Source organism: Oncorhynchus mykiss, chromosome 11 (genome assembly GCF_013265735.2).
Source record: "Oncorhynchus mykiss isolate Arlee chromosome 11, USDA_OmykA_1.1, whole genome shotgun sequence".
Classification (NCBI taxonomy): Eukaryota; Metazoa; Chordata; class Actinopteri; order Salmoniformes; family Salmonidae; genus Oncorhynchus; species Oncorhynchus mykiss.
The window spans coordinates 58,735,675-59,017,500 of NC_048575.1; the positions used below are offsets into that span (position 1 = coordinate 58,735,675).

General features: G+C 43.5%; 9 protein-coding genes across 20 annotated transcripts; 5 read left to right on the forward strand and 4 right to left on the reverse strand.

Moving 5' to 3' along the window:
• Positions 1-13,893: 13,893 nt before the first annotated feature.
• Positions 13,894-20,267, reverse strand: c11h12orf65 (chromosome 11 C12orf65 homolog). Its single transcript, XM_021621602.2, has 2 exons — positions 19,784-20,267; positions 13,894-14,691 (listed from the first exon to the last, which is right to left on the reverse strand). The coding sequence occupies exons 1-2, from the start codon at positions 20,054-20,056 to the stop codon at positions 14,461-14,463; spliced, it is 504 nt and encodes a 167-aa protein (XP_021477277.1). The 5' UTR covers positions 20,057-20,267; the 3' UTR covers positions 13,894-14,460.
• A 6,659-nt stretch (positions 20,268-26,926) lies between these two features.
• On the forward strand, positions 26,927-115,645 carry LOC110536071 (membrane-associated phosphatidylinositol transfer protein 2). 2 transcript variants are annotated; one of them, XM_036935919.1, is made up of 25 exons: positions 26,927-27,537; positions 83,739-83,954; positions 89,213-89,427; positions 90,763-90,884; positions 93,596-93,829; positions 94,092-94,433; positions 96,133-96,228; positions 99,200-99,304; positions 99,432-99,496; positions 101,811-102,055; positions 102,175-102,364; positions 103,275-103,394; positions 103,650-103,864; positions 104,105-104,280; positions 106,940-107,110; positions 108,174-108,326; positions 109,525-109,689; positions 112,389-112,537; positions 112,647-112,763; positions 112,869-112,985; positions 113,413-113,561; positions 113,785-113,934; positions 114,061-114,241; positions 114,480-114,608; positions 114,718-115,645. In XM_036935919.1, exons 2-25 carry the CDS (start codon positions 83,877-83,879, stop codon positions 115,069-115,071), a joined length of 4,038 nt encoding a protein of 1,345 aa, XP_036791814.1. In that variant the 5' UTR covers positions 26,927-27,537; positions 83,739-83,876; the 3' UTR covers positions 115,072-115,645. The 2 variants fall into 2 exon arrangements, with proteins under 2 accessions (XP_036791814.1, XP_036791815.1); XM_036935920.1 differs by lacking the exon at positions 108,174-108,326.
• Positions 115,646-122,665: 7,020 nt separating this feature from the next.
• Positions 122,666-124,635, reverse strand: arl6ip4 (ADP-ribosylation factor-like 6 interacting protein 4). Its single transcript, XM_021621607.2, has 5 exons — positions 124,229-124,635; positions 123,717-124,061; positions 123,461-123,578; positions 123,293-123,362; positions 122,666-123,178 (listed from the first exon to the last, which is right to left on the reverse strand). The coding sequence occupies exons 1-5, from the start codon at positions 124,416-124,418 to the stop codon at positions 123,122-123,124; spliced, it is 780 nt and encodes a 259-aa protein (XP_021477282.2). The 5' UTR covers positions 124,419-124,635; the 3' UTR covers positions 122,666-123,121.
• Positions 124,636-124,949: 314 nt separating this feature from the next.
• On the reverse strand, positions 124,950-131,846 carry mthfd2 (methylenetetrahydrofolate dehydrogenase (NADP+ dependent) 2, methenyltetrahydrofolate cyclohydrolase). Its single transcript, XM_021621606.2, has 8 exons — positions 131,631-131,846; positions 129,582-129,766; positions 129,242-129,364; positions 128,834-128,986; positions 128,615-128,722; positions 128,326-128,418; positions 126,313-126,438; positions 124,950-126,193 (listed from the first exon to the last, which is right to left on the reverse strand). Exons 1-8 carry the CDS (start codon positions 131,708-131,710, stop codon positions 126,045-126,047), a joined length of 1,017 nt encoding a protein of 338 aa, XP_021477281.1. The 5' UTR covers positions 131,711-131,846; the 3' UTR covers positions 124,950-126,044.
• Positions 131,847-132,319: 473 nt separating this feature from the next.
• mob1a (MOB kinase activator 1A) lies at positions 132,320-146,312 on the forward strand. The gene is made up of 6 exons (XM_021621608.2): positions 132,320-132,728; positions 133,267-133,433; positions 136,760-136,853; positions 144,739-144,872; positions 144,973-145,136; positions 145,400-146,312. The coding sequence occupies exons 1-6, from the start codon at positions 132,715-132,717 to the stop codon at positions 145,475-145,477; spliced, it is 651 nt and encodes a 216-aa protein (XP_021477283.1). The 5' UTR covers positions 132,320-132,714; the 3' UTR covers positions 145,478-146,312.
• Positions 146,313-148,085: 1,773 nt separating this feature from the next.
• LOC110536072 (TRAF-type zinc finger domain-containing protein 1) lies at positions 148,086-153,841 on the forward strand. The gene is made up of 12 exons (XM_021621604.2): positions 148,086-148,396; positions 148,776-148,812; positions 149,542-149,677; positions 149,807-149,860; positions 149,950-150,391; positions 150,576-150,875; positions 151,069-151,133; positions 151,786-152,031; positions 152,295-152,433; positions 152,573-152,780; positions 152,984-153,050; positions 153,142-153,841. The coding sequence occupies exons 2-12, from the start codon at positions 148,778-148,780 to the stop codon at positions 153,178-153,180; spliced, it is 1,731 nt and encodes a 576-aa protein (XP_021477279.1). The 5' UTR covers positions 148,086-148,396; positions 148,776-148,777; the 3' UTR covers positions 153,181-153,841.
• A 784-nt stretch (positions 153,842-154,625) lies between these two features.
• smtnb (smoothelin b) lies at positions 154,626-220,069 on the forward strand. Of its 10 annotated transcripts, none has more exons than XM_036935922.1 (21): positions 154,627-155,136; positions 169,433-169,596; positions 171,411-171,489; positions 172,153-172,231; positions 172,682-172,761; positions 189,918-190,020; positions 193,376-194,376; positions 195,173-195,218; positions 196,796-197,428; positions 199,134-199,207; positions 210,444-210,623; positions 210,926-211,001; positions 211,362-211,394; positions 212,273-212,452; positions 212,593-212,655; positions 212,788-212,863; positions 213,021-213,176; positions 213,254-213,380; positions 213,621-213,772; positions 215,573-215,753; positions 217,337-220,069. In XM_036935922.1, exons 1-20 carry the CDS (start codon positions 155,086-155,088, stop codon positions 215,718-215,720), a joined length of 3,501 nt encoding a protein of 1,166 aa, XP_036791817.1. In that variant the 5' UTR covers positions 154,627-155,085; the 3' UTR covers positions 215,721-215,753; positions 217,337-220,069. The 10 variants fall into 10 exon arrangements, with proteins under 10 accessions (XP_036791824.1, XP_036791817.1, XP_036791823.1 ...); XM_036935927.1 differs by lacking the exon at positions 215,573-215,753 and having other exon boundaries at positions 154,629-155,136; positions 193,376-193,869; positions 193,921-194,376; XM_036935929.1 differs by lacking the exon at positions 211,362-211,394 and having other exon boundaries at positions 154,626-155,136.
• On the reverse strand, positions 219,714-224,086 carry LOC110536078 (selenoprotein M-like). The gene is made up of 5 exons (XM_021621617.2): positions 223,773-224,086; positions 222,399-222,434; positions 222,215-222,249; positions 221,122-221,200; positions 219,714-220,842 (listed from the first exon to the last, which is right to left on the reverse strand). Exons 1-5 carry the CDS (start codon positions 223,902-223,904, stop codon positions 220,642-220,644), a joined length of 483 nt encoding a protein of 160 aa, XP_021477292.2. The 5' UTR covers positions 223,905-224,086; the 3' UTR covers positions 219,714-220,641.
• LOC110536079 (inositol polyphosphate 5-phosphatase K) lies at positions 221,233-266,708 on the forward strand. Of its 2 annotated transcripts, none has more exons than XM_036935930.1 (13): positions 221,233-221,517; positions 245,037-245,592; positions 246,339-246,446; positions 246,806-246,914; positions 252,748-252,864; positions 260,457-260,632; positions 263,189-263,300; positions 263,422-263,531; positions 263,658-263,865; positions 264,100-264,237; positions 264,385-264,468; positions 264,582-264,686; positions 264,908-266,708. In XM_036935930.1, exons 1-13 carry the CDS (start codon positions 221,442-221,444, stop codon positions 265,202-265,204), a joined length of 2,196 nt encoding a protein of 731 aa, XP_036791825.1. In that variant the 5' UTR covers positions 221,233-221,441; the 3' UTR covers positions 265,205-266,708. The 2 variants fall into 2 exon arrangements, with proteins under 2 accessions (XP_036791825.1, XP_021477294.2); XM_021621619.2 differs by lacking the exon at positions 221,233-221,517 and adding an exon at positions 232,818-233,384.
• Positions 266,709-281,826: the final 15,118 nt, after the last annotated feature.

Sequence of the window (281,826 nt, forward strand, 5' to 3'; positions counted from 1 at the left end):
ATAAAATTCCGTCCATATTTGCCGTTGCCGCTTTTCTGTAAACAAAGTGTCTGAATTCCAACATGATTTTTCTCTCTTTAATTTGTTTCTGGAAATGTCTTACAAGCCCAATATTTTGTTTATTTATTTATTTTTTATTTCACCTTTATTAACCAGGTAGGCAAGTTGAGAACAAGTTCTCATTTACAATTGCGACCTGGCCAAGATAAAGCAAAGCAGTTCGACACACATTTAGTCTAGACTATGTTTTGTCAGGTGTAAAATTTGATATTGTAATAAATACCTGGGGAACGCCGGTGACTGTAGTTTTTTCCCCAGTTATATACAGTATATATAGGGTCAAATCCTGAGAGCTGATTTATATCTGCCATTATTAGGCTACTAATCATAGCTAAAACCCTTTCCCTGTTGTGCATCCGTAAAGGTTAGAATTATGTTGTTCACTCGTCTACCTAAACAGAACACGCGCATTTTATTGTCAGATTTTCTGTCAGGCTGGATGCTGTAACAATGTATATAGATAATTTATCACTTTGGCTACTTAATTCTACGCATATGGTTCCATGATTGTTTCCCCATGCCTATTGATTGATTGGGAAGTGGATGGTTCTTTGACTCTTATGACACCCAGTGTTCGCTGAACCAAACTGCATCTCATCTACAACCTACTATGATGGGCTACATTAATTAGACAGACCTTGTATTTCAAGATAAAATTTACAAAAGTAATGCAGCATACCCATTGAAACAATACCTTAAATAAAAATATAATAAAACTAGGCAAATGTTTCAGCCACTTATTCCTGGACAATTTCAAATGATTAATTCCAAAACAATTTCATAATTCATATAGTATTATTACTAAAATCACCAGTAAAGATGTATTGCATGTGGTATATAGTATATTATATATAATTGTATTTTTCCCCTCCAACAGTTGAGGTTGTTCACTCTTCTTCAACAAGCATATTAACACTGCAATCTTACAGGCCAGTAGTGAATTACTATGGACCATCTTTGGGCTTTTCACAGGTAAAGACTGAAATTGCCAAATGTTCTAGATGACAACAATCATTATCTAATGTGATAGATTATACCACACATTTTAAATGCTGCGAAATTTATACATTTTTTTGCAGCACAACGCATGAGTGTCAAAGTGGATTTCTGCTATAATTTCAGTTGGTGACTAACGGACATAAATCACACTGTTTCATTTGCAAACCATTCTTTCATTGTATCACAGAGTTCAAGTGGAAGTCAAGTGCCTCAGAGTAAATATGCAGAATTGCTAGCCATTATTGAAGAGGCAAGGAGATAAGACCTATTTATTAATGGAGAGACTAAAGCAAGGTATGTACTTGCCTTTCACATTCATGTACTGTAATGCTAGAGCCTTCAAGTCCATTCACAAACATATCTACCGTGCGGGGGGAAAGCCCAGACACTGTCTAAATGTTAATCCTCACTTGTGGATAAAAACAAATTGAACACTCAAATTATCATCCAAAAATAACTTAAAAACAAATTTTTGATGTTAATGCTATGACGTGATGTCGATGCTAATGTTCAGTCCCCGGACAATAAAGTAGACGAGCTCAGGGTGAGGATCTTCTTCCAGAGATACATCAGGGACTGTAACATACTGTTTCACGGAATTACAGTGCCTTGCGAAAGTATTCGGCCCCCTTGAACTTTGCGACCTTTTGCCACATTTCAGGCTTCAAACATAAAGATATAAAACTGTATTTTTTGTGAAGAATCAACAACAAGTGGGACACAATCATGAAGTGGAACGACATTTATTGGATATTTCAAACTATTTTAACAAATCAAAAACTGAAAAATTGGGCGTGCAAAATTATTCAGCCCCTTTACTTTCAGTGCAGCAAACTCTCTCCAGAAGTTCAGTGAGGATCTCTGAATGATCCAATGTTGACCTAAATGACTAATGATGATAAATACAATCCACCTGTGTGTAATCAAGTCTCCGTATAAATGCACCTGCACTGTGATAGTCTCAGAGGTCCGTTAAAAGCGCAGAGAGCATCATGAAGAACAAGGAACACACCAGGCAGGTCCGAGATACTGTTGTGAAGAAGTTTAAAGCCGGATTTGGATACAAAAAGATTTCCCAAGCTTTAAACATCCCAAGGAGCACTGTGCAAGCGATAATATTGAAATGGAAGGAGTATCAGACCACTGCAAATCTACCAAGACCTGGCCGTCCCTCTAAACTTTCAGCTCATACAAATAGAAGACTGATCAGAGATGCAGCCAAGAGGCCCATGATCACTCTGGATGAACTGCAGAGATCTACAGCTGAGGTGGGAGACTCTGTCCATAGGACAACAATCAGTCGTATATTGCACAAATCTGGCCTTTATGGAAGAGTGGCAAGAAGAAAGCCATTTCTTAAAAATATCCATAAAAAGTGTTGTTTAAAGTTTGCCACAAGCCACCTGGGAGACACACCAAACATGTGGAAGAAGGTGCTCTGGTCAGATGAAACCAAAATTGAACTTTTTGGCAACAATGCAAAACGTTATGTTTGGCGTAAAAGCAACACAGCTAAACACACCATCCCCACTGTCAAACATGGTGGTGGCAGCATCATGGTTTGGGCCTGCTTTTCTTCAGCAGGGACAGGGAAGATGGTTAAAATTGATGGGAAGATGGATGGAGCCAAATACAGGACCATTCTGGAAGAAAACCTGATGGAGTCTGCAAAAGACCTGAGACTGGGACGGAGATTTGTCTTCCAACAAGACAATGATCCAAAACATAAAGCAAAATCTACAATGGAATGGTTCAAAAATAAACATATCCAGGTGTTAGAATGGCCAAGTCAAAGTCCAGACCTGAATCCAATCGAGAATCTGTGGAAAGAACTGAAAACTGCTGTTCACAAATGCTCTCCATCCAACCTCACTGAGCTCGAGCTGTTTTGCAAGGAGGAATGGGAAAAAATGTCAGTCTCTCGATGTGCAAAACTGATAGAGACATACCCCAAGCGACTTACAGCTGTAATCGCAGCAAAAGGTGGCGCTACAAAGTATTAACTTAAGGGGGCTGAATAATTTTGCACGCCCAATTTTTCAGTTTTTGATTTGTTAAAAAAGTTTGAAATATCCAATAAATGTCGTTCCACTTCATGATTGTGTCCCACTTGTTGTTGATTCTTCACAAAAAAATACAGTTTTATATCTTTATGTTTGAAGCCTGAAATGTGGCAAAAGGTCGCAAAGTTCAAGGGGGCCGAATACTTTCGCAAGGCACTGTATGTCACTCTCCAGATATACTGACTCCGTCCAAACAGCCTGCAGGGTTTTCCATACATCGAGTGGACAGGAAAAAATAACTCTTTGGGAAAAATAAAGGAGAATGTGTATGTTTCATGATTCACTATTGTGGTAACATACAGGAACTCAAGTCTTTTTGTTCTCCTGTTCTGGTATACCTCACTATCAAATGCAAACGCATTACCTCCCGAGAGAATTCTCTTCGGTCATCGTCACGGCCGTGTATATTCCCCTCAGGCTGACACCTCAACGTCTCACGAAGAACTACACTAGACATTATGCAAACCGGAAACGGCATATCCTAAGATTGCATTTATTGTAGCTGGGGACTTTAATAAAGCAAATCTGAGGAAAACGCTACCAAAGTTTTATCAACACATTGACTGTACTACTTGCTCATAAAGAATTCTTGACCATTGCTACTTCCCCTTCTGGGATGACTAGAAGCCCTCCCCAACCCTCCCTTCTGCATATCAGATCACACCTCCATTCTGCTCCTCACTTCCTATAGGCAGTAACTTAAACAGACAGCACCGTGGTAAGGACCTTTTCACGTTGGTCTGACCAATCGGAATCTATGCTTCAAGATTGTTTTGATCATGTGGATTGGGATATGTTCCGGGTTGCCTCTGAGAATAACATTGACATATACACTGACTCGGTGACTGAGTTCATCAGGAAGTGCATAGAGGATGTTGTTCCCACTTTGACGATTAGAACTTATCCAAAGCAAAAACTGTGGATAGATGGCAGCATTCGCACAAAACTGAAAGCGCAAACCAAAAGCAAAAGCACTTTGAGAGGCTAGTTAAGGATCATATCACCTCCACCTTTCCTGACATCCTAGACCAAGGGTGGGCAACTCCAGTCCTCGGGGGCCTAATTGGTATCACACTTTTTCTCCGGAAGTTTACATACACTTAGGTTGGAGTCATTAAAACTTGTTTTTTAACCACTCCACAAATTTATTGTTAACAAACTATAGTTTTGGCAGGTCAGTTAGGACATCTACTTTGTGCATAACACAAGTAATTTTTTCCAACAATTGTTTACAGACAGATTATTTCACTTATAATTCACTGTATCACAATTCCAGTGGGTCAGAAGTTTACATACACCAAGTTGATTGTGCCTTTTAAACAGCTTGGAAAATTCCAGAAAATTATGTCATGGCTTTAGAAGCTACTGATAGGCTAATTGATATAATTTGAGTCAATTAGAGGTACCTGTTGATGTATTTCAAGGCCTACCTTCAAACTCAGTGCCTCTTTGCTTGACATCATGGGGAAATCAAAAGAAATCAGCCAAGACCTCAAAATAAATTGTAGACCTCCAAGTCTGGTTCATCCTTGGGAGAAATGTATAAATGCCTGAAGGTACCACGTTAATCTGTACAAACAATAGTTTGCAAGAATAAACACCATGGACCCACGCAGCTGTCATACCACTCAGGAAGGAGATGCGTTCTGTCTCCTAGAGATGAATGTACTTTGGTGCGAAAAGTGCTAATCAATCCCAGAACAACAGCAAAGGACCTTGTGAAGATTCTGGAGGAAACAGGTACAAAAGTATCTATATCCACAGTAAAACGAGTCCTATATCGACATAACCTGAAAGGCCGCTCAGCAAGGAAGAAGCCACTGCTCCAAAACCGCCATAAAAAGCCAGACTACGGTTTGCAACTGCACATGAGGACAAAGATTGTACTTTTTGGAGAAATGTCCTCTGGTCTGAGGAAACAAAAATAGAACTGTTTGGCCATAATGACCATCGTTATGTTTGGAGGAAAAAGGGGGAGGCTTGCAAGCCGAAGAACACCATCCCAACCGTGAAGCAAGGGGGTGGCAGCATCATGTTGTGGTGGTTCTTTGCTGCAGGAGAGACTGATGTGCTTCACAAAATAGATGGCATCATGAGCATGGAAAATTATGTGGATATATTGAAGCAACATCTCAAGACATCAGTCAGGAAGTTAAAGTTTGGTTGCAAATGGGTCTTCCAAGTGGACAATGACCCCAAGCATACTTCCAAAGTTGTGGCAAAATGGCTTAAGGACAACAAAGTCAAGGTATTGGAGTGACCATCAAAGCCCTGAACTCAATCCCATAGAATATTTGTGGGAAGAACTGAAAAAGCGTGTGCGAGCAAGGAGGCCTACAAACCTGACTCAGGTACACCAGCTCTGTCAGGAGGAACAGGCCAAAATTCACCCAACTTATTTTGGGAAGCTTGTGGAAGGCTACCCAAAACGTTTGACCCAAGTTAAACCATTTAAAGGCAAATCTACCAAATACTAATTGAGTGTATGCAAACTTCTGACCCACTGGGAATGTGATAAAATAAATAAAAGCTTAAATAAATAATTCTCTCTACTATTATTCTGACATTTCACATTCTTAAAATAAAGTGGTGATCCTAACTGACCTAAGACAGGGCATTTTTATTAGGATTAAATGTCAGGAATTGTGAAAAACTGAGTTTTTAAATGTATTTGGCTAAGGTGTATGTAAACTTCCGACTTCAACTGTATGTAAGAACTACAGCTCAGCCTTCAACACCATAGTGCCCTCAAAGCTCATCACTAAACTCAGGGCTATGGGTCTGAACCCCGCCCTGTGCAACTGGGTCCTGGACTACCTGACGGGCCAACCCCAGGGTGGTGAAGGCAGGCAACAACACCTCCGTTACGCTGATCCTTAACACGGGGGCCCCACAAGGGTGCGTGCTCATCCCCCTCCTTTACTCGATGTTCACCCATGACAGCATGGCCACGCAAGTCTCCAACTCAATCGTCAAGTTTACAAAATACAGAAGTTCCTCGGCACATCACTGACAACCTGAAATGGTCCATCCACTCAGACAGTTTGGTGAAGAAGACACAACAGCGCCTCGTCATCCTCAGGAGGCTGAAGAAATTTGGCTTGGCCCCTAAGACCCTCACAAACTTACACAGATGCACCATTGTCGAACTGTATCACTGCCTGGTACGGCAACTGGACCGTCCGCAACAGCAAGGCTCTCCAGGGGGTGGTACGGTCAGCCCAACGTATCACCGGAGGCACACTGCCTGCCCTTCAGGACATCTACATCACCCGTTGTCACAGGATGGCCAAGAAAGATCATCAAGGATCTCAGCCACCTGAGCCACGGCCTGTTCACCCTACTACCATCTAGAAGGCGGAGACAGTACAGATGCATCAAAGCTGGGACCGAGATACTGAAAAACAGCTTCCATCTCCAGGCCATCAGTCTGTCCAGTACCCTGCCCTGAACTTTAGTCACTGTTACTAGCCGGCTACCACCCGGGACTCAATCCTGCACCTAGAGACTGTTGCCCTAGGTACATAGTGATTGATCACTGGTCACTTTAATCAAATCAAATTGTATTAGTCATTGATCACTGGTCACTTTAATCAAATCAAATTGTATTAGTCACGTGCCGAATAAAACAGGTGTAGACTTTAGTGAAATGCTTTGTTACGAGCTCCTAACCAACAATGCAGTTTAAAAAAATATGGATAAGAATAAGAAATAAAAGTAACAAGTAATTAAAGAGCAGCAGTAAAATAACAATAGCGAGACTGTATACAGGGGGGTACCTGTACAGAGTCAATGTGTGGGGGCACCGGTTAGTTGAGGTAATATGTACATGTAGGTATAGTTATTAAAGTTTCTATGCATTGATGATAACAACAGAGTATAGCAGCAGTGTAAAAGAGGAGAGGGAGGGGGGAGTCAATGCAAATAGTCTGGATAGCTATTTGATTAGATGTTCAGGAGTCTTATGACTTGGTGCTCCGGTACCGCTTGCCTTGTGGAAGCAGAGAGCACAGTCTATGACTAGGGTGGCTGGAGTCTTTGACAATTTTTAGGGCCTTCCTCTGACACCGCCTGGTATAGAGGTCCTGGATGGCAGAAAGCTTGGTCCTAGTGATGTACTGGGCCATTCACACTACCCTCTGTAGTGCCTTGCGGTTGGAGGCCGATCAGTTGCCATACCAGGCAGTGATGCAACCCGTCAGGATGCTATCGATGGTGCAGCTGTAGAACTTTTTGAGGATCTGAGGACCCATGCCAAATCTTTTCTATCTCCTGAGGGGGAATAGGTTTTGTCGTGCCCTCTTCACAACTGTCTTGGTGTGCATGGACCATGTTAGTTTGTTCGTGATGTGGACACCAAGGAACTTGAAGCTCTCAACCTGCTCCACTGCAGCCTCGTCCTCTTTTTCCTGTAGTCCACAATCATCTCCTTTTGTCTTGATCACGTTGAGGGAGAAGTTGTTGTCATGACACCACACGACCAGGTCTCTGACCTCCCTATAGGCTGTCTCGTCATTGTCGGTGATCAGGCCTACCACTGTTGTGTCATCTGCAAACTTGATGATGGTGTTGGAGTCATGCCTGGCTGTGCAGTCATGAGTAAACAGGGAGTATAGGAGGGGACTGAGCAAGCACCCCTGAGCGGCCCCTGTGTTGAGGATCAGCGTGGCGAATGTGTTGTTACCTACCCTTACCACCTGAGGGCGGCCTGTCAGGAAGTTCAGGATCCAGTTGCAGAGGGAGGTGTTTAGTCCCAGGGTCCTTAGCTTAGTGATGAGCTTTGAGGGCACTATGGTGTTGAACGCTGAGCTGTAGTCAATGAATAGCATTCTCACATATGTGTTCCTTTTGTTCAGGTGGGAAAGGGCAGTGTGGACTGCAATAGAGATTGCATCATCTGTGGACCTGTTGAGGCAGTATGCAAATTGGAGTGGGTCTAGGGTTTCTGGGATAATGGTGTTGTGAGCCATGACCAGCCTTTCAAAGCTCTTCATGGCTACAGACGTGAGTGCTACGGGTCGGTCGTCATTTAGGCAGGTTACCTTAGTGTTCTTGGGCACAGGCACTATGGTGGTCTGCTTAAAACATGTTTGTATTACAGACTCGGACAGGGGGGGGGGGTTGAAAATGTCAGTGAAGACACTTGCCAGTTGGTCAGCTTGCAGTACACGTCCTGGTAATTCGTCTGGCCTTGTGAATGTTGACCTGTTTAAAGGTCTTACTCACATCGGCTGCAGAGAGCGTGATCACACAGTCTTCCAGAACAACTGGTGCTCTCATGCATGTTTCAGTGTTATTTGTCTCGAAGTGAGCATAGAAGTAGTTTAGTTCGTCTGGTAGGCTCGTGTCACTGGGCAGCTCTCGGCTCTGCTTCCCTTTGTAGTCTGTAATGGTTACAAGCCCTGCCACATCCGACGAGCGTCACAGCCGGTGTAGTACGATTCGATCTTAGTCCTGTATTGATGCTTTGCCTGTTTTGATGGTTCGTCTGAGGGCATTGCTGGATTTCTTATAAGCTTCTGGGTTAGAGTCCCGCTCCTTGAAAGCGGCAGCTCTAGCCTTTAGCTCCGTGCGGATGTTGCCTGTAATCCATGGCTCCATGGTACGTACAGTCACTGTGGGGACGACGTCATCGATGCACTTATTGATGAAGCCAATAACTGTAGTGTACTCCTCAATGCCATTGGAGGAATCCCGGAACATTTTCCAGTCTGTGCTAGCAAAACAGTCCTGTAGCTTGGCATCTGCTTCATCTGACCACTTTTTTTTATTGATCTAGTCACTGGTGCTTCCTGCTTTTATTTTTGCTTGTAAGCAGGAATGAGGAGAATAGAATTATGGTCAGATTTGCTAAATGAAGGGCAAGGGAGAGCTTTGTATGCGTCTCTGTGTGTGGAGTAAAGGTGGTCCTGAGTTTTTTTCCCCCTCTGGTTGCACATGTGACATGCTGATAGAAATTTGGTGAAACTGATTTAAGTTTCCCTGCATTAAAGTCCCCGGCTACAAGGAGCTCCGCCTCTGGTTGAGCGTTTTCTTGTTTGCTTATGGCAGAATACAGTTCATTCAATGCTGTCTTAGAGCCATCCTCAGTCTGTGGTGGAATGTAAACAGCTACAAAAAAATACAGATAAACTCTCTAGGTATATAGTGTGGTCTACAGCTGATCATGAGATTTTTAAAATGTATTTCACCTTTATTTAACCAGGTAGGCCAGTTGAGAACAAGTTCTCATTTACAACTGCGACCTGGCCAAGATAAAGCAAAGCAGTTCGACGAAGACAACAGAGTTACACATGGGGTAAACAAACATACAGTCAATAACACAATAGAAAAATCTATATACAGTGTGTGCAAATGTAGTAAGATTAGGGAGGTAAGGCAATAAATAGGCCATTGTGGCGAAATAATAACAATTTAGCATTAACACTGGAGTGATAGATATGCAGATGATGTGCAAGTAGAGATACTGGGGTGCAAAAGAGCAAAAATAAATAACAATATGGGGATGAGGTAGTTGGATTGACTATTTATAGATGGGTTGTGTTCAGGTGCAGTGATTGGTAAGCTGCTCTGACAGCTGATGCTTAAAGTTAGTGAAGGAGATGTAAGTCTCCAGCTTCAGTGATTTTTGCAATTTGTTCCAGTAATTGGCAGGAGAAACTGGAAGGAAAGGTGGCCAAAGAGGTGTTGGCTTTGGGGATGACCAGTGAAATATACCTGCTGGAGCACGTGCTATGGGTGGGTGTTGCTATGGTGACCAGTGAGCTGAGATAAGGTGGGGCTTTACCTAGCAAATACTTAGATGATCTGGAGCCAGTGGGTTTGGCGATGAATATGAAGTGAGGGCCAGCCAACGAGAGCATACAGGTCGCAGTGGTTGGTAGTATATGGGGCTTTGGTGACAAAACGGATGCCATTGTGATAGACTACATCCAATTTGCTGAGTAGTGTTGGAGGCTATTTTGTAAATGACATCGCCGAAGTCAAGGATCGGTAGGATAGTCAGTTTTACCATGGTATGTTTGGCAGCATGAGTGAAGGATGCTTTGTTGCGAAATAGGAAGCCAATTCTAGATTTCATTTTGGATTGGAGATGCTTAATGTGAGTCTGGAAGGAGAGTTTACAGTCTAACCAGACACCTAGGTATTTGTAGTTGTCCACATATTCTAAGTCAGAATTGTCCAGAGTACTGATGCTGGGCGGGTGTGGGCAGCGATTGGTTAAAGAGCATGCATTTAGTTTTACTAGCATTTAAGAGCAGTTGGAGGCCACGGAAGGAGTGTTGTATGGCATTGAAGCTCGTCTGGTGGTGTGTTAACGGTCCAAAGAAGAGCCAGAAGTATACAGAATGGTGTCGTCTGCGTAGAGGTGGATCAGAGAATCACCAGCAGCAGGAGCGACATCATTGATATATACAGAGAAAAGACTCGGTCCAAGAATTGAACCCTCCGATTTGACACAATGAACTCTGAGAAGAAGTTGGTGAACCAGGCGAGGTAGTCATTTGAGAAACCAAGGCTATGGAGTCTGCCGATAAGAATGCGGTGATTGACAGAGTTGAAAGCCTTGGCCAGGTCGACGAAGACGGCTGCACAGTATTGTCTTTTATCGATGGCTGTTATGATATCGTTTAGGACCTTGAGCGTGGCTGAGGTGCACCCATGACCAGCTCAGAAACCAGATTGCATAGCGGAGAAGGTAAGGTGGGATTCGAAATGGTCGGTGATCTGTTTGTTAACTTGGCTTTCGAAGACCTTAGAAAGGCATGGTAGGATAGATATAGGTCTAGCGTCTCCACCCGAAGAGGGGGATGACCACAGAAGATTTCCAATCTTTGGGGATCTCAGACGATATGAAAGAGAGGTTGAACAGGCTAGTAATAGGGGTTGCGACAATTGCAGCGGATAATTTTAGAGGGTCCAGATTGTCCAGCCCAGCTGATTTGTAGGGGTCCAGATTTTGCCGCTCTTTCAGAACATCAGCTATCTGGATTTGGGTGAAGGAGAAGCGGGGGGGGGGCTTGGGCAAGTTTCTGTGGGGGGTGCAGAGCTGTTGGCCGGGGTAGGGGTAGCCAGGTGGAAAGCATGGCCGGTCGTAGAAAAATGCTTATTGAAATTCTCGATTATCGTAGATTTATCGGTGGTGAGTGTTTCTCATTGCAGTGGGCAGCTGGCAGGAAGTGCTGTTATTCTCCATGGACTTTACAGTGTCCCAAAACTTTTGGGAATTTGTGCTACAGGATGCACATTTCAGTTTGAAAAAGCTAGCCTTAGTTAGGAAAGCAAACTGTGTATATTGGTTTCTAACTTCCCTGAAAAGTTACATATCGCGGGGGCTATTCGATGCCAATGCAGTATGCCACAGGATGTTTTTGTGCTCGTCAAGGGCATTCAAGTCCAGAGTGAGCCAAAGGCTATATCTGTTCTTAGTTCAAAATGTTTTGAATGGGGCATGCTTATTTAAAATGGTGAGGAAAGCACTTTTAAAGAATAACCAGGCATCCTCTACTGACAGGATGAGGTCAATATCTTTCCAGGATATCCGGTCCAGGTCGATTAGAAAGGCCTGCTCGCTGAAGTGTTGCCTGCGTTTGACAGTGATGAGGGGTGGTCGTTTGACCGCGGACCCATTACGGACGCAGGCAATGAGGCAGTGATCGCTGAGATCCTGGTTGAAGACAGCAGAGGTGTATTTAGAGGGCAAGTTGGTCATGATGATATCTGAGGGTGCCCGTGTTTACGGATTTAGGGTTGTACCTGGTAGGTTCCTTGATAATTTGTGTGAGATTGAGGGCATCTAGCTTAGATTGTAAAACGGCCGGGGTGTTAAGCATACCCCAGTTTCGAACACCTAACAGTACGAACTCTGAAGATAGATGTGGGGGCAATCAATTCACATATGGTGTATGGGGGCTGAAGGGGGTCTATAACAAGGGGCAACAGTGAGAGACATTTCTGGAAAGGTAGATTTTTAAAAGTAGACATGTATAGTATGACAAAACTCTGCAGGCTAACTCCGCCCCCTTTGGTAGTTCTAACTTGGTGGGAAATGTAGTTGGGGATGGAAATTTCTGAATTTTTGGTGGCCTTCCTAAGCTAGGATTCAGACACGGCTAGGACATCAGGGTTGACAGAGTGTGCTAAAGCAGTGAATAAATCAAACTTAGGGAGGAGGCTTCTGATGTTAACATGCATGAAACCAAGGCTTTTACGGTTACAGAAGTCAACAAATGAGAGCGCCTGGGGAATAGGTGTGGTACTGGGGGCTACAGGGCCTGGGTTAACCTCTACATCACCAGAGGAACAGAGGAGGAGTAGGATAGAGGTACGGCTAAAGGCTATAAGAACTGGTCGTCTAGTGCGCTGGGAACAGAGAATAAAAGGAGCAGATTTCTGGGCATGGTAGACTAGATTCAGGGCATAATGAACAGGCAAGGGTATGGTAGGATATGTGTACAGTGGAGGTAAACCTAGGCCTTGAGTGACGATGAGAGAGATTACATCTCTGAAGGCACCAGTTAAGCCAGAGGTGAGGTCTCCGCATGTGTGGGACAAAAGAGCTATCTAAGGCGTGTTGAGAGGGACTGGGGGCTCTACAGTGAAATAAAACAATAAGTACTAACCGAGACAGCAGTAGACAAGGCATATTGACATTAGAGAGAGGCATAGAGTAACCACGGATGTTGATCGAGAGAGCTAAGACAACAACTGTTAAATGGCGATGAATGGGCAGAGAGGGTCAGTTAGGTACGCACAGGACCTGAGTTTGAGGCTGGGGCCGACAGATAAACAAAAAGGTGTTCCTAATATTAAATATACACTCAGTGTATATTTATATTCCAGACTATGATATTGCTCATTCTAATATTTCTTAATTACTTTTTTTATTTTGGGGATTTGCATGTATTGCTTTGTATCGTTAGGTTTTACTGCACTGTTGGAGCTAGGAACATAAGCATTTTGCTACACCCGACCAATAAAATTGTGAAGGTGAAGGTTCACTTACTGTTAGCAGTTTTAGCATAGATTCACAGTTTTTTTGCCGTAACAGTGTTGTCTCGTGTGTTTCATAACCATGTTATTATAACAATTCAATAATGATGACGGAAGACAGGAATCAGTTCAACCATTTATCTAAAACGAGCTTGGTCTACAACACATACAACCCCCATGATGCTCTGCGGCACAACCCCAATACAACTTAAAGACAATGTTTTTATTTTTATTCCCTCTCGAGTTTCCATTAGCTTATGAACTGTCGCCGTAGTTCAAGTAAATGTGCAACGCAAAATACCTAGGTGGGAACCTGTTAAAGGTGCACAACAAGTATATATTATGTATTGGTAAAATTTGTTCTCTGTGATATGAACGTTCCAAAGGTTTCCAAAAGCGTATCACAAGCAGGGATTATTCATGTTTCTAAACATTTAAACAGAGCATCAGGACTGTAGTACACATTGGCCCAGCAGTGGTCCATATGTTTCACTGAAAATAGGGAAGGCTGTATGCCTCCTTGGGTTCTCGCGATCTAGTACTTGCTGTGTGAAATCTACTATGTACCATTGGGGTCTGTATAATTTGACGTTTCATGGACTCAAGAACTTAATTGTGTGTTTTTATCTTTTTCATTTGAAGGTATCATTCACGCCAGGGGGCTTATACGTGAATGCTTGGCAGAAACCGAGAGAAATGCAAGGCTCCAACAGGTAAGGTGCAAACAAAGTTATTGGATTGGACCAACTCTCCAGACTGAAGATCAAAGACTCAAAAGACAAAGGCCTTTGATTTTATTTATTTCCAATAAAAGTATTGAGTAAAACGTCATTGTTTTTTAAAACTGAGGTGGCACCTTGGGCTTCAACAAAAAAGTTACCCATGAGCTGTACTTGACAGGAATTTCCTGGTTTTATGTGTTCCCATTGCCTAAAAATGCATTGTATGTAGCAAAGCCCCTATCATTTAGTGAAACTCATATGGATTTTAGAGTGTAAGAGTGTATAAAGGGCATTTTGACAATGGAGGAGTAGTAGCTTGTATCTTTTAACATATTTAAGCATGAGTGACAACAAAAGGGACAGTGCCAAACACACTGATAAACACACCACATTATGAATTAACCATTGTAATAAAGCCATTGTTTGCTTCTTTGTATTTATTACCCAGTGTAATAAAACTGAATTTCATTACAATTACAGAAAATACTGACATCATTCCTGTATTTTAGACAGTTTGATGACAATATAATTGATTTCAATAGGTGCTCTTTATTTACAATGCAGATCATGATGAGGTAGGACATATTTGTTGATCAGACTAAATGTTTGTTCATGCATACTTTTCATCCCCTGTCATCCCCTGGTTTGAAGTCTGTCATCAGTGCCTCTTTGAAAAGTCTCTTCCTCTCCAAATTCTCGTTTGCCGATTTCCTCTTGTCTTGTTTCCTCTGTATAGACTCCTTCTTATTCTTCAGAATGTCACTCTCTTCTCCCTTGTAGGTGACCTCAAGCTTCTCCCTCATTATCTGCCGAGCTCTTTTGCGGTTTGTTTCCACCGATCTGGTTTGATGGCACTGAATTACGAGAGAGGAGTGAGCAATAAAAATGTACAGATTACGGTACCTCCTAAACAGGTGTCTAGTGCTGATGGAGCACCTCAGTCTTTTCAATTTGAGAATACACAGAAAATGTATTCTGATCAATTCTAAATAAATTACTTAATTACCACAAATTCAATGAAAAACAATAGAATGACAATCCAAATAAATTCGTAGTCTATAGCAGCCTAGAGGCAGGTAAATGGTGGCTTCTTCCCTGTCTTCTCTCTGGCGGTGGTGAGAATGATGAACTGTAGGCTACATGTGTGCACTGCAGAGGCCCGTTGGAGGCTTGACAACTTTAGCCAATAAGATTTTTTATTATTATTTTTTTTTAATTCAGCTGTGTCTGCCTTGATGTTCATAAATCTCCACCAACCCTCTCTTGCGCAGTGGAACCCAGAACGATATGTGACCACTTGGTTACGGTGACACCGTTCTGCCGAGGACACCCAAAACAGAGTGGCTACTGCAAAGCCCAAGAGCCTGACCACCTCTGGAGGTTGCTGTAGCCCTGCTTGGGATATTTAGCCTATATTGACTATTGGTTGAGATGCAGGGGCGGTTCTACCTTGGTATGTCTGGGTGGAAAATTGGAAATGTGAATTTTGGACAAATTAGAGGTAATAATGCTTTTAAGTTATAGTCTATTGAGATGCATGAATACATCACATCAAAAGCTTGATTTTATGATTGTTTTAAAACAAATTCCCTTCAATTCTACCTAGTAATGATATGTTCACTTCTTGGTCAATTGATTTGATGATTAAATCTATGCAAATAAATTCTATGAATTGATAGTTCCTCTGTTTTATTTTATTCTGTAATAGGGTATATTGAAACCAAGTGTTCAAGCTAATTAAATTAGTTAATTTAGCTCTGTCCTTTAAGAACCCGAAGGGCGCTCCAATAGTTTAAAATCACTTTTGCCTACAACTAATAGTCCTAGTCATCACTTATTACATTCTTATTACAAATAGAAGATTATCACTTCTCACAATGGTGCTCGTTAGAGTAGTTAGATCAATGTCTCACAAGATCACAATCTCTTAATTTGTATTTTACATAAATAACAACTGACTATAATACATACCATAGCATAGTAGGCCTATAACATTACTGTTACACCAAAAACAACTCATTTCTAATGAGATTTTAGGATAGTTAGCCGAAGCTGAATAGTCCAGAAAAAAAAATCATGCACCAAAACTCAGAGCCACAAGGGAGGATATATGTTTTGATTGAAACAAAATAAAAGGCAAATATTTTTTAACATAATCTGCTCTAATTTACAATAGTCCAGAGAGGACATATAAATAGGAAGGAATTGTTCCCTCATTATGGCGAGATCACAGGAACCACTTCATCAAAGAGCCCTGTGGCTGCGTTGATAACAATGCGGGGCATTTAAGCCCTGAACGATGCCTGACAGGCAGCTCCGTCTCCCAGGCTGCGTGCCACACCCCAAGACCACAGCCAATCGCATGCAAGGAACAACGCAGCTAACTTTGCTAGTCTTGTGAGCAAGCTAGTTAGCTATGTAGTCTTGTTAGCTAGCAAGTGTAGGATAAAATTCATGACTATGGGTGATTTTCCAGTACATATATTATGCACTAATATAAGTAGTAAACAGAATGAATATAAGTTTAATTATTAGATATGTGCAAGCAGAATAAAGGCTGAGCTCAGGTGAATGAACAGAGCTGGGTCAACATGGAGTTAATCACTAGACATGTTAAAACAGAACATAGGCAGAACATATATGCCTGTGCTGTTGTAGGCCTGAGGGGAGTCATTACCTGGTCCTGTGACTGGCTTTAGGGCATGCAGTTGTATTGTATATGTATGGCTGTGCCATTACAGGCTTGGGGAGAGCCATTGTGTAGTCCTATGAGTATAATTGGACAGACACCTGCATTATGTGTGTCTTATTTTTGTACTATTGCTATGGATACACAACCAATAGAATCTGTAAACAAGCAAGAATTGAGACAGAAAGATAATGGTGGCGAGAGGCAGGGGTGTTAATCATCTACATAGAGGGGAGTGAACATGTGTGTTATCTGAAGGTGGAAACCTATAAGACCTGAGGTGTGTGGCAAGAGAATTTAGTTATTTTATGGAATTGCTCGGTTTAGTTACTATCAATATTTCCACGACACAAGCTAACTTGTTATCTATACTGGTTGTTAACTTGCGTAACTGGATCATATTTACAGTGGGTGAGCTCCATTCCTGACAGGCTGATCAGATTAAATTTCAGCCTTTGAGGCTGATAAATCAGGATGCTGCTTTGTAGGCGGTTTCATAGTTCAGGCTCCTTGCAGGCATATTAGCTGTGAAAGTGCTTTAGAGGCAGATGCATATCTGATCCAAAGGGTGAGCTCTATTCCTGGCAGGCTGATCTGATTCAATAGCATATATCATGATGCTGCGTTGTAGGCTGTTTCATAGGTAAAGTTTCTTGCAGGCATATTAAGTGTCAGTGTGTTATAGGCTATTGAATCTTATCAGCCTGCCAGGAATAGAGCCCACCCAGTCTTGATCATATACATAATGCGCTCTGCTAATCTGCCTGCAATGGCCTTTACCTATGAAACAGCCTTCAGGATAGAATCCTGACTTATCAGCCTCTGAGACTGCTATTGGATCTGATCAGCCTGTCAGGAATGGAGCACGCCCACTCTGTAAATGTAAATATTATCCATAAAACAAGAAGTGTCCCTTATAATTATATACATCAGTTATGCAAGCTAACAACCAGTATATATAAAAACCAAGACTAGCCAAGTTACAGTGCTTTCAGAAAGTATTCACACCCCTTGACTTTTTCCACAATTTGTTGTGTTACAGCCTGAATTTAAAATGGATCAAGTTTAGATTTTTTTTTGCCACTGGCCTACACACAATATCCCATAATGTCAAAGTAGAATGTCTTTTTTTTTTAAATGTTTACATACTAATAACAAATGAAAAGCTGAAACGTCTTGAGTCAATAAGTATTCAACCCCTTTGCAAGCCTAAATACATCCAGGAGTAAAGATCTGCTTAACAAGTCATATAATAAGTTGCATGGGTCTCACTCTGTGTGCAATAACAGTTAACATGATTTAAATGATTACTTAATCTCTCTACCCCACACATACAATTATCTGCAAGGTCCATCAATCGAGCAGTGAATTTAAAAAAAAGACAGGCAAGGTTTTCCAATGAAGAAAAAAAAGAAGCAGACATTGAATATCCCTTTAAGCATGAAGTTATTAATTATACTTTGGGTGGTGTATCAATACACCCAGTCACTACAAAGATACAGGCGTCCTTCCAACTTTAACTCAGTTGTCGGAAAGGAAGGAAAACGCTTTGGGATTTCACCATGAGGCCAATGGTGACTTTAAAACAGTTAGTCACAGAGTTTAATGGCTGTGATAGGAGAAAACTGAGGATGGATCAACAACATTGTAGTTACTCCACAATACTAACCTAACTGACAGAGTGAAAAGAATGAAGCCTGTACATAATTCAAATATTCAAAAACATGCATCCTGTTTGCAACAAGGCACTAAAGTAATACTTTATCCAGAATACAAAGTGTTATGTTTGGGGTAAATCCAATACAACACATTACTTGTAATCGTTTAAGGACTGGGGAGTTTTTCAGGATAAAAAATACAACGGAATGGAACTAAGCACAGACTCATGGGTGTGACTACTCAGGTAAATTAGATATTTCTGTATTTCATTTTCAATACATTTGCAAACATTTCTAAAAACATGTTTTCATTGAGTCATTATGGGATATTGTGTGTAGATGGGTGAGAATTCCGGCTATAACAACAAAATATGGAATAAGTCAAGGGGTATGAATACTTTCTGAAGGCTCTGTAGCTGCGTTGTTGCTTACATGCAATTGGCTGTGGTCTTGGGGGTGGTATACAGCCTGGGAGACAGTGCTGCCTGTCAGTCATCATTCAGGGCTTAACTGCCACACAAGGGCTTAGCTGCCCAAGAGCTCTTAGCTCAAGGTAAGGGACATTTAGCTTTCTAACATTCTAACTTATAAACTGATGAGCTCCAAACATAAATGAAAGCATGATGTTAGCATGAAATGTACCATACCTTAGTGTAGCAATAAATTAAAACAAATGTGCAGATGGACTGTGGGTTCTGCCACCTCAGACATACTGTCAATCTATTATCAATCCGCCCTCTCCTATTTATAGAGTTCATCTCATGATCTCGACAAAACATGTTTTGAAAAGCCTACTTTTTATGTCATGATCATGAGATAAATAAGTTGTTCACTCACAAACAGTAATTCAAGAAGATTGAAATGCATAGGCTATTCCCATTAAACTGATTGAGATCAATCAAATGATTGCCATGCAGATGCAGTTAGACCAGGTAAAACAAATAATTATCATTCATGATTGACAGTGATGGTCTATTTTGAAATTAGGTATGCCTAACTTGGTGTTTTATGGTATAAAAATATAACATTTTCTTGAGACAATATGGGTGGGCATGGGCAGACTTTGCAATTGGAGGATGCATTTCATGCATATTCTATAATAGGGCTCTCAAACTCTATTCCAGGAGAGCTATCCTGTAGGTTTTCATTTCAACCCTAATCGAGCACATCTGATTCTAATAATTAGCTGGTTCATAAAATGAATCAGGTTAGTTACAACTGGGGTTGGAGTGAAAACATACAAGACGGTAGTGCTCCAGGAACTGAGTTGGAGAGCCCTGTAATGATAGGTTATTCAATAGGCTACATCTGTCCATACAAACTTTGATAGAGGAAATAAGGACGTAATTTACATATTTTGTTGCGCTCCCTCAACTAAAAAATTAGCACTACACCACTGTTCCTAAATGGGGCACCTTGCCCACATTTATGGGGAACCTAAAATACCCCCATACATCATATGCATATGGAAGTATGGCCCAGGAAGGATAGATAGCCTATCAAAACGCTTATGTATTTCGTGTTGTCCATGTGTAATGTTGGTTGTCTTATGGTCATCATGAACTAAAAAAGGCGTCATGTAATATGTTAGATAGTCACCTTAACGACAATGCCAGTTGGGATGTGCCTGAGCACCACACAGTTGCTGGTTTTGTTGGTCGCCTGACCACCAGGTCCAGACCCTCTTACAAACTGCTCGTCCAGCTCGTCTTCATTTAGGACAGGGAGATCAATGTAATCTTTCTTACCGGCGGTCTGAACATGTGCCAAGCTAACGGGTGGCACAGTAAAAAGTGGAGGTCGTCCTGAGGTTCCCCATGTTACCTTCCCCGTCACTTGAAAGATCAGGTTAACGAATAATCTTGACGACATTTCCCTCCCGAATTACGTGAGAGGGCTCCGTTTGCATTTACACTAAACGTGATATCTCTCTTTACACTGTTTCAATAATGCAGCAGACAAATATAGGCAAAAAATATGATTGTTTACACGTGTAAATACAAAAGAAACAATCACTTCCTCTTCAGCCTCAGCAAATCAAGTTCACCGTTTACTTCTTCTTCCCTCCTGTATTGGTGGCTATGAACCAACAGTGGCACACTATCGCCACCACATGGACTGAAGTATAAGGAGAACCAACACCTCAGTGAAGGCTATCATGGCTGTCTGACATGATTTCCTTTTACAATGACCTTTTAATGTATTCTAGAGCATAATCAAATGGTAAAAGGGATCTAATTGGGAAAGCAGAGTCAGACAAAACCCTCTATATGCAACAATTCCTTTACCTTTTCACGATCAAATGTTGGTCTGTGGAAGTAGATTTATCATGTGTGCCGTTTATACAGTGCCTTCAGAAAGTATTCCCCTTGAGTTTACCACATTTTGTTGTTTTACACCCTGAATTTAAATTTAATTGTGATTTTATACCCCATAATGTCAAAGCAGATTTTTTGTATTCAACATTTTTACAAATGATTTATAAAATAAAAGCTTAAATTACTTGAGTCAGTAATTATTCAATACCTTTGTTATGGCAAGCCTAAATATGTTCAGGATTAAAAATGTGCTTAACAAGTCACATAAGTTGCATGGACTCACTCTGTGTGCAATAATAGTGTTTAACATGATTTTTGAATAAATACAGTGCCTTGCGAAAGTATTCGGCCCCCTTGAACTTTGCAACCTTTTGCCACATTTCAGGCTTCAAACATAAAGATATAAAACTGTATTTTTTTGTGAAGAATCAACAACAAGTGGGACACAATCATGAAGTGGAACGACATTTATTGGACATTTCAAACTTTTTTAACAAATCAAAAACTGAAAAATTGGTCGTGCAAAATTATTCAGCCCCCTTAAGTTAATACTTTGTAGCGCCACCTTTTGCTGCGATTACAGCTGTAAGTCGCTTGGGGTATGTCTCTATCAGTTTTGCACATCGAGAGACGGACATTTTTTCCCATTCCTCCTTGCAAAACAGCTCGAGCTCAGTGAGGTTGGATGGAGAGCATTTGTGAACAGCAGTTTTCAGTTCTTTCCACAGATTCTCGATTGGATTCAGGTCTACTATACTTTGACTTGGCCATTCTAACACCTGGATATGTTTATTTTTGAACCATTCCATTGTAGATTTTGCTTTATGTTTTGGATCAATGTCTTGTTGGAAGACAAATCTCCGTCCCAGTCTCAGGTCTTTTGCAGACTCCATCAGGTTTTCTTCCAGAATGGTCCTGTATTTGGCTCCATCCATCTTCCCATCAATTTTAACCATCTTCCCTGTCCCTGCTGAAGAAAAGCAGGCCCAAACCATGATGCTGCCACCACCATGTTTGACAGTGGGGATGGTGTGTTCAGCTGTGTTGCTTTTTTTGTTGCCAAAAAGTTCAATTTTGGTTTCATCTGACCAGAGCACCTTCTTCCACATGTTTGGTGTGTCTCCCAGGTGGCTTGTGGCAAACTTTAAACGACACTTTTTATGGATATCTTTAAGAAATGGCTTTCGTCTTGCCACTCTTCCATAAAGGCCAGATTTGTGCAATATACGACTGATTGTTGTCCTATGGACAGAGTCTCCCACCTCAGCTGTAGATCTCTGCAGTTCATCCAGGGTGATCATGGGCCTCTTGGCTGCATCTCTGATCAGTCTTCTCCTTGTATGAGCTGAAAGTTTAGAGGGACGGCCAGGTCTTGGTAGATTTGCAGTGGTCTGATACTCCTTCCATTTCAATATTATCGCTTGCACAGTGCTCCTTGGGATGTTTAAAGCTTGGGAAATCTTTTTGTATCCAAATCCGGCTTTAAACTTCTTCACAACAGTATCTCTGACCTGCCTGGTGTGTTCCTTGTTCTTCATGATGCTCTCTGTGCTTTTAACGGACCTCTGAGACTATCACAGTGCAGGTGCATTTATACGGAGACTTGATTACACACAGGTGGATTGTATTTATCATCATTAGTCATTTAGGTCAACATTGGATCATTCAGAGATCCTCACTGAACTTCTGGAGAGAGTTTGCTGCACTGAAAGTAAAGGGGCTGAATAATTTTGCACGCCCAATTTTTCAGTTTTTGATTTGTTAAAAAAGTTTGAAATATCCAATAAATGTCGTTCCACTTCATGATTGTGTCCCACTTGTTGTTGATTCTTCACAAAAAAATACAGGTTTATATCTTTATGTTTGAAGCCTGAAATGTGGCAAAAGGTCGCAAAGTTCAAGGGGGCCGAATACTTTCGCAAGGCACTGTACCTCATCTCTGTACCCCAAACACACAATTATCTATAAAGTCACTCAGTCGAGCAGTGAATTTCAAGCAGATTCAACCACAAAGCCCAGGGAGGTTTTACATTGTCTCACGAAGAAGGGGCCTATTGATTGGTAGATAGAAAAAAATTAAACCTTGAATATCCCTTTGAGCATGGTGAAGTTAATAATTACACTTTGGATGGTGAATCAATACACCCAGTCACTACAAAGATACAGGCATCTCTCATAACTCAGCTGCCGGAAAGGAAGGAAACCGCTCAGGGATTTCACCTTCACCTCAGCTGCCGGAAACGGATGGATCAACATTGTAGTTACTCCACAATACTAACCTAATTGACTGAGTGAATAGAAGGAAGCCTGTACAGAACAAAAATATTCCAAAACATGCATCCTGTTTGCAATAAGGCACGAAAGTAAAACTGCAAAAAATATGGCAAAGAAATTATCTTTGTATCTTTGTGTCCTGAATACAAAGTTATGTTTGGGGCATATCCAACACAATACATGTTGTATTGTATGTATCTCCATATTTGTTTACTTTTTTACTTTTTTTAATTTTACCCCTTTTTCTCCCCAATTTCATGGTATCCAATTGTTTTTTAGTAGCTACTATCTTGTCTCATCACTACAACTCCCGTACGGGCTCGGGAGAGACGAAGGTTGAAAGTCATGCGTCCTCCGATACACAACCCAACCAAGCCGCACTGCTTCTTAACACAGCGCGCATCCAACGCGGAAGACAGCCGCACCAATGTGTCGGAGGAAACACAGTGCGACAAGGACATCCCTACCGGCCAAGCCCTCCCTAACCCGGACAACGCTAGGCCAATTGTGAGTCGCCCCACGGACCTCCCGGTCGCTGCCGGTTACGACAGAGCCTGGGCGCAAACCCAGTCTCTGATGGCACAGCTGGCGCTGCAGTACAGCGCCCATAACCACTGCGCCACCCGGGAGGCTGCATCATGTTATGGGTATGCTTTTCATCGGCAAGGACTAGGGAGTTTTTTTAGGATGAAAAGAAGTGGAATAGAGCTAAACACAGGCAAAATCCTAGAGGAAAGCCTGGTTCAGGCTGCATTCCAACTTTCACTGGGAGAATAATTCAATTTACAGCATGACAATAACCTGAAACTCAAGCCAAATATACACTGGAGTTGCTTACCAAGATGACATTGAATGTTCCTGAGTGGCCTAGATACAGTTTTGAAATGCTTGAAAATCTATGGCAAGACTTGAAAATGTCTGTCTAGCATTGATCAACAACCAAATGGACAGAGCTGGATTTATTAAAAAAAATAAAAAAAAGATCCTCAAAATGTTCCATACACACAAAAAAGCGTGTTTATCTCAAATTTTGACAACAAATTTTGTTTACATTCCTGTTAGTGATCATTTCTCCTTTGCCAAGATAATCTGTAGACCTGATAGGTGTGGCATATCAAAAAGCTGATTAAAGAGCGTGATCATTACACAGGTGCACCTTGTGCTGGGGACAATAAAAGGCCAATCTAAGATGTGCAGTTTTGTCACACAACACAATACTACAGATGTCTCATGTTTTGAAGAACCTTACAATTCGCATACTGACTGCAGGAATGTCCATCAGACCTGTTGCCAGAAAATTGTATGTTAATTTCTCTACCATAAGCTGCCTCCAACGTCATTTTAGAGAATTTGGCAGTACGTCCAACCGGCCTCACAACCGCAGACCACGTGTAACCACGCCAGACCAAGACCTCCACATCTGGCTTCTTCACCTGCAGGATCGTCTGACAGGGTGCTGAGGAGTATTACTGTCTGTAATAAAGACCTTTTGTTGGGGAAAACAAATTCTTATTGGCTGGTCCTGGCTCCCCAGTGGGTAGGCCTATGCTCACCCATGACTGCGCCCTTGCACAGTCATGTGAAATCCATAGATTAGGGCCTAATGAATTCATTTCAAATGACTGATTTCCTTATATGAACTGTAACTCAGTAAAATCTTAGAAATTGTTGCGTGTTGCATTTTTATTTTTGTTTCCAACAGGACAATAACCCTAAGCACACTGCCAAGACAACGCAGAAGTCTCTGAATGTCTTTGAGTGGCCCAGCCAGAGCCCAGACTTGAACCCGATTGAGCATCTCTGGAGAAACCTGAAAATAGTGGTGCAGCGACGCTACCCATCCAACCTGACAGAGCTTCAGAGGTACTGCAGAGAAGAATGGGACAAACTCCCCAAAAACAGGTGTGCCAAACTTGTAGCGTCATACCTCAGAAGACTCAAGGCTGTAATTGCTGCCAAAGGTGCTTCAACAAAGTACTGAGTAAAGGGTCAGAATATTTATCTAAATCTGATATTTCCAGTTTTTATTTTTAATACATTTGCAAACATTTCTAAAACGTGGGAAAATGTGGAAAAGTCAAGGGTCTGAATACTTTCCAAATGCACTGTGTATTGTATATAGTGGTGTGTATAGCAGTAGTTATATAGGATGAGCCTTGACTAGAATAGTATATACAGCACATATGAAGTGGGTAAAACAGTATGTAAACATTATTAAAGTGACCAGTGTTAGCTGAATATGTAGATAGGGCAGAAGTCTCTAAGGTGCAGGGTAGAGTACCGGTGATATCCAGCTAGTAACAGTGACTAAGGTTCAGGACAGGGTACTGGGCAGAAGCCGGCAAGTAGTGACTATTTAACAGTCTTGTGGCCTGGACATAGAAGCTGTTTTTCAGTCTTTCGGTCCCAGCTTTCATGCACCTGTACTGTCTCCGCCTTCTAAATGGTAGGCGAGTGAACAGGCTTGGGCTGAGGGCGTCTAAGACCAATGCAATTTTCAAGGTTGATAATAGAGTACTATTCCTTTAGACACCACCAAAAGATCGGAACAGGTGATTCTCAGTTTTGTTTAGAAGGAGCTTGATTCTCATATCTGTTGCATCCATATTATATCACACAAGTGAGAAGGTTTCTGTGGGTCTGGCTCATAGACTGTATATATAAAGGTCTGGCTATAAACAATGCAACATGTGACTGCAAGGCCCCATCTTGTTTTAAAGCATTCAACATTAAGCGTATACAAAGGAAAAGAGACCAGATTTCCAAATATTTCACTTTACTTTATGGTTTCTTTTGGCTTTTAAAAGGATAGTTCACCCATATTCCAAAATTACATATTTGTTTCCTTACCCTGTATGCAGTCAGAGATATATATATGGTCACCATCAACTGTAGGCTGGGTTTTCATGCTGCTTCCTGTAGAGCACCACTGTGGAGGTGTCATAATACCAATCAAACCAATAGTTTTTCCACCGTTCATTTTCCCATTGGGGATATTAGAAATACTTCAAATAAGGGCTGTGTTTTGTGTAGACTAACCGTGGTGTGACATTTTAATAACCATGTAAATCTCTCGGACAAGGTGACTTTTATCACTATATTCGGCTCTATTTACTCTCAGATTCGAAAATGCGAATTAGCGTCAAACTAGACATCGTGCAAAACTACAAATCCCTGCAAGCTCCTGCATGTCATCTCTAGCTGATACCTTTGCCAACGGGTATTGTGTCAACTTAAAACTAGCTGAAGACAGTTCACATAATTGTCCATTTGAAAAACTGTAGCCTATTTATTAATTAACACTTTAGCTAACATTTGATAGTTATTCCAGAGATTCTTACTTTTGCCTCCATTCAGATCATCATGGCATTTGTAGTTCTTTATGATAGCTACATTAGAAGCTAATTAGCATTTTATTTTTGGGCGGGGTAAATAAAGGTGAATATAGTGATAAAAGACACCTTGTCCTAGAGAGGTTTACACAGTTATCTAAACATCACACCAGGGTAAACCTACACAAAACACAGCCCTTATTTGAAGTGTTTCTAAAATTAATGCTGGAAAAATGATTGGAATCATTTCCTTGCGTGTCCTCTAGGTTTATGGGTATTTTGAATCATACTGTGGTACTCTATACCAATTGAATAGATTTTACATTATTTGAATTTAATGTTAAGCCTTATTTCACTGTCGTATGCACAACCTTCATTTTTCCTTCGTAAGAATGCATCATATAGAGAGAAATAGTAATGGCATCTTTTTGTACGCAGTAACTCCGCCATGGGTCTTTGTACAAAACCTATTGGGAAACGAATGGTGTTTTTGGAGGGGTTTTTGGATTAACGCCAAAAATCAGGTATGTGGTAAACACAGGTTTAGGAGATAATCTTCATCAGCTAATGTCACTTTTTGTGCATTTTTTAAGCATTTATGTAATAAATAAAGCACATAAAAGCCTCATAATGCATAAAGCTCATGTTAACTAACGCATAGGATCTCCTAAACCTGACTTCATTTTCCGGAGTTTTTCCCCAAACCCTATTCTTTACCCATGGGAATGGCTGAAATAACCAGAGGTAACACATTTCCGTTTGCGGAGCATTTGGCCAATGTACGAGCATTTGGCCAACAGGGGGCGCATTCCATTTGGCCTGAGCTCGAGAAGGAAGCAAATTCATAGTTGTGGTTCACGTTCACAGCAAACAAGACTAGAGGCAACCCTCAGAAGCTCAGGATTGCGAGTATCTTCACCATATTGTCGCAATACTCTTGCTTCAAGTGGATTTACGGACTTCGGTTTTACCGGTGTTTGAATCCAGAGCGTCTTTTTCGCTTGAGCGTTAACTGAAGTGATGAAGGCAACTCGCGTGTGAATTACTACTGGAAACAATAACGTTTTAGTAGACTATATGGATTTTCCGTCGGTTGTCAATACTTGACCCCGCTTTTTATCGGTTTACTACCATACAGTTTGGGGCCAACGTAGTTATTTGTTCAAGGAAATGTGAGGACTTGGATGCAGCTCAAGAAAGATGATGACCCGAGGCTGTCCCTAATTCCTGTTTACATGAAGTAGTTCAACTATCAAACGTCCTCAAGACAACGGAAAGGAAACGGACTAAATTAATTGTTGGCTACATTGTAACATTTCAAGCTGGCAAGTAATGGCACTTTTTATTTTCTATGTCTGCTGAGTATCCCACAGAGGAACCAAAACGCGCTCGTGACCGAGAGGGAACGGCCAATTAACTTTGATTTTGGGTAAGTCCTAAGCAGTATTCTATTTCAGCGTGCGAGTGCGCATCCTTTTTATGCATGTGATGAGCATTGCGAGCCATCAATTTGTGATTACCATGTCGCGATGTTGCTAGGTAACTGACTTGTGTAAAGATGGTGGGTTTACTTTGGGTCACAGTGAAAAGCGCGGAACAATTTCAATAATTTCCTCCACAGACCGCAGCAATTCAAAATCCAATTGCATATGCAGTGTTCATTATTCTCTCAATAGCTCACGATCAGAGATGTCTGTCTAGTAGTAGGTGAATGATGCGATGCAGTAGAATCATGCTTGATTCCCTTGACTTGTTACATTGTTACCACTATCTACAATCTCTTTATCAGCACACAAGAGATCAACTAATGCAGGAGAGAGTTAGTCAACAACTCTGGATTTGTTGTATGCTGTTGAAAAGAAATGCATTATAACACGAAAAACAGTTCCCTATGTCTGGTTTTTGTGGATTACTTGTTGCCATTGAGTGATTTAAAAATGAGCCTGTTTGGGTAACTTTGACATTTTCGCCGATTGGGAAAGGGGGATACCTAGTCAGTTATGCAACTGAATTCCTTCAACTGAAATGTGTCTTCCGCATTTAACCCAACCCCTCTGAAAGAGAGAGGTGCCGGGGGAACAGTGGGTTACCTGGCTTGCTCAGGGAACGAACGACAGCTTTTAACTTGTCAGCTTTCGGTTACTGGCCCAACGCTCTAACCACGAGTACCATGTTGCAACATACTGTATGTACCTTTCCACTGTACCTTTCTTTTCTTGAGGTATCTGCAGCTACGGATTCAGTACTGATTCATCATGCAAGTGCCCAACCCATGCTTATCTCAACAATATTGAGAGCTGTTGCAGGTTGCCCTTTGTGTTGTTCTTTTGTCGTTTAGGTTGTAAATATTAGTCAGTTATCTTCTGACACTGTGGCCCATCTGAGTTGCTGTGTTCATAGTTTGTCATCTTCTATTTTCACATGATGTATTTTCCAACAAGGTTTGCAGCTGAACTGTGCCTGTTTTTTTATAACAGGGTAGTAATGATATTGATTGGAGCAGTCACATATGGTAGTCTCTTTGAGTGATCTTGGGTTTTTCGTCCAGGTTTTGTAATGGTCTCTCGTCAGTCTGAAAAATAAAAAAAAATAAAACTAATAAACTCTGACTGCAGCATCACCTGCACATTTATTCCACTTTATTTGTCTGTCAACAAACAAATAAAGAAGAGAAAGAGAAATAGTGTGCTGTTTGTCCATCAATGCCTCTTAATATGTGAATTCCTGACCATGTCTCTTAATGCAGCTGTCAGTTGATCAGGTTCTGTGGGCTTCTATGGTGAGGTGCTCTCCCCAGTCTACTGTAATTGAGGCCAGTGTGACTCACTCTCCAGTGCTGACAGAGGCCTGTGACCACTGCTGCCCATATGGTGGCTCTGCACTGAAGGGCAGCCCTGACGCAGTGCCACTGTTCTGGAGGGAGGCCGCACTACCACGGCACACTACCCACTCTCTGTGCCACTGTACTGAAAACATTCACATTCTTTCTGCAACTGTATGCTTGTTGGGCCAAAAGGCGCAGGTTTCTCTTTAATTATTTGGTTGACAAAGTAGCTGAACCCCCCTACTGTAGCAGGTTGTGAAGACTGATGGTGACTCCCTCTCAGGCCTGTGTAAAGGACAACATGGCATCACTCCAGCCATACACCATCAACTCACTGATAGAACTGATGTCCCCCTCACGCACAATGACATCAACAATACACGTCTACTGCCAGAAATAGATAAAGGGATTAAAAGTGCATAGGCTACTTTGAGGAGATGTGAGGAAACTGTTATTACACAGCTTTTTATTTTTAGGATGTTGTAAACAGTGGAATTCCTGCCTTTCAAAAATGGACGACAGGCGCACTAGATTCTTAAATGGCAAGTTGTTATTTTGAGAACTCTGTAGGTGTTGATGTGTGTTTTGTTATGTGCACAGGATCTTTGCACAGATCAATTATCCTTCATGCTGGGCTTGTGGGAACTTGTTTTGTATCCTGATTTACAGTCATTTTTACTTAATTCAGTATCCCTAAAGAGAGTGACAACAAAGCCAAATGCAATAGGCGACTTGAAATAAATAGTATGTACATTTTTTGCTGTCTGAATTGATTTCGTGGCATATCTTTGCCTTTACTTCCCCAGTGCACACCCAGATGCATGGACAGGTAGTTCAGCTTCATTATACGCTGCAGATTGTTATGTTTGCGTTCCCTGTTCAAAGCACATGTCAGAGAAACTGATTTATAACAGCATAAAGTGTGAAAAGGAAAGTTAGTCACTGGGTATCTTCTCACAATCTTCTCAATCTTCTCACTTCAATTTTTCCCTGTATCATGAGGCTGAGATTACTGTGTTCCCCAACCCCTGGAGTGGTGTTTGATGATACTTAAAATAAATACAATTCCACTCAAACTATCTTTTGGTATTTGTTTCATTAGTGCACTGTTGATGCAGTCCTAAAATGTTTTGCAAGCCTGCAATCAAGTAGTTTTCATGATAAAGAACTTTCAAAATACAGAAATACAGCCAGTGATGCATTTTGCGTCATACCGGCTGTATTTCTGCCCAACGTGAATGGCAAGAGCTCAGACACACATGGAAAATGAAATGACCCCGGGAATCGATAGAACATCGCTCAGAGATGCCCAAAAACGATATAACATAAAAAACGGGTGAATCTTTGCTTTAAGGGGGAGGAGGACTTGAGGTGAAGAAGATCTATTATAGCCATCAGGATAACCACTAATACCCACTGATCCAGGGAAACTCCTCACTCTCACTTGATTGTTGTGGTGTAATGGTACACATATTCATACCGACCCGTTCATTACGGGAGCCTCAGTTTGGTCCACACTGTGAACCGGAAGGAATACATAAAAAAACGGCATATTTACAAAATAAAAACACTTGGTCTATAGGCTATGCCTACACGGTTGTAGGCCTATGCATCTTGAGTAAATCTGGTGATTCAGGCTATTTTGTTAAAAATCTAATAAATGTATTTGTCACATGCGCTGAATACAACAGGTATAGATAGACCTTACAGTGAAATGCTTACTTTACAGGCCCTTAACCAACAATGGAGTTTTAAGAAAGTACAACAAAAATAAAAGTAAGAAATAATTACAGGGCAGCAGTAAAATAACAATAGCGAAGCTACATACAGTGGGTACCGTTACAGAGTCAATGTGCGGGGGCCCCGGTTGGTCGAGGAGATGTTGTGACTATGCATAGATATTAACAGAGAGTAGCAGCAGCATAGAAGAGGTGGAGGGGGGCAATACAAACAGTCTGGGTAGCCATTTGATTAGATGTTCAGGAGTCTTATGGCTTGGGGGTAGAAGCTGTTTAGAAGCCTCTTGGACCTAGACTTGACGCTCCGGTACCGCTTGCCGTACAGAAGCAGAGAGAACAGTCTATGACTAGGTGCCTGGTATAGAGGTCCTGGATGGCAGGAAGCTTGGCCCGGTGATGTACTGGGCCGTACCCACTACCCTCTGTAGTGCCTTGCGGTCGGAGGCCGAGTAGTTGCCATACCAGGCAGTGATGCAATCCATCAGGATGCTCTCGATGGTGCAGCTGTAGAACCTTTTGAGGATCTGAGGACCCTTGCCAAATCTTTTCAGTCTCCTGAGGGGGAATAGGTTTTGTCGTGCCCTCTTCACAACTGTCTTGGTGTGCTTGGTCCATGTTAGTTTGTTGGTGATGTGGATGCCAAGGAACTTGAAGCTCTCAATCTGCTCCACTACAGCCTCGTCGTTGAGAATGGGGGCGTGTCCAGTCCTCTTTTTCCTGTAGTCCACAATCATCTCTCGTGTTGAGGATCAGCGTGGATAATGTGTTGTTACCTACCCTTACCACCTGGGGGCGGCCCGTCAAGAAGTCCAGGATCCAGTTGCAGAGGGAGGTGTTTAGTCCCAGGGTCATTAGCTTAGGGATGAGCTTTGAGGGCACTATGGTGTTGAACGCTGAGCTCTTCAATGAATAGCACTCCGACAGGGAGAGGTTGAACATGTCAGTGAAGACACTTGCCAGTTGGTCAGCGCATGCTCGGAGTACACATCCTGGTAATTCATCTGGCCCTGCGGCCTTGTGAATGTTGAACGGTTTAAAGGTCTAACTCACATCGGCTACAAAGAGCGTGATCACACAGTTGTCCGGAACAGCTGATGCTCTCATGCATGTTTCAGTGTTACTTGCCTCGAAGCGAGCATATAAGTAATTTAGTTCGTCTGGTAGGCTCGTGTCACTGGGCAGCTCTTGGCTGTGCTTCCCTTTGTAGTCTGTAATAATTTCCAAGCCCTGCCACATCCGACGAGCGTCAGAGCCGGTGTAGTTTTATTCGATCTTAGTCCTTTATTGATGCTTTGCCTGTTTAATGGTTCGTTGGAGAGCAAAGCGGGAATTCTTATAAGCTTCCGGGTTGGAGTCCCGCTCCTTGAAAGCGGCAGCTCTAGCCTTTAGGCCAGTGTGGATGTTGCCTGTAATCCATGGCTTCTGGTTGGGGTATGTATGTACAGTCACTGTGGAGGCGATGTCATCAATGCACTTATTGATGAAGCCAATGACTGATGTGCTGTACTCTTCAATGCCATCGGAGGAATACCGGAACATATTCCAGTCTGTGATAGCAAAACAGTCCTGTAGTTTAGCATCTGCTTCATCTGACCACTTTTTATTGACCTAGTCACGGGTGCTTCCTGCTTTTAATTTTAGCTTGTAAGCAGGAATCAGGAGGATTGAATTATGGTCAGATTTGCCAAATGGAGGGCGGTGGTGAGCTTTGTACATGTCTCTGTGTGTGGAATAAAGGTGGTCCAGAGTTTTCTTTTCTTCCCCTCTGGTTGCAAATTTAACATGCTGACAGAAATGAGGTAAAACTGATGTAAGTTTCCTTGCATTGAAGTCCCTGGCCACTAGGTGCGCCGCGTCTGGATGAGCGGTTTCCTTTTTGCCTATGGCGGTATACGGCTCATTGAGTGCGGTCTTAGATGTCTGTGGTGGTATGTAGACATCTAAGAAAAATACAGATGAAAACTCTCTAGGTAGAAAGTGTGGTCTACAGCTTATCATTAGATACTCTACCTCAGGCAAGCAATAGCTAGAGACTTCCTTAGATACCATGCACCAGCTGTTTACAAATATACACAGACCGCCACCCCTTGTCTCACCAGAGGCTGCTGTACTATCCTGCCGATAGTGTTTAACCCGCCAGCTGTATGTTATTAATGTCATCGCTTAGCCACGACTCGTGAAACATACGATTTTACAGTTTTTAATGTCCCATTGGTAGGACATACGTGAATTGTATAAATTATTGGAGACAGGCGCAGGAATTCGTAATAGGGGGGTTTAATACGCCACCCAAAATATACAACATGCCATGAAAAGGCACGGGGATGAAGCCCAAAACAAACACACAGGGATGTAACCCAAACAAAAGAGCAAGGTTAAACCTCTAATTAATACACAGGACGAGACCCGCAATACACTCCACGGGCGAGACCCGTAATAACAAATGCACAACAATACACGGGAAGAAACCCGTAATAACAACTGCACAATACACGCAGCACGAAAGCCGAAATAACAAAGCACAGGTACTCACAGACCAAGGACATGGGAATAAGAACTGACAAAACAATGGTGAACAAAGGGCACATTCCCCCTAAACAGGGGGAATGGGAATCAGGTGTGCGTAAAGTAACAGTTCAGTGACGCCTAGAGGCCGGTGATGTAGACCTCCGGAACTGGTGCACGGAATGAGCAGCAGTACCTGGGGAATCCGTGAAACCAATCTCCTTTCACAAAATCTGTGTCTTTCTCCTGCGAATGACTGGGATGAGGGCCGGTAATAAGAGACGGTAGCAGCAGCATTATGTACAAAATAAATTACAAACAATGGGAAAAAACAAACAAAATAGCACGGTTGGTTAATAAGAGCCAATAAGACGGCAGCCATCCTCTCCGGGTCCATTATTAAATGTAACAACTAGAGCCTAGCGTATTTCGAACTATCCTTTTGTGAGTTACAGCGGGCGGCTGGTAGCCTAGTGGTTAGAGTGTTGGGCCAGTAACAAAGGTTGCTGGATCGAATCCCCGAGCTGACAAGATAAAAATCTGTCATTCTGCCCCTGAACAAGGCAGTTATCCCACTGTTCCCTAGTAGGCCATCATTGTAAATAAGAATTTGTTCTTAACTGACTTGCCTAGTTAAATAATGGTAAACTTTTATTTTTTTAAATAACTAGTTCTGTATGATGCCGAGTGATGGGGTCGATAAACCAGAATTGGACCAGAACCAGAATTCATCATCGTTTAAATCTCCAGTTTTGTTCAACATTTTGGCTTCCAAGTAAATTAAACTGCCGATGGACAGACAGTTGTGGGTAAAACGTTAACGGTATGTCGCCATGCTCAACGAGCTGCCAACACCTCAAATATGTTGAAACATATACGCCAACATCTCCCCAGTATACCGGAGCAAGATGGAACCGCAAACAAACAACAACACATCATCTCCCCTCTGTATTCAAGCAGCCCTTGGCAGCTGCTTCTGACCTGTCCGAAGGATTTTCTAAAATTTGATTTGTACTTTTCATTATTTTTTATTTGTACAATTTTAACCCGTTTTTCTCCCCAATTTTGTGGTATCCAATTGGTAGTTACTGTCTTGCGTTATCGCTGCAACTCCAGTACAGACTCGGGCGAAGGTCAAGAGCTGTGCGTCCTCCGAAACACAACCCAACCAAGCCACACTGCTTCTTGACACAATGCCCACTTAACCCAGAAACCAGCCGCACCAATGTGTCTGAGGAAACACTGTACACCTGGCGACCATGTCAGCGTGCTTTGAGCCTGGCCCGCCACAGGAGTCGCTAGTGCGCGATGGGACAAGGACATCCTTGCCGGCCAAACCCTCCCCTAACCAGGTCTACGCTGGGCCAATTGTGCGCCGCCCCATGTGTCTCTGGTCGCGGCCGGCTACGACAGAGCCTGGACTCGAACCCAGAATCTCTAGTGGCACAGCTTAGACCACTGCCCAACACGGGAGGCCCTTGGCCAAAGGAATTACAAGAGCCATAGGTAGGCTATGTTTATGTTTTTTATAGTGTTTGGTTTATAGCCGGTGGTTGAGAATAGAGGGTTTCAGCACCTCGAGAAAGCTAGTGTGTAGAATAGTACTCAAATATGTAAAGGAGGATATTGCATATTTCTACCATTGTGTACCTATTTAGGATACATCACCATGAAGAGAATGACATTTATATCCATAATTAAGCATTTCGGTGTTGTATAGATCAGGGACCCAATATGAAATTCTGCGATTGTGTTACATGGTGTAAATCCACTTCGCTTACAGTAGATCAGTGATTTTTATAGTCCCGTGTACCCCTTCAAGCATACCCCCTTTAGCACCAGGGTCAGTGATAACCAGGGCACTTCTGTATGTTGTGAAAGCGTTACATGGTTGCTGCCCATATCATTGCATATTGCAGAAAATACACGAGGGGGGACAGACATGCCAAAGGAATGTCTGACAGCTTGAAAGATGTTTTGAACGCTACATTGAAAATGGTTAACTTTGTTAAAGCAAAGTTAAAAAGTTAACCATTTTCAATGTAGCGTTCAAAACGTCTTTCAAGCTGTCAGACATTCCTTTGGCAGCAAGAGCCTCTCGGTGTTTGCTGCAGTGTACCCAAGTGGCATCGGGAGCATATCAGGGCACAAGGCGAGACCCAGATGCAAACACTGGAGGCAGATGGTTTGAGTCTTTGCTATTTATTATATTCAAGATGGGTAGGCAAGAGAATGGTCTTGGACAGGCAAAAAATCAAAACCAGTTCAGAGTCCAGGAGGTACAGTGTGGCAGGCAGGCTTGAGGTCAGGGCAGGCAGAATGGTCAGGCAGGCGTGTACAGAGTTCAGAACAGGCAAGGGTCAAAACTGTGAGGACTAGTAAAAGAGAACAGAAAAGGCAGGAGCACGGGAAAAACATACTGTTTGACTTGGAACATACAAGACGAACTGGCACAGAGAGACAGGAAACACAAGTAGAAATACCTCAGGGATAACAAGTGACACCTGGAGGGGGTGGAGACAATAACAAGGACAGGTGAATCTGATCAGGGTGTGACAGAGCAACTGCTTGCAAAGCTGTCCAGTACTTAAAAAATATCCTCTCCCGGTTTGCAGAAGAGGATGTCTTCCTTAATTGACCCCCCATAAACGTAACGGGCATATACCAGGAGCTGTGCCAGGCCCGCCACGTCTGACTCATCCAGCTGTAACGCATAGAATTCACTGGCTTGTATGCGAAGCAGTAAGAATTTCAAAACATCTCCTGCAATGTCACTGATGCGTCGTGAAACAGTGTTGTTTGATGAAGACATTGTCTGTATAGTTTTTTGAGCTGTTTATGACTTCAAGCCTATCAACTCCCGAGATTAAGTTGGTGTAATCGATGTGAAATGGCTAGCTAGTTAGTGGGGTGCGAGCTAATAGCGTTTCAAACGTCACTTGCTCTGAGACTTGGAGTAGTTGTTCCCCTTGCTCTGCAAGGGCCGCGGATTTTGTGGAGCGATGGGTAACGATGCTTCGAGGGTGGCTGTTGTCGATGTGTTCCTGGTTCGAGCCCAGGTAGGGGCGAGGATATGGACAGAAGTTATACTGTTACACTGGCAATACTAAAGTGCCTATAAGAACATCCAATAGTCAAAGGTATATGAAATACAAATTCTATAGAGCGAAATAGTCCTATAAATACCATATTAACTACAACCTAAAACCTCTTACCTTGGAATATTGAAGTCTCATGTTAAAAGGAACCACCAGCTTTCATATGTTCTCATGTTCTGAGCAAAGAACTTAAATGTTCGCTTTTTTACATGGCACATATTGCACTTTTACTTTCTTCTCCAACACTTTGTTTTTGCATTATTTAAACCAAATTGAACATGTTTCATTACTTATTTTAGGCTAAATAGATTTTTATTGATATATTATATTAAGTCAAAATAAGTGTTCATTCAGTATTGTTTTAAATGTCATTATTACAAATACATTTTAAAAATCGGCCGATTAATTGGTATCTGCTTTTTTTGGTCCTCCAATAATTGGTATCGCCGTTGAAAAATCATATTCGGTCGACCTCTATAAGACGCTTCTAGACCCTTCTTATTAATAGTATCTGTTGCTTTTATACATGTCTCACTACTCAAAAGTCGTCTTAATTCTCGCTCAAAAAAACCCTGTGCCTTATTTTTCAAATTGGCTTGTTTTGTTTCTAAATGTCAGCACAAGAGTGAAGGTTTCCTCGAGTTGTGAGATACTACTTTTGCACATATAACACACTGGGGCTGAGGAAAGGCACTATTCCCAATATAAGTGAACCCCAAATCAATATTCATCATATTTGCGCATCTTCGATGATCCAGCGTCCCTGTCTGTTGTTCGGTGCTTTCCCGGGTTAGGGGCAGTAGGTCTTTGGCTGCATCAGATTCACAACTGTCAGTGTCCATGCTAGCTGGGCTAACAACAAATGTAGAATTACTGATGCCAGCATTGATGTGCTCGTGGAAGCAGAACAACTTGTGTCATCGACAGGTGCAGGAGTAGTACTGCTGGTAGTAGCAGTACTACCAGTAGAGCTGGTATGTGTCTCTATGGACGTGGGGCTTTTTTTTTAACCATATATCCATTTTTGAGTAAACTGAATGAGCATCAGCAAAGTTTGACTACATACGGACAGTTAGTGGAATTCCCGCGAAAGAGTAATGCTTAATGTGATTCGATGTTAATTATTTGACTAGGCTACCTGTATTTGACATTGTGTTGTTATTTCGCTGAACACTAGATGGTTTAATTTCATTTTTGGCAGTGAAACGGGCAAAAAACTCACCCAAATGTATAGCCCCATTGGAAAATCTAAATGGACTGTTTGAAAAGGTGAATCTGTACATAGACAAAGTCAGGTGCCACAGCGGGATCTTGCCCAGGGAGAGGAACCCCCTAGACTGCATTCTGCACATAGTCTACCTTCATTAAGACTGGGGTTTGGCCCAAGTTTGTTGAGCCTGTTGAGCTTGTTTCTCACACAGAAGATACTATATACAGATGTGTAGCGCTAGGATCCTTTCTCCCTCTGTTAGTTTTAGTCACACCCCTCAGAGACAGTCTAAACCTTAAAAAACTTAAACCTTTCAAAGTCCTGTCATCACAATTTCACATTCTGTTCAGGCCCTCGTCAAAATTACAGTAGGCTAAATAAATGTTTTTTTACCTTTGCTGTGTCTGATACTTTTACTCCTGATGCCGCGTTGTATTGCTGTTGCGATGTGTTTTTTTTATTTCCTGCAATCAATATTTAACATTCTAGTACATTTTGATGATGATTTAATTGGAGGTCAGAATGTGATATGTCCACGCTAAAGCTATTTATAAACTGGGCGGTTCGAGCCCTGAATGCTGATTGGCTGAAAGCCGTGGTATATCACAGGTTTGACAAAAAAGTACTTTTTACTGTTCTAATTACATTGGTATCCAGTTTATAATACCAATAAGGCACATTGGGGGCTTGTGGTATATAGACAATACACCGCGGCTAAGGGCTATATCCAGGAACTCTGCGTCGTGCATAACAACAGCCCTTAGATGTGGTATATTGGCCATATACCACACCTCCTCGTGCCTTATTGCTTAAATACACTATATACACAATATATACAAAAGTATGTGGACACCCCTTAAAATTAGCGGATTTGGCTATTTCAGCCACACCCGTTGCTGACAGGTGTATAAAATCGAGCACACAGCCATGCAATCTCCATAGACAAATATTGGCAGCAGAATGGCCTTAATGAAGAGCTCAGTGACTTCCAAAGTTGCACCGTCATAGGATGCCACCTTTCCAACAAGTCCGTTGGTCAAATTTCTGCCCTACTAGAGCTGCCCTGGTGAACTGTAAGTGCTGTTATTGTGAAGTGGAAACGTCTAGAGCAGTGGTTCCCAAACTTTTTATAGTCCCGTACCCCTTCAAATATTAATATTCGAGCTGAGTAGCACCAGGGTCAGTGCACTCTGTTGTTTTTTGCCATCATTGTAAGCCTGCCACACACACACTATACAATACATTTATTAAACATAAGAATGAGTGTGAGTTTTTGTCACAATCCGGCTCGTGGGAAGTGACAAAGAGCTCTTATAGGACCAGGGAACAAATAATAATAATAATTATTTTGCTCTTTATTTTGCCATCTTACATATAAAGCCTTATTTGTTCATCAAAAAATTGTGAATAATTCACCACAGGTTAAATAGAAGGGTGTGCTTGAAAGGATGCACATAACTCTGCAATGTTGGGTTGTATTGGAGAGAGTCTCAGTCTTAGATCAATTTCCACACACTGTCTGTGCCTGTATTTAGTTGTCATGCACCTATGTGAGAGAATCCACTCTCACATAGGTACGTGGTTGCAAAAGGCATCAGTGTCTTGACAGCGCAATTTGCCAAGGCAGGATACTCTGAGCGCAGCCCTAACTAGAAATCTGGCAGTGGCTTTTGGTTAAATTAAATTTTCACAGAACCGCTTGTTGCAATTTCCACGAGGCTCTCTTGTTCAGCTATCGGTAAGTGGACTGGAGGCAGGGCATGAAAGGGATAACGAATCCAGTTGTTTGTGTTGTCTGTTTCGGGAAAGTACCTGTGTAATTGCGCACCCAACTCACTCAGATGATTCTCTATATCACATTTGACATGTTCGTAAGCTTGAGTTCATTTGCTAACAAAAAAATCTAGCTGTGATGGAAAGACCTGTGTGTTGTCCTTGTTAATGCAGACAGAGAAGAGCTCCAACTTCTTAATCATAGCCTCAATTTTGTCCTGCACATTGAATATAGTTGCGGAGAGTCCCCGTAATCCTAGATTCAGATCATTCAGGCGAGAAAAACGTCACCCAGATAGGCCAGTCGTGTGAGAAACTCGTCATCATGCAAGTGGTCAGACAAGTGAAATTTATGGTCAGTAAAGAAAACTTTAAGCTCGTCACTCAATTCCAAATAACGTGTCAATACTTTGCTCCTTGATAACCAGCACATTTCTGTATGTTGGAGAAGCCTTACATGGTCGCCGCCCATATCATTGCATAATGCAGAAAATACACGAGAGTTCAGGGGCCTTGCTTTAACAAAGTTAACCATTTTCACTGTAGTGTCCAAAACGTCTTTCAAGCTGTCAGGCATTCCTTTGGCAGCAAGAGCCTCTCGGTGGATGCTGCAGTGTATCCAAGTGGTGTCGGGAGCAACTGCTTGCATGCGCGTTACCACTCCACTAGGTCTCCCTGTCATGGCTTTTGCACCATCAGTACAGATACCAACACATCTTGACCACCAAAGTCCATTTGATGTCACAAAGCTGTCCTGTACTTTAAAAAGATCATCTCCTGGTTTCCAGAAGAGGATGTCTTCCTTAATTGACCCCCCATAAACGTAATGGACATATACCAGGAGCTGTGCCAGGCCCGCCACGTCTGTTGACTCATCCAGCTGTAATGCATAGAATTCACTGGCTTGTATGCAAAGCAGTAATTGTTTCAAAACATCTCCTTCCATGTCACTGATGCGTCGTGAAACAGTGTTGTCTGTATAGTTTTTTGGGCCTTTTACCCCAGCATTGTCCCAGCCATATCCGCGGCAGTAGAACAACTTGTCGTCGACAGGTGCAGGTGTAGTGCTGCTGGTAGTAGCAGTACTATCAGTAGAGCTAGTATGTGTCTCTATGGACGCGGGGCTTTTAAAAAAAACGTTTGGCTACATACGTGACCGTCAGTGGAATTCCTGCGAGAGAGTAACGGTTAATGTGATTGGATGTTAATATTTTGACTAGGCTACCTGTATTGGACATTGTGTTGTTATTTCGCTGAACACTAGATGGATTAATTGTATTTTTGGCAGTGAAACGAGACTTCTCAGACGAGGAAAAAAAGCATCACCCAAATGTATAGCCCCGGTGGAAAATCCAAATGGACTGTTTGAAAAGGTGAATCACATTTTTATTTGGCGTACCCACGACGGCATTGCGTACCCCAGTTTGGGAATAACCGGTCTAGGGAACAACCAAGGCTCAGCCACGAAGTGGTAGGCCACAACCAAGGCTCAGCCACGAAGTGGTAGGCCACACAAGCTCACAGAACGGGACCGGCGAGTGCTGAAGTAAAAATGATCTGTCTTCATTTGCAACACTCACTATTGAGTTCCAAACTGCCTCTGGCAGCAACGTCCGTGCAGGAACTGTTCGCCAGAAGCTTCATGAAATGGGTTTCCTTGGCCGAGTAGCCTACGCTCACCATGCATAATGCCATGCATCAGCTGAGTGGTGTAAAGCTCGCCACCAATGGACTCTGGAGCAGTGGAAACACATTCTCTGGAGGGATGAATCACACATTACCATCTGGCAGTCCGACCTACAAATCTTGGTTTGGCGGATGCCAGGAGAACGCTACCTGCCCGAATGCATAGTGCCAACTGTGAAGTTTGGTGGAGGAGGAATAATGGTCTGGGGCTGTTTTTCATTATTCAGGCAAGGCCCCTTAGTTCCAGTGACGGGAAATATTAACGCTACAGCATACAATGACATTCTACTGTAGGCAATTCTGTGCTTCCAACTTTGTGGCAACCAGTTTCCTATTTCACCATGAAAATGCCCCCATGCACAAAGTGAGGTCTATACAGAAATGATTTGTCGATTGGTGTGGAAGAATTTGTCTGGCCTGCACAGAGCCCTGACCTCAACCCCATCGAAAACCTTTGGCAAGCCAGGCCTAATCGCCCAACATCAGTGCTTGACCTGACTAATGCTCTTGTGGCTGAATGGAAGCAGGTAGTGGAAAGCCTTCCAACAGCTAGTGGAAAGCCTTCCAAGAAGAGTGGAGGCTGTTGTAGCAGCAAAGGAGGGACCAACTCCATATTAATGGCCATGATTTTGGAATGAGATGTTCAATGAGCAGGTGTCCCTATACTTTTGTTCATGTAGTGGACATCTATGTGGGATCTCCAATTTTCCCCTTGTGTACAATTAACCTTCTGTATATATTTAGTTCTATCCCGAAGACATTTTTCCATCTGATTTTTTTAAATCATCACACATACACACAGAAGACATTCTGAGTAATCAAGGAGTGTGATAGGAGGCCAGTAGTGAGGAGGGTTGGACTTGAGAGCTCCTTCACCCTGTGGTGCATCAAGGCCTTGGGTCACAAAATGCCTACATTTTTCCACCGCACTGAGTGGGATTCTAGGAAGAAGGGGTTGACAGGAAGCTCAACTAGAGTGTAGATAGATAAATAAATAGTTTATTTAGTCACATGCACAGGGTTGCATATGTGATTGCAGGGTACAGTGGAAGCCTCTGATCTCCAACAGTGCAGGTCAAAGAGAGTGAATTAAAACAATAATACAAATAATGAAATAATAATCTAAAAATAAAATAATATATACACATTTACAACTGTACCAATTATATATTGGCGGGTTGGGTGCGATGGTGCTCCTGTAGAACACTGTGTGTGTGTTCGTGTGTGCGTGCTCACAGGAGCTTATCAAACTTTTATATTTTCTTGTTTTGGTTCTGCCTGTAACAGTGTGCTCATGTTTTTGTAATTTCCTTTCTGGGAACAACAAACATGAAGATCAGAAGCATGTGTGTGTACAGCTCTTATTCACCATTGACCAGATTAGTTTACACTTAATATTGCTCTTACTGTGTGTAATGAGTTTAAGTTAATCATTCATAATATTATTATAAGCCATTCGTTCATCATGACACTTGATGATGTTGATACTTGCCATCAGCAATTAGGGATATGTTTGCAGAAAATTACTGCTATCTAACCTTGCAGCCACTGCCAACATATAATAAAACATCTTTAAATATTATGTGACATGATTAACCAAAACACGGGGCCCTATCATGATGATATCAACATGATAAATGTAATTATTACACTCTTTACACAATCGATTGGTTGAAATTTTAAAATGTGAATTTTTCTATATATAGACACATCCTATGTTTGAATAACATCAACTACGCTATATGTAGGCTACTGAGCTTGTCTGATGCTTTAAGCACTGTGATTAAAAAGAGGGAGCCAGAGATCAATGTAGTCTAACCAGAATAAAAACACCTGTTCCCAACCCTCCTCCTCCCGCTGTTGCTGGCCTTCGCAGATTCTGCCTTTATGCTCCTGAAGTTTCCAGTAATAGGCTACACCAGAGGTCTGCAAACTTTTTCATTTGGAGTGCTAAGTTATTGTACCATTTCTCCTGATCTGTGTGCCAGTTCTGATTTTTTTCATACACCCATTTTCGTGGAACAGTTTAATTTAATTTATAACAAAGTCTTCAATTCTCAAAATGAATATAATGTGGTTAATCAAAATTCTATCTTTTGAAAATTATACAAATCTAAAAGTAATTTTCTATTGCCATTGCCAATATGTAAAAATAGCATACATAAAACCAACAAATAAAAACATTGCAGCCTGCAGGTAGAAAATATCCTGATACAAATAAATATCCTATCAATCACATTGGCTATGTGTGGGCTGTCTGCAAGGAACTTGAAACATTGCTAGCACAAGCTTCAGTTGGTACAAACTTTCAGCATTGTATAAAATATTCTGGTCCCTCAGTTTCCCACATCAGTGAGCTACAGACAGACAGCTTAGACTATTTGCGCAAGGGATAAGAAGTACTCAGGTAGGCCTTTTTTTAGGACGTTCCCAAAGATTTTTCAAATAGGTTATGTTGAGGAACTATTGTCATTCTCAATGGATGTAAGAACAGACTTTTCTTACTTGCTGTTTGAGGTGAAGAAAAAAGTACTTTGAGAAGCTCCACAGTGATGCTGAGTTAAGACAATCAGAAATGCTATCAGATCCTCAAATTAGCACATTTATAAGCCTACATTTGCGCGCAGGCCAGGTAGACAAGGCCTACTTCTATGCATAATCAGGTGTGTGTCCTTACACAAGATTGACAGGAGTGCTCCAAACAAAAGACAATTAATAAATTGACAACTAATAAATGTAATGAAATAAACCCAAACTTTTTTCTCACAAGTGTAGCCTCGGGTGTGCGCTCTGCAAGCAATGTATCCACTGTTACAATGACAACGGTAAGACTGTAATAATAATATATTGAATGCATTAACAGAAATTACCTTAACCAAACAAACATTGTAGATGATAAATAATGGTAATTGAGGTAAATGTACTACTGGTGATACTGGTGTGCCGTCCCCATGTTCATAAGCAGTTAATAAGATTCAGTTGATGGCCTAGTGAAAAGTCATCAACCTGAATTGTTGCTATGCTAATGTTTGAATTAGGCCACTGCTTAATTCATGCTACTTCTGTAGCTGTACGATGGGCCTACATTGTAACACACTTGTATTAAATATCACTCCCCCCACTAAGCCTAGAACACCCGTGTTTTCTACATTACTGGTATAACTAGATTTGCATACAGGACACAAAATGAGACTCACGTCCTGGCAGTTGAGATTTTATAGACTTTTGTGGCCATGCGGTGCATGTTTTTGTTCATTTTGAAACTGTATAATTAGATAGAAGATACCATGAGATCACTGAGCATAGATCGCAGTAGATTTTACAGGGCACAGACTCAACACAAACAAGCTTACATCCTAAATGCTCATTCTTGGGGAAACTCCTTAGAAGGTATATGAGGTGCTTCATGTTAATTGCAACAACCTTTTATGTACATGTTATGTACTCTGTATTTGCACAACTGGTGTCAATGTGTTTGTCTACTCAGTGACCATTTACTGTCAATTTCTTCTCCTGCCTTGGTTAGTCAGAGGCTATCACTGTGTAACTGAATCATTTTTGAGTAACAACCCTTTCTCAGTCACCAGGTTCACATCAATAACTTACTAGGCTGTGTTCGTGTCCCTCTGTGTGTTTATGCTTGTGTGTGTAGGTCTGTGTCTTCATTTGCTTGTTGATTTGTGTGTGTGTGTGCTGGGTGTGTCTGTGTAGCCAGCAGGAGACCGGTAGACCTGGAGTGCCTCTAATTCCCCAAGTGTATTTCTGGCTTTGACATGTGCAGTTTCACCCTGGCACTCATGCAAGTTCTATTTGATACCAGTCGGAGCAAAAGATCAGTGAGAGGGGCAGGAGAGACGCAGCGTCTTGGCCTGACCAGACCAGCCTCAGAAAGCCTGCATCCTGAGCCCCACCATTTTAAAAATGTGTTTTATTTTATCGAACCTTTATTTAACTAGGGAAGTCAGCTAAGAACAAATTCTTATTGACAATGACGGCCTACCCCAGCCAAACCCGGATGACGCTGGGCCAACTCCCAATCACGGCCGGATGTGATACAGCCTGGATTCAAACTGTAGTGACGCCTCTTGCACTGAGATGCAGTGCCTAGACCGCAGTGCCACTCTGGAGCCTTTCCCCTACTCTCACCCCTGAAGGCTGCATTATCTCTATGGGCCAGATGATAAGATGCAGTGCCACTCTGGAGCCTTTCCCCTACTCTCACCCCTGAAGGCTGCATTATCTCTATGGGCCAGATGATAAGATGCAGTGCCACTCTGGAGCCTTTCCCCTACTCTCACCCCTGAAGGCTGCATTATCTCTATGGGCCAGATGATAAGATGCAGTGCCACTCTGGAGCCTTTCCCCTACTCTCACCCCTGAAGGCTGCATTATCTCTATGGGCCAGATGATAAGATGCAGTTGAGAGTGTCTGAGATACAAAAGCATTAGTGTTGGTTGTTGTTGAACTGAGAAGGACCACTATCTCACTTTTGTCTACATTCCATACATTCCCATGGCCTTGTCGACCTTATTGACCAAAGTCAGTGGCTCTAACAATTTTGCATGGTGCTAGTCGTAAAAAAGATTAGCTACAGGCGATGATGATGACAATGGCACATGGTTATTTTCTTACCACAGTTCATTGTAAGTAATTAAAAAGTGCATTGTTCAACTGGTTAAAAAATAATGTGTGATGAGTTGAATGAAAAGCTGTTGATTAGGAAGATACTGTTTCTTCCTGTGTGCTGTTTCTATATTGTATATGAATGTTTGAATGTGACATTTGAGTCTAATACAGCAAGCCTGCTTGTTTTAATGTTGAATTTTTTTACCTCGGTTGGTCCTTGAGGTGGTTGTCTTGATGATATTTTAAATGAACCTCCATCATTTGCTCAGGTGCCAGGTCCTGAAGGGAACATTGTGTTTTTAGCACATTTACCATGCCAACCTCCCTCTCCGTCCCTGTACTGGTACCCCTACCAGTGTTTCCCCTAGGATTCTTTTTCAGCTGCAGTGGCAAAGATAGTGACTGACTGACTGATAAAAATCACCTTGCATCAAAAATAACTACTCAATATTATTTGTAGATCAGTCAGTCACAATTTACCCATGGTGTATCATTGTTTTGATGTCCTCGAACATGGCCAGGGAGTACAGAGATTTCTCCACGCAAATGAGACCACTGATTAATGGGCACATCCCTGCTATTGCTCCCACAGAGGTACAGTCTGGGAAAGGAAGAGTAAGATGTGTTGGTGTTCTGCCTTCCCTTCCTCCTGAGTCCTGGTTGTTCCAAAAAGGGGAGAGGGGGTGCCTAAGCTAAACTAAGGATGGCTCTTTTGATCCCTCTCTCCCTCCCCACTGAAGTTTTAGCCTAAGTCTGTGATGGAGGGGTATACTGTGCCTTCTGGACTTATTCCACATTTTGTTGTTACAGCCTGAATTTAAAATTGATTAAATAGATCATTTTTCTCTCCTACCCATCTACACACAATACCCCACAAAACACGTTTTTAGAATAAAAATACAGAAATATCTTATTTGCATAACTATTCAAACCCCTGAGTCAATATGTTAGAATCACCTTTGGCAGCATTTACAGCTGTGAGTCTGAGTAAGTCTCTAAGAGCTTTGCACACCAGGATTGTACAATATTTGCATATTATTATAGCTCTGTCAAATTGGTTGTTGATCATTGCTAGACAGCCATTTTCAAGTCTTGGCATAGATTTTCAAGACGATTTATGTAAAAGCTGTAACTAGGCTACTCGGGAACATTCAATGTCATCTTGGTAAGCAACTCCAGTGTATATTTGGCCTTGGGTTTTAGGTTATTGTCCTGCTGAAAGCTGAATTTGTCTCCCGGTGTCTGTTGGAAAGCAGACTGAACCAGGTTTTCCTTAGGCAGGCTCGAGGTCAGGGCAGGAAGAATGGTCAGGCAGGCAGGTTTGGTGTCAGGACAGGCAAGGGTCAAAACCAGGAGGACTAGAAAAAACAGAGACTGGGAAAAATAGGAGCTAGGAGATAAACACTGGTTGACTTAGTAAACAAGACGAACTGGCACAAAGAGACAGAAAACACAGGGATAAATACACTGGGGATGATGAGCAACACCTGGAGGGGGTGGAGACAAGTACAAGGACAGGTGAAACAGATCAGGGCATGACAGGGACCACACAGATAATTGTATGTGTGGGGTACAGAGATGAGGTTGTCATTCAAAAATCATGTTAAACACTGTTATTGCAACTTATTATGTGACTTGTTAAGCAAATTTGTACTCCTTAACTTATTTAGGCTTGCCATAACAAAGGGGTTAGACAGACAGACAGACAGACAGACACACAGACACACAGACACACAGACACACACACCAGACCAGACCAGACCCTCCCTCCCTCCCTGTAGATATCCCAGATGAAAAGGTTGCAGAGGTATCTGGTGAGAATATACCTTGTTCTGTCATGTCAAGCCTGCAGTTTATCTCTCTGTAGTGTTGTTGTGCCCTAACAGGTATTTTGTTTGGGAGGTGGGGGTGCAGTAAATGAAAAAATGAGTATTTGTGTGTCTCAAACCATTGGTGTGTGTTTTGTCTTGTCCGTCCTTGTAGAGGCATCTGTGCTTGTTTTGTGAGGTAGGTTCTTGTCAAATTTTCAGACAAATCCTTTGTGGGAGTGATGTGTCTTGTCCAATGGAGCTGCGTTATGTGGTGACATTCTAAAGGACTGGTGGGAGAGAGGTGAATATCCGTGGGGCAAGCTGGTTTAGGGTCATGAAATATTGTGTTGATGAAGGACGGGTTGTTACGGTGCGTGAATGAGGACCCAAAAGCGAATTAACGTAAACAGAGCTTCTTTAATAACAAAACAAACGTAGGCTCAGATGGACCGGCAGATTCCGACAGGACAGGACAAGGTTGCAGCAAACATGACGATAGTCTGGTTCAGGCATGAATAACACAAACAAGAATCTGACAAAGACAGAAACAAAAACAGAGAGAGATATAGAGGACTAATCAGAGGGAAAAAGGGAACAGGTGGGAAAAGGGGTGACGAGGTAGTTAGGAGGAGACAAGGAACAGCTGGGGGAAAGAGGGGGAGAAAAGGTAACCTAATAACGACCAGCAGAGGGAGACAGGGTGAAGGGAAAGGACAGAAACAAGACACAACATGACAATACATGACAGTACCCCCCCACTCACCGAGCGCCTCCTGGCGCACTCGAGGAGGAAACCTGGCGGCAACGGAGGAAATCCTCGATCAGCGCACGGTCCAGCACGTCCCGAGAGGGAACCCAACTCCTCTCCTCAGGACCGTACCCCTCCCAATCTACTAGGTACTGATGACCACGGCCCCGAGGACGCATGTCCAAAATCCTACGGACCCTGTAGATGGGTGCGCCCTCGACAAGGATGGGGGGGGGGGGGGGGAAGACGAGCGGGGGCGCGAAGAACGGGCTTGATACAGGAGACATGGAAGACCGGGTGGACGCGACGAAGATATCGCGGAAGAAGAAGTCGAACTGCGACAGGATTAATGATTTGAGAAATACGGAACGGACCAATGAACCGCGGGGTCAACTTGCGAGAAGCGGTCTTAAGGGGAAGGTTCTGAGTGGAGAGCCAAACTCTCTGACCGCGACAATATCTAGGACTCTTAGTTCTACGCTTATTAGCAGCCCTCACAGTCTGCGCCCTATAACGGCAAAGTGCAGACCTGACCCTCTTCCAGGTGCGCTCGCAACGTTGGACAAAAGCCTGAGCGGAGGGGACGCTGGACTCGGCGAACTGAGATGAGAACAGCGGAGGCTGGTACCCGAGGCTACTCTGAAAAGGAGATAGCCCGGTCGCAGACGAAGGAAGCGAGTTGTGGGCGTATTCTGCCCAGGGGAGCTGTTCTGACCAAGACGCAGGGTTGCGAAAAGAAAGACTGCGTAAGATGCGACCAATAGTCTGATTGGCCCGTTCTGCTTGACCGTTAGACTGGGGGTGAAAGCCGGAAGAGAGACTGACGGAAGCCCCAATCAAACGGCAAAACTCCCTCCAAAATTGAGACGTGAATTGCGGACCTCTGTCCGAAACGACGTCTGACGGAAGGCCATGAATTCTGAAAACATTCTCGATGATGATTTGTGCCGTCTCTTTAGCAGAAGGAAGCTTAGCAAGGGGAATAAAATGAGCCGCCTTAGAGAACCTGTCGACAACCGTAAGAATAACAGTCTTCCCCGCTGACGAAGGCAGTCCGGTGACAAAATCTAAGGCGATGTGAGACCACGGTCGAGAGGGAATGGGAAGCGGCCTGAGACGGCCGGCAGGAGGGGAGTTACCGGACTTAGTCTGCGCGCAGACTGAACAAGCAGCCACGAAGCGACGCGTGTCATGCTCCCGGGTGGGCCACCAAAAACGCTGGCGAATGGAAGCAAGCGTACCCCGAACGCCAGGGTGGCCGGCTAACTTGGCAGAGTGAGCCCACTGAAGAACGGCCAGACGAGTAGGAACGGGAACGAAAAGAAGGTTCCTGGGACAAGCGCGCGGCGACGGAGTTTGAGTGAGTGCTTGCTTTACCTGCCTCTCAATTCCCCAGACAGTCAACCCGACAACACGCCCCTCAGGGAGAATCCCCTCGGGGTCAGTGGAGGCTACTGAAGAACTGAAGAGACGAGATAAAGCATCAGGCTTGGTGTTCTTAGAGCCCGGACGATAAGAAATCACGAACTCGAAACGAGCGAAAAACAGCGCCCAGCGCGCCTGGCGCGCATTAAGTCGTTTGGCAGAACGGATGTACTCAAGGTTCCTATGGTCAGTCCAAACGACAAAAGGAACGGTCGCCCCCTCCAACCACTGTCGCCATTCGCCTAGGGCTAAGCGGATGGCGAGCAGTTCGCGGTTTCCCACATCATAGTTACGTTCCGACGGCGACAGGCGATGAGAAAAATACGCGCAAGGGTGGACCTTGTCGTCAGAGAGGGAGCGCTGAGAAAGAATGGCTCCCACGCCCACCTCTGACGCGTCAACCTCGACCACGAACTGTCTAGAGACGTCAGGTGTAACAAGGATAGGAGCGGATGTAAAACGATTCTTGAGGAGATCAAAAGCTCCCTGGGCGGAAACGGACCACTTAAAGCACGTCTTGACAGAAGTAAGGGCTGTGAGAGGAGCTGCCACCTGACCGAAATTACGGATGAAACGACGATAGAAGTTCGCGAAGCCGAGAAAGCGCTGCAGCTCGACGCGTGACTTAGGGACGGGCCAATCAATGACAGCCTGGACCTTAGCGGGATCCATCTTAATGCCTTCAGCAGAAATAACAGAACCGAGAAATGTGACGGAGGAGGCATGAAAAGTGCACTTCTCAGCCTTCACAAAAAGACAATTCTCTAAAAGGCGCTGGAGGACACGTCGAACGTGCTGAACATGAATCTGGAGTGACGGTGAAAAAATCAGGATATCGTCAAGGTAAACGAAAACAAAGATGTTCAGCATGTCTCTCAGGACATCATTGACTAATGCCTGAAAGACAGCTGGAGCGTTAGCGAGGCCGAAAGGAAGAACCCGGTATTCAAAGTGCCCTAACGGAGTGTTAAACGCCGTCTTCCACTCGTCCCCCTCCCTGATGCGCACGAGATGGTAAGCGTTACGAAGGTCCAACTTAGTGAAAAACCTGGCTCCCTGCAGGATCTCGAAGGCTGAAGACATAAGAGGAAGCGGATAACGATTCTTCACTGTTATGTCATTCAGCCCTCGATAATCTATGCAGGGGCGCAGGGACCCGTCCTTCTTCTTAACAAAAAAAAACCCCGCTCCGGCGGGAGAGGAGGAGGGGACTATGGTACCGGCGGCAAGAGCTACAGACAAATAATCTTCGAGAGCCTTACGTTCGGGAGCCGACAGAGAGTATAGTCTACCCCGGGGGGGAGTGGTTCCCGGAAGGAGATCAATACTACAATCATACGACCGGTGTGGAGGAAGAGAGGTGGCCCTGGACCGACTGAACACCGTGCGCAGATCGTGATATTCCTCCGGCACCCCTGTCAAATCACCAGGCTCCTCCTGTGAAGAAGAGACAGAGGAAACAGGAGGGATAGCAGACATTAAACATTTCACATGACAAGAGACGTTCCAGGAGAGGATAGAATTACTAGACCAATTAATAGAAGGATTATGACAAACTAGCCAGGGATGGCCCAAAACAACAGGTGTAAAAGGTGAACGAAAAATTAAAAAAGAAATGGTTTCGCTATGATTACCAGAGACAGTGAGGGTTAAAGGTAGCGTCTCACGCTGAATCCTGGGGAGAGGACTACCATCCAAGGCGAACAAGGCCGTGGGCTCCCTTAACTGTCTGAGAGGAATGTCATGTTCCCGAGCCCAGGTCTCGTCCATAAAACAGCCCTCCGCCCCAGAGTCTATTAAGGCACTGCAGGAAGCTGACGAACCGGTCCAGCGTAGATGGACCGACAAGGTAGTGCAGGATCTTGAAGGAGAGACAGGAGTAGTAGCGCTCACCAGTAGCCCTCCGCTTACTGATGAGCTCTGGCTTTTACTGGACATGAAGTGACAAAATGACCAGCAGAACCGCAATAGAGACAGAGGCGGTTGGTGATTCTCCGTTCCCTCTCCTTAGTCGAGATGCGGATACCTCCCAGCTGCATAGGCTCAGCACCCGAGCCGGCAGAGGAAGATGGTAGTGATGCGGAGAGGGGGGCAACGGAGAACGCGAGCTCCTTTCCACGAGCTTGGTGACGAAGATCAACCCGTCGCTCAATGCGAATAGCGAGTTCAATCAAGGAATCCACGCTGGAAGGAACCTCCCGGGAGAGAATCTCATCCTTTACCTCTGCGCGGAGACCCTCCAGAAAACGAGCGAGCAAAGCCGGCTCGTTCCAGCCACTGGAGGCAGCAAGAGTGCGAAACTCAATAGAGTAGTCTGTTATGGATCGATTACCTTGACATAGGGAAGACATGACCCGGGAAGCCTCCTCCCCAAAAACAGATCGATCAAAAACCCGTATCATCTCCTCCTTAAAGTCCTGATACTGGTTAGTACACTCAGCCCTTGCCTCCCAGATTGCCGTGCCCCACTCACGAGCCCGTCCAGTAAGGAGAGATATGACGTAGGCGACACGAGCAGTGCTCCTGGAGTAAGTGTTGGGCTGGAGAGAAAACACAATATCACACTGGGTGAGGAACGAGCGGCATTCAGTGGGCTCCCCAGAGTAACACGGCGGGTTATTGATTCTGGGCTCCGGAGATTCGAACGCCCTGGAAGTGGCCGGTGGATCGAGGCGGAGATGGTGAACCTGTTCTGTGAGGTTGGAGACTTGGGTGGCCAGGGTCTCAACGGCATGTCGAGCAGCAGACAATTCCTGCTCGTGTCTGCCTAGCATCGCTCCCTGGATCTCGACGGCTGAGTGGAGAGGATCCGAAGTCGCTGGGTCCATTCTTGGTCGGATTCTTCTGTTACGGTGCGTGAATGAGGACCCAAAAGCGAATTAACGTAAACAGAGCTTCTTTAATAACAAAACAAACGTAGGCTCAGATGGACCGGCAGATTCCGACAGGACAGGACAAGGTTGCAGCAAACATGACGATAGTCTGGTTCAGGCATGAATAACACAAACAAGAATCTGACAAAGACAGAAACAAAAACAGAGAGAGATATAGAGGACTAATCAGAGGGAAAAAGGGAACAGGTGGGAAAAGGGGTGACGAGGTAGTTAGGAGGAGACAAGGAACAGCTGGGGGAAAGAGGGGGAGAAAAGGTAACCTAATAACGACCAGCAGAGGGAGACAGGGTGAAGGGAAAGGACAGAAACAAGACACAACATGACAATACATGACACGGGTGGCGGGCAGGTTGAATAAAGAGAAAACAATGCATTCAAAATCCATAAATGTATAATTCTTGTGCAATTCATATCTATAGGTTACATTTAGATTTTTCTTTCATCATTTTTTATCTGCCGTTAGTGCGTAGCCTAGCTATGGTGCACAAAATACACACCAATTGCCAAATGCTTTTGGGAACTTGGGCAGAAAACGTTGATCCACTGAGGAAAAAAAGACAATGTCAGAGTTTGATTCATTCAGAGAAAAGCTGCGAAATGGAGAGTTGAAAATTAACCAGACCAGTAATCTAATGTTTAGGAAAGATTTGGTTGAATTGTAAAAGAGGACAATAGCGGTTGTGGTTATATTATGTGTGATGATTGGGAAAGGGGGATACCTAGTCAGTTGTACAACTGAATGCATTCAACTGAAATGTGTCTTCCGCATTTAACCCAACCCCCTCGTCGTTATGCAAATTTGACAATAACAAGATGGGACTTAAAAATGGCACGTTGTACTGTTGTACTGTTCAGATGGGATAAATGGAATAGTAGCCTAACTGAAATCTGGACACTGACTGTAGGTCTATAGCCTCTCACATAGCCTAACTCCTGCAGAATTAAGAGTTTCTTGCAGTAAAATGATACACCAAATGTACAGTTGAAGTTGGAAGTTTACATACACTTTAGCCAAATACATTTATACTCAGTTTTTCACAATTCCTGACATTTATTTAGAGTAAAAAGTCCCTGTCTTAGATCAGTTAGGATCACCACTTTATTTTAAGAATGTGAAATGTCAGAATAATAGTAGAGAGAATGATTTATTTCAGTTTTTATTTCTTTCATCACATTCCCAGTGGGTCAGAAGTTTACATACACTCAATTAGTATTTGGTAGCATTGCCTTTAAATTGTTTAACTTGGGTCAAATGTTTCAGGTAGCCTTCCACAAGCTTCTCACAATAAGTTGGGTGAATTTTGGCCCATTCCTCCTGACAGAGCTGGTGTAACTGAGTCAGGTTTGTAGGCCTCCTTGCTCACACACGCTTTTTCAATTCTTCCCACAAATTTTCTATAGGATTGAGGTCAGGGCTTTGTGTTGGCCACTCCAATACCTTGACTTTGTTGTCATTAAGGCATTTTGCCACAACTTTGGAAGTATGCTTGGGGTCATTGTCCATTTGGAAGACCCATTTGCGACCAAGCTTTAACTTCCCGACTGATGTCTTGAGAAGTTGCTTTAATATATTCACGTAATTTTCTGTCCTCATAATGCCATCTATTTTGTGAAGTGCACCAGTCATTATGGCCAAACAGTTCTATTTTTGTTTCATCAGACCAGAGGACATTTCTCCAAAAAGTACAAACTTTGTCCCCATGTGCAGTTGCAAACCGTAGTCTGGCTTTGTTATGGCAGTTTTGGAGCAGTGGCTTCTTCCTTGCTGAGCGGCCTTTCAAGTTATGTCGATATAGGACTTGTTTTACTGTGGATATAGATTATTTTGTACCTGTTTCCTCCAGCATCTTCACAAGGTCCTTTGCTGTTGTTCTGGGATTGATTTGCACTTTTCGCACCAAAGTACGTTCATCTCTAGGAGACAGAACGCTTCTCCTTCCTGAGCGGTATGACGGCTGTGTGGTCCCATGGTGTTTATACTTGTGTACTATTGGTTGTACAGATGAACGTGGTATATTCAGGCATTTGGAAATTGCTCCCAAGGATGAACCAGACTTGTGGAGGTCTACAACTTTTTTTTCTGAGATCTTGGCTGATTTCTTTTGATGTTCCCATGATGTCAAGCAAAGAGGCACTGCGTTTGAAGGTAGGCCTTGAAATAAATCCACAGGTACAGCTCCAATTGACTCAAATGATGTCAATTAGCTTATCAGAAGCTTCTAAAGCCATGACATAATTTTCTGGAATTTTCCAAGCTGTTTAAAGGCACAGTCAACTTAGTGTATGTAACCTTCTGACCCACTGGAATTGTGATACAGTGAATTATAAGTGAAATAATCTGTCGGTAAACAATTGTTTATTTTAGCATCTTGAGAGAGTGAATGCACAGTTATGAACCTTCTGTAAAGTTTCTATCTTTACCAGCATCATAAAAGCTGATAGTATTTCAACCACATTAAACACTATTCTGTGGTCCTCTTTTGCCTAGGCCTGTGTCACCTGAGAGTGTTTGTTTGTGAAACTTTTAGTTACTGTGAACCTTAACTTTGCTGAATATTTTTTAATATTTGTATATTGGATTTTCTTTTTATGAATGACGTGTCCCTCTCTCTTTGTATATGCCTGACTGTGTACAGTGCTTTCAGAAAGTATTCACACCACGTAACTTTTTCTACATTTTGTTGTTACAGCCTGATTTTAAAAATACATTACATGTAAATGTTTTGTCCCAGGCCTACCCATAATACCCCATAATTTCAAAGTGGAGTTATGTTTTTGGAATATTTTACAAATTAATAAAAAATGTAAAGCTGAAATGTTTTGAGTCAATAAGTATTCAACCCCTTTATTATGGCAAGGTAAATTCAGTAGTAAAAATTTGCTTAACAAAGTCACATAATAAGTTGCATGGACTCACTCTGTGTGTAATGATAGTGTTTACATTTTTATGACTCTCATATTTGTACCCCACACGTAAAATTATCTGTAAGGTCCCTCGGTAGAGCAGTGAATTTTAAATACTGATTCAACCAATTCCTCACACAGAAGGGCACGTATTGGTAGGTGTGTAAAAATAACAGAAGGAGACATTGAATATCCCTTTGAGCATGGTGAAGTTATTAATTATACTTTGGATGGTGTATCAATACACCCAGTCACTACAAAGATACAGGCATCCTTCCTAACTCAGTTGCCGGAGAGGAAGGAAAACTATCAGGGATTTCTCCATGAGGCCAATGGTGACTTAAAACAGTTACAGAGTGATAGGAGAAAACTGAGGATGGATCAATAACATTGTAATTACTCCACAATACTAACATAAATGAAAGAGTGAAAAGAAGGAAGCCTGTACAGAATACAAATATTCCAAAACATACATCCTGTTTGCAATAAGGCAAAACTGCAAAAAATGTGGCAACACATCACTAAGTATCACTCTTCATATTTTCAAGCATCGGGTGGCTGCATCATGTTTTGGGTATGCTTGTCATTGGCAAGGACTAGGGAGGTTTTTTGTTGATAAAACTAAATGTAATCGCGTTAATTAAGCACAAGCAAAATCCTAGCGAAAAATCTGGTTCAGTCTGCTTTCCAACAGACACTGGGAGACAAATGAACCTTTCAGCAGGACAATAACCTAAAACACAAGGCCAAATATACACGAGTTGTTTACCAAGACGACATTGAATTTTCTGGAGTGGCCTAGTTAAATTGTTTTCTTAAATCGGCTTGAACATCTATGGCAAGACTTGAAAATGGCTGTCCAGCAATGATCAACAACCAAATTGACAGAGATTGTACAATCCTGGTCTGCAAAGCTCTTAGAGACTTAACCAAAAAGACTCACAGCTGTAAGCACTGCCAAATGTGATTCTAACATGTATTGACTCAGGGATGTGAGTACATATGTAAATGAGATATTTCTGTGTTTCATTTTCAATACATTTGCAAAAATGTCTAAAAACGTGCTTTCACTGTCATTATGGGGTATTGTGCGTAGATGGGTGAGAAAAACAAATACTTTAATGCATTTTGAATTCAGGCTGTAACACAACAAATTGTGGAATAAGTATGAACACTTCTGAAGGCACACATTTGATTTGATGTGTGTGTCAGTTTGTGTCTGTTTGTGTGTTCCCTCTCACTTCTCCCACTCCCTGTGCAGTGTGTGCCTGTCTGTGCACTCTGACTCACAGGGATCATGTAAAATAAAAGCAACAGCGCTGTTTCTTGTCACTTTACTCTGCTCCCCTCCTTTTCCACTGGCCACAGACGTCTGACTTATATGTAGCTAAAAAATACCCCTCCCCATCTCCATCTTAACAGAACATGCAACTCATTTAATGAATCAGATAACAGAACATCATTGGGAAACATCATTCTAAACAGCGTACCTGATAGCGGGTCCATATGTGACAGAGATTAAACTCTCTGTTAGAAACTTAAGAAGAGGGGGAATCTAAAGATGCAACAACGAGGATGGCTTACTAATATGACTAGGATTGTGCCTTTTGGCTTTTGGCCAAGAAAATTATTTTGATGTGAAAACCAATAGAACAGGAGAGAAATGGCATAGCGGTGGGTCCAATAGGGAAGTAAATGGAAATACATTTGCCAAAATTCTATTATTACTCCTGTCTATACAGACATAAATCAAATCATTCAAACTACTTCACCAAAAAGCACGACTTAGCCACAGAGTAATCAAGGATCGTTAGCTTCTTTACATTTTTTTGCTGGGGATTGTTTTATATCACAAGCTTGTAGGCCTATGTGTATTTGGGAAGCCCACAATTTGGGTAACACGCGGGGAAACAGGCCTAGCTGATTATTGCGGCTGTCAGTGAAAAACATAAAAAACGTGTGAAGATTAATTACAGTCATTTGCCATTCTCATTCTCGAAGGGTTGAAACATTGTCTGCAGATGTCACAACAAGCTACACTTGTGAAAAACAAGTTTAGGTTAATTTCATAACCATCATTTACGAGATTTGTCAATTTGTTGTCTTTTGTTTGGAGTGCTCATGTGTGCAATGAACATGTATCTGATAATATTGAGGTAGCCTGAGCACACATAGAAGTACACTACATGACCAAAGGCATTGTGGACACCTGCTCATCAAACATCTAATTCCAAAATCATGATCATTAATATGGAGTTGGTCCACCCTTTGCTGCTATAAACAGCCTCCACTCTTCTGGGAAGGCTTTCCACTGGATGTTGGAATATTGTTGCGGGGACTGGCTTCCATTCAGCCACAAGAGCATTAGTGAGGTTGGGCACGGATGTTGGGCGATTAGGCCTGGCTCGCAGTCTGCATTCCAATTCAACCCAAAGGTGTTCGATGGGGTTGACGTCAGGGCTCTGCAGGCCAGTCAAGTTCTTCCACACCGAGCTCGACAAACCATTTCTGTATGGATCTCGCTTTGTGCACGGGGGCATTGTCATGCTGAAACAGGAAAGGGCCTTCCCCAAACTGTTGCCACAAAGTTGGAAGCACAGAATTGTCTAGAATGTCATTGTATGCTGTAGCATTAGGATTTCCCATCACTGGAACTAAGGGGCCGATCCCAAACCATGAACAACAGCCCCAGACCATTATTCATCCTCCAGGTAGCGTTGTCCTGGCATCCATCAAACCCAGATTACTCCGTTGGACTGCCAGATAGTGAAGCGTGATTCATCACGTTTCCAAGGCTCCAGAGTCCAATGGTGGTGAGCTTTACACCTCGATGCTTGGCACTGTGTATGGTGATCTTAGGCTTATGTGCGTCTGCTCGGCCATGGAAACCCTTTTCATGAAGCTCCCATTCAACTGGCAATGTTTGTCTTTGGAGATTGCATGACGGTGTGCTTGATTTTATACACCTGTCAGCAAATCCACTAATTCTAAAGGGTGTTTTAAATAGTTTTATCCCTTTTTCTCCCCAATTTCGTGGTATCCAATTGGTATTTACAGTCTTGTCCCATCGCTGCAACTCCCCCACGGACTCGGGAGAGGCGAATGTCGAGAGCCATGCGTCCTCTGAAACACGACCCTGCCAAGCCGCACTGCTTCTTGATACACTGCTTACTTAACCCAGAAGCCAGCCGCACCAATGTATTGGAGGAAGCACCGTCCACCTGGAAAACAAAGTCAGCTTGCAGGCGCCTGGCCCGCCACAAGGAGTCTCTACAGCGCGATGGGACAAGGAAATCCCAGCTGGTCAAACCCTCCCCTAACCTGGATGATGATCACAAGTTTGACGAAATTACGTTATCTTTCAGTTTAATACAGTTATTGACTTACTTTTGTAGCTCTTTATCAGAAGCAAATTTTTTGTAAGTCGTTTAGTCGCTCTCCAATGTTAGTCGGAAAGGTTTTGAGAAATATTATTGGTTGACGATAGGCCTATGAAACTGCGCAGCACAGGATATAAGATCACAACAACGATTGGGAAAGTGTTTAACAGCCGTAGGCTTAGGCTAACACATCCTTATGATTTATTTTCATAAGTGCAACGTGACTGCAGGAGACAGGTTGGAATGTCTGACTGAAATGTGGGACAAATATATCTATTTTATTTTAATTGGTAGTGTTTGAATTCGTTGATCAAATACGCGACGTGATTGTTTGGTTGCCGGACCTGTTACAAAGGCCCAAAATGCGGGACTGTCTCGCACAATCTGGAACATGTTATCACCCTATAATGGGAGGTGCGCTTCAATTACCAGTTGAAAAACACGTTTTAATGACTCCAACCTAAGTGTTTGTAAACTTCCGACTTCAACTGTATTTAGACCTAGGTCTCTATTCCAAATGTGCCCTGTATAATATAATATAAATATACACATTATACACCAGTCAAAAGTTTGGACACACCTTCTCATTCAAGGGTTTTTATTTATTTTCTACATTGTAGAATAATAGTGAAGAAAACTATGAAATAACACATGGAATCATGTAGTAACCAAAAAAGTGTTAAACAAATCAAAATATATTTTTATTTTAGTTTCTTCAAAGTAGCCATTCTTTGCCTTGATGACAGCTTTGCACACTCTTGGAATTCGCTCAACCAGCATCATGAGGTAGTCACCTGGAATGCTTTTCCCAACAGTCTTGAAGGAGTTCCGACATATGCTGAGCACTTGTTGGCTGCTTTTCCTTCACTCTGTGGTCCAACTCATCCCAAACCATCTCAATTGGGTTGAGGTCAGGTGATTGTGGAGGCCAGGTCATCTGATGCAGCACCCCATCACTCTCCTTGGTTCTCAAATTGCTCTTAGGTGTGTTTTGGGTCATTATCCTGTTGAAAAACAAATGATAGCCCCACTAAGCGCAAACCAGATACGATGGTGTATCGCTGCAGAATGATGTGGTAGCCATGCTGGTTAAGTGTGCCTTGATTTCTAAGCAAATAACAGGCAGTGTCACCAGCAAAGTAACCCCACACCATCACACCTGGGAACCACGCATGCGGAGATAATCCGTTCACCTACTCTGCGTCTCACAAAGACACAGCGGTTGGAACCAAAAATCTCAAATTTGGCCTCATCAAAGCAAAGGACAGATTTCCACCGTTCTAATGGCCATTGCTCGTGATTCTTCGCCGAAGCAAGTCTGTTCTTCTTTTTGGTGTGCTTTAGTAGTGGTTTCTTTGCAGCAAATTGAACAGTTGATGTTGAGATTTGTCTGTGAAGCATTTATTTGGGCTGCAATTTCTGAGGCTGGTAACTCTAATGAACGTATCCTCTGCAGCAGATGGAGCTCTGGGTCTTCCTTTCCTGTAGCAGTCCTCATGACAGCCAGTTTCATCATAGCACTTGATGGTTTTTGCGACTGCACTTGAAGAAATGTTCAAAGTTCTTGAAATGTTCCGCATTGACTGACCTTCATGTCTTGAAGTAATGATGGACTGTCGTTTCTCTTTGCTTTTTTGAGCTGTTCTTGCCATAATATGGACTTGGTATTTTACCAAATAGTCTTCTGTATACCACCCCTACCTTGGCGCAATTCAACTGATTGATTCATTGATTGGCTCACGCATTCAGAAGGAAACAAACGTGGCACAGTGGTTAAGGGCGCTGTACTGCAGCACCAGCTGTGCCACCAGAGACTCTGGGTTCGCGCCCAGGCTCTGTCGTAACCGGCCGCGACCGGGAGGTCCGTGGGGCGACGCACAATTGGCCTAGCGTCGTCCATGTTAGGGAGGGCTTGGTCGGTAGGGATATCCTTGTCTCATCGCGCACCAGCGACTCCTGTGGCGGGCCGGGCGCAGTGCGCGCTAACCAAGGTTGCCAGGTGCACAGTGTTTCCTCCGAGCTGTGTTAAGAAGCAGGGCGGCTTTGTTGGGTTGTGTATCGGAGGACACATGACTTTCAACCTTCGTCTCTCCCGAGCCCGTACGGGAGTTGTAGCGATGAGACAAGATAGTAGCTACTAACAATTGGGGAGAAAAAGGGGTAAAAAAAGGAAACAAATTCCACAAATGAACTTTTAACAAGGCACACCGGTTAATTGAAATTCATTCAAGGTGACTGACTACCTGATGAAGTTGGTTGAGAGAAAGCCAAGCGTGTGCAAAGCTGTCATCAAGGCAAAGGGTTTGAAGAATCTCAAATATAGCATTTATTTTGATTTGTTTAACACTTTTGTGGTTACTACAGGATTTCATATGTGTTATTTCATAGTTTTGATGCCTTCTCTATTATTATACAATGTAGAAAATAGGAAAAATAATGAAAAACCCCCAGGTGTATCCAAATTTTTGACTGGTACTGTTTGTGTTCAGACCCTTTGCTAATAAACTTGAAATTGAGGTCAGGTGCATCCTGTATCTATTGATCATCCTTGAGATGTTTCTACAACTTGATTTGAGTACACTTGTGGTAAATTCAATTGATTGGACCTGATTTGGAAACACACACACCTGTCTATTTAAGGTCCCACAGATGACAGTGTATGTCAGAGCAAAAACCACGCCATGAGGTCAAAGGAATTGTCCCTAGAGCTCCGAGACAGTATTGTGTCGAGGCACAGATCTGGGGAAGGGTACCGAAAAATGTCTGTAGCATTGAAGTTCCCCAAGAACCTCCATCATTCTCAAATTGAAGAAGTTTGTAATCACCAAGACTCTTCCTGGAGCTGGCCGCCTGGCCAAACTGAGCAATCGGGGGAGAAGGGCCTTGGTCAGGGAGGGGACCAAGAACCCGATGGTCACTCTGACAGAGCTCCAGAGTTCCTCTGTGGAGATGGGAGAACCTTCAAGAAGGACAACCATCTCTGCAGCACTCCACCAATCAGGCCTTTATGGTAGTGTCCAGACGGAAGCCACTCCTCAGTAAAAGGTACATGACAGCCTGCTTGGAGTTTGCCAAAAGCACCTAAAGGACTCTCAGACCATAAGAAACAAGATTTTCTGGTTGGATGAAACCAAGACTGAACTCTTTGGCCTGAATGCCAAGCGTCAGGTCTGGAGGAAACCTGGCACCAACCGTAATCTGTCTTTCGGGAAAGATGAATGGAGCAAAGTACAGAAAGATCCTTGATGAAGACCTGCTCTAGAGCGCTCAGGACCTCAGACTGGGGCGAAGGTTCACCTTCTAACAGGACAATGACCCTAATCACACAGCCAAGAAATCACAGGAGTAGCTTCGGGACATGTCTCCGAATGTCCTTGAGTGGCCCAGCCAGAACCCGGAATTGAACTTGATCGAACATCTCTGCCGATGTGCCAAGCTTGGAGCGTCATACCCTAGAAGACTCCAGGCTGTAATCGCTGCCAAAGGTGCTTCAACAAAGCACTGAGTGAAGGGTCTGAATACTTATGTAAGTGTGATATTTATGTTTTCATTTTTAATAAATTAGCAAAAATGTCTGAACCTGTTTTTGCTTTGTCCTTTTGGGGTATTGTGTGTAGATTGATGAGGGGGAAAAACCATGTAATACATTTTAGAATAAGGCTGTAAGGTAACAAAATGTAGAAAAAGTCAAGGGGTCTGAATACTTTGCGAATGCACATTAAAATACATAAACACAGTCATGGTAAACACAAATAAAACATCACAAATCACCCAGAAACAATACAAACGATACAACAACACAAATAATGTATGTGTTCAAGTGTGTGTGTGTGTCCCCTCACAGTCCCCGTTGTTCCATGAGTTGTTTTTAAAGGTAATTTTGCTGTTTGCTGGGAGTTCTACGTAATCATGGCTCTGTATAAAACTGTGCATGTACATGAATTCGTTTTGGACTTGGGGACTATGTAGAGACTCGTGGTGGCATGACTTGTGGGTTATGAATGGGTGTCTGTGCTGAATGTTGATTATGCAGGTAATCTGGAATTTCGTAGCAGTAATATTTCTCATAAAAATCCCTCATCAACCCTCAACCAGGAAAGAATGGCATGCATGTTGTTGATGTTAGTTCTGTGTATGCATGATGCAGCCTGGATAATAAGTTAACTTAAATTAACTGTGCCATTAGGATTGTTTAGGCCTAATCTTTGTGCAGGTGAACAGCCTTATAGCCTACACTCATAGTTTCTATTCAGAGCAAGACTGTGATTATGTATAGGCCTTTGCCAGCGTGCCAAGACTTTTCTAACTAGGTCTAAAATTGTTTTCTATATCAATAAATTGCTTTGCTCGTTTCCTGAAGAGACCATAAATAACCAGGTAGAGATAAGTACTCATTCTGTTCAGTGTTCCTTGGTTGAGTTTAAGCGGATGGATGAGTGTGCTAGCCTATTGCATAAGCAGCCAGTGGGTTGTTGTGGTGCTGCTGCTGTGTTTGGTGCAGCTATGCTGCTCCAGAGCCTGGGAGCCCAGTGAGAGGAGCAGCGGTTTTTAATAGCCCTGAATAGTTAGTGGCAGACTGTGGGGAGCTCCAAGCTCAAATAATTTAAAAACGAAGAAGTAAAAGTGGCAATGCAGCCCCTCATTTCTATAAATAAACTATCGTCCACCCTTCTCACCCATCCCTCCCTCTCTCTCTCTTTCTCTCTCTCTCTCTCTCTCTCTCTCTCTCTCTCTCTCTCTCTCTCTCTCTCTCTCTCTCTCTCTCTCTCTCTCTCTCTCTCTCTCTCTCTCTCTCTCTCTGACGTTGGTCTTGGCGTCACGGCCTGATGTGCGCTCCTCTGTCTTTCTCCGTTTCTTCCTTCTTCTTTCTCTTTATCCCCCTTCTTATCCGTCTCCTTCCTTTGTCTTGTCTGCTCTCTCTCTCTCTTTGTCAGTATAGTCTATTCATTTCTTCTGTTGCACACTTATCTTTCTCTCCCTCTGTCCCCATTGCACTCTCCTTCTCTCAAATACTTTTTTTTCCACTTCCAGCGCAGGAGGATTTGGGACACTATGGACTATGTTCTTTTCAGAGACTGAATATAAGAAGTTTGGGCTTCATACGTTTACCCCAGTGGCACAGCACTTTCCACTCACAGTGAAGACTTTCAACAGCACATATTGCACTATTCTGCAACAGTTATGCAAAATGTTAAAATGATCAACTGCACTGTAATAGCACCATTACCTGACAGCATAGTGTAATGACTGGCTGCCTGTGGGTACTGTCAGGGTTTGCCTTAAGGTGGCTCTCCTCTCCTTCCTCTTCCAGGTGGTGCTGGAGGACAGCCAAACTAACATGAGTGTTCGCTCCGCTTCACCTTCACATGCTTTTTGAAATGGTCTAGGATAACCTGTCTGTTTTATGTGCTTACTACGTGTACCAGTGGATGGGATCTATTTGTTTGAAATATATAATGTATGGTGTGGTATGATATAGAGACAGTGTAAATAAGTAGTGAAGTAATTTCCTACATTCAATTATAGCTTATTTCTTCAAATAAAGACTTCACAGGGCAGACTTTCCAACAAGTTACATAATCACTAATCTTGGATAAACCCAGATCTAAAATCTTGCGTAATTGGTCAGCTGCTCATTTAAGTTTTGGGTCCATACATGTTAATAGAAGAGATGAATAGATGCTATAACAAGGAACCCGGAATGAGGAGCTCCACCCTCTGGCTTTGCAAGTTACTGGGCAAGTCTATGGGCCGAATGTCTTCTCCCCCTTCCGAAATTCGAAAGATGCTATACACCTGTGAAATCGCGATCTGTCCAAATAACCGGTGATAAAACCCAAGCACCGGAACTATTGCTGCTCGTTAGCTATCGGTGCCCATAGTATAAAGACAGATCTACGTACCATTTATGTTGACGTAGTCTGCCCACAAGAGATTACAAAATCACAATAACATCAATCACGTTTTCGGGATCATCAATTGAACACCTATGTAGTTATGGTCGTCTGACTCATACTGCACCTCATACAGGGCCTGTCTTCCATTTGATTTCTTCTAGGACTAGACACGACAACAGTGCAGACAGTTATATTTACCCATGAATTAGGACGCTTTCCATGCAGCTACAAATGAAGCGTGTTTTGCATTGTTCATGAGAGAGATGTTGTGTAGTCCCCATGAGAGAGATGTTGTGTAGTCCCCATGAGAGAGATGTTGTGTAGTCCCCATGAGAGAGATGTTGTGTAGTCCCCATGAGAGAGATGTTGTGTAGTCCCCATGAGAGAGATGTTGCGTAGTCCCCATGAGATAGATGTTGTGTAGACCCCATGAGAGAGCTGTTGTGTAGACCCCATGAGAGAGATGTTGTGTAGACCCCATGAGAGAGATGTTGTGTAGTCCCCGAGAGAGATGTTGTGTAGTCCCCATGAGAGAGATGTTGTGTAGTCCCCATGAGATAGATGTTGTGTAGTCCCCATGAGAGAGATGTTGTGTAGTCCCCATGAGAGAAATGTTGTGTAGTCCCCATGAGAGAGATGTTGTGTAGTCCCCATGAGAGAGACGTTGTGTAGTCCCCATGAGAGAGATGTTGTGTAGTCCCCATGGGACGTCTAATGGTTAAGATTTGTTGTCTTTATGTTGTACAACTAATAGGCCTACAAGTAGGGTTCTATTTGTGAAGTTATTCCCATGTTATAACACAGGGTCAGAGGAAAGTTGCATTGTGTGGATATACAGTATGTGGACTACACTGTGAGACCAAGTCAATGAGCATAGAGGAATGAGCATAGAGGAATGTTAGAATCATACTGTATACAGTCACACAACATAGAAACGAGGGATTACATGGAAATGACATGGAACTGATTAACTTTGAGGAAGAAGGGGAAGATATATCAAGTGAGAGGGAGAGAGGGAAGAAAGAAAGAGAGAGGCTCTGGCAGGATCTGGTCTCCACTTTCCTCGTCACTCTGACTGCATCTCAGCAGCCAATCATGACAGAGCCTTCTATGTCTCCATAGTAACCTCCTGTTGAACCAGTGAGGATAGAAACTGAGTTTAGGGGCTCAATGTAGAGGAGAAGAGCAATACTTTCCGCCCCTTCAAAAAACATTAGTCAAAAATCAAACAGAATATGCACAATGTTGTCTGTCTTCACCTCCTACATTGTCTGTATGTTATTAGAGTTTATTGCCAGGCCACAGCAGCAATATCATTAACAAGATGTATTAGGCTATTGGTCGTAGAGGACCTCAACTCAAGGCAATGATGAATACATGAGAACTGGGGTAATTGAATGAATTCATACATGAAAGAATATGTAGAATATTTTTCTTGACTGCATTATAAAGCCCATTACACATCTAACACCAATTGTCTGACCTGCTTAGCCGGTTCAGGTGCCCTTTTTTGTTATGCCCTCAAACAAAGATTCATTGAGGTCTTTCAAAGTTCTTTATGTATTGTATGCTGTTTTTAAGTGAAAATGCCATGATGTACTGCTAAATGCCTCGAAGATGTGTTTGGAACGTTCACCTGTGGAGAGGAATGAGGAAGAGTAGGGAGGAGTCTGGGGTATGAAATTACAGGCTGAAAATACAACTCTTTTTAAAAGCATTTTTGACATGGTTACAGGGAAGCATCCGCATGACGAGATCTAGTCTGATTGGTCTTGGGCACTGCTCTAAACAGCAGTGTGATTTCCCTGCCCTTTGCTTTGTCCAAGCAGGTGCACTGTCAGTGGTGGGAGCGTTCTCAGTAATCAGCCCCATGACAATGGAACCCTGCTGAGTTTGCCTTTAATCAGCATCAAGTTGGGGCTGCATTTCTTGGATGGACAGATGATGACATAAGCGGGATTACTGAGGAGGGGAGGGGGGGTCAGCAGGGATGTTTTTCCATTCCGTCTTTGAGTTACGTGAGGGAGTTCTCTGTTACGCAGTTCATTCCAGCTCTTCGATTAAGCTACCCGGACAGAATTTCACTGATGGGAGATTTCATACTACCTCGACACTTACCTGATTTGCACACAAGGTCACCTCATCTCATCCAGTGTTTCAGAGCAGGAAGGGGAGGACCATCTTCCTCAGTGAATTTCATACAAATATAACTTTTTACATAAAACTATACAAAATATATTCACATGTTACCAACTAATTGATTCAAACACACTGTTCTGCAATCAAGGTCTACAGTAGCCTAGGGCTGGGCGGTATGGAAGGTATTGATGCACTTTACCTTCTATAACGGTATTTGAATGTTTGGTTTGTTAAATGTGTCCATTTTTATAGTTTTCTTCGCTAATTGAGTCATCTCTCTCCATGTCGCTTTCCACACAGATGTAGCCCCGCCCCCTGTAACTCAAGGAGGCAATTTTTAACCAACACTTGTTCGGTGTCTGCATGGTCAACGCAGCACATGCAACAGTGTTGATGACAACGATGCTGTTTTCACTTTACTTCTCAATATATAAATCCACTAGCGTTCTATAATAACACTATTAGTTTGTGTTTCTTACATCTGCAAAAAGCTAGTTTTCTTTTCTTAGTAAATTGGGCCTAAATCTTGTTAGCCGCTAATGCTAATCGCTAGCTCACTAATAAATTCAGAGCAAACATAACTAGTTATACAGCCTGCTAATACCAGTGATGGTGTAGACCTACATCTGCTTGTTTTTTGTGCCACAGTATCTTAATCAAAGTAATATGCGATGCCAGAATATGTTAGCTATATGAAATAGCTAAGAGAAACCATTCAATTTACCCAAAGATTATAGGGTCCCCAAGGAAACACTTGTCAACACTTTGGTTCCTACCCTATCACAATAACTCCTCCCTGACATTTTCATTTGTTGTCACGGCAAACACTGTATTCAAAGTGCCCATTATTATATTATAATTATAGAATTAGAATAATCATCCTATTTCCATGATTCCAACCCAAGTGTTTTGCTCTAAATCACAAGTCAAATTGCAAATGCAACATTTGGTTAAACACAAGGCCTAGATTTGTTTTCCCATATTGTGCAGCCCTACGTGGCAGTGTGGAATTGTCCTCAAATGAGTACAGGAAATGCAGAAATGGATGAAAATGCAGAAAATTATTTTGGGTTGAAGTTTGAATTGAACAGCATAAAACAATCAGAATAGAGGAAGGTCCATTGAAATCACTTAGAATGTACAGTATGTGTTGCCAACCTAGGGTCATAAAGCACATTTAGAACTTTTATTTTTCAGAAACATGAGAAAAAAGAAGAAACGTGCACACTGCTCTTGCTAGTATCACTGCTATTTATTAAGCTAGCTGTAATCAATGCATGCACTTTAATTAACATCTTTTTGCTATACGACCTGACAGTGGGATACTGGGAGCTGCGGTCCACAATAACTAATCACTGAGGTCTAATTATAAAAGGTTATCCCCTTCCTCCATTGTGAGACAATTTAGTCCTGCCTTACACCCCTCTACTTCTTCACCCCTGATGTTTACAGCCATTCTGCATCTAATTGAACAGAATAAGGTGTGTTTTACATTAGAGTACTACAGTGGATAGCTGGTTTAGCAACAGGATTTGATTTGCTGTGAGAGTTCATGGTTGGTGGATAATTTACAACCTGCTTGTTGCTCAACTTGAGCTGCATTTCATGGAAGCTTTCAGAAGCTTAACACATACAAAATTATAGCAGTATCAATATCCAGCTCTGTTTCTTTGTTTTGTCTCTGTGTAAACCAGAGTCATTTTTCGAAGCAGGCCTGACTTGCTGGGTAGGAGGAGGAGGAGGAGGAGGAGGAGGTACATGATGGAAGAGATGCTCCGTGGGAGTAGAGTATTTTTATCTCTCTCCTTGTAGCGGAATGATGAGAAGAGGACCAGGCCAGGGCAGGTTGTGCTGTGAATCCCTCCTGCTCAGCTTGTGGAGGGTATGGGGGAGGCGATGACTGACTGCTCCATGGCCCACCGTCTGGACCATGGGAGGCTGCCCTGTGGGAAAGGCAAGAGCCCGACCCCTGGGCTGCCATGGTTGTTAAATATTCAGTAATTTTCCTACTTGGATCTTTCTAGTCAAGGTTTGTCCATATGTCTGTTTTACTCTTAATTGTTCATAGGAGATTGGTACTGCAGGTAGCCTAGAGGTTAAGACCATTGGGCTAGTAACAATAAGGTCGCTGGTTCGAATGCCTGAACCGACTAGGTGAAATAAATCTGTCTGTGCTCTTGAGCAAGGCACTTATCCAGAGCGATTTACAGGAGCAATTAGGGATAAGAGTCTGCTAATTGACAAAAAAATGTAAAATGGTCATGAGAGGCAGATGCAATACTGGCAATTCTTACCACAAGTCACACAGACAAGACTGTATTGTCCTAAGCCCTTTGCCATTTTAACAGGATTGGGAGATAAGCCCACAGAGCCACTAATGGGGTTCTTACTATACACTGAGCTGTGTTTGGAGTGGTTGTCATGGCGTTGCTCCTGCAACGTCAAGGCGACTGTGAAAGTGATTTGTGGTATTTTTGGCTGACTCGGGCACAACATTTTCCACTTGTATTTAAAGAGGTTTTATTAATGGCACGTCATGAGGGAACCGCCTTGCCGCCTTACGTCGTTGTGACGATGGCCAGCACCAGCTGTTCCCACTCTGCTCCCTCTACAGTTTGTTAGATGTGTTTACATGTACAGTAAATGTTGTGTTCACTATGATAAGAATGATGTGAAGAGAGCGGTCAATGCTGAAATATTTGTTTTGTATTATTTAGATTGTTTTAATCATAGCTTTTCTTGCTATTACATGAATAGCCCTTCCCTAGTAGCCAATTCCTCTGTGGGAGTTGATGGTTGTTTGACGATACCATGGAATAGCCACAGAACAGCACTACCTGGAAAAGATTAGTGGGGTGTAGTAGAGGTTGTTTAAGGGGCACCGTGTTATGCGGCACTGAGATAGAGATGGTTTTGGCATCAGATTTTGTGCTTTACTGTGCCACAATCCTGTATTAGTGGGAGAATGTCACGTGAGTGTAGGTAGGAGTGTGCGTGTGTGTGTGTGTGTGGGCGTGTGTGTGTGCGCGCTGTTACCCATCTGTCAGGATGCGTAGATGTTTTTGTGTTTCCTGGACCTGTCCTGCTGATTCCAGTAGGGCTAAGCATGTTATTTGAGGCTTAGGCCCAGGATCTCTGTTGAGCCACTCCGGAACCATGGAACGTTAGATTTTTTCATTCTTAAAGAGGTGTTAAGCTCTCACAAAGTGCCCCAAGCACAAGTGTAGTTAAACATAGAACCTTCTCAGGAGTGTGTTCTGAATGACCTCCCTGGGTCCTCAGGGACCCTAGCAGACACTGAGGTTGTATCAGTCTCATTGCAAACTCTGCCTGTGCTCTTCAATGTCTAATATCTTAGAAAGAGATACAGATCTGGGACCAGCACAAATAAAAATGTTACATTAGATGTTACTCCCTTGCTGCTGGCCACCACTATTCAATAAAATGTAAAAACTTTATTTATAAACCAATGAGAAACCCTTCTGATGACACATGCCCAGCCACAGTGGTATTAGCCTAGTTTGAGTAGAGCAATCACAGCCCCTTAGATTAGTGCTGTGGGGCCGCTGTGTGCTGCTATTACGTCACTACCCAGGGTGTAGCAGAGACTGTATTTTTAGACCGGAATGGGCATATTCTACCAACGTACAGCGTCAAGCACTCTGCTTGCGTATGCTAGGATTATTATGACCATTCTATTTTTAGACCTTGTGTGTGTTGGGGGGGGGTTCAAGCATTGTGCCAGCGGTTTATGTGAAGGTTGCTAGTGGTACATGAGTGAGAGGTATCTGGATAATTGCCTATTTATTCTAGTTGGGGAAAGATTACAGTGTTTTCTGTTATGACATTTTCTGGGTAGCATCTGAGCAGGAAACTCCCTTCACAAAATGTTCAGGGAAAACTACTAGTCTTATCAGAAAGATGATGGTCTTCGGTTGAGGAACAGTGCTGATTTACACTGTTCAGTAGAAAAGACTAGGCCTAAGCAGAGGAACTAAAGTAATTCCCTGTTTGATGGGGAGGTTTTCTAGGATGCCGCTCTCTGTTCTCCTTCAGTGCCTGTGTCAGTCAACCATCAGTGCACCAGGCCAGACAATCTCTCGCTCTCCAGCTCAAGTGTTTAACAAGTGCACAGAAAGGTTTTTAGAGAAGTTTGAATCAATCAATCAAATGTATTTATAAGCCCTTTATACCTCAGCCAATGTCACAAGTGCTGTACAGAAACCCAGCCTAAAACCCCAAACAGCAAGCAATGCAGATGTAGAAGCAGAGTGGCTAGGAAAAACTCCCTAGAAAGGAAGGAACCTAGGAAGAAATCTAGAGAGGAATCAGGCTCTGAGGGGTGGCCAGTCCTCTTCTGGCTGTGCTGGGTGGAGATTATAACAGTACATGGCCAAGATGTTAAAATGTTCATAGGTGACCAGCAGGGTCAAATAATAATAATCACAGTGGTTGTAGAGGGTGCAACAGGTCAGCACTTCAGGAGTAAATGTCAGTTGGCTTTTCATAGCCGATCATTCAGAGTTAGAGACAGCAGGTGCGGTAGAGATCGTTGAAAACAGCAGGTCCGGGACAAGGTAGCATGTCCATTGATCAGGTCAGGGTTCCATAGCCGCAAGCAGAAACTGGAGCAGCAGCACGACCAGGTGGACTGGGGACAAGCAAGGAGTCATCAGGACAGATAGTTCTGAGGCATGGTCCTAGGGTTCAGGTCCTCCGAGAGAAGAGAGAGAGTTAGAGGGAGCATACTTAAATTCACACAGGACACTGGATAAGACAGGAGAAATACTCCAGATATACAGTGCCTTGCGAAAGTATTCGGCCCCCTTGAACTTTGCGACCTTTTGCCACATTTCAGGCTTCAAACAAAGATATAAAACTGTATTTTTTTGTGAAGAATCAACAACAAGTGGGACACAATCATGAAGTGGAACGACATTTATTGGATATTTCAAACTTTTTTAACAAATCAAAAACTTAAAAATTGGGCGTGCAAAATTATTCAGCCCCTTTACTTTCAGTGCAGCAAACTCTCTCCAGAAGTTCAGTGAGGATCTCTGAATGATCCAATGTTGACCTAAATGACTAATGATGATAAATACAATCCACCTGTGTGTAATCAAGTCTCCGTATAAATGCACCTGCACTGTGATAGTCTCAGAGGTCCGTTAAAAGCGCAGAGAGCATCATGAAGAACAAGGAACACACCAGGCAGGTCCGAGATACTGTTGTGAAGAAGTTTAAAGCCGGATTTGGATACAAAAAGATTTCCCAAGCTTTAAACATCCCAAGGAGCACTGTGCAAGCGATAATATTGAAATGGAAGGAGTATCAGACCACTGCAAATCTACCAAGACCTGGCCGTCCCTCTAAACTTTCAGCTCATACAAGGAGAAGACTGATCAGAGATGCAGCCAAGAGGCCCATGATCACCCTGGATGAACTGCAGAGATCTACAGCTGAGGTGGGAGACTCTGTCCATAGGACAACAATCAGTCGTATATTGCACAAATCTGGCCTTTATGGAAGAGTGGCAAGAAGAAAGCCATTTCTTAAAGATATCCATAAAAAGTGTCGTTTAAAGTTTGCCACAAGCCACCTGGGAGACACACCAAACATGTGGAAGGTGCTCTGGTCAGATGAAACCAAAATTGAACTTTTTGGCAACAATGCAAAACGTTATGTTTGGCGTAAAAGCAACACAGCTAAACACACCATCCCCACTGTCAAACATGGTGGTGGCAGCATCATGGTTTGGGCCTGCTTTTCTTCAGCAGGGACAGGGAAGATGGTTAAAATTGATGGGAAGATGGATGGAGCCAAATACAGGACCATTCTGGAAGAAAACCTGATGGAGTCTGCAAAAGACCTGAGACTGGGACGGAGATTTGTCTTCCAACAAGACAATGATCCAAAACATAAAGCAAAATCTACAATGGAATGGTTCAAAAATAAACATATCCAGGTGTTAGAATGGCCAAGTCAAAGTCCAGACCTGAATCCAATCGAGAATCTGTGGAAAGAACTGAAAACTGCTGTTCACAAATGCTCTCCATCCAACCTCACTGAGCTCGAGCTGTTTTGCAAGGAGGAATGGGAAAAAATTTCAGTCTCTCGATGTGCAAAACTGATAGAGACATACCCCAAGCGACTTACAGCTGTAATCGCAGCAAAAGGTGGCGCTACAAAGTATTAACTTAAGGGGGCTGAATAATTTTGCACGCCCAATTTTTCAGTTTTTGATTTGTTCAAAAAGTTTGAAATATCCAATAAATGTCGTTCCACTTCATGATTGTGTCCCACTTGTTGTTGATTCTTCACAAAAAAATAGTTTTATATCTTTATGTTTGAAGCCTGAAATGTGGCAAAAGGTCGCAAAGTTCAAGGGGGCCGAATACTTTCGCAAGGCACTGTAACAGACTGATCCTAGCCCCCGACACACAAACTATTGCAGCATAAATACTGGAGACTGAGACAGGAGGGGTCGGGAGACACTGTGGCCCCATCCGACAATAACTCCGGACAGGGCCAACCAGGCAAGATATAACCCCAGCCACTTTGCCAATGCACAGCCACCACACCACTAGAGGGATATCTTAAACCACCATATTACTACCCTGAGACAAGGCTGAATATAGCCCACGAAGATCTCCTCCAACGCACTTTTTATTTTATTTTTTATTTCACCTTTATTTAACCAGGTAGGCTAGTTGAGAACAAGTTCTCATTTGCAACTGCGACCTGGCCAAGATAAGGCATAGCAGTGTGAACAGACAACACAGAGTTACACATGGAGTAAACAATTAACAAGTCAATAACACAGTAGAAAAAAAGGGGAGTCTATATATACATTGTGTGCAAAAGGCATGAGGTAGGCAAATAATTACAATTATGCAGATTAACACTGGAGTGATAAATGATCAGATGGTTATGTACAGGTAGAGATATTGGTGTGCAAAAGAGCAGAAAAATAAAAATAAATAAATAAAAACAGTATGGGGGTGAGGTAGGTGAAAATGGGTGGGCTATTTACCAATAGACTATGTACAGCTGCAGCGATCGGTTAGCTGCTCAGATAGCAGATGTTTGAAGTTGGTGAGGGAGATAAAAGTCTCCACAAGCCCGAGGGGGCGCCAACCCGGACAGGAAGATCACGTCAGTGACTCAACACACTCAGTGACGCACCCCTCCTAGGGACGGCATGGAAGAGCACCAGTAAGCCAGTGACTCAGCCCCCGTAATAGGGTTAGAGGCAGAGAATCCCAGTGGCGAGAGGGGAACCGGCCAGGCATAGACAGCAAGGGTGGTTCGTCACTCCAATGCCTTTCCGTTCACCTTCACACTCCTGGGACAGACTACACTCAATCACAGGACCTACTGAAGAGATGAGTCTTCAATAACCTTAAAGGTTGAGACTGAGTCTGAATCTCACATGGGTAGGCAGACCATTCCATAGAAATGGAGCTCTATAGGAGAAAGCCCAGCCACCAGCTGTTTGCTTAGACATTCTAGGGACAGGAGGCCTGCGTCTTGTGACCGTAGTGTGCGTGTTGGTGTGTATAGCAGGACCAAATCGGAGAGATAGGTAGGAGCAAACCTATGTAATGCTATGTAGGTAAGCAGTAAAACCTTGAAATCAGCCCTAGCCTTAACAGGTTACTAGTGTGTGTCAGTTTGTAACTATATTTTTTTTCCAGGAGGCTTTAAAAAAGTTGGGTAGAGACAGAGAGCGAGAGATAAAGAGACAGTGACAGTGAGGGAAAGATGGGAAGGGAGGAGAAGAGTAACTGTGACAGAGAAGGAAAGCCTTCCCTTTCCTCAATCTCTGAGCGGTGAAGCAAGAGGCTAATGAATCTTGTATGTTGATGGCTGCGTGGCAGATGGTGTCGAGGCCTGGGCCATATCCGCATGCGTCAGCACAAACCCTTTCTGCAGCGTCATCATCGCTGCCCACAGGCTCCCGTCAGGTCCCCCAAGATAGAGCCACACTGTGACATTGCACCGGTCTGTTGGAATCTCTCTATCTCTCTCTCGCTCTCTTTCTCACACACACTCATACCCTGTCATTCACTCTTCCTCAAGGGAATTTTGACTGCAGAGGTCTGTAGGGACAAAGACACAGGGGCCTTTCTCTCCACTGGCTTGAACAGTCAACTGTGTGCTTTCCAGCATGGCGGACCATTTCTGTCCGTGTGTGGGTTACAGTATTCAAGACTGCATTAGCATCTGTGGGTGTGTTAGCACAGTATGAGCTGTATGTGTGATGGGTGTGTTTCATCAAATAGCACTAGAGAAGTAGGCTTACATTTGTCAGTGGTGGCTCAGAGACTTGACAGAGACTTGACAGAGACTCTCACACACTCTCCTCTGTGTAGATTTCCCCCTGTTCCACTACCCCTAGATAACCTCTAAACAGTGTCTGCCTCGCGACCCTGTGCTGCATCACAATTACGTTTACCGGTATGCACAGGCCCTACCCTTGCTATAGGCTATATAATGAAATCTGTTAAAACAATGTCTCACATCCTTTCCTGCCTATTTGTCCAACCAGATGCATTACAACACAGTATGAACCAGCCGTATCGAACAGCCCCTCCTCAACACAAGTAATACGCATCTTGTCGTGATGTGTGTTTTGTCCTAAATTTTTTATTTTTCATTCCCCGTCCCCACAGGAGGCCTTTTGCATTTTGGTAGGCCGTCATTGTAAATAAGAATTTGTTCTTAGTTAAATAAAGGTTAAATAAAAAAATCAAAATAAATGAACCCCCTTTCCCAAAGCCTCTTTATGAGTTCTCAGGCCTAATGGGAGGATGACATCATCTTGGACAGGGCCCGGTTTCATTAAAGCATCTTAAGGCTAAGTTCATCGTTAGAACCTTTTGTAGGAGCGTCGTTAAATCTCCGAGCTGTTTCCCAAAAGCGGTGTTATTAACGCTGAACATGAAAAACCCTCGTAATCTAACGCCTGCCACCGATCACTCGTAGAACAGCTAAGTGTGTTGTTAGATGCTTTTTTGCCCTCCCGCGTGACTTTATACGCAGAAGATCTCCGCTAAACATAAAATCACATTGGTTTATCAGTCTCTCTGTGACCTCCGATAACTTCAGAACAAAGTTGATTACACATACAACGTTGCCAATGTCTTTGCAATTGATAGAAACAAGCGACGTATCAAAAGATGTTTCAAATGAAAACCAAGATGAATGTGTTAAAATATAAGCAGTAGGCTTTAGGTCTATTTCAGTCCTATTAAAATACATGACATGTTCAATAAATGTAGTTATATTCTGCTACTTGTCTGTAATTTGTCTCAATATATTTAATGTGTAGCCTAATGTGCCAAATTGGGGATTTAGTGCATTTTTATTGGGTAAGCATTAGAATAAGCCGCCTCAAGGTGGTAATATCTCTCTAGGAGCTGAAACGTCATCAGTTTTGCGAAATAATTATAATTTTAAATCAAGATTTGAATGAGAGCAACACTGCCTTTACTTTGATCCCATCGGTATGGATACATGCTCCAACGACGCCCTTATGACCATTCTCTCTATGTGGTGTTTTGGGAAAAGCATGTTACATCTTCGGCCGTTATAGGAAAGATGTATCTTTAAAACACTTGTAAGTTCCATTGCTATCGAGAAACCGGGCCCTGGATTGTAATGAAAGGATCATGATCCCTGCTTGTTGTATCTAGGGTGCATGAGTTGAATCAGCCCTGTCCTGTTAACTGCTGGTGTGTTGACTGACATTGGTTTCACCTCATTATGATTTTGACTGCAAGAGTACTAGTGCAGGGAGTTCTGAAAATGTATATCACACTTTTTGTTTCTACATCAATGCTCCATATTACAAAAACTGCAGGGATTAGATCATGTGTTTTGGCACAGTGGCACCAGGCTTAAAAGAAAACAACACTCAGACTATATTTAGGTATTTGTTTCATTATTCCACTGTTGATATACGGTCCCAAAATATTTTGCAGCAATCAAGTTTTCAGGATATATCAAACTTTCACAATACAGAAAGACACAGTATGGTACGTTTTGCCTCATTTGAAAATTCTATATCTTGAAAACTTGATTGCTGACATGCAAACATTTGGGACTGTTATCAACAGTGGACCACTGAAACTAATACCAAAATATATTTTTTGGGTGGAATTTTCATTTTAAGGTCTTTGCAGACTGTAATATTCTAAACGTCTTATGCCACGATTTTGCATAAGGGCCTTGTCCAAGGGCACATCGACAGAGCCTTGTCGGCTCGGGGATTCGAATCAGCAACTTTTCAGTTACTGGCCCAATGCTCTAACCCAGAGCTGCCCAACCCTCTTCCTGGAGATCTACTGTCCTGTAGGTTTTCAGTCCAACCCTCATTTAGCATATCTGATTCAGCTAGTTAAGGTCTTGTTGAGCAGGTAATTAGAAGAAACAGGTGGGTTAAATTAGGGTTGGACTGAAAACCCACAGGACGGTAGATCTCCAGGAAGAGGGTTGGGCAGCCCTGCTCTAACCGCTAGGCTACCTGCCGCTGACACATGCTCAGATCAAATACACCGTTGAAGTTGACGCAGCGTACGTCAGCAGACACAGCCTCTCAAGCCAATCGCAGAATGTGACGACAGAACGGAAGCAAATCATACAATCTGGCCAGGTTGACATCGAGATTTTAATTTGGTAACATCGTACAGTGTGATGTGATAATCGTAAAAGACTGAATCTGACATAGTCTGTAAAAACCTTAAGGGGGATTGAAAGGTGGTGTTCAGCTACTGGACTGTTAGCATGATGAGTGGTGGTTTGATTTCTATTCAATTACATTTACATTTAAGGGGCTTTATTGGCATGGGAAAGCTATGTTTCCATTGCCAAAGCAAGTGAAATAGATAATAAACAAATAAAAAATGTACAGTAAACATTACACTTACAGAAGTTCCAAAATAATAAAGACATTTCAAATGTTATTATGTCTATATACAGTGTTGTAATGATAAAGTACAAAAGGGAAAATAAATAAACAGAAATATAGGTTGTATTTACAATGCTGTTTGTTTTTCACTGGTTGCCCTTTTCTTGTGGCAACAGGTCACAAATCTTGCTGCTGTAATTGCACACTGTGGTATTTCACCCAATAGATATGGGAATTTATCAAAAAATTGGATATGTTTTCAAAGTCTACATTTGGCAGGAGGTTAGGAAGTGCAGCTTAGTTTCCACCTCATTTTGTGGGCAGTGTGCGCATAGCCTTTCTTCTCGAGAGCCAGGTCTGCCTTGGGCGGCCTTTCTCAATAGCAAGGCTATGCTCATGAAGTCTGTACATAGTCAAAGATTTCCTCAACTTTGGGTCAGTCACAGTGGTCATGTTTTCTGCCACTGCGTACTCTCTGTTTAGGGCCAAATCTATTTCTACAGTAATGTTGTTATCTCTTCTCCCCCCACGATGTTCCGCTCTGCTTTTGTGGATGTGTCGTACCTTCTAGAGCAGGCTGCTGTGCATTGTGTGTAGAGTATAAAGAAATAGCGGAGGAGGAGAGAAGGAAGAGTTAAAATCCCACAGCTCAACTCCCCTCCCACACTATGAACCAGTGCTGCCTGCCTCTCAGTCAGACCTGTTAAGTCATCAAATGTATATCTAATCTATTTGTATTTGCTTCGTTAGCCACAGGTGTAGACTGACAGTGAAATGCTTACTTGAGGGCCATTCCAAACAACGCAGAGAGAAAAATATAGAAAAATAATAACATGAGGAGTAAATACACAATCAGTAACGATAATTTGGCTTCATACAGTATTCAGACCCTTTGACTTTTTCCACATTTTGTTATGTTACAGTCTTATTCTAAAATGGATGAAATCGTTTTTTAAACTCATCAATCTACACACAATACCCCATAATGACAAAGCAAAAACAGAAATACCTTATTTACATAAGTATTCAGTATTCAGGTCTGAATTAGAGGACGACCGATTATGATTTTTCAACGCCGATACCGATTATTGGAGGACAAAAAAAGCCGATAGCGATTAATCGGCCGATTTTTTAAATGTATTTGTAATAATGACAATTACAACAATACTGAATGAACACTTATTTTAACTTAATATAATACATTAATAAAATCAATTTAGCCTCAAATAAATAATGAAACATGTTCAATTTGGTTTAAATAATGCAAAAACAAAGTGTTGGAGTAGAAAGTAAAAGTGCAATATGTGCCATGTAAGAAAGCTAATGTAAGTTCCTTGCTCAGAACATGAGAACATATGAAAGCTGGTGGTTCCTTTCAACATGAGTCTTCAATATTCCCAGGTAAGAAGTTTTAGGTTGTAGTTATTATAGGAATTATAGGACTATTTCTCTCTATACCATTTGTATTTCATATACCTTTGACTATTGGATGTTCTTATAGGCACTTTAGTATTGCCAGTGTAACAGTATAGCTTCCGTACCTCTCCTCGCTTCTACCTGGGCTCGAACCAGGAACACAACGACAACAGCCACCCTCGAAGCAGCGTTACCCATGCAGAGCAAGGGGAACAACTACTCCAAGTCTCAGAGTGAGTGATGTTTGAAACGCTATTAGTGCGCACCCCGCTAACTAGCTATCCATTTCACATCACATCGTTAAACCAGCCTAATCTCGGGAGTTGATAGGCTTGAAGTCATAAACAGCAGAGCTGCTGGCAAAACACACGAAAGTGCTGTTTGAATGAATGCTTATGAGCCTGCTGGTGCCTACCACCGCTCAGTCAGACTGCTCTGTCAAATCATAGACTTAATTATAACATAATAACACACAGAAATGTGAGCCTCATTAATATGGTCGAATCCGGAAACTATCATCTCGAAAATAAGACGTTTATTCTTTCAGTGAAATACGTAACCGTTCCTTATTTTATCAATGGGTGGCATCCATCAGTGTAAATATTCCTGTTACATTGCACAACCTTCAATGTTATGTCATAATTACGTAAACTTCTGGCAAATTCGTTCTCAATGAGCCAGGTGGCCCAAACTGTTGCATATACCCTGACTCTGCGTGCAATGAACGCAAGAGAAGTGACACAATTTCACCTGGTTAATATTACCATATGCAGGTTTAAAAATATATACTTCTGTGTATTGATTTTAAGGCATTGGTGTTTATGTTTAGGTAAACGTTGGAGCAACGACAGTCCTTTTTCGCGAATGCGCACTGCATCGATTATATGCAACGCAGGACACGCTAGATAAACTAGTAATATCATCAACCATGTGTAGTTATAACTAGTGATTATGATTGATTGATTGTTTTTTATAAGATAGGTTTAATGCTAGCTAACAACTTACCTTGGCTTCTTACTGCATTTGCGTAACAGGCAGGCTCCTCGTGAGGCAGATGGTTAGAGCGTTGGACTAGTTAACCGTAAGGTTGCAAGATTGAATCCCTGAGCTGACAAGGTAAAAATCTGTGGTTCTGCCCCTGAACAAGGCAGTTAACCCACCGTTCCTAGGCCGTCATTGAAAATAAGAATGTGTTCTTAACTGACTTGCCTAGTTAAATAAAGGTGTAAAAAAAGAAAACGGCAAATTCGGCATCCAAAATGACCGTTCCGATTAATCTGTCGACCACTAGTCTGAATGTGATTTTTCAGTATTTGTTTTATACATTTGCAAAACAGTTTTTGTTTTGTCATTATGGGGTATTGTGTGTAGGTTGATCAGGGAAAAATGTAATCAATATAAAATAGGTCTGTAATGTAACAAACTGTGGAAAAAGTAAAGTGGTGTGTGAACTTCCCGAATGCACTGTATACAGGGTACCAGAACCGGGTCAATGGGGTACAACGTGATTGAGGTAGATATGTACATATAGGTAGGGGTAAAGTGATTAGGCAACAGAATAGATCATAAACAGTAGCAACAATGTATGTTATTAATCAAAAGGGTAAATGCAGATAGTCCTGGTATCTATTTGGTGAACTTTTTAGTAGTCTTAAGGCCTTGGGGTAGAATGTGTTCAGGGTCCTGTTGTTCCAGACTTGGTGCATCGGTACCGCTTCCCATGCAATAGCAGAGAGAACAGTCTATGACTTGGGTGGCTGGAGTCTGACCATTTTTAGGGCCTTAATATTTAGGGCCTTCCTCTGACCCCGTCTGGTATATAGGTCCTGGATGGCAGGGAGCTCGTCCGCTCTACCTTCAGTAGCTCCTTGCAGTCGGATGCCTAGTAGTTGCCATACCAAGCGTTGAGAGAGCCAGTCAAGATGCTTTCAATGGTGCAACTGTATCACTTTTTGATGATCTGAGGGCTCATGCTAAATGTTTTCAGCCTCCTGGGGGGGAAGAGGCATTGTCATGCCTTCTTCACGACTGTGTTGGTGTGTGTGTGTGGACCATATTAATTCCTTAGTGATGTGGACACCAAGGAACTTGAAGCTCTCAACCCGCTCCTCTACAGCCTCGTCGATGTGAATAGGGGTGTGCTCAGCCCGCCGTTTCCTGTAGTTCACGATCAGCTCCTATGTCTTGCTGACGAAGAGGGAGAGGTTGTTGTCCTGGCACCACGCTGCCAGGTCACTGACCTAGGGCTGAGGTCATTTTGTCAGCCGGTTATTGTCTAATAAATCAATTTAATATACACCATCACAATAGATCCATTCTTTATTTTAGGAAAGTCTAAAGAAACATTATGATAGGAAGAAAATGTATTTCAGAAGAACAGAATATGAGTTGGCTCACTGTATGTTATCTGGCTATGCTCCATGCCATAGGCTGTACGCTTGTTCATTTAGCAGACAAGGTATGCTTATAAGTCTGGTACCATTATATTATATGATTTTATAGTAAGAATAATATAATTGAACTTAGCTGAATAAAATAGAAAGGATATTTTTCCCATTCTGGAGCGAGTGCGTATATGAAGTGGCTATGTTGAGTGTAAAAGTGATCATTTGGTGATCATTTAGTGATCACAGGTCCTATATGTTAGTTTTATAGTTATTTAGCAACCAGTTGTGAATGATACAAACCTTAGAATGTCTTAGAAATGAAAACATATGCATGATGCGACTATAGGCTATCGATGATTTGAGAAAATTGCAAAAAAAATCTTGCGATCTGTTCCTTGCCTCAGGTTGCACACACTGTTCTTTCATCAAGTGATCATATTTTCACCCATCAGACTATTCTCAATTTAATATTGTCTTTACTAATATGTCAAATTAGTTTAGATTTAGAATGGCCCATTATCAAATGGGCAGAAACAGGGGCAGGGGAAATATGACATGTCATCAGTATTCACTGGAATAGTGAATTCAGGCTGCTTTCCCACTGGCTTGTTTTTCAATCATGCCAGGTAAGCTACTCCGGTTATTTCACTCCATGTGTCAACCACTGTTTGAGGAGCATGCAGCCTCTATTCCTCTAAACTCTGTATGCCACGGGCTCTCCAACCCTGTTTCTGCAGCTACCCAGTGCTTAATTTGGGAAACCAAGTGAAATCTGTTAGGGAACGTTAATAGTAACATGTTTTCATTAAACTGTAGATTCACTGAAGAGGGACAATAGAGCCCCGAGTACCAGGCCATTAGCGACCTAATGGTCATGAGTTGGGCTCTACCATAATTAGATGGGATGGCTGTGAGCCATATACGACCACAGTTTCTGCTATTGGGGGAGCCTTATGGTTACGCGATGCTGGGGTAATCAGTAGTGGATGCTCTGGGTTCTCTCCCCAGGTTAGGCCTCAGGAGAATGGGGAAATGGGATTGGATCAGTGGAAACAATCTAAAGGCTGGTTTACAGTCAGTCTATCAACATTTCTGTAGACATTTGTCATAATGACATCATGAACATTCTATTGTAGTCTGACATCAAACTTGTAGTTATAAAAAAGTATAAAGACAAAACAACAGCCTCTGCATGACATCAGTAGCCTGGTGCTCCAAATTGCATACTTTCTCTATTTTAACACCAATAAACATATCTGTTTGGACAATAACAAGTGAATGTGAACAAGGGACAATGTGCAAATGTACAATGTTTTGATGCATGCAGTACTGGCTCTTCAGCAGCATGTCTACATGCTGTGTCTGTGTGGAGTCTGGAGTCACTAAGGCAATGGGCCTGCCTGCTCTGCTTTGAGAAGAGGGGAGAATCAGACAGGCCTAGAATGGGGAGAAGAAAAATCAAGTGAATCAAAATAGCAGTGGCAGCTGTACAAATAACTCATCCAAAGGGCTTTTCCTTCTCAAACAAGGTAACGCCACGTCATCTTATTCATTCAACCACTAGCAAGTTCAACTTTTTATGCAGGAAAAATATTTTTTTTAAATAATTCAGGAACGGGAGTTCTATCCGCAGACAGCGCTGTCACTGATGTGGAGCTTCTTTTCTCTGGTGCTGTTCTCAGTGTAGCCAGCCTATTTTTCTCAGGTAAAATGCAAGATGAACTTCAAGCAAAACATTAGGAAATGTAGCTGGCTACATTATTTCTATGATAGGCCTAAACATTATGATGGCCATACATTGTTTTTGCAAAAAATACCTTGCTTTTTGATTGTAAGCTCATTTACTTGTGTGGCTGCCAGCCAAATAGCATTGCACTTCTGTTTTCATCTGATGAAAATGACAGTGTTTTATGCCGAATGTGTTGCACCTCCCTGATCATTTTATTGAAGAAAACACTGTTGACTTTCAATATAAAATGCAACCCCTGTCAATACACAGCTGGACACACCTGCTCCTGCTTTCTCCTGTTGTGACTTTTACAAACATACACGTGACTGGCTCAGCTGTGCTGGGGAACTAAGTAAGCTTCATAATGTAAAATAATGTGACAGGTGAAATAAGAACGGGATCTGCTTTATCCCCTAATGTATTGCACAAGTTAACTGCAGATATTTACTTAAAATTGCTACAAATATTTAATGCTACTTTAACTGTTCAGCGATCTTACCATTTATGTCCATCTTCTCATCCACAGGCACCATCGATGAGGACGCAGCAGTGAACTGACGAGTCACACATAGAAACGCCCCAGTCCCTCCCACCACCAGCCCCCCTCCCCTCCCTCTGTCCCTCTCCCCTATTCCTGGCCCCTCTCCCCCACCCCAGACTCACCATGCTGATCAAGGAGTACCGGATCCCAATGCCAATGAGCGTGGACGAGTACCGCATCGCCCAGCTCTACATGATCCAGGTGAGGCCAACAGACACACGCTTCACCTGTAACTCCTGACCCCTCACCTACAGGACAACACCTCCACCCCAGAGTTCAATAGAACACCTACTGGACAACAAATCTGTAGTGGAGTGGAGGGGGAGCTTTTGTAAAACAGGGGATTTTCTACCGCGATTGGTCATTAAAGTGCTCAATTATAAATTGATTGGTCACACAGCATTTAATGTTGGGATACAGCCGGGTTCCCAAACTGGTGGCCCGCGCTGAAAAATGTTGTACCCCAAAGTTTTCTGAGCAAAAATAAATAAGTAATTGTAACGGCTGTTGTTGATGGAAGAAGAGGAGACCAATGCGCAGCGTGTTAAGTGTCCATATTGATAATTTATTACCATGAACACAAAAATAACGAAACGAAACAGTCCTGTACAGTGAATACACAAACACTCAACAGAAAATAATCACCCACAACTCAAGGGTGAAAACAGGCTACCTAAGGTTCTCAATCAGGGACAACGATTGACAGCTGCCTCTGATTGAGAACCATACCAGGCCAAACACAGAAATCCCAAATCATAGAAAAAATAACAGAGACTGCCCACCCCAACTCACGCCCTGACCATACTAAAACAAAGACAAAACAAAGGAACTAAGGTCAGAACGTGACAGTAATAACTTTTTGGGTGGTTTAATTTTCTTTGTTTGACGTAAAATACTGTAAAAACACCAGGAAATCAACTCTAAGTGATTTTAATGTAAGAAATCTGTTCCCAAGTATTCCCACACATAATAGAGAGACACGTGATCATATACAATGTAAGCAAGGTTTTAAAATATTTTTTTTGGCAACAAATTATTTGTTATTTTGTTCCGGCCCCCGACCATCCACTCAAGATAAAGTCGTCCCGCGGCTGAATCTAGTTGATGATCCCTGGTATACAGGAACAATAGGAGCTGTGTACTGATGGATTATCTCTACTTTAACTCTCTGAGGCTGGCTCCTCCCTCCCTCCCTCCCTCCCTCAGCTGGTGCGTGTTTTGTCCAGGGAGGGAGGGGCACTCTGCTACTCTCTTACAGCAGGCAGAAACTGCTGTGACGTGAAAGCCGCCCATCTGAAGCTGCTAGGAAGGACCATACTCCCCCCGGGAGGAATGTCTCTAATGGATTCATTTGTTCTGTTGTTTATTTAGACGCCAGAAACATTTTGCTTGTAGGCACTAGGTAAGGATGATGAAGAAGAAGCTGCTAACACAGGATATTGAGAATCTCAATCAACACTCCTCTGAATTCTCTTCTGTCTACTATTCAGGCTGATTTAACTGCAGCTGTCCCTACTTAGCTGCATTACATGTAGCCAGCCCAGCCCTCTTCCCCTGCCTACCACTGTACACTAAATACAGTTTGTACAGTTTGCATTATCCTCGGGTGTACAGCACTGGCCACTAATCCGGTTGAGCTGCATTTCCCTCTAAATGGGTTTGAACATGGTCATGTGAACAGACATGCCCCAAGGCAGTCATAAAAGTTGTGTCCCTGCCTCTTTAATGCTTTGTCAGTACTGTATTAAGGGTGTTGGGTACTGTATGGACTTGTACTAGCCTGTTTTAATAGAACTGGCTCAGAGGAAGGGCTTTGACACTAGAAGGAAGAGGGGCTGATCAGTCATTTCCACAATTGGGGTTGAGCTCCAGAGCCATTGATTCTGGCCCAGTTCCATAGGTACAGCAAAGTGAACAGATGGAGAATCCAAAAGGATAGAGTGTTTACAAGCAAGCTGAGGCAGGCAAGGGAGGAAGGATGGTGTTAAATTAGTGACCCATAGTTAATTTCCCCTTTTCCACCTTTTCAGGTCGCACAGCAAAATATTTAGGAGCATATACGAGTAAAATGGTCACACTATAGAGCACTGTTGCCATGGCAACCATGACGTCAACAGCATGCCGGCAATCAGGTTTTGAGAGAGAGAGAGGGAGGGAGGGAGAGAGAGAGGAGAAGGAACCGAGAGCTTGAGGAAAAGTGAGGGGAAGAGTTAGAAATGGAGCTGAAGAGTGGAGGGTAGAAACAGAGAGGGAAATATATTTTTAGGGAGAGTAGGAGAGGCAGGGTGTGGATGGATACCCTGTCTTCATTCCTGCATGTTACCAGGGCAACCCCAGGCAGAATTCCTGCCCCTGATTTATCCCCAGTGTAACAATGGTGGCTCAAGCTTGGACCTGTCAGCGTATGACCTTTGCTTTAAGAAATCATGAGGAGAGAGGCCAGGAATACTGAGAAAAAATGGGTTTTGTACTTCAAATTTATCTAATTCAAAGATGCTGAACGTATGATGTGTGCTGTACCTGCCAGACCTTTTTTGTTGTTCTTTAACTTTATTTGTATTATCTTTGTGTTCTTCAATAAAAATATTGAAAAAGAAAAATACCCAGAACCTCTCAGTACAATGAAGAGCTTCTCTGTACTGTATGACTGTCTTCAGACTCCTCCTGACTCCATGTTCCACACGGCTGTCTCCTGTTTACCTTTAAACCTTATCACTCTGCCTCCTAAATTGATAGTTAATTGTGAATGCATTATCGCGACTGTGATTTGCAAAGATATCACAAACGCAGGGTGTCAGTTAAATTAAGTGGGCACTACTCTCTCACTCTCTCCCTCCCCTTCCAGCATTTATTCACCACCCACCATTTTGTTTTTCCAGTTTCCCTGATCGGATGTCATGAGGGTTATGCCAGTCAATACATCCAGCCAGGTAGTTATGAGGAAGCTGAACAGATAGATTACAGACAGACTGTCCTCTATATTTAGTCCTTCCTGAATAACTTAATGTAATGTAGCTTCCTTTCTGAATGTAATTTATCCATTAGTAACCATACCTCTCTCGGTCAGTTTCGGTTTAACTCCTGGAAACATGTCAAACCAATGAGGAGAGAGACATAAATAGAAATAGCAATGGAATACCCCTGCCTGCATTCCCTTCCTCTTCACCTTTTTATTCAGTTCAGTTTTGTTTGGAGACCCTTTATGGTTTGCACACAGATCCAAGCAAAACATTAGGCCTATTCCCAAAGGGGAGGGCTGAGCTGTGGCCTGGGATTTTTAATCGTCCTGATGGTTTCTTGTGAGCTGCAGAGCACCAAGAGCCAGCCTCTGGCAGGAGGTTAGGATTGATACTGGCCAGTGGCACCCGGGCTTGCAGGCCACAGGCACCTGTCAGCAGGATAATGAAGTGCCTTGCATGTGTGTGGGTGTGCGTTTCTGTGTGTGGGTGTGTACAAACTACAGCATGTTTGTGTAAGCGTCTGGCTGTGTCTATATATGGGCGTGCGTGTGTGTGGCTATGCGCACAGGCCTATACTGTATGTGTTGCAGAGTGTTTTTGAGCATCTGCTTGTGTTTGTGTGTATCTTTGTGTGTGTGTATTGTGTGCTTCTGCAGCCAGTCAGGGGGAATGTGCTGTGTCTGAGGAGCTTTGTCCGGCTGTTGAGAGCAGGGTAGGTGGCTAATGAACACCCTGTCAAAGGTAATGGGGGCTGGAGGGGTGGATGCCTCGCTGCACACATCTCATCTCCCCACTACCCCACTGATTCACTGCCTGCTGCCCTGTTGTCCCTCTCCTTCCTGTTGTCCCTCTCCTTCCTGTTGTCCCTCTCCTTCCTGTTGTCCCTCTCCTTCCTGTTGTCCCTCTCCTTCCTGTTGTCCCGCTCCTTCCTGTTGTCCCTCTCCTTCCTGTTGTCCCTCTCCTTCCTGTTGTCCCTCTCCTTCCTGTTGTCCCTCTCCTTCCTGTTGTCCCTCTCCCTCCTGTTGTCCCTCTCCCTCCTGTTGTCCCTCTCCTTCCTGTTGTCCCTCTCCTTCCTGTTGTCCCTCTCCTTCCTGTTGTCCCTCTCCCTCCTGTTGTCCCTCTCCCTCCTGTTGTCCCTCTCCCTCCTGTTGTCCCTCTCCTTCCTGTTGTCCCTCTCCTTCCTGTTGTCCCTCTCCTTCCTGTTGTCCCTCTCCTTCCTGTTGTCCCTCTCCCTCCTGTTGTCCCTCTCCCTCCTGTTGTCCCTCTCCCTCCTGTTGTCCCTCTCCCTCCTGTTGTCCCTCTCCTTCCTGTTGTCCCTCTCCTTCCTGTTGTCCCTCTCCTTCCTGTTGTCCCTCTCCCTCCTGTTGTCCCTCTCCCTCCTGTTGTCCCTCTCCCTCCTGTTGTCCCTCTCCCTCCTGTTGTCCCTCTCCCTCCTGTTGTCCCTCTCCCTCCTGTTGTCCCTCTCCCTCCTGTTGTCCCTCTCCCTCCTGTTGTCCCTCTCCCCCCTGTTGTCCCTCTCCCTCCTGTTGTCCCTCTCCCTCCTAGAGCATTATGTAAAAGCCGGGAGTAGCTAAGGTATTACATGCACATGTAGTATTGACTCGCTGATATTATCTCAGACTGTCTGGGAACGTCATACTGTAGTCCTTGCCCTTACCCTCACGTTTTCACCATCCTCAGCACTTGGACTCTGTTCCCTAGTGTGCCTTTAGCACGCCTGTTTCCCTTGTTTCTACATCAGCAGGAAGCCTCTCCCTGGTGGATCCCACTGCGTGATGTTTGAAAAGTAAAGTCATCAAACCATGTCCTTCCAGCCCCCTACCCTCCCCCATTACTGTGGTGTACCTGGAATGTAAATATGGGAAAGGTGTGTTTGACTGAGCTGGATCGGCAGCTCTCCTGACTTAGCAGTGTAGGTCAACAGCATGTCTTGGTGATTCACCTATTCTGTTGAAGCTAAATGACAACATCCTCTGTGTGTAAATCTATAAAAATAACTTTTATTTTTATTTTTTTTAATCAAATTTTATTTGTCACATGCGCCGAATACAACAGGAGACCTTACAGTGAAATGCTTACTTACAAGCCCTTGACCAACAATGCAGTTTTAAGAAAAATAAGTGTTAAGAAAGTATTTACTAAAATAAACATAAGTAAAAAATAGACAAACAAGTTATAAAAAAGCAACAATAAAATAACAGTAACAAGGCTATATACATCGGGTACCGGTACAGAGTCAATGTGCTGGGGCACAGGTTAGTTGAGGAAATTGAGATAATATATACATGTAGGTAATAAACAAAGAGTAGCAGCAGCATAAAAATGGGGGTGTGTGGGGGGTCAGTGCAGATAATCCAGGTAGCCATTTTCTTGACGTGTTTTTGTCTTCACATCAGGGTGCTTCACCTGACCTCCCTTGTTTAACCTCATTTCAGTCCTCAGTTGACATTTGACCTATGCTTCCTCACCTAACCCATAACTGTATTGTGATCTGAACAGAAAAAGAGTCGGGATGAGACCTGTGGCGAAGGCAGCGGAGTGGAGATCTTGGAGAACAAGCCGTATGAGAACGGCCCAGGGGGAATCGGCCAGTACACCCACAAGGTTTACCACATCGGCATGCACATCCCCAGCTGGTTCCGCTCCATCCTGCCCAAGGCAGCGCTCCGGGTAGAGGAGGAGTCCTGGAACGCCTACCCCTACACCCGCACAAGGTGTGAGACTATTGCCCCCTTCAGGAGTACCACCCTTACACCCCCCCCCCCCCACATACAGGAGTACCACCCTTACACCCCCCTCACACAGGAGAACCACCTTTACACCCTCCACACACAGGAGAACTACCTTTACACCCCACCCCACCCCCCACACACACACAGGAGAACCACCCTTACACCCCCCTCACACAGGAGAACCACCTTTACACCCTCCACACACAGGAGAACCACCTTTACACCCCACCCCACCCCCCACACACACACAGGAGAACCACCCTTACAACCCCCACACACAGGAGAACCACTCTTACACCCCCCCCCCCCACCCCCCCCCCACACACACACACACACACAGGAGAACCCCCACGTACACACACATAGGAGAACCACCTTTACACCCCCCACACACAGAAGTGCCACCCGTATACAGCAGCCCCTATAGTGCAGTTGGTGAGACTGTTTACCCTAAGCTTATACCCATGCCCATAGTTTGAGCTGTCTGATGGGTTGTTCTCAACATCAAAACTTATCCATAATGGAGTGATTGTTTATTCAATCTGCCCCTTCAGTAAAATACTTAGCCAAGCAAAGCTAAAAGATTCCAGAGCAGTTATCAGAACACTGCAGAGCATGCCAACCAAGACATGGGCAGTCATCCAGCCAGCAGCTCTGCTAGCCAGTCTATCGTTAGGAATTGATGACGCCCTAGACTTAGGGTGCGTTTGTTTGTCTGTCTGTCTGGGGCCTGGGCAGAGCTGCAGGTGTGAGGCTGCTGAAATGAGAAGCACCCCTTGAAAACACTGTCAAGGTATTGATAGACTGGAGCCGTCTGCTGACAGTTTCATCAAAGCAGTGACAGCTCTGCTGCAGACGACAGATGGGCTAACAGCTCTCCACCTCGCCTGGAGCCAGAGACAGAGAGTGAGGGTGAGAAAGATCTAGAGTGACAGACCGAAACAAAGACGAACAGTAGTTAGCTCTTTCCAGGTAGACATTTTTTAGACTTGCCCATCATTTAGCCCAGAACCTACTCAATAACAGAGACTTCGGCAGGTAGCATAGCGGTTAAGAGCATTGGGCCAGTACGTGAAAGGTCGCTGGTTCAAATCTCATAGACGACGAGGTGAAAAATCTATCTGTGCTCTTGAGCAAGGCACTTAACCCTAATTGCTCCTGTAAGTTGCTCTGGATAAGAGCGTCTGCTAAATTACTCAAATGTAATGTTTCCACCATACACAAAGTATTTTGCTGTGGGGATATACTGTGTCCAGGTCAACATATTGTGCTTATTTATTACTGACGCCTCTCAGCTTGCTCTCCTCTCTCCTCCAGATATACATGTCCCTTTGTTGAGAAGTTCTCCATTGACATTGAGACGTACTACAAGCCAGACACAGGAAACCAGCCAGACGTCTTCAACATGTCCCCAGCCGAGAAGAGGCTAAGGACTCTGGGTAAGGTGGTGCCAGTATGGGACAAATAGTGGGCTATTAGAAGGACAATAGAGCCTCAGACCACAGTGCCCAAGCAGCACTATTAGTTGATGGTGATGATTTCTCCTCACTATGGACAACTTTCAACTACCTGCAGCAGTAAAGTCAAAATGACAGGTCTAGGTTAGTGGTCTTGTTTGAATATCCATGGTTATTGTTAAGGGCTTCCTGATGCATGACCTACTGCAGGGTTAGAGTGAAGCTCCTGGGCTCACACAGCAGCCAGTAGAGTAGAGGCCCACTGGTGGCCGTTTGCTTCAACTGCAGCTGTTTTTTCCGCATTTTGTTGTGTTAGTCTAAATTGAAATTGGATTAAATTGGGATTTTGTGTTACTGGCGTAAACAAAATACCCCATAATGTCAAAGTTGAATAAGGTTCTTTTATTTTTACAAATTAATTAAAAAAATTAAGCTGAAATGTCTTCTCAAGTATTCAAACCCTTTGTTATCACAAGCCTAGGTAAGTTCAGGATTCTAACATGTATTGACTCGGGGGACTGAATACTTATGTAATCAAGATGTATTAGTGTTTTATATAAGAAGCAGTGCAGCTTGGTTGGGTTGTGTTTCAGAGGATGCACGGCTCTCGACCTTCGCCTCTCCGGAGTACGTACAGGAGTTGCAGCGATGAGACAAGACTGTAACCACCAATTGGATACCACGAAATTGGGAGAAAAGGGGGTAAAAGAAGAAAAAAAAAGAACTACTGAATTTATTTAAGCACCATAGATCAATGCTGGACGAAATCCAAACGCTGTTGTACTCAAAATATATCTTCATAAATAAAAAGGCACAGGGCAAACCCAAAGTGCAAAATATAAAGTACTCAGGAAATAGTCGGAGAGATTCCTCTCAGTGGTGCAGGTCGGTTGTGACGACGCCTGTGGAAGTCCCTGATGAGAGAACGATCCAGGACGTCCCGCACCGGAACCCAGCACCGCTCTTCGGGACCGTACCCCTCCCAGTCGACCAGGTACTGGAGAAGCCCCCCACGACGCCGTGAGTCCAACAAGCTGTGGACGGAGTACGCCGGGGCCCCCTCAACATCCAAGGGAGGGGGAGGTGCGTTGTGGGGTCCAGCACTAGCCAAGGGACCAGCTGCCACCGGCCTGAGGAGAGTTCTATGAAATGAGGGTGAGATACTGTAATTGTCGGGGAGATGTAATCTGTACGTCACCGCTTTGACTTTGAACAGCCTCACAAACCGTGGGCTCAGCTTTTGGCAGGGCAGGCGGAGGGGCAGGTCCTTTGTAGAAAGCCAGACCATGTCACCGGGGTGAAAGACCGTGTCCACACTGCGGTCACGATCGACCTGCCGGAGGATGATGCGCTGGAGACAGGTGTGCACTGGGTTCCATACCTCCTCGGCGCGCCGGAACCAATCGTCCACCACAGGATCCTCGATCTGACTCCGGTCCCAGTGTGCCAGGGCCGTCTGATAGCCTAGAACACATTGAAAGGGTGTGAGGTTAGTGGAGGAGTGACAGAGGGAGTTTTGTGTGTATTCTGCCCAAGGCAGAAACTAACTACGAAGGTACCTACCCAGTTCCTGATTTAACCTTTCCATCTGCCCATTTGTTTGGGGATGGTACCCAGAGCTGAGGCTGACCGTGACCCCCAGTTGTTCCATGAAGGTCTTCCAGACCCGGGAGGTGAACTGAGGACCAGGGTCAGACATGATGTTCTCCGGGATCCCTTAGTGCCAGAAGATGTGCGAGAAAAGAGCCTCCGCGGTCAGGGCCGTATGGAGACCAGTTGGAGGAATCAAACGACAGGCTTTGGAAAACTGGTCCCCAACAACCAAGATGGTGGTGTGCCCCTCCGAGGGGGAGGTCTGTGACAAAGTCCATGGAGAGATGGGACAAGGGTTGTTGTGGAACTGGCAGCGGGTGGAGTTTGCCACAGGGAAGGTGTCTTGCTCTGTGCGCAGGTGGAGCAGGTAGCGACGTAAATCCGGATGTCCCAGGATGGGCCACCAGTACTTGGCAGAGAGCCAGTCGATAGTACGGGCTATACCCAGGTTCCCCAAAACAGGTGATGTTTGTGCCCAGGCAAGGAGACGGTCCCGCACATCAGAGGGCACATAGATACACCCCTCGGTTGTGGGCAGGTGAGGGCTCCTGTCGCAGGGCTCAACAGATGCTCGCATTCACATTCCACACGACAGGAGCCACAATGCGGGACAGTGGAATAATGGGTGTCACTTTCTCCCTCCGATCCTCTGTGTCATGCACCCGGGACAACACATTGGCCTTAACGTTCTTTGATCCCGGCCAGTAGGAGAGGGTAAAGTCAAACCTGGCGAAGAATAGGGCCCACCTGGCCTGATGAGGGTTCAGCCTCTTCGCTGCTCGAATGTACTCCAAGTGTCTGTGGTCCGTCCAGACAAGGAATGGGTGTTTCGCACCCTCCAGTCAGAGCCGCCATGCTTTCAGGGCCTTCTTACACACCAGGTGTGTGTGTAATCATGACGAGACAAGTCCGGGGTTGATGAGTGAAGGGCGTTTGCCAGCAGTAGGTTTAGCAGGATCTAGAAAGCCTGCGATGCCGAACGCCTGAGCTGGACAGGAGGGGGAGCCAAAGCGAAGGCTGGTTTGACAGATGTGAATACTTTCTGAAGGCACTGTAAATGTTATTTGTGGCACATGTTGAAGTCAGACTCTCTCTTGCAGACCCCATCGACATTGTCAAAGATCCCATCACTCCACATGAGTACTTGCAAGAGGAGGACCCTCGGATCTACACGTCAGACAAGACCAAGAGAGGACCTCTGCAGGAGGACTGGATCGAGGAGTACAACAACAACCCGGGGAAGACGCCCATCATGTGTGCTTACAAACTGTGCAAGGTGGAATTCCGCTACTGGGGTATGCAGTCCAAGATTGAGCGCTTCATCCATGATGTAGGTGCGTATGAGATGGGATGAGGCATTGGAAGAGTAGTTTGAACAAAACCTTAACATACCCCTGCCCGGTGTTGGCTATATGAGTGCTTGGTCCAAGAGAAGTAGTGTTTCCATACTACAGGCATGCTGCTGCTGACTAGTTTAGCTAGTAAACGTCACTGACATTGGGTCAAGATGTTAGAGGTGGCGGCCTGATGGGATGCTCTGATGTTTTCTAGTGTTTTCTAGCTGTCTGTCCAAACTCTCTCCCTCCCCTTTCCCAGGGCTGAGGAAGGTGATGGTGCGGGCCCACCGGCAGGCTTGGTGCTGGCAGGACGAGTGGTATGGCCTGACCATCGAGGACATCAGGCAGCTGGAGCTGGAGACCCAGTTGGCCCTGGCCCAGAAGATGGCCCATTTCAGCCAGACAGAGGAGGCTACCGAGGCCAATGGAGCTGTTTCATCCCCAGACAAGAATCAGGTCGTCAAAGATACCATCAACTCTTTAGAAGCTGAGGAGGTGGTCAGTGCAGGGGGCGGGGGAGACACTCTCCAAACAAAACGAGCAGGGCTCACAAAGCAGTGGTCCACCTCCTCCAGATCCTCCCGTTCATCCAAGAGAGGAGGTGAGATGTTTGAGCTCAATCGTCTCTATCTGTGTGGAGGTATTGGACTGTTGACAATTAATTTTCCTAAATGTAATTTTACAAGCAGGTGGTGTTAGTGAGTATGTATCTACAGTGCCTTGCGAAAGTATTCGGCCCCCTTGAACTTTGCGACCTTTTGCCACATTTCAGGCTTCAAACATAAAGATATAAACCTGTATTTTTTTGTGAAGAATCAACAACAAGTGGGACACAATCATGAAGTGGAACGACATTTATTGGATATTTCAAACTTTTTTAACAAATCAAAAACTGAAAAATTGGGCGTGCAAAATTATTCAGCCCCTTTACTTTCAGTGCAGCAAACTCTCTCCAGAAGTTCAGTGAGGATCTCTGAATGATCCAATGTTGACCTAAATGACTAATGATGATAAATACAATCCACCTGTGTGTAATCAAGTCTCCGTATAAATGCACCTGCACTGTGATAGTCTCAGAGGTCCGTTAAAAGCGCAGAGAGCATCATGAAGAACAAGGAACACACCAGGCAGGTCCGAGATACTGTTGTGAAGAAGTTTAAAGCCGGATTTGGATACAAAAAGATTTCCCAAGCTTTAAACATCCCAAGGAGCACTGTGCAAGCGATAATATTGAAATGGAAGGAGTATCAGACCACTGCAAATCTACCAAGACCTGGCCGAAAAAAATTCAGTCTCTCGATGTGCAAAACTGATAGAGACATACCCCAAGCGACTTACAGCTGTAATCGCAGCAAAAGGTGGCACTACAAAGTATTAACTTAAGGGGGCTGAATAATTTTGCACGCCCAATTTTTCAGTTTTTGATTTGTTAAAAAAGTTTGAAATATCCAATAAATGTCGTTCCACTTCATGATTGTGTCCCACTTGTTGTTGATTCTTCACAAAAAAATACAGTTTTATATCTTTATGTTTGAAGCCTGAAATGTGGCAAAAGGTCACAAAGTTCAAGGGGGCCGAATACTTTCACAAGGCACTGTAGGTGCTGTAGCTTCAGTACCACTGTCACAGCTTTATCCAGATCTTTTTCACCTGCTTAAAAAACTATCTTACAACCCCTGTCCCCATTCCCACCTCTAAGCAGCAGTCAGAATCCTGCCTGCCACCTGGACCCTCTGTCTCTCAACCAGCCATACTAATTTCACCCGGTATCACTCCCCTCTCTGGAGCTCTCCTGGGCTATTTATAGCGGCAGTATTGACATTACAGGCTAGAGGAGGCTGACGCTCTACACACTGACCCTCCGCTCCACCCCTGCGGCTCCCATCTATGGGCTGACAGGCACAGCTGCGCTTCCCAGCCCATGAGCATCCAGCATGTGCCAGCCAGGGTTTCAAAGAGACCCCCTCCCCTCCCCACTCCTCCTCAGTGATCATATTGGAGGCAAACAACAAAGATATATGATGGACAGTCCTGCTTTTAGTCCAGGCTTTTTTTCTGTGTGCTAATTGGCTGTCTGTGTGTTCGTGGTTTATGTGTTACATTGTACTCCACTCTTCACACCCCCTTCTGACCACTGAGCAATCCTTCTGTGATCAAGTCAAGCATTACAGACACTGCTGAGTGTTTATATAACACTGTGTGTGTGTCATTTTGAGCATATGTCAGTAAGAATATGATTCAGCTGGGTCTTAAAATAACAGCGGTACTGTTTGTTTCTCTCCCCTATTTGTGTGTTTCAGCGAGCCCGTCACGCCACAGCCTATCTGAATGGAGGATGCAGAGCATTGCACGAGACTCCGAGGACAGCTCAGAGGAGGAGTTCTTTGATGCTCATGGTAAATCCACCGTTTTGATAAAGTCATCTTTAAAGCCTAGAGTAGGTTAGAGTAGACAATACTAGTAGTGTGTTCCCTTTCCCATAACCCTCCTGGTGCTTCCTCGTCTGACTCTACATGTCTCTTCAACACAGATCAGTTTTTAAGCTACCCAAATACCCAGCATGCTTTGGGCCTGAGGTTGAAATAGGTGGGTGTAGCTCGACACAAGGTTGTTCATCTGTTGGGTGAGGCCAGGAGATGACTCAACACGGGTTGGCTTGTCTTGAAGAAGTGCTGAAATCATCACCCTCTACCTTCACCTGTTCCCCATTGCCAAAACAATCTCAACCTGCCCTCACACACACACATGCACGCACACAAACATGTGCACACACACTCACACACATTCCCTGTGGTGAGTCAATCATCCCATCAAGTCAGTCCATGAAATGATGTTCTACTGTGTGTAGGGGTATGTTTGGAAGCATGGTTAACTTAGTTGTTCTATATGACATAATGAATTAAGAAGTATGAATAACAGGTCACCAAATAAGAATAATAAAGTATTGCATATTTTCTTTTTATCTATTTATTTCTATGCTATTTGGTTGTCATTTCTATCTACATGATGAAACTGTTCATGATATGTCATGAATTAACTGCATTTGCATTTATCTGCATGTTCAAATACATATACAGTGGCTTGCGAAAGTAAGCCAGTCTCTATTGTACTCCACACGGCCCTTTCCCACCTGGACAAAAGGAACACCTATGTCAGAATGCTGTTCATTGACTACAGCTCAGCGTTCAACACCATAGTACACTCAAAGCTCATCACCAAGCTAAGGATCCTGGGACTAAACACCTCCCTCTGCAACTGGATCCTGGACTTCCTGACAGGCCGCCCCCAGGTGGTGAGGGTAGGTAGCAACACATCTGCCACGCTGATCCTCAACACTGGAGCTCCCCAGGGGTGCGTGCTCAGTCCCCTCCTGTACTCCCTGTTCACCCACAACTGCATGGCCAGGCACAACTCCAACACCATCATTAGGTTTGCTGACGACACAACAGTGGTAGGTAGGCCTGATCACCGACAACAACGAGACAGCCTATAGGGAGAAGGTCAGAGACCTGGCCGGGTGGTGCCAGAATAACAGCCTATCCCTCAATGTGACCAAGACTAAGGAGATGATTGTGGACTACAGGAAAAGGAGCACCGAGCACGTCCCCATTCTCATCGAAGGGGCTTCTTTCATATGTTTGGGGAGTCTTCCACATGCCTTTTGGCAAACACCAAACATGTTTGCTTATTTTTTTCTGGACACTCTTCTGTAAAGCCCAGCTCGGTGGAGTGTACGGCTTAAAGTGGTCCTATGGACAGATACTCCAATCTCAGCTGTGGAGCTTTTCAGCTCCTTCAGGGTTATCTTTGGTCTCTTTGTTGCTTCTCTGCTTAATTCCCTCCTTGCCTGGTCCGTAAGTTTTGGTGGGTGGCCCTCTCTTGGCAGGTTTGTTGTGGTGCCATATTCTTTCCATTTTTTTATAATAGATTTAATGATGCTCCGTGAGATGTTCAAAGTTTCTGATATTTTTTTATAACCAACCCTGATCTGTACTTCTCCACAACTTTGTCCCTGACCTATTTGGAGAGCTCCTTGGTCTTCATAGTGCTGCTTGCTTGGTGATGCCCCTTGCTTAGTGGTGTTGCAGACTCTGGGGCCTTTCAGAACAGGTGTATATATACTGAGATCATGTGACACTTAATTGCACACAAGTGGACTTTATTTAACTAATGATGCAACTTCTGAAGGTAATTGGTTGTACCAGATCTTATTTAGTGGCTTCATAGCAAAGGGGGTGAATACATATGCACTCACCAATTTTCAATTTTTTATTTTTCAGAATTTTTTTGTTACAAGTAATGTTTTTCATTTAACTTCACCAATTTGGACTATTTTGTGTATGTCCATTACATGAAATCCAAATAAAAATCAATTTAAATTACAGGTTGTAATGCAACAAAATAGGAAAAACATCAAGGGGGGGGGGGGGGGGTGAATACTTTTGCAGGCACTCGAGCTGTATGCTTTTGGTGTTTGTGCCATTATTTATGTTCACAATGAGATGATAAATTGTTGTTTCAAACATGGATACATCTGTTTTTCACTAAGCATCATACAGTGGTTTATACATCATACATAACCCAGTATGTGTCTATCTGGATTCTTCAACTTCTCATTGGATTAGTTCATTTAAATCAGCTACAATGTGGAAACTAAATGCTGAAACACAATGAACAGTACTTAATTTTAACTCTTATTTTATAACAAGCTACTCAGTCGCTTCATGAGATAATTTCTTAAGAATGAACTGAGCCAACTTTGCCATATGAGGAAGGATTTCTAGTATGAGCAACGATTTCTAGAGCAGGTGTCTTGTGGGGTTGTAATGTAACTCAGATAAATGCTCATGTATAAGCTTTTCAACTACTCAGCTTCTTTAACTGGTCTGAGCTTCTCCCTGATCTGTGCAACCGAGGACCAGTAAACATTTTTATGGACTTAAACGAGTGGTGACCTTTTGATAAAGCAGACGTGCTTAGGCTACAGTATGTGTAATGTGATTTCACCGAAGGATCTAGTGGCTTGTTGATTCAATTGAGCAGGCAATGCTATTTCAAAACCACTGGTTTTCAGAGGAACATGCAGGGTAGCAATTACTTTATTGATCAGTATTCATATTTATTTATCTTGAAGGAGTGGTCACATGGCCACATAATGTAATATGGTAGGGATCAGGGTGTATGTTTGTCTCTATCTGTACTCAGACAGTACATGGAGGACCCTTTCACATTTGTAAACATATAACTTTCTAAAACATTTGGTGTTATATACTGAACATACTGAAGATGAGATAAAGTGGCACATTGACTTAGCAGGTGTTATGCTTGATAATTCAAATTTTCACATCTGTCCCTTCTGCCCCACAGAGGACTTGTCAGGTGATGAAGAGGTCTTTCCCAAGGAGATTGCCAAGTGGAACTCTAACGACCTCATGGACAAGATTGAGTCGGCTGATGCAGAAGACACCCCTGGTATGGAGAGGAGCGCTGTGTGTGTTGTATGGTGGGAGATGTAGTTTGTGTCAAAGTTTCCTTTTACTGACAGTATTATATTACTCTGATTCTCAATGGTAAAGTGTGTCTGTGGATGTTTCTGCAGGAGAGCTATACAAGGACATGGCAGGGGACTATGAAAGGGAGGCCGGTGATGAGAGACTAGATGAGGTAGGTGAGGGTGAATGGCTTTCCAACCGAACATTGGTATACCAACAACACCATGACAGCCATATTCTGACAAAATATCAACATTGAACATGCATGAGGAATAAGCTAAAAGGAAACTTCAATCCCAGTCACTAAAGTGTTCTAGCTTAACAGTAGGCGTTGATGTGTAATACTCTGCTTAGGGCTTTAGTTGTGAAAGTCAAAGAGGGGTCCACTCCAGCCTCTCTGTCCTCTTGTGCTCAGATGCGTGGCTCTGTTAGCAACTAAGCCAATAGTCCTGCCATTCCCACCATCACCATAACAAAGCGCCAGTCAGTAAGTAAACTTCCTGTCCCATTGCATTATGGGCCAGAGTAGATCCACAGAGACCCTAACAGACCCAGTACTAACCACCCTGGCCAAGCCCCAGCCTACCCCTTCTCTATCCCTTGTGAAATGTCTTCTGTCTTGCCGTGGAGTTTACAGTGTACAGCCTCTGAAGAATATGAGTTTTGGATCCAACAACTCTGTAACAAAATGGAAAACTGCACATTATGTTTTCCCTTTTTATGTGAGTGTGGTTTTGTATTTTGTCACGAACCGGCTCAAGCCCGTAACAAAAGGGAGACAACGTGGAGATAAGGAGTAACAAGATATATATTTTTTAAATAAAGTAAACTAAGTACAATATACAATGGTGTGTGTAATCAGTAGTGTAAGTGAGTGTTTTGCCTGCATGAATGTGATAATGCAGGGTGTTGAAAGGTGCCAAAGCAAACAACCAAAAGGCCACCAACATACACAACAAAATCTGTAAAGGTGTCTGCATGGAGAGAGTCTCCTCCATGAATGGGGAAGTGGTGTATTTATCCTGGGACACACCGGGCCCAGGTGTTTCCCATGTAGCTGACGACCCTCTCAACTCCGCCCATCGGCATCCTAATAAGGAAACAAGAACAAAGAGAGAATACTGCAGACAGAGTGGGAGGGTCGTCACAATTTGTATACAAATGTGTCTTTACCCTTGGCTTATGTTGTTCTTGGCTTGTTGTTGTGGTTGGCTAAGTTGGAAGCGTTTGCAGTGTGACCAGCTGGGGTGTTGGTTGGTCCAGTGTCTCTTAATGATGCTCTAATGCTGTCTGAGTGTGCAGATGAAAGCTGGACGGGCATGCTGTTGTGATGCTACATTACTATTGCTTTACTATCAATATTGCGTTACCAGAAGGGTGACATCACATATAGACTTCCTGTGATTCATGTCTGAAGGAAGTGGAAGTGCACACTGAACTCACAATGAGATGTATCAGTATACACTGAGTGTACAAAACATTAAGAACACCTGCTCTTTCCATGACATAGACTGACCAGGTGAATCCAGGTGAAAGCTCCCTTATTGATGTCACTTGTTAAATCCATTTCAATAAGTGAAGCTGGAGGGGAGGAGACGGGTTAAAGAAGGATTTTTAAGCCTTGAGACAATTGCGTCATGGATTGTGTATGTGTGCCATTCAGAGGGTGAATGGGCAACACAAAACATCAAAGTGCCTTTGAACGGGGTATGGTAGTATGTGCCAGGCGCACTGGTTTGAGTGTGTCAAGACGGGGGTTATCGCTGGTGTAGCGAAATGCTTATGTTCCTAGCTCCAACAGTGGAGTAATACCTAACAATTCAAAACAATACACGCAAATCGGCAAAATAAAGAAATTAATATAGAAATATTAGAACGAGCAATGTCAGAGTCCGGAATATAAATGTATATGAGTATGATGGTGTGTATAGACATTATAGACAGTATATAAATAGAAAAGGTGTGTACAGCAGTAGTTATATAGGATAGGCCTTGACTAGAATATAGTATATACATAGTAAGTAGGTAAAACAGTATGTAAACATTATTAAAGTGACCATTATTCAATGACTATGTACATAGGGCAACAGTCTCTAGGTGCAGGTTTGAGTACCAGCTGGTAGCCGGCTAGTAACAGTGACTAAAGCCAGCTAGTGGTGACTGTTTAACAGTCAGATGTCCTGGAGATAGAAGCTGTTTTTCAGTCACTCGGTCCCAGCTTTGATGCACCTGTACTGTCTCAGCCTTCTATATGGTAGCGGGGTGAAAAGGATGTGGCTCGGGTGGCTAGTTTTGTGAGTAAGTCATGAAGCATATTGTCAGTTGTCATGAATCATTAGCGACCAAGCCAGAAGCATGGTTCTATGGGTGAATGGCTTCCTTTCCCTTGAGTTTAACAGATCTCTCTAATGCCCCTCATCCTGCCTTTCCTCTTTACATCCCCATTCACCCCATCAATTCCCCCTCTTTTCCTCTCCCCATAATAGGACCTCTCCTCTCAGCAGTGTCTGCAGCCTTCTAGGATCCACGTGCTGATCCTGGTGCTACATGGAGGCAACATCCTGGACACAGGAGGAGGGGACCAGACCAGTAAGCAGGGCGATGTCAACACCATCAGCACTGCCTTTGACACAGTGATGCGCTTGCACTATCCCACCGCGCTGGGACGAATCGCCATCCGCCTGGTGCCCTGCCCTGCCATCTGTGCTGAGGCCTTCTCCCTGGTGTCCAAGTGAGGGACACACACACACACTACACAACCGTAGATATTGTAATGTGTACATAACTACAGTACACACACTACTACTACTATTACGAACCTTTCCCCTGTGTGTCCATCCCTGGCTTCAGTCTGAGCCCGTACAGCTATGATGAGAGCTGTCTGTCAAGCAGTCAGGACCATATCCCCCTGGCTGCCCTGCCTCTCCTGGCCACCTCCACCCCCCAGTACCAGGAGGCTGTGGCCACCGTCATCATGAGAGCCAACCAGGTGTACAACGACTTCATCAGGTCCCTGGATGGGACAACCTTCTCTGGCCAGGTGAGGTGCTGCCATTGGCCTGTCAGCCTCTCCATTGTTCCAGGTGTGGGCTGCTCTTTATTTGGAACTCTCAAATTGTTTATTTTATTTTTTATTTTACCTTTATTTAACTAGGCAAGTCAGTTAAGAACAAATTCTTATTTTCAATGACGGCCTGCCGCCCCGAAATGGCAGAACATAATCTCTTCAGTCCAAATACTGAGATTCAAGAGCATGTTCCCTAGTCAAGGAGGAGATACACTTGATTTCTTGTGAAGAACATTAGTTTTGAAGCCGTTTTGCGCCAATTAATTATGTGTGTTTTCTGTTTCTGAATTATGTGGGTGTGGGTGTTTACTGTTACGCAATGTTATTTTAGATAACCAAAATGAAGCTAGCATTCCATATTTGACACAGGTTCAATTTTGTATAAATTCAAGCCTTTTTATAACAAATTGTCTAAAGCTCACATAATTTAATAGATTGCTCATTCAATACAGGATGTATTTCATCTAGCTTTAGATTTGTGTGTAGGTGTGTGTGTGTATGTTTGTTTGTGTTTTTACTATCCTTGTGGGGACCAGAAGTCCACTCAAGGATAGTAAAACAAAGACAATTCGGACATTTCGCTACAAGCAAAACAGCTATTTTAGGCATAGGGGTTAGGTTTAGGGTTACGATTACAATTGGGGTTAGGGGTTAAGGTTAAGGGTTAGGGAAAATATGACTTTGAATGGGAATCAATTGTTTGTTTTACTATCCTTGTGGGGACCAAATGTGTGTGTGTGTTTTCTCGGGCGGGTTTGTTTGATTACGTGGTTATGACATCTGATTAGTTTAAAAAGGATTGGACCCTCTTATCTGCATCCTGCTTGATTGATATCTAATGATCTGATCTGTTTTAGTAAATTGACCTGTGACCTCTATGTAGGTGTGCTTGATTGGGGACTGCGTGGGAGGGATCTTGGGGTTTGACGCCTTGTGTATCAGCAACCAGACTATTGGTGAGAGCCAGAACAGCAGCCGCAGGGGAAGTGTAATCAGCGTACAGGTAAGACCCAAACCTTAATGCTTAGCTACTCTACCTGTTCCTAAGCTTTGCCCCTACCCCAAATCCCAGACACTCAACCAGTAGCTCTTATTCACCCTAAATACAAGTTACAGCCCTCCACTATTTCACCACCACATTTCTCCTCAAGAAAGGACACTTATCCAATACCCATCCTCGTTCTGGTGCTGTTTGCTTATCGGTCAAGTTCACTGTACATTCCCCAACCTCTGTCCTTCTCCGCATCCCTCCCTGCAGGACCAGGACCTCCTCTCTCCAGGGATCATCATCAACAGTGGGTATGGCTCTGCCTCTCCCACCCTGGAGAGCAGCCGCCACCTGAGCCGCAGCAACATTGACATCCCCCGCTCAGGAGGACCAGATGACCCCAAGAGACAGCTGCCCCGCAAGACGAGCGACTCCTCCACATATGAGTTGGACACCATCAAACACCACCAGGCCTTCCTGACTAGGTGTGACAGGGGTTACATTACTACAGTTACATGACATCATTGATGAAGCTGATGGTTAATATTGTTACTGTACTGAGAAGGGTAAATGGCTATGCATGTGATATTGTAGAGTCATGGGTTGCTATAATCGTTTACCTACATTGGTCTCTGTTTCTCTTACTGTATGCTGTGTGTGTATACAGTAGATGTGGGTGTGCTTCCCTCCTTGTGACCCTGACTGTTTGTCTGTTGTCGCCTCAGCCTCCACTCCAGTGTTCTGCGGACCGACCCGTCCTCACGCAGGTCCAGCAGCAGCACCTTTCAGGATGCAGGCTCTCTGGGGAAGTTTGAATTTGAGGTGGCAGACTTCTTCCTCTTTGGCTCTCCTCTGGGCCTTGTCCTCGCCCTGAGGAAGACTGTCATTCCTGTGCTGGACGGTAAGCCCACTTAAACAGAGGTTAAATTAATTAAGTGCCTTAAAAATGTGTTATTTAAGCAATAAGGCACGAGGGGGTGGTATATGGCCAATATACCACGGCTAAGGGATGTTCTTAAGCGCAACTCAATGCGGAGTGCCTGGATACAGCCCTTAGCCATGGTATATTGGCCATATACCACAAACCCGCTAGGTGCCATATTGCTATTATAAACTGGTTAGCAATGTAATTAGAGCAGTAAAAATAATGTTTTGTCATACCCGTGGTATACGGTCTGATATACCGGGATTGTCAGCCAATCAGCATTCAGGGCGAGACCACCCCATTTATAATTAACATTTAAAAGTAGTGTGGTCTGAATTGGGTAGTGAAAACCTAGGAGGTACTGTGGGGTCTTATCTCCTTGAAATCCCCTTCTCCTTTACACGCCGCCACTAGTTACCACAAAGTCAGAAGGCCCGCCTACTCGACCAATCAGATGAGGGAGTGTGATGACACGTATTCCGGTTCGTGGGAAACGCCTATTTTTCAAAATGGCATATTTCGAGTTCAAGTTTGTGGACTAAATACATTCGGGAACAAGGATTGGCAACGTCATTAACATTCATAACATTGAACAAGGACAAAAGTTTTGGGCAAAAGGGTAAGTTGTCTTTTCTTTTTTAGATAACTAGTAAGGAGCTTTTTGCTACTCTTGTCTAAAATGAGATAGCTAGCATAAGGGATTCCATTCCAAGCACAGAGTTATTCTATTTGACAGAGCAACGTTGTTAGTTTCCCTACAAGCCTTTCATTCTAATAGTAATATATCATTGTTGACCTTCAACAGATGCACAGCCTTTGGCAGGGAAAAAACTCAGTCTCCCATTCAATGGTGTTCCATTTCAAGTTGTGGGTACAACGATGTATGAATGCCACCAGGGGAAAGACAAACAAACAAAAGCCAAAGAGAAATATGCTGGTGAAATTAACAAGGCGGCAGTAAGTTCAAAGACAGATCTCCAAATCTCCTTTGTGGAGACTCAATGTGAAACAGAAATCTGTCAGTACAAGGGCTAGATGGAAAATGGTACAAAATATCAAAAAGGTGGACTGCAAGGCTATGTTATGTTAAATAAATAAATTACTATATTAAGTGCCTAGATGTCAAATAAGGTAACGGGGTTGAAATTTTAATCTTAAATCAGCCAAAAAATGGCCAATTTCAAACATTTTAATTTCTGTGAACATTTCTATGAAACTGTATGTTTTACTTGTGGATTTGGAACATGTAAAATGTAAAATCATGGCAATTAGTTTGTTTACATGCCCTTTCAAAAACAATGCAGATATTGGAGTAAAAATCTAAACGCAACATGCAACAATTTCAAAGATTTTACTGAGTTAAAGTTCATAAAAGGAAATAAATGCATTAGGCCCTATTCTATGGATTTCACATGACTGGGAATACTGATATGCCTCTGTTGGTCACAGATACCTTAAAAATAAAAGTAGGGTGTGGATCAGAAAACCACTCAGTATCTGGTGTGACCACCATTTGCATCATGCAGCATAACACATAGAGATGATCAGGCTGTTGATTGTGGCCTGTGGAATGTTGTTCCACTCCTCAATGGCTGTGCGAAGTTGCTTGATATTGGTGGGAACTGGAACATGCTGTCGCACACGTTGATCCAGAGCATCCCAAACCTGCTCAATGGGTGACATATCTGGTGAGTATGCAGGCAATGGACTGGGACATTTTCCTTGCGACACGGGTGAAACATGAGGTGATGGCGGATGAATGGCACAACAATGGGCCTCAGGATCTTGACACAGTATGAGCTTTCCTGAGACGGTTTCCAACAGTTTGTGCAGAAATTATTGGGTTGTTCAAAACCACAGTTTCATCAGCTGTCCAGGTGGCTGGTCTCAGATGATCCCGCAGGTGAAGAAGCCAGATGTGGAGGTCCTGGGCTGGTGTGGTTACAAGTGGTCTGCGGTTGTGAGGCGGGTTGGACATTCTACCAAATTCTCTAAAACGACTCTGGTGGACATTCATGCAGTCAGCATGCCAATTGCAGGCTCCCTCAAAATGTATGTGGTATTGTGTTGTGTGACAAAACTGCACATTTAAGAGTGGCCTTTTATTGTCCCCAGCACAAGGTACACCTGTGTAATGATCATGCTGTTTAATGATCTTCTGGATATGCAACACCTGTCAGGTGGATGGATTATCTTGGCAAAGGAGAAATGCTCACTAACAGGGACGTAAATAAATTTGTGCACAAAATTTGAGAGAAATAAGCTTTTTATGCGTATGGAAAATATCTGGGATCTTTCATTTCAGCTTTCAACATGGGACCAACACTTTACATGTTGCGTTTATATTTTTGTTAAGTATATTTCGTTTAAGACAAATAACTATGAGTTAGGGCAAAGACAAGCTTGCAAGCTGAGTTTGAATAAGACATCCGATTACCACTTTGCATTTAGAATGGTTGGTTTTATTACGGATAATAAATGACCACATCATTGATGGATCACTAGATAAAATAAATGCATGTCTCTCGTTATAGGTGTCATCACACTCCCTCATCTGATTGGTCGACCCTTCTGACTTTATGGCTGTGGTAACTAATGACGACCTCTTTCCGCCTGTTAACTCTGTCTCCCCTAGTGGCCCAGCTGCGCCCTGCCTGCCAGCAGGTCTACAACCTGTTCCACCCAGCCGACCCCTTGGCCTCACGCCTGGAGCCCCTCCTGGAGAAGAAGTTCCACCTCCTGCCCCCTTTCAATGTTCCCCGCTACACACGCTTCCCCCTGGGGGACGGCAACTCCGCTCTACTGGGTGAGCACACTGGACTGAGTGCTGGAAACATGTACATACACACACACACACACACACACACACACACACTCTTGTACCTGTATGAGCAAATAACTGTTGTGTATTTATATGCAAAGAAAAATGTACACATTTTGTTACATTCATAGGTTATATAACCCGTGTTTTGATTATCCATTGGGGACTGACTCTGTGTGATGTAACAGGGTGTGTAGAAACTGACAAATGTGATGGATTATGTAGTTAGTTTTCTTTCCCACAAGGAATGTCTCTGAGACATTTTGCCAGTGGTCTGTGGATTGCTATTAGAGGCCGAAAAGTCCTTCAAGTTAAGGAAAATGTAACATTTTTCTATTGTTTGTGCTTCAAGTCTTTGTGAAGCACTGTTCTCATCTATATGTTTTCATGGTCCTGCTGGTTTCTGTTGTGGCTGGCTAGCCCTTACAGTAGAGTAACCTTGCAGGCTACACTGCACCCTTTCTGTTTAAGTAGGGCTCAATGATACACTATTATTCTGCCATTCAAGAAGTAATGCTAGAGACTCAATCTCTCCTTTGCTGATAGTCTTTTCCACTCATGGATATCCTTTAATCAGCAAGAGCAGCAAGGGAAGTGCTAGTTGTGAATGGCTACTACCTGTGATTCTTTTTATCTTGGATATGATATAATAGATTGTTAAGTAATATGATGATAATTTTGATCTAATGAGCTGTCAGCCCATATATTCAGGTTTACTGTGCAGCATTGAGAAAGTTTTAAAGATTCATTTTGGTTCGTTAATCAGTGTGTGCTGAGGTGCATTTAAATATGAGTTAGTCAGCCGAGTCTGAATTAGAATCCAATAACAGCATTCCCCATCTACTGCTCACTTTAGCTCTATTCTAGAACCTGTTGTTGCCTTAGTTACTGCTACTGCAGTATTTCCTGGGCTTGACTCGCCTTTGCTGTCTTTTCTGTGTCTTCATTGTCTCCTTTTCCCCTCCTCTCTCGGCCTTCTTCCCCATCTCTGCAAAACCTGTCCCCTTCCCCTGCCCCCTCCCCTCTGACCCCCCATCTCCCCCTCTAGTGGAGACAGTCCAGAGCAACCCTCAGCTCCTGCTCGATACTGGGCCCCCCCTCTCTTTCCGCTGTCAGGAGCCCATCAGCGAGACCTGCATCCCTGTGCCGGTGCTAAACTGGCAGGAGGGCTCCCTCAAGGCCACACCTGCTGTTCTGGAGTGTGTGTAGCGTCTCCTCTTCACCTCTCGGGGGGAAGTCTCTCACTCTGTGTCGTACACATGTATTTTTGTGTTAGTTGCAGTTCCACCTTCCCTTTCCACACTGACTGTGTCTGTGTGTGTATGTTTTTAGACCCTTACCAAAACTGGTGCATGAGAATGTTACCCTAGTCAAGAGTTGGGGTCACATTACTGACTGTTCCAGGTCAAACATGTCCTGCATGACATGTCCTGCCCTGTTTCTGCAGTTCTCAGTCTATTACCTTTAGTATAGCTCATTATCATGGCTTTTAGAGCCTGTCTGTTTACACTACCTCCACGAAAATTAGGTCATTTTGCTAATCAAAATGTAATAGTCATTATTGTTGTTTGCATTTTAGTGATTTAGAGAGACAGCAGTGGCTGTCACAGTGAATGATTCAGATAGGTACTTGTAGGAACCCTTGACCTGGAAGAGCCTGTCCTTGTTTTGCTGTGTTGTGCTTGCTGTTACCATCAATTATTAATGTCCTTTGTAATGGTATGAAAATATGGTACCACTATCTGCATTCATTGTTGTGATGTGGTTTCTTTGCTGTTGCAGCATCTCCTTAACGAGAAATACAAGCGCTGGGGAGTGTGTAAAGGTGATAGGCAAATGTCTCCTTATAAACCATAACACTGTGACTAGAGAACTATCTTCTCCTAGTGGGTGATTTTGCCAAATCGGAGGCTTGGAAGCTATACTGACTGTGTTGCTCAGATGTCTGCTTGAAACATGGAACCCTGCCCCTTGCATTGTAATTGTGTATCCTTGTGGTCAATATAGTATCTCCTAACCTTTCTGTTACAACATGTTGATTACATATACTAAATGGAACTGTTATCACCTTAGTGATACATGCTAATAATAATCCAGCTAATCATTTGACAGACATTAAACATTTTGAGACATAGTAATGTGACCACCAATGGAGTAAAAGTTTCCACACATGTCACTTTTCACATGCTGTTGTATTCATCCGAACACTATTTGACAACTCACTGATTGTCCCAGAAATCTGACGTTGGCTCCTGCTGGTTTCACGCCCACTAAAACCATGGCCTGGCCCATCACATTTCTTGGATGCAAACCCCTTCCTTCTCATCCTGTTACCTCCCTGTTCATCCACCTCTCCTCTTGTCTATGTCTAATTGGATATCCTTGTTTCGGCTCAATAGCGGATTTTGTTCAGTCTCATGGTGGTGTCTTCATGGACAGTTCGTACCCCTCCTCCCCCGTTACGGGCCCCCACTGCCGGGGCCTGCGGAGGGCCAGTGAGGTCAGCATTGCCAGCCAGGTCTCAGGAATGGCAGACAGTTACACTGCCACCAACATAGCCAACAGTAAGTGTTCTCCTTACCACAAGTATCTCTCTCTCTCACTCACACTGCTCCATCTCAATTCCTCTTTCAGTCAATCTCTTCTCTAGTCTCACTCACTCACTCACTCACTCACACACTCACACATCTCAACTCCTCTTTCAGTCAATCTCTTCTCTAGTCTCACTCACTCACTCACTCACTCACACTGCTCCATCTCAACTCCTCTTTCAGTCAATCTCTTCTCTAGTCTCACTCACTCACTCACTCACTCACACTGCTCCATCTCAACTCCTCTTTCAGTCAATCTCTTCTCTAGTCTCACTCACTCACTCACTCACACACTCACACGGCTCCATCTCAACTCCTCTTTCAGTCAATCTCTTTTCTAGTCTCACTCACTCACTCACAAACTCACTCACTCACAACTCCTCTTTCACTCTTCTCTAGTCTTTCTCTATTTCTCTCTCCTTTCTCTTTTCTTTCACCCCCTCTCTCCTTTCTCTCTTGCTCGTCCTACTCCACTTCACTCCTTCATTCTCATCCCAATCCTCTCTCTCTCTGATTCTCACCCTCCTTACTCACACTCTGCACACATCACTCAGTGCGTCGGATCCCGAGCAGCTCTGTAGTGACCCAGTTGTGGCCTGCATTCACAGAATAACCACTTAGTTACCTGCTAGCTCAGCTCCAACACATTACGAAACCTGTGATGGATTACACTGCTCTAAGCCCCTTCATCAGAGAGGGAGCAAAACATCACCACAGACATATCCATTGTTCAAATTCAATGTGCCAGAAGATTAAAACATGACTACTGAAGAAGCAAAAGCTCACGTTCTGTCACTGCGTGTTCGTCCTACTCTGAGCCATTGTTTGAATGTAAATGCAAAGGAGAGGTTCTGCATTTATTTAATGTGTTTGCAATGCATGTAAAGAGACCCTGTTTCACTGAGTCATTCCTGCATCGTTGTCACACTGTCTACCCAGATGCCCAAGCTTCTTTTGTGTTTGATGTAAAGAAGAATGTCTCCCAAAGTCTGGCTTTCCCTTGTAATCTCTGTCTGAAGTGGATATGTCCTAAATAAGGACCATTAACACAGCTTTCAAACATTTACTAACGTTCTACTCAGTTGGGAAGTTGTAATAGTGCGTTGATGAGGTCATTGAAAGAATTGCTCATTGCTTGTCAAAAGCAAGTGCCATGGAATGTTTCTGCCGCTGTTCAGAAATGCAACAAAACAGAATATATACACACAAAATAAGTATGAAAATGGGTTTTGTCAAAAGATAATTCTAACCTTCCTTTTTCAGTTTATATGAGGACCAGTCGGACACTTAATTGATGACTTTGTTTTGAAGTCCGTTTCAGGTTGTGAATGCAGAAGTACTTTACACATGTTTGCTAACTGGAAGGAACTGCCCTATAAGATACTGTCCTCGACAGTATGAAAACAATTCCTTTTGACATTATTCATCATTCATTTTCACGTGTTTTTTCTTTTTGTTTTGTTTCCCATAGCACAAGCATGCCAAATTAACCAAACCAAAAACTCCCTTTGGGACAAAGCCTTTTGTCCCAAATCGCCCTGACATCACAAACCAAATTCTCCCTGAGAAGCCCCCTCAAGTCCCCTAGAAAAGAAAGGAGTGACCCAGTCCCAGGAACTACCCATACAGATCCAGGAAATGGGCCACAACTAGACCTAGAGACCCAGAAGCCAACGGAGGTGTAAGCCCCTGTGGCTCTGGTCAGTTAGAGAGACACTTGTCAGCTGGCCCGGAGTATGCCATATATGACCTGGTCTCCCTGGACTCTCAGGCAGAAGTGGATCAGGGTATTCTTATATAACACTGGACCCTATCAACTATGTACCAAATCCAGGCTCAGCCTACTACTGACTTCTCTTATGGGAAATCCTAATATATTGGACAATCAATCTCTTTTTTAACATGGTTCTTGTCTACCAGAGATTTCTCTCAGCTTTTCTGGGTTTATTCCTTTCTGCTTCTATGACGATCCTTTTCCCTGGTGGGCTATGTTTTTTGAATACAGCACAGTCCCATTAACTTCACAAACCAGACCGGTAAGAGAGACCCTCTACATACTGAGATGATATTGTGACTTTAAAAGTGTAACATACCCATCATCCAAATGATATAGCAGGAAGGCTACTTGCCCAACTTCCCAGTCTCTGCCTCATAGTTGACATAGGCACATTTGTGATCAGTCCACAAGAATAAATGGTTATTCAGATATTTGTGCCCTAGCCTGTTCTGGAGGCAAACATGAATTCATCAGTGACAGTCCCAGTGTGAATCCACTTAGTGAAGTTTTATTTGGCAAACTCATTTAACCATCGTCCCTTTTCTTCATATTTACTACAAATAACTGCAGGGTTGTTGCTATTTACGTTGACTCGTGTCTTGAATCAACTTTAACAATGTAATTATTGCATAATAATGGTTCTCTTCCTTATCTATATGTATTTAAACAGTAACAATCTTCAACTCCTGTCTTACTTCCCTTTTAGCTGAGGAACTGCTGTGGACGATCTGGGCTTTGATAGTGGTTTATGATTGAATACAGCCTTCAATACAGCCAAACGGTTTATGATTGAACTTTTCCAGGGGTGTGTATTGGGATGTTTTGCCCCTCTGCCTTACTCACAATGCAACCATTCCACCCCACCCCTACCCATGTACCCCCTCTCACCATGCAGTCGCAGCTCGTTGGTGGGGCACCAAGCGTGTGGACTTTGCCTTGTACTGCCCTGATGCCCTGACAGCCTTCCCCACAGTGGCACTACCGCACCTCTTCCATGCATCCTACTGGGAGTCCACTGATGTAGTGTCCTTCCTGCTGCGACAGGTGAGCTCACCCCACAGTCTTCCATAGCCTGTGCTTCTGGCCCCCTTTAAAATATACACTAGTGTGGCTATGGTGAGTATGTGTGGTGTCATCTATATGTTTATTTTAGGTTATGAGACATGAAAACTCCAGCATACTGGAGCTGGATGGTAAGGAGGTGTCAGAGTTCACTCCATCTAAACCCCGGGAGAAGTGGCTCAGGAAGAGAACCCACGTCAAGATCAGGGTACAGTCTGCTGCAGCTAGAACAGTGTTGACCACTTGAAGAAATTCACTCTTGCTAACACTGTAATTGTGTCTTAATCTATTTATGTGTGTATTTCTTTCACAGAATGTGACAGCCAATCATCGTGTAAACGATGCAGTGTTCACAGAAGGTGGGCTGCAGATCGTGACTGGCCGCTTCATGTACGGACCTCTGGACATGGTCACACTGACTGGGGAGAAGGTAGGCTCTCTCTCTCGCTCTCTCTCAGCGATCAGTTTGAGCATTTTCCATTACAACTATGCAAACAGTTGGTTTGTAACACACAAGGTCCCATATACAAATGTACTTATCCCTCCATCCACCTTATCCCTATGTACTTATCCCTCCATCTACCTTATCCCTATGTACTTATCCCTCCATCCATGAGTCTTATCTGTATTTGTTTTCAATTCAAAATACGCTACATGTGTGTGTGCATCTTCAATGTGTTTGTGTTCAAAGTGGTTGTATATGTATCTCTATGTTGGTCCTTTGTAGCTCAGTTGGTAGAGCATGGCGCTTGTAACGCCAGGGTAGTGGGTTTGATTCCCGGGACCAGCCATATGTAAAACGTATGCACACTTTGGATAAAAGTATCTGCTAAATGGCGTATATATTATGTTTACAGGTGGACATCCACATCATGACCCAGCCCCCGTCTGGAGACTGGGTGTACTTTGACACAGAGCTGACCAACAGCGGTGGCCGTGTGTCCTTCATCATCCCAGAGAGCAAACGGCTGGGGGTTGGCGTCTATCCGGTCAAACTAGTGGTCAGGTGAGACTGGCATCTATGGCATGCTCTCTATGGTCTCTCTCAGCCAATCTAGTCCTGAGGCTTCAGAAATGGTGCCCTCTGTTTTTGGAGGGTTTTAGGTGACTCTGTCAAAAAACACTTACATCTCTTGTTTTATTCTGTTCCTCTGCCTCTTTATTTCTTTCCAATTGTCTCTGTCTCTTCTCCTCTATCTTCAAATTGTTTTGTGTCCTATCACCGACAGGGGGGATCACACATTTGCAGACAGCTACCTGACAGTGCTTCCCCATGGGACAGAGTTTGTTGTGTTCAGTATAGACGGCTCATTCGCTGCCAGCGTGTCCATCATGGGGAGCGATCCCAAAGTTCGAGCCGGAGCAGTCGATGTGGTCAGGTAACATGCACCTGGCATCACCTGCGATTGGACAGTCATAAGCATCTGCCAAAATGATTTCTGTCTCTATAACCCGTTGTGTTGCACTCTCTACACTCTTTCTTATACCTTTTGATTTCTTTCCAGGCACTGGCAGGACCTGGGCTATTTGATCGTCTATGTGACGGGGCGTCCAGACATGCAGAAGCAGAGAGTGGTGGCCTGGCTGTCTCAGCATAACTTCCCCCATGGCATCGTCTCCTTCTGTGATGGCCTGGTCCACGACCCACTCAGACACAAAGCCAACTTCCTCAAGTCACTCATGGAGGTCAGGATGGCAGTGGGGGTTGGGTGGTGGGTTTGTTGAGGGTACTGGAGTGGGTAACAGAGGCTGGGGGTAGGTTCAGGAGTAGATGAGGGCTAAGTGGAATGGTGCAGAAGACAATGAAGGGAGAGGAGATGATTGAAGAGATGGGGCAGACAAAAAGATTAGGAGAGATTGTCAAGAAAGTACTTTTTTTTGGGGTCCTAATTTATCGATGACACTTGATTCGCTGGTTCCACAGGCTCACATGAAGATCTTTGCTTGTTACGGTTCTACCAAAGACATCGCAGTCTACACCTCCATCGGCCTCTCTCCCTCCCAGATCTACATCATTGGCCGATCCTCCAAGAAGATGCAAGCTCAGTGCCAGGTACGATACACATGCACTGACTTTTTAGTTTAGTCCTGGTCCTCTAGTTTACCATATGCAGCACTTCATTACAGTATATGACTGTCTCTTTCCCTGCCTGTCCCAACAGTTCATTACAGAGGGCTATGCGACCCACCTCTCTCAGCTGGAGTACAACCAGCGCTCTCGGCCAGCAAAGACTAGCAGTGCCCGCATGATCCTACGGAAGGGCAGCTTTGGTCTGGGTGCAAAAAGCGACTTCCTACGGAAGCGGAACCGCCTGCTGCGCACCATCTCCGCCCAGCCGGCCTCCAGCTTGCCCAGCGGCAGTGGCCACAGTAGACCAGAGCGCACACAGAGCCAGTCAGACAGCCACAGCCAGCATGGCCCTGGACCAGCCCAGCGCAGCATGAGCATTACAGCAGGCTGCTGGGGCCGCAGTGGCAGCACCAAGCTGGAGCCTTGGGTGTTCAACCCAAAGTAGGAGGATGAAATTGAGCAAGGACAAAGGTGATGAGGAAAGGGAAAAACTGCAGAAAGTGAAATTTAAGAAATTAAGATTGAGATGACCAGAGAATAATTTAAAGACAGGGGAGAGTGAGATGCTGGTCGTAGGCTTTCAAAGCTCTAAATACAGAGACAGGAAGAAGAATGAGAGAATACATGTGGTAAACAGGTCAATGGAAGTTGGGGAAAGCGCAAGCTGATCGAACAAAGTGGAAATTCGGCAAATCCATCAGGATTGATGTATTCTAACAGGCCCACAATGTGGTTACTAAAATCCGATTTGGATATATTTGGCTGTTTTCGCTGCATAATATATAAATATCTGATAAATGCTAACTCTGGTTCAAATATATGGTAGTAAAGCTAGCCATATGGAAATCGTTGGTGGTAATTGAAGCCGTTTTTTAAGTGTAATGCTTGGTGACGATGACATAAAAATGTATTGGGGTTGACATCCATAGAAGCATTATACTCCAAATTATAAACTGGGTGGTTTGAGCCCTGAATGCTGATTGGCTAACAAACTTGGTATATTTAACCTTTATTTAACTAGGCAAGTCAGTTAAGAACAAATTCTTATTTACAATGAAGGCCTACGAACAGTGGGTTAATTGCCTTGTTCAGGGGCAGAACGACTGAATTTTACCTTGTCAGCTCAGGGATTCGATCTAGCAACCTTTTGGTTACTGGCCCAACGCTCTAACCACTAGGCCACCCGCGGCCCCGGTATATCAGACCGTATACCACGGGTAAGACAAAATATTTATTTTAACTGCTCTAATTACGTTGGTAACAAGTTTATAATAGCAATAAGGCACCTCAGAAGTTTGTGGTATATGGCCAATATACCATGGCTAAGGGCTGTGTCCAGGCACTCCGCGTTGCGTCGCGCAAAGGACATCCCTTAGCCATATACAGTTGAAGTCGGAAGTTTACATACACCTTAGCCAAATACATTTAATCCTAGTAAAAATTCCCTGTGTTAGGTCAGTCAGGATCACCACTTTATTTTAAGAATGGGAAATGTCAGAATAATAGTAGAGAGAATGATTTATTTCAGCTTTTATTTCTTTCATCACATTCCCAGTGGGTCAGAAGTTTGCATACACTCAATTAGTATTTGGTAGCATTTCCTTTAAATTGTTTAACTCGGGTCAAACGTTTTGGGTAGCCTTCCACAAGCTTCCCACAATAAGATGGGTGAATTTTGGCCCATTCCTCCTGACTGAGCTGGTGTAACTGAGTCAGGTTTGTAGGCCTCCTTGCTCGCACATGCTTTTTCAGTTCTGCCTACAAATTGTCTATATGATTGAGGTTAGGGCTTTGTGATGGCCACTCCAATACCGTGACTTTGTTGTCCTAAAGCCATTTTGCCACAACTTTGGAAGTATGCCTGGGGTCATTGTCCATATGGAAAACCCATTTGCGACCGAGCTTTAACTTCCTGTCTGATGTCTTGAAATATTGCTTCAATATATCCACATCATTTTCTGTCCTCATGATGCCATCTATTTTGTGAAGTGCACCAGTCCCTCCTGCAGCAAAGCACCCCCACAACATGATGCTGCTACCCCTGTGTTTCACGGTTGGGATGGTGTTCTTCGGCTTGCAGGCCTCCCCCCTTTTCCTCCAAACATACAGTGAGGGAAAAAAGTATTTGATCCCCTGATGATTTTGTATGTTTGCCCACTGACAAAGAAATTATCAGTCTATAATTTTAATGGTAGGTTTATAGACCGATCATTTCTTTGTCAGTGGGCAAACGTACAAAATCAGCAGGGGATCAAATACTTTTTTTCCTCACTGTAACAATGGTCATTATGGCCAAACAGCTCTATTTTTGTTTCATCAAACCAGAGGACACTTTTCCAAAAAGTACGATCTTTGTCCCCGTGTGCAGTTGCAAACCGTAGTCGTTTTTAAAAAATGGCAGTTTGGAGCAGTGGCTTCTTCCTTGCTGAGTGGCCTTTCAGATATAGGACTCGTTTTACTGTGGATATAGATACCTGTTTCCTCCAGCATCTTCACAAGGTCCTTTGCTGTTGTTCTGGGATTGATTTGCACTTTTCATACCAAAGTACGTTCATCTCTAGGAGACAGAACACGTCTCCTTCCTGAGCGGTACGACGGCTTCGTGGTCCCATGGTGTTTATACTTGCGTACTATTGTTTGTACAGATGAACGTGGTACCTTCAGGAGTTTGGAAATTGCTCCCAAGTATGAACCAGACTTGTGGAGGTCTACACTTTGTTTCTGAGGTCTTGGCTGATTTCTTTTGATTTTCCCATGATGTCAAGCAAAGAGGCACGGAGTTTGAAGGTAGGCCTTGAAATACATCCACAGGTACAGCTCCAATTGACTCAAATGATGTCAATTAGCCTATCAGAAGCTTCTAAAGCCATGACATCATTTTCTGGAATTTTCCAAGCTGTTAAAGGCACAGTCAACTTAGTTTATGTAAACTTCTGACCCACTGGAATTGTGATACAGTGAATTATAAGTGAAATAATCTGTCTGTAAACAATTGTTGTAAAAATGACTTGTGTCAAGCACGAAGTAGATGTCTTAACCGACTTGCCAAAACTCTAGTTTGTTAACAAGACATTTGTGGAGTGGTTGACAAACAAGTGTTTTTTATAACTACAACCTAAGTGTATGTAAACTTCCAACTTCAACTTTACCACACCCCCTCGGGCCTTATTGCTTAATTTTACCCCAACATTGTGTTAAATACATGTATAAACAATAGCATAAATGTAGGTTAATTTTGATGGGCAACAATGAGGAGATTGGGAAGGGGGGGGGGGTTGTGTGTGTGTGGTGTTTCCAATGTTTTGGTCAAATTCCATTGATCTCTTTGCCACATCTATACAGCATTGAAAACCTTTGGTGCTGCGAACCAGTCTTTATTAAAGCAACACCATCAATATACCTGAATCAACAAAAACAACCACAGGCGGAGGCAATGTCTCTTTTCTCTTCGGACAGTGATACAATGGAGAAAAGACGTTTAAGAAGCATCTTATTTAAGCAAGGAACATGCATGCACAATACACAAACAAACCTCTGGCCAACAATAGCAAGAGACTCCTAAAGAAAGCGACTTGGACTGTTTCCGAGTTGCATATTGTTCTAGTTTTTATTTATCATATTCATCCTATATGTCTTTAATACCATATCGATATACACAGTGTGTCTCCTGGACTCCAGCGTCCTCATGCTGCGAGTTTGGTTTAACTCCTGATAGATCCATGTTCCCCATCTCCCACCCTGGGTTATGCAGGTGGGTTGTATCCTCCCTGAACCATGACACAGTCTACAGTCTCCAGAACCACACACATACAGCCAAAAGTCTGTGTACCAGTTGCGCTTTGATTACAGTTGAGACCCCAATCATTGTCTGTTTTATCATACAGAACATGTTACATTATAGTCCACTGTAATCATTGCCTATACAACAAAGTATATTTATGTATATCACTTGCAGGGCAAACTTGTATCATTGTAAGATGATGTGCAAAAGTAGGCAGTATGCTCAATTTACTACTGCACGTGAAGGGAGAAGCTGAATGGAAGATGTCTGTTGAGACAGACTGAAACTGCTCTGTGGACCTTGTTTGGGTTGATTGATGGTATAGTTGAAGATAACCGAGGCTTGTATATAATATTGTATGTAGAGCTGAGGTCAGGCCTACCAAGGGGCAATTCTCTGGTATCCTCTTCACACTGAGGAGATACACATTCAGGATACACCTTTTTATTATTATTTAACAGGATACATAGATATAAATGTATATATTCATTTTTTGTGAACAGAAAAACAATTGTTTTAGTTCTTCTAACTACAGTGTTTCATTTTTTATGTTCGTATCTCATGCAATCATCCGCAGCAGCCAATACACAGCAGGGGTATTTGTCTTGCATAGTATTGCATTTCTACCACATCGACTGATCATGCAAATGGCAAGACTTGTGTTAATGTATCTGCTATCTTAATGTGTCATATGTTTATTATGATATCCACTACATGACTAAATGTATGTTGACACCTGCTCGTCAAACATCTCATTCCAAAATCGTGGGCATTGATATGGAGTTGTTCCCCCCTTTGCTGCTATAATAGCCTCCATTCTTCTGGGAAGGCTTCCCACTTAAATGTTGGAACATTGCGTTCATTCAGCCACAAGAGCATTAGTGAGGTTGGGCACTGATGTTGGGCAATTAGGCCTGGCTCGCAGTCGGCGTTCCAATTCATCCCAAAGGTGTTCAATGGGGTTGAGTTCAGGGCTCTGTGCAGGCCAGTCAACTTCTTCCACACCGATCTCGACAAACCATTTCTATATGGACCTTGCTTTGTGCACAGGGGCGTTGTCATGCTGAAACAGGAAAGGGCCATCCCTAAACTGTTGCCACGAAGTTGGAAGCACTGAATCGTCTAGAATGTTATTGTATGCTGTAGAGTTAAGATATCCCTTCACTGGAACTAAGGGACCGATCCCAAACCATGAAAAACAGCCCCAGACCATTATTACTCCTCCACCAAACTTTACAGTTGGCACTATGCATTTGGGCAGGTAACGTTGTCCTGGCGTCCGCCAAACCAAGATTCATCTGTCTGACTACCAGATAGTGAAGCGTGATTCATCACTCCAGAGTACGTGTTGCCAAAGCTTTACACCACACCAGCCGACTCTTGGCATTGCGCATGGTGATTTTAGGCAAAACCTATTTCATAAAGCTCCCGACGAACAGTTTGATTCGATTTTTACGTTCTACACGCTCTAGCACTCGGCGGCCCCGTTCTTGTGAGCTTGAGTGGCCTACCACTTTGCGGCTGAGCCGTTGTTGCTCCTTGAGGTTTCCCCTTCACAATAACAGCACTTACAGTTGACCGGAGCAGCTCTAGCAGGGCAGAGATTTGACGAACTGACTTGTGTGAAGGTTTGTCTATGGAGATTGCATGGCTGTTTACTCAATTTTCTACACCTGTCAGCAACGGGTATGGCTGAAATAGCCGAAGACACTAATTTGAAGAGGTGTCTACATACTTTTGTATATATAGTGTATTTTGAAAGTCAATCACTTCCTGAGCTGTAAATGAGGCATTCAATGTTATTGAGCACATAGACAATACTATTTAGGTTCAGTTCGGAGTTATTTGTTGATGCCTCCGATGAAAAGACTGTAGATATTTGTAATAATATGCTTTGGAAAGAAGGAACATACAGTAGAGTTAGTGATTAATCTTAGGTTTATTCATGCAAATTATGTTTACTTCTTCCCTGTTTCAAAACTGTGTAGCACTATGACTGTAATGGACCACGGAGTACTGAAATGTTAGTGAGAAGGTGAAATGTTACCCACAATCATGCCACATCAGCAGATCCACCATATAGAAAGAATGCCACAATGCATTGACAATCAGTTAGGAAGGCACATGCAGCAGCAGAGACAGATCCTCGTGCTAACACACTCACAAAATGTCTAGGTGCCGTGTGATGAGACATACGGGTAGAAACATTTTCAAAGCACATGATGATCATAGCAAATTGTTTAGACAAATGGGATCTTGGTTGAACGGTCATTACATTTCTGGTGTGATCCAGGGACAGCAAGGAAGACAGTGTGAGGGGTGTATGTGGAGGGAGGACCATCACGGTGAAGTGGGGTCCTCGCTATGCATACAGATTGCTCTGGTAGGGAATGAATGAGGCATCAGGCTGTCTATAGCCCTGTTTATACCTGGTACTAACATGTGCCCCAAGTCCTGATCTGGTCCACATTCTGATTGTGCCCACATTTTCAGATGGGTGTAGACTATTAAAAGACACATTGTGATCAGATCTTCCTGACCCCCTCTGGAGGTAGTTAGGCACGCACTGTGTCTGGATATCAACCAAGTGAAAGCAGATATGGATGGTCAAACCATTTAAATCATTATGCCAGCCTCTAAAATCATTGACAGGTAGCACAAGTGACTTATGGCATCAGTAAATAAATGTAAATAAACATTTAATTTGTATTATTTTGAAAGAATATCTCTCAAATACTTCGCATACAGGGAGGCATCAGCTAATCTGGTCACAGTACGGACACGAGCTGGGCGATATGGACAAAAATCTATATTACGATAAATTGACAAAATTATCACGTTAACGATAAGTTGAATGAAATGTATAAGCACCAGTAATTATTTTACCCTGTCAACTACCCCTACAACTTTGAATGTTATCAATTGTTCCATTAGCAATATTAGCAGACAGGCCTATTTCATTACAACTTCACATTCCTCTAGTAAAAGGCTACTTAGCGTTATCAGTCCTCGATAAACTGAATATTATCGAAACCGACCATTTATCGTCCCAGCTCTAGTAGACACGACTAACATTAAGAGTGATTGGATCACCCAACTCACATGTTAGAGCAAGGTTTACATGAGGCTATTGTGAACCCAATGTTCTAGAATCCTTGCTTTACCACCAATTCATCTCATACATATAATATGAGATCATGCTATTCCTGTCCATTGCCCTACTATAGGCATATTTCAGGGTGACCCAGAAAGCATCGCCCCAAATACACATGAACATGCAACAGGCATGGTAAAGGATGCAGTCAGTTGAGCTGGAAGGGCTTGTGTTGTGAATCAATGCCGTTGTAACTGATACTTTGGGCTACGAGTCACTGTTCATATGATATGCTTGACCTTTTTTAAAAGTCGCTCATAACTATGGGGAACCCATATGGATTTTCTGTAGACAACACGGAGTCTTTCTGTGCATCCTAACAGTGAAATTGGAGAAGACTGGTTAGCACATCCAGCTAAAAGAAAACATACACCCCTCTAACAATTATTACATGGCTGCTCTTTAAAGCATCGTCCTGCTCCAGAGATACTGTATCAGTCAACTGGACATTGACACCCCAAGAATGTAAAGATATTGTGCAATCATCAGTTAAACTCAGACACATCTGGACAAAGACATTCCCCATAGTTCTGCTACTGGCAGATATTACCAGAGGCCTTACAATACATTTCCCCTTTTGCCTTAAAAAAATTCTGTTTCAATGATCTGACTCATGCCTCCATGGAATAATCCTCCAATAGAATTTGCTGTATGGTCACTAAAAGGGGCCATTATTTCCAATGAGACTTTGGTATGACTTGTGGTTGGTTGGTTTCATCCCCAGGGAAATAGTATAAATGTACATAGGAATATATTAAATAAAACTACTTGAACACTGCGCTGAAAAACAGGTTTCATCTTACACTCTTTTTGAAATGGCAATGCTGACAATTTGATCACATCAAAATGACCTTACCCTGGATGTATACATTTCCCAATACCGTGGCTTTGTTAAAGCTTGGTATAATCAATATACTTTTGTGTTACTCCAAAGTTTGACAGTTTTATTTACCAATTCCCTGTGTTTACATATACAGTGTATAAAAAGTAAGTATGAAGAACATAAATTAAATGTGTGGTTTCTTGTCTCTAAATTATTTTAATGTTGGGTGTAAGATGTAACTGAAATAGTAAATACCTGATGCACACAGCAATGGTCAAGGATAATTATCTAAGAAAAATACTTTATTCCATTGTAAAAAAGTAAATAGCATTACACAGTTGACTGTTTTGGGGGTCAGTTTGAATGCATGTTTAATTGAATTGAATATTAATTAAACTGACAGTTGGCCATCATGGCCATTCTGAATTTCTGATACATTTAGAGAAATTCCAGTGAATTGTGATGAAAGGATGCCGGTCAACTAAAATACAAATTTAATTTGATTACATTTAATTTGAACAATTAAACAAAAAATGTGACCAAACATGATGTATATGATTGAGTCACACTCACAGTACAGTACAATCATAGATAGGCACAGAAAGGGTTGATTTTCATTTTGGAGACATGTAGGGATCCTCATGTAAAAATGATGCACAGCACAACTAACTGGAGACCTATTCTTCTGTCCTATCTATACAGAATAGGAATACAGAATTACATCAGGGGGAGACCCTCTACCTGTTCAGTCCTAGTTTCTTCTGAAAGGAGTTTCCATCTCCCTTTGTGGCTTGCTATAACAAGAGAGGAGAGCAAGTGTTAGGTAGACATTTTTATAGGTAGAGGACAACACTTTAACCCCCTAAAAGCATACACAGCTGTATGGTCTTTGATGTTTTTCCATTTACCTTGTTGATGTCTTTGTGTCTCTCTTTACTGACAATCTCCTCAATGATCTCTCCCTCTCCCCTTATCAGCCTGAAAAACAAAAAGAGGGAATAAAAACCAGCACACACCCATATAAAGATAGAAATGACCGAACCATAGAAACACTGTTGTATATAGCGTTGGTCTACCTGGTGCGTCCAGTCTCAAGGTCTACCACCCTGCGGATGACACTCTGCTTGGCTTCATACTCCTCCTTTGTTAAGGGTCTCTTGGTGGATAGCCTGGCTTTCTGCTCATCCGTCATTGCTACAGAATGGACAAAAACAAAACATCCATCCATCTGCTCAGCTTTATATCTGGTTTCATCGTCCATTCTTTGTTTAGCTAGTTAACAAATAAACTTTAGCTATTGACGACATATAACAAAATATGAGACCAACATACCTGGTCCATGATCTTCTGTGCAATCATCACTCTGCCACAACTCCAGGAAGGGCTGGGGGGTGGTGCCTACAGGCTGAGGGGGGGCTGGAGGGGGCATCAAATCTACAAGCAGGGATGCTCTTCTTTCTTCCAATTTCTTTATCTTCTTCTTTTTCTTCTTCTCCAATTTCATCTCTTTCTTCAACTTTCTTTTCTTCTTCTTTAACTTCTTCTTGAATTTTTTCCTTTTCCTTTCCTTCCTCTTGGACTTTTCGTCACTTGATGAGGAGGATGAGGAGGAGGAAGAAGAGCTTGACGAGGAAGATGAGGAACTTCTTTTTTTCATTTTCTTCTTCCCTTTCCGATCTGAAGCAGACAAATGTATACATTGTAAAATTGATAGACATACAAAGATATTTCATTATCTTATTCTCTGACAGATATCTGTATGTGAGGATGTGAAGTGCTACACATAGGAGTGTAATGTTAGCTATCTACAACTACGTGTGATTTAATAATTGAGTCAAGAAAACCTTGGCTCTTGCTGAGGGGACGTGAGGCTTTCTTTGAAGGGGTCGGACTCGCACTGCTGCTGGACGATGAGGAAGACGAAGAAGAGGAATGTCTTCGCTTTTTCTTCTTGGATAATTTTTTCTCTCCGACTTGTCTGCTCGTGCTCTTGGTCTTATCCGCGGAACTGTCGCGCGATCTACTGCGCTCCATAATCGAAAATGTATGCTAGGGCAATCAATTAATCGTATTCCTTTAAAACTGTACTGGAGATTCTGTAAATCAATTTAGAAATACTTTGCTAACTACAGCTAAAAATAAGTGGCGACAAAACATGTCCACCCCAGATAAATAGGTTGTGCAGCTGTTTTTATTCCCCCGTGCATTTCCGGGTCGTTAGGAAGTGTGTCCGCTTCACATTGTTGTCCTCTTGCACACTGATCATAGACTTTTATGGGCCGCCTATCATATTGGCAATGAATTACCTGAATAAAATGTTTTATGAGACTGTGATATAAAATCAAGATGTGTATTATACTCAAAACGATGTATCACCTCTGAGGGTTGAAGTAGAGGGTTAAAGGTAATGCTTTGTGATATTTTGTATCATTCCTATACAAATGTAACTAGAGTAACCTACCTGCAATCTTTACAATGGAAATTATATATCATAGTAAGATTGATGTGTATGTTGCAGAGCTATGCTATAAGCACCTGTTCATCCAAATAAACATGAAGACCATCCATTTGCAATAACATTTTATTTCAAAATAATTTTTACAAAGTCATTTTTGAAAACAAATGTACATTTTATGGTGTTTAACAGACTTGTTTTTTGCTGACATTTCATAACTAGCCCTTAACCCTCTTAGCTCACAGTGCTTGTGTGACCTAATGCAGGAATGTCATTTTATTTATTTTCTACTGTTGCGAGTTAGAATAGTAGAATGCACATTGTTTGACTTGGACTAAAATAGGTGCCGGTTCATTTTGGGTGCCGGTACTGTTTATATTTAGATGCAGGAGCTCCACAATACTTTGAAGCTAATATTCTAAGAGGAACAGGAGCGTAAGCAGTAGAACACTTAAGGTGTCAGTGCGCAGCTCTGTTGAGCTCCTGCCTAAGTCAAGCACTGAGAATACACAAGGTACATTTAGAAATTTGGTTGTGCATCAGCAGTTCTCTTATGTCAGTAACTGAGAGTCAGTGAATTATCCCATGTCATCTAAAATTGATTAGATAGCGGGCCATTAAACAAACTTTAGCAATCTAAACTTATCTTGGTGGTGGTTGGATGTGGGTATGCAGACTCGCAATCAAATGCGGCCCCTCGTGATGAGCAGATTTATTTGTGGCCCCCACCCCCATCAAAGTTGCCCATCCCTGATCTAAAGGGTATTGTAGAGATGGAAGATAGACAAAACTGCCCATAGAATAAGGATGTTATAATTCATTTAATAGTATATCTATATAAGGGTCTATTTTTTGCTAATTGAAATTGACTGGTTCCCCTTGAAATGTTGTATGCTTTTGACAAATTCGATAAATGAATGCAGTGAAATAAATAAACACACAGGTAGTTCCAATTCACTTAAAACCAAAAGGTCTCATAAAAATGACATGAGAAAAAATAAAGTCTAGCAAAAAATAAATATGTAGTAGCTGCATGGGTGAGTTGTAACATTCTGAAATGGCAGGCAGAGGTTATGTAAGTGTAAGGTACCAGCAACCTTAAAGCTATCACGTTTCCTTCCATGTCTGTGTGCAAGGAAGTTCGCCAAGTTGCTCAGAGTTAAAAGTGGAGGGGTGGGGGGGTGGAATGTGTCACTGTGTCACTGTTATGAAGAGGCTACCATGCGGATCCTCTCAGAGGGAGTCAGCAGGAGGTTCTTAGCTGCCTTGATGGTGTTCTTCATAAGCATGGCCACTGTCATGGGTCCTACTCCTCCAGGCACTGGGGTAATGAAGCTAGCCTTTTGCCTCACACCTACAAAAGGAGTGATAAAGGGTGAGAACATGTAGCAGAGAAAATGTGTGCAAGAACACAGTCCATTTTAGGACTAATGCAAATTTAGACAAATTGCTGTCTAGATTAGAAACTCGTACCTTCAAAATCCACATCCCCTACAAGTCTGTCCTTGCCAGTCAGAGGGTCATGCACTCTGTTTATTCCAACATCAATGACAGCTGCTCCTTCTTTGATCATGTCTGCAGTGATGAGGTTTGGAATCCCTGAGATTAGGAGAGGGTTTAGAGGGTAGTAAGGGACCACACACACACACCCATGGTTGTAACAGTCATTTTTTCAAAAAAAAAAAAAATAAAAACACTTTTTTTTTTTTACCCCTTTCTCTCCCCAATTTCGTGGTATCCAATTGTTAGTAGCTACTATCTTGTCTCATCGCTACAACTCCCGTACGGGCTCGGGAGAGACGAAGGTTGAAAGTCATGCGTCCTCCGATACACAACCCAACCAAGCCGCACTGCTTCACAGCGCGCATCCAACCCGGAAGCCAGCCGCACCAATGTGTCGGAGGAAACACTGTGCACCTGGCAACCTTGGTTAGCGTGCACTGCGCCCGGCTCGCCACAGGAGTCGCTGGTGCGCGATGAGACAAGGACATCCCTACCGACCAAGCCCCCCGTAACCCGGACGACGCTAGGCCAATTGTGCGTCGCCCCACGGACCTACCGGTTGCGACGGAGCCTGGGCACGAACCCAGGGTCTCTGGTGGCTGCAGTACAGCGCCCTTTGCCACTGCGCCACCCGGTTGCGACGGCGCCTGGGCACAAAGCCAGGGTCTCTGGTGGCTGCAGTACAGCGCCCTTAGCCACCCGGGAGGCCCCCATTTTTTCTATTTTTTTTAAATAATATATATTGTACACAATAAAGACAATCAATTACAGATCAATGTCTACATTTTGCTCCCAGCATTGAGCAAAGCTCAGAAAATGTATATTCTTGATCTGATTGAGTTCTAAATTGCACCTGCCTCTTTGCAAACATTTTTTTTTTCGTTTTGTTCGCCTGTTCCCCGGATAAGCCCTTTTTAGCAGCACATTTAGCACTCTCTCAAATGGCTAACTCCACCCTCTCACGGCACAGGCCGAGGTGAAACCAACTACCCCAGCTTGCGAGATGCCGGACAAAAGGGCATTTTAAAACCATCCTGCGACTCCTGCCGTGTCTACAGACATCCTCCAAACAAACACAAACCGACTCCCGGAGAATGAGTGCACAACTGCTAAAGTCTCTTATAGATATGTCAGACAGGTGGCTATCTGCCGGCAGAGACTTCTATTGCAGTAACGTTGAAGGGCTGAGGCAGGCTGCAAGGCATGCAGGAGGAAGCAGAGGAGACAGAGAGAGAGCGGAAGCAAGCGGAGAGAGGTCAGTACAGTGGTTCCCAAATGTGGGGTTGGGCCCCATGTTGGGTCAGTTGAGAACCTGTACTAATCTTTTCAAACAAGTTTGGAACTTATAAAAAAAATCAAGATATGCTTCAATACGAACATCTTCCAGAAAGGCCTAATATAAAATGCAAACAATATAGTATAAAAAAGTACATACACACACATATACATATACATACATACATACATACATACATACATACATACATATATATATATATATATACACATACACACACACACACACACACACACACACACGTGTCTCGTCGCTGATGCTACTTGTCAGTGTGAAACTTCTCATATTTCCCCCCTTTCAGGGGTATAACATTACAATTGTATAGCTAATAGGCTATGTATTTTTCTGTAGATCGACTGAGGTGAATGAACCTACAGCAGCCATGGTGATAGTGGCTGTGGTTATTTGCTGCTCTCCAAATAGCATTTACATTTTGTTTAATTGTATAGAAATGCAGTAAATGAGCGTCACCTTTCAAAGTTGGTTTGTCAAGTACTCTCTGCCGGCAAACACTACCTGTGTGTCCGTGCTTTAAGAGACCCACCCAGGACAATATACTCAAGAGATACAAAATAGCTCTATGAGCCAGTTAGTTGCTCTCAGTCACAAATGATAAACTTACAAATAAGGGAGAGACAGGTAGTAGACAAGGTAACGATATATCCTCAATAAGAGATGATCCATACCTGCAGCAGCAACAACGATGTCTGCAATTCTTGTGTGCTGACGGAGCTGATCCTTTGGTGTGTAACGGTGAGAGATGGTGACTGTGGCATCACCTGCAGAATAAAAAAAATAAGTAAATGCGAGGGCCATGATCCACATATTCCATTTTCAACTTCATAATTTCAGCTTTAAGTGAAAACTCAGTATTATCTCTATTACCCATTGTTAATCTACTTTTACATAATTAATCATAGTGAAATGATATAGCATACACCCTATCACTGTAGCCCCTAAATCATCCAGACTCACCCCCAGGCCTCTCATGACGCCCATCTGAATGCAGCAACATGGCAATGGGCATGCCCACATTCTTGGAGCGTCCCGCCACCACAACATTCTTCCCAAGGGTAGGAATTCCTGGGAAACGGGAATGAACAGTCAGTGACAGAGTTGGCATTTTGCCCCCATAACAGTCTCATTGCATTCATATAACAGAGGGAGGTGAGAGCTCCCCTCCAACTACCTCACCTGTACGTTTGATGATTTCCCAGACTCCCCAGGGAGTGGCAGGCAGCATGGTGGACTGGTCCAGGCACATGCGGCCTACATTGACCACGTGGAAGCCATCCACATCCTTGCCAGGGAACACAGCATTACAGACGCGCCGCTCGTCAATGTGTTCTGTGAGAAGACAGTGGGAATGATGTTTACAAGACATTATGTAAATGGCTGTTCTACAGTAAATAGGCCAAAGGCCAAACCATTCAGGGATATGCAAGTATTACCTATAAATATTAAAAACAGCGTCAAACTGTCATTCTTTCTTTGTCTACAAAAGGTTGTATAACTGTTTGCTCACCAAGAGCAATAACTCCCCTACCCAACTGCCCTTTCCAACAACATGCATCGTCTCCTCACCCTAAAGCAACTCCTTACCTGGCAGAGGCAGCTGCACCAGCAGGCCGTCCACCCGGTGGTCTGTGTTGAGTTTGTAGATCAGGTCCATGAGTTCATCCTCAGAGATACAGGAGGGCTTCAGGATGGTCTCACTGCTGATACCTGCAGAGAAGAAAAAGAGGAAGGAATTATGAACCCATTCTATCCCAGATAAATATAAACAGTGAGAGAGAGTGATGGTGAACAGGAAGAAAGAGGGAATTAGAAAGCCACGTTGAACACTCATAGAATAGTTTCTTAGTCAAGTATGTACTCTGTTGTGCAACAGAGTTTATCTCCAGCACAGGTAACGTGTGTGTGTGTGTGTGTGTTTACATACCAACATCAGCTGCAGCTCGGGTCTTATTCAGGACGTAAGAGTGACTGGCTGCATGATCTCCTACAAGGACCACGCTCAGGTGGGGTCTCCGATTGCCAGTGGAGACCCACTGTTCAACATCGGCCCTGGCCTCCTCCCGGATCTGACGGGCCAACTTCCTGCCTGAGATGACCACTGCTTCCTGTCTGGAGAATCAGAGAGGCAGATGTTAGAGGAACATGTAAACTGTCAGGAGAAGGTATACACTGGGGTTGGCACGTGTTTTATAGTCCTGCAGACTAGTTGTCAATCCCAAAGTGAGTGTGTATGGCAGTCAGCCAGCAAGGAGTGCTGGTAGGCAACCATGTAGGGTTCCCCATAAGCCAACGATGGCCAAGTACAGTCAAATCAAGTACAGGGCTCCTGGTGTTACCCATGCATGAGGAGTGTGGCGGCTAAAAATACCCATACATGAGTTACACTGTGGCCCATGCTATTAAATAAACTTCTTGGAACCCCTGGCCTTCAAGCCAAGTTGTTGGCCTCATTGTGGAGCGCAGAACAGAGCAGGTGAAGATGAAACCTGAGTGCTGCTCACATTTCATTTTCAATGTGTTAAACTAGATAAAATCCCTTATGTAAAAGCATGCACACAGAGGAGTAATACCAGAGGAGTAATGAGCCGTCCACAGTGATGTAACCATCCCTTGATTCTATCATGAGTAATTAAACAACCAAAGAAACATTCAGCTCTTCAATGGGGCCACAATAGCAAGTCCTGGAGGAGACCCCATCAGGGCATGGCATTTGACAACAACACCCCCACTGCCCAGCATCCAATGTGCACAAAGCATGAACATAATGTTTTTTTTGTTTTTTGGTCTCCATAAGAGGACAACCTTGTTGTAAATGTGTTGAGTTTTCAGCAAACAGTTGACCACAGACCATGTTAATGATTAGTTAGTCTCGGACAGGATAAAGGACATAAGTTGTGCTATCTTTCCTCCCAGACTAGTTATCCTTCACACAGTGCCAGTACCATGACAGGGAAAGGACTGTCAGCAGACCCAAATAATCAATACCTTCAGCTCTGAACTAGAACCCAAGCCATTTCCTAATTACCTATCAGCAAGTCTGTGCTAGCTCTGTTCCCAAGTATGGGCTTTGTCCTGAGTGTGAAATGTAAATAGAAAAAAAACAATGTAAAAGTTACATGGTGTTATGGTTTTATAAAGTAGGCTTTGCTCATCTGAAGTGATGATAGGAAACTGTTCTGAAAAAAAAAACCACTGTCCTATGTTGACCCTAACCTTCTACTCAATACAGTGCACGGTCCAAATGAGACTCATCTGTGCTGACTTAAGTGGCTAAATCAGTTGTGATGTTAGTCATGTGCATAGTCACAGTGCAGACACAGGCGGTTTGTGTTCCTAGATGTCTGGGACATTAATTCTCTTCAGTAACGTGCTGCAGCAAGGCATGCCTCAAATTAAACATGGAATTAATCAAATACATTTAGGCAGACAGTTGAAGGAAACAAAATGTCTGCAAAAGCTAGGTTTATATATATATATATATATATATATATATTTCTATTGTTTAAACACGTATGAAATATAAAAAAACAACTGTCTGAATACTCTTCACCTTAGTTGTTTGGTGAACCCTAATGGGAACTTGCCTGCCTTTATGCAAGTGCTCTGTGCGATTTCATCAGCCATGCAACACTGCAATGATACCGGCATAACGTTAGGGGCGCATTAAGACGATCATTGATTCAAGACCACTCTTCGCTACATGGATCGTTTAAAACGTTACATAATTGTCCTCAGTGCACAATCAGAAACGTTGTATCCACAGAGACGGTAAGATGCCGGAATACAGTGACACATAGAAAACAAACATAAAGGAAAGTGCCATAGACAAGAAGGAAATTAATATCTGGTAGGTTACCTTCAAAAAGAAGAGGGAGCATTTTTTCCATATAGAAAGCAACCTATCATAGTCCACCAAGATAGATAAATAACAATCTATTTGATATCGTAATTATATAGGATTACTAATACATACCTTGATGCTGACATATGTAGACTACACACTTGATGCTGCGATTGCTGGCATAATTTTCTCAGAGCTCTCAGCGTTGCCATGTTTACTGATCTAGATAGGCTAAGTAATCCAACAATGTAAAAGGGGGAGAGAAAAGTGAGGGAGATTGAAAGATAAAGCAAGCCGAGTCTGACAGACAGACCACCGTCTGTGAAAAAGATTGAGAAGGCTCGAGATGTTTTAAAGGCTGAAGTCCCCCCGCCCGCACATTGTACATACGTCAGTTTCCAGGCAAAAGGGCCACACCTCTAAATGCAAAGCTGCCCAACCGGGTGGTGTAGTACTTTCATTTTCCCTCACTCACTACCCTGGTTTATGTTCTGAAAAACTATCCTTGACTAGTTTGAGTTCACCACTGAAAACAATAGAAAATTAAAATCACTTGTTTTATTGAAAATGCCCATTTGGTTTACAATCGCCAAACGTATTGATTGCAATCGGCTTGTGACTGGTGAAAACAACCAAACGCAGGCACGTGGGGCCCATTGTCATTTAGCATGTGCCTCTGGCATAAAAAAAAACTGAGGTGCATCCGGAAGTCAAGTATTCTCTGACACTTAAATATATTTTTTTATAAATGCGTATGGCATGATGTGTAATTGCGTATCAATACTGCTAGTGCTATCCGAAATACTTGTGACGTCCCCACATAAAAACCTAACAAATTTCAACTTAAATTGTGTAACTTCAGAGTTTGAACGTCCCAAGAAACCAGCATTTTAAGGACCGTATAAATACTGCTGAACCATCCATATTACAACAATTACTGAAGTCATTTCCATGAGAATCCAAATGAGGGCGACAAACGTACATGTCGGCAAAATGTTGCGCTAACTATCTACGTCAAAATATTATTTCTTCAGGGTACGATTACACTGACAAGTGAGAGAAGAGTTAGAAAGTTCGGAGACTTTTCACCGGGGAAGCTAGAAAGGCTGTATATTCACCAAACAACCAGTGAAACGTTCGATACGACAGTTCTTTTGAGCTTCGATATTCTTTGGTCTGCATTTGTCTTCGTTTTACGACCGAAACTAAGTTAACGATGAGCTTCCTATTGTAAGTAAAGCTAGTTATATGTCACGTTTTTACTCGTAGTTAGCTAACGTTACCTAACTGGCTAGCTAGCTATGTTTGCATAACTTTAGATGCAGACAGATATACACATTAGTCATGATGTAACCACATATTGTCATAGTTGTCGCTGTAACTTGTCTTACGTTTTAATATAGTTAGCTAAATGTGACTAACGTTACCCAGCTAGCTAGATGAGCTAACGTTAGTTAGCTAAATAACACGATCATGTCACGTTATAGCTAGCTTAAGTTAAGTGTCACTGATGGGAACTGCTCATTGACGCATTTTTAGCATGTCGACAACTAACGTTAGTGAACAAGTTAACTAGCAAAAAATTATATATAGCATGGGTTCCTTCCTGTTTTGTTGCTGTCTGCTGATTAGAGGACAGTGTTTAACAGGAAGACTGTCAGACTTGTATGATTTCATATCTGAGCAGTGAGCACATCTACTCATCACTAATAGCTCAAACATGGAACATCACAGTTTGACTCGAGCTCCCTCTCCTCCCTTGATCCAGTGGCAGTCGCTCGTCTAAGACCTTCAAGCCGAAGAAGAACATCCCAGAGGGCTCCCACCAATACGAGCTGTTGAAGCATGCAGAGGCAACGCTGGGGAGTGGGAACCTGAGGCAGGCTGTCATGCTGCCAGAGGGGGAAGATCTCAATGAGTGGATTGCTGTTAACAGTGAGTAAAGGGTGATTGAAGGAGGGTAGCACAGAATATTTAATTGACACCTGTTCTTAATGACAGCCTTTAGGTTTCACAGGTGACCACACAGTCTAGTAGTCTAGTGGTTAAGAGCATTGGTTCAGTAACCGCAAGGTCGCTGGTTTGAATCTGTTGTTGCCCTTGAGCAAGGCACTTAACCCTAATCGCTCCTGTAAGTGGCTCTGGATAAGTGCGTCTGCTAAATGACTCAAATAATGCACAATTTCTTCCAGAAAACTGGTTAAATTAAAAAATATTTGGTGTCCACATATGTATGTTTTTGGTTTGAAGTTGAACAAAACCCCCAAAAAATGAATAATTGACTAAATCTTACCTTATTCCACAAAGGAATCCTAAAATGTCCCGGACAATATTATTGGTATAAGTAATTAGAAATAATTCGATTTCAAGCAGGTGATTCACCTTTACTTTGGAATTGAACTCACCTGTGGTGTGTTGCAGGTGCCTGCAATATAAAAATCCTTCATTCAATGAGTTTGAATAGAGAAAAGGACTCATTCTCATCTTGTGGCTGTGTGTACCTCAATGAACATGGAGAAAAGGAAAGAAACCAGAGAATTATCTGAGGTCAGTCATACGCAAGATTGTAGACAAGCATGGACAATCTCGAGGCTACAAGTCCGTCTTCAGACCTTGATATTTTTGTTTCCACTGTACGCAATGTCATCAAGATGTTTAAGGCCCATGCCACAGTAGCCAACCTCTCTGGATTTGGCCGCAAGAGAACTTGGATGGATGATTGTAGCGAAGGATTGTTAGAATGGTGGAGAAAGCACCTCGATCAACTGGCGCACAGATTCAAGCTGACTATCAGAAAGAAGGTATCACAGTTTAATCTCGCACCATCCGTTGCCAACTCAATGAAAGGGGATTATATGGTAGGAGACCCATCTGTCCACAGGACATTCTCCCAGAAGGATTTTGTCATTTCCAGGTGTGTTTTGGCAAATTGCAGTCGGGCTTTCTTATGTCTCTTTCTCCCCACTGCTGAGAAAGAGACATAAGAAAGCCCGACTGCAATTTGCCAAAACACACCTGGAAATGACAAAATCCTTCTGGGAGAATGTCCTGTGGACAGATTAGAGCATTTTGGTAAAGAACACCATATGTATGTTTTACAGAAAACAAAATGAAGCCTTTGTAGAAAAGAACACCTCTACAGTCAAACATGGCGGTTCAGTGATGTTTTTTAGTTGCTCTGCTGCCTCTGGCACTGGGTGCCTTGAATGTGTGCATGGCATCATGAAATCAGGAGAATACCAAGGCATTTTGGAACGCAATGTTTGGCCCAGTGTCGGAAAGCTGGGTCTCCTTAGGTCATAGGTCTTCCAGCAGGAGAATGACCCCCCCCCCCCCCCCCCAAATACACTTCAAAAGCACCCAGGAATGGTTCAAGACAAACGCTGTACTGTTCTGAAGTGGCCAGCAATGAGTCAAGATCTAAATACCATTGAAAACTTGTGGAGAGATCTGAAACAGCAGTTGGGAGAAGGCACCCTTCACATCTGGTAGAACTGGAGCAGTTTGCTTAAGAGGAGGTCCAGTACAGAGGTGCAGGAAGCTCTGATGGTTATAGGAAGATCTTGATTGCAGTTATTTTGACCAACGGCTGTGCTAACAAATAAGTCTAGGGTGTCAATTTTGTTAATGCCATTTCTGTTTATTTTCTGATATTAAATGGATATATTAAGTTCTGAATCAAAAACAAAGGTTTAGTAATATTAACAGTGAAATAAAGAATTGCGGAGACTAAATACTTTGGTAAATTTCAACTTTTTTTAAAGGGAAAATAGTGAGTTACTTGAAAAAAGTACAAGGCTGCCAATATATTTGACCACAACTGTGGGTGGGTGTGTCCGCACGCATTTGGAAAAGTATGCAGTTCACTTGTTTGTGTGTTTTGGCAATTGTTTTGTCTCTCCCCTTCATCAATCTACATACACAATACCACATAATGACAGTGAAAACAGGTTTAGAAATGTTTGAAAATGTATAATTTTTTTATGTAAATAATGTTATTTTTTAAAATTTGAAGTATTCAGACGCTTTGCTATGAGACTCGAAATTGAGCTCAGGCGCATCCTGTTTCCACTGGTCATCCTTGAGATGTTTCTGTAACTGTCCACCTGTGGAACATTTCAATTGATTGGACATTATTTGGAAAGGCACCCTTCTGTCTATATAAGGTCCCACAGTTGACAATGCATGTCAGAGCAAAAACCAAGCCATGAGGTCGAAGGAATTGTCCGTTGAGCTCAGAGACAGGATTGTGTCAAAGCACAGATCTGGAGAAGGGTACCACAACAGTTCTTCAGCATTGAAGGTCACCAAGAACACAGTGACCTCCATCATTCTTAAAAGGAAGAAGTTTGGAAGCACCAAGACTCTTCCTAAAACTCTGCAAGAAGGGCCTTAGTCAGGGAGGTGACAAAGACCCCAACGGTCACTCTTGACAGAGCTCCAGAGTTCCTCTATGGAGATGGGAGAACCTTTGAGAAGAACAACCATCTCTGCAGCACTCCACCAATCAGGCCTTTATGGTGGAGTGGCCAGACGGAAAGCCACTCCTCAGTAAAAGGCACATGACAGCCCACTTGGATTTTGCCAAAATGCACTTAGACTCTCAGACCATGAAAAAACAATTCTCTGGTCTGATGAAACCAAGATTGAACTCTTTGGCCTGAATGCCAAGCGTCAGGTCTGGAGGAATCCTGGCACCATCCCTACAGTGAAGCATGGTGGTGGCAGCATCATGCTGTGGGGATGTTTTCCAGTGGCAGGGACTGGGAGACTAGTCAGGATTGAGGAAGAGATTAACGGAGCAAAGTACAGAGATCCTTGATGAAAACCTGCTCCAGGGCGCTCAGGACCTCAGTCTGGGTTGACCTTCCAACAGGACAATGACCCTAAGCACACAGACAACGCAGGAGTGGCTTTGGGACAAGTCTCTGAATATCCTTGAGTGGCCCAGCCAGAGCCTGGACTTGAACCCGATCGAACAGCCCTGAAGAGACCTGAAAATGGCTGTGCAGCAACGCTCCCCATCCAACCTGACAGAGCTTGAGAGGATCAGCAGAGAAGAATGGGAGAAACATGTCAAACTTGTAGCTTCGTGCCAAGGAAGACTCGAGGCTGTAATTGCTGCCAAAACTGCTATTTCAGTTTATTTTGAATACATTTGCAAACATTTCTAAACCTGTTTTTACTTTGCCATTATGGGGTATTGAGGGGGAATAAACTATTGAATCAATATTAGAATAAGGGTCTGTTCTCCGTTTCAGCTGTGGACTTCTTCAATCAGATCAACATGCTCTACGGCACCATTACTGAGTTCTGCACTGAGACCAGCTGTTCTGTGATGTCTGCAGGGCCCAGGTAAGATGGGCAGGGAGACAGACTATTCAAATGGAAAAGGACATTCCACACACCTTTTTGCTGTGGATGAATTTGACCAACTTTTGGCTTAAGAACCTTCATCAGATGGACACATTCCATGTTCCCTAATTTTAATTTGTAGTATTCTCTGAAATGACCTGAAGAGTGATAATGCTGTTTCACTTAAACAACATTAAACTACATTGCAGATATAACAGACAATCATATCAGTCAAAATATCAAATTCCCAGTTCATGCTACAAAATCTACTTTATAAGAGGTTTTCAAAATTAAGTTCTATGACAGAGTAAGGCATTGTTGGCAGAATAGATGGATGCAGTTCAATGCATGGATTCATTTAATAAACCAATGCATGTTTGTAGTCCAACAAATATTGCTACCAGGTTGTAAATCACAGCTGGCCTGGTACATCGTTTGCTTCCTCCAGCCATTCGGGATGCCCTGTTTCAGTTTCTATGACTTTATTTTGGACAAAAGCGGACGAATGTAACTAAGGCTGGGAATACCAACACGATCAAACTTCCAAGGGAAATGATCACAAGTCAGTCATAATGTGGCTAATAGGCTAGCTTATCTATTTAGGTAGCTAGTCATGATGTAACCACAGATTGTCGCTGTAACTTTTGTCTTACGTTTAATACAGTTAGCTAAATAGGACCAACGTTACCCAGCTAGCTAGATGAGCTAATGTATTTAGCCTAACGTTAGATACTTTTTTACATATCGTGTAGCTAACTGTGTGGACACCCTTTCAAATGTGTAGATTTGGCTATGTCAGCCACACCCTTTGCTGACAGGTGTATAAAATCAAAGACACAGCCATGCAATCTCCATAGACAACATTGGCAGTCGCTTGGCCTTACTGAAGCACTCAGTGACTTTCAACGTGGCAAGCCTAAGATCAGCATGCGTCGGCTGGAGTGGTGTAAAGCACCATTGGTCTCTGGAGCAGTGGAAACGCGCTCTGTGTAGTGATGAGTCATGCTTTACCATCTGGCAGTCCGACGGACAAATCTGGGTTTGGCGGATGCCAGGAGAACACTACATGCCCCAATGCATAGTGCCAACTGTAAAGTTTGGTGGAGGCGGAATAATGGTCTGCGGATGTTTTTCATGGTTCGGGCTAGGCCCCTTAGTTACAGTGACGGGAAATCTTAACGCTACAGTATACAATGACATTTTACATGATTCTGTGCTTCCAACGTTTGTGGCAACAGTTTGGGGAAGGCCTTTACCATTTCAGCAATGCACCCGTGCACAAAGGGAGGTCCATACAGAAATGGTTTGCCGATAGGTGTGGAAGAATTTGTCTGGTCTGCACAGAGCCCTGACCTCAACCCCATCGAACACCTTTGGGATGAATTGGAACACCGACTGCGAGCCAGGCCTAATTGCCCAACATCAGTGCCTGACCTCACTAATGCTGATTGGAAGCAAGTCACCCCAGAAATGTTCTAACATCTAGTGGAAAGCCATCCCACTAGAGTGTAGGCTATTATAGCAGCAAAAGGGGGACCGACTCCATATTAATGCCCATGGTTTTGGAATAAGATGTTCGACAAGCAGGTGTCCGCATACTTTTGTTAATGTTGTGTAGCCGCTGGTTAGGATGATGACATTGGGTGAGTGGCCAACTTTGTCCCCCATATTGTTTTTCTGTGGCAGGCAAGACATGGTGTCATTTATTTAGCGAGCAAGAAATGTGAATCACTTTGCTAGCTAGCTAGGCTGAACTTGAACGACTGTCATCCACAGTTTAGCATAGCTCTTAGTTGTCAATCAAATGTATTTAGCATTGTCAAATGGGCGGACAGGCAAGTTCCCCTTCAGTCGTCAAAACGTGGCTTGGGACAAGCATGCATTGGCGGGCAAGCAGGCTACTATTCCCCATCATTTAGCAGTGCAATTTTGACTGCCAACTACGAGCTGAATAAGTTTGAGGGTTTATCTACCGTTTCCTCGTTTAGATTTTAGATTATATCGGTCTTGCTAACATTAGTTGATATTGTTGATGTATAGGAAACTGAGGGAGAGAGAGCCTAGCATTTCATGGTGGTTTGATCAATAGGACTGTAAAGTTTCCAAATGTAAGACCTATTTGCAGAAATCCATTCAGGTGTAGTTTGGCTTTTTGGCCATTAAAAAATAAATAATAATAATAATAATAATAATCTAAAGTCGCACTGTTGCTACTGCCTGTAAACACACAATCCAGTTAAAAGTGAATGATGGCAGGCCCATGTGGTAAATGGCTTATTTGCATGTAGCCCTATTGTAACTCTGATTGGCTATGACGCACCGGTCTGTGTTCTGGGCAAGACAGATGTTTTATTTGCTGCAGTGTTTATTAATTGTCCAAACGCATAGCCACATTCCCACTATATTACTGTAGAACACAAATACCTTACTCAACGTCATTCCCAAACATTCTATGACTGTGTGAAAATGACCATATTTAAGTGCTTGCTTGTCAGAATGTAAAAAGTGTAATATTCTTCATGGGGGTCTATATTATCATAATACAATTTCATGTTGCTAAAATGCTGTCAGTTCCACTTAAACATGAATATGTTAGTTATTCACATGCCACTGCTATGGTCAGTTCAGGCCTGACTTCCCCTCCACACACACACACACACACACACACAAATGTTACATTTTGATACCTAATTTTAAACTTTTGTTCCTTGCATTAGTTTCACTTCATGTTTTTATAGTGTTAATGCAGTACATAACATACTTTCTGGAGTTTTCTGAGTCCATATTCACAAATCGTCTCACATGAGTGCTGACCTGATTATATAATCTTATTCATTATGATTTAAAGGGGAAAATGAAGCCTAGTTCATCAGTCCTTCTTTGAGACACTTTGTCAATTGATTCTTGTTAGCTAAAAAAATGACAAATGCAACAATTTCTAATATTTTACTGCGTTACACTTTGGAAAAAAAATTCTGTAGGTCCTAGTCTATGGATTTCACATCACTGGGAATACAGATGTGCATCTTAGTCACAAATAACTTTTTTTTTAAAAAGGAAAAAAAAGGTAGAGGTGTGGATCAGAAAACCAGTCAGTATCTGGTGCGACTGCCTTTTGCCTTATACAACCACCATTTGCCTTATGCAGCTTCTCCTTCACATAGAGTTGATCAGGCCATTGGTTGGAGCCTGTGGAATGTTGTCCCACTCCTCTTCAATGGCTGTGCGAAGTTGCTGGATATTCCCTGGACCTGGAACACGCTGTTGTACACGTAGATCCAGAGCATCCCAAACATGCTCAATGGGTGACATGTCTGAGTATGCAGGCTATGGAAGAACTGGGTTATTTTCAGCTTTCAGGAATTGTGTACAGAGATTTTTGCAACATGTGGCTGTGCATTATCATGCTGAAACATGAGAGGATGGTGGCGGATCTCAGGATCTCGTCATGGTATCTCTGTGCATTCAATTCTCTGTTAACAGCTCTGGTGGGCATTCCTGCAGTCAGCATGCCAATTGCACACTCCCTCAACTTGAGACATTGTGTTGTCTGACAACCAAATTTTAGCATGGCCTTTAATTGTCCCCAGCACAAGATGCACCTGTGTAATGATCATGCTGTTTAATCAGCTTCTTGATATGCCACATTTTTCAGGTGGATGGATTATCTTGGAAAACGTGAAATGCTCACTAACAGTGATGTTAAAAAGAAATTGTACACAACATTTGAGAGAAATAAGCTTTTTGTGTGTATTAACATTTTCTAGGTTATTTTATTTCAGCTTGTGAAACACTTTACATGTTGCATTTTATATATTTTCTGTGTAGTTTTGGTACTTCCTCAAGAGTTCCTTCTTCTTGCTCTATTTTCGGTTTCAAGGTCAATCAAATGTAATTGTTTAAATTTGACTAATTCAATCAAATGTATTTATAAAGCCTTTCTTACATCAGCTTATGTCACAAAGTGCTGTACAGAAACCCAGCCTAAATCCCCAAACAGCAAGCAATGCAGGTGTAGAAGCACGGTGGCTAGGAAAAACTCCCTAGAAAGGCAGGAACCTAGGAAGAAATCTAGAGAGGAACCAGGCTATGAGGGGTGGCCAGTCCTCTTCTGGCTGTGCTGGGTGGAGATTATAACAGTACATGGCCAAGATTTTAAAATGTTCATAGATGACCAGGGTCAAAGAATAATAATCACAGTGGTTGTCGAGGGTCAGCACCTCAGGAGTAAATGTCAGTTGGCTTTTCATAGTCGATCATTCAGAGTCTCTACCGCTCCTGCTGTCTCTAGAGAGTTGACTGGGAAAGGTAGCACGTCCGGTGAATAGGTCAGGGTTCCATAGCCGCAGGCAGAACAGTTGAAATTGGAGCAGCAGCACGGCCAGGTGGATTTGGGACAGTAAGGAGTTATCAGGCCAGGTAGTCCTAAGGCATGGTCCTAGGGCTCAGGTCCTCTGAGGAAAAAAAAGAGAGCATACTTAAATACACACAGGACACCGGATAAGACGGGAGAAATACTCCAGATATAACAGACTGACCCGAGCCCCCCGACACACTACTGCAGCATAAATACTGGAGGCTGAGACAGGAAGGGTCGGGAGACACTGTGGCCCCGTCCGACAATACCCCCGGACAGGGCCAACCAGGCAGGATATAACCCCAACCACTTTGCCAAAGCACAGCCCCCACACCACTAGAGGGATATCTTCAACCACCAACTTACCATCCTGAGACGAGGCCGAATATAGCCCACAAAGATCTCCGCCACGGCACAACCCAAGGGGGGTGCCAATACTATGTTTGTCTTCAGGAAGGCAGTGTGTTGCCACGCAACAGCTTGTAAAATTTTTTTGGAGAGGAATGGGAGATTCGATATTGGCCAATAGTTTTTAATATTTTCTGGGTCAAGGTTTGGCTTTTGCAAGAGGCTTTATTACTGCCACGTTTGGTACACATCCGGTGGATAGAGTGCCGTTTTTTATTATTTTCAACATAGGCGGGCCAAGCACCGGAAGCAGCTCTTTCAGTAGTTTAGTTAGAATAGGGTCCAGGATGTAGCTTGAAGGTTTAGAGGCCATGATTATTTTCATCATTGTGTCAAGAGATATAGTACTAAAACACTTGAGTGTCTCCTTTGATCCTAGGTCCTGGCAGAGTTGTGCAGACTCAGGACAACTGAGCTTTTGGAGGAATATGCAATTTAAAGAGGAGTCTGTAATTTGCTTTCTAATGATCATGATCTTTTCCTCAAGGAAGTTCATGAATTTATCACTGCTGTAGTGAAAGCCATCCTCTCTTGGGGAATGCTGCTTTTTAGTTCGCTTTGTGACAGTATCAAAAATACATTTTGGATTGTTCTTGTTTTCCTCAATTAAGTTGGAAAAATAGGATGATCGAGCAGCAGTGAGGGCTCTTCGGTACTGTCTTTCCAAGCTAGTCGGAAGACTTCCAGTTTGGTGTAGTGCCATTTCCGTTCCAATTTTTTGGAATCTTGCTTCAGAGCTTGGATATTTTCTGTATACCAGGGAGCTAATTTGTTATGACAAATGTTTTTTATTTTTAGGGGTGCGACTGCGTCTAGGGTATTACGCAAGGTTAAATTGAGAACCACCTAACTGAGGAAAACTTCTTGCGGCTGAAATCCCGTTAACAGGATCGATTTGACAACAGCCAGTGAAAGTGCAGGGCGCCAAATTCAAACAACAGAAATCTCATTAAAATTCCTCAAACATACAAGTATTATACACCATTTTAAAGATAAACTTGTTATCCCACCACAGTGTCCAATTTCAAAAAGGCTTTATGACGAAAGCATACCATGCGATTATGTTAGGTCAGTGCCTAGACACAAAAATACACAGCCATTTTTCCAGCCAAAGAGAGGAGTCACAAAAAGCAGAAATAGAAAGTTAATCACTAACCTTTGATCTTCATCAGATGGCACTCATAGGACTTCATGTTACACAATACCTGTATGTTTTGTTCGATAAAGAAAATGTCAGTTTACATTGGCTCGTTATGTTCAGTAATGTTTTGCTTCCAAAACACCCGGTGATTTTGCAGAGAGCCACATATATTTACAGAAATACTCATCATAAATGTTGATGAAAATTGTTATGTTATGCGTGGAATTAAAGGTATACTTCTCCTTAATGCAACGGCTGTGTCAGATTTCAAAAAAGCTTTACAGTGAAAGCACACCAAGGAATAATCTGAGTACAGCGCTTAGCCACCAAAACAACCATGTTGTGGAGTCAACAGAAGTCAGAAATGGCAATATAAATATTCACTTACCTTAGATTTTCATCGGAATGCATTCCCAGGAATCCCAGTTCCACAATAAATGTTTGTTTTGTTCGATAATGTCCATTTATGTCCAAATACCTCCTTTTTGTTCGCGTTTAGTTCACAAATCCAAATTCACAAGGCGCAGGCACTTAGCCCAGACAACGTCAAAACAGTTCCATTACAGTTTGTAGAAACATGTCAAATGATGTATAGAATCAATCTTTAGGATGTTTTTATCATAGATCTTCAATAATATTCCAACCGGACAATTCCTTTGTCTTTAGAAATGAAAGGGAACGCAGCTCACTCTCACGGCCGCGTGCGTGACTTAGCTCATGGCATTCTGCCAGACCCCTTAGTCAAACAGCTCTTATTCGCTCCCCCTTCACAGTAGAAGCCTGAAACAAGGTTCTAAAGACTGTTGACATCTAGTGGAACCCTTAAGAAGTGCAGTCGGACCAAATTTAAACTATCTTGGATAGACATTTACTTGAAAAGCTACAAACCAGATTTTTTTTCTCAGGTTTTTGCCTCCCATATAGTTATGTTATACTCAGACATCATTCACATAGTTTTTAGAAACTTCAGTGTTTTCTATCCAAATCTACTAATAATATGCATATCTTAGCTTCTGGGCCTGAGTAGCAGACCGTTTACTCTGGGCACCTTATTCATCCAAGCTACTCAATACTGCCCCCCAGCCCAAAGAGGTTAACTGATTTTTGACTACCTTGGGTAGGTGGAGGGAGTCTGGAAGAGCATCTAAGGAATCTTTGGGTTGTCTGAGAATTTATAGCACGACTTTTGATGATCCTTGGTTGGGGTCTGGGCAGATTATTTATTGCGATTGCAATGTAATAAAATAGTGGTCCGATAGTCCAGGATTATAAGACAAAAAATTAAGATCCACAACATTTATTCCATGGTCCAGAGTATGACTGTGGCATTGAGTTGGTCCGGCGACATGTTGGACAAAACCCACTGAGTCGATGATGGCTCCGAAAGCCTTTTGGAGTGGGTCTGTAGACTTTTCCATGTGAATATTAAAGTCACCAAAAAAATGGAATATTATCTGCCATGACTACAAGGTCCGATTGAAGAACTCCGTGAGGAACGCTGTATATGGCCCAGGAGGCCCTTAAACAGTATCTATAAAAAGTGATTGAGTAGGCTGCATAGATTTCATGACTAGAAGCTCAAGAGACAAAGTCTTTTTTTTTTTTTTTTTTTAATTGAAATTTGCTATCGTAAATGTTAACACCTCTGCCTCCGCTTGTCTCTTATGCTCTTTTCCAGCTCTTGAATCTTACTCTAGTATACTCTCTACTAATCATTTATGGTAAATCTATTTTTCTAAGAACAGAAAGTAAATCTGTGCGCTGGTAAAATGCTCTGTGTCTAATAGGACAACCTTTTTATACCCCAAACTGGGTCTTGTTAGGAAGATGCCCTCTTCTTAGCCATGTGTGACTGTCCAACAAACAGTGATGATGAATTGTGTCAAAAACATTCAGAGGAAGCCATAATTTCACTTTATTAAAACTAAACTAAAATTCTCATTCCATCTCGCTATTGGTCCATCTCTACCTCTCTCAAGGTATGAATACCACTGGGCGGATGGCACCAACATCAAAAAACCCATCAAGTGCTCTGCTCCCAAGTACATAGACTACCTGATGACCTGGGTGCAGGATCAGCTGGATGATGAGACACTCTTCCCCTCCAAGATAGGTTAGTTAAATTTGCTTTGTATAAATTCGAAACCTTCATAAATTTAGCCTAGACCTTTTGGCTTTTAGATAATAGAGAACTCCCGCTCTGTCTCCCTTAGGAGTGCCCTTTCCCAAGAACTTTATGTCCGTGGCCAAGACTATTCTGAAGCGCCTGTTCAGAGTCTATGCCCACATCTACCACCAGCATTTTGACTCTGTGATGCAACTGCAGGAGGAGGCTCACCTCAACACCTCCTTCAAACACTTCATCTTCTTTGTCCAGGTGCCACTGCTAATACATTCCAAATATCAAATGATCTCTTTATTGCTGTTTAGAAATGATTGTCATGATTCTATCAGAGGAGTCTTGTCATAAATCATGCCTCCATGAATGTAGTAAATAGTATTCTATTCCAATTGATGTATTGTGCAATTATAATTTATGGTTAACATGCATACTTGTTACTATCCTGTGTAAATATAGTATAGCAGGTAAAAAGTTGTGTTTGATTACAAATGGCTTGTGTGGTATTTTACTGTGTGTAGGAGTTCAACCTCATTGATCGTCGTGAGCTGGCCCCTCTGCAGGACCTCATTGAGAAACTGGGCTCCAAGGACAGATAAACACCATCCGTCTATCGCACTCTAACCCCCCCCCGTCTTTCTGTAACTTCTTCACTTGGCCTTTTCTTTCTCCCTCCATTCATTTACCTGTATGTTTTCTGTTCTAGTTTTTTGCTCTCTCCCTCTAGTTGTCTGTTGACATTGTTTCAGAGCTTGTTTTGTTAAAGCTCACTCTAGTCTTTAAGGTAAGATACCAGGGTGTAGTATATTAAATGTATTTTTTGGGGGTCGTTTTGTTAAACAAATTCTATAATTGGGACCTACTGACCTGAACTGTGGACCAATATAATTTAGGAGTTTAAATGGAAACCAACATTTCTTTCCTATAGGATTTACAAGCACATACATTTTTTTTTTTTTTTAACTATCATGTTTTTAGTCAATGTATTTAAATACTGTTTTTTGGATCTTGTATCTGGAACAGTTTTTGTATTTTAGATTTTTTTCCACTTAAGATGAACAAAGTTGCAAAAGTCAGGGGATATTGATCAATAAATATTTGCAGTGTCACTTGATATACTTGTGAAATAGATAATCTTCCATAGTTCATAAACAATCAGTGATCATATTTTTATGCTTGACTTAACTGCTTAGTTGTTATAAGGTATTTTAAGAGAACGCATTCAAGTATCAGAGGATGACATTTTGAAAACAAATTAAATGTAGTATAATGTGAATATTTCGATCTTTCTCATTTCACTCAAATAGCACAAAATGTGCCTCAGTTATGTTTTTACTATGTCAAATTCCTTGGATGTCTTTGTCCTTATGCTGGTACTTAATTGTAATATCAAGTCAATTCTTGTTTTATTGTTTATTAAACATACCTTTACTCGAGCATGCAAAATGCAATAATAGCAATAGTGCTCACACCAATACATGACAAGGTTGAGTGTGTGATAGGTCATTTTTTGTATGTGATATTTTTTTAGTTTTTTGTCTTATCTGAGTGTGTGACATGTTAACTCAGCCTAGTCCTTATGTGTTCAATCCAGGCACAGTGCTAAAGCAGTAGGGCTGTTGGTTGTGCCACCTTGACGCAAATTAAATTGATCCTATTCCATCCAAATTCCTTGCCACAAATGGAATGTTATTTATAAAGAAAAAAGCTATTAGTATTTACCCTCTTCCTGATATTTACTGAGTATAAAGGTCTAGGTGCTACTCCAATTGATACCTTAGACATGCTCCGAAACTTTCGTGACTTAAGTATTTTTTTTAAATCCTCCTGCTGTGGGCTGGATGTGTTAATGTGTAGTTCATACATGCATAATCGATGAGCAGAATTACTGTCTTACCTCAATTAGCCACGAAATCCCAAGTTTAAAACAGACTTTTATGGAATCAGTGCTGTGCCATTTTCCCCCAAGTGGGCCAGTCCCGTAGCAATTTGAGTTCAACCAATGAGCTCCAGCCCCTTGCCATATGAGTGACAGCTAGCAAGAGGCACATCATGCACATACAGCAAAGTGAGAGAGGTCAATGACGTGTTGCACATATCTGCACATACTTGATGTAGTATGTCATTTTTGAGAACCACTTGGCTCATTAGTGCTACTTTCAGAACTACTGGCAAAAATTATAGAAAAGTTCAGGAGAATCTTTAATACAATGTAAATATGTTTTTTACACAGCTTATCTCTTTTGGCCCCTTGGTTGGAAAATACATCCGTGTAAAAAATATGGTCTACTAGTCAATACATGGTTTTAAGCAATTGTAAGATTGGTGTTTCTTTTACAAATCTCCAGCGTGTTTGTAACAAGTTTTCCTAATATGTGCTTATGTTTGATCTGTCTGGATAAAGTCACCTGATATACCGCCAGTATGTGTGCTTATATTTGATTATGTTCAACATTGATTTTCAATGTGCTGTTACATTCCCCATAGGCAATGATGTTGGGAATAAGACAATACACACCATATGATTCTGGAATAAGTCAAGTGTAGTTTTTTGGGGGGGGGGGCTACTTATTTTTTATTTTTTTATTTTTTTACACATTAACTTAATTTTTGAGTTTCTTTTTTTCTCCCAGATATCCAATGAAAACAGTTTGGCATGCCATAGATTTGGAGTTACATTTTATCATATTTTTCATATTGCTGTTGAACAATTCCTTTAACTTTGGTTAAAGGAATTTTAAAAAGTGTAACTTTAATATATATATTGGAGGTAATTTGTGGGCAATGTGATTGTTACAATGCTCAATGTGAGTCCAATACTCTGCTGTAAATAGGATAATTTACAGAACATTTATCTGAACAAAACTGTGCCTTTTTAAAATGTCTGAAATGACATTATTCATAGCAGAATAGCTTAATTAACATTAAATTAATTTGTGGAGATTCTGTTTGTATTGAAATTATTTTAAATGGTTGAGTTTTTTTAAAGACTAAATGATACCTTTGCTTGATAATAACCCATCTTGACCATTCACTGCTTCCACTCTCCCTCTGCCTGGCATAAGGTCACATCTACTACTTTTAACAACCACTCCCATCAATATGTCCTAGGCTATTGGTTATCAAAATCAACATTGTCAATTAAATGTCCGAAGACAACATTCACAAATACTATTCATTTTGACGAAGTGTTTGTTGACCGTTTTGGGTGGTGGTCTCATTGGTCAACAGTATTTCGATTAGCGAATCAGATACTAGATACTTGTGCGTCACTTGGTAGCTGCTTTCAGGAAACGCTTGCTAACATGATTTGCATTAACTATCTTGGAAATCAGAAAGCTAGCTAGGGTGAAACTAAAACAAAGTAAGCAGCACAAGGGCTTTCTTGTCTCTCGAAGTTTATTCTGACATTAGCTATTGAAAACAGAGATTTAAAGCCTAATCTTTAGCTAGCTACTAGCCAACTAACGCCTAGCTACCAGCGAAGTAAACAAGGGACCAAGTCACGGCAGCAGGAGGTATGTAACTTTCTCATTCATATATAAGGGTGGGTATATGTGGCTAAATCGAAGCTATCAGCATTGAACTGATACGATAGCTAACTACGTTGCATATTTGCTTGGTCATTGTCAACCAAATGACAAAATGGGAACGTTTTCGAGCTAGCCTGTGTGCTAATTATCGAACGTTAACGATACGATTATTTTGGGGAGAGAACTAGAGAACAATACTGAGAACTAGCTAGCAATAATGTGGGTAGTTATCGCTATCTAACAAACTAGGTATAACAGGAGATCTTTGATGCCACAGATTTCTTCAGTGGATTGGTTGCCACCCTAGTTTCGAATGTCACTTGGCAATTGTATCCTCTTTTTTTCTCCCTTATGTCCCTGCAAGCCATGGCAAATGAAAGCACACAGTTTTGTGCCAATTGGTAAGTACGCTTTTATATATATAAAAAAAAGTATGTGGACACCCTTAGTCGATTCGGCTGTTTGTGTATAAAATAGAGGACACAGCCATGTAATCTCCAAAGACAAACTTTGGCAGTAGAATGGCCCGCACTGAAGAGCTCAATGACTTTCAATGTGGCACCGTCGTAGGATGCCACCTTACCAACAAGTCAGTTCGTCAAATTTCTGCCCTACTAGAGCTGCACCTGTCAACTGTAAATGCTGTTATTGTGAAGTGGAAACGTCTAGGAGCAACAACAGCTCAGCAAGCTCACAGAACGGGACTGCTGAAGCACATAGTGCATACATTTTTTTTTTCCTCGGTTGCAACACTACCAGGTTCCAAACTTCCTCTGGAAGCAACATCGGCACATTCAACACATTTGGGATGAATTGGACCGCCGACTGCAAGCCAGGCCTAATCGCCCAATATCAGTGCTTGACCTCACTAATGCTGTTGTGGCTGAATGGAAGCAAATCCCTGCAGCGATGTTCCCAGAAGAGTGGAGGCTGTTATACCAGCAAAGGGGGGCCAACTCCATATCAATGCCCATGATTTTGGAATGAGATGTTTGACGAGCAGGTGTCCACATACTTTTGGTCATGTAGTGTATAAAGATTCAGGCAAATTGAGAAGTAGGCACAATGTTAATAGATACATTCTGTCTAACTCCTCTTTCTTGCTCCTTTTCGTTTCTCTCACTCTCTAGTCAGCATGACATTCCAGAGGCTAATTTCACTACTCATGAGAGTCACTGTCGCCGGAATATTGCTCTGTGTGATGTATGCCAAGAGCCAGTGCCCCGTTCAGATCTGCAGCAGCACAAGGAACAGGAGCACATGCAGGTATGGTGCTAAAGATGGAGCGGGTTGGAGCCGGGAAGTGGGTGAACTAGATACTTGAGTGAACATCATCCCAAAGTTTCTGTACAATTGTTATACAGGAGGCTTCACTAACATTTATTTTAATTTCAGGTGAAATGTAAGTGCGGTTTAAAGATTGAGAAAAGCCTCATGGAATCTCACCAGGTATGTACAACTTGTATTAGAATGGAGACCTTGTGATGGTCACAGATTATGTATTTCTTTGCATTTTCATCTGACCTCCTCTTTTCCAGAGATCTGAGTGCAATCAGCGGATGGTGCCGTGTCAGTACTGTGAACTGGAGCTGGTTTTCAGTCAGTCCAAGGAGCATGAGGATTATTGTGGGACGCGCACAGAGCCCTGTCAATTCTGCAAGTGCAATGTAATGTTGAGGGAGCAAGCTGTCCATCCAGCCTTGTGTGGTAGCCTCACACCACCTCAAGAGAGAAACAACAGCCGGGCAACTCTCAGCCCAGCAGAGACCCAGTCTCCAGGAACATGGTTTGAATCTCATTCCATCCGTAACCTGCTGAGGGCCCAGGAGGGAGAAGGCCACAAGAACAACAACGCCAGTGCGTCTGACCGCAGGGCCCTACCGCGGCCACTGGAGTCCAGAGTGCACAACAGCACCCGGGGGCAAGTGGGCCAGGGAGGAAGGGGGAACATTGCCCCTAGGAATACAGACTTCAGCCACTGTAAGCCTGCCAATGGCTCATACAAAGTGTTCAAGTTTTCACATTACCCTCAAAAAATTACCCACATTTACTTCAACTTAGTCTGGTATTGATAAAATGCCCTGGCCTATATTAAAGTAGAAAACTGTTTAATTGAATAACTTTTTTGTGTGATTGTAAAAACATCTCATGTGTTGTCACCCAGTGCTGGAACAGGAAGCTGCAGTGCTGGGCAACAACAATAACAGCATGGCATCATTTGCATGGCCTGCAGACAAACCACTGGGAGAAGACTCTGCCAGCCTGGACTACCTTTTGGCCCTTAGCCTGCAGAGTGATGGAGACACAGGGGATGTAGGGGGAGGAGCGGGGGCATTGTGGACAGATGTCTGGGACCACAAATTTGGAAGGATGTCCAGCAGCGGCTCTCTTATCTCTCCCCCTAATAACAACCACCAACATGTCACCACTGGCACCAATACAGCACCAGAACATGACCAGACAGGTCAGATGCTAAACTAAAATACCAGTTATTGTCCTTGTTTGTTTTCATGTGAGATTGATATTGTTACAGTATGCTGCCCTCCTCTCCCTTTTACATTTTGACTTCAACTCTGTCATGATTTAAAAACAAGTTCGGAATAAAATCATATTTCTTACTTTACCCATTATTTCTCTGCTCTTTTTCTCCCATGTAGACACCATGTTGCCCTGTGAGTTCTGTGAGAAGCTGTTTCCTGAAGAGGACCTCATTTTACACCAGGTTGAAGGATATTTTGCTGCTTAGCCTACAAGTCACGCTAACGCCATGGAGGCTGAGCCTGTACTGACCAGGGAATCAATTTCCTTTACATGCTGTAGCAGTTGGTTATAAACTCATGCCCCTTATTTCCTTACTTTGAGTGCACATTGTTTCGTTGCTCTTGTTTGCTCCCTCTGGACTAGTTTCCTAGAATCTCCTCCTGAGTACAGTTAATTATTATTTTTGTTTTTGACAATTTGTTTTGCATTGTTTTTCTACAGAACTCAATCAAGTCAATATACATTCCCTCCCCACACACACAAATCCACATACATTCATTCTCACAGAGGGATCCACAAACTAAGCACGAAGGCAAACAATCTATCCAAAACAAACTGACATGCAGAAACAGCACAAAAACAATTCATTATTGGTCACTGTCCAGTTTGTGTCTTGCACTTGGTATCCCCCCCCATCCCCTTTAAGAACATAATTATTTAATGTAAATAGTTATTGAGGAATGCCACTAACAGTGTGACTGTTAGTAATTTTCCATCTCAGGACTGATCGATAGTGTGTATCATGTGGTATACCTGAGGGTAGCTAGCCACGACCTATCTGGTTAGCAGAAATACATTATTTTCCCCTCACACCTGTCTTTGTTGTCTTTCAGACTGGCTGTAGTCCTGCCTCAGCCTTTGCATCTTTCAGCAAGCGACCTCCATCTCCATGCTACGATGGCAGGATTGCTAGGGGTGCTGGTGGTCTTCTGCACATCCCACCTGACACCCCTAGCTTCCCCCGTTCAGTCTCCCAGCTTTCCTACAGTCCACCTGCCAGTCCACTACAGAGAGACGTGGTCATTCCCTGTGAGTTCTGTGGAGTAGCCCTGGAGGAGGCCGTTGTCTTTCACCACCAGGTACATCATTTACAGTGCAAGAGATGGTGCTGTATAATGTAGATCATGTTCAAATAGTGTATGCCATTAATGTCAAATAGTCCTGTCACATTACCAATGAGGGAGAAAACAGTTGTTTTTACAGAGGTAGAAAAAATCTGATAACACTTTGCTCCCATTCCTGTGTATTAACATTGTAATTACTCCAGTATTTTCATTGCGCTAACATGCTGTTCCATAGTAATTACCTAGTAATTGAGTATATCCTGACACTTTGTTTACAGGATAAATGTGACCTCCGACCTCGCACGGCTCCCTTAGTGGATAAGGTCAACAAAGTGTCCTTTCAAAAACCATCTCTTCCTCTCAAAGAGAGCCGTGGATGGAGCTCCTCTGAGGTGCAGAGGAGACTCAAGCACCAATGTAAGACACTGAACCCCACGTTCACCAATGCACAATCTTTTTGAACATCACTAATTTCTTTAAAACAAAGTCGATGTTGCTTGGGTTCCATCTATCCACCTATGTAACAAATGTTGTGTGCACATGCCTGCGTCTAAAGTGGTCCCCTTGGATGGGCTGGACAGAGAGAAGCCCCAGGTGCAAAGCCCAAATGAATGGCAGAGAGTCCACAGTGTGCTACCCATTCCAGGGAAGATCTCAAACTGTGATCCTCAGGTGAAGAACAGGCCCCAGCATGGGAATGAGGCAGAGGGGGGCCACTTGCTATTCAGTGAAGGCCACAAATCCAACTCTGCAGCAGCTGTGGGGTAAGAACAATGACACTTGCTGTAATAATGTAATCTGAACATTTGTTTAATTTGATTTGGCACAACTTCATTTGAAATTGTTTGGGTACATCATTTTTGGATTACGTCTTGTGTTACAGAACTAGGGTTGAAAGTGTTCTCTTTTGTATAATATAGTGCTAAGGCTTCCAAATGTAATGAAATATGTTGTATCCATCTGCCAGACCTCCCCTAAGAGAAAACAATGAGGGACCAAGGATTAAAGGACCAAGGAATGCAGGGCCATCAAAGGTACATAATCCTTATTTCTTTAGAGCCTCTATGGTGGCTATAATTATTTGTTTATAGTTGAATGTTTTTCTGTATCAACATTCATTTATAGGTGCCTAAGAAGCAAAACAAAGAACAGGAAGATGAGTGAGGGCAAGACTGTCGATGGAAAGAGCTGCAGACAATCACCAAGTGCTTTTTCTGTGTGCGGTAGTCTGTCACTCTAACAGTGGTGGCGTTACTGGCTGGCTACATTGCCGATGCCTGCCAGATCTCACTACACTTGGGAAGGTGTTTAACATATCAGCAAACCACAAATTGTATAACAATCTGATGCCAGATTGTGCATCAGAAGTTGTGGCGCAAACCAGTGGTTGATGCAATGCAATGTAGTCCTCTTGGAACATGACCAGAGTCTCTTTATTCCCTGTGTGTGTGTTTCTGTATGTTTCAGTTGCTCTTTCTTTTTAAAGTCTAAAGAGTGAAACTGAAATATTTGAATGATTCCAATAGTTTGTAATATAACTTTCAGCTTTTTGTAATCTTTTAAACGTTTAATATAAATTGTATAGAATTTAGGAAACCCACCTTAATATACTCTTGAAAAACCTATGTAAAAATGTGTACAGGTATGTAAGAAATCTTAAAGCTCCACAAAGAAATTGTACTCTTCACTGAATAATGCAAAATCAATGACACATACAGTATCAAAGCATTATTTGTATTTCGGGCTGCACCTATTGAACTGTTTGTTTTTTGTATGCTTTGTGATATTATCTTCATACTTTTAATAAATCCTTAGTATCAATGTTTTGGTGCTTGTGGATGACTGTTAATGTAAAAGAGTGTCCTCAATACTAAGTATTAATCACATCGCTATTTTCCTAGAATCAAAATTGGCTATAATGCTTTGAACCCTCCATGTGTAAAAACTGCACATATCACATATGTTGCTGGTTACTGCAGTGTGACCGGAGTGAGCTTTGCAGGATTCAAATGAGTACTTTGTCAATGGTACTCTATTTTCCCCTTCCTTAGAGCTACTGATGTTGGACTTTCTGAAGGCACTTTAGCCGCCACAGGGGTGGCCATCGGCGATTGCCTTCAGGTAGTTCTCATATTGTCCACTGGTGGGCGCACTACTCAGCTATTTGTGCCACTGCCTTTTGAAACATCCATAATCCAGTATATTCATTTGTCTATGCATGAGGTTGACATCCTATAGCTGGGTTTCCCAACCTCGGTCCTGCCCCCTCCCCCCGTGCACATTTCGGCATAACAGGACTTTCCAAGTTACATATATTATAGCTTACTTTATTGACCATATATAGATCTTGGATCAATCTAAATATTAGTTAACTTTTGACAAGTAGAGAAATGTTAAGTACAACATAACACTATTGCATGTCCAAAGAGAAAATATGTAATCTACTTATTTTTTTTATATTTTTTTATATATATAAGCAAGATTCTTGCAAAAATAATTCATTTCTTCTTGACAAACAATCCATCCACAGTGTCAGTTTTGAATATCTGTTTTTCAATTGGTCGAGGAGTCTATTGAATGGGCGGGACAGACCTAGCATTAGTGGGAATTCTGGATTCAAAGCTCGCGCTTTCTGTTTCAAACTCCGGTTCTCATATTCTAAAGGTTTTAGGAGAGAGAAGTAATAAAAGGCAGAGTTTAAAAAGTATATGTTTTTCCATCTCTAGAGCACTCCAGTCGTTTCTTATTAACGTAATCCAAAAGTTATTTTGTGGCAGGAATTTGCATTGTGATAAGACAAGTTCTATGTAAAGTTGCTTGGAAGAAACCGTAAATATTCGAGCAGGTGGAGCATCAATTCCGACAAGTGAAAGGGGGACTTGTCTTTTGGGACACAATTGTTGCCAGCATTTGTATCCCGCTGGTCTGCTTTATTAAACGCATAGGGTCCCCACGTTTAACGCGCGTGGTTCTTTGTTTGAAGGACGTTTCCAAATCAAAAGCCGGCTTTTTCTTGCTTTTTGAGTAAACATTTTACCTGTCATTGTGACGTTACCCTAAATACTGAAAATGTCAGCTGAAAGATATTCAAAATTGGATGAACCGTCGCTTCGGAACCTGGTGAGTGTGAAATATACCCTGATTTATTTATCCTGTTGTGTGTAATTAAACTATAGAGTTTTAAAAAAAAAATTGTAACACATAACACAGAATAATTGGGCATGAGAGGCCTGGGAGAGCATGTTAGCTAACCCCGACCCTTTAACCGTAACCCCTAACCAAGCTAACGTTAGCCACCTAGCTAATATTAGCGTTAGGAATTCGTAACATACTTTTGTATATATAATGTATGTGCCCTGCCATTCAAATTTGTGGATTCGGCCATTTCAGTTACACCCGTTGCTGACAGGTGTATAAAATCGAGCACACAGCCATGCAATCTCCATTGACAAACATTGGCAGTAGAAGGGCCTTAATGAAGAGCCCGGTGACTTTCAACGTGGCACCATCACGTTGAAGGATGACACTTTTCCAAGTCAGTTCATCAAATTTCTGCCCTGCTAGAGCTGCCCCGGTCAACTGTAAGTTATGTTATTGTGAAGTAGAAATGTCTAGGAGCAATAACGGCTCAGCCGCGAAGTGGTAGGCCACACAAGCTCACAGAACAGGTCCTCGGTTGCAACAATCACTACTGAGTTCCAAACTGCCTCTGGAAGCAACTTCAGCACAAGGTCGGGAGCTTCATGAAATGGGTTTCCATGGCGAGCAGCTGCACACAAGCTTAAGCTTGGTAGTTAAAACTTTCCACCATTGGACTCTGGAGCAGTGGAAACACATTCTCTGGAGTGATGAATCACGCTTCCCCATCTGGCAGTCCGATGGCCGAATCTGGGTTTGGTGGATGCCAGGAGAACCCTACCTGCCCTAATGCATAGTGCTAACTGTAAAGTTTGGTGGATGAATAGTGGTCTGGGGCTGTTTTTCATGGTTTGGACTAGTCCCTTTAGTTCCAGCGAAGGGAAATCTTAACACTATTGCACACAATGACATTCTAGACAATTCTGTGCTTCCAACTTGTGGCAACAGTTTGGGGAAGGCCCTTTCCTGTTTCAGCATGACAATGCCCCCTGAGCAAAACGAGGTCCATAAAGAAATGGATTGTCGAGCTCGATGTGGAAGAACTTGACTGGCCTGCCCTGACCTCAACCCCATTGAACACCTTGGGGTTGAATTGTAATGCAGACTGCGAGCCAGGCCTAATCACCCAATATCAGTGCCCTACCTCACTAATGCTCTTGTGGCTGAATGGAAGCAAGTCCCCGCAGCAATGTTCCAACATCTAGTGGAAAGCCTTCCCAGAAGAGTGGGGGCTGTTTATAGCGGCAAAGGGGGGGACCAACTCCATATTAATGCCCATGATTTTAGAATTTTGATGTTCGACGAGCAGATGTGTATTATACTTTTGCAAATTGGTAACATCGTACGAATTGAAACTTGTAACATGTCATACGAAATGGATTATGGACATCCACAAATGATACATACCTTATGTATCATACTAATTTGAGTGTTGGGGTGGCAGATAGCCTAGTAGTTAAAGCGTTGGGCCAGTAACCGAAAGGTTGCTGTATCGAATCCCCGAGCTGACAGTTAACCCACTGTTTCCTGGTAGGCCGTCATTGTAAATAAGAATTTGTTCTTAACTGACTTGCCTAGTTAATTCTGCGTAATTAAAAAAAAATGTCTACCCCTGAGTCCAGGTTGCAGTGACCTGTTTTATAAAAACAGTGAGGGATGATCATGTGTGGGATCAAAATGTTGGTCAGTTAATTGATTGAACATAAATATGAACAACATTCAACAATTAAAGATTTTACTGAGTTACAGTTCCTATAAAGAAATCGGACAATTAAAATGAATTCATTAGGCACTAATCTATGGATTAGGATTCACATGACTGGGAATACAGATATGCCTCTTGGTCACAGATACATAAACAAATAAAGTATGGGTGGGGATCTGAAAACCAGTCAGTACTGGTGTGACCATTTGCCTATTGCATCGCTACACATCTCCTTCGCATGGAGTTGATCAGGCTATTGATTGTGGCCTGTGGAATATTATCCCACTCCTCTTCAATGGCGGTGCAAAGTTGCTGGATTCATTAGTTACCAGCCTCAAAAATCGCAGCCCAAATAAATGCTTCCGAGTTCAAGTTACAGACACCTTGTGAGGCAGATGGTTAGAGCGTTGGACTAGTTAACCGTAAGGTTGCAAGATTGAATCCCTGAGCTGACAAGGTAAAAATCAGTCGTTCTGCCCCTGAACAAGGCAGTTAACCTACCGTTCCTAGGCCGTCATTGAAAATAAGAATGTGTTCTTAACTGACTTGCCTAGTTAAATAAAGATTAAATAAAAGGTGTAAATATATATATATATATATATATATATATATATAATATTTTTTTATATTTTTGTTTTATAAATAAAATAAATAATAAATCGGCAAATTGGCCCCAAAAATACTTGTTGTAACTTGTTGTTATGAAAACTTGAAATCGGCCCTAATTAAAATCGGCCATTCCGATTAATCGGTTGACCTCTTGTAGAGACCAATCACTATGCCTTTGAGCTACAGGAGAAGAGAGCCAGGAGTGGGGGGGACAACCACTATTATTGAAATGTATACCTTCCTGAGGATAGTCCTTCTCACAGGGATAGTTAAGAACTCCCTAAGAGAATACTAGAGCGCAGATCCTATGTTTGCAACTCCCTCCTTTGCCAACCTCTTTTCCCAAGACCGCTTCCTAGTTCTGCTGTGATGCCTGCATTTTGTCAACAATGCTACTGCCATCCTAAATGACCCGTTATACAAAATAAGAAATGTTCTTACCAGCCTGGCAATAACGTTTGGTTGAGTTTTTGTGTCATACAAGGATCTATGCATTGATGAGTATGAGGGGCTTGGGGTGTCCGGGTCCATGATGATGACCATGCTGGCTCCTCATCTCAGCAAAGGACACACTTTGTATGTGGACAATTGTTAGAGCAGTCCCAACACTCTTCCAGCATCTGCTCTCCAACAGCACAGGGGCCTATGGTACAGTCAGGTCAAACAGGAAGTTGATGCCTGCTTTCGGCTGCAGGAAGATGCAGAGAGGGGAGGAGAACGGTCAACAGCTGGCAGTAAAGTGGCATGACAAACGAGACATCCATGTCCTCTCCACTGTCCAAACAGCAACCATGTCGGCCACAGGGAAGGTGGGCCACCTGATGGGAGAGAGAGAAATCAAACCAGACTGCTTGACTATAACCTCAATGGGGGCATTGGATAAGGCAGACATGATAAACAGCTTTGTGGAATGCACTCTGAAAACAACCAAGTGGTATAAGAAGATATTTTTTCCATCTGATCGAACCTGCCCTCACTGGCCACATAGTTACTGAACAGGGTATTTTTTGTAATTGGACGTACAGTTCACATGCAAATCACATAGAAACTATTGTAACGTAATAAGGCACTTTGATAGAAATGCACACATTTCCAAAGTTATTATTGGTAATGAAAACGGCTATGACTGCGATGCACGCAACAGACTGTGTGTGTGGGAGATGCGCAAAATGTCTGCAGACTTGAACTGCACAAACAATTGGGGAACTGTTTGGGGAATTTTGTCCGGGTCAGAAATGTCAAAAAATTAATTGGGCCGCAAAAGTAAAATTCATTATTTTGTAAATGAATGAGGCGGAACACACCTCAATTCAAACTGTTCTTAGAAAATAAAAAAACTTAAAATAATTTGAAATTGACTAGTTGAAATCAGCCTATAAATAAAAACAGGCTGCGTGCCTTGGCTTGAGGGCAACGAGGATTAAATGTACTGTTGCGTACTGGAACGGAGAGAATATTCTAACATCACGTGCATAAAAACAACTCACGCTGGGGCAACCATTAGAGGTATTTGGAACTCACACATGAAAGTGTTTTAAGTCCAACAAATATGTCGTGCAGAGATTCAATTAGACTTGTGTCGTGAGGGTAAATACATGTTCCATATTTGGAGTAGGGCTACCCATCATGCACCAAGTTTCTGAAATCCCTGATAACAGCGAGGACATCAACAGGAGCAAAGAACCAGGCCTGCTTAGAAAGCTTGTGACATGGTGTACAATGATGAGGGGTCCTCTTTCTTTTGTGCCTCTCCACTCTAATGTAAATACATTATGACAGCATTACAATGGTTGCTCTAAGCTGCATGTAGGTGTGAACTCCCCTCGTGTGTTGTGCAATACTTTCAGGATCAAATATGGAGGTAAAGGTCTGAAAACAATAGGAACAAAGAAATTGGAAACGTGGAGAACGTGGTGGTTTTGAATGGGAGGCAGAAAATGGATTCGGCTATTTCAGCCACACCCATTGCTGACAGGTTTATAAAATCGAGGACACCGCCATGCAATCTCCATAGACAAACATTGGCAGTAGAATGGCCTTACTGAAGAGCTCAGTGACTTTCAGTGTGGCACTGTCATAGGATGCCACCTTTCCAACAAGTCAGTTCGTCAAATGTCTGCCCTCCTAGAGCTGCCTCGATCAAGTAAGTGCTGTTATTTTGAAGTGGAAACGTCTAGGAGCAACAACGGCTCAGCCATGAAGTGATAGGCCACACAAGCTCACAGAATGTGAACGCCGAGTGTGGAGCGCTTAAAAAAAAAATTTCCTCGGTTGCAACACTCACTACCGAGTTCCAAACTGCCTCTGGAAGCAACGTCAGCACAATAATTGTTTGTCGGGAGCAGTTTCAGCATTACAATGCCCCCATGCACAAAGCAAGGTCCATACAGAAATGGTTTGTTGGGCGCCCGAGTGGCGCAGCGGTCTGAGGCACTGCATCGCAGCCGGCCACGACCGAGCAGTGTCTCTGCTGGCCTCAACCGAGAGACACGTGAGGCGTCACACAATTGTCCCCGCATTGTCTGAGTTATGGGGGGTTTGGCCGGCTGGGATGTCCTTGTCCCATCGCGCTCTAGCGCTCCTTGTGGTGGCCGGGCGCATGCATGCTGACTTCGGTCTCCAGCTGTACGGTGTGTCCTCCGACACTTTGGTGCGGCTGGCTTCCGGATTATGCAAGTAGTGTGTCAAGAAACAGTGCAGCTCGGAGGGGGTCGTGTTTCGGATGATGCATGACTCTCGACCTTCGCCTCTCCAGAGTCCGTACGGGAGTTGCAGCGATGGGACAAATCTGTACCTACCAATTGGAGAGAAAAAAGGGTAAAAACTACTAACTAAATATAGAAATGTTTTGTCGATCAGTGAGGAAAAACTTGACTGGCCCGCACAGAGCCCTGACCTCAACCCCATCAAAAACCTTTGGGATGAATTGGAACGGCGACTGCGAGCCAGGCCTAATCGCCCAACATCAGTACCCGACCTCACTAAGGCTTTTGTGGCTGAATGGAAGCAAGTCCCCGCAGCAATGTTCCAACATCTAGTGGGGGGACCAACTCCATATTAATGGCCATGATTTTGGAATGAGATGTTCGAACAAGTGTCCACATACTTTTGGTCATTCATATTTTTGAATACTTATTACATACAGGCTTCCTAATTTTTACTGTCATTTACTGTCATTTACTGTCATTTAGGTTAGTATTGTGGAGTAACTATAATTTCCTCATTTTTTTGCCTATCACAGCCAACTGTTTTTAATCACCTTTGGCCTCAAAATTGATTAAATAGATGTTTTTCCCCTCACCCATCTACACACAATGACATAGTGAATGATGGCATTTACATAATCATTCACAGCCCTGAGTCAATACTTTGTAGAAGCACCTTTGGCAGTGATTACAGTTGAGTTGTTCTGGGTAAGTCTCTTAGCTTTCCACACCTGGATTATTATTTTCAAAATTCTTCAAGCTCTGTCAAATTCGCTGTTGACCATTTGCTGTACAACCATTTTCAGGTCTTGCTGTAGATTTAAGTAAAAACTGGGCCACTCTGTCAATTAGGTTAGTATTGTGGATTATCTACATTTACTATCACAGCCATTAAACTCTAACTGTTTTAAAATCACCATTGGCCTCATGGTGAAACCCTGTGTGGTGTCCTTCCTCTTAGGCAACTAAGTTAGGAAGGATGCCTTTATCTTTGCAGTGACTGGGTGTATCGATACACCCTTCAAAGTGTAATGAATAACTTCATGCTCAAAGGGATATTCAAGGTTTAATTTTTACCCATAGGCGCCCTTCTTTGCGAGACATTGGAAAACCTCCCTGGTCTTTGTGTCTGAAATGCACTGCTCAACTGAGGGACCTTGCAGATCATTGTATGTGTGGGGTACAGTGACTAGGTAGTCATATTATTATTATTTTTTTTAAATCCACTTTGACATTTATGGGGTATTAAATTCCAATTTGAATCCATTTTAAATTCAGGCTGTAACAATATTTTGAAAAATTCAAGGGGTGTAAATACTTTCTGAAGGTTCTGTATGGCAGGAGAGAGAAGGAAAGGAGGTGTAGACGGGGACACGTCCAGATGATTAGTAAGGGCTCCCTGTACCAATGTGCATTTTTCAAACTGAAAACTGTCGTGCACAGGTTAATAACCGTCACTTTGGTCAAACAAAAACAACACTTGTGCAGAAAGGAGCGTTAACTAAGCCGAGACACTATTCTCACAGTACTGAATGTTCTGTAGCCAGTATATAGCTCTCTGCTGGACCAAGAGCACTTCGCTCTCCTGGGATGTTCTGTCCTGATCACCATGACACTGGTGGGAAAGGAAGGTGGAGCCTCTCAAGATCCAGGCAGTTAGGGGTTCATTAGGTGGCGCATTAGGAAACGGAGGTGGGGTGGTTCTCACAGACAGAAGAGACTAGGGAGGAGGCCGAGGAAAAAAAGGCAAGCAGGCGATCCTGTGACATTTGAACCCTTTTAATTTCCTCCATCAAATACACCATAGATCTGAAGTTATGAGCAGAGCTGGAAGCCTTGTTTCACTGCCTATGGGAAACGTGTCAAATTACTTAATGTACTGTGGTTAAAATGAGCTTTAACTTTTTAATAAACAGCCTTTTAAAGGCATGCAGCCCCGTGTGAGTCAACTTCTTATAGACTAATGGCACATTTCCATGGAATGAAAACCTCAAACTTGTCCAAAAAGTAATTCAGCTGAAGTAGCCCAATCAATTGCTGTCAATTAGCGGGCGATTATGACGCACCAGGTCCTGCTCATAATGCTCACCAGCTTGGGACAGGCTCCTGAGGACACCACGGAATAAAGCACCAAGCCCACGTCCGTCTCTGCCGGTCTGTGGTGAAACACTACAGTAGGGAAAACAAACCAGAGCAGCTACATACCAGTCCAAGCCTTAATATCACCACAACAATGGTACCACATAGTTAGTTACATTGTGTCACCTACTTATCTCCAGAATGATGCCTTATAGCTAAGTCTCAGATTATGAGGTCAGGCGAGGACCGCATCTCAAGGGTAGTTCTTGAGCAGTTTCAGCTTGCTTGTTACAAAGCTATAGTAAATATATTGTCAAGGTTTAGTTGAAAAGTTGATCACAAATTATAGGCATGGCCAAGTGTCAGAAGTCATGTGGACGAGACACTAAGAAGAGTGGCTTGGCAAGGGATACATGGAGGTGTTGGTGTTGCGATCACATACAGTTCAGTACAGTGCTGCTGTCTTGAACTCCGTGCCTCAACACTTCTGGCCAGAGCAGTCCAGGTCTTAACCACAGAGGAAAATACATATTGCCATGCTCTGGTCACTATCTGTAGGCCAGGGATGGGCAACTCTAGACCTCGGGCTGAAGTGGTGTCACTTTTTCTCCATCCCTAGCAAACACAGCTCTTTAAACTAACTGAATTCTAAACTGAAGATCATGATTAGTTGAGTCTGGTGTGTTAGCTGAAGCAAAAGTGTGAAACCAATCAGGCCTCCGAGGACTGGAGTTGCCCATCCCTGCTGTAGGATGACGGACAGGCAGAGACAGTGTCTCTCTGCTGTGTGTCAGGGTAGAGAAAAAGCAGCCACCTTCTTCCCCAAGGTACCTTACAATCACACGGCCTGAGCTACTCCACTCCGGGCTGTATTCACTCTACATCACAGCCTACCTCTGGAAGGAATCCTCCTCCCCCAAGCCCGGTCTCAGAGCACAACAAACCCTCAAGGTTGTGTGGTAAACGTTTGACTGACAGCGGGTGTGCGCGCGTATTGGTAAATGAAAAAGTATGTCTCAATTCCAGTTCACCTGTTTTTGTTCATTTGACGGGTATATCAAACGTGTGGTTTGGGTAGACATCCTGACGGGCATCCAGTAAGAGCTCAAGTGTTTACGGCTGAAAACATATTCAAAACAAAGGATGAAAAGTGGGTGTTTGTGTGTATGATGGGGGGTGTAATAATTTCCTGAACGGGGGTTAGTGTAGCAAAGCAGCAGATTGGATCAGTGCCTCAGACTCCAGTGTGAGGCCCAGAGTTAGTTTGTCCTTATAAGGGCATAGCACACTCCTCAGAGCCGAGTCAGAGCGGATTACCAGCTGCCACTGAGGAAGCCAGCCTGGCACAAACCGAGAGATAGACAGGAACAAACAAACAGAGTTGAGAGCGATGGACTCCGTAGAGGTAAGTTACGTATATAACTGGAGGGTATCAGGTGTCCTGCTGTCTAATATCATGTTATTTTCTTGGCAACTAGCTAGCTGTTAGCTGTCATAAAAGAGAACTGAAAGTCCATCATAACAGACAGGTAAACCTTCTGAACCATTCCCCAATGCCACTGGCAAACAACATGAGTAATACATACCACACCCATTTAAAATGGAAATATGTTCATAGTATATAAGAGCCTTATCGCATATTAGACGGATGAAAGACTTGGTTTCCTGCCTGGCCCCAGCCTGTAGCTTCCAATGGGAAATAAAGGAGTTTAATATGCACTGAATAACCCAGGGCCAGATTACACCTCACTATACTGTGCAGCCATTGTTTTCAGAGGGGTAACAGAGAGAAAGATGGAAGAGTGATGAAAGGGGGATAGAGAAGGGATCCTCTTCATGCAGGCTCTGTTATGAGGAGTTCCATGCGTGGGCGGACCCAGCTCCACAAGGAGGCAAAAGGGGACCTAGCCCCCTCAGTTGAAATGTGTGCCCCTGTCAGTTTTGGTTTTATGTCCCTATATAAAAAAGTAAAAATTGAGTGACAGGTTGCCGCAAAATCTGTCTATTCGCTGTGCTGTGTTAGCACAATGGACCGAGCGTGTCTCAGTGGGTGTCTGGGGGCTGTGGAAAGCCACTAGGGTGGTTAGGAATCACTCCATTGGGTTTCAATAAAAAGCGGGAAAAACTCATCTGTGGTAGGCTAAATGAATAACGTGATATGCCTCCGCTTATAATATTTGATTTAGATTTATACGGGCGGGGTCAAGCTTACTGTTGAAGTTGCTACACTCAACTTTGCCTCACCACTACAGAGTTAGCTTCTTAGCTAGCTGTAAAGTGTTAGTGTTATTAGTCTTAGCCTATTTTGCTAGCTCGAAACAGCTAATATGCCACAATATATATCACAAATTGGCTTCACCAAAGTACCCAAACAAATCCAGAAGGAGGGTGATGAGGAGCAGCATCAAATCACCAAGCAAATCCAGCAGCGACGATGCTGCGGAGCTCCAGCTAGTTCCGCTTGCAGAGCCTACCCACCCTTCCACAAGCGTTGCCAGGATAATGGCTTGACAGCCCCTCCAACTGTTCCTGACGATCTTGGAAAAGAAGAGCCAGCCCAGCTTAGCCTAGAATCCTACCCAAGCCGCAGGTTCTCAGTCCAAAAACATTAATTTAATAGCAACTGGTTCATAGTAGAGTGGCTGTAATACTTGGTTACTGCAGATGCAGCATTTTGTTTCCCATGTCAAAAGCTCTGTGTTGGGTCCAATGCTAATGCAGACAAGGCCTTCACCAAAGCTGGGTATTCTAACAGGATGAATTCAAATAAGAATATGTTCTTAATTGACTAACCTGGTTAAATAAAGGTTAAATAAAACCTTGAAATAAGCAGAATTTAAAATAATTCCAATATAAGAACACATGATTCCTTTGGGTATAGCTACATATCGGTGTGTTCCATTATAGAAATGCAGTGCCTTCAAAAAGTATTCACACAACTTGACTTTTTCGACATTTTATTGTGTTACAGCCTGAATTTAAAATGGATTCAATTGATATTTTGTGTCACTGATCTACACAAAATACCCCATAATGTCAAAAGTGGAATTTGGGTTTTAGAATTATTTTCAAATTAATACAAAAAAATGTGAAGCTGAAATGTATTGCGTCAGTAGAGTATTCAACCCCTTTATATCAAGCCTAAATCCGTTCAGGAGTAAAACATTTGCTTAACAAGTCACATAAGTTGCACGGATGCCCTCTGTATACAATAATAAAGACCAGGGAGGTTTTCCAATGCCTCGCAAAGATGGGCAGATGGGTATAAAAAAAATAACAACCAAAAAAAGCAGACACTGAATATCCCTTTGAACATGGTGAAGTTATTAATTACTCTTTGGAGGGTGTATCAATACACCCAGTCACTGCAAAGATAATGGCATCCTTCCTAACTTAGTTGCCGGAGAGGAAGAAAACCACACAGGGTTTCACCATGAGGCCAATGGTAATTTTAAAACAATTAGAGTTTAATGGCTGTGATGGATCAACAGAATTGTAGTTACTCCACAATACTAACCTAATTGACGGAGTGAAAGGAAAGCCTGTAATGAATAAAAACAATTCAAAACATGCATCATGTTTGCAACAAGGCACTAATGTAATATTGCAAAACATGTGGAAAAGCAATTACATTTTTGTCCTGAATACAAAGTGTTATGTTCGGGGCAAATCCGATTCAACACATTACTGGGTACCACTCTCCAAAATATCAAGCATAGTGGTGGCTGCATCATGTTATGGGTATGCTTGTATATATTAAGGACCAGACTTTTTCAGGATAAAAAAGAAAGTGAATGGAGCTAAGCACAGGGAAAATCCTAGGGGTTCAGTATGCTTTACAACCAGACACTGGAAGATGAATTCACCTTTCAGCAGGACAGTAACCTAAAACACAAGGCCAAATCTACACTGGAGCTGCTTACCAAGAGGACAGTGAATGTTCTTGAGTGGCCCAGTTTTTACTTAAATCTACAGCAAGACCTGAAAATGGTTGTATAGCAAATGGTCAACAGCGAATTTGACAGAGCTTGAAGAATTTTGAAAATAATAATCCAGGTGTGGAAAGCTAAGAGACTTACCCAGAACAACTCAACTGTAATCACGGCCAAAGGTGCTTCTACAAAGTATTGACTCAGGGCTGTGAATGATTATGTAAATGCCATCATTCACTATGTCATTGTGTGTCTATTTAATCCATTTAGAATTCTGGAATAAGTGGAATAAGTCCAGGGGTATGAATTTATTGAAGGCACTGTATACCACTACAGTGGGCTCCCTGTATCGATTACACACACCTAGGAGTCAAAAGTGAAATAACTGTGTGTCCGTGTCTGGTTCTTTTTATTATTTTGTGTTTTTCTTGGCAGACGCCCAAGTCAAAGGTATGTTTTATTTGCTCTATTACTCATTACTTTCCTGTACCGGCCCAGTCGTTGGCACAAGTTTTTCTTTTCCTTCTTCCCCCCTTTTCCAAATGGACAGATGGAGGGAAAGACGGTTACAGCTGCTGGCCTGCTGCCAACAGTCATTTTCTCGCCCTGCATGTCTGGACCTATCAGGGTTGACGTTAGGTAAAATCCTGTGAACATGTTGGCCAGTTGGAGACTCTTTGGAACCCACCTGATGCTGTTACTTAGTAACGTGCTGTTGGCGTGGGGCAAAAGTCAGTCCTAATGATCACAAGTTATTGTATCATCTTGTGATCTAAATGTCTGTGTTGTAAGGATTGGGGTAATTAATCTGGACAGCTGGTAATGCCAGCCAGACCACCGTCCTTCTGCAGTCCGTCACATTCTCTGTTCATGGGATGAAGAAAGTTTTTATGGCATTCTTCCTCTTGATCAACAGAAATTAATGTGATTGACTCCCTCCCACACAGGCAGCATGTGGTGGAGTATTTGGTGTGCTTAATTTGTGCTATAGTTGTAGCCTAGTTCTCACCTGTTTTCACTGGTTTGTCTCTCCGGCTCCAGGCGCTCTCTGTTATCTGAAAAATGAATAAATAAATCTCTAAATTACTCAAAGTAAAACACTAAATCCTAGTTAAGGACTTGGCAGCATATTGGGATATGTAATCAAATTATAGCATTCACGCAGCAAAAAGCTCATTGTGGATAAAGGGACCGTCCTGTGTGGTGGAAGTGTGTGAGAGAGACACTGCGTGGAAGTGAACACGTGCATTTTCATTTCCTCCTCTCTTGCCTGCGCCCTCGAACCTGTCCTACTCTGGACATGCTTCCAGCCCATGTGTCATCTGTGTGAGCCTGTCTGTCCCAGTCCCTGACTGTGTGTTGCTGATTGCCCTCCTTGCCTCTCTTCACTCCCGAGTCAGCAGGAATGTGAGGAATGACCTGGCCTTTCCCACTCTGCTCTTGTCTGCCCATTTTTGGCATAATGACACTCATTTTCCTTAATTTCTCTCCTGACATCCCATCCCACCATTAACTACTGTTTTTTTTGTCTCCCCTTCATTCATATCTTCTCTTTTTCCTTTCTCTCTCTCACTCACACACACACACACACACACACACATTTTCTCCTCAGTCAAATTACACGGGTACCCCCTTGAGTAAGAGGCGCTTAGCTCTGTATTTGACTAAACCACAGAGGTCTCAAACCCAGTGACCCTGTGCCTTCCCCACGAGTAGTACTGTACCTCCTGGTTCCTCCTTTACCAGTTACAGGGGCTGTTCAGGTTGGCTTGTTTAAACCCCAGTTTACATCCCCTGCTACCCCTCACACTCCTTTAAGTTAGGGAGCCATTGGCACACTTATGATGTGCCTGGGCCATGTGGGCTGTTCCAGGAAAGTTTTAGGTCTCCCAATGCAGTCTGTCTACCAGAGGAGATGGGGCTCTTCATCCCTGCTTGTGTTGACAGGTTGCTGTTGTCTGTTGGAGTAGAGTCCTGCTGCCTGTCCCACCTGACGGGAGACTGCTTCCTCTCCACTCTCCCATACTCTTTGTGCTGCTGTCACTGACATTTTAAAGCACCCGGTTTACACATTCTGTGTGCTGCCTGCAGACACATACATGCACACACACTTTTCATCCTGCCCCTGTCTAATAAAACACCTCTAACTGATGAAGCCACTTGAGGATGTGTAAAGGCTCCGTGCTTTGGGATGAGAGTTCTAAGTAGCCACTTCATCTGCGGTCTCAGTCAACCGCCATCCACAGCACCCAGGGAACTGCTGCATAGCAGAGAGAAGCTACATACCCATAGATGTGAATGTCTATGGGATAGTACCTGGGGCTCAGAGAGAGCTAGAGAGCTGGGCTATTAGTTTACAGTCAGCCTGGCCCAGCCTCTCTCCTAGAGCCCATTAGGTTTACGGTCAGCCTGGCCCAGCCTCTCTCCTAGAGCCCATTAGCTCAGCAGCAGCTGGGATGCTGTCTGTTTCTCATTGTCCGGTCCATGCTCAGGTGGTCCTCACTCTGTGCTTTATTGAAGTTAAATGACTTGTCGCCAAACTATAAAACCATGACCCAGCAGCAACAGCAATACAAACCTGCCTGGCTCTCACAGACTAATATACAACTAACACTTACTACTGCTCACTCTCCATGTTGAACTTCCTTTGATTATTTAACAAAGCAAGGGAAAGTCGCACACTGAGCACTCATAAAAGAAGGATTACGTTTAACTCTTGTCTACGACTGATCAGAGATCAGGCATAACATTTTCAAGATGCTGGGGATTCTGCTGTGTGTGTTCGGCGGGGCAGGGTGGCTATAACTCTGCCCTCTCTTCTGAACGCTTGTCTTAAGAGGGCCAGATGGGGCTACCATGCGAGGCAGGCCGGAGAGAAGAGGGTAGGGCCTGTTTCCCATGGTGAGGCTGGGGTGAGCATGGAGCCATTCCAGAGGTGCTTTGACTGCACTGCCACAGTTGTTTGACTTTACATGGCAGAGGAAGGCCAAAAGGCTCCAGCAGCACAGCACAGCCAGACTGGCTAATTACCACTCTGGAAATGGAGCATGACCCTCTGTTTTTATGTTGTCTGTTACAAACATTTGTGTTTTGTGTGGGTGGGTGTTCTTAAATGGTGGTGGAAGAGGTTGAGTGTCTTGGCAGCTCTCTTAGATGTGTGTTCCAATGTGCTCTCCATTGCTGACCCTCCCGCTCTTTCCCTGTGTGTGTGTGTGTGTGTGTGTGTGTGTGTGTGTGTGTGTGTGTAGCTGGATGGGACGATGGATCTGGATAAGAGACGGCTGATCCGTTCAGCCATCAGAGAGCTGAGGAGGAGGGAGATGGAGGACATGGAGGCAGCCCTGGCCAGAAAACGCTTCCGACCAACAAATCTCAGCCAGAACGACAACAAAGAGAACCAACTCACACATAGGTGAGCCTCCTGAATCTGAATATAAACAAACACACACACATACATACCCCTTACCTATTACAGATTGTACCAGTCCAGGTGAGCTGCCTGGAGACTGAGACAACAAGCACACAAACCTATATAACGCATTCCATCTCCTTCTGGGGCGGCAGGTAGCCTAGTGGTTAGAGCGTTGGACTTGTACCCGAAAGGTTGCAAGATCGAATCCCTGAGCTGACAAGGTAAAAATCTGTCGTTCTGCCCCTGAACAAGGCAGTGTTCCTAGGCCGTCATTGAAAATAAGAATTTGTTCTTAACTGACTTGCCTAGTTAAATTAAGGTTAAATAAATACAAAATAATTCTCCAGGGAGGCCTTCTGGGAATTTGGGCCACGACACTGCAGATCGGAAAAACCATAGTAGAGACGGGAGGTGGAAGAACAAATTTTATATTTTTCGTTATGCGAATACACACTTGTGTAGGCATAACATTTATGTATTCTCATACATTTCTAATTTGATATCCCTAACAGTATCGCTGGCATAGCCTACAGACGAAAGCACACCCATTTTATTAGGCAGCTGGAAGCCATATCCTGGAGGTAAAGACGTCAATGCAGTCGTTTGCATTTTATTTATTTGTATTTCATTATTCATTATTGACCCGTTACAGCAGTATTTACTGGTTCAATGATTTGTAACCGCCAGTACCCGTCATGCCACGCAGCCGTAGCAGACGGACGAAAACTGATGACTTTGCCTTAGCGTCACCTCCGCTTCCTGTCTGATTATTACACCAGTTTGTATTTATTAGAATCCAATTAGGAACAGGGTTAACAGGCGAACATCATTTTGTGTGCCCATCATCATCTTTGTAGTTTTTATTTGTTTTCTTTGGGCAATAATGGTAGTGAGTGAGTTGAGGCTGGAGCGTCTAGGCCAAGCCCTGTGGGCGGCTTACTCCTCCTCTCTGCTAATTAATGACTGGCTTTACTACAGCAGCTTTACTGCAGCCAGCCAGGGCTACTGCAGCCAGCCAGGGCTACTGCAGCCAGCCAGGGCTACTGCAGCCAGCCAGGGCTCCTGCAGCCAGCCAGGGCTCCAGCAGCCAGCCAGGGCTCCAGCAGACCGCTGCTCCTAGCTGACTCCTGTTCTGGGCTGCACTTCAGACCTCCCAGATCCCCAACATGAGGACAATGGCCCTAAGCTCCTACATCTCTACTCCTACTGGATCACATTAGGAACAATGACTGTTAAATTAGTTATATTTGCTGTGGTAGTTGGATTACTTGGGTAACAAAAATAACAGGACATGCCCCTTTAAAGCTGGTGGAATATGTGTATAAACCACATGTGCAGGCACGGGCGCACACAAACAAAAGCCTTCTGAAAGCAACGTTATTCTTTGCTACTCACTCGAGGAATGTAAAATATATTCTCTTCCAACTTCCACACTTCCTCCAATCCCAATAAGGCAAGGCGAGAGGGAAAGAAAGGCAGATAGATGTACAAGGATGGAGAGGAGGAAGAAGAAGTCTTTGCCAGGCTGTGTGCTTCTCTCCTTTACGTGTTTCTCATGCTGGGGAATCTCTTTTTCCGAAGCATGACATTTTTTTCCCATCCAAGAAAAACTGTCTGGCATCTTGGGTTACTCCACCGCCTGCCCGTCACACGCTATAGTTCCGAGTGGAGCAGTGAGGTCCACAACACTGTATGATGTCTCCCAATGTGGATTACACTGCCCCTCGGGCAACCCTAATATGTGCAGGTTCAAACATCACCAACTATCATATAAGCAGCACTCTGATGTGTCAGTGTGTGTTTCTGTATCTCAGGTCAGAATTGGGGGGCTCCCTAGACGTGCTCTCTGTGAAACTACAAGCCATCCAGGACATTGAGGAGCTGACTGGACTGGTGAGGGAGTGGATGTGCACCCCACACACTACTTGTGAATTTACTGTTAGACATCATCAATACTAATATTTGACGAACCTCCCGTAGGCCATAGACGACGAGCCTCCCGTAGGCCATAGACGACGAGCCTCCCGTAGGCCATAGACGACGAGCCTCCCGTAGGCCATAGACGACGAGCCTCCCGTAGGCCATAGACGACGAGCCTCCCGTAGGCCATAGACGACGAGCCTCCCGTAGGCCATAGACGACGAGCCTCCCGTAGGCCATAGACGACGAGCCTCCCGTAGACCATAGACGACGAGCCTCCCGTAGGCCATAGACGACGAGCCTCCCGTAGGCCATAGACGACGAGCCTCCCGTAGGCCATAGACGACGAGCCTCCCGTAGGCCATAGACGACGAGCCTCCCGTAGGCCATAGACGACGAGCCTCCCGTAGGCCATAGACGACGAGCCTCCCGTAGGCCATAGACGACGAGCCTCCAGTAGGCCAAAGACGAGCCTCCATAGGCACACACTTTCCTAGACTAGTGACTAGATGGTTACATTACTAGTCAGCCTGTTTTTCTCATCTGTTTCTGCAGCTCTATATGTCGTTCTGAGTTTGTCATGAATGGTTCTGAGCATCACTGTCCCTGTGTTGTATTGGCTGTCCTGTCTGTCAGCTGCACGGTGCCAATGAGTATGAGGAGAGGAAACTGATCAGAGCTGCCATCCGCCGCCTCCGAGACGAGGAGCAGCAGGGTGAGTACAGAGGAAGAAGTGGAGGTAGAAAGCGCAGCATGTAGATCCTGGACAGATCCAGTGTTCTAGGTGGGACCCAGTTTCAGGGGTGAGACAGCGCTTCTCTACCTCTGACATGTGTGAATCTGTACAGCACTCATGGGCAGCGGTGCAGATCCTACCTGTGATGGTGGTGCAGTTTGCAGTCCATTCCTACCATTCCTTGCTTCTATCTGGTCTGTATGAGGCCCCCAGCATACACACCCTTCCTCCAGGGGGCAGGTACACAGCGCTCCCCTGCTGCCTGATGAGAATATTTGATAGGTTTGGATCCTCTTCCCCCTTATCAATACTCAATCATCACCAGAGTAACCACACAGGCCTCCTTGTCTCACTATGTGCTCAAGTTTTATGGCTATAGCTGAGGTGTGTGTGTTGTGTGTAACCAGTTGCTTGTGGTGTGTGTTTCAGGTACATGGGAGAAAGGGAGGACCACCGGCCGATGTCTGGAGTCTGAGGGCCTGGAGCTCCAAAGCAGCCTGGGAACAGGAGTGAGTACAGAGATGGGGGAGAAAGAGAGGGAGGTGGTAGAGCAGGGATGAGTACAGAGATGCAGGAGGAGGGGGGGGGGGGAGTAGGAAAAATACAGCAGGGGGGTAGGAAAAGTACAGCGGGGGGGGGGGAGTAGGAAAAGTACAGCGAGGGAGGTGGGGGAGCGGGGAAAGTACAGCGAGGGAGGTGGGGGAGCGGGGAAAGTACAGCGAGGGAGGTGGGGGAGCGGGGAAAGTACAGCGAGGGAGGTGGGGGAGCGGGGAAAGTATAACGAGGGAGGTGGGGGAGTAGTGGTGATTACAGTGGGGGAGAAGGCAAAGTACAGCGAGGGAGTTGGGGGAGCAGAGAAGTACAGCGAGGGAGGTGGGGAGAAGAAAAGTATAGCGAGGGAATGTATTTTCATTCTTTAAACCCCATTCATTTCTGGCCTTGTAGACACAGAGACAGAGAGGAAATGTGCTCTGGTGTTTAGTGAAGACAGTAAATCCTTGGTCATATGAACACCCTGCGAGCCAGGCCTGTCATTTTACACACTACTATTTACCCAGGCTGTCACTCTCCACACACTTATGTCAGTCACACTGAAGGGAAATTAAAAAGTGTGATTATGTGTGGCAACCAGAGCTGTGTGTGTGTTTGTCTGTTTCTGGCTGTGTCGGAGAATGGAAGAGAAAAGCAATGTAGTCTCTCTCCCATTCAACCTTGCTTTCTCTCTTCTTTCAGAGGCTTGGGGCTTTGCATGTCAGAAGCCCTTTAAAAATGTGGTCAGGAGAGCCCCCCCTTGTGGTCAGTGAAGTGAACTACTGTATTCACAACTGTAATACTTCAAGATTAAATCCTATATTTTAGCCTGTGAAAGCATTGCAGGTTGCCTGATGAGCTTAATGTGTTGATAATGCTTAGAGACATCTCTGTTAAACAACAACATAGTCTCTAAGAGCAGCTTTTTCTTATTGTATGCTGTCATTCCTGTAGAAATTGGGTTGGTGATGGGGGTTAGGCTGCATGCTCAGCCGGAGTTACTATGACAGAACAATGCTTAACGGTCTAGTACCTGCGGCGGCAGGTAATCTAGCGGTAAAATAGGCGAGCCAGCAATGAAGGGTTGCCGGTTCGAATCCTGGGTCCAATGGGAAAGATCTGTTAGGAAGTGAGCAGGCAACCGGAGGGTTTTTGCTGCTATCAAATCCTAGATGCCATTGCCTGCCATTGTGCCATTGAGCAAGGCACTTAACCCCCCACAACAGCTCCCCCATCCCAGTGTGGCAGCCCCCCTGCACTTCTCCGTTAAAAAAACAGTATATGTCTTTCGAAGGTGTTGGGTTAAGAGCGGAAGTCAAATTTCAGTTGGACCTTGTGGGCATTTGACCAATAAAGTGATCTTAATTAGAAGTCCTGTCTTGGTTGCTTTTAGGTCAGTTAATGGCTTAGGTCACCTTTTGTTTCTTCGTAAACTGTATTTCCTTAATCTGGTTTTGTTTGTCATAGATGTTGGCACCAAATACTGACTTTAGTAATTGTGTTAAACTATGCAATTGTAAGAGGCTGGAGGGAATAGTTCAGCCCACACATCTAGCAGATGAGAATTAGTGGCTGGCACCTTCTATAAAGGTTGTATGCAATACTACGTATGTGCCTGTTCTTGTTCTTGACTGTGTCTGTAGTTGATCAAATACAATTTTATTTGTCACATACACGTGTTTAGCAGATGTTATTGCGTGTGTAGCGAAATGCTTGTGTTTCTAGCTCCAACAGTGCAGTTATATCTAACAATACACACAATCTAAGGTAAAGGAATGGAATTAAGAATATATAAATATTTGGAAGAGCATTGTTAGAGCAGCATAGACTAAGATACAGTAGAATAGGATAGAATACAGTATATACATATGAGATGAGTAATGCAAAGTATTTAAACATTATTAAAGTGACTAGTGTTCCAATTATTAAAGTGACCAGTGTGTCCCATATGCATTGTATATTTGAGCCAATGTCTGAGCTCAGTGTGTACTAGCGACTCCTGTGTATACTAGCGACTCACGCACTAGCTGCTCCTGTGGCGGGCTCAGGCACAGTGCACGCTAACCAGGTCGCCAGGTGCACGGTGTTTCCTCCAACACATTGGTGCGGCTGGCTTCCGGGTTGGATGCGCACTGTGTTAAGAAGCAGTGCGGCTTGGTTGGGTTGTGTTTCTGAGGAAGCATCGCTTTCGACCTTCGTCTCTCCCGAGCCCGTACGGGAGTTGTAGCGATGAGACAAGATAGTAACTACTAACAATTGGATACCACGAAAAGGGGGTAAAAAATAAAAAGGATTGTAATATCCCATAACTTAAGTAAATTAGGAAGAATTCTGAACAATGGGACCAGCGAGGCTAGTTAGCAATGGCGCTGGTACTATGAATCTGAAAAGCTTCCTCATGAAATGAATAGCTTATCCTTACCTGGATATCTTCAACTGAGGTTCTAGACAGGAAGTAACAATAGCATTTTTGGGGTTGTGGGGCACACTGCCTGCTTCCTCTCAGGTGGAGGGGCTGTTCTGGCCCCTCCACCTGGGGCTACAGGTGGGGTGAAGGGGAGAGGAGAGGGTGAGGTAATGGGGGCAGACGGACACCACCAGCCCACCAGCTGTGCTCCAGCAGTCTGTCTTCAGTCAGTCTGCTCCCTCTGTAATGGGGCCGTGGCCAACAACAACAACCGCAGCCACTAGCAGCAGGGCTCCTTCCACACATCACAGGAGCGGATCTCTTTGAGCTACGCTTGATTGTCCTGGGGCAGATGGAGGCCCCAGATAATGGCCTATAGTTGAGACACGTGTGCACACACACAGGGAGTAGAGGTCTATGGCAGCCAACTACAGACAACTGAGTGTAGCAAGCAGCTGCTGACACATACACCGAGTGTACAAAACATTAGGAACACCTTCCTAATATTGAGTTGCACCCTCTTTTGCCCTCAGAATAGCCTCAATTAATCAGGGCATAGACTATCCAAGGTGTCAAAAGCATTCCATAGGGATGCTGGCCCATGTTGACTCCAATGCTTCTCACAGTTGGGTCATGTTGTCTGGAAGTCCTTTGGGTGGTGGAACATTCTTAATACACACGGGAAACTGTTGAGCGTGAGAAACCCAGCAGCCTTGCAGTTCTTGACACACGCACACCAGTGCGCCTGGCACCACCTACCCTGTTCAAAGGTACTTAAATCTTTTGTCTTGCCCATTCACCCTCTGAATGGCAAACATTCTCAATTGTCTCAAGGCTTATAAATCCTTCTTTAACCTGGCTCCTCCCCTTAAAGTACAGTGGATTTAACAAGTGACATCAATAAGGGATCATAGCTTTCACCTGGATTCATCATACTACGTGCATGTCAAATCAATGCAGTATATCTTTTCTATCTTACATTCAAATGAGAAATAGGTATACACATGTCCAACTGTGGTGGGAGTTTTTGTGTATTTATCATAGCTGTTGCTGCATGCTCTGTTTTTTTCGCCAGACACCAGTGGGCCTGCTAGTGGTTATTGATTACTATGTTTATAATGAACGTGCTTAAATTGAGAGGGGATAGCTGAGGTAAAAGTTTCCTTCTGGCCAGTAAGGAAAGTGCATTTTGTACACGTTGCAGCTCTAAACTGTAATTACTGTATGGGTGAAGGAATTTTGGCTTGAAGAAATAACTTTTGTGGGACAAAAATAATATGTATTTGTTTAATGTAGTCTGAATTCTAAGTGCAGCGTCTAGTCTGAAGTAACATGCCAATTAAGGCAGACTCTGTACTTGCAAAAACAATGGAGTATAATTTGGTAAATTTTCAACCAGGCGACCTGCTAACTTGTATAGAGCCCCAAAGTGAAGGTGTCATAATACCCATAAAACCTAGCGGTCAAACAGGGAAATGGTTCCAATCAGTTTTCCACCATTCATTTTTCCCATAGGGAATTTTAGATGCACTTAACATAAGGGCTGTGTTTCGTGTAGGTTTACCCTGGGGTGACGTTTAGATAACCATGTTATTCTCTCTCAGACAGTGACTTTTATCATATATTCGATTTACTCTGATTCTAAAATGATCATTCACATCAAAGTAGAAATCATGCAAGACTACAAATCCCTGCAAGCTCCTGCACGTCATCTCTAGGTAGAGGACACCTTTGCTAACCGGTATTGTTTCAATTTAAAATTTGCACAGTTCACAGAATTGTCAATTTTTAAATACATTTAGCTATTTCTGCAAAAATTCTGCAAACATATCCTCTGTGTACAACGTATAACACCAAATAATGCATGCAGAGCAGAATTAGTCCGATACCCGCTAATTATCAAAATCCAGAAAAGAGCCGTTAAATTCTACAACCACCTCAATGGAAGCGATTCCCAAACCTTCCATAACAAAGCTATCACCTACAGAGAGATGAACCTGGAGAAGAGTCCCAGCTGGTCCTGGGGCTCTTTTCATAAACACAAACAGAGCCCCAGTACAGAAACCCAATTAGACCCAACCAAATCATGAGAAAACAGAAAGATTATTATTTCCAATGTGTCAAGTAATTAACAAAAAAAATTAAGCAAACTAGAATGCTATTTGGCCCTAAACAGAGAGTACACAGTGGCAGAATACCTGACCACTGTGACTGACACAAAATTAAGGAAAACTTTGACTATGTACAGACTCAGTGAGCATAGCCTTGCTATCGAGAAAGGTTGCTGTAGGCAGACCTGGCTCTCAAGAGAAGACGGGCTATGTGCACACTGCTCACAAAATGAGGTGGAAACTGAGCTGCACTTCCTAACCTCCTCCCAGATGTAAAACCATATTAGAGACACATATTTCCCTCAGATTACACAGATCCACAAAGAATTTGAAAACAAGCCCGATTTTGATAAACTCCCATATCTACTGGGTGAAATTCCACAGTGTGCCATCACAGCAGCAAGATTTGTGACCTGTTGCCACAAGAAATGGGCAACCAGTGAAGAACACACACCATTGTAAATACAACCCATATTTGTTATTTATTTTCCCTTTTGTACTTCAACCATTTGCACATCGTTACAACACTGTATATATACGTAATATGACATTTTAAATGTCTTTGTTCTTTTGTAACTTCTGTGAGTGTAATGTTTATTGTTCATTTTTATTGTTTATTTCACTTTAGTATATAATCTACTTCACTTGCTTTGGCAATGTTAACATATGTTTCCCGTGCCAATAAAGCACCTTGAATTGAATTGAATATAGACAAGGAAGGAGGGAGGGAGGGTCTGAGAAGGAGCCCTGTGGTGACAGAAAGGGAGGGGAAGTGGAGGGAGTGGCCTGTTGGTGAGTGTGTGTGTGTGTGTGTGGTGACTGAGAGTAGAGGCAGGGTATAGGACGTCCTGACTACGAGAGAGAGAGGGTGACAGACAGGCAGCAGAGCCAAGAAGGTAAATGACATATTCTAGTTCTTCCACTCTAACAGACCTAGGTCTACACCTCTGAATACCTGTCATTTTTTTCAGACTTTTTTTCTTCCTTATCAATTTCCGTGTACTTCTCTTAACACAAACTCATCCATGTTTCTTGTTTCTCTTTGCATTGAGACCTGAGGACCTGGCTGCCTGAAGTTTAACGGAGGTTTAATTTTAGGATAATTGGGCAGTCCTTTCAGATAATTTATTTCTATTGGTTTCAGAAATCCATACAAAATAGTATACAGGTGTGTGTATTTTGAGCACATTATTGTTAAAGTAAATGGCGACTTTACAAATGGTTATTCATCAGATCTGTCTCCGTGGCCAGGTGTGTGCAGTATGGATCAGGTGAGGTGGCAGAGACAGACAGAGAGTCTTGTTTGTTCACTAATCTGATATGATCATAAACCTGTAACCAACTGAGACGAGCAGTTTATGATGAATGGTATAATGGCAACCAACATCTTCTGTACTGAGTGAATATGTGCTGGAGAAAGAGTAAAGCAAGACAAAGGGAGATGGATGGAGGAAGGGAGAAACTGCTTTAACTGGGCTTTGAATGAGGGCTGGAAAAATGGGGTCTGGAAAAATGGGAATGATGCTTATGGGTAAATTCTCCGTGGGTTGTCTCTTGTCCAGGCTGTGTGTGTGTGATGCAAAAATGATTGCTACTGTATTTCACTTACCGAGTGTGGACCGAGTGTGTGTGTGGTTCCTCAGGCTTTGCCATGCAGTCATGGAAAAGGACCCTGTCTCTCAGCGAGCCATGTGCAGGCATGGAGAGGAGTGCCTGATCTCATCACATTCTGATCTCATCTGCAGACTGATGGATTCAGTTTCCATGGAAAATGAGCCAATTCTAACCCAGGTAGCTGCAGTAATCCCTGGTTTAGCTAAGCTGCCACTGCTCTGCATGGTGAAGTAGTCTGACACGGCTCCGTGCCTCAGTCTGCTCCGCCTCATTGTTGTTTCTGTGGCTCTGAGGGTTCAGAGGAGTTCAGATGGCCCACGCCTTGCTGTGGTCAGGCCAGTGGACAGTTGCCATTTTTGTGTGTTTACGGGGCAGTTTTTTCACAAATACAACCCTGACCGAAACAAACAGCCTCCTGAACCCTTATGGTGAGACCATGAGCACCACAGAAGGAAATAGGAGCCCAGCTCAAACACTGAGACCACAGAGTTGATGAGGCCAGGGCACTGGAGTGGGTCTGCCTCTGCTCTGGTTCCACTCTGTCAGGTCTGCACTGTTTGCCTGGGCCAGTCACCAGAGACCAAAGAGAGCCTGCTAATGACAGTTTGGGATTGACAGGTCGTGGGATTGGATCGTCTGCTCTTTCTCTCTTTTTTTCTATCTCACACACCATTTTATCTCTGTTTCCTTCTGTCTGTCTCTGTGACAAGTATGTTCCCTGTGGTTTAGTGGGAGCTGTGAAACCAACACTTGTCTGTTTCCTGGTCGTGGCAGCTGAGGGGAGGGGGAGAAAAGAGGGGGAAAGGGGAGGAAAGAGGGATAGCGGAGGAAAGAGGGAGAGCGGTGTTTCCAGCTCAAATGATATCTCCCCTCAGCTTCTTTGAATGAAGAACCTTCCCGAGGGAGAGAATATTTTAAAGCAACTTCTCATTCTTCTATATTTTCTCTCTGATATATTCTCTGAATCAGCTATTTAGGTTTGGGGAGATTTTTCCGACCTGCAGTCACAGGCTGGTTCTGGCTCGTCATTAAGCTGATCTGAGAGCAGTGCTCCACCTCAGTAAACAGAGTATAAAGCTTCTGTTTGTGTTGTCTGCTGGTGCTGGGTGACTGTGGCACATGACACAGAGGCTGTTGATTAGCCTTTCTGTTTGTGTGCTAGACACTCTGTCCTCTAATCAAGGGTTTTCCAAACTGTCCTGTCCCCCACCCCATCCTAGCACTACACAGCTGATTCAAATAGCCAACTCGTCATCAAGCTTTTATTATTTTAAATCAGCCGTGTAGTGCTAGGGTAAAAAGACAACGTGCACCCGGTGGGGTGTAGCTAGGCTAATTGAGGCCACATTATTCACTTTCTCCTCAACCCCATTCAGAATAAACAGCCTACCTGTTGGTTGAGCCTACTCCTTTTCCTTTCGCTAATGTTTCTGCTATTTTATTCCATCTTGCATTGCGTTAGGGAACTCACTCCACTTGCTACACCTAGAGTCTCCTTGCCGCTTTGATTTTAATAAATTAATCATTTAAAATGGTATACCCTTGTATGTAACATGGATATTTTTATTTAGATAAAGCCTTTTTAGTGTTAAAATGGGCCTATACATTTTTTTTCTGCAAAAATTAATACTCACAAAAGTATTGGAATACTAAAGTCCGTTCGGATATTCTAATAACCGTGCCCATCCCTAGTTTGTGTGGTACCAGACTTTGTTCACTCTCACCTCCCTCTGATCACAGCCTGATTTGATTAACTATTTTCACAAGGCTGTAATTTTCACCCTTCTCAAACTGCTGACAGCTTTATCAGCCCCAGGATAACCGGCATTAAGCAAATATGTGCTGTGTTTGTGTGTCCCAGATTTTATGAGTAGAGGTTGGTGGATTTGAGTCAAATATGCTCTAGGCCTGTCTTGTAATTCACATGTCCCTCCCTAACCTAACCTCCCTGTGTGCTTCGTTACATTAGGTAGACATGTATTAGTAGTGGTACTCTGCTGTAATTCTGGCACAAACATGATGACATTGTAGTTTCAGGGCATTTTAAAGATGGAATCCGCATTAGCGAAAACAGCACCAATGTCCCACCAGCACCTTTATTGCAAAAACAAGTTTTTAGAAATGTTTGCCAATATATATAAAAAACATGTAAAACTGAAATATCACATTTTATATAAGTATTCAGACCCTTTACTCAGTACTTTTGTCGAAGCACCTTTTGGCAGTGATTACAGCATCGAGTCTTCTTGGGTATGACGCTACAAGCTTGGTATATCTGTACTTGGGGAGTTTCTCCCATTCTTCTCTGCATATTCTCTCAAGCTCTGTCAGGTTGATGGGGAGCGTCGCTGCACAGCTATTTTCGGATTTCTCCAGAGATGTTAGATCGGGTTCAAGTCTGGGCTCTGGCTGGGCCACTCAAGGACATTGAGACTTGTCCCGAAGTCACTTCTGCGTTGTCTTGGCTGTGTGCTTAAGGTTGTTGTCCTATTGGAAGGGGAACCTTTGCCCCAGTCGGAGGTCCTGAGCGCTCTGGACCAGGTTTTCGTCAAATATCTCTGTTCTTTGCTCTGTTCATCTTTGCCTCGATCCTGACTAGTCTCTGCCGCTGAAAAACATCCCCACAGCATGATGCTGCCACCATGCTTCACCGTAGGGATGGTGCCAGGTTTCCTCCAGACCTGACGCTTGGCATTCAGGCCAAAGAGTTCGATCTTGGTTTCATCAGACCAGAGATTCTTGTTTCTCATGGTCAGTCCTTTAGGTGCCTTTTGGCAAATTCCAAGCGGGCTGTCATGTGCCTTTTACTGAGGAGGCTTCCGTCTAGCCACTCTCCCATAAAGGCCTGATTGGTGGAGTGCTGCAGAGATGGTTGTCCTTCTGGAAGATTCTCCCATCTCCACATAAGAACTCTGGAGCTCTGTCAGAGTGACCATCGGGTTCTTGGTCACCTCCCTGACCAAGGCCCTTCTCAACCGATGAATCAGTTTGGCCGGAAGGCCATCTCAAGGAAGAGTCTTGGTGGTTCCAAACTTCTTCCATTTAAGAATGATGGAGGCCACTGTGTATTTGGGGGCCTTCAATGCTGCAGACATTTTTTGGTACCCTTCCCCAGATCTGTGCCTTGACACAATCCTGTCTCGGAGCTCTACGAACAATTCCTTCGACGCCATGGCTTGGTTTTTGCTCTGACATGTACTATCAACTGTGGGACCTAAAATAGACAGTTGTGTGCCTTTCCAAATCATGTCCAATCAATTGAATTTACCGCAAGTAAACTCCAATTTGTAGAAACATCTCAAGGATGATCAATGGAAACGGGATGCATCTGAGTTCAATTTCGAGTCTCATAACAAACGGTCTGAGTCCTTATGTAAATAAGGTATTTGTTTTTTTATTAGTCATACATTTGCAAACATTTCTAAAAACCTGTTTGCTTTGTCATTATGGGTTATTGTGTGTAGATTGCTGAATTATTTTCATTTAATAAATGTTAATATAAGGCTGTAACGTACATTTTTTGGGGAAAAGTCATGGGGTCTGAATACTTTCCGAAGGCATTGTATATTGTTCAAATTCATTTGATTATCAGCAGTTGTCGAACACGCATGGGTATCAAGACTATTCTCTTCTTCAATAATGTGCAGCGAATTCTACCAAAGATTTTATTTTATATTGACAAGATAGTCAAGTGATTGCTCTAACAATGGAAATACATGTCCTCGAAGATGGAAGGCAAGCTGGAGGAGGCGAGAACAGGTGGGACCATTCTAGCCAATGAGAGGGCAGTTGCGGGTGTGAACAACAAGCACAACACAACTTCCATATGAATGTTTTTTACCAAAGTTGCCAAAATGCCACTTTCATCCACTTATCATTGCATTTATAACAGCCTAACCATTACAAAACTTCTATTCGATCAAATTAGCAATTACATTTTTTGCTGACCAAATTTGACTCTCTCATTGACCTCCATACAACAATTCCTCACTTAACGGTCTTATTTTCGTGGACAGATTTTGGGCAGAGTAAACCCTCTCGCTTTGCCTCTAACTCTCTGATTCTACTAGATTGAAAGCCATAATGAGTGTGATATACGGCCAATTAAAGTATACTTGATTTTTGATATTTCACATACTCTAAAACACAAACAGCCTACTTTTTAGGATGCAAGTGTGGGTATTCGTTTACCAACTCAGTGGCCCGGGGGTTAGTGTCCGCCCTGAGATTGGAAGGTTGTGAGCAATGTTCCCTCTAAGCTGCACGCATGCGCGCCGCGCAGAATAAATATCAACCCACGCAGAGAAGCACTGGATTGACCTTCACTCAACTTTCTAGAGTTTTCCCCGTTAACACTATGAACGTTTGCTGTTGGAAATGTGTTTTGAATCAACGCAATATTAGCCACTTTCAATTCAAACTATGCAAAACTATCTGCAAGAGATTTTGTTGTAGGCAGAACGCATCAGAGTAGGATTCTTTCACATTGACATGCACAACTCATGCCCATACTCTACACAGAACGGTGCGGCATAACCAATCAGAGCTGTAGTAGGCCTATATGCAAATAGACCATTGCCATATGTATCTGTACCATTCACTTTGAACAGGACTGTGTTTACAGCATGAGCGGTCATGAGTAGATGCGCTTGTTTTGAGATCAAAGCAAGAGCTACATGTAACCACGTGTGCACATTTGTTCATATCCTTTGCTAGTTAGTGAGTTATTAGCCCAGTTATAGGTCATTTGTAATCGGCAATAGGGGAGTGATTGCTTCCTACAAGTGCATTTCTAGCCATCTTTGAAAAGTGAGTTAGGTAAAGAGCTTTTTTTTTGTCTTAAATGGGCAGTGTAGCCAATAGGCAGAGGGTAACATAATTTGTCTGATTCTCTGTAATGATTGTATAATGATGTGGTTTCTTGAATCAAACTAAACATTTTCAGCCACCTCCTTGAAGGACAAGTGGATAAACATATCAAGCCCTGCATGTTTGGAATGTAGGCCTACATTGAACACCACACGTTGGCTGCTACTGTAAGCTGAATGAAATAACCACTATTTCCATGTTAAAATGTTATGGAATGCGTTTTTCTCCATTGTTTTTGATGGTAGGACACTGATAAGCCTACATTATGATCAAATAGCCTACTTGACCACTGTTAAAACTGTAACTTAAAGCAGATACAGACTCAGTGTTCACAGTAAATGCGCACCGGAAGTTGCACCGAATTTTCACAATGTTAAAGTTTGCGCACAGCAGACCTGAAATTTGCTCAGTGCCGATAGAAATTTGAGAGCACATTGGTTGGCAGTTCAATCCCTGGACGAGACATACCATAGACTGTAAAAATGGGACCTGATGCATCTGTTTGGCACTCAGCATTAAGGAGATCGATTGGGGGTAAGGCCCAGCAACAGACTAGCATCCTGTCCAAGGTGTGTACTTGTACATCAAGCTGCCTCACGCTACAGAAACAGGAGATAGGGCAGGAGCCTATGAGCCATTACGACTTGCTAATTACTATGGGTATTCAGACACAGCCACTGTTCGATGTTTGCAGTTGTTTGTGTTTACAGTGCCTTCAGAAAGTATTCATACCCCTTGACTTATTCCACATTTTGATTAATTTATCAAACAAGACACAAAATGTGCAAATGTATTGAAAACCAAATACAGAAATATCTAATTTACAAAAGTTTTCAGACTCCTGAGTCAATACATGTTGGAATCACCTTTGGCAGCGATTACAGCTGTAAGTCTCTAAGAGCTTTGCACACCTGGATTGTACAATATTTGCACATTATTCTTCAAACTCTGTCAAGTTGGTTGTTGATCATTGCTAGACAGCCATGTGCAAGTCTTGTCATAGATTTAAGCCGATTTAAGTAAAAACTGTAGCTAGGACACTCAGGAACATTCAATGTCTTTAATCAACTCCAGTGTATATTTGGCCTTCCTCTAGGATTTTGCCTGTGCTTAGCTTTATTCTGTTTATTTTTAAAACTCCCTAGTCTTTGCTGATGACGAGCATACCCATAACATGATGCAGCCACAACTATACTTGAAAATATGAAGAGTGGTACTCAGTGATGTGTTGGTTTTGCCCCAAACATAACGTGTTGTATTCAGGACATGAAGTGAATTTTTTTTGCCACATTTCTTGCAGATTTATTTACTTTAGTGCCTTATTGCAAACAGGATGCATGTTTTGGAGTCTTTTTTTTTATTCAAATCAAATCAATTCAAATTTGATTTGTCACATACACATAGTTAGCAGATGTTAATGCGAGTGTAGCGAACTGCTTGTGCTTCTAGTTCCGACAATGCAGTAATAACCAACGAGTAATCTAACTAACAATTCCAAAACTACTACCTTATACACACAAGTGTAAAGGGATAAAGAATATGTACATAAAGATATGTGAATGAGTGATGGTACAGAACGGCATAGGCAAGATGCAGTAGATGGTATCGAGTACAGTATATACATATGAGATGAGTATGTAAACAAAGGGGCATAGTTTAAAGTGGCTAGTGATACATGTATTACATAAAGATGCAGTAGATGATATAGAGTACAGTATATACGTATACATATGAGATGAATAATGTAGGGTATGTAAACATTATATTAGGTAGCATTGTTTAAAGTGGCTAGTGATATATTTTACATCAATTCCCATTATTAAAGTGGCTGGAGTTGAGTCAGTGTGTTGGCAGCAGCCACTCAATGTTGGTGGTGGCTGTTTAACAGTCTGATGGTCTTGAGATAGAAGCTGTTTTTCAGTCTCTCGGTCCCAGCTTTGATGCACCTGTACTGACCTCGCCTTCTGGAAGAAAGCGGGGTGAACAGGCAGTGGCTCGGGTGGTTGTTGTCCTTGATGATCTTTATGGCCTTCCTGTGACATCGGGTGGTGTAGGTGTCCTGGAGGGCAGGTAGTTTGCCCCGGTGATGCGTTGTGCGGACCTCACTACCCTCTGGAGAGCCTTACGGTTGTGGGCGGAGCAGTTGCCGTACCAGGCGGTGATACAGCCCGACAGGATGCTCTCGATTTGTGCATCTGTAGAAGTTTGAGTGCTTTTTGGTGACGAGACTAATTTCTTCAGCCTCCTGAGGTTGAAGAGGCGCTGCTGCGCCTTCTTCACAATGCTGTCTGTGTGGGTGGACCAATTCAGTTTGTCTGTGATGTGTACGCCGAGGAACTTAAAACTTACTACCCTCTCCACTGCTGTTCCATCGATGTGGATAGGGGGGTGTTCCCTCTGCTGTTTCCTGAAGTCCACAATCATCTCCTTAGTTTTGTTGACAAATGTACAATTTCTCTTACCGTTTAAACTGACATTTCTTTATTGTTTAAACTTTTAAACATCATTTTTTAAAATAATAATTACGTGAATTCACGATTCATACGTGGTTTTGCGTTCGACCATTAGGGGGCAATGCAGTTCAATCTACTCCAGTCCTGGCTACCTACCTACCGGTCGTCACTAAGTACCACAGCCACAAAGTCATAAAGCCTATTTCTAAAATGTATCTTCTTAAAATGTGATTTTAATCCTAACCTTAACCACACTGCTAACCTTATGTCTAACCTTAAATTAAGACTAAATATATATTTTTTTCATACATTTTTATGTTAGACTGTGGCTGTGTTAACTAATGGAAACCCTACCAGATGGTGCTCACGTTACTGCTGTCCCCCACTCACTCAGCCACCATGTTATTAATGTTGTTTTAGGTTCTCTGTTGTGTGCGTGCGCCTCCTCCATGTTGTCAGTACGTACTGTACTTCATGTCACACTTCTTATCAATGTGATGGCTCGTTGCAGTGATGTATGACAGCATGTTCATAGACACATACCAATCTGTTAACGCCATGTATGGTGTTTGAGAGCTCGCGCTTTGTACTTGCACTTACAGAGCCATCATTGTACAATTTCTCCATCGGGGCCGACATGGCATCTTGTAGTCTGGTTCTAGATATACCAATAGGGTATTGAAGCCGACATCCTCTACCATTGACAATGGCTGCATATCAACTGCAATAATTTTTGTAATCAGCGCTGTGATTTCCTCACTCCGTCCCTTATCTCACTGCTGCCAGCAACAGGTTGGGTCGTCCCTTTCAGCACAGCCTGGTCTCAGACTAGAGGTAACACAGTAAACGTAAATCCGGGAGACTGAAATTAGTATGATATTTCATGTTTGGTATGGTTACTTAAAGCAAAAACGTATAATGCGAGACGTGAATGTCTAGCAACCAAAAGGTGGTTAGTTTGCATCTTGTCACAGACAACTTTAGCATTTTCGCTCATTAGCAACCTTACCATCACTTTTTAGCTACTTTGCAACTACTTAGCATGTTAGCTAACCCTTTCCCTAACTTTAACCCTTTAACCTAACTCTTAAACTTAACCCTAACCTTAACCCCTAGCCTTGCTAATTTTAGCCAGCTAGCTAACATCAGCCACTTAGCTAGAATTCGTAAAATATCATACGTTTTGCAAATTCGTAACATATAGTGCGTTTTCTAAATTCATAACCAAATGTAATTCGCAACATACAGTATCATACAAAATGGGTGATGGACATCACAAATTAATACATAGCATACAAAATGGAACATATCACACTGAATAATACAAAATGCTCTGAGACCAGGTTGTTCAGCATTACACCTGTACTACCACAGCAGCTCAATTCCACCCTGCAAAGTTTGCTTTTCATCACCTTTTCATTTAACTTCTCAAAGTATTGCCATACAGGACTTCACTGCTGTGTCTCACTAAGCCATTTTTCCAACTGTTAATGAAGATGACGTGCATGGCAAGTAATTTGAATGATTAATATCTCCTCCTATTAAAATTACAGCATTGTTGCATTAGGTATTTGTAAAAAATAAAAAATGATGATCAGGGCCAGTTGTGGTAGTTTTGTGATAACTGCGATTTTGTGATTTTTTTTTTCTGGACGTTAACGATCACAATGTCGTTTAAACCTTTATACCCTGTAATGGCTTCTAGGAGTAGTGGGTGGAGGAGTCAGGCGCAGAGAGCAGGGTAGTTCAAAACGTGGATCTTTATTCCAAGAACAGACAAGGGCGCATAAATACCCAGTCCAACAAACAGGACGAAACTGTCCGGAAAAACGGAATCCACAATAATCCACACACCATGAACAGAAAAACAGGCCCGCACAAAAGTCTTCGGGCCTACCGGGTTTAAATGGCACACAACCCAAACAAGAAACAGGTGAAACTAATCAGACAAAACTAACTGAAACAGAAAAGGGGATCGGTGGCAGCGAGTAAGTCGGCAACGACGACCGCCGAGCGTCGCCCAAACAGGAAGAGGCACCATCTTCGGCGGGATTCGTGACATACCCCTAATACAGGGATCCTTCTTTTCACTCTAATTTAGTTTAGTATTGTGGAGTAACTATAATGTTATTGATCTAGCCTCAGTTTTCTCCTATCACAGCCATTAAACTCTGCAACTGTTTTAAAGTCACTATTGGTCTCATGGTGAAATCCCTGAGCGGTTTCCTCCCTCCCCGGCAACTGAGTTAGGAAGGATGTCTTTGTCGTGACTGGGTGTATTGATACACCATTCAGAGTGTAATTAATAACTTCACCATGCTCAAAGGGGTATTCAATGTCTGCTTCTTTTTTTGTTTTACCCATCTACCAATAGGTGCCCTTCTTTACGAGGCATTGGAAAACCTCTCTGGTCTTTGTGGTTGAATCTGTTTGAAATTCACTGCTCGACTGAGGGACCTTACAGATAATTGTATGTGTGGAGTACAGGGGTGAGGGTTTCATATATATTCTCATGATATCCATTTTTAAAGACCAGTGAACCAGACACAGCTCTGGTTTTACTATTCCTGAATTTATTATGCCAAATAGCTTTATGGTTAAAAAGAAATGACTTACTATGAAGTTTATTTATACATTTCTAAAGAAGCGTGTATAGAAACTCCATATAACCACACGTTCCTTTTCCACACAATATCACAGATGCACTATAGTGGAAAGGTTTGTGGGGCACTGGAGCATTCTAGACAAGGGAGAGTGTGTGAGCTTATGCAGGAGGAAAAGTGTGTGTGTGTGTTTTGTCCTTGGTGTCTGTACAGCTGATCTTCCTGTGGAGTAGCTCAAAGGCACCAGTGGCAGCCTCTACATGTCTCCCTCTCTTCTTCTCTCTCCTTTTGTCTCCACCTCCCTGCATCTCCCATGTCCTCTCCATATGCCAAAACGTTGCACTCTCTATTCTATCGTCTCCCTCCTAGTGTGTCTTTCCTCTATTATTGTAGATTATGAGACCCAGTGTGTTTTACTGGCTGTGCAGAGTGTACTTCTCTACCTGTACTGAAGACCAGACGTTACTAATACAGCAGGCCACGGTGGAGGACTGAGGGCTCAGAGAGGTCAGGCACACTTCAATCATTACTCAACAGAAGGCTATGTCCTGGGCTGTTACAGCTGAGTTACTAACTCCCTTGGTGTAACATATAGGTTCAAAGCATTATGGGTTGGTTGATTTACCTGGCCGGCTCTTAGGGCGTGTTATGGTGTACTGTGTCTCTCCCGGGGTGAGCAGGGACAGAGTGGAGGCATGGCAGTCGCCATCTTATCTCAGCTGGTAGGCAGGGCCTGGTCCTCATCATGGCCTCTCTTTGAGGAGCGCTTGACACGGACATCACACACACTGTTCTGATTGCCCCCTACAGACCGAGGACTTATGTGTACCTGATGGTTTGACTTATTTGCTGATCAGACCACTGAGAGGGATGGGATGGTTGGGGTTCAGCTCAGTGTTGTAGCTTGGCAGGGGCTGACTGAATGACTGTACCCAATCTATGTCATACTGCATGGAACAGCATGTGAAAAGAACTGAATGCCCTTGTCTTGACTCTTTCTGCATTGAAGCAATAATGTATTGAAAATATACATAATTATACATGTATTATAATTATATACCTGTATTGTTTCTGCAGGACACAGAGAAGGAGAGGCTTAGCGAGCGAAAGAGAATCAAGTCTCAGATCCGGGAGCTACGGAGCCACCAGACGCAGCAGGGCAGAGAGCTGCACAGGACAGGTGAGCAACGGCACTGTTCAAAGGGCTGAGCTTAGAGGTTCAAAGACCATATGAGTGGTTGACTGTTCCTTTTCCTTAGCCAGTCCATAGGTCCCACACACTCACACTCATGACAGACACATACAGTTAATTGTCTTCCTGCTCTGTTCTATATATGGCATGCTTATATGATCATGTTTGCCTAAACTTAAGGGTCAAGTTTGGATAGGCACTTATACACAACATTGATTCGAATATTGCTTGTACCTCCACACTTATGCACCTAGATGCAATTTCCTCTGGCATGCTAGTGAAAATAACCAGCCAATAGAGCCATTCTGCTGTAGAGGGCGGCAGTGGAGCCGAGGCTGTCTCATTGGTTTACACTGTTTTTAGCTCCTCCATCTTTATTTTCAGGTTAGAGGCACCACAGTCATGGGACTCTGGCTTTGGGTGTGTAGTGATTTTCATTAACCTAAATGTAAAACACAGTGAATGCTTTACTATAGGTGTACTATCTTTAGCAAAGACATTACGACTTGTAAACACACACTCCCACTCACAGAAAAAACAAATGCAAAAGTGAATGAGAGAAGACCGGTAAAGGGCTTTGAGAGAGCATGTAGTACAATAGAGAATGTTTTTATAGCCAGACTGATTTGAATGCCTCTAAAGTGAGCAAGTGTTTGTTGAACCAATATACTCCATCTCTACTGCGTTATTTTTACTCTAAGGCTAAAGCTAAGTATTTTTCTGATCAGGAACCTACCCCAATGTTGACCTGAACCTGGCCAGTCCCTGGCTGGGTCCTTTGACCATAATTACCTTATGTGGTCTGGTTTACCCTTAGCCCACAACACCCCGCTCATCAGCCAGTGTCTGGTAGTAGTGGGGTTATGAGACGCAACAGGAACATCACCCGTTCAAAGGGGAACCCACACCCAGTAGTAATACATCTGCTATTTTAAGCACATACCAGAACATAACCCTTTCTTGACATGGCCCCCACCATGCAATTTGGTCCAGGGTGAAGGCAGGGCCAGAGGAAGACTGGAGCAGACCTCCACAGAGCAGAGGGATTGTGGGTAGGAGCTGTTTGAAATGGACGCCGATACAGACACAGGAAGTTAGTGGCTGGGAATGGATAGGGTGGAGTGGGGTCCTTTTTAACAGAGAGAAGGAGAACGTTGTTTAGAGAGAGTACTAAACTTGGAAGATTATGGGGGTACTGTGGCCCACTGGCTGTCACACACACACACACACACACACACACACACACACACACACACACAACCTCTCTCTTCTCACATACACACACTTAAATATACAGCACAGTCTTGCACACATATATACACTCACACTCCATAGTTTGGTGAAAAGCAATCTTGTGCTCAGTTCAGAATTGAATGCTGCATAAATTAATAATCTTGCATTTGAATTTAAGTAGTAAACAGGATACAGAATTTCAATTATAATTTGAATGAAATAATATAGAATTAAATTCAAATGCCTCTTCTATTCTGTTTGGTGTAGTCTATACAAATATACATCTTGTACCTAAAACATGTCATGTCATTATATACATATGCATATAAAATATTAATTAACAATAGATTTCCAGAACTAACATAAAATGAACAATCAAGGAAAGGAAAGTCTAAGTTATTATTTCATGAATCACTGAATTCAATTCCATATCCTGTGGGGTGTGGCCAATTTAATTAGAATTTGGTGAATTGGAGTCAATTCTGAATTAAGCACAACCCTGGTGACAAGGGTGTAATTTAGGAAATTACCCATTTGCAAGTGGCTCAGTGGAAGGGCCTCCCGAGTGGCGCAGCGGTCTAAGGCACTGCATATCAGTGCCAGAAGCGTCACTACAGACCCTGGTTTGATCCCGGGCTCCAGCACAACCGGCCGTGATCGGGAGTCCCATTGGGCAGCGCCCAATTGGCCCAGCGTTGTCTGGCTTAGGGGAGTGTTTGGCTGGGATAGGCCATCATTGTAAAATAATAATGTGTTCTTAACTGACTTGCATAGTTAAATACAGAAATATATATTTTTAAATGTGATAGTCCCAGGGGAGCCAGACTCCTCGACAATGAAAATACCCCTTTTGTTGTTGCTGTTTTTTGTTTTTGTGTGTTCGTTAAGAAGGGGGAGGGGAGGGAAGTCGGCATGATGCACTATTGTGGTTATTTAAAACCATCCTCTCATTATCCAAGAGCAGTAGGGGGTTTTCCCAGAAATCCTCACAACAGCACACAATGGACTGGACACGATGTACAAACGGCAACAACTTCAATCACTAGTTTGCAACTCTTTGGCTGTTCCTCCCTTCAACTATAGTTCTCTTTTAATTGGACTTAACTGAGGCCTTCCTTTGATGTCATGTGGTCTATTTATAGGGCCTCGTGTGAGAAAGGGGGGCCATTTTAGTTTGTGATGTTTGGAGTGAATGCGTATCATAAGCATGTTTCTTATTCAAACCCCATTATATAACCACTCCCTTCAAGTAATCAGCTAAAGCTTCTCCTGACCCCAGCTTTGGGAGGCCTTCAGAGAGTGTTGAAAAAGCTGATGAGGATGTGGCCGTCTTAGACCAGAATGGGGCTCTCCTTCACAGATTTGGTTTGAAAATGACAGACCTGGACGCTCTGTTTGGATAGGGCATACAAAGGGTACGCAGAGATGTTATCATACAATGTGTCTCTTGTAAGGACACTGTGATTTTCCACTCTGTGGCCTATCTTTATGCAGCTTGCCTGTGGTTCCTGTACAGCACCCAGAGTTAAAGATGCTGAGCAATGAGCTTCACGAGGAGAGCTAGAGACTGGCTCTAGGAGGGGGAGGATGTGGGCACTGCAGTGTTTGGAGTGTGGTTTCCTGATGAGAGGAGGAGGAATGAAGGAGGTTGGATTCAGACCGGGGGAGGGGGGAAGAACTTGTTCTATTCTCCATTTCACCCCACTTCCAGTTCCCCTTGCACTTCCTGCTGGTTGGTAACCACCTAGTGTTCTAATCTCTTTTACACACACAGACATCTGGTCCAGGAATTGAGTCAAGCGTGGAGGAAATGCCTACATCCCCTTGTGTCTCCTCAGTGGCGCTCACATGTCTCTCACACTGTGCTCTTGGGGGTTTGGCCTCTGCGGAAACCTTTAATTTTCATCAGCAGTTCCCAAGTTGTCCAGCAACTCCTCACGTGATCCTACATGCCATCTTGTTTATGTTAGGTCAGAGAAACTGAAAAAATGCAAGAACAGAATTGTACACAACAGAGTTGTATTTTCATGGTATGTGTTCCTCGGGCACTATACTAGATCTACTCATGGGTATGTTCCACTCACTGTATTGTGGTCTTTGTGTTTTGTAGACTCCAACTCAGGCATGGTTCTGGTTCTGGACCCCCTGGTGAGGGATGAGGTCCCGGGCCCTCTGCTGACCCGCCCACCGACCCGGGACCCTGTGACATCATCAGAGCCGGACGTGGTCCTATCCCACCGCCAGCGTTCTGACTCGACATCCTCAGAACGCAGCCTGGCCTCCAGGCCCCGTCTGGACTCTGGAGCCTCAGAGAAGAGTCTGGGTCTGGGCTCAGCCTTTCGGACCAGGGTGGACTCTGGAGCATCAGAAAAGAGCCTGGGCTCAGCCTTCAGGACCAGGGTGGACTCTGGAGCATCAGAAAAGAGCCTGGGCTCAGCCTTCCGGACCAGGGTGGACTCTGGAGCATCAGAAAAGAGCCTGGGCTCAGCCTTCAGGACCAGGGTGGACTCTGGAGCATCAGAAAAGAGCCTGGGCTCAGCCTTCAGGACCAGGGTGGACTCTGGAGCATCAGAAAAGAGCCTGGGCTCAGCCTTCAGGACCAGGGTGGGCTCTGGAGCATCAGAAAAGAGCCTGGGCTCAGCCTTCAGGACCAGGGTGGACTCAGGAGCATCAGACAGAAGCCAGTGTTCCGCCCACAGAGGCAGACTGGACTCTGGGGCCTCAGAGTCCCACTTCAGACAGAGACTGGACTCTGGCACATCAGACTCCAGTATGGGACCGCCAGCCCCCCTGGGCTCTGAGACCTCCGACGGCGCAGGGCTCCTGTCACGGAAACGGTTGGACTCAGGGACGTCTGACCTGAGTGTGGGCGTGTTGTCTGTGGGCCGGAGCCGAGTAGAGCAGCCAGAGGTGACCATGAGTAGCTCCTCCTACAACACAGACTCTGAGGCTGAAAGCACCAACCACCATCCAGACCAGCCCCATCAGGACAGCACCACTACCAACCATTATCAGCCTGATGGGGCCGTCCTATTCAGGAAAGCCCCAGACTCCCACAGTGGCCTGCTCAATGGCAGTGCCAAGGAAAGAGGAGACATCCAGGAACAGAAGGTACAGTCTTGTTGAATCTATCTGGGAAATGCTTGCTGACATGATCTGCTGTGTCTCTAGGTAGAAAGGTAGAATATATAGGTTATCACACCACTAGAGGGGGGTTTTGAGCTATGATGGCATGTCTCCCTCTCTCCCTCCCTCTCTCCCTCCCTCTTTTTTGAAGCACCAGTTCTCAGCAGCATCTTTGTAACGTCGACAGCTATAAACATATAAAATATCTCTGTACGTGTTTAAAAGTTCTGTTTGACTATGGTTACTTGGCTACACAAATAAACTCAGCACCTCAGAGCCGGCCCAAATCCTTTATTGTGCTCAGCTGGTTCTGGTTCCCCTCAGATCTTGGTTTTCCTCACCTGCTGTCAGAGGAAGAGCCGCTGGGGCTGCCCAGCAACAGCCAAACACACAGGCAGGAGATGGCTGCTGAAGCATTCTGAGTCTCTATTGTTTGCTCAATGGCCTCATCAGAGACTTGGGTCACCATGACGCCAAGTTGTTGCCCTTATGGGGAGTGTTTACCCAACGCAGGCTCCAGGCTCTTTTATAGAACTCTGCAATATGGTATGCTTATCTTCCATGTGTTTACATTGCGCTATGAAGGCTCAGGCACATCTAGGCCCCATGGCCCCTCAGCCAAAAAAAGATCAGCCCCAAACGCGCCTCCCTTGCGCCAAACTGTTACATAATGTTGACGATCCTCCCTGCCATCCCATGGATCTGCACTATTGCCCTGTGTTGCTTATTGCTATGTTCTAATTGAATCTTCTCTTTTCTCCCTCTCGCCCCCCCCTTTCAGGTCAGATATACTTTACTCACTCCTCTCAGAAAATCAAATGATGCAGGTGAGCATGTTTGCAGATACAAACCTTATCTATACACTACCGTTCAAAAGTTTGGGGTCACTTAGAAATGTCCTTGTTTTTGAAAGAAAAGCACATTTTTGCCTCACAATAGTACCCGCAAAACACCAGTCTCAATGTCAACAGTGAAGAGGAGACTTTGGGATGCTGGCCTTCTAGGCAGAGTTGCAAAGAAAAAGCCATATCTCAGACTGGCCAATGAAAAGAAAAGATTGAGATGGGCAAAAGAACACAGACACTGGACGCCTGTAATCGAACCTCCAAATGCTGATGCTCCAGATACTCAACTAGTATAAAGAAGGCCAGTTTTATTGCTTCTTTAATCAGAACCACAGTTTTCAGCTGTGCTAACATAATTGCAAAAGGGTTTTGTAATGATCAATTAGCCTTTTTAAAATGATAAACTTGGATTGGCTAACAGAACGTGCCATTGGAACACTGGAGTGATGGTTGCTGATAATGGGCCTCTGTATGCCTATGTAGATGTTCCATAAAAAATCTGCCGTTTCCAGCTACAATAGTCATTTACAACATTAACAATGTCTACACTGTTTTTCTGATCAATTTGATGTTATTTTAATGGACAAAAATGTGCTTTTCTTTCAAAAACAAGAACATTTCTAAGTGACCCCAAACTTTTGAATGGTAGTGTATTAGTAATTGCCTGACATTAAGTGGGAGCCAGGGTGGATTTGTGGCTCATTTCTGGTGCTCTACTGTGAAACTCCACCAGCAGTGTTGATAACAGACCTCTCACCAGAGGATCAATGAACTGAGCCCCTTAGCACTGCTGAGTTATAGCTGTTCCTCTAATATAATCAAGATGACTTGCTACCTAACTCCTATCAGTTTAATGGCTTCCATCCAGAGGAGCTTTGTAGGGCCAGCATGACCGTATAGGGCCAGTCATACAGGGGAAGGGGTGAGGGCTCACCGCTAGAGGACTGGATGGCAAAATATAAGAAGGCCCTTCTTTATATTCTCCTCTCTGTGTCCCCAGACTCCTAAAAGCTTGTTATTCTCAAAAACACTAAATCGAGATTATTAAGAGGGAAGGAAATGCTTTTCTAAGTGAGTGTGGAGCCTTTCCCTATATGTGGGGAAATCAGACCATCGCTCTGCTGTACAGAAAGGAGCATGAATCCAGAAACACTCAGGCAACCTAGAACTTGAGCAAATCTGTCAGCTAATGGCCCAAGCTGACGCTCTGAAGATGAGGGAGAATGAGGGCGGGCGAGGGGGATTGAAGAAAAGGAGGGGGGCTGGAAAAAGGGAGGGGGGGAGAGCGAGAGAAGGGAAATCAAGTCAAGGGATTTGCAAAGTGCTTTAGCATGAGAAGAGTGCTGCTGTCAGTAAGAGTGCTGCTTTGAGTTTGCTGACTTTTAGGCATATTGCCCTGCTGAAGACTTTGAAATGTTTCCAGTCTTTGTGTGTCAGCTGTACCAGGGGGGCTGGGTAATTAACTACTGAGTTTGTATTACATGACTGTGTCTGGGTTCCTCTGTTCTTTGCTACTGTGTTTAAATAATTTCCACTCATGCTTTCTGTCTGTTTTGCAGTTCCTGAGAAGAAAGAGCCGGTTGTCTTGGCCCCGTTCGGCCGGGCTAACTCTGTGCGGGACTGTATGCGTAAGTTCACGGAGCCCAGTCCCAGTGTCCCGGTCCTGAAGAGGGGCTCTCAGTCTCTGAGGAACGCGACAGCCCCCAGTGCCCGAGTCCTAGGCAGAGCCACCCAGCTGAGTGAGGGGCCAGCAGCAGGGACAGCCAAGCAGACAGCAGTGACCACAGTAGTATCCATCACCACCCCTACAGACAGACCCGGGAGACCCCATGTAGGCTCTACATCCTACTCTTCATCCGCCTCCTCCTCAAATAACCATGTCCAATGCCAGGGCACAGTTCATCCAGGGGGCGTGGCCACCAAACCTCTGCAAAGCGCTGCTCAATCCTTGAACGCTGTAGGCGGGGCAAAGCAGGCGGCTGAAAAGCTGCGGCACGCCTCAGGCGGCTCAAAGGAAGACAAGACCCCAGGGAGAGCATCTGCACAGCGGGACAGCAAGGGAGCGGCAGACCCCGACATGAAGACCTTCCTAACTATCGAGATCAAAGATGGGCGCACCACCACCACCTCTTCATCCTCTAGAGGCAACCTGGCCCCACGCATCTCCACCAACCCCATAGGTCAGAGAGCAGGTAGGAGCACTACCGAACACTCCTCCCATTAGAGACATGATGTGCTGGGTGGTTTACTGTGGTCTTTCTTTGAGCTGTGTACTTGGTGATGGATATGCTAGATAAGACATCTGGTTCCTGATTCTTTATCTTTACAGACCACAGATTTTGATGGATATGGATATGCGTTAAATCCCAAAACAGAAGTTGATATTTGAAATGATATAAACCCCCTTGAATTTCCCCCTGAATCTTAGAATAGATCAACAAGCATTACCAGTGGAACATAGAGGGACATTTTCCATCCCTCCAGCCCAGTGTACTGCAGCAGATCAGATGCACTGTGCCTGTGTGTGGACTGGAGGCAGACAGTATAGATATGTATCCTGCTCTGTCCCAGCTCCACCTCTACATGCTAATATCAGCCTTCAGATCACACTGGAATCCTGTTGCCATGGGAGACCAGAGACGCCACAGGGGCAGGGGGCAGTCAGCAGCAGGGCTGAACCCCAGGCTGAGGACAGGCCAGGGTCAGGGAGCGTGTGTGGGAGCAGGGGTCTGCTGTGGATATGGAGCAGCATTGTGTCTGTGATGGACAGGCACACTGTGTGGAGGGAGGTGGGAGAGTGGTATGGGAATAGGGACACACAACAACGGGCAGTTATAGAGTGTAGCTAGCTACCGTATGTTCGACAATACGACAATACGCTGTGGTCTCTCTGTTGCATCCCGCAGAGTTGGCGATGTCCACAACAGACTATGGTCTGTGTACCACTGTAAATGCCAGTCAAACACTCTCACTGTACCGTTGTATCCAGGAAAGCGTTGTCAACGTAAAAGTAGAAAACAGGCATTAAAACTGCATTTCCAGGACACCTACTTGGTTGTGTCTGTCAATACAGTATGTGTTTCTGTATGTGTATGTTAGTGTCTTGGTGCATCTCAGAAGCAGCCTGCTGTGGAGATCTGTCCAAAAGGCCAGTCTTGTTCTCAAGCACTTTCCAGCCACCAGGACCTCCAACCCAAACCGTTCACATAAGACCTTGCCTGTATAGGACCACTACAGCCTCTGATTACCCCTCCCCTCCTCCCAGACACTGGGCTTCTTCAAGAGGCCGGCATTGTTGCTGTTAAGCCTAATTTGCTCTAATGGCTTTGGGGTCCTATTTTGGAAGCTCCCTGACAGACTGAAGATAGGCTAGGAAAATGACTAGGTCTCCCAGCAGCTCTGAACAACAGTCCTGGCTGAGTGTGCAGTACAGAACACTGGAACGGATCAAACAGGCACTTCTGTTTTATAGCTGCGGTTAAACTGACAGATGCTGTCTTATGATGGCCTCCAGCTTACTATGTGGGTGGGGTGTTAGTGCACTGGTCACGTGAAAATGTGTGTATCCATACAGAGAGGGATAGAACATGAGTGTTTATATTAGCGGCGGCTTTGTCCATAGTGTGACTCACTGGTTAGATATGAGACCTCCCATCACCATGGCAGCTCATGTCAGTGAGTGGTGGCCCCCTCAACACACTCAGGGACATGGGAACATCATCATGTCCAATATACCAAAAGAAAGGCTTAGGGGCCTTAAGTCTGTTGTAAATATTTATGGATACACACTGGTGGTGTGCTGTGACATTGTTTTTAAATTACAGTTTTTATCGAGCTTTTGACATTTCAGCTCCATATAAGTCTCTTCCTGTATGTCTCCCTCTCTCTCCCTGGCAGAGTTGACCCTGGGCCTCAGAGCGACCCCCTTCAAGATGTCCTCCTCCAGCCTTACCTACGGATCCTCTTTCAAGGTAACTGTAACCTGACCTGACAGATAGACCGGGAGTGATGACCATAACATAGCCTGTCAAACAGGAGTTTTGCATGTCATGCCTATAGCAGCTATCAATGTTGGACTGTAAGTTGAACAGTCATGGTTTACCACTTGCCTTGAAGTTTCAATTGCAGCTTAATTTTATTGAATTGAACACCAACCCAAAGGCCCCTAAAAGCAAGTGCCTCAGGTGCCGATAGAGAGATTTTATAAAAGTGTACACTCCCTTTCACTCAATCACCACAGAGCTTTTTCCTTAATGGAAGGAGGGGGGAGTAGGCACCCTGAGGACACAGACTCTCACCCTCGCTGAGAGGTCAGGGAGAGAGACTCCCAAGGGCGCAGCAGTCTAAGGTACTGCATCTCAGTGCTAGAGGCGTCACTATAGACCCTGGTTTAATTCCAGGCTGTATCACTACCTGCCGTGATTGGGAGTCCCATAGGGTGTCGTCTGGGTTTGGCCGGGGTAGGCCGTCATTGTAAATAAGAATTTGTTCTTAACTGACTTGCCTAGTTAAATAAAAAATAAATGAGGGGTCACATCTGTCCTTGTATGGTATGATAAACATACAGCGAGAGTAAAGGAGAGGGAGGGATGTGCACTGGGCACTCTTCATTCTCGTTTTGTCTCATCCCTCCTGAGATTCATCTCTAGCCACTCAACTAGACAAGGACATAGATTCTTCATCTTTTCTCATACCGTAAAAAAACCCTGATTGGTGGAGAGTCATCAGGTTCGTTGATGATTGGTGCTGATGTCTCCAGTCAGATGGGTTAGTTGAGGGAAGAGACCACCCAGGCTCTGCAGTGCCCTGACCTCTCAGTGAGGGTGAGACTCTGTCCTCAGTCTGCCTACTTTCCCTTCCTTCCATGAAGGAAAAAGCTCTGTGGCGATTGAATGAAAGGCAGTGAATGGAGGGTAAGGGAGAAGTGTAGTCAAGTTTACTCACTCATTAATTGTCCTGTATTCCACCCCCCCATGAAGGGTGGGGCAGTAATCTGATTAGGGGATCAGGGCACTGACTGGTTTATCAGGGCTGTGTTGGGAGGACGCTGGCTGGGCTTGTGGGGGGGGTAGAAAAGGTTTTGCACAGAAACTGTCTCCAGCAGTTAACGCTGTAGTCACACAGATGCAGACAGATTGGTGGGTCTTACACACAGACAGACTGAGCCAGTCTGACCGAGGAAGAGGCAAGGCGGCATATAATCATTCTGCAGAAGATGAGGTGTATACTTGACTGAGCTAAGCGTCGTCAGGACAAGTAGGTAACTACGGTGGAGAGTGAAATATGTCTGATGTATTACCATTTTATTTCAACTTTTCCAAATATCAGTGGTGAATTTTGGTACCTCATGATTGTCATGGATAGAACCACTGCATACCGGTACGTCCACTTTTATTGTTTACAGGTATTAAAACCATGTGCTGTGGTTTAGAATGTGTACTGCTGTAATCCACATGGTTTGTGAATAAGATCACAAGGCCAGTGTTCATTTTTGTGTAGACACACTGGGGACTTTTCTTTCAGCCCAAGACACCAGCATGGTGTATCAGTTACTGTTACTTAAGCCCTAAATTGTTATTATGCTACTAATGCGATTGTAATACAGCTCTGTCAGGGTAGGGGTTAAGCCTTTGAACTTGACACATGCTAGCAAAGTGTAACACGCTGTACATTCTGCTTGCTTTGGCATGTTGCATTAGCATATTAGCGGGTAGGTAATGCAGATGCAAACGTTGCTGAACAAGCAAGCAGAAAGAACACTGGTACTGACTTTCGCATGAGGTTTCATGTCTTCTATGATTACTGTGAGTATGGAAGAGCCACCGGTGGGCCTCCACTCTTTCCCTGGATTCTGAAAGTGAGCAGGGTCCCTGAGTTATCCTCCCTCTGGGAGCTGCCGTCAGGCTTATTCTGGTTATTAGGCAATCGTGGAAATTGCTCTGCTAATGCGATTGTGAGAGATGCTGGCAGTCGCTGTTTTCACTCTGGGTTAGCATCAAGCAGGGGAGAGTTGGGCTGCTGCACTGTAACTCTGCCCAGGTCCCAGACCCCACCACCTGTCCACACAGTCTCTCGGGCCCATGGAAGTTCAAGGGTGCGTTACAACAACGTTACCAGGACGATGGATTGGCTTCCAGTGCCACCATCAACAGGAACTGACAGTGAGCCTCATTCAGAGTCCTCTTTCCTCTATAGGAATGTAGGGTTGTCTGATGTATACACTGATGGAACAGTCCTATTATGGATGTCCTGCAATCAGAGATTTATGACAAGAGGGTTGTTTTGGATTAGTTGGTCTTTATTGGTGTTTGGTAAATGAGGCTACAGACTGTGATCTGTGTGGGTGGTCCTCTGCGCCTCTCTGGTGGTCTGTCTTCAAACCTTATTACCATGATCACCCCTATACACAACCAGTTACTTAATGACAGCTTACTTTAGGTCAGATAAGCTTTGAGACTGGGATAATGCAGATTGGGTAGCATTGAGTCTTACAATGGGCAGAATAATAAAAACGCATCAACTCTGAAGAAAGCGAGCAAGAAGCATGTGAGGGAGAGGTAAATTAGTGATGGTAAGTAGAAGGACATTAAAAAGAGGAAGCATTAAGGATAGAAATGGATGGTAAGTAAGATCGACAGATGGGTAAGTAGGGGAGAGAGGAGAGAGGACAGAATATTGAAAGCGAAAGTACAGAAAGGCAAAGGTGAAACGGAGACTGAGGCTAAGTGAAAGTGAAAAAGAGGGAGTGTTGTAAGAGTTGCTGCCACCCACCCGCTCATCTCTGCCACCCACACGTTCAGGCTGTCTGCTGCCCCCGTGCCCTCGGTTATAAATAATGCCATCTCTGTGGCGATGACAGACAGGCAGTAAGTAGCTTTCCCGTGAGCATGGAGATCACAGCAGAGCCTTGGGTCACACTGGCAACACTGTAGTGGGTTATTTGGCCACGGTCCCACAGTGAATGATTAACTGTCAGTCCTGCCCCCTCAGTCAAATAGCCCACTAATCTCCCTATTGGCAGCACAGCCTGAACATGCTCTCTGAAGATAGGTTACCCCCAACCAGCACACATGTGCCCCATTGTATGAACTTTGTAGGGGGGGGGGGGGGGGGGGGGGGGGGGGGGCTCTGCCTATTTTGGAGATGATCCTGATCTGTGGAGCCATGAATGTCAGAAGCAGTGTGTTCCTGTTTTATCCCTGGAGTTTTATGGCCATGTGATTTAAAGCTGTGCTCTAAGAGCATTTGTCCCATTCTGCTGTTCTTCCCCCGGGGGGGGGGGCAGGGTGTCCCAGCCAAGCTGCTGACTTTTAGACACTCGTAAATAACTACAGTGGGGTCAAAACGGCCAAAGACATTTTCTCGTCTCTGAGACACACGGAATTAATGTCCATCTGATTCACACAGGCGTGCCTTGGGGCATAAATACAGACACTTGCAATATTAAACATATACAGAACATCCAGAGATATAGAGAACATCCACACATGAACTCGCTCTGTCTCCGACTCTTCTCGCTCTCCCTCTCCAACACACATGCTCAAATATGCGCAAAAAATATATAATAATAATAATAATACTTTTTACAAGCATGCACACACACACAAACCTTGTCACATTGTTCAGATGCCACTCTGTGTGTGTGCCAGACTAGGGTGATGTCCCTGACGGAGACTGACCCACTTCTCCTGGCATGCCTTGCCACAGTTTCTATGGCCGGCTCGCTGTTCCTGGAGGCTGCTCCACTCTCCATTAAATCCCAGGAAAACAACACTCTCCAGGGTCATACAGTGAATAAACCACCATGTCAAATGAATAAAACTGTTTTCTTTTTTTAATGATTGAGTTACAATTCCTTGTTTTCAGTGAACAGAGTTTAATTGAGTAGCTATCTGAATGATATCTCATTCAGTTGTAGCTTTATTACTTGGTCAAGCACCATTTAGGCGTGTGTACCAGGGGTAAAGAACAGCTTTTCATGCAGAGGGCATAGTTGTGTTGCGCTAACATTGTTCACTTGATATACTGTAATTTGAGCTATTTAAAATGATTTGATTCGTGCACACCTACAGTTCCGTAATTGGTATAAGCATTTGATACACGTACACAAACAAACACATACTGGACTCACACGTTCTCATGAAGACAGACTATTCCGCTGTCTCAAAGCATTCAACTTGACAGATAAAGCACTTGAAGCATGCACAAGTAACAGCAGCTGGTCCGATCACTGTGATATTCTATCAGCAAGTTCCAAAGCAAGCACACAGCAGAAAGCAGCTGGCCTTTTGCAAGAGCCTTCTGTACAGCCACGGTCAGCTAGAATCAGGTTTTCTATAGCCCAACGCATTCACCACCCTCGGTCTCTCTCTCATGGCTCGGTGTGCTTCTTTGGTTCTACTTACCCTTGGTGGCCTGTCCTATGACCTGACCCATGCAGCTCAACTGACTCATGATGTCAAGCCTGAGAGGCTAGCTGAGCCTTCCCAGTTGGCCATGCCCAAAGCCCCAGTCGCCTGCCAATCAAGTTGTAAGGGACAATGCTCTAAATAAAAGTTGAGGGAGGGAGAGAGCGTTTCTGAATTGGTGCCACCAGTATTCCTCCTCTGGCCCCCACTAGTCCCACAGGCCCTGACTGGCTCAGTGGAATAATAGACAGGGCCAGTGATAAATAGACGCGTCTATGGCACCTGAGGAGAAAAAAAGGGGGTGGTGGCCTCTGCTGCCTTAGAAACTGTATTCCGTGCATGCTCATTGGCTGTCTGGGACCAGGTCCCTGAAGAGTGGAGATTGGTGGGGTGTATAAAGAACGAGAGTTGTTTTGGAGGGTTTCTATAAACAGGCTGACTGAGAGAAAGCCTACTGTCCTCTTCTCCCAGGGGATACAATACTCAAAAACTCAACACCCAGCCCCCGATTTAGAGCCCGATTCCAGTACTTGGTTCCTAGCGCTGAGTTGACAGTGAAGGTTTTGCATCTCATTGTAACAGTATCAGACCTTCAGTGTGACTGGTGATATTGAGAGCATTTACCCACCATGCCTGGTGTGAGCGTAGACTTTCTGTCGGCCTCAGAGGCTCTCTGGTGGGCAGCCCAGACAGCCAATGTGCGCAGTCTGATCTGGAGGAGGTGATCGGGGACCTGCTCGCCCAAGAGCAGGCTGAGGAGGAGGGTGAGTGGACCTGCTACCCCAAGAGCAGACTGAGGAGGAGGACGGTGAGTGGACCTGCTACCCCAAGAGCAGGCTGAGGAGGAGGAGGGTGAGTGGACCTGCTAGCCCAAGAGCAGGCTGAGGAGGACGGTGAGGGGACCTGCTACCCCAAGAGCAGGCTGAGGAGGAGGGTGAGTGGACCTGCTACCCCAAGAGCAGGCTGAGGAGGAGGACGGTGAGTGGACCTGCTACCCCAAGAGCAGGCTGAGGAGGAGGACGGTGAGTGGACCTGCTACCCCAAGAGCAGGCTGAGGAGGAGGACGGTGAGTGGACCTGCTACCCCAAGAGCAGGCTGAGGAGGAGGACAGTGAGGGGACCTGCTACCCCAAGAGCAGGCTGAGGAGGATGGTGATGGGGGCCTGCTACCCCAAGAGCAGGCTTAGGAGGAGGGTGAGGGGACCTGCTACCCCAAGAGCAGGCTTAGGAGGAGGGTGATGGGGGCCTGCTACCCCAAGAGCAGGCTGAGGAGGAGTGTGATGGGGGCCTGCTACCCCAAGAGCAGGCTGAGGAGGAGGGTGATGGGGGGCCTGCTACCCCAAGAGCAGGCTGAGGAGGAGGGTGAGGGGACCTGCTACCCCAAGAGCAGGCTGAGGAGGATGGTGATGGGGGCCTGCTACCCCAAGAGCAGGCTGAGGAGGAGGGTGAGGGGACCTGCTACCCCAAGAGCAGGCTGAGGAGGAGGGTGATGGGGGCCTGCTACCCCAAGAGCAGGCTGAGGAGGAGGGTGATGGGGGCCTGCTACCCCAAGAGCATGCTGAGGTAGGAGGGTGATGGGGGCCTGCTACCCCAAGAGCAGGCTGAGGAGGAGGGTGATGGGGGCGGTTGTGGGACGGCTACAGAAGGCTGCGGAACGCGTGGCTCCTCTCTCCACAGCTCTGGCATCTCTGCAGGGGGAGAACCTGAGGCTGCGTATCCAGCAGGAGAGGCTGGCCCGCCAGGTGGAAGCTCTGTGTCAGGCTGTGGAGCTGCCTGAACCCCCAACTTACACAGCCTCTGTCGCGGAGCCCACACTGAATGACCTCCAACTTCCACCCAACACACCCCTCATCCCTAAAACGCCTGATGGGCTAGACTGGGAACCTGAGGCTGTCCCTGTCCCCCACCTTTGCCACACGTCGCTCTTCCTCCACCTCCTCTCTGATAGGACTAGGAGGCATCTCACGCAGCAACAGCATGGTACGCCTCTCTCTCTCTGGCTGTATGGACCCCCTCCCGCCATCATATTTATCGGCGTAATTTCCAGCCTTTTACTCTTTACTGAGGCTCTCTTCCCTCTTTGACACCTAGGTTTTTTCCTCTGATCTGAAGTCTTGAATGACACATTTTCCCATGTCTTACTGGTACTAATGAACATCTGATCAGTCTAGGTTCGTTTATGGTTTTATTGGCTGTACTAGTGCTCCACTTGACAGCTTCAGTCTGCAGATTAGAGCACATTGTAACCAGCCATCAACACTGACGTCTCAGTGTTGGTTATCATTGTGTTGGAGGTGTATTTACCTGAAACTAACCGGCTTTATCTGCATGCTTTTCTGTCGTCCCTGCTTCTTTCCTCCGGTCTTTTTCCACGATCCATCATGAGGACAATTCCAGCAGGTTATTTTATCATCCCACATCATCCACAATCCAGGACCTTTTCTCTCACTCTTTCTTGCCAGCTCCCCTCTCGTTGTCTCAGTGTGACACCTGCATTTGTCACTGATGTGCTTTTATCCCATTGGGTGGATGATGGGGTTAGTTAAGGTGCCCTGGCAGAGTATTTATTTGTGCATGTGTTCCTGTTTGTGTCTGTGTTCTGTCAGGGGAAATGTGTCAGGGGACACACTTCCTGTGCTGGGAGGAAGTATCCTGTTTGCTGTCATTTAATCTTCTAGGTAACAGCCTGGTCATGATGATAGCCTCTGGTCTACTGCCGAAACACTGGGCTCCCTATGGTTCTTTGGCACTCTCCTCAAAAAGAAGTCCCAAACATTGTTGGACTTGGACTACACTTCAATCTATTAGAAACTCCTTACCTCTACTCGTCATTATGGGGTATGTGGCTCAGAGTTCGCGCTTTACAGTGCTCCTGGTCAGATACTGAACAAAACCCATCTCTGATGGTTCACAGCCAGGGTGTGCTCTCTGATTTACATCTCAGGTGTGGAACAGCAATGTCACACCATCAGGCCCCCTCTGGTCCAGACCCTTTGTGATTAGGGCACTAGTAGATTGGGCCTGACATGCTCCTCAATCTTCTAGAGGCAGTCAGAGTGATCTTGAACCCTGCAGCCTGCTGTAGTCCAGGTCAAGAAGGTCAGCTCTGCTCTGTTATGACTGGGGTAAGGGGAAAGCCAGCCAAGGAGCTGCAAACTTAGAGGCTCTCTTTCTGCCCTCTGTTACTTACAGTTGAAGTCGTAAGTTCATATGCACTTAGGTTAGAGTCATTAAAACTAGTTTTTCAACCACTCCACAAATTTCTTGTTAAAAAACTATCGTTTTTGCAAGTCGGTTAGGACATCTACTTTGTGCATGACACAAGTAATTTTTACAACAATTGTTTACAGACAGATTATTTCTCTTAATTCACTGTATTGCAATTCCAGTGGGTCAGATGTTTACATACGCTAAGTTGAATGAGCCTTTAAAGAGCTTGGAAAATTCCAGAAAAATGTCATGGCTTTAGAAGCTTCTGATAGGCTAATTGACATCATTTGAGTCAATTGGAGGTGTACCTGTGGATGTATTTCAAGGCCTACCGTCTTCAAAATCAGTGCCTCTGCTTGACATCTTGGAAACATCAAAAGAAATCAGCCAAGACCTCAGAAAAATATTGTAGACCTCCACAAGTCTGGTTCATCCTTGGGAGCAATTTCACCTGAAGGTACCACGTTCATCTATACAAACAATAGTACTCAAGTATTAACACCATGGGACCACGCAGCCCTCATACTGCTCAGGAAGGAGACGCGTTCAGTCTCCTAGAGATTAACTTACTTTGGTGCAAAAAGTGCAAATCAATCCTAGAAAAACAGCAAAAGGACCTTGTGAAGATGCTGGGGAAACTGGTACAAAAGTATCTATATCCACAGTTAAACGAGTCCTATATCGACATAACTTGAAAGGTTGTTCAGCAAGGAAGAAGCCACTGCTCCAAAACCACCATAAAAAAGCCAGACTACGTTTGCAACTGCACATGGGGACAATGATTGTACTTTTTTGAGAGATTTCCTCTGGTCTGATGAAACAAAAATAGAACTGTTTCGCCATCGTGATCATCGTTATGTTTGGAGGAAAAAGGGGGAGGCTTGCAAGCCAAAGAACATCATCCCAACCGTGAAGCACAGGAGTGGCAGCATCCTGTTGTGGGGGTGCTTTGCTGCAGGAGTGACTGGTGCACTTCACAAAATAGATGGCAAACAGAGGATGGAAAATTAAGTGGATATATTGAAGCAACATCTCAAGATGTTCAGTCAGTCAGTTAAGTTAAAGCTTGGTCACAAATGGGTTTTCCAAATGGACAATGACCCCAGGCATACTTCCAAAGTTGTGGCAAAATGGCTTATGAACAACAAAGTCAAGGTATTGGAGTGGCCATCACAAAGCCCTGACCTCTATCCCATAGAAAATGTGTGGGCAGAACTGAAAAAGTGTGCGCGAGCAAGGAGGCCTACAAACCTGACTCAGTTACACCAGCTCTGTCAGGAGGAATGGGCCAAAATTCACCCAACTTATTGTGGGAAACTGAAACGTTTGACCCAAGTTAAACAATTTAAAGGCAATGCTACCAAACTTCTGACCCACTGGGAATGTGATGAAAGAAATAAAAGCTGAAATAAACATTCTCTCTATTATTATTCTGACGTTTCACATTTTTTAAATAAAGTGGTGATCCTAACTGACCTAAAACAGGGCATTTTTACTAGGATTAAATATCAGGAATTGTGAAAAACTGAGTTGAAATGTACTTGGCTAAGGTGTATTTAAACTTCTGACTTCAACTGTACCTTCTAATGGTATTAAACACAGCTAACACTGATAGGCTCTGAAACCTGCTGACCTTTCTGCTGTTTTGGTCACGAGTGACAGTGTTGTGTGTGTGTTGAGGACATTTTAAGGGATATTGAAGGGTATTTATTTGGTATTACCTCTAGTTATTCAGATGGGCTGGGTTCTTAGGCCCAGTAATGCTGCCAGTTCAGCTGGTCCTGTCCATCAGCCTCTCCAGACCCAGGGAAGCTGTTCTCTTTGAGTTCAGCCATGTCACAGATGGATGAGTTGGGTGCATGGAGGCTGACCTTACCCAACCCTTACTCTTCACAACAAGGTACTATATAGATACACTTCTGTCTCACCAGCTTACATAACCTAGTTTTGTAGGTCTATAAAGACACTCTCAATAGCATAATGTTAGACACACCAAACACCCTTAGCATATGTCCACTCTCACGCTCATTAAAGAAAACTGAGTACCCATCTTTTTTCCCAGCGTTTAATTATTCATCATATATGCAGTTCTGTTTCCCCAGTGCAACCTAGTCCTATGGGTCTACAGACACTTTTACACACTGGCATAGTGTTAGGCACACCAGCCACTCTGAATATGAGGTCCATTCTCATGTTGGGAGACCTAGAGAGACAAATAAAATATTTCTTCCTAGGTCACAATAACTGTTACCCTAATCACCAATGAATTCTATAACCATTTACGTTGAATATGTCCTCTCCCTCACCCTTAACCTCGCCATGGCCACACTCTCTTCCAGTGAGGCATTGTTTGTTTGGCAGGGCCATCTCAATAACATTCCACTGCGGTCAAGTGGCTCTCACTAGGACCTGTCCCATGGGTCAGACCCCTGAGTTTCAGTCCAGACCTCTAGAACCAGAGGCCACCCTGGATCACACTGGGTGGGCACCCTCTCCTTGGCTAGACTCTGAGAAGAGCGAAGGGGTGGAGGGTGTGAGCTGATGGGGACAGTGCCAGCAGTCTGGGGCTAAAGCTGGACCTGGACTCTGTTACAACAAAAGCAGCAGTCTAGAGGCAGACCAGCCAAGCCTCTGTAGTCTGCAGAAGGCATGTGGCACCATATGGAAATCTATTCAAGATGTCTATAGGCTTTATGGCCCCTTAAAATACACGGTTAAAAAGCCAGACAGTGGTATCTTAATGGAAGACTATGCTGTGTTTATGTCCATGACTCATCTCCTTTCTTCGCCTGTCAGCAGTGAAGGCACACAAAAACCCTACATCTCTCTCCTGTCTGTTACAGCACTGACTGGGTGTGCTATCTGCTTCTGGACAATGTGATTGTGCTTTTACAGTGCTGTAGTGTGTATAGTCCTGTATCCTGTGGGAGAATGGAGCTGGCGTCTATCCTACATAATTTACATTAATGCAGCTCTCTGGGCCCATAGCCAAAATGGTGCTTTACCCCTGTGACATGACATGAGCCCTCTCTTCATGGAAGCCTCGTACAGTTTAGACCGACTGAGGGGGGGTCAGTCAGAAGGGGTCAGTGATGGGTGAGCTAACTGTTTGGCAGGATACCGTGCCCCTGCTGTATAATAATCCTCACTCTCTGTGACAAAGACTGAATAGCTGGAGGGCCTGGGGAGGCATGAGGGTGTGAAAGTGTACATGTTCCCCCTCCCACTGTCAGAGATTCCAGGAAGTTTTTTTGAAATCCTCTGGTGCTCATTCCATCCTAAATGTCAGCAAGCCTCTGTGTCTTTTCTGTAAACACAGCTGTAGGGATTGATGCATTGGAAGCCTCCCTTTTTTGTCTCTCCCCTGGCTTGGTGTGTCCTGGTCCTATGGTTTCTCATCAGCTGGGGAATTGTTTGAGTATGATTGACCTCCAACGCTAATGGGCTTTTGTATGTGTTTACCTGTGCTGCCACTGACATTGACCCTTAGCTGAGGATAAAAAGTTGGCCATGTTTTTCAGTCTAAAATGGATGACAATTCTCATTTTAAAATCTGTATAACCTGAAAATAATTCACAATTCCCTCATAGATGGCCTCAGAGCCCGTGTTGGCAGTGGAGCCCTCAGTGCGGGTGGCCTGCTGTCAGCCCCCGGCTGCTGTACCCAACGGCTCCTATGCGCCACCTCGGGACAAATTTGAAGAGTGCTCCAGAAAACTGACCGCAGAACAGCTGGCCGCCATCGACAATGAGGAGCTCCTGGATAAAATGGTACTTTCCCCTCCCCATATCACACACGCACTTAGTCCTCAAATCCCCAGATTTGTTGGAATCTGGTGTTGTTTATGTGTATTAGTGAGGGGTTAAATCTGGTCTGCTGGGAAAATGTACATTTGGAATGGTCATACCCTTACATTTCTGTGTGTGTGTGCGTGCACTACACTGTGTATGAGTGCGTGCACTTACACTGTGTATGAGTGTGTGCTGTATGTGTGTATTTGGAGCTGTGTGACAGAGTTTGTCTGAAGACCGACCCCTCTCATTCCTTCCACCTGTCCTGTTCTTTCCCACAGCTGGATGAGTCCAAGGACTTTGAGGAGAGGAAGATGATCCGACAGGCCATGAGAGATCTGCGTAAGAGGAAGAGAGGTGAGTGAGACCACAGCCAGACTAACCAACCCCCTGCCCCTTCCCCCTCTGCAACTTCTAGCACCTTGCCCTTTCTCAATCTCTCGCTCTCTACTTACTTGACCACTCTATACCTCAACCTCATTTCTTTATTCACTGCTTTTTTCACTCTACCTTATCCATTTCTTTGTTATTTCTTCATATTTTTTGCTGTCTTTTCTCCATCATTGTCTTCCTTTTATCATTATTTTAACTGCTGGGTCTCTGCTGGTAGATGACCTTCATCAAATCTAGTCTGCATTATGTACCTGCCTCATCTCTCGCTATTTCCATCCTCTTCTTTTCTGCTCTTATTTTCACATTCTCGCATCCTGCTCTCAGAGGCCGAACTGGGATGTACTCAAGAGGAAATAGGTAGGAACGTCCTTTGTGTTTGTGTGGATTATATTAATACAGTATGCATCCGTTTTTGTCATTTGTCAATGGTTGTATCCCCTCATTGTCAACAATACTGTCCTACCAGTGCTGTTATTGTGCTTGAAGCTCATCATTGAGTTTTCTCAGTGATACACATTGATCATGAACTGACCAGCAGAAACCAAGGACATGAGGAGCCTGTATGGTGGACAATGAGGGATATGCTAATACATCTGTTAAAATGCATGAGTCACAATGTTTGTCATGATGTCATTGCCACAGGGCAAACACACCTCATGTTGTTCCACATAATGGCTGGCTGGGTGCATAGTGCTGACTGTTCTTTGACAGTCCAGAAAGGACTGAGAACTCTGTGTCAGAGAATGTTCCTTGGGCTCAGTAGCTAAGCAGCCAGTTCATCCCTGTATTGCCCTTAACCCCGTAAATGAGAGACCTGAAGAATATAGTTCAGTGATAATGAGAGTTATTCGGTGAGTCTGGTGCTTAGGAAGGTAAATGGACAGGTAAGACTGCTAGAACCCCCAAGGCATCGGGTCAGTACTGGTGTTATGGTATCAGTGTGTTGGACAGCATTTAGTAGCCTTTCTATGCCAGTATCTCAGCGACCTGACGTGACGTTCAGAGTCTTTGTTTGCACTTTGATATGTTTGTCCAGCACGTGCTCCACCACAGCCTGGGGTTGGTTGTGTTTGGCTTTCACCTGTGGGTGGCTCTGTGTTCATAGGCTTTTGATGATACTTTGGAAAGAATGTTGAAATGTACCTCTAGCTTTGTAGCAGAGAGAGTCTGTCAACTTGAGTGCCTTCCTCTCCCTCTTTTTCCACTGACACTCTCCCTCCCATCCTCTATCTCAGACCAGAGAGAAAAGGAGCGGGAGTTTCGTCTTGCGGAGCTTCGGCAGCAGAGAGCGGAGCATACTCAGAAGGGTCGTACGGGAGGAGGAGCTGGAGAGGTGGTCATGAGGAAGGTGGAGATGTCAGCTGATGGCTCCACCCTCAGCCAAGTCACCAAGACAGACCGCTTTGCCCAGTCTGGTAAGCCAATCATACACCATGTATTAGGCTGACAACATGGCTGACATATTTGGGCAGTACACTATCCCGTATTTAACCGTGCATGATCTTCCCAAGTCAGATGAAATACTTCAAATGTATTTCTATGTTTGTGTGTCTAGGTGATGGCAGCAGGACAGCTCACAGCACCATCATGGAGGCCAGTTATGTGAAGAAAACAGACGGTGAGTCAGCACATCTGCCTCCTCCTAATTTAAATCAGCATTTTCATCATCGTCATCATTTGATTACTATCACTCTTTTTTATCCATATATGGTGTTGTGTGGTCTCACCACTACCTCCCTGTGTTTTCTAGTGGGGACAGTTCAGTCCAAGTCCTACAGCTGCTCCTCCTCTACCTCCAGCAGCAGCTCCACCAGGAAAGTGGGCAGGTGAGCACTGAACCCATAGCGATACAATATAATACTGTGTTCTATTGAATTCTGTGTCTTTAACCCTCCTTCTCAGCAACCCCTATAGGATTGACTGACATTGTGTTGAACGGTCATTTACCCCTTCTCTCTCTTCCTTTCTTCTTCCATCCATCAGTGTGTTTGACCGCGAGGACGACTCGGTGTCCCGTGCTGCAGAGCGCCGGCAGGCAGAGAAGCGCAAGGAGCTGATGAGAGCCCAGACTCTGCCCAAGATGTCCGCCGCACAGTCCCGCAAAGCCATGATCGAGAAACTGGACAAGGAGAGCGGAGGGTGAGGATATAAATGACTAAGAATAGTAAAGAAGGAGAAAAAGTCAATACTAGCATAAACCAATCCCCCTTCTTCAGGCCAGGAAATAAAGCAGTTGCCAAGGTGAACACAGTCCAGCGCTCAGCTAGCTGCATGGTGCCCAATGCCAACTCCATCAAACAGATGCTCCTGGACTGGTGCCGCGCCAAGACCCGCTCATACCAGGTGAGCCAACCCACAATGGCACCGTCCTGAGTGTCCAGATCTGAGGCGTTCACACTTTAGTTCATCCTGGTATGAGGGTTAGGTCTTTTATATAACCCCTCTACTGCATGCAAAACATTCTGCCATGTGTTCTCTGTCAGCAATGCTGTGTTCTCTCACATACTCTGAAGTCTGTTGGGTGACCATTGGCTCATGCTTTGTGATTGAATCATTTCTCTCCTCCTCTCTTTCCTCCTGCAGAATGTGGACATCCAGAACTTCTCGTCCAGTTGGAGTGATGGCATGGCGTTCTGTGCCCTGGTCCATAACTTCTTCCCAGAGGCCTTTGACTACTCCTCTCTCAACCCTGCCAACCGCAGACACAACTTTGAGGTGGCCTTCAGCACTGCAGAGTGAGTACACACATACACAAATACTTACACTTGTAAACTGTACGTCATGCAGACGCTCATAGATTTACTGAATGTCATGTCTCGGAGTATAACATTTCATCAGAACTTCAGACCTGGGGTAAATGGAAGCTTCACTCTTGGCGTTGCCCCGTGGCCATTTACAGCAGAATGGACCAGGATCTGAGTGCACCATCTTCTAAACTTCCTCCGTCCCCAAGACCATCAATCGTCTGACCACCCCAAGGCTCTGTTTTTGGGGAAGTAGATCCACTGTAGCTGTCTAACCAACTCTTTGCCCACCCATTGAACTCAAAATCAGTCAAACATCTTGAGAACCCAAAGACAAACTACTTCCCTCGCCTTTCTCTTCCCAAAACCAACACACTCCTCTTTCTTGGAACAGATTTGATCCCTCTATTGGGTATGTTTGTTTGACCTCTGTAAGATCAACACTGAGCTGCCAGTCTATGGATTCCTCAGGCTCAGCAGTACAGGACCTCTGGGTTCTCACCACCCTCACCCTTGCTACCACCTAACTACCCATCCACGTACAGTAGTATGACTGTCTGCCTGAGGGAGGAAGAGAATGTGTATCCACAGAATTCAGCCTTTTGGATGCATCAGAGTCACCTGTTTTACTCAACTCACTGTGTGTCAAGGGGCCTACAGTGAGAGGGTTGTGATGAGCCTGGGCCCACTGCTCAGTTGTATCCTTCCTCTCTCTCTCAGGTCAATCAAGTCAGCTTCTGGATCTACTACTACTATGTCCTGTACCTCTAAACCTCCACTCTCCATCCACTCTCTCCTCTCAGAGATGCTCTCCTCAGTAACCGCTGTGTGACGTGACCCTCCATCCACCAACCCTGAACTAAACCAGGAAACTCCTGAGACTGACCCCTTCCCAACAACCACCAGGTTACTACAGTACAGGAGGAGCACTCGACTGACTGCCTCCCAGACCCATCTCCTTCCATCTCTCCTTTAATCTGTCCATCTCCTCTTCCTCACTCTCTCTGTCACCTCTTCTTTTGATGAGGTCATGTACTGTCAACCTTTGCCCTGTCACCCACCAGTGTCTGCTGAGTTCACCTGTTACGACCATGATGACGTAACCACCAGATTGCCAAACACGTGTTCCTCCTAGCTACCCCCACAACCCCCTCTTTGTCACTCTGCTGCACTGTCACTCCTTTCCCTGGGCACCAACCTCACCCCCTCCTCCCCCACAACCTGCCAGTGTGCCTCAACTGAACCCCTCTCACACACTCACCACCAGTGTGTTTCTCTTCTAGGTTCACCCTGTGGTCCATGTCTTTGTGATTGTACAATTCTTGTTGTTTTTTCCTTGTCTCTTGTTTTTGTACTGGACAAAACAAAACCAATGTTCTATGTTTGATGTCCCTATACCCCTATGTCCAAGTCTTTTGTCTCAGTGCACAGAACAAACAAAACGGCGCCTGACGCTCCATTTTCCATTTTGTGTCTGCGTGTGTACTCGCCCATATGTGTCACGTTGTTCATGAAGCACGTCAACTCCTGGATATGTCTTTCGACACAGACAATGTAATGTTATGGTTTGTTTTTGTCTTTTCTCTCTCCCTCTCCACACCCTGGGTATTCCTCTTGTTTGGCTGCTCACTGCTTCTCTCTCTCTCATCCTCCTTCTTTCCTTCTGTCTGTTGACTTATATCTGTACCTTCTCGCTATATATTTTCTGCACTTTTTCTGTCTCTCTCTCTTCCTCCCTCTTCTTTCTCATACCCTCTCTCCCCCTGCTCCCTCTCCGGGGTGCGGGTGCAGGAAGCTGGCTGATTGTCCCGAGCTGTTGGACGTGGAGGACATGGTGCGGATGCGTGAGCCGGATTGGAAGTGTGTGTACACGTACCTGCAGGAGTTCTACAGGGGCCTGGTGACCAAGGGCCTGGTTAAAACCAAAAACTCTTCCTAGAGTCACACCCCTAGGACCCCAAATGCACTCATGGTGAGAGAGGGAACAGGCCCACGGCGGAACCTCACGCTGGTGCTGGGGGTTTATGGAGTGGGATTGGTGTGAGTGGGAGATTCTCAATTGGGGAAAAGTCCATCCTTTACTCGACTCCTCCGTCCTCCTCTCGGCCGTCACCCGGAAACCGATAAGTAGTCGCCATATGTAGGAGAGTTTAAAAAAATGTAATAGGTGAAGGGAGGAGTTTAATCAGCTCCTAGATTGCCTCCTCCGGCGGAGGGTACCGAAGTGTTTCCTGCACGGAAGAGTTTTGAAATCTACCTCGTCCCCTTGAATCAGCCGTTTGCTCAGAGGAGAAAAGCATGCATACATTTAAAAACGAAACGCTACTTATATCTATAAACATTTATTTTTACCACTTTACACGTATTTTTGGGATTCCTCTGCTGTAAACGTAATCTTCCTACTGACGAGCTAGTCGAGGAGTCATTTCATACAAGCACATTGGTTTCTTCTCCTCGACTCCTATTCTCGAATACCTTTGACCTTTTTCAACAGGAGAGGATAGAGGACAGGATGCGAGGAATTGAGAACCCAATTGAGATTCTCCCAGTGTGTGACTGTGGGTGTAGGAGTTCATGTTGTGGAGTGGGGAGGTGAATGGCAGGATCAACAACAGTTCCACCGGAAATACCATTAACCTACAGGAAGTCATATGAAGTGGTAGGAAGTGTTGGAGTGTGTCAAGGTAGAGGTCAGAGTGCAGTTTTCTCCACCCTGTGAGCCTGGTGCTGGGGTCCAGAGGCCCAAACATGGACTGTGAGTGTGTGACTGCACTCAGAGCCAGGCTCCAGCCAGGCAAAGGGCCAACCATCAGCACTCCCCATCTGCAGAGCCACACTTTAAAAGGAGCTGCCACAACACTGGAGTGGAAACAGAGATTGGAAACAAAGTGGAGAGGAACAAGAAATGTCAGACCTGTGGTGTGTGAAACATGTGTATCATCTCCTCTCATTTAGTGACTTCAGAATAGTTTTCTACTTAAAGCCTGGTCAGTTTATAACAGCCATCGCTGAACTTAGCTCTTCAGAATCGAAAACATTAAAGGGGAAACTTAGAGTTTTACAGTGTTGACATTTGTCTCTCTTTGAGGGGCTAGGTTACCATCTGCTGTTTTAGTAGTTGTGCTCACTCAGTCTCCCACCTTGCAGCTGTTTCCCAGAGCTCTCGCTCCCCTGCTCTCCCAGCTGGGCAGCTCGCACTGTTTTAACAGTCAGTCAGCTGCAGTACTGTCAGTGATGAGTAGTTTATCAAGTGTGCCACCCTGTGGTTATATGCATGCATTGCACATAGATTATTTTGTTTAGCTAATGGCAGAATGTTTGGAATGGTCTCTGTACATCTCCTAAATGTATGCCTATAATGCTTTTTTGAAACTAATTCTTTGTAGAGGAGCTCCCTTGTGTCTGGTTAGTTTGGGTGGATAAAAAAGCTGTTATGAGAGCAGTTTGTGGAGAGAACATAATTTTATCCTTACCATCACTCTGTACATCTTTCTCCATCTCCCCACCGTTCCCTCTCTCCCTTTCTCTGTCTCACCATATGTCTCCGTCCCCTAGGGAATGTGCCAACTGTATGCCCCTGTTGGAGGTAGAGGACATGATGATCATGGGGAGGAAGCCTGACTCCAAGTGTGTGTTCACCTATGTGCAGTCACTGGTCAATCACCTGCGCAGGCATGAGATGAAACTCGCCAAACTCCAGGGCACCAACCTCTGATCTGCTCACTGTGTATCTTCCCCCATCACACCCCTCTCCTGAGCCCTGGTCCTGAACACCATCCATGTCCCAAAAGACAGCAGCCCTGACTCTGAGTGAGGGGTGTTACTGATTTGCACATCTCTGATGGCCAACAGGGTGGGGAGTGTGTAGGTGTTGGCATCCGTCTTATGATTATCTTTGTTGATGGTGGTGGCATGCCAGACAGATAAATTCCCTTCCTCTGAACATATTTGTTTAGGCTGTGCGAACCTTCCCGTCTTAATAGAGCATCTTTAAGCTTTAATTTATATTTTATACTGATATTTAGTTGTACAGCCTATCAGTCATAAGGCAGTTCTATACATGGTTTGGAAGTCTGAAGATTTAGCACCAACAAAACCCTACATTAAATGTACATGAGATAGGAATTTTACTGTATTCCCTCACCCACATTAATGCCTACATTTTTTTGTTTTCTGTGACAATTGCAAAATGTTACTCAAGCTGTTGACGAGGATGAAGAAAAAAAATATGATATGAGGCATTGTTAATATTCCTTCAGTCCCCACTCTGGTACTGTTAAAGGTGTTACCAAATCTGCTAAACACATCTATTTGAATTGTTTTAAATAGTGCTTGGTATGGAGGGATGTTAATTATTATTTGGTGGGTGCTTATATTTATCCTATTACACACACGTACAAGTATTTATTAATACGCATGTGTGAATTAGATTATTTTTTGCATATCACAACTCTCCCTGAGACATCCTCATGAAAGTGGGATCACGGCCAGGGTCTGGACCCTGGACCAATTAGGATTAAATGCCTTGCTCAAAGGATCAGACAGATTTTTCACCTTGTTGGCTCGAGGATTTGAACTACCGACCTTTCGGTTACAAGCCCAACACTCTAACCCAGGGATGGGCAACTCTAGTCCTCAGGGGCCGGAGTGGTGTCACTTTTTCTCCATCCCTATCAAACACAGCTCATTAAACTAACTGTATTCTGTACTGAAGATCATGATTAGTTGATTATTGGAGTCAGGTGTGTTTGCTGAAGCAAAAGTGTGAAACCAATCAGGCTCCCAAGGAATGGAGTTGTCCATCCTTACGCTAACCACTAAGCTAGCTGCTGCCCGATGTTATTCTGTAGCTGGCATTATGAAATTGGCGGATCCGTCTATGCAGCACTAACGTAGCAGGTGTAAAGAAACGCATGAGAAGGTTCTACAGAAACCAGAAGCATCTGGTTCAGGCTTTGTCTCTTCTCTGCTTTTCCCCTGAAAACGGTATGCTTCCAGGTTCTGCCGACCAACTGAAGGTGATGCAAAACCGATATCTGAATCTACAGACTCACTGAGGTTGAAGCCAGACTAGGTTGTGATAGTAGTTGTGAAACTATAATTGTGTATTTACACCACTCAGAATATTTACATAATGTTGGTCTGTGGAGAAACACCAGTGTTGAAAAGTAGGTTCCAAGTTCCTCTCAGACAGGTAAAATCACACATTGGTGTTTCTAGATTATCACACCTTTTCTCCTTGTCCTTGCCGCTGTTCGCTACATTGGGATCTAAAAAAAATCTTGGCATGGGGTTGTCACATTCACACTGCCAGCATCAGCCCACCCAGCAAACACATAGAAACACACAGCTCTTTAATTATGCTTGGGTAACATTTTTGTTGGTGGTCATACCATATGCTTTGAAGTTTTGTTTCATGAGTCCATCTATGAAAATGTTTGTACAGGCTATAGGTTATGGTAATGTCAGTATTTGTGGGCTCCCGAGTGGCGCAAGGCACTGCTTCTCAGCTCTAGAGGTGTCACTACAGACCCTGATTCGATTCCGGGCTGTATCACAACCAGCCGTGATTGGGAGTCCCATAAGGCAGCGCACAATTGGCCCAGCGTCGTCCGGGTTTAGTCGTCATTATAAATAAGAATTTGTTCTTAACTGACTTGCCTGGTTAAATAAACATTTGAATATGAAAAGGTTTGTTAGAGGCCAACCATCAAATGTATTTATAAAGCCCTTCTTACATCAACTGATGTACAGAAACCCAGCCTAAAACCCCAAACAGCAAGCAATGCAGGTGTAGAAGCACGGTGGCTAGGAAAAACTCCCTGGAAAGGCCGGAACCTAGAGGAACCAGCCAACTTCCCTTCTCTAAATTCTTGGGCCCAATGAAAGCTGGCTTTCAGCTCAGTTGATTATGACAGACAGGAGAATATTAATGATAAAGGCTGAATGTACTTTATTGCCCATGTATATTTTCTGAATTCTAGCTAAATAAAAATGTTATGGTGTCTTTATGGTTTTAGAACTGGTTTTGATTTATTTCACTAATTGAGACTAGAGAAATGTACTAAATCTAAATTGTCACGTTTCGTAAACAGGTGTCGACTAACAATGAAATGCTTACTTATGGGTCCTTTTCCAACAATGCAGAGTTTAGAAAATATGGTTACGACAATTTAATATTCCGCAACCAGAAAGTTTCCACAAACTAGTTCATCCTGTACATACATGCTTGGACACAGTCAATTCAATGTTTCTGTACACCACAATGAATGTGAATTAACAATTAAACCAATTTAAGAAACAGTGTGTCTTCTACTCTGACACTTTTTTCCTGTGTGTGCGCACGCAATGGGAGTTTGATTTTAAGATGGACATTCTACAAATGGGACATCATACAAAAATATTGAAAGTTAAACTTTTTGTTTTACAATTGTCATCTCATCACTTGAATCCCCTTGTGTGCCTAAGCCCTACCCACCAGGACACATTGCATCGGCCCCAAGCCAATCAGGAGATTTTACAGCCAGGGGCGTCATTCAGTTCCACAGCGGACAGGAAGTCATTAGACACACGAGAGAGATTATCAGAGGAGAGACCCCTTAAGACACTTGACACAGTGGTAAATCATACACATCACCTGAAAAAATGGACAAACGGAAGATCAAAATTGTGTAACCTTTTCTGATGCTACAGAGAGACAGTTACCCCAAGTGCTGAACCAGGATCTGCTTGTCCCGTGTTCTGATCCCAAATAATTATGTTATGAGTTACAGAAACAAACTGGTCATGGACCAGCACTGGAGGAGAATAACCCTGTCTGTCCAGGTCCACACAGACTGCAGACTTTACTGCTGTGAGGATTACAGGTCAGAGTGCTTGGCCTCTGCGTCAGAATCTGAGGAAGCGTTGTCTGCGGGGGTTGCTTTGAAGGGGCTGTCCTTGGCGGGGGAGAAGCGGAACTCCTCTGGGACCTGGTCCTCAGCCTGAGCCTTCTTGTAGAAGCCCAACTTCTCCAGTAGCTCGTTGATCTCAGAGCGGGTCATGTCAGACAGGGCAATCCGCTGAACAGGGCATATACATTTAGGTGAGATGCCTATCCTCACAAGAGCTCTCTATTCTTCCACAAGCTGTAGCATGCACAGATGAGTTTGTCATACAATTTCTGTGCAGTAGTAGGCCCACCCTTTACATGCATGCATCTCTAGATAAGTAAGCCTGCAACATTTATGACCAATCTTTCATTAACCATTATAGTGCACTAGTGAGAACCTACACTAAATCATTAACACCAGAGATGTGTTAAAGGTACAGTAAAATGTCTGTTTCAGCAGCTCACTTACGTCCAGCTCTTCGTAGTAGTGGTTGAGGAGGACAAGCTCGGGGTCAGCCCCAGGGATGTGCTTCATTACCAGGTTATGGCTGGGATGGCATGAGTCAAGGGTTACAAACAGAGTCAAACAAGGAAATGCAATGCAAACACAGTGCCTGCACACAGTTGACGGGTGTCTGACACCTCAGGCCAGGACAACTTCCTTCACGCACCAGTGCCCCTGCCTGCTGTCTGTCATCACACCAGCTAGTGAGGAAGTATGGTCATGTACAGCTTGGACTTTGCTCCAGCCTCCATACATGACAGGGAAATGCATGAAGCACTTCAGTTATGAGATCACTTCAGGAAAGTCTTAGATGCTGGAGCTGTGACTGCTTCAGGACAGAAAGCTATCTGCAGGGTAAAGGTATGGCTTTCTTTATGGCTATCAGCATATATATATATATATATATATATATATATATATATATATTAGGCTTCTGTCTGCAGAAATAGCTTTCAATTACTTGGTCAGATGACGAGTACAAATGTGTAGTAAGTTTAGCTGCTGTGTAACTTTGTTTTCGTTACTACATTTGGTAGCGCTTAACATCAAAGGGGCAGTTGCTACATTCATTTTTGGACTTATAAATCAATTATATATCTGCCATCAATTATATGTCCACCATTGATTCTTGAAGAATATAACTTAAATAAATTAGCTTAGTTGAACTGTCGTACCCCATCAGAACCCAAAATCAAAGCTTGTTTTACTACAATGTTTGTAAACAAACACCGTTTAGCCTCAAAACATGGTTAAAACTATCATTTTGATATCATGGATGGTCAATGGAGGGTACATTTGATTGGTTACAGTTCTCTAGCCCCATCCCTCAGCTTTTTACCAGAACAGTGGTGAGGTTACCTCTTATTGTTTCAACTGCGGATTGGCCCCTTACATAGTTTATAAAACAGTAAGGCTGTTAATGATTTATTCTGAGATGGTTAAATCAGTTAAACGTTGTCAACCAGTGCATGGCTTCCACATCACGGCAGAGGACCTACCTACCACACATTGGCTATCACAACTCTGCACGTCTGCCATCACCAAAATGAAAGGATACTAAAGAGGAATGTCCTGGGTCACAAAGGCTTTGACCTGAGGGGTTGAATAGTTGATGGTTAGTAACTCTGCTTTGTTGAGCAGGCAGTGATATTTCTGAGCATTTCATCAATTGCAAAATAACAATAATACTGTACATATACAGAGAGGACTGTTGATAACAATAGGCCTACTTAAGCGCTTACCTCTCTCAGCCTGTTCAGCTGTCATCCACCGCAAGACTGAGAAAAAGGTTAAGCAGGATAGTGGTTATAAATCCCACCAGGACAGGAGCAGGGCAGTGGGTGACTGACTGGGTATGATTCAGACCCAGGTGGTCCTCCTGACCCATTAGTACTGTAGGAGTCAGGACTATCACCAGATAAAGGGACTTATCGCACCATCTGGGCACAAGTGAAGCACTCACTGTCTGAAAAACATGTTGCCTCTTGTTGAGATACCATAGGCCTATACTATATTGTAGGCCCTATGTAAGAAAGAGTTCCAACTGGCGGCCGCGGATGGTTGAGCAAAAAATAAGCAATTTTATTTTCATTGTTGGACATAAAGGACTAAATCAGCTCCAAGTGATTTTAATTTGGGAAATCTGTTCCCAAGTATTCCCACGCATTATAGAGAGACATGATCGTCGTATACAATGTAAGAAAGGTTTCTAATTATTGTTAGTGAAATATATATGTTTGGGTTTCTTGCGGTCAATTTGCAGTCTACATATTATTTGTAATTATGTTATGGACCCCCAACCATCTGCTCAAGAAAAAAAGCCTTGGCTGAATCTAGTTGATGATCCCTGCCCTATGTAATGATATTTTGTTTAGCCCATGGGAGAGGGATGTGATTTGCACATCCATGGGTACATAGATATGTGGCCAAGCTTACAGCTCTGCTCTAAAATTCATTACGACCTGCTGATAGGTAGGTATCCCACAGGTAAATGCCAACTTGACAACACATTTTTCACTCAAAGATCCTGGAAGGTGTGATGCACCCTGGATGATATGTTCTCACAATGAGAAGAATGTCTGAAAAGGGCATTGTTAGTCCACTGTAATTTGAGGTCTCATCTTGCAGCCACGTTGACGTAATTCACTGGCATTCTATTGTAACACAGAATGATTACAGAGAATAGCCTATCATTTAGTCCTATAAATGCCCATGAGTCTCAACCCATTAGAATAGTATAATGTGCAGTGGAATCACTATTGCAATTAATGTTATTTACCAAAATGTTTGATCAAAAGCCAATAACATGGATAGACACCCATAGGAGCAGATGCGAGGAGGGTTTAAACTTTTCATTCATTCATTTTCCTCCTCCCAAAAACCTACGCATGCGCACATAGGACAACAGTTAAGCTACCCAATATTTCCCTCAAAACGAATCAAAATGTATTGAGCTATACGTGTATCCAATAATACCAAAACATGATCCATAATTATATCGACAAATATGTTTATAAAAGCCTGCTTCTTATTCATTATTGTTATCTTAGGCTACTTGAAGTGGCTTTGTTTACGAATCTAATTGCAATTGCGTTAATATTCTTACTCAAGCCTACCTCCACCTTCGCTTTTGCGAGACCATCCAGTTTCTTCAGATCTACATCATAGGCCGACACACAGTTAAGGAGGCTGACGAAAAAGAAGAACCACATAATTTCCTCTGATTGCAGCACGTTGGGGAGATTCATGCTTTAGAGCAGACGGTCTTGGTCGTTCGTGTCGCTCACCTATTCTGCAAACCTATCGTTACTTACAGTAGGCTATACTTGAATAGCAAGATGTAGCAGGCTAGCTGTGGTGATGTTCAACTATGTCATCTCCGGATCCTATGCCACGTCAAACGCTTTTCTGCTGCCTTTGGAGAGGGCGGGGGAATGAACGAACTGCTTCTTAAAGGCGCAATCTGTAATAGTTTCTGCTGTTAAATTGTTAAATTAATGATTGCCATAGGGCTGGCTAGGCTAAAATATATACCTATAATTTTCAAGAATATCAGTTTAGCAATTGTCGAACAGTTTCCCCATTCCTCATTTTTACAAACAAAAGTGTCAGGGTCAGACTGTTGAAATTACTGATTGTACCTTAAAACAGAAGCTCGTTGGTAGATAAACAAGGTAGAGCTGGAAAACAGCCACCTCAGGTTGCACTGCACTGTGGCTACACTGCATGTGCCCTGGAATGAATTAGAAGAATGTGTTTCGCTAAATATGATCTTGACGTTTTCATTTTAGGTCATTGATTTGATTGATAAAGTTACTGATATTTGTTTCTATTATTAGACTACATTCTGATGATGTATTAATAACACAGCTACATCAGTTAACATGATCCATCTATAATACTAGTATTACGGTATTATACAAGTATTTCTAATACAATATCACAACATTATTATGGTAATTAGCTCAGTGATTGTAGACGATAAAGTAGACTCTAGCATTCCTCGGAGGAAACAGCTGTGTAGACTAACTGCTTTTTGGTCTACTTTGTGACAGAACCTTTTTGACAGTTTATCTAATTTAGTGTCAGGACCATATCATTTGGAATTAGAATACTTAACAAACTGAATAGGATCTCTATGGTCAGGACACTGTCAAACAATCCTCATTCTAAATAATAAATGGTCTGACACAGGGAAATTTGTGCCCTTTAAATCTGCAGGTACTTGGCTAAATCCTTTATTTGGTCAGCCCTGCGGGAGGCAGTCAGACCCGTAAAGAATGTCAAATGGCAAGGGGAGGGGGAGAGTTTCATGCAGTGACTTATTTCAGTACCCATGGCAACTAAGAGTATGTGAGCGGAGCAGAGAAAGGAGCGGAACGTGCCCAATTTGATTGAAGCGTTGATCGAGAGTCCCAAAGGCTGGAGTCTCGGCCTTCTCGCCCGCTCCAATTTCGCTCCAGTTGCGCTCACTTCACGAGCTCAGGGCATGCCCGCCCCAGCATGCATTTGTAGTCTACTTGTGTGCTGCTATAGCCCATTGCTCTAGCTATTGTCATGGAGTTCGCTAAATATTTCCATAAAGAAATTGCTAAAACACACAGGTGCTAAATCAAGGTGACTAACAAAGATGAGGACCAAGAGCAAGAGAGGGAGTGCCGTGATGTAGTGCCCAGAACTAAAGAATCATTGTGGAATCTGAAAAGACACATATCCCAAAGGCATGATGGTGTACTTACTCCGTGCACATGCTAAAATAAATTAACTAGGCGGGTAGATCACTAAGTGTGTCATTGTAGCAAAGTATTTATAAACTAAAAATCTAATATCTTAAACGTTTCGTTCATTTTCGTTCTATTATCTATACAATAGGCCATAATTGATTTGGCCCAATAGGCCACGTTCAAGGAGCTTTCCGTTTTGATTGGGTTACTTTGCCTAAAAACCTTTAGGCCTATACATATTTTGTTTTTAAAATGCATCTCTGCCAAGAGTGGCCAAAAGGGTGTCCCAGTGGCTCTTGTTTCTAAGTGGATTCAAAAACACTAATAAGTCATTATTCGTTTAATTTGCATTTAATTATAAGTAAGTCACCGCCTATTAGGCGCAATTTATAGACTATAATGATTTAATAAAACAAAATGTTGTTTAAATGCTGTACGCTTTATGTCCCCACCAGCCTATTGTGTCGCACTCACAAATGCTTCACAATTTATTTATTTGTAGGCTATAGCCTTGAAATAATATAGCCTAAATCATTTTCTCCTGACCAATTTACTGTTTATATGCTGTTTAATATGACATATAGGGTACTAGGAGGTAACTAGCCGCCTGGGGTAACTGCCTCCCCTCGTAATTCTCATTAAGACCACAAGATGTCACCAAATTATTTGCCCAACACTTTCCCTGGCTGCTCTTGCAACAACAAAATTCCTCTGCGTGATCACAACTTTTGGAGATATTTTTAAATTATTTTATGATAAATGAATACGTTTTTTTTTTACATTTTGAAAAAGTTTTAGATATATTCCAATGAAGTTAGAGCTATATATTTGTTTTAAATATATAAGTAGGAAAGCCTTAAGATAAATAATCCACTTGTTTTGAGCAAAAAATGTAGAAACGTTTTGAGTAAAGTATAACACATATTTGTACATCGCGCTCTTGACCTTATTTTAGCACCCAAAAAACGTAATACTTCCAGGTCAACTGTAATATGAATACCATTGTAAAGCACAATTTCTCCCCTTTACAGCAAAAACATGATGGGACCTTTATGCTGCCCATCTCTGCGTGATTAAAGAAGGCAATGAGCTCTGTCCGGTGGGGAAGCGAAACCTACTGCGTGATAGGGAAAGGGGGAGATAAACTGTGTGGGAAATGGCTTTTTTCACCCGATCTGTCCAATTTACCACCTCTAAAATGTAAATAAAACACTATGAAGAGTTTATTTATTTACCTATTTGAAGGTTTGTGTCGAATTTGAATCGCGTTTGTAGGGTGGCGCTAAAGTTACCTTCATAGGTTGCGGCTTTGAGAGTCATGATGGCTTGAAGTGATGACGCAAAAAATGAATGCATTCAGTTGTACAATTGACTAGGTATCCCCCCTGTCCCTGTCCCTTTCTTGTTTTTAATCTGCCAGAGAAGCACTACACCTGGTGGAGAGATGCTGTACGACATAGAATGAATTGCATTATGCTTGCTGTACATTACGTCATGACACGTCACAATTTAACGTACAGCGTCAGAGGGGTCCGTTTTTTCAACTTTTCTCTAATATTTTTGGGCCATTACCATGTCAATCAACGCTTGAGTAGAAACGTAGTTCACACCCCAGATTTTGATGCCAACACAGCTGGGGTAACTAGCCCCCAGGGGTAACTGGCCCCTGGGGACTAGTTACCCCTTCATGGTTATGAATGTGTTTCTCCATGACATTTAGACAATGACTAGCCTGGTTAGTGCTAGTTTATGCTAACTTGCTAGCTAGCAACTTCACTAGCAGTAAATGCTAGCCATCTAGCTAGTTAGCATAAGCTGATAGGAGGGCTAGCTAGCAACATTACTACCAGATCGTCTGAGGTAAAATACATTAAAAAAGATAACGTAACTTAATTGCAGTTGTAAATGTTTCCACTAGTGCCTGATAGCTTTACAGTTAATGCTACTTTTTTAGCCTTTTAGCTATTTCACACAGCATTTTATGTCATATAGCTAGATGGCTAGCTACATTTTTAAGAGACAGCTTTTCAGTTGGCATCTCTCCCGCTGTTTTTAGTCACAGGTGGGGGCTGGATTAGGAGTGAGTAGTGCAGAAGGGGGGCACATGAGTTGTGCTCCAATTTTACTGAGTTATGAGTTATTGTTGTTAAATGTTATATTCCAATGTTATTTCATGTTATTAGTTATATTCCATTATTTTATTAATTAAAAACAACTATTGAAAACCTTTTGCTCCTGAATGTCATTTTAAAGTGCTGGGATTTAAAATCTTGCATTATTCAAATCATATTTGGTACAATTGTACATAATGGATTGTATGGAAAAAGAACAACAAAGAGAGAACAAGGTAAATTAATGTGCAGGTGAGATAAAAAGAGGGACTTTACATTAAATCTCCTCATAGTACAGATATTAATAGTAACATGTGCGACACCATTTCCCCCCATATTTTATTAAAATAATTAAAATAAGACAACTAGGCTTAGCTTAGTATTACTTACTAAAGCATTTCTAAATAAAACAGATTAATTTGATTTTAACACACTTGTGTGAAACCCTACAGTATGCCATAATCTTCTACGGGGTAACTGGCACCCCCGTGTGTGTTACCTCGGTACTTAAAAAAAAAGCCCCTTTTCTAAAAACAACATTTCATGAAATAACAAAAAAAGTGTCAACTGTAGCCATTTATTTCCCTTTATAGTTTGTTTGCCTACGGATGATATTCATCCACATACCATGTGTCAGCAATTAGACATTGTTCTTAGGGGGTGGCTAGTTACCCCGTAGTACCCTAGCCTATTTGAAATTATGTTTGCTTCTTACATTCACTTTTTTCATGTTAATTAAAATCATTTTCATTCAAATCCGTATGGTTTGGTTTGAGTACTTAAAAACCAATTGGTTGGTCTAGGTAGTCACAAAAATTGATGGGTGTCGGTTAATGAATGGAGCGAATTTGGAGTAGCAGTTTTTTTCCTGTGATTGCGGAGTGATTTTAGTGGAGCAGCAGGAAAAGACATGGAGCGCCGCACCTAACCACTAAACTCTGCTCATATGCTCTGATGGCAACATAGGCTTTTGGTTCCAACATTTTAGCATTGTTGCTGAGGTTTTTCATTTTGCAATGGCAGTCATGCCAGTGTTGGGCTCTTAGTGTTGGGCTCTATGTTGTCATAAGATGGTGTTATTGTCGCATGCTGTGGTTGAGAGCGAGATTGGTTCACTGAAACTGTGTTTGTTCTAATTTTAGGAAAGGACAACCACAGGAGATTGGTGGCACATTAATTGGGGAAGACGGGCTCGTGGTAACAGCTGGAGCGGAAAAGGTGGAATGATCTCAAATACATCAATCACATGGTTTCCATCGGTTTAATGCCATTCCATCTGCTCCGTTCTAGCAATTATTATGAGCAGGCCTCCCCTCAACAGCCTCCACTGAGGTCAACACATTATAATTTCATCACAAGATCCTTGTTAACTGCAGACACTATTTCAAGCAAACAAGTACTATGTGGAACTGACCCAGACCCATTCCCATCCACAACAATCAGTGGGGGAATTTCACTAACATTTGAAGTTTTACAGAAGTTTTACACTGTCATTCAGGAGGTCATACAGTAGGTCCAAAATGGGCTACAGGAACCCTGGGATGTTGCTTAGGTAACTTTGGTGCTGTCAATCACAGTTTCAGAATGAGCCAGCTACCCAAGGAGGATGTTTGTCAGGTACATACAATCATATGAGATTTGTCACGGTTGGGGGTCGACACTCCGGTGGTTGGTCACTTGAGGGTCTTGAGTTTTGTTTACCTGGTTTGTCAGGTAACGGGGGTATAGCCGAACCTACCCCAGTTTCTTTTGATCCGATTCCTTGTCTGCTCGTTGTCCGGTTTAGGTGTGAGACTTGGATAAGCAATAAGAACTGTTTCCAGGTATAAGTACTCAAGTTGCCTCTAGATTCTCTACCTTTGGTAACGTATATATATAGCTGGTCTGGTTCGACCAGGGCGTCCCTCTCCTTCCTCTGTAGGAGACTATAATAAATGAACCCCTTTGTAATAACTGTACTCAACAAGTCTTAGTTATAGTTTAGCATATCGCTTAACAATTAAGAGTCAAAATGCACATTTATTTGTATTCAATCATCAAGCATCAACACAGCAATTCACATACACTTTTTATCCCGTAACAATAAATTCCTAACTTAAAACCTTTTGTGACTAGGGGGCAGTATTTTAATTTTTGGAAAAATAACGTTCCCGTAGTAAACAGGATATGTTGTCAGGACAAGATGCTAGAATATGCATATAATTGACAGTTTAGGATAGAAAACACTCTAAAGTTTCCAAAACTGTAAAAATATTGTCTGTGAGTATAACAGAACTGATGTTGCAGGCGAAAGCCTTAGAAAAATCCAATCCGGAAGTGCCTCATGTTTTGAAAGCGCTGCATTCCAATGTGTCCCTATTGGCTATCAGCCAGATTACTCTTTCTCTGTATTCCCGAAGGTGTCTACAGCATTGTGACGCAGTTTTACGCATTTATGTTGAAGAATACCCGTAAGCGGCTACATTGCGCAAGTGGTCACCTGATGGCTCCCAGAGTGACTCTCGCGTAAAATACAGAGGTAGCCATTATTCCAATCGGTCCTACTGATAAACTAATTGTCCCGGTGGATATATTATCGAATAGATATTTGAAGAACACCTTGAGGATTGATTATAAACAACGTTTGCCATGTTTCTGTCGATATTATGGAGCTAATTTGGAATATTTTTCTGAGTTTTCAGTGACTGCAATTTCCGGGCGATTTCTCCGCCAAACGTGAAGAACAAAGGAGCTATTTTGCCTACAAAAATAATATTTTTGGAAAAAAGGAACATTTGCTATCTAACTGGGAGTCTCGTGAGTGAAAACATCCGAAGCTCATCAAAGGTAAACGATTTAATTTGATTGCTTTTCTGATTTCCGTGACCAAGTTACCTGCTGCTAGCTGGACAAAATGCTATGCTAGGCTATCGATAAACTTACACAAATGCTTGTCTAGCTTTGGTGATTAACAAAAGACTAAGCTGTGCCTCAATATATTTCATTTGGGATTTTCATGAATGCAAATATTTTCTAGGAATATTTATGTCCGTTGCGTTATGCTAATTAGTGTCAGTCGATGATTACGCTCCCGCATGCGGGATGGGGAGTCACTAACCCTATATCAGTTTATAACGTGTCTACGTGCAAGTATATTTACCAGGTCGGTAGAGTAGAGCGTATAAACCGGCTTGGTCAGAGGTCTTTCTGAATTTAGGTATCAACTATGTCCCTTTGTAGGAACCCTATCGCTTATACTATAGTGAGTTGTATTACCAACAATTCCCGAATCCAAAATTCTTGAACTGAGATTGAAACAATACTTGTTCAGTACTGGCTATTCCGCTCAGTGGAGACCGTGTCAGGGTCTACTTTGTGAAGAGCTCGAGCTTTCAGTAACCAGAGGTATTATAATCACAGGTTTACCAAGTAGATTTTAGTTCAGAATTGGTTCAGTAATAACCGATCTCACTTACACAGTCCCAATAGGTGCTCTAAGAGAATTGGCTAGGTTGCAGTGCAGTAGCTCTGTCTGTAGATTTGATTACACTTTGCTTCTGACTCTCAGCCCCTTATATACAATTGCATTTTACTCTTTAACATTTTCAATATGTGATTGAGACACACAATTGTATCTAAGGCAAGCCACATTTTGTCCATGTGGTTTAGGACATACAAGTTATTTTATCATAAACCAAGTTCCGACATGAGCTCTACCCATTGTTTGTCAAATACCACAACCTCCTCTGTAGGTTGTTTCCCTTGCCTTATTTGGTCTTCCTGTCTAGAAGATTCTTCCGCCAATTTTAACTCTTTTGCTACAGATTAAAGGCATGATATGATATGAGAAGAGAAGAGAGGATATGGATAGGGCTATCCATTGTGGGTTTATATACTGAACAAAAATATGAATGCAACATGTAAAGTGTTGGTCCAATGTTTCAAGAGGTGAAATAAAAGATTCCAGAAATTTGCCATTTGCACAAAAATCATATTCCTCTCAAATTGTGAGCACAAATTTGTTTACATCCCTGTTAGTGAGCATTTCCCCTATGCCAAGATAATCCATCCACCTGACAGGTGTGGTATATGAAGAAGCTGATTAAACAGCATGATCATTACACAGGTGCACCTTGTGCTGGGGACAATAAAAGGCCACTCTAAAATGTGCCAGAGAATTGAATGTTAATTTCTCTACCAACATTGTTTTAGAGAATTTAGCAGTATGTCCAACCAGCCTCACAACCGCAGACCACATGTATGCCGTTGTGTGGGCAAGCGTTTTTTCTGATGTCAACATTGTGAACAGAGTTCCCCATGGTAGAGGTGGGGTTATGGCATGGGCAGATATAAGCTATGGACAATGAACACAATTGCATTTTATCGATGGCAATTTAAATGCACAGAAATACCATAATGAGATCCTGAGGCCCATTGTGAGGCCCATGTTTTTTTAAGGTATCAGTGACCAACAGATGCATATCTGTATTCCAGCCATGTGAAATCCAAATATTAGGGCCTAATTTATTTATTTCAATTGACTGGTTTCATATATGAACCATAACTGAGTAAAATCTTTGAAATTGTTACATGTTGCATTTATATTTTTGTTCAGTACAGCTCATTAAGAGTGATAATTTCATTAATGGTGATGCTGATGTTAGGATTCTGTTTTATAAAGGTTTATCTTAAACCTAGAGTTTATTTTGTGTCATTTTAGCTCAGTGCTTAATAGCTATTTGTCAGAGGAAATACACAGTGCTCATACATACAGATAGTGGGTAAACCTTTTAATGAATGTAACTAGGATACTGCCTCTGGTAGCCTAACTGAGAAACCCTTAGAAACACAAGTAGTGGACCATTGATAAATAATAGGCCACATCAGACAGTAAAAACCTAGGATGACTCCTGAAGTAACAATATAACGTTTAAATGTGGAGGGGCGCGCTCCCCTGGAGTCGGTAAGGGATGCAGGTGTATTGGGCGCCTATAGCTTACGGCCCATGTACACAGGGGGCGGCACCGCACGATGAAACACTGCTTCCCATTAGGTAGGTAGCCTATACAGGCGCCTGTGCGGGTATAGCATAGCTAGGGCACCCATGGCACGGATAGGACTGATTGTAATAAATGGTCAATAAGAAGTATTGAGGCACATTTATTCTACTGTTAATGTTCATGAAAGATTGGAAAACCGCGCAAAGATGCACGTTCCACCTCGCCAAATTGCGCGACATTGAGCAACCTTCACAGTTCCATTTCTGTAAACGGCCAGTCCACAAATCTAACCACTGTGCGGCGGTAAAGCTCCAATATATATAGTCTACTGTAGGCTGTCTGCTCGCTGACACTGACAGTGAGATCGAGGCGTAACTACTCATCATCAAAAGAACGTTGTGTATTCATAGAGTGGACGTTCACGTACAGAACCGACCGAATGAGTGTTCACAATTTGAAGGGCATAGGCTACCAAACAGTCCAAGCCACGTCGGTTTAATCGAAGCAGCATTTGCATTCGCCGTGAAAAGGTTGTTTTATCATTCAGAAGCTAACAAGCGCAACGGGTGAATATGAATGTTTGTTTATGAAATGTATTTTCCTCCGGTGAGCCTGAAAGCTCGAAGCACCTCACTTGGCAGCGTACCTGTCCTCCACTCTGACATCGCCAGTGTGGAACGCGCTTGGATGCCGATAGTTATATTTGAAGAACAGGCAGGTCTGACATTATAAAAGTATCGTAACAGGGAAAAGCTATTTAAACCTCACCCTCTGACAAGCCTTAAACACAATAATAGCCCAGAACTATTCATCCTCGGGAGAGGTAGGCGCCGAACAAGCATCAGACTATACTCAACTAACCAAGTCTTCATTCGGCGTCTGACAACATTTCATCTCTAATCTTTACTGAACAGGTGATGTAGTTATGTAATAACATATTAACTACTGTACTTATTGTAAAGACATGTCGTTGCATGACGCTGCCAATGTAGGCGACCTGAGCGCAACACTGAATCGAATCCTGATCATAATTTCTGATGATTTTATGTATATAATCTGGTGTCCTTTGATTGTCACAGAGTTATTACATTGAATAAACATGATCACAACAAGCAGTCAAAACAAAAGCTTGCCCACTCGGTGGTGACATGCAATCTGAACAAACCCTGTCAGTGTTCTTGTTTACATTATCAAATCAAATGTATTTATAAAGCCCTTCTTACATCAGCTGATTATCAGTTTGAGTTGTCTTACTCAGAAAAGCAGTGCAAAGCACCATGGGTTGTTGGTACAAATCATGTTATGCTAATATGAATTGTATGTATTATAGTGCTCCCATTGTATTTACCCATATGCCACTGTATGAAAGCATGGCATCCATCCATACTCTGCTTCTCTATCATGTTACAGTTTGCTCTGATTGAGTTACAGTTTCAGGAAGGGAAGAGAGAGGTTGGGGTTCAGATATAGGAATATAACCACTGAACACATGTGGGTAGATGAGAAGTCAGTAAGTAGTTTGCAGGGTGATTGTATCATAATGAAAACCTCCTAGGGCATTGTTATGTGGGGTGGAAAACGAATTTGTGCAACTAGACTGGTGTTCCACCATGCATCAGTGTTTGTACACATTTGTACTAATTAACATGGCGTAACTCTTTTGATTGAAATAGGCACTAAACCCATATTCTGGTCATTATTTACGATCATGTTGTCACACACATTGAAGACACACAGATGCCCTCTCTCTATCATTATCTCTTTAACACACACACACACACACACATGCTCTGAGATAAGATCTGAGACTGAGACACCAAATTAAACCAACCTTTTTTCTCTCAGAATGGCCTTGAAATAGGAGCAGAATTAGGCCACACAAGCGACTGGCTTCATTCAGTCATTGGTTGATTGGATTCCTGAATAAATCCATTTACACATTTACATCTCTTCAGTCAGTCACTTAATTTAAAACATTAGTACCAATGGATGTTGTATACACAAGGTAACTTGCCAAGATATCTGTGATATGCTAAAGCACATAAGACTGAAGATATGATCTCGTCTCAGAATGGCTTTTTTTCATTCAGTTTGGTCTATTTGGTCATTTCAACTATACTACTACTATAACTATATTTCAACTATACTTGCTGTAGATTTTAGTTGGACATTTTTCCTCTCTGGCAGAAAAACACATTGCAAAGCCTGGTTATTGCAATTCTATTAGTTTGGCCTATGCCCTCTGGCATGATAAACTGGTGAACTCACAGAAATGTTTCACATTAGATGGATACAAAAATAAGTATTGACCACAGATTGATGTGGTTTCCTGCAGACATAATGTTAGTTTTGATGCTAAAAAATGGATAAATTCACTATATTTTGAAGTGATAATAATCCATGTATATGTCATTGTGTTGTTATAAGAGCATCTTTTTTATATATATATATATATACACTGCTCAAAAAAATAAACACTTAAACAACACAATGTAACTCCAAGTCAATCACACTTCTGTGAAATCAAACTGTCCACTTAGGAAGCAACACTGATTGACAATAAATTTCACATGCTGTTGTGAAAATGGAATAGACAACAGGTGGAAATGATAGGCAATTAGCAAGACACCCCCAATAAAGGAGTGGTTCTGCAGGTGGTGACCACAGACCACTTCTCAATTCCTATGCTTCCTGGCTGATGTTTTGGCCACTTTTGAATGCTGGCGGTGCTTTCACTCTAGTGGTAGCATGAGACGGAGTCTACAACCCACACAAGTGGCTCAGGTAGTGCAGCTCATCCAGGATGGCACATCAATGCGAGCTGTGGCAAGGTTTGCTGTGTCTGTCAGCGTAGTGTCCAGAGCATGGAGGCGCTACCAGGAGACAGGCCAGTACATCAGGAGATGTGGAGGAGGCCGTAGGAGGGCAACAACCCAGCAGCAGGACCGCTACCTCCGCCTTTGTGCAAGTAGGAGCAGGAGGAGCACTGCCAGAGCCCTGCAAAATGACCTCCAGCAGGCCACAAATGTGCATGTGTCTGCTCAAACAGTCAGAAACAGACTCCATGAGGGTGGTATGAGAGCCCGACGTCCACAGGTGGGGGTTGTGCTTACAGCCCAACACCGTGCAGAACGTTTGGCATTTGCCAGAGAACACCAAGATTGGCAAATTGGCGCCCTGTGCTCTTCACAGATGAAAGCAGGTTCACACTGAGCACATGTGACAGACGTGACAGTCTGGAGACGCCGTGGAGAACGTTCTGCTGCCTGCAACATCCTCCAGCATGACCGGTTTGGCGGTGGGTCAGTCATGGTGTGGGGTGGCATTTCTTTGGGGGGCCGCACAGCCCTCCATGTGCTCGCCAGAGGTAGCCTGACTGCCATTAGCTACCCAGATGAGATCCTCAGACCCCTTGTGAGAACATATGCTGGTGCGGTTGGCCCTGGGTTCCTCCTAATGCAAGACAATGCTAGACCTCATGTGGCTGGAGTGTGTCTGCAGTTCCTGCAAGAGGAAGGCATTGATGCTATGGACTGGCCCGCCCGTTCCCCAGACCTGAATCCAATTGAGCACATCTGGGACATCATGTCTCGCTCCATCCACCAACGCCACGATATCTGTTGCACCACAGACTGTCCAGGAGTTGCGGATGCTTTAGTCCATGTTTGGGAGGAGATCCCTCAGGAGACCATCCGCCACCTCATCAGGAGCATGCCCAGGCGTTGTAGGGAGGTCATACAAATCAAATCAAATCAAATGTAGTTATATAGCCCTTCGTACATCAGCTGATATCTCAAAGTGCTGTACAGTAACCCGGCCTAAAACCCCAAACAGCAAGCAATGCCGGTGTAGAAGCACGGTGGCTAGGAACAACTCCCTAGAAAGGCCAAAACCTAGGAAGAAACCTAGAGAGGAACCAGGCTATGTGGAGTGGCCAGTCCTCTTCTGGCTGTGCCGGGTGGAGCTTATAACAGAACATGGCCAAGATGTTCAAATGTTCATAAATGACCAGCATGGTCAAATAATAATAATCACACGCAGAACAGTTGAAACTGGAGCAGCAGCACGGCCAGGTGGACTGGGGACAGCAAGGAGTCATCATGTCAGGTAGTCCTGAGGCATGGTCCTAGGGCTCAGGTCCTCCGAGAGAGAGAAAGAAAGAGAGAAAGAGAGAATTAGAGAGAGCATACTTAAATTCACACAGGACACCGGATAGGACAGAAGTACTCCAGATATAACAAACTGACCCTAGCCCCCCGACACATAAACTACTGCAGCATAAATACTGGAGGCTGAGACAGGAAGGGTCAGGAGACACTGTGGCCCCATCCGATGACACCCCCGGACAGGGCCAAACAGGAAGGATATAACCCCACCCACTTTGCCAAAGCACAGCCCCCACACCACTAGAGGGATATCTTCAACCACCAACTTACCATCCTGAGACAAGGCCGAGTATAGCCCACAAAGATCTCCGCCACGGCACAACCCAAGGGTGGGGCGCCAACCCAGACAGGAAGATCACATCAGTGACTCAACCCACTGAAGTACGGCACCCCTTCTAGGGACGGTATGAAAGAACCCTAGTAAGCCAGTGACTCAGCCCCTGTAATAGGCTTAGAGGCAGAGAATCCCAGTGGAAAGAGTTTCCCAGTGTTTTGTCCGAGTTTAAAAGTAGAAAGTTTGCAGCCATCCACTTCCTTATGTCTGAAACACTTGCTTCTAGCGAGGGCAATTTTGGGGCTTCACCATGTTTCATTGAAATGTACAGCTGCGTGTCATCCGCATAGCAGTGAAAGTTAACATTATGTTTTCGAATGACATCCCCAAGAGGTAAACTATATAGCGAAAACAATAGTGGTCCTAAAACGGAACCTTGAGGAACACCAAAATTTACAGTTGATTTAGTGCTTTATACAGGCACGTGGAGGCCACACACACTACAGCGCCTCATTTTGACTTGTTTTAAGGACATTACATCAAAGTTGGATCAGCCTGTAGTGTAGTTTTCCACTTTAATTTTGAGTGTGACTCCAAATCCAGACCTCCATGGGTTGATAAATTTGATTTCCATTGATCATTTTTGTGTGATTTTGTTGTCAGCACATTCAACTATGTAAAGAAAAAAGTATTTATAGAATATTTAATTCATTCAGATCTAGGATGTGTTATTTTAGTGATCCCTTTATTTTTTTGAGCAGTTTATATCATAACTTCACAAAGACATCTGCAATTCAAATAATCTATTTGCATTTCTATACCATGAATATGGTTATTGTACTGGATCTTATTGCTCTCAGACATTTACACCCCTAGTGTCTCTTATCATCAGCCTGTTCGACTCCTTGGCTGGGTCCCTGAAGCTCCTGCCAATAGCTCTCAATCCTACAGGCCTCTCATGGTCTCATTCTGCAGCTCACTGACTGAACAACCCTCAGAAGATAGCGACTTAGGCAAAGAGTGCTTTTTTTTGCCTAAAGAGAAAGAGATTCATTATTTGAGTGTGTCCTAATTTCTGTTAGAACAGAACCCAAATGATCTCCTGAGTGGTACAGTGGGACAGTGGTCTAAGGCCTAAAGGCTGTGCCACTAGACATCCTGGTTCGAGTCCAGGCTCTGTCCCAGCAGGCTGTGACCGGGAGACCCTTGGGGTGGCCCACAATTGGCCCAGCGTAGTCTGGGTTAGGGGAGGGTTTGGCCGGCAGGGAAGTTCCTTTCCCATTGCGCACCAACGACTGCTGTGGCGGGCTGGGCGCAATGCACGCTGACACGGTCGCCAGGTGTACGGTGCTTCCTCTGACACATTGGTGCTTCTGGGTTAAGTGGGCGTTGTGTCAAGAAGTAGTGCAGCTTGTCTGTGCTCTCTACCTTCACTTCTCTCAAGTGGGAGTTGCAGCGATGGAACATGACTGTAACTACCAATTGGGGAGAAAAAGGGGTAGAATAATAAATAATGTTTTTTTATATTTTTTATATCCTGTAACCACAGGCCCACCGGTTAAATTGTAGGCTGTTGGTCCCACAGTTCAGTCAGTGTCGAGATTATGAAGTCACCCCTCTTCGCACTCATCCACTCACACAAACCCGAAAGCATGTTGTGTTGTAGCATCCTCTGGCAAGGTCTTTTGAAGGGATTTCACATTTCTCATTAAAAAGATAGCAGCGGGCAGGACGGAACACTTGGGCATTTAATTGACTTTGCTTTGAGATTGCATAAGCCTTTAAATCGTCCAAATCCACGGGGCCTGTCTAATGTTCCAGTCATCCAAGCACAGCCGCCTTGTGTTCTGCCTCTACTGATTCTCCTTAATGACTGGAGCCCTTTTTTTATGTTGTTACTCTCTGTACAATTTGTTGGATTCCGTCAGGTTACTGGCTCAGACATGGTGCCTCAGACATGCTGCCTCTGCAGAGAGATAGTCACCAAATCCTATTTCCCAGACGTGAATTGTCCTTCACTGTTAACATCATAAGGAAAGTCTTCTACCACCCTGTTCAGCCAAAGTATACCAGCTTCTCAAAGCCACCTGAGGAGGGTTTCATCCATCGCTGTTATAGAATACCTACTCACTTTCACTTTACAGTCATGTGGAATAATGTTGGTTCAGGACTGCATGCAGTGGTTCTATAGTAGTTAGACTAGTTAAGTGAGATTGGTAGGGCCTGCGGTCTTGTGACAAAGGAGGATACACTGTTTCCATGACGAGGTGATCCTTTGTATTTGAGGTTTCTGGAAACCAAGGTTCGGGATGTGGGATTGTTGGGTGGGGGGGATTTCTTCTGGGTCCCAGTTGCTCTAGGACCTTAAAGAGGTCTGTCTACAATTGTGGCAGCAGCAGGACATAATTTGTATCCCTGTGAGGAGGGACATATGGCCCTGGAGCGCGGCAGAGCCAATCAACATGCTCTTCAGCTGTAATTTAAACCATTAACATGGAAGATGTGGGCTGAATGTGATCAGTCTTAACAATGCTGCCAGAGTCATTGACTTTAATGAAAATCTGCAGAGAGACCACCACTGTTCAGGATATCAGCTATATTGTTCTGGTTTATGTTATGATAGGCTACATCAGAACGCATATAGGAAATATTAAGAATAACCTTGAATAGAATGAAATACAGTATTGCATTATTTCAATCCTGTATCTGAGCATGAAGCTTTGGTTATGACTGGTATTGTAGGTGCCATTTGTTTTTGCTATTTGTTCTACAGCCTATAGATACTTCTGTTTCTACTTTTTAGAGCTGTATGTATTCTTGTGTGTTTGCTGTAAGGACCGCCTCTCTTTTGCTCCTGCTGTCCCTCTTGCTCTCTCAGGGGGGTGCATGTAAACATCGTGACAGATTTGCTATTATCAAATCATTCTGCTATTTCTCCCTGTAGAACGTGTTTGCAATGAGAAGTGGTTGCTGTCAGTCAGTGTAGTCTGTCTATTCAGGCCCATGTGTAGTTCTCAGGGAAGACATGTAGCTACAGTAGATAGCTAACCTTGTCCTGCTCATAATATAGTGTGCACTCTCCTTTCCCTTACACTAGCAGTTGTTAGTCAGTCAGTGTGTTTCCTTTTTCCTAAATAATGATGTTATTATAATATTTTCCTGCTTTTTGTATTGCTCACTATCAGTCCTACTACCTCCTCTATCCTCCCTTTCTAGTTATCCAGTAATTCTGTCCAGACCTCATCCCCCCATCACTCCATTGGCTGCTGATACTGTAGTTATCTCTAGCTGTATATGACAGCGGCCATCGGGACTGTGACACGTTGACGTCACAGATAGCGACTGTGAGGGGGTTGGCTGAGAGGCACAATACAAGTGCACAGCACCAGTGTCACCTCAGAGTGTAGAGAGATAGAGAGGCAGAGAGTGAGCGTAGCCATAATTTTAGGTGTAGAATTAGATAGACAGGCAGAGTTAAATAGAGTGAATAGAAAATTACAGGGAAGAGGCAAAATATAGGAGAATAAATGAGAGAGGAACAGTGTGTGTGAGACGGAGACGAACAATGGCGGGAAAGGCTAAGGAGACGATGGAGAGAAAAAGGAGATAAGGAGTGGAAGTGAAGGGGATTATGTCATGGAGAATGACATAAAACCAGAGAGAGACAATGTGTATAAATAGGAAAGGAACAAACATGATATAGGCTACTGTGTATGGTTGAGAGACATAGGATGATATAGTCTAGCCTGCCTGACTCTCATACCCAGTCAGAGCTGCTCGTTTTGTACCCACCCTCTCCCACGTGCGCCGTATCACCAGCCACCCTCCTCCTCATTCCTCTACAAAAAACACCATATATGGACTATAGACATGTGTCCAGGGACCAGGCTATTGGTCCACATAAACACCACCATGTTACCATGAATGTACAGCTCAGCGGGACATGTCACGTGAATTGGATTGACCTTCAAGGAGCTGTAGCTCTCATATCTGCTCTCTTCTAGAGGTAACGACTCGGGCTCCAGAATGTCATGTGACTTATTGTGAGACCAGATAATAATTTTTGTATGTTTTTGGTTTAAGAGACTTGTAAATATTAGTGGAGCCCTTCTTGTTTTCCTGTCTTGTTTTTGATCATTTGCCTGCAGTTAAGATCTGGACTTATCTTACTATTACACTGCACTGCTATTTGCTCTGTGATATAGATACGGTATGGTGTCTGTACTTTCAGATAGACCTTATAGAGGGTGAGTGAATGTCGTGTTGGGTAGATGCCCAATGGTCTTGGGAGTCAAGAGGTGCCCTCCTTTTTTCTCCTCGGCCAGTGAGAGAGATGGCGTCTCTCCTCCAGCCAGGCATCTCTCCTCATGTCTCTGTCTCCTGACCCCTGTGGTTGAGTGATGGAAATGGGAAGGGGCCCCAGACTGGCCCTGAGTCATGTCTCCCAGCCCCATGGTCACTCACAGGCCAGAGGCTGCATCATACTACAGGTTAGAGGTCTTCACGGTTCCAAAAACCTGGACCCGTTCTGAAAAGCATTTGTGGCTTTCCCACACGACCCGATATGCATAATATATATTTTTTAAACGGACACCTGTTCCGAATGTAGCTGAGGACAATGGACCCGAGGACCTGTTCAGATAGAAAGATAGAAAGAAACCTCAGACTGGGCACTGCCAGTGCCATCAATAAACAAGTGATATTGGTCTTTAAAAATTGCCTATAACAAATTACTAAAAATGATTTGTTGTGTTTCAATGTGTAGCATATTCAAAGGTTTATAGTGGTGTTTTATTGTTGCCTGGTGTTTTATTGTTTTTTTACTTTTCTAAAGCAATAATTCAGATTTGAGCACTAAATGCATCAGGGCACTACATGCAGATAGGCTATGGCATCTCCACTCTACAGTATATTTATATATTTTATAAATATAATGCTATGGCATCTCCACTCTACAGTAAATGTATATATTTTATAAATATAATGCTTAGGCGTCTCCACTCTACAGTATATTTATATATTTTATAAATATAATGCTTAGGCATCTCCACTCTACAGTATATTTATATATATTATAAATATAATGCTTAGGCATCTCCACTCTACAGTATATTTATATATATTATAAATATAATGCTTAGGCATCTCCACTCTACAGTATATTTATATATATTATAAATATAATGCTATGGCATCTCCACTCTACAGTATATTTATATATATTATAAATATAATGCTTAGGCATCTCCACTCTACAGTATATTTATATATTTTATAAATATAATGCTTAGGCATCTCCACTCTACAGTATATTTATATATTTTATAAATATAATGCTTAGGCATCTCCACTCTACAGTATATTTATATATTTTATAAATATAATGCTTAGGCATCTCCACTCTACAGTATATTTATATATTTTATAAATATAATGCTTAGGCGTCTCCACTCTACAGTATATTTATATATTTTATAAATATAATGCTTAGGCATCTCCACTCTACAGTATATTTATATATTTTATAAATATAATGCTTAGGCATCTCCACTCTACAGTATATTTATATATATTATAAATATAATGCTATGGCATCTCCACTCTACAGTATATTTATATAATTTATAAATATAATGCTTAGGCCTATCCTTAGAGACCGAGAGAAATATAGAGAAATGCCGGCGCCATGTTCCTATTATACAGATAGGCGTACAGAAGGAGGCTAATTCGTGAATTTTCTATCCGAATGTTTTTAATAAAGATAAGCATTATATTGTTAGATTAAAGGAGTAATTCTGGTAGGCCTGAAACATTCTTCCTCAATTGTCAGAGGGAGTTGGAGTGCCAGTGTGCACTGCCTTCACAGGTCTGCTGTAGCGAAACCTAATAATAGCTACACCACACCAAACCTTCCCAAAAGTTTCTTAACTTTATTAGAGTAATACCAAAAGTCAGTCAAGTCATTATTTATAGGCCTACCGGTAATTCTATTATATTGCGGCAAACATAACATTATAGTTGGAACTTCATTTCACCATAGAAAATGGCTCAACGGAATAAAACAAAACACATATTTAAACTGAACAGGTTTAAACGTTCACGAAAGTTTTAAAGTTTTGAACAGGCTGGTATTGTAGCAATTGCCAACAAAGGCGAGTTCCTACCGTAGGCCTACCCAACAAAGGCGAGTTCCTACCGTAGGCCTACCCAACAAAGGCGAGTTCCTACCGTAGGCCTACCCAACAAAGGCGAGTTCCTACCGTAGGCCTACCCAACAAATGACAGCAATAGACTTTATTTTACAACAGGCCTACTATCTTAAACTAAATACTGAGCATAAAATTTAAAATACTGTTCCAACTTAATTTAGCCAACAAAAATCTCTCAACAAAATGAAACAAAACACTCTTAGCATATTTAAAGAACTGGTTTAGATTAAAAGTTTGAAAATTCCATCAAACCTAAATAGCGGGTTGCACACAGTCCATTTGGCCACGCCAACGTTCTTCTCACAGAGGATATTCCCCTTGTTGACTTCTTTTCACTATACACTTTCTTCACTAACTTTTGTTTTACTTCAATGAAAAAGGCCTCCATCTTCGCAATCAACAGTAGCCTAGGCCAAGCCTCCTTTCACTCGCTCTCGCTCGCCCTCCTCAGCAGCAGGCGCACGTGAGGTGAGTGGCCGGAACCAGTTTCAGGTAGGCATAAGCTATACAGTACGTTTTATTTATTTGCAATTGGCTGACCCAGATAACAAACTTGCATAGTTCTCATTACCTCACACATTAAATTTACAGGTCCAGTCGGGTCTAGTCGGTAAATCAATTTTGATTGCACATACCTGAGACCCGTGGCAATTATATCAGACCCGATCCAGATCCGAGACAAAAGTAAGAATTTAGGACCCAGATCTCAGAATTTTGGGTCTGTTGGACCTGTGAAAACCTCTACAACAAGTGCCCTCTAGGGTTCTCTTTCCATCTCTATCTCTCCCTTTCTCTCTCTCTTTCTCCCTTTCTCTCTGTTGTCATTACCATTCTATCAGGTTGTATTGCTGTAGACCCTACAGCGGTTTCCGTCGCTTGTGTCTAGCAGATGTTCTGAGCTGATATGAACTTACTCTGCGTCTCCGTGGTTACCGGAGGAATGGCGAGGTGGCTCCTGTACAAAGAGAGCTGCTGAGATAAGCGGTACACCGGCGTGTTCTCCTCACTCTATTTCTGAGTTGGTCCAAGAGCTGTGAGAGGTGTAAAGTGTAGGAAGGTATAAATATGAGTATGAACTGTTGCCCCCTCCTTTACATTCTCTCTCTCTCTCTCTCTCTCTCTCTCTCTCTCTCTCTTCTCTCTCTTTCTTCCTTTCTCTCTCTCTTCTCTCTCTCTCTCTCTTTCTTCCTTCATTTACTCTCTCTCTCTCTCTCTTCTCTCTCTTTCTTCCTTTCTCTATCTCTTCTCTCTCTCTCTTTCTTCCTCTCTCTCTCTCTCTCTCTCTCTCTATCTCTCTCTCTTTCTCTCTCTCTCTTCTCTCTCTTTCTTCCTTTCTCTCTCTCTCTCTTTCTCTCTCTCTCTCTCTCCCTCTCTCTCCCTCTCTCTCTCTTCTCTCTCTCTTTCTTCCTTTCTCTCTCTCTCCCTCTCTCTCTCTCTCTCTCTCTCCCCCTCTCTCTCTCTTCTCTCTCTCTTTCTTCCTTTCTCTCCTGTCTCCACCTCCTCTCCTCCCAAGCCACCTCCTCTAATTCCCCTTGGTGCTTTGCTTTCTCTAAACACCTTCACTCTTCTCTCTCTCTCTCGCTTTCTTTCTTTCTCTCTCTTGCTCTCTCTCTCCTCCTGGATAACTTAATGACCTGTTTCAGATGCTCTCAGTCACACACGAGAGTGCAAACAGCCAGAAACTCGGGGCTGGCATTATGCTACCAGAGCACCCGGGGAATGTGGGGGGAATGTGAACTGCTCAATCACATCAACGGATGCGTCAATGAGAGCACATAATAAATAACCCTCCCCACCATCACCAGACATGTAGAACGTTGGTCTTCCATTGCTAAACATCTAAACATCTGTCTATCCTGCCTGGGACACTCTGATGGAATATGGTGATCACGATTTTCTCCTGCTATTGTTTTTCAGTGAGTTTGTGGGAGATGGATCCAGACAACCTGAGCCAAAGCCAGCCACAGCCTGAGAACCCATCTGGACTAGCAGAGGTTTTAACCCCCACTCCAGCAGTAGTTCCAGGCACAGAAGCCCCAGCCTCCGACCCTTCTGCCTCTGCTCCTGCTCCTCAACTGTCAATCCCAGTGCGGCCTCGACGGCCTCAGAGGACCCCCAGAATAGAGGGCTCTGTGGACGTCTGTGATCCAAAACCTGACCCTCCAGAGACAAACCAGGACCGATCCACCACTCATGATGCTCCAGCTGGGGCCAGCCATCCTAAGCCCCTGCAGCCTGATGCAGCCAAGCCCCATGGGGGGCATGGAGGGGCCACTGAAACCACTCTGAAGGCTGGCCCTAAAGTCCCAGGCCACCCCCCAGGAGCCAGGAGCCCCATCTCAATGAGAGCAGCCTCAGTTCCCCAGCCACCGTCCTCCAGGCCTATACCTCCCCATCTCAACCCTCATGCCCAGAGGGCCTTCTCTGTGGTGGGCACCGCGGACACACAGTCTCAGGTGGTGGAAGACTTCAGGTGAGCTCCTGGCTCTGTGCGTTTTCTATCAGATCCAGCTTTCACTACAGCATAATAGTTGTTTTGAACATGAACAGGAAACACTTTTATAAGAGCCTGCTTCAAACCTTCAGTGCTGTGGTGGGGACACAATAATTTGTCAATATATGGCCCCAAGCACCATAGTACAGGTTGAAGTGGCATGTGACCAAGTAAACTTTTACTGGGGAGTCATTTCCTTTTATCACAGTGGCAGGAAACTGTTAAACCACATCTACCAGAGTACAGCCGGAGGAAAATGTTTTGTGACTACTTCTAAAGGTCTTCTCCTCTCTTGGCTCAAGCTCAACTCAAGACAATGTGTCTTTGCCACTGAAACTCCCAAATTGAGAAGCTGTAACAGTCAGCAGTTTGAGATATTTCCACTTCCCACTCTGTGTTATTATCTATACTCACAACACATACCCAGTGTCCCCAAGGCTTTGTCAGAGCTCTCTGATAACCTCTCTAATTTATGATGCTAATTAAGCTAATGGAGAGAGCGCATACTCAGAGAATCAATCGAAGTGTATCAGATATAGACGTATCATTACATGGCAACAGAGTAAGGATGTGCCCTCCCATGTCCTGACAAATTCTTTGTAATTAAATGGTCTGCAGATCATTAAGAATCTGTTGCCCAATTATTTCGTTACGGATTGAACCAAGCTTCTATTAATTGTATACTGTATGTGATTGTGAGATTCTGGGTTCCTTCTCTCTGATAGGGTGCACCTAGTCACATGGAATGTGGGCGGTGCCATGCCGCCAGATGACATCACTGCTCTGCTGGGGTTGCACATTGGAGATGGAAACACAGACATGTATATAATTGGGTGAGCTTTTCCCTAGTGGCAGTCAGCCAACCATCTTCTCATCGCCAAGTATTCCAGAAGACCTCTCTTGTCCCTTATATCTATCCGCCTTCCATAGACAGTCCCCTAGGTTGAGTGGTTAGCTTTACTGTTAAACAACATTGATCCATCTATTTAGCTGTCTTTATATTCCCCCTACATATGTTTTATTGTCCATCCATTTCCTTGTTACAGTCATTTCCCACACTCTCTCTCTCTCTCTCTCTCTCTCTCTCTCTCTCTCTCTCTCTCTCTCTCTCTCTCTCTCTCTCTCTCTCTCTTTCTCTCGCTCTCTTCCTCCTCCCCTAGCTTTTGACTGTGTGTTACTGCTGCTCTTTCAGGCTACAGGAAGTCAACTCAATGATCAACAAAAGGCTGAAAGACGTTCTCTTCACAGACCAATGGAGTGACGCCTGCATGGAGAGACTCAGCCCCTTCGGATACATACTGGTCAGTAAAGGGTTGACACTGACACAGAGACACCCACACACTGGTGCACACACAAAAAGAGAAATAATGCAGAGCAAACAAATAGAGCTCATGTTGTGTACATTTGTGAAAACTATTTTGAAATGTAAGTGCAGTGAGAGCCAGTCTTTAGACTCTGCTGTTCTCTCTGATCATATCTCTGCCAGTCAATGTGATGTGTATAATATGTGAGGGCATAGTGGAGCGGATGGGCTCATTACTCTCTCTGTCTCTGTTTCTGTCTCTGTCTCTGTCTCTGTCTCTGTCTCTCTCTCTCTCTCTCTCTCTCTCTCTCTCTCTCTCTGTCTCTCTCTCTCTCTGTCTCTCTATCTCTCTGTCTCTCTCTCTGTCTCTCTTTCTCTCTCTCTCTCTGTCTCTCTCTTTCTCTCTGTCTCTCTCTGTCTCTCTTTCTCTCTCTCTCTCTCTCTCTCTCTCTCTCTGTCTCTCTCTCTCTCTGTCTGTCTGTCTCTCTCTCTCTGTCTCTCTTTCTCTGTCTCTCTCTCTCTCTCTCTCTCTCTCTCTGTCTCTCTTTCTTTCTCTCTCTCTCTCTCTCTCTCTCTCTCTCTCTCTCTCTCTCTCTCTCCCTCTCTCTCTCTCTCTCTCTGTCTCGCTCTCTCTCTCTCAGCTCTGTGACTTGCTGCAACACTATTGGTTACAGAAAATGTTTCATCCATTTCCAATGTGCTTATTTACGCTCCATCTATTCAAACGTGCTTGTGTGTGTGTGTGCGTGTGCGTGTGTGTGTCTGAGAGAGAAAGACAGAAAGACAGAGTAAGGGAGAGGAGGGGGTCCTGCCACAGCTGGTGCAGTGTGGTTGGTGTTTCTTGGCCTGTCAGTATCTAACACATTATTCCACACTGTTGGAGAGGTAGGTAGAGAGGATGAATCAGCTGTAGAGAGACAACAGAAAGCTAGATGAGAGGTCTCTCAGGGTGCTGGTTTATTTCTGGACTGAAGGCTCGCCCTGTGTTGATGGCTCTGTGACAGTGAGACTGATTCTGTCCCCTGGCCTTCATCTCATGCCCTGCTTGACTACAAATCACTCTTATAATGTTGCTCATGAGAGCTTTTTATGTGCATATGTGTTCACCTGCATGCATGGGTATTTGTTAGGATTGTATGTCTGAGTGGTTGTTAGTATCTGTACTCTATGTGTTACCACTGAACTTCAACCATAACAGTATTACTGTAGTCGTCTGTCTAGTCATGGTTGTTGTACAGACATAAGGTCTCCAAGAATGACCTGTAACCCAACAACCCCTCTTTTCTCTCCCTAAGGTCACTGTCAGTAATATCCCCTCCCCTCTGTCCGCTCTCCTCCGCTCTCACAGCCCACTGTCAGACTTGGCTGGTGATTAGACCTATAAGAAGAGAGCTTGCCAAACCATCCACCCTACAGACAAATACGTCAATCAGATCTTCTCTAATCAGCACTCTCTATTGAAGCTATTGTAGGCCCAGATCTGTTTGTGCTCTTGCCAACCCCGTTGCTGTCATTTTGTTTGGCATGACAATTCTATAAGGAGTTGGCAAGAGAGCAGAAACAGACCCAGGCTACATCTATTGTTATTTTGGTGGACATATCAACCAATCAAAAATGTTGTATTTTAGAGACGAATCACAGGAAACAATGTAATGTTGTTTAAGTAAAGAAAACGCTTGTGAAAGATGAATTGCATATGAATATTCCCACGGTCTTCAGAGCTGAGGCCCGGCATTACACTATGCAGTGTAATACCTTTCTTGCACTATTGGTTAGAGCCTGTAAGTAAGCATTTCACTGTAAGGTCGACTACACCTGTTGTATTCGGCGCACGTGACAAATAAACTTTGATTTGATTTGCTGGATATGCGCTTGACTTCCTCTGCAAAACTGTCTAACAGCTCATCTCAGGCCTAAGTCAAACATGTACACACACACACACACACACACACACACACACACACACACACACACACACACACACACACACACACACACACACACACACACACACACACACACACACACACACACACACACACACACACACACACTCGTATGCCTAATGTATTTTGTATTATCAACCCAAAATGTGGTTTGGCAGCCCTCAGCAGCATTCCCAAATGTTTTCTGAAGTTAATCAGAGATGTTTTAAAATATCTATATATATTTCACCTTTATTTAACCAGGTAGGCAAGTTGAGAACAAGTTCTCATTTTCAACTGTGACCTGGCCAAGATAAAGCAAAGCAGTTCGACACATACAACAAGTTACACATGGAGTAAAACAAACATACAGTTAATAATACAGTAGAAATAAGTCTATATACAATGTGAGCAAATGAGGTGAGATAAGGGAGGTAAAGGCAATAAATAGGCCATGGTGGTGAAGTAAATACAATATAGCAATTAAAACACTGGAATGCTAGATTTGACAGTAGATGAGTGTGCAAAGTAGAAATACTGGGGTGCAAAGGAGCTAAATAAATAAATACAGTAGGGGAAGTGGTAGTTGTTTGGGCTATTTATAGATGGGCTATGTACAGGTGCAGTGATCTGTAAGCTGCTCTGACAGCTGGTGCTTAAAACTAGTGAGGGAGATAAGTGTTTCCAGTTTCAGAGATGTTTGTAGTTAGTTCCAGTCAATGGCAGCAGAGAACTGGAAGGAGAGGCGGCCAAAGGAGGAATTGGCTTTGCTATGGTGACCAGCGAGCAGAGATAAGGCGGGACTTTACCTAGCAGGGTCTTGTAGATGACATGGAGCCAGTGGGTTTTGCGATGAGTATGAAGCAAGGGCCAGCCAACGAGAGCCAACAGGTCGCAGTGGTGGGTAGTATATGGTGCTTTGGTGACAAAACGGGTGGCACTGTGATAGACTGCATCCAATTTGTTGAGTAGGGTGTTGGAGGCTATTTTGTAAATGACATCGCCGAAGTCGAGGATCGGTAAGATGGTCAGTTTTACGAGGGTATGTTTGGCAGCATGGGTGAAGGATGCTTTTTTTGCGAAATAGGAATCCAATTCTAGACTTAACTTTGAATTGGAGATGTTTTATGTGAGTCTGGAAGGAGAGTTTACAGTCTAACCAGACACCTAGGTATTTGTAGTTGTCCACATATTCTAAGTCAGAACTGTCCAGAGTAGTGATGCTGGTCAGGCGGGCAGGTGCAGGCAGCAATCAGTTAAAGAGCATGCATTTAGTTTTTCTTGTAACATTGACATCATTGATGTATATAGAGAAGAGAGTCAGCCCAAAAAATTAACCCTGTGGCACCCCCATAGAGACTGCCAGAGGCCCGAACAACAGGCCCTCAGATTTGACACACTGAACTCTGTCGGAGAAGTAGTTGGTGAACCAGCCCGAGGCAATCATTTGAGAAACCAAGGCTTTTGAGTCTGCCGATGAGGATGTGGTGATTGACAGAGTCGAAAGCCTTGGCCAGGTCAATGAATACTGCTGCACAGTATTGTCTCTTATCGATGGCGGTTATGATATCGTTTAGGACCTTGAGCGTGGCTGAGGTGCACCCATGACCAGCTCTGAAACCGGATTGCATAGCGGAAAAGGTACGGTGGGATTCGAAATGGTCGGTGATCTGTTTGTTAACTTGGCTTTCGAAGACCTTAGAAAGGCAGGGTAGGATAGATATAGGTCTGTAGCAGTTTGGGTCAAGAGTGTCCCCCTCTTTGAAGAGGGGGATGACCGCAGTTGCTTTCCAATCTTTGGGAATCTCAGACAACACAAAAGAGAGGTTGAACAGGCTAGTAATAGGGGTTGCAACAATTTCGGCAGATCATTTTAGAAAGAAAGGGTCCAGATTGTCTAGCCCGGCTGATTTGTGGGGTCGAGATTTTGCAGCTCTTTCAGAACATCAGCTATCTGGATTTGGGTTAAGAAGAAATGGGGAGGCTTGGGCAAGTTGCTGTGGAGGGTGCAGGGCTGTTGACTAGGGTAGGTGTAGCCAGGTGGAAAGCATGACCACCTGCTTATTGAAATTCTCAATTATAGTGGATTTATCGGTGGTGACAGAGTTTCCTATCTTCAGTGCAGTGGGCAGCTGGGGGGAGACACTCTTATTCTCCATGGAATTTACAATGTCCTATAACTTTTTTTAGTTTGTGTTGCAGGTAGCAAATTTCTGCTTGAAAAAGCTAGCCTTGGTTTTTCTAACTTCCCTGAAAAGTTACATTTCACGGGGGGTGTTCGATGCTAATGCAGAATGCCACAGGATGTTTTTGTGTTGGTTAAGGGCAGTCAGGTCTGGAGAGAACCAAGGGCTGTATCAGTTCCTGGTTCTACATTTCTTGAATGAGGCCTGCTTATTTAAGATGGTGAGGAAGGCATTTTTAAAGAATAACCAGGCATCCTCTACTGACGGGGTGAGGTCAATATCCTTCCAGGATACCCGGGCCAGGTCGATTAGAAAGGCCTGCTCGCTGAAGGGTTTCAGGGAGCGTTTGATAGTGGTTAGTGGAGGTCGTTTGACCACTGACCCATTACGGATGCAGGTAATGAGGCAGTGATCGCTGAGATCTTGGTCGAAAACAGCAGAGGTGAATTTAGAGGACAAGTTGGTTAGGATGATATCTATGAGGGTGCCCATGTTTACGGCTTTGGGGTTGTACCTGGTAGATTCATTGATCATTTGTGTGAGATTGAGGGCATCAAGCTTAGATTGTAGGATGGCCGGGGTGTTAAGCATGTCACAGTTTAGGTCACCTAGCAGCACGTCTTTCAACCCCACACACACTGACACATACACGCATCTACACTTATTCACACTGTCATTTACACACAATCACGCATACAGAACACACAGGCTCGCATTCACTATGTCCTTACACAGAAACATACACACATAAATACATAAACCTAGTCCAGTTTATGGTTCAATAGAGCCCATTACACAACCAAGTCCTCCAAATAGCCAGTGAGTATGCAAGCAAGAGGGGCCTTCTCTCTCGTGGAGATGTGTGCTTCTGTTAATGCATTGAGGGCATCACAGGTCCCAGCGATGCGAGGTCAGGCTTCTTATGGATGTGGATGTGACTGGAGTGTATTTACAGGGGAAGGGAGTAGCATTACTTTAATCTCTGGTCTAGAGTGAGGAAATGTTTACAGCATTTAACCCTTTATTAGTAGATAGAAATATCCAAAACTGTATTACCTGGTATCTAGACCAATAAAATGCAAGTGAAATACATTTGCTGGCTGGGTAGGCTCAATATGATAATTGTGAGTACAGGCCTACTGTGGTGTATGCTGTATCATGTATTCCACAGTGCAGGATTGTCAAATCATGCATCATATTTTTCCCTCACATGGGTTTACTGTTTAGACAGAGAAGGTAGGGGAGGCTATGCCCTCCTTTTGGTTCGCTGCCTCATGTAAAACAGTGGGAGAGCTGGACCACTGAATCCTGATGAGAGAGAGACAGAACTGGTACACAGTAGAGAGACAGACATACATACAGTTATATCCAGTCGTTCAGTTAGCAGGCTTCAGGCAGACAGCCCAGAGAGGATGTGTATGTAAACTTGCCAATATAAAATAGAGGTGTTCATTTGCCTAGAGATTACAGTAATCATTATCCCAATGAATGGTGGACTACGAGAACATGGGTGAATACAAGCAACTCGTGTCTACTTATCAGTAGGCTTTATAGGCAATCAGCTCGTCTATAATGGCTAATTTATTTCTAATTGTCAAATTTAGCAGGAGACAATTTACCTCCCCCATCACCTTACATTGTGACTCATTATCTCACAACTTCTCTACCATTTCTGTCTCCCTCCCTCCATTTTCTTCCCCTCTCTCTCGCTCTGTCTCAGGTGACGTCCCAGCGGATGCAGGGGGTGTTGCTGCTGGTCTTCGCTAAGTACTACCACCTCCCCTTCCTCCGAGGGGTGCAGACAGAGACCACCCGCACCGGCCTAGGGGGCTACTGGGTAAGACACCTGCCTTTTGAGACTACATTCTACAGAGAACCACACAAAACTGTCCACAATGACTAGTGATGGGGAAGAAATCGCTTGTTACATATCGCAATATAATTTTTGGATGATATTATATTGATATTTGACTAATTGTATCATGCTCTCTCTTGTTTCTCTGCAGCAGACATATAGTGAGCGATATGTTTTGAACATCAAATCTCAATAAAATCACAGTATCGAATCGCAATACATATAGAATCGTGATAATCACAATACATATCGTATCGGCACCTAAGTATTGTGACAATATCGTATCGTGAGGTCTCTGGTAATTCCCAGTCCTACACTGACTTATCCTAATCACCAACTCAGGGGGAATCAGACCGACCACATTAATGAAGACAGCCGCAACACCCTAGGCTAAGATATAGAAGTGGGAATGTCAGCGCTATTGAACTGAAGTGCACAATCAGAACTGACCCACCCTTAAAGCTAGAATCTTTAATTGCATTTTACATTTGTCATTTAGGAGACACTCTTATCTAGAGTGACTTACAGTAGTGAGTGAATCCCTTTTCTTTTTCTTTCACTGAAACAAAGCAGTCACCTCACCTCTTTAGTAAGAAGCTGAGGGATGGGCCTGGAGGAATTTTACCACTCTCAGACTTATAGACAGAGCTATGGATGCAAGCACTGACCATACATTTACAGTACATTGTTTACAAACATTGGAGTAAAACAAGCTTATATTTGGGGTTCTGAAAGTTCAAAAATGTATCTAGCAACTTCTAGCTTTAAAAAGCCTTCTCACAGCCAGTCAGTCTAAGGACAACAAGGCAGTGCTAAGGATAAAAAAAGACCTTCCCTCCAGGGTTGCTTCTGTTGGCCTCTGTTTCCCTTACTTCTCACTATTTAGCAGGAAGGGTTATGTTTGAGCAGGCTGTACCCAAAGCTTGTCTGGGAGTCTGCCTCCATACCTCTGATGTCCAGAAGGTGGTGCTTTAGTATTCTTAAAGATAGAATGCCTTTATGGTTCATGGCATTAAAGGTAGACTCAGCGATATGACATAGATGCAGAAAGTAAACAGGTCAATTTGCCGCAACAACTAAGAGCGTTGATGCGCGAGGCTCATCTTCTCCTCTGTTTTGGTGCCCTGGCTTCCACACCGTGAACAGTGTGAAATCTTGCATCTCGCTCATCTCAGTATCTGCGGTGCTGCTTGTAGCAACGTCATGTTGCTGAGTCTACCTTTAAAGGGATACTTCAGGATTTTGGCCATAAAACCCTTTATCTACTACCCCGGAGTCAGATGAACTCATGGATAGCATTTGTATGTATATGCATCCAGTATGAAGGAAGTTAGAGGTAGTTTCGTGAGCCAATGCTAACTAGCATTGCGCTATTTACCATAGGCTCCCAGTCATTGCGTTAATGCTAGTTATCAACTTCCTTCAAACTGTTGGCAGAGACATAAATATGGTATCCGCAAGTTCATTTGACTCTGGGGAAGTAGATAAAGGGCTTATTTGCCACAATCCCAAAGTATCCCTTTAAACACTCCCCAGATAATTTCTGTAGATATGTAAATGAGATGCCATGCACGTGATTGAGGACCCAAAAGCGGTTTAACAAAAACAGAGTTCTTTAATGTCGAAACACAGGTAAGACATAGATCCTCTTCAAATGGATATGAAGGCAAAATAAACAACCCGCAGAGAGGGCGACAAATGAAACATAAAGTCCTTCTGAATATCACAGAAGAGTTCCCCTTCTAGCAGCAGAGGAGAATAGCTGGGTTAGAGTCCTCTTCTAGCAGCAGAGGGGATTAGCTGGGTTGTAGAGGACAGAGGTACCTGATCACACGTAGCCTCAGATGAACAGGCAGATTCCGACAGGACAGGACAAGGTTGAAGCAAACAAGACGATAGTTTGGTTCTGGCATGAGAAACTCAAACGAGAATCTGACAAAGACAGAAGCAGGAACAGAGAGAGAAATAGATACCCAATCAGAGGGAAAAAGGGAACAGGTGGGAAAAGGGTGAACGAGGTAGTTAGAGAAGACAAGGAACAGCTGGGGGAAGGAGGGGAAGAGAAGGCAACCCAATACGACCAGCAGAGGGAGACAGGGTGAAGAGAAAGAACAGGAACAAGACACAACATGACAATACATGACAGTACCCCCCCACTCACCGAGCGCCTCCTGGCGCACTCGAGGAGGAAACCTGGCGGCAACGGAGGAAATCATCGATCAGCGAACGGTCCAGCACGTCCCGAGAGGGAACCCAACTCCTTTCCTCAGGACCGTACCCCTCCCAATCCACTAGGTACTGATGACCACGGCCCCGAGGACGCATGTCCAAAATCTTACGGACCCTGTAGATAGGTGCGCCCTCGACAAGGATGGGGGGGGGGGGGGGGCGAACGGGGGCGCGAAGAACGGGCTTAACACAGGAGACATGGAAGACCGGGTGGACGCGACGAAGATATCGCGGAAGAAGAAGTCGCACTGCGACAGGATTGATGATCTGAGAAATACGGAACGGACCAATGAACCGCGGGGTCAACTTGCGAGAAGCTGTCTTAAGGGGAAGGTTCTGAGTGGAGAGCCAAACTCTCTGACCGCGACAATATCTAGGACTCTTAGTTCTACGCTTATTAGCGGCTCTCACAGTCTGCGCCCTATAACGGCAAAGTGCAGACCTGACCCTCTTCCAGGTGCGCTCGCAACGTTGGACAAAAGCCTCCTGAGCGGAGGGGACGCTGGACTCGGCGAACTGAGATGAGAACAGCGGAGGCTGGTACCCGAGGCTACTCTGAAAAGGAGATAGCCCGGTCGCAGACGAAGGAAGCGAGTTGTGGGCGTATTCTGCCCAGGGGAGCTGTTCTGACCAAGACGCAGGGTTGCGAAAAGAAAGACTGCGTAAGATGCGACCAATAGTCTGATTGGCCCGTTCTGCTTGACCGTTAGACTGGGGGTGAAAGCCGGAAGAGAGACTGACGGAAGCCCCAATCAAACGGCAAAACTCCCTCCAAAATTGAGACGTGAATTGCGGACCCCTGTCCGAAACGACGTCTGACGGAAGGCCATGAATTCTGAAAACATTCTCGATGATGATTTGTGCCGTTTCTTTAGCAGAAGGGAGCTTAGCAAGGGGAATAAAATGAGCCGCCTTAGAGAACCTATCGACAACCGTAAGAATAACAGTCTTCCCCGCTGACGATGGCAGTCCGGTGATAAAATCTAAGGCGATGTGAGACCACGGTCGAGAGGGAATGGGAAGCGGCCTGAGACGGCCGGCAGGAGGGGAGTTACCGGACTTAGTCTGCGCGCAGACCGAACAAGCAGCCACGAAACGACGCGTGTCATGCTCCCGGGTGGGCCACCAAAAACGCTGGCGAATGGAAGCAAGCGTACCCCGAACGCCAGGGTGGCCGACTAACTTGGCAGAGTGAGCCCACTGAAGAACGGCCAGACGAGTAGGAACGGGAACGAAAAGAAGGTTCCTAGGACAAGCGCGCGGCGACGGAGTGTGAGTGAGTGCTTGCTTTACCTGCCTCTCAATTCCCCAGACAGTCAACCCGACAACACGCCCCTCAGGGAGAATCCCCTCGGGGTCAGTGGAGGCTACTGAAGAACTGAAGAGACGAGATAAAGCATCAGGCTTGGTGTTCTTAGAGCCCGGACGATAAGAAATCACGAACTCGAAACGAGCGAAAAACAGCGCCCAACGAGCCTGACGCGCATTAAGTCGTTTGGCAGAACGGATGTACTCAAGGTTCCTATGGTCAGTCCAAACGAAAAAAGGAACGGTCGCCCCCTCCAACCACTGTCGCCATTCGCCTAGGGCTAAGCGGATGGCGAGCAGTTCGCGGTTTCCCACATCATAGTTACGTTCCGACGGCGACAGGCGATGAGAAAAATATGCGCAAGGGTGGACCTTGTCGTCAGAGAGGGAGCGCTGAGAAAGAATGGCTCCCACGCCCACCTCTGACGCGTCAACCTCGACAACGAACTGTCTAGAGACGTCAGGTGTAACAAGGATAGGTGCGGATGTAAAACGATTCTTGAGGAGATCAAAAGCTCCCTGGGCGGAAACGGACCACTTAAAGCACGTCTTGACAGAAGTAAGGGCTGTGAGAGGAGCTGCCACCTGACCGAAATTACGGATGAAACGACGATAGAAGTTCGCGAAGCCGAGAAAGCGCTGCAGCTCGACGCGTGACTTAGGGACGGGCCAATCAATGACAGCTTGGACCTTAGCGGGATCCATCTTAATGCCTTCAGCGGAAATAACAGAACCGAGAAATGTGACGGAGGAGGCATGAAAAGTGCACTTCTCAGCCTTCACAAAAAGACAATTCTCTAAAAGGCGCTGGAGGACACGTCGAACGTGCTGAACATGAATCTGGAGTGACGGTGAAAAAATCAGGATATCGTCAAGGTAAACGAAAACAAAGATGTTCAGCATGTCTCTCAGGACGTCATTGACTAATGCCTGAAAGACAGCTGGAGCGTTAGCGAGGCCGAAAGGAAGAACCCGGTATTCAAAGTGCCCTAACGGAGTGTTAAACGCCGTCTTCCACTCGTCCCCTTCCCTGATGCGCACGAGATGGTAAGCGTTACGAAGGTCCAACTTAGTGAAAAATCTGGCTCCCTGCAGGATCTCGAAGGCTGAAGACATAAGAGGAAGCGGATAACGATTCTTCACTGTTATGTCATTCAGCCCTCGATAATCTATGCAGGGGCGCAGAGACCCGTCCTTCTTTTTGACAAAAAAAAACCCCGCTCCGGCGGGAGAGGAGGAGGGGACTATGGTACCGGCGTCAAGAGCTACAGACAAATAATCTTCGAGAGCCTTACGTTCGGGAGCCGACAGAGAGTATAGTCTACCCCGGGGGGGAGTGGTTCCCGGAAGGAGATCAATACTACAATCATACGACCGGTGTGGAGGAAGAGAGGTGGCCCTGGACCGACTGAACACCGTGCGCAGATCGTGATATTCCTCCGGCACCCCTGTCAAATCACCAGGCTCCTCCTGTGAAGAAGAGACAGAGGAAACAGGAGGGATAGCAGACATTAAACATTTCACATGACAAGAGACGTTCCAGGAGAGGATAGAATTACTAGACCAATTAATAGAAGGATTATGACAAACTAGCCAGGGATGGCCCAAAACAACAGGTGTAAAAGGTGAACGAAAAATGTAAAAAGAAAGGGTTTCGCTATGATTACCAGAGACAGTGAGGGTTAAAGGTAGCGTCTCACGCTGAATCCTGGGGAGAGGACTACCATCCAAAGCGAACAAGGTCGTGGGCTCCCTTAACTGTCTGAGAGGAATGTCATGTTCCCGAGCCCAGGTCTCGTCCATAAAACAGCCCTCCGCCCCAGAGTCTATCAAGGCACTGCAGGAAGCTGACGAACCGGTCCAGCGTAGATGGACCGACAAGGTAGTGCAGGATCTTGAAGGAGAGACAGGAGTAGTAGCGCTCACCAGTAGCCCTCCGCTTACTGATGAGCTCTGGCTTTTACTGGACATGAAGTGACAAAATGACCAGCAGAACCGCAATAGAGACAGAGGCGGTTGGTGATTCTCCGTTCCCTCTCCTTAGTCGAGATGCGGATACCTCCCAGCTGCATAGGCTCAGCACCCGAGCCGGCAGAGGAAGATGGTAGTGATGCGGAGAGGGGGGCAACGGAGAACGCAAGCTCCTTTCCACGAGCTCGGTGACGAAGATCAACCCGTCGCTCTATGCGAATAGCGAGTTCAATCAAGGAATCCACGCTGGAAGGAACCTCCCGGGAGAGAATCTCATCCTTTACCTCCGCGCGGAGACCCTCCAGAAAACGAGCGAGCAAAGCCGGCTCGTTCCAGTCACTGGAGGCAGCAAGAGTGCGAAACTCAATAGAGTAGTCTGTTATGGATCGATTACCTTGACATAGGGAAGACAGGGCCCTGGAAGCCTCCTCCCCAAAAACAGAACGATCAAAAACCCGTATCATCTCCTCCTTAAAGTCCTGATACTGGTTAGTACACTCAGCCCTTGCCTCCCAGATTGCCGTGCCCCACTCACGAGCCCGTCCAGTAAGGAGAGATATGACGTAGGCGATACGAGCTGTGCTCCTGGAGTAAGTGTTGGGCTGGAGAGAAAACACAATATCACACTGGGTGAGGAACGAGCGGCATTCAGTGGGCTCCCCAGAGTAACACGGCGGGTTATTGATTCTGGGCTCCGTAGATTCGAAAGCCCTGGAAGTGGCCGGTGGATCGAGGCAGAGATGGTGAATCTGTTCTGTGAGGTTGGAGACTTGGGCGGCCAGGGTCTCAACGGTATGTCGAGCAGCAGACAATTCCTGCTCGTGTCTGCCTAGCATCGCTCCCTGGATCTCGACGGCTGAGTGGAGAGGATCCGAAGTCGCTGTGTCCATTCTTGGTCAGTTTCTTCTGTCATGCACGTGATTGAGGACCCAAAAGCGGTTTAACAAAAACAGAGTTCTTTAATGTCGAAACACAGGTAAGACATAGATCCTCTTCAAATGGATATGAAGGCAAAATAAACAACCCGCAGAGAGGGCGACAAATGAAACATAAAGTCCTTCTGAATATCACAGAAGAGTTCCCCTTCTAGCAGCAGAGGAGAATAGCTGGGTTAGAGTCCTCTTCTAGCAGCAGAGGGGATTAGCTGGGTTGTAGAGGACAGAGGTACCTGATCACACGTAGCCTCAGATGAACAGGCAGATTCCGACAGGACAGGACAAGGTTGAAGCAAACAAGACGATAGTTTGGTTCTGGCATGAGAAACTCAAACGAGAATCTGACAAAGACAGAAGCAGGAACAGAGAGAGAAATAGAGACCTAATCAGAGGGAAAAAGGGAACAGGTGGGAAAAGGGTGAACGAGGTAGTTAGAGAAGACAAGGAACAGCTGGGGGAAGGAGGGGAAGAGAAGGCAACCCAATACGACCAGCAGAGGGAGACAGGGTGAAGAGAAAGAACAGGAACAAGACACAACATGACAATACATGACATGAGATCTGAACTTAAAATAATCAGTTTCCTATGATGTACCCTTTAAGGGTAATGAAAGCCCATGCAGTTGATCAAAGTTTGCAGAGGCTGTCTGTCTGCCTGTTTTGCTGTAGTAATTCACTGTGTCTTTCTATTGTCCTCTCTGTATGAACTCAGATAAGCATCAACACATTCTGCAGGTCTCCCTCTGCTGTGTCATCTCTTGTATTTTTGTAGGTCAGAGCTGTTGAGGATGAGCAGCAGGAGGAAGCACACGGCTCCATCCTGCCTTCATTCACATAGAGCACTGCACGTTAAATATTGATCATGTCATTCACTGGTCATTCATGTATCCACAAACTTCCTGCCCTCAGATAGGTTTCCGCACTGGGGGTTGGTCTCATAGGCTAGGTTACTATTCGTACCATTTGTTCTTTCGGTTTGCAAATTGAATGTTTTATTACATCATACTAATTTTACCATTCTTCTCTTGTCCCCAATCGTCAACCTTATTCTGTTTCTCTCTTTTTCTCTCACTCTCACTCTACCCCTTCCTTTATTCTCTCACTCCCTCTCATTTCTTCGGTCCTGTTGTAGGGTAATAAAGGGGGTGTGAGTGCGCGCATGTCTGTGTTCGGTCACACCATCTGTTTCTTGAACTGCCACTTGCCGGCCCACATGGAGAACTCTGAGCAGCGCATGGAGGACTTTGAGAGCATCCTGCAGCAGCAGCAGTTTGAAGGCCAGGCTGCCACAGGGGTGCTGGACCACGAGTTAGTCTCTATACATATGAACACTGGACCACGAGTTAGTCTCTATACATATGAACACTGGACCACGAGTTAGTCTCTATACATATGAACACTGGACCACGAGTTAGTCTCTATACATATGAACACTGGACCACGAGTTAGTCTCTATACATATGAACACTGGACCACGAGTTAGTCTCTATACATATGAACACTGGACCACGAGTTAGTCTCTATACATATGAACACTGGAACACGAGTTAGTCTCTATACATATGAACACTGGAACACGAGTTAGTCTCTATACATATGAACACTGGAACACGAGTTAGTCTCTATACATATGAACACTGGACCACGAGTTAGTCTCTATACATATGAACACTGGAATACGAGTTAGTCTCTATACATATGAACACTGGAACACGAGTTAGTCTCTATACATATGAACACTGGAACACGAGTTAGTCTCTATACATATGAACACTGGAACACGAGTTAGTCTCTATACATATGAACACTGGAACACGAGTTAGTCTCTATACATATGAACACTGGAACACGAGTTAGTCTCTATTCATATGAACACTGGAACACGAGTTAGTCTCTATACATATGAACACTGGAACACGAGTTAGTCTCTATACATATGAACACTGGACCACGAGTTAGTCTCTATACATATGAACACTGGAACACGAGTTAGTCTCTATACATATGAACACTGGAATACGAGTTAGTCTCTATACATATGAACACTGGAACACGAGTTAGTCTCTATACATATGAACACTGGAACACGAGTTAGTCTCTATACATATGAACACTGGAACACGAGTTAGTCTCTATACATATGAACACGAGTTAGTCTCTATACATATGAACACTGGAATACGAGTTAGTCACTATACATATTAACACTGGACCACGAGTTTGTCTCTATACATATGAACACTGAACCACGAGTTAGTCACTATATGAACACTGGAACACGAGTTAGTCTCTATACATATGAACACTGGAACACGAGTTAGTCTCTATACATATGAACACTGGAATACGAGTTAGTCTCTATACATATGAACACTGGAACACGAGTTAGTCTCTATACATATGAACACTGGAACACGAGTTAGTCTCTATACATATGAACACTGGAACACGAGTTAGTCTCTATACATATGAACACAAGTTAGTCTCTATACATATGAACACTGGAATACGAGTTAGTCACTATACATATGAACACTGGACCACGAGTTAGTCTCTATACATATGAACACTGAACCACGAGTTAGTCACTATATGAACACTGGAACACGAGTTAGTCTCTATACATATGAACACTGGAACACGAGTTAGTCTCTATACATATGAACACTGGAACACGAGTTAGTCTCTATACATATGAACACTGGAATACGAGTTAGTCTCTATACATATGAACACTGGAACACGAGTTAGTCTCTATACATATGAACACTGAACCACGAGTTAGTCACTATATGAACACTGGAACACGAGTTAGTCTCTATACATATGAACACTGGAACACGAGTTAGTCTCTATACATATGAACACTGGAATACGAGTTAGTCTCTATACATATGAACACTGGAACACGAGTTAGTCTCTATACATATGAACACTGGAACACGAGTTAGTCTCTATACATATGAACACTGGAACACGAGTTAGTCTCTATACATATGAACACGAGTTAGTCTCTATACATATGAACACTGGAATACGAGTTAGTCACTATACATATGAACACTGGACCACGAGTTAGTCTCTATACATATGAACACTGGAACACGAGTTAGTCTCTATACATATAGAAGTTTACACCCAGTTAAGTTTACACCCAGGCACTTGCACAAATAAACAACAGTGTAGCTTTTTTTTGTTGGGGGGGTGGGGGGGGTGCTTATCTGAGTTCTGCGCATGTGTGAGATTCTCTATGTAGATTTTTTACATAGCTGCTGCTCACTTTGCTAGCGCTTCCCCCCCTGCGGCGATGATCTGACGTCTTTATCTAGTGTAGCCTAAAACCTTTCACATTTTTATTTTATTTTTGTATCTTTATTTAACTAGGCAAGTCAGTTAAGAACAAATTCTTATTTTCAATGACGGCCTAGGAACAGTGGGTTAACTGCCTGTTCAAGGGCAGAACGACAGCTCGGGGGTTTGAACTTGCAACCTTCCGGTTACTAGTCCAACGCTCTAACCATGTCTATTGTACAATAGACATACCCTGGTGTGTCTAACACAAACAGGCAGTCTAAATAGCGATTGCATTTAATGTTTTCATCGTCATTGCAAACATTGTCTCAGCAGGAATAAACAAACACATAAGAAAGCATACTTGCAGCAGTCCACCCTCCCTTGTATCCAGTAAAGATATAGAGGGTGTACAGTAGTTACGGTTACACTAAAAGTACCTCATTTAGCCATCCATATACCTAACCAAAGCAAATATTTGGTGTGATTTAGAGGACATACCTTATAATTAAAGGCATCTTCACAGTTCCGCTCTGCCCTCAGTCCACTCCATACTATTCTTCTCCTCCACAGTGTGGTGTTCTGGTTTGGAGATCTGAATTTCCGCATTGATGAACTGGAAATTCCGGCTGTGAAAGCAGCCATTGATAACAACAAACTCACCATGCTATGGGAGAAAGACCAGGTGAGATGCATGTTCAAGATGAAGGCTCACTATTAAACAGAGAGTGTAATGTAGAGGATGCCACTAGAAGGCATTCAGAGGCCAACATAACAGAGACACATAATTGAATTCTATTCTACAGCTGAACATGGCCAAAGACAGCGAGTCAGTGCTGGAGGGATTTCTGGAGGGTCCTCTCAAATTCCCCCCCACTTACAAGTTTGATGTGGGGACAGATACATACGATACAAGGTTTGTGGTGACATGGGGGTCTTTCTTGCACCTAAAGATCAAATGAGATGAGTGTTCTTATCATCACAGCTCTTACCCCCCCCCCTGCTTTCTCTATCTCTTTCTCTCGCTTTCTCTCTCTCTCAGTGGGAAGAAGCGTAAGCCTGCGTGGACAGACAGGATCCTGTGGCGTCTGAGGGCCACAGTTCCCTCTGGGCCGACCCCTAATGCTGGGAAGAGAGGCTCTATTTTAGGGCCGAGCAGCGGGACCAAGGTCACCCAGCACTTCTACCGCAGTCACATGGAGTACATGGTCAGCGACCACAAGCCTGTCTCTTCCATCTTCACCCTCCAGGTGAGACACGGCCCCTCTCCCTCTCTTTCCCCCCCATGTCCCAGTTGTCACCGGAGTTGTGACATGCACATAACTTTACCTAAAACGCAGCTGTAACCTGTAATAAACAGAGATAACCATTGTTGTAACAGATTTCTACAGACTGTATGTTGATGCTGTATTATGTCGGAGAGAGATGTTGATGTTGTGTTCTATTGATTATATACCATGATGATATTGACCTCCTGTGTGTAGTTCCCCTATAAGGTGGACATGCCCCTGGTGACGATCATGGTGGAGGATGAGTGGAACAGCATTGCAGATGCCACGTGCACGTTCAAGGCTGCACCTAATTTCGCTCGCAGCTCCTGGGACTGGATTGGGCTGTACAAGGTTCTCACTCGCAACCTTCTAGAGCAGATTTCAATGTTTAACAAAGCGTGAAGTAACCCAGATAATGTGTCATGATGAAGTCATAATTAGCTAAGACATTAAGTGTTTTTCTACAATCAGGAATTGGTGCTGCCTTTGCCTCCCCAGGTGGGATTCAAACACCATAAGGACTATGTAGGCTATGTGTGGGCCAAGCAGGAGGAGGCAGATTACCATAGAGTAGAACACGAGGTAAGGGCGACTTTTAATAACAAACATGAATGAACTGGAGAACCTTGTCATGGTACTGTATCTTTATGTGTTTTGACTCTTCTCTCCCTCTTTGCGTGTCTTTACCTCTGCAGGTGACCTTTACTGAGGAAGAGTTGCCCAAGGGCTCAGGAGACTTCATCTTGTGTTACTATAGCAATAACACGAGCACCCTCGTGGGTGTGACAGAGCCTTTCCAGGTGCTTACAGTGATGCTGTCTAGTTTGTATGGTAAATAATAAAACATTGAAGTATAATGGGATTGGTCATTTAACTCTCCTTTGGTTCTTCCACACCCATCCCCGCTCCTTCATTTTGTTCTCCACCATTTCCTGTGCTACTTCCCTATGCTCTTCTTTTCCTTGGTCCTTCACTCTTCTTTCTCTATCTCTTCCTCCTCTCCCTCATCTCTCCTCTGCAGATCCAGCTGCCCACCTCCAGCCCTGCCGGTAGCCCCTCTGACGACAGCTCTGATTTCACCTCTGAGGACGACAGCGTGGTTGGTATGAAGACCATGTCCCGCAGTCCCAGCCCTCGGAAAAAGAAACACAGAGCCCAACACAGCCATAGCCGCAGTCCCAGCCACAGCCGTAGCCGCAGTGGCAGCCCTGCGCTGCCCAAAATGAAGGGCCTCAAACTGCAGCCTGGCTCAGCCCACAACACCACAGATGGGGAGAAGGAGAATGCCTCATCTGAGGCTGGGGATAGAGGGTTGTGATGGAGTCCCTGTTATTCTGCGCTCACATGACCAACTCTGTGTGGTTTCTTAGTACATGATGCACTGTACTGTATTATATGTTTCCTTTATTGAAAATGTACATTTTCGGGTGCCATTTGTTTCAGGACTGGGGTTAGGCTTCTCGTACTGGAAGACTACTTTGTCTTGTGTGATTTTTCTTAAGCTGTTTTCAAATGTATGTCTCCCTGTAGATTCTCTCATTCCTCTCACACTCTCTCTCTCACTCGGTCACTCTTCCCTCTCAGGTGTAGAAAATACAGGGAGTTTTTGGCTGATTTTAAGAGAACCTTACAGGGCAAATCATTACCAAATCTCAGGCAGAGGGAATTGGCCACCAAAATGCATATTGCCAGTTGTTTCACAGATATTTTGAAGCGGCATAATATTTAGCCCTCTGTATCAGCTCTGGGGGCTTAGTCAGCAGGTTAGCATGTGTGACAGCATGAGCAAATTATGTATTTTGATGAGGCGAACAATTACTTTGACTCCCAAAAGGAACATTCCTCGCAAATGGTAATAATCCCTATTTGCTTTAGCGCAAGTCCTGTCCTACATGTTGATACAGAATTGTGTCTGCTGCTACATATATTCTCTAAGGGACCTGGTCCACAAGTGATTTTTTATGAGTTTTGGATTTAAAAAAAAGTAGAATCACCAGGAATTCATCAGAAAATGAGTTTAATTTAGTAAATCTGTTCCAAAGTATTCCCACGAATAAAAAAAAGAGAGACATATGTGATCGGGGTTTAATGTAATCAAGGTATGAAATGTATGTTATTTTAACATTTATTTTGGGACTTAGTTGTGGTCAATTCACAGTGTACAAATGATTATTATTATGCTCCCGACCATCCGATCCGATAAAAATCATCCAGTGGCAGAATCGAGTTGCCTACCCCTGCCTTAGGAAGTGGGCCAAGGAGATGGAGATAGAGAGCCAACCCTTAATGAAATGTGATTCCATTTGCATCCACTGTGTTAGACAGAGTTCTAAATGCTAGGTGTAGTATACTACTAGTATATGAATCCCTGCCCTTATTCATGAACCCTTGTGAGTTGGCTTGACTGCATGGATCTTCAATGCCATGAAGAAAAAATAAGTTGAAACATTTTCACCTTCAGGGTACCAGTGTTTCCAGTTCTCTTATTTTGTTCCCTGCACTTCACCTCTCTTTTTCCCTCTTTCTCTCTCTCGTGTCCCCTCTCTCCCTTTTCTCTATTGGTGATAGTGATTAGCTGAAACTGTTCTGTCACTAGAAGTGATGTGTTGGATTGTTAACCTGTGACCTCCAATTCAACACCCTAGACACTTTCTACCTATGGGCTGTTAGCTTAGGACAGTGTGTGCTGTTGTACTGTAACCTCATTGTGCGTGATTTCATGTATGTATGCCACTGTGTGTGCGTGTGTGCGTGTGTGCGTGTGTGCGTGTGTGTGTGTGTGTGTGTGTGTGTGTGTGTGTGTGTGTGTGTGTGTGTGTGTGTGTGTGTGTGTGTGTGTGTGTGTGTGTGTGTGTGTGTGTGTGTTTTGGGTTTACAAGAGTGAGTGTGTGATTGTGTATGACTGATAGTGATGTGTGTATGTGCTTGCATGGTTTTCTGGACATACTGTACATTCCGGTACTGTGATTTTGTGCCGTTAAAAGTGCTGTTTTTGACTTTTGACTGTTTGGAAAAAATGTTATGACGACAATGTAAACACAAAATGACATGTTAGATGTAGATACATAAGGAAAATGAAAGGCTGAATCAGTTTGCTTGCAGAACAGCAAGAAAGACAATTTCTTTCATCCTATTTAAACAATACAAAAATACACTGTAGATAGTCTGAAGCTCCTCCAAGGTAAATGATCAGTACTGCATATGTACAAGTGAAAATGGCTTTATATTGTTGTTATCCATTGATTATGTGTATCAATCAATATAACTTAATTGATCCAAAGTATGGTTATAGAAAAGGTGATAAGGAAAGATCTGAAAGTCTAATTCAATTGTCTTTTGCTATTTTAGTCTTTGGAAATGTCTCTCTCCCACACTGTATGTGGAATTTTAAAAATATGAATAAGGAATGTTATTGAAAGATTATAACGTGTTTAAAACAGGTGAGAGTAGGCTATGTACTGTATGTAAATGTCAAATATCAAATAGAGAACATATGACAATCAATGCCAAAAATTATGCATTTATTTTCTTATTTTATTGTGTCAAATGAGAACCTGAATTCTGCTGGCAGGTGTGGGAGGACAATGTTAAAGCAAACAGATTTATAGTCAGTTCTATTTAATATATAGTGTATACATATTTGTTTTTTATTTATTTTAATTTTGTATTTATTCATGCACACAACATAGTTTTATGTGGAGCCAAAAAGAAACAACCTCTTGACTTTATCTGTGATTTCAGATCAAATGTCATTTTTTAAAATTGTATTGTCTCTGCTAGCTTGTATGTGATTGGGATTAAAACAACTGGAAAACATTACAACAACATTGTAAGAGGCTTGAATTGGCTAGTTGTTGAATGTTGATATTAGAGGGTGTGTTGTGGACCCGTCCATGGGGGTCAGGGGAACCTCTCTGCTTTCCAGCTCAACACCTCTGTCATACACGTTGTTTAGAGAGGAAAAGAAAACTCCTCTTTAAGCTCTACAGCTGGTCTGCTCTTTGAGTCTTTCTTGTTTTCAGTCGGCCAGATCAAAGAAGCATTTCGCTACACCCACAATAACATCTGCTAAATATGTATATGTGACCAATAACATTTAATTTTATTTGACATCAATAAGGAACTAATTATATTGCAATACATTGATGTTGTTGCAGTATATTGTAAGAAACAGCTCTACTATAAAACATACAATGCCTAGACACCTCATTGTGTTGGGGGTGGTTTGTTACAGTGGAGAAGACCATTAGAAATGTTACAAAGGAAACATACGCTATGAGGTACTTTCAGTGTTGGTTGTTATTTAACAAGAACCAGGTCAGATCTACAATAGTCATTATAAGCTCATCACTAAGCTAAGGATCCTGGGAGTAAACATCTCCCTCTGCAACTGGATCCTGGACTTCCTGACGGGCCACCCCCAGGTGGTGAGGTAAGGTAGCAACACATCTGCCACGCTGATCCTCAACACTGGAGCTCCCCAGGGGCTCAGTCCCCTCCTGTACTCCCTGTTCACCCATGACTGCATGGCCAGGCACGACTCCAGCACCATCATTAAGTTTGCAGACGACACAACAGTGGTAGGCCTGATCACCGACAACGACGAGACAGCCTATAAGGAGGAGGTCAGAAACCTGGCCGGGTGGTGCCAGAATAACAACCTATCCCTCAACGTAACCAAGACTAAGGAGATGATTGTGGACTACATGAAAGGAGGACAGAGCACGCCCCCATTCTCATCGACGGGGCTGCAGTGGAGCAGGTTAAGAGCTTCAAGTTCCTTGGTGTCCAAATCAACAACAAACTAGAATGGCCCAAACACACCAAGACAGTTGTGAAGAGGGCACGACAAAGCCTATTCCCCCTCAGGAAACTAAAAAGATTTGGCATCTACAGCTGCAACATGAGAGCATACTGGTTGCATCACTGCCTGGTACGCCTCTGACCGCAAGACACTACAGAAGGTAGTGCGTACGGCCCAGTACATCACTGGGGCTAAGCTGTCTGCCATCCAGGACCTCTACACCAGGCGGTGTCAGAGGAAGGCCCTAAAAATTGTCAAAGACCTCAGCCACCCCAGTCATAGACTGTTCTCTCTGCTACCGCATGGCAAGCGGTACCGGAGTGCCAAGTCTATAACAAAAGGCTTCTCAACAGTTTGTACCCCCAAGCCATAAGACTCCTGAACAGGTAATCAAATGGTTACCCAGACTATTTGCACTGTGTGCCCCCCCCAACCCTTCTCTTTTACGCTGCTGCTGCTCTGTTTATCAGACATACAAAGTCACTTTACATTCATGTACATACTACCTCAATTGGGCCGACCAACCAGTGCTCCCGCACATTGGCTAACTGCATTGTGTCCCACCTACCACCCGCCAACCCCTCTTTTACGCTACTGCTACTCTCTGTTCAAATATGCATAGTAACTTTAACCATATCTACATGTACATACAGTACTACCTCAATCAGCCTGACTAACCGGTGTCTGTATGTAGCCTCGCTACTTTTCACAGCCTCGCTACTGTATATAGCCTGTCTTTTTACTGTTGTTTTATTTCTTTACTTACCTATTGTTCACTTAATACCTTTTTTGCACTATTTGTTAGAGCCTGTAAGTAAGCAATTCACTGTAAGATCTACTACACCTGTTGTATTCGGCGCACGTGACAAATAAACTTTGATTTGATTTGAAGAAGCGTTAACATTATTTTGTAATTCTACCAACATATTATCCTAAACCTAAAGACCCATGACTCTGCTAATATTCAAATCAACGTTTATTGGTCATGTACACAGATAAGATAGTAGAAGTACGACTAAAGGTAGAAAATTATAAATTATTTACTTCGCTTTTACATTGGCTGCATTCATGTAAAGCCCTATCTAAACCATTTACAATTGTCTGTCCCCACTCCCCAGGCTGCCATCCAGTCCCAGTTAGACGAGGTATGTACAGGTCTCAGTTATATATCCAAAGTCTGTTGATTTTAATTGTTTATTCTGTACCCCTCTCCTTCTCTCCCTCTCCTCCCTGTAGATGTGAGTCTGGTCGAGGCTGAGGTCCTGAGTGTTCCAGTGGAGAAGCACAGACAGGGAAAGAGCCCTCCAGATGGTTACTCATGGACTTGAACACTGGCCTGATCAAGAAACACATCAGCGAGATGTACAGGAGGGTAACATAAGGTAAGGAGGAAGGATAGAAAAGTTAAGGTCATTTTCTGGACATTTTAATAAAATTATTTCCACTGCTGGAAGGCTCACTTTCTCTCCCTGATTCTCTCCTCTCTCCTCTGTGGAAGAGTTCAGACAGGGAACTGAGAACAACAAGAGCGGATGCATCACCTAGCCTGTCGGAGCGATGGAGAGAACTGACATATTGACAACTCAGTTTGAGAAAGTGTTTGTTTGTGCGTGTTTGTGTGTTTGTGTATGCTGATGGGGTCTGAATTTTGTAAAGTCCTATCGAAACATTTTACAATTGTTTGTCTTCACTCTCCAGGCTGTCAGCCAGTCCCAGTTAGATGGTGTACCTACAGGCCTCAGCTCCACTATTGCCTGGGGGACATAAAGGACACCCAGAACTCCCTGGCAGACATCAGCAAGGACTGGAAGCAAAGCATCAACACTGTTGAATCTTGAATTATGTAAAATATGCTGGGATGCAACACAGTTAGCTTGCCTCAGCCGTGGAGAACCTAAAGAATATATTTTAAGATGCCACATTATTGGGGACTATTATTATTGGCTTGCATTGCATTTGTTGTGATACTGTATGACAGACCTCTTCAACCTTGTTCCTGGAGAGTTACCTAATTATTAGCTGGTTGATAAGCTAAATCAGGTACAGTGCCTTCATAAAGTATTCACACCTCTTTACTTTTTCCACATTTTGTTGTGTTACAGCCTGAATTTAAAATAGATTAAATGAAGATGTTGTGTCACTAGCCTACACGCAGAATACCCCATAATGTCAAAGTGGAATTGTGTTTTTACAAATGATTAAAAATGAATTCAAAAGCTTTAATGTCTTGAGTCAACAAGTATTCAACCCGTTTTTTTATGGCAAGTTAAGATAATTTCAGGGTTAAAGATCAACAAGTCACATAATAAGTTACATGGACTCACTCTGTGCGCAATAAAAGTGTTTAACGTGATTTTCTTATGACTACCTCCTCTCTGTACCCCACACATACAGCAGTGAATTTCATACAAAGATTCAACCAAAAAGACCAGGGAGAATTTCCAATGCCTCACAAAGAAGGGCATCTATTGGTAGATGGGTAAAAAAGAAACGAAAACAATGAACATCCCTTTGAGCATGGTGAACTTATTAATTACACTTTGGATGGTGTGTCACTACCAGTGCCGATTTTAGCATGTAAATCTTGGTGGGGAAAACAAAACAATGTGTTTTTTAGATGCATGCCAGCAAAGCCACAACACATGACATATCACATCACTAAACAATACATTAATTGCACTATAAAGGTGACAAACGGTGCCCACAAACTTTTTTTGAAAATATTTTTTATTTAACCTTTATTTAACTTGGCAAGTCAGTAAAGAACAAATTCTTATTTACATACATAAAGCTGTCCCAACAGCAGAGTCCCAACACCTTACCACTGCTACACCTAGCTATCAGCAGAGCCTTGTCTGGCAACGAAACAGTTAATTCAGCATCATTTACTGCCTTTAAAAAAAAACATAGCTGATATGGCTGACTTGCTTAAACAAATGTGGTTTCTTCTGACAATTGAGATGTACAAACTATGGCGTAAGTGGATGACAAGCGGATTAGAGGCAATCAGTAATTTCGATTAAGACATTAATGAGTGAGCTAGGACCGACGTAGTCAATATACTGTAACTATTTTTTCAGCACTTTTGAAATGTACAGCGATATAATTCAGAACATGGGCCGTTCTTACAGTATTCTCCCTGTACACCAAGTCAGAACCGTAGGATAAATAAACGGGGCATATAAGCAGACAATTTTTATTTTATTTTTATTTAACCTTTATTTAACTAGGCAGACAATGAAAGCTCTTACAATATTCAATGATTACATTTCTCGAAAACAGGCTATAGGCTACATGTGCATCACCAAGTAAGAACAGTAGGCAAAATTAAAAGGGGGAAAAGGGACCAAATTATTAGGGTGAGGCACATGGGCTACCAACATCTTACTACACAAGTATTACTTTCTTAGCTACAGTATACATATCTCCCTAGCATATTACATAATTTATGCTGCAGCATACAAAACATTTTTGGTGGTGGTTGTGGTGTGCTCACTTGAACAGGAAGGTGGCGTGGAAGTCCTTCGAGGGCAAATTGTGTCATCAAACTTTGTCATTCTCTGGATTTATGGTGCTTTCAAGATAACTGGGAACTCTGGAAAAAAACAAGGTTGGAATCATGATGATGTCGGTGATCTTCAGGTCGGAGCTGTAGAAAGAGGCCCGATTTCCCAACTTGCAATTCCAAGTTGGATGACCGTTCAAAACACATTTTCCCAGTCGGAGCAAAGTTTTTTCAGAGTTCCCAGTTGTCTTGAACTCATTGAAGTCAGATTTCCCTGTTCTGAGTTTCCAGTTGTTTTGACCGCGGCAGAAGTCATGCTGGATTGACAGCATGGCCAATGTTGAATGTTTATCCTTTTAAGTTTGGAAAAGAGACCCACACACCCATTCCACTGAATAGTAGGCTAGTGATTGCTTTGCAATGCTTGCAGTTAGCCACTGATTCCTTTAAAACCACTCATTGTTGAATTTGTAATCTCCAACTTGTGTAATGTTTGAGTTCAATGGCCGATGAGCACTGATACATTTTATCATTTCTCTTCATATAAGGATTAAAAAGGATTTGCCAGTAGATTGTCGACTTGATTCATGATGACAGCTTGCTAGCTAAGATTTTGAAAGTATGATGTCCAATCAGTCCAATCAAAGCTACTGTAGATATAACGTGTTTTAACGTCATCACCTTGAGCCTACTATTGTAACTCGATGGCAGCACCCAAGTGGCTACCCTTATCGTGACTGAGCCAATCACGGAGCAACTTTACAACATTATCAACCCCTACGCTCTGTATTTTCCACTGGCTGCCCCACCACCACAGAAAGCACTGAGCTAAACTTAAGCACTGAACTTAAGCAAAAAAAGAGACCGTGTTTGTATGCAGATTTATTAACTTTATTATAATTTTATAAAACATTATTTGCAAACTGATATGTGACACGTATTAATGCCAAATAACATGCAAAACAGGCAACCCAAGCTTTTATTCTTGCTAAACAGGTGGGGCTCTGCCCTGAATGACGTGTCACCACTGCTCACTACAAAGATTCAGGCGTCCTTCCTAACTCAGTTGCCGGGGAGGAAGGAAACCGTCATGGGAGTTCAATGGTGACTTTAAAATAGTTAGAGTTTATTGGATGTGATAAGAGAAACCTGAAGATGGATCATCAACATTGTAGTTACTTCACAATACTAACCTATATCACAATGAAAAGGAAGCCAGTACAGAATATGCAAAACATGTCCTGAATACAAAGCGTTATGTTGGGGCAAATCCAACACATCACTGAGTACCACACTTCATATTTTCAAGCATCGTGGTTGCTGTAATTGGTATACTTGTCCATCGGAAAGGAGTAGGGAGTTTTTTAGGATAAAAAGAAAAAGAATGGTAACGAACACGAGGGGAGACAGAGAGCTGGTTTCGGGTGCAGGACGCAGCAGGTGTTCATTGCAAAGGACCACAGGAGGAGGCAGGTAGCTGGATCCAGGGGCAGGCAGAAGGTCATATACAGGGGTCCAAAAGGGCAACAGTACAGGCAGGGAAAAGGCTAGTAATGTAGTCCAGGAGACCAGGCAATAGGTAGATAACAGGAAATACGATAGGCTAAATTACAGGCAGGGAATAGGCAAAAGACATTGTTAGTGAGGCAGACAAATCCTATCATACACATGACGCGTAACTCACAGGAAAACCAGCACTCTGCAAGCCATGTGTTACAAAACAAACAATACCTCACAGTGATGGGGTGCAAAGAACTGAACTAAATAGTGTGTGATAATGACATACAGGTGTGTGAACAGGTGATTAGAATTCAGGTGATTGGGATCTGGAGAGTGAGCTGCGTTCAGAGGATCTAGGTGTTTGAGAGTGTGAGCTGGGTTGAAAAACAAGAGTGGGCTGGAAAACAAGCTGTGTTCAGGGGATCTACGTGTTTGAGGGTGTGAGTTGGAAGCAGACATTACAGGAATAGAGCTAAGCATAGGCAAACTGCTAGAGTAAAACGTGGTTAAGTCTGCAACTACTGTAAACCTACAAACATATTTGTTTATTTGTCTGAATGGAGTTGTATTGACAACAAATGTTGACACCAAATCTACTTTTGTAATATCTCTTTACATCTTACCTAACCCAAACAGGCTCCACGAGTTCCAAGCCTTGGCCATGGTGGTGTCTCTCCAAGAGCTAGACAGAATACCCACCAACATAACAACTCCTCCAACCGTCAATTCAACAGTAAATGTGATCTAATTCCCTGACCAAGAAGACAACTGAACACTAATTGACTGCACAAGGCATCAAAGTGTTACAGGTCATAATTACCTGTAACGCATTGTGGAAGAGACAAAGACCAAGCTGAATGAGCTGGGCCTGAGGATCTCAGCCATAGAGAACGATCAGCTGCAAAAGAAAATCCTCAAGGAGTAGTTCACCAAAGAGTACATGAAGGCCAAACGCCTGAAGGATGACCCGGGGTAGCCCCTACCCCTGCAGACCAGCCTCGTACCTTTGCCAGAGGAGGTGGTGTGGTGGGTCCTGTGGGATTATTTAAGATACTTTGAAGAGGTAGGGTTTCAGATGTTTTTTCGGAAGATGGCCAGGGACTATGCTGTCCTAGCTTCAGTCGGAAGCTTGTTCCACTATTGGGGTGCCAGGACAGAGAAGAAATTGGACTCTGCAAAGTGGGAGCTGCCCTCAGGTAGGGGTGGGAGGGCCAAGAGACCAAAGATGGCAGAACAGAGTTTTCGGGTTGGGGTGTAGGGTTTGAGCATAGCCTTAAAGTAGGCAAGTACCATGGTCTTGTAGTGGATGCGAGCCTCAACTGGAAGCCAGTGGTCTGCTGGTTGTGGATCCATATTTATGTCATTTTCCTGCTTGGATGCAAGATAGTTAGTTTGTATGTGAAGCTTCACGTCGGCCCAGTTGATAAAAAAGGAATAACGCTATGTCAAGGAGGTCTGACTGTTTTTTCCACATGTAGAGCCTTAAACTCAGAATCCTACGCAATGTACGTAAACTAATGACAACACTATCTATATTGCTCAATGACACTAATATTTCCCAATGCATCAAAGAAAAGGTATAAACTCAAGCAAAGAGGTCATAATGTCAACCTGTGCATGAGAGGAAGCCAAGCGTGCAGAGTAGCCTATGCTAACTTTCAGCATAATAAAAGGCATAGACTATTCCTCATAATAACGGGCAATAGCATAATTTCGTAATAACCACATCGTTCTCATTAAAACGTGATCTTTCTTATAATAACGAGGTCTTTATCCTTATAATGTTCTCTCATTATAATGAGAATTGATTATTTCGTTATGAGTTATTGAATTATTTCGTAATAGTGTGATCTTATCTCCTAATAATTAGGTGAAAAATAGTTTTCGTTAGTGGCAGCCATACGAAGTAGCCAGAGCAGAAAGAAATGTCATTTTAGCAGCCATGACAGCTGTAGCCTAATCGGGTGTTTCTCATGGACAGTGTTGCCAACTATTTTTCAGCTATTGGCTCCTTGATTTGTCACTAGATGTCGCTAGATTATGTTTAACCGTTTCTACGACGACGTCACAGCACCAATTTGCCTTGCTGCAGTTTCTCCCACTCTCGCTTGCGGTAGAATTGAGTGGGAAAAGTCACTAAATCTTATCGAAATCATAGAACTCCACAAAGGCAGCCTGAAAAGCAGCTGAATTTGTCGCTAGACACTTTCAATAATACAATTCGCTTGAGTGGTCTGAACCAATGATGTGTATATATATACTAGATGACCAATTGGGGGCACTATGTTGAAGCTACCTTGTCTCCATCTTGGCACTCCCCCACCAGTGTAAAAAAATATTTTGGAAAATAACGGTTCATTATCAATAACATCATATTGATTAAAACATTCCATTCCCAGTTGGGAGACAAGCCTGCAGCCAGCTCCAAGGAATTACAGCGTAAAACACAGCTGGAATACACCTGTATCTCTCAATATTGGCCACCATTTAATTGGATATTTGAGTGATAAAAAATAAAACTGTTTTACCTGACAAGTATGTGTGGTTTATGTTAATTTTCCATCCATTTTGGGCTCTGTTCTGTCAAGCGGCAGAAGGGTGCATTTGCCCACATGTGTATCGTGCTAGCTAGCCATAAACAATATTTGTCAGCTAGAAACTTTATAAATAAACATTGGTAAGTTACGTACTTTTTTTCTCTCCAACCAACATACCTTAGTGAGCTAATATTATACCCCTTTCAACATTGATTTTAAGACTGTTTAATCACGATTGCTGCTGGAAAGCAATTTATACAGACATTGATGGACCACATCAAATGGGCTAGATAGCTAGCCAATATAGATCACGTCAATTTGGCTAGCTAACAGCTAGCTAGCGTTCAGTGGATAAACTATCTAGCTATTTAACTATCTCTAAATATTGTTTGATTCGCTTGCCAGCTATGCCTAGTGATGACAGTAACTTGGTCAGACAGACAACTTTACTAGGCGGAGTTTAGACTCAAAACAAGGTACTTGCCAATGTCAAGCTCTTTTCAAAAGCCTCCTCTGATGAAGCAAGCTAAATTACACAAATTGTTTGCAAAGCGACATGCCGAATGGATAGGCCTATGCTACCCACGCGTAGCCTATCTAAAATTACATGATGTTTACTGATCATAAAATGTATGCAGTTACTTTCTGAATAACTACTGTATGATATAGAGCTAAATGTGCACAATTGTTTTGCATGGAATAATCGGAAATTAGTTGTTCTGATGAGCTCTTCAAGAGGTGATCATATTACAATCAAAGAATGTTAGCATTAATTTGACAATCCCTTGAGGACAGCATGCAGTTGTCAATGGTTTTAGCGGAGCTGGAGGTCTCCTTGCCCCCTAGAAGGCAAATAGAATGCTCTTCACCTTATTGTGACGCTTTATTGATAACGACCTATAGAAATGCATTTATTAATGTCTACTTTCATTTCTGCCACATTTAATATATTACAGATACCTTAATGTATACTTGTTAATTATATTATGTGAGCTAAACATTGTTTTAAATGTACAAATGTTTTCCTTAAAGTATCATTTTTAGAGATTACTGTCCACACTACTGTCCCCACTACCACAATAATACTTAAATACATGTAATTTTGTCCTCCATTTTATTGAAATATACTGTCGAACTCAATTTATTCCTATGGAAGACAGCGCCGAATGGGGGGTGTCAATATGGCTGACCAGTGGCTTCAAAGCGACTCAATGGCCAATACATATAATTAGTAGTCCAGGGTTTATATGCATCATTGGTTTGGACACTTACTAAATATATAGAGACTATTTATTTGTACATCGTTACAACACTGTATATATACTGTACATACTATGACATTTGTAATGTCTTTATTCTTTTGGAAATTCTGTGAGTGTAATGTTTACTGTTCATTTTTATTGTTTATTTCACTTTTGTATATTATCTACCTCACTTGCTTTGGCAATGTTAACATATGTTTCTCATGCCAATAAAGCCCCTTGAATTGACAATCGCTACATTGGCAACACTGCTCACGACACGTCTTCATACTGTTCTCGAGTAGGACTGCCAACTTCCTGATGCAATACTGGCGAAGTGTTAGGCGATTTGGTTGAGTGACACCAAACCAGGACTTTCCATTGCGCGACATGGTTTGGTTTGTATTGGAATAGATTTTAAAAAACTGATTAAGACATTATTCCAGTATTATTTTCTTATCGGATACAATCTCCTAATAGAGATCACATGCGAAAAAGAGGAACGGTTCCCCCCCGAAAATATCTAAGAAGAACGGACACTGGTTGAGTACCTTTTATGGCCTTCATTGATAAGAATCTCCTCTGTATGAAGCCAGCCATAAATGAATGGAATTGGTGACACCAGATGTGATTTTTACCTATCCACTCCACGTAGCCTACATACATACCGTAAAGGCATGATGATAATAGAACACGATATTACATAACGAGGCAATAAGCACAACTCCCATACCTAATAGTGCTATGCTTGACTCCTCTGTGCAACCTGGACTCAGGGGTAGACTAGTTATAATTTAATTAGAGGATAACGTTTTTGTTATTTTTCTCAGAGCTGTGTGAAGGGGGAATGCCAGCTCTCTGTTCTCTCTGATGCAACACCGGGCTGGTGTTGAGGCAGAGGGGAACGTGGCAGTGCTATTGTGTCTCAGCCACATACCAGCCACAATCGCTCTCAAAAAATGCTTTGTCATTCTGACTGGGGCAGCTGATATGAAGCAGGATGTTTGGATTTACACATGGCTTGATAATAATAGGATCGCAGTTGACTCATTGTCCCTCCTCTGCTCCTATTATATGACAATGAGTGAATGAGAAAAGTATCAAACTAAAGATGAGTTTGCAGATTCCTTTCAGATTTAATATGCCCTGCTTGTAACTAAACACATTTTTTGCTGATCACTTTTGCTGGCACATATTCTGTTTGGTTTTCACTGGCACTGTACTTAATTTAGCACTATACGTTTTGCTCCTAAATTGGGATGATTAACTCATTTCTGGCATGGTAGATGTTTATCTCAGTATTGCATGGCATTGATAGTATAATATACACTGAGTGTACAAAACATTAGGAACACCTTCCTAATATTGAGTTGCACCCCCTTTTGCCCTCAGAACAGCCTCAATTCGTTGGGGCATGGACTATACATTTTAGTGCCCCTTCCCCTTGAAGGTGGAGAGAATTATTTATTTTTTTTTAACGTTATTGTTTTGCAATTCTACACCTTTTACCATGGGGCGGAAATAATTATTTGCAATTTTATTTCATATTTCCTGCAAATATACTCATTTGGCCATGGGACAGATAGACAAATATGCCGTTTTAATTTTCTGCAATTCATACAATTTTGTCACGTGGTGGAGAGTTTTAAAGCTACTTTCCTGCAATTCTACACATTTTGACACAACTTATTAATTGTTAATGATATCTGAGTGAGAGTGACTAACAAAATCAATGGGGACCCGCTGGAGGTCAGGGCCCCTTGCATATGCCTGGTTGGTATTCAGCCATGATTGCTACAACTTTAGATAGCTGGATAGACTAATTTACCAATCTAAAAATTGTTAGCTGGCGTGGCTAATTGAGTGACTGTCAGTGACTGACATAACAGAAAAATTGCTGATGCACAACCAAATTTCGAACTTGCACCTTATTTATTCTACTATTCTAATGCTCAACCGTAAATTGGAACTGAGTTCCCCCCCCAAAAATGCAATAAATGTTGCAGTTTAAAGCAAGTTTTTTTTTGTGACCTTCATCCTCTGAATGGCACACCTACACCTGTGTCAAGGCTTAGAAAGCCGTCTATTAACCTGTCTTCTCCTCTTCATATACAGTGATTGAATTAGCTTTAACAGGTGACATCAATAAGGGATCATAGCTTTCACCTGGATTCACTTGGTCAGGACAGGTGTTCCTAATGTTTTGCACACTCACCTGGTCAGGACAGGTGTTCCTAATGTTTTGCACACTCAGTTTATATCTCAATATCCTCTCTCTTAGCGTCCTTACATTGAACCTCAACACGACTGCTACACAACCCTGGCCCTGTAAAGGATGCTGTAACCCTTCATTATCAGTAACAATGAGGAAATAATCCCACTCTTAATCTCATAATTTGAGAAAGAACAGAATGGAACATGTTGCAGGCTGAATGAAGGCCCCTCTTGATGCAAGATTAGAGGCAAGCCCAGGGCCATATTGGACCCTTGTATTAGATAAATAACTTTGTGGGTGTCATTATGTAGGTCAAGCAGTAATGCCAAACACACACCATACATGCACACACTCATTCTTGACCTAGTTGACCATAACATGGTTAGCTCATGCATCCAGCTGTCCCGTGCCAGATTGGCCTTTACTTTAGTATGTATTGCTGAAGTGTTGTGCTGGATGTTTGTCATTTGATGCTGCAGATCTACAGTGCCTTGCTGTGGCCAGACCATCGGTGGTACAAATGCTTTTCACTTGGTAATGGAGCTCTTTTCAACACATCCATGCCATTATGTTCCTAGGTATTGGAAGGAGTAGAAAGTACAGCTGGAAAGCTATACTGTACATGTAGACAGATTTCACGTGGCCCAGCAATCAATACTTGTGAAAATGAATCCACCACTGAATGAAAGCTGTGATGTGTGAGTTGAGTAGAATGTCTAAAGTTGTGTATTTTTCATCTCTCTCTTGTTATGTCACTGATCTGACATGAACATGAGTGGAGGTCCATTTAGAGTGCACCAAGCGCCCTCACTTTCTGATAATAACACATGACATACAATATCTACCAGACAATAAAGTGCAACATAACATTTTTAAAATCTTTAATGAACATGAATTCAAGATTAAGTGGACTGAAATAGGTCTCGATGCTAATTTTGTTTTAATTTTTTTATTTTATTTTTATTTCACCTTTATTTAACCAGGTAGGCTAGTTGAGAACAAGTTCTCATTTGCAACTGCGACCTGGCCAAGATAAAGCGTAGCAATTCGACACATACAACAACACAGAGTTACACATGGAATAAACAAAACATACAGTCAATAATACAATAGAACAAAAGAAAACAAAAAGTCTATATACAGTGAGTGCAAATGAGGTAAGTTAAGGAAATAAATAGGCCATAGAGGCGAAGTAATTACAATATAGCAATTAAACACTGGAATGGTAGATTGGCAGAAGATGAATGTGCAGGAAGAGATACTGGGGTGCAAAGGAGAAAAATAAATAAGTAAATAAATACCAGTATGGGGATGAGGTAGGTAGATAGATGGGCTGTTTACAGATGGGCTATGTACAGGTGCAGTGATCTGTAAACTGCTCTGACAGCTGGTGCTTAAAGCTAGTGAGGGAGATGTGAGTCTCCAACTTCAGAGATTTTTGCCATTCGTTCCAGTCATGGTCAGCAGAGAACTGGAAGGAAAGAAGACCAAAGGAGGAATTGGCTTTGGGGGTGACCAGTGAGATATATCTGCTGGAGCGCGTGCTACGAGTGGGTGCTGCTATGGTGACCAGTGAGCTGAGATAATGCGGGGCTTTACCTAGCAGAGGTGCCGGTACTCATTATACTTTAGAGCCAATATTATATAAGAGGTTCCAGAAGCACATTTGAGGTGCACACCGGTTCAAGCTCTGCTTGACATAAAACAGCCATCCAAAATGCGATTTACAGTTCTACCAACCATTGCAATGATTAGGGACATACACGCCCAGGAGCAACCTGATAAACCTGAAAATAAGTTTATGACAAAGTAAAATGGACGATCATGCGTAGGTTGAGCGTGTTATCACTTGCATAACTGAATTCCGGGTTTCACAAAAAGCCCCCTTTTCACCATTCCCCTTCAGGCTAGATTGATCAGATCATCCTATCCGTTTTGTAACTTAATCAAAAGCACTGGCTTTGAAGATTGGATACTTTTTTGAGTGCAGATAACATTAACAATGTTTGTACATTGACTGATTTGCCGTGGCTTTAACTGCCCGTAAAAGAGTTTGGTTTCAAAAAGTACTGAGAGGATGCACATTTCCTAGCTGGACCTCGATAACCTGTTTGACCAACCGGTTTCTAAATTCGAAA

Coding starts and splice junctions, on each gene's coding strand:
- c11h12orf65 (XM_021621602.2), bottom strand. CDS start 20,056: ATGTCGTCAAGATTATTCGTTAACCTGATCTTTCAAGTGACGGGGAAG. Junction 14,692..19,783: donor CAACTGGCATTGTCGTTAAG/GTGACTATCTAA, acceptor CTCGTAATTCAG/TGCCATCAAACCAGATCGGT.
- LOC110536071 (XM_036935919.1), top strand. CDS start 83,877: ATGCTGATCAAGGAGTACCGGATCCCAATGCCAATGAGCGTGGACGAG. Junction 96,229..99,199: donor GGAGTTCTTTGATGCTCATG/GTAAATCCACCG, acceptor TCTGCCCCACAG/AGGACTTGTCAGGTGATGAA. Junction 112,538..112,646: donor TGTCCTTCCTGCTGCGACAG/GTGAGCTCACCC, acceptor TGTTTATTTTAG/GTTATGAGACATGAAAACTC.
- arl6ip4 (XM_021621607.2), bottom strand. CDS start 124,418: ATGGAGCGCAGTAGATCGCGCGACAGTTCCGCGGATAAGACCAAGAGC. Junction 124,062..124,228: donor TCCCCTCAGCAAGAGCCAAG/GTTTTCTTGACT, acceptor TGTCTGCTTCAG/ATCGGAAAGGGAAGAAGAAA. Junction 123,179..123,292: donor GACACAAAGACATCAACAAG/GTAAATGGAAAA, acceptor CTCTTGTTATAG/CAAGCCACAAAGGGAGATGG.
- mthfd2 (XM_021621606.2), bottom strand. CDS start 131,710: ATGGCAACGCTGAGAGCTCTGAGAAAATTATGCCAGCAATCGCAGCAT. Junction 129,365..129,581: donor CCGAGCTGCAGCTGATGTTG/GTATGTAAACAC, acceptor TCTTCTCTGCAG/GTATCAGCAGTGAGACCATC. Junction 126,194..126,312: donor AGGGGATGTGGATTTTGAAG/GTACGAGTTTCT, acceptor CTCCTTTTGTAG/GTGTGAGGCAAAAGGCTAGC.
- mob1a (XM_021621608.2), top strand. Junction 136,854..144,738: donor GTGATGTCTGCAGGGCCCAG/GTAAGATGGGCA, acceptor ACCTCTCTCAAG/GTATGAATACCACTGGGCGG. Junction 145,137..145,399: donor ACTTCATCTTCTTTGTCCAG/GTGCCACTGCTA, acceptor TACTGTGTGTAG/GAGTTCAACCTCATTGATCG.
- LOC110536072 (XM_021621604.2), top strand. CDS start 148,778: ATGGCAAATGAAAGCACACAGTTTTGTGCCAATTG. Junction 150,392..150,575: donor GAATACAGACTTCAGCCACT/GTAAGCCTGCCA, acceptor GTTGTCACCCAG/TGCTGGAACAGGAAGCTGCA. Junction 152,032..152,294: donor CCGTTGTCTTTCACCACCAG/GTACATCATTTA, acceptor CTTTGTTTACAG/GATAAATGTGACCTCCGACC.
- smtnb (XM_036935921.1), top strand. CDS start 155,086: ATGTCAGCTGAAAGATATTCAAAATTGGATGAACCGTCGCTTCGGAAC. Junction 211,395..212,272: donor ATGTACTCAAGAGGAAATAG/GTAGGAACGTCC, acceptor CCTCTATCTCAG/ACCAGAGAGAAAAGGAGCGG. Junction 213,381..213,620: donor CCAAGACCCGCTCATACCAG/GTGAGCCAACCC, acceptor TTCCTCCTGCAG/AATGTGGACATCCAGAACTT.
- LOC110536079 (XM_036935930.1), top strand. CDS start 221,442: ATGAGATCACTTCAGGAAAGTCTTAGATGCTGGAGCTGTGACTGCTTC. Junction 221,518..245,036: donor AAGCTATCTGCAGGGTAAAG/GTATGGCTTTCT, acceptor ATTGTTTTTCAG/TGAGTTTGTGGGAGATGGAT. Junction 263,301..263,421: donor TGCTATGGGAGAAAGACCAG/GTGAGATGCATG, acceptor TCTATTCTACAG/CTGAACATGGCCAAAGACAG.